Here is a 207,879-nt window from a genome sequence, read left to right as displayed (position 1 = left end):
TGCATCGGGCTCCCTGCTCCGCGGGGAGCCTGCTTCTCCCTCTCCCACTCCCCCTGCTTGTGTTCCCTCTCTCGCTGTGTTTCTCTCTGTCCAAGAAATAAATAAAATCTTTAAAAAAAAATTTTTTTTTCTAAGGGCCTTCTTCATCCTAGGAGTTTGGCTTCCAGTATCTTTAGATGGAGAAAGACACATGCACTTGTGGCCTTTCTCAAGGTGTGCTGGCTCCAGAGATGTCTTTCCTGCAAGCCTGAGTCCCTCCCCGCGGAGTGCCCTCCCCCACTCTCTGTAGCCAGAGGATCTTTCTTTTCTTTTTTTTTTTTTTTAAGATTTTATTTATTTATTTGAGAGAGAGAGAATGAGAGATAGAGAGCACGAAAGGGAAGAGGGTCAGAGGGAGAAGCAGACTCCTGCTGAGCAGGGAGCCCGATGTGGGACTCGATCCCGGCACTCCAGGATCATGACCTGAGCCGAAGGCAGTCGCTTAACCAACTGAGCCACCCAGGGGCCCCCAGAGGATCTTTCAAAGCTGCAGATCTGGTGCTGTCTAGCCTCTACGGAAAGCCTTTGACAGCTTTCCTTTGTCACTAGGGTCCAGTCTACGCTCCTCACCCCAGCTTAACAGGCCACTGGAGACCTGAGATGTGCCCATCTCCCCAGCCTCATCTTGAGCCCTGTGCCCTTCCCTCTCTCTGTTCCAATCACACTGGCCTTTATTTGCTGATAAGCTGCTCTGTATAAGTGCTGACGAGGTGTTCCTAATTCTACTTCTGTACATTCTCCTTTACTTTGGTGGAATCCCCCCCTGCTTCACGGTGGAATGGTGCAAGGGGCTGAGGGGTCTGGCCGACTTTTGCAGATGTCGCCCGAGGTTACAGCGAATGGAAGGAGGGCAGCTGTGGAAGGCAGTCGCACAAGTCCTTCAGGGCAGGCAATGCTGTGTCCTCCCCCCCACCGCCTCTCCTGCCCCTGCTCCAAGCTGTAGGGAGAGTCAGGGCCCTGGCTCTCCTATCTCAATGGGGCCTGGGCCAAGGCACCACCTGGTGTGAAATAAGGTGAGGCAGCTGTCAACCTTGGCCTTCTGGACTTTGTTTGAGCTTTGTGGGGAGTCAGTGTTCTGCTGGGGATGGTGAGGAGGCAGAATCCCAAGGGCCTCGTCTCTGCAGCAGTATGACCCAGTCTCCCCCTTGCTCATTGGGTGTCAAAGTCCTGAAGGTGACTTGGGCAGGTGGGAGGTGATTTCTCAGGGCAGAGTAGACCAGGACACCCTGGCCTATTTCTCTGGCAAACTTTTCTTCCTTCCAAAGGATGTTTCAGACTGGGGTATTCTTAGAGGGAGCCTGACATCCAGGACATGTTTTGAGGTCCCATGGCTCAGGTTGTAAGAGGAGGCCTAGTACCTGTCCCTGAACAGGTTAGTGAGGACCAGCTGGACCCCCAGCTAAAGTTTTTAGCTCTGATCCCACCTGAGGGGGCTTCCTGGAGATGAGCCTGTCCCCTGTCTCTCCCTAGACAGTGATGAGGACCAGGGGGCTGGGAGTATGGTGCCTTGATGAGTGAAGAGATGGCAGGCACACAGCAGCCTTCCCCATGCCAAGCTAGAGACCTGGCACTGGGCTCCTAGCAGCCTGGAAAGCTGTTATTCTAGAACCTGATAACTGCCTGGGCTGGGCTGAAGATAAGGGGCAGCTGTTTGAAGTCCAGAGAGATAAGAACTTCAGAGAAAGTTGATAAGAGGAGTGAGATGCACAGGGTTAGGCCCCCTGTCTGGCCTGCTTGCCTTTTGCCAGTCTCAGTGCCAATATTCTACCCCCAAGTCAGCTCCCCCGGCACGGCCAGGAGCCTCCATGGCCCCAACCTCCTGTGTGTCTCTCCTGGTGTCCATGTCTGGGCCTGCAGGCCTCTGCTCTCATCCTACAGATGCCTGTTGGCAGAGAGCCCTGCCTTCCTGACCTCATTTCTTTGCTGCCCATTGGGCCTTCTTCCCAAAAGCATTTACTCATACATTCACTCATTCATTTAACAAGTATTTTATGAGTGCCTATTTCATGCCAGGCGCTGTTCTGGGCACCAGAGGTACAACAGGGAGTCCACCAGGCGTTGATGCTCTGGGGGGGGGGGGCGCTGGGGACAGACCATGAGCCAGTGATGACAGCAAGTGGTGGGTGCCACGGAGGACGTGGGGAGCAGGATGTGGAGGGTACTGGGGGGCGGCAGCCGGGCGCCTTGAGATAGGGTGGTCCGGATGGCCTTTCTAAAGAGACCTGGAGGATGCAAAGGGGCCAAGGGAAAACCTTTCTGGAGAGAGAAAGTGCAAAGGCCCTGGGGTCAGAGGGAGTGTAATCTGTCTGGGGAGAAGCAGAAGCAGGAGGGGGGACAAGAGTGGCAGCAATGGAGGGCGCCTGGGTGGCTCAGTTGGTTGGGCGACTGCCTTCGGCTCAGGTCATGATCCTGGAGTCCCGGGATCGAGTCCCGCATCGGGCTCCCTGCTCAGCGGGGAGTCTGCTTCTCCCTCTGACCCTCTTCCCTCTCGTGCTCTCTGTCTCTCGTTCTCTCTCTCTCAAATAAATAAATAAAATCTTTAAAAAAAAAAAAAAAAAGAGTGGCAGCAATGGATAAGCACCAGTGAAGGCAGCCGGAAAGGCCGTGTAAGAAGTCTGGAGATGGTTACACGCACAGTGGGACGCCAGCCAGGGGAAGCTGATATACATTTTGAAAGTTTCATTTTCGTGGCTGCATGGAGACAGGATGGAAGGGGACAGGCTTGGTAACAGGAAGCACAGGCTGGCAGGAGGAATCCTGGCTATGCCACTCGTCGTCTGTTGGACGCTGGGCCGGGCACTTAACTTCTCTGTGCCTCTGTTTTCAGAGGCCAAAAATGGGGCTTTGTTCAGCCTGTTTTAATGGAGCGCCCCTTGTGCCCGGTGCTGCCCCCCGGGACACAAGCCCTGGGGAACAGGGCAGGGAACCGGCTGACGTGGGGCTTGCTTCCTAATGAGGAAGTCAGACGTGGAAGCAGAAAGCCACTGGGGAGGGCCCAGTGCTTTGTGGGGACTTAAAACAGGACACCTGTTAGAAGGTGACTGGGTGTGGCCAGAAAGACCGCTGGAGGAGGTGACATTCAGCCCGAGACCCACCTGCCAATTTCCAGCAGTGAAGGGCCTGAGGAGGGAAGGGGCTTGAGGGGAGGTGACAACAGCTACCTGGCCGGCAGGATTCAACAGGTGCTAGGAGCAGACCCCGGCCTGTAGTAATTGCTCCACAAGCTCGCATTTATGAAGATTGCTTTCTGGCAGGAGGACTGGGAAGACTTGGGGGTTTGAGAGCTGATGTGGAGACTGAGGGAAAAGAATGGATCCGGAAGACCCCCTAGGGTTTTGGCTTCATGGTAAATAGGGGTGTTGTTCTTTACTGAAGCGCCGCTCTCTACCTGAAGGGTCCCTTGCCCTAACCATAGGCTGCCTTCCCCTAGGCCCTATCTCATTCCTGGGAAGTCTGAACGGTCCTGGACAGATCCTTACCAAGGTCCACCTCCAGCCCCTCCCTGCACACCCTGCCTCGCCCTGCAGCACATGGCCTGGTTCTCCTCAGGACCTGGGAGCAAGCTGGCCCCCGCAGCCCCACTGAGGCCGTCCCGCACAGCCTGTCTGACCCCCACAGACCCACGGAATCTCAGGGATCCAGTTTTATCCCCTCCCGTTTTCCGTGTGGGGAGACCAGGGCTGCGGGATTTATCTAGCACTTCCTCTCCCTGTATTTCAGCAATTGTCGTTCAAATATTTATTGAGTCCCCACTGTGTGCTCTATTAGGTACTGGAGATGCAGCACTGAACTGAACCAAACTGACAAAAATCCCATCCTCATGGGGCCGGCATTCTACCTGGGGAGGCTGACAATAAAAATATAATGACCAATCAATAAGCAAATAATTATGTCATGTGTTGGTATGTTCCTTGAAGAAGAATGCAGCAGGGCAAAGGGACTGAGATGAAGCCGGGTAAGGGTGTGGGCTCACAGCAGAAAGTCTCGGGGCTAAGGGAGTGTTTGGCCAGAGACCTGGGTCGTCAGCCCTGGGGCCACCACGGGGAAGGGAATCCGGGCAGGGAGCAATGATGGGGTACCAGAGGCCGCAGGGCGAGGCTGCTGCAAGGAGACCCGTGCAGCTGGAACAAAGCAAAGGGTGGGAGGAGATGGGGTCCAGAGTGGACGCAGATCGTGTAGGATCTTCGGAGGGCTTTGGCTTTCACTTCAAGTAAGATGAGGAGCCCCTGGAGTGTTTGGAGGATCTGGCTGCTGTGTGGGACTAGTGCGTGGAGACCTCTCTTGAAGAGGATACTCCATGTCTTTGGAGCGGGATCCCGGCCTCCTTCCTGTCTCTACAGAGTCCAGGCCACACACCCGGACCCGCTCAGGGGCTCAGGTCACGAGTGCTCTGCTGGCCAACTGGCTGGCTGGTCTGCTGTCCGTGACCCTCTCAGGGGTACCTCAGGTACCTCGGCTGGGAATCGCCCAGAATGCCTGACCAGTGCCGCCGTCAGGCAGTGGAGGGATGGATTTGCAGCCCCCAGCCAGCCTGGCCGGGCACCAAGGCCGTGCAGGCCGGCCTCCCTCCGGGTACAAGATTTCTTGTGCACCCTGGTAAGCATGGCTTTGATGTAATCTCGTGCATTACAATGAACCGCGTGTTTACTCATATCCCCATCTGTCAGCTTCTATCTGGGCCATCTCTGCTTGACTGTAAGCTTCCTCAGGGGAGGGACTGGGTCTCCCTGACATCTGAATTAACCTTGACTTGGCAAAAGATCACACGCCCCTGTGGGTGGCTACTGGCCGGGAGAGAGTCATACGGAAGAAAGAGCTGGGATTCACATCCATGGCCTGGGAGTTAGGGGACCTTTGCCACTAACCTTGCTGAGTGACTTCCCCACTCTGACCTCAGCTTCCCCATCTGTAAAGTGATGTGGGCCACGTGAGGTCCGTGAGTCTTACATTATTTTGAAATATCAACAAAAATCTGTGGTTCTCCCTAGAATAATGAATAGATACAGCAAACGGGTGTGATGGGGAAGGGTGGGCTAATTAGTCCCTAAGGCTTCATCCAATTCTGAGAATGTGATTTTTTTTTGTGCTCTCACTGTAACACTGGCTCAGGGGGGCTCCATTCTTGAGGGAGGGACTGGTTTTAATCTCCATGTGATAGAGGACTTATTTTTGTTGGTTTCTTTAAAAAGGTACACGGGATCCATTCGTGGAGGCAGAGAAGGAGTTTGTGGTCCGGAAGCTGTGCGTCCTCGGTCTCCTCCCCTGGACACCTGGGGTGGTGGAGAAGGGAGGCCCCCCCAGATGCTGGCTCCGAGTTGTTCCCATGTGGGAGATGCAGGGAAGCTGGGAAGGGCCACAAAGTGAGGTGGAACCGAGTTAGGAACTGGGAGGAGACAAGGGTTGGAGGTGGTGACAGGCAGAGGGCTGCAGAGCTGGGGCAGAACAGGGAACCTGGGCCCATGTGTCTCTGGATAGAGATTGACCCTGAGCCAGAGCAAATGGGAGAAAAGGTCCCTGTGAGTCCGAGGCATTGCCCGCCCCCTTTTACTGAGGATCTGGGAGATGGGGGTGGCACGGGGCCAAACCAGGCACCACCCTTTCTCACCAAGTAGTGCCTCTCGGCACGTTCACACCCAACGCTGCACGGGCAAGGTCTGTAAATTGAGCCCCGGGTGCTGGGGGAGGCGGTGCGGGGGGCGGGGACCCACCCTGGGGGCCCACCCTATCCTCCTCGATCTCCCCCAACTCCCTTCCACTCCGAGGTTCACACAGGCCCAGCCCAGGGAAGAAAGTGTGTTCTCAGTGGGCTCAGGACAGCTATGGATTAGGGGCTCCCAATAAGTTGTCAACCGCTCTGAGGACAACTCCATAATCCCCAGCACCCCGCACCGCAATGCCCTTTGATCCGGCCTCTGAAAGCTTGATTATGAGACACAGCGCATGTTTCCATAAAGGGGAGAACAATTGTTTCTAACCCAGACAAAGGACTCTTTGTATGGCCCTGGGACCCGAGCTCCAGGAGCTGCGGGGGGAGAGGAAGGACAGCCCCGCCCCGAGGTGGCAGGGGAGGGGGGGCGGGCAGGGCTGGGTGAGGCATCTACATGCTCCCACTGAGCCTGCCCCTGATGGGCAAAGGGCATTAGTGACGTCTCGCTGCCTGCCTGAGGGGCACACCCAGACCCAGATGGGGTGCCTGGGGGCTCCTATCTGAATTGCTCCAGCCTTGGACTCAAAATGCATGTAGTCTTTATCCTTGTGAGGGCTGGCATTGGGGTATTCAGCTGCTCCGCTCTGCTTGAGGGAAGACCTGGCCCCCCTTGTTGCCAGTTTCCCACACCTGAGCACACAGATATCAGGGTAGGGAGTGAGGGATGTGGAGCACAGAGTATGGGGGGTCAGGAGAATTTGGAGAATGTTTGGAAGTAGAAGGGAAGAAGGGGGTATTTGGGGGGAGGTGGTAATTCTTAATGCAGTAGGATGGGTGCAGTCTGGAGCTGCCTCCTGCCCATCCCCACCTGTTCCTGTGGTTTCCCTGGGGCCTAGGTATAGAATATCCTCAGATTTTGCAAAACAAATCAGGCTGTTGGAGAGGGTGAGAGTTTTGCTCTCCTTCCAGCACAAGTGAGAGAAGTATGGATTGGTGGGGATTCTGTCCAACCCCAGTTGTACCCCTCAACCATTTGTTAGTTAAATCCAACCCCTTTCCTCCCTTCCATTCTTCTGTCTGCATGTGACAAGACCTGGGGGTGGGGAGGTGGGTGGCTGGCTCTATATTGGCCTCCTGGTCGGGGGAGCTGTAGGGCAGGGAGCTGGGTTTGGCCCCAAGGAGCTCAGGACACATACTGTTCAGGGGGGCTGAAGACCGGGTTTAGGGTCTTATTAGGGCTATACCTGCAGAGGCCAGAACGGCTCATCTCAGGGAGAAGATGACGGAAAGTGTTGAATGTCTACTCCCCAGATATTACCAGCACAGCCTACTGATGACACAAAGCTGAGTTTGCCCTTCACCTTGGTGAGGGACAAGGCCATCCCAACAGAGGTTTGGCAGCCTCTTGAGCAGGGACAGCAAGGTCCAGAGGTATTGAGAATTGGGAGTTCGTCCCCGTACAGCAGTCAGGGATTGGTGGAAACAGCAAAGCGAGCATTTTTGAAGCAAAGGATTTAAAGAATTTAAGGGAGCAGACAGTTGAAGTCTTTCCCAGCAGGTCCTATCGTAAATGACCAGGCTTTGTACATGGAATTAGTAACGTTATGCTACCAGAGACAACAGGATAGTGAAGTCATATTAATGTGACCACCAATTGTATACGCAGGTAGTCTCTGTCTTAGGTGTAAGTGGAGAGGGTGAATTCTCGAGGGGCTGGTCGGGGGGGTTGGGGTGGCTGGCAGTGCTAGGGTCCTAAAAAGCAGAGACTAGACTGCATGATGGAGACAGAGAAGCTTTATATTTGGATAACTTGGGGGGAGAGGAACTCCAGCTGACCCCAGAAAAGGCCAGGACCCAAGTATGTGGGCTGCAGGTGCCAAAACAGGCCCTGCCCATTGGGGCGGGCTGTGTTGACTTTGGCAGCCCTGCCCCGAGCCTCCTTCTACCCCAGAAGGGCCTGAAACTGACACTGGGCCCTGCTGGAGCTGGAGATGTTCCCAACCCAGTCCTGCTCAGGCCAGCTGTGACAGGCTGCAGCCCTAGCAGGGGAAGCCGGTGGGCGTGGGGGGTGGAGGGGAGGCTGCCCCCCGGAGGGGGTGGTACCCGGGCCCTGCTGACTGAGACCAGGGCTGGCGGACATCAGAACAGAAGGAGTAGCCTCTTCTTGGTCTCAGACTGAAGACCGGGACAGACAAGGCAGGGGGAGGAAAGAGAAGAGCTGCGGGGACATCGGCTGGTGTCCCACAAGCTTCTCTTAACGGTGTACCGACAATGAGCTGAAATCTAGAGATGCATTCCTCATTTCTCACAACAAACCATTTATGGATAAAGAAACAATGGGGCGCCTGGGTGGCTCAGTCGTTAAACGTCTGCCTTCGGCTCAGGTCGTGATCCCAGGGTCCTGGGATCGAGCCCCGCATCGGGCTCCCTGCTCCGCGGGAAGCCTGCTTCTCCCTCTCCCACTCCCCCTGCTGTGTTCCCTCTCTCACTGTATCTCTCTGTCAAACAAATAAAATCTTAAAAAAAAAAAAAAAAGAAACAGAGGCGTTGGGGCTCCTTGGTGGCTCAGTCGGTTAAGCAACTGACTCTTGGTTTCGGCTCAGGTCAGGATCTCAGGGTTGGGCTCTGTGCCGAGCATGGAGCCTGCTTAGGTTTCTCTCTCTCCTTCTCCCTCTGCCCCTCCCTGCTCACTTGCTCTCTCTAAAAAAAGGAAGGAAGGAAGGAAGGGAGGGAGGGAGGGAGGAAGGAAGAAAGAGAAAGAGAGGAAGGAAAGGAAAGAAGCAGAGGTACGGAGAGCTTTGGTGATTTGGACAGATTGGGATGGAATTCACAGTCAAGTTTCTGTGGCTTCAAAGGCCAAATCTGTTGTGCCACTTGGCAGCATCCCCTTGCGCTATCCAGGATCTTTTTCCCCTGGATGCCAAGAAGGGAGCTCAGATCACTCCTGTCTTGGCCGAAGGGACAAGATGACAGGCAGATACAGGTGTGGGAAGAAGAGTGAGAGAAGTGAGGGAAAGGGCCATCAGTTCAGAGGGGTGGGCAGGAACAGAGGCGGGGAAGAAGTGCTGGGAGGGGTAGACGGAGAATGCGTGTGTATATGCGTGCATGTGCGCCTGCGTATATGCGTGCAAAACAGCCTTCCAAATTTTGAAAATCACTTTCATGTCTACTGTCCCTTTTCACAGAGATGGGAGCAGGTGGCATGGGGGCCTTAAGGGAGCCAGTGAAGGACAGAGGACTAAGTGCAGAGTTGGGGAGAGGGTGGGAGAGGGAAAGGCAACTGGGAAGACAGGAGAGAGCAGGAGAAGGAGCCGACTGGAGGTGGGCTGTTCTCCTCTGGGCCAGCTCCCCATGGGGCCTTCAGGCCCTCCAGCTTGTCACCATGGCGATGGGGACGGCTGGCCAAGGACTTTGTGTCCTGCCTCTGCTGCCCATGGCTAGTCCTGGAGACAAGATTTTGCCCTGCTGCCGGCTGAGAGGTGGGATGGGGGTGAGCACTAAGCCCCCTGCCAGTAGGTCTGAGATACTGATAGGAGGAGCCAGGTGTGTGCCCCGGGTTCTGGACAATGGGATGTGAGGGATGGTCTGTCTACCCAAAGGAGGCTTTCTGTCTGGTGACGGGGGACTCTCTATTTTCAGTACAGAGAAAGCCTGGGTCCTATGAGAAACCAAGGGCCACCTTTCTTGAGGAGGCCAATGTTGGTGAGGAGGAGCAGGGAAAGGAAGAGAGGAAGATGTGCACTGGACCCCATTTCTCACACCCTACGACATCAACCCCGTGCCGTCTCTCATCCATGCCTCAGCCTTTCCAAAGGGACTTAATTATAACAATAAGACAAGTAATAGCAGCTATCATTTACTGAAAACATACCTTGGGCCAGATACTTGGTTAAGTGACTTATTTTAATTTTATTTCTAAAATTTGCAACAACCTGGCAAGTTAGGCATTCTTATACCCATTTTACAAGTAAGGAAACAGAGTCCCAGAGAGGTTAAATCACTTTCTCACTTGGTCTAGGATTCCTTCATTTTTTTTTTTAAGATTTATTTTTTTTTAAAGATTTATTTATTTTAGAGAGAGAGACAGAGAGGGCATGGGGGAGAGGAGCGGAGGGGGAGAGAGTCCTAACAGAGAGTGTTTTCAGTAAATGATAGTTGGGCATCTGCCTTCGGCTCAGGTCATGATCCCTGGGTCCTGGGATCGAGCCCCGCATCGGGCTCCCTGCTCAGCGGGGAGTTTGCTTCTCCCTCTCCCACTCCCCCTGCTTGTGTCCCCTCTCTCACTCTGTCAAAAAATAAATAAAATCTTAGAAGAAAAATTTTAAACATCTTTGCCCACTATCAACCTCGACATTCATGCAGACATCACAGCCTCTTGCCTAGCCCACTGTAACAGCCAGCTGATGGGTTTTTCAGCCTTCAGCCTGGTGCCCGCTCCCCAGCCCCCCTTCAATTTATTCTCTACTGTGCAACCGAGTAAGCTTTCTGAAGTATACCTCTGATCTCAATACTCTTATTAAAATCCTTCGGTGGCTCTCCATTGCCCACAGGATGAAGCCAGGACATCAGCCCATCCTGGTCTGACTGCAGGTCTCTCTTGGCATCCCTCCCCTCTCCCTAAACCCTACTTCACTGTGGCCTTGCCAAACTCCTCTCCATGTCTCCAGGCTTTTGCGATTTTATTTCCTTACCTGGGAAAACTCATTTTTCCTGTCCTTGCCTGATTCACTCCTACTCTATGCCTAAGGAGGTCATAGCTTAGATGGCATCTCTTCCAGGAAGCATTCCTGGATCTCACACACACACACACACACACACACACACACACACACACACACCCGGCTTAGATTGGCATCTCTTCCAGGAAGCATTCCTGGATCTCTCTCTCTCTCTCTCTCACACACACACACACACACACACACACACACACCCGGATTAATGTCCCCTTCTGGTTTTCTGCAGAGCTCTGTGCCATTCTGTTTCATCATTGTCTGTCACCCCAAACAGACTGTAATCTTCTGTGAGGATTGTGTCTTGTTTCCTGCTTCAGGCCAACAGCTAGTAGAGCTTGCTAACATTCAATACATGTGAAATGAATGAATGAATACATGAATTCATTAATTAACAAATGACCCAAGCTCACATAGCTAGGAAGTGCCAGACAAACCCAGATCTGTCGTTTTCCTTCATGCTATTCTGCTTCTCTGAATAAGTCAGGACAATCTGGTTCTTGGGCTTGTTTTTTTCTTTTTTAACAGTTTCATTGAGTAACAATTGACATACATTTAACTGCACATATTTAAACTGTACAATTTAATAAGTTTCAACATTCGCATACACCTGTGAAACTAATAGCACAATAAAAAATAGGGAACATATCCATCAACCCCCCCAAATTTTTGCACAGAGTGAAAGATAGAACAATGGATTTTAATGTTACAGAGTATGAAAAGTTCACAGATACATTTTCGGATCCCACAGTTGTAACTAACCTCTAAGAAATTCCGTTTGTTGAGTTTCAGTTTCATGTCAAAAAAAAAGCCACAAGGGTGCCTGGGTGGCTCAGTTGGTTAAGCGACTGCCTTCGGCTCAGGTCATGATCCTGGAGTCCTGGGATCGAGTCCCACATCGGGCTCCCTGCTCAGCAGGGAGTCTGCTTCTCCCTCTGACCCTCTTCCTTCTTGTGCTCTCTGTCTCTCATTCTCTCTCTCTCAAATAAATAAATAAAATCTTAAAAAAAAGCCACAATACTCGAAAAAGCTATTAAAATACTTCTCACTCTCTCAACTATGTATCTGCATGAGGCTGAGTTTTATTCATATATTTCACCGCAAACACAACATGATTGATTGAATGCTGAGGCAGATATGAGAATCCAGCTGTTTTATTAAGCCAGATGTCATAGAGATTTGGAAAATATGTAAAGCAATGTCATATTCTCACTAAATTTTTTGTTTGTTCTAGAAAATATGTTTTTTAAATTAAAATGTTATTCATGTTCAATAGAATGAGTTTACTATTGTTATTTTTAAATTGATATTTTTAATTCTTCCATTTTAATTTCTAATTTGATAAATAGCAATAGATGTAACCCACATAAACAACAAAACTTTGGAGGCTTCCATAAGTTTTAAGAGAATAAAGAAGTTCTGAGACCAAAAAGTTGAGAATGGCTGATATTCACCCGAGGTTGGGAGAGTCGGCTCTCAGGTTAGACTACCTGCGTTTGAATCTGGGCTTTACCCCTCAGCAGTTTATAGCAGAACTTTGGTCAAGTTCGTAATCTCTCAGATTCCTAGTTACCACATATGGAAAATGAGGATGATTCTAATGGTACTTACCACAAAACGTTTTTGAGGATTGAATGACTTAATGCATGGAAAATATTTAAAACAGTGCCTGGCACATGAAAAGTGCCCCATAAATGTTAGAAGGGGATCAGAATATGCCTCCTCAAAACATGCCACTTTGGCATAAAGATTCTTTTGAGCTGAAGGCAACTGAGAAAAAGCAGACACAGAAGAGCTCTCTGCCCTTCCCCTAGCTGCCTAAAAGCAGGACATAAAACTGCCTTGTGAAGCTGTCCCCCGCTCTGGTACCCGGGAAAGAAGAACAATCTTTATCGCCAGAGATGAGTCTGCATAAACTAAATCTTACTAAATAATCCTTATCTTCCATTAGTTTCCCACATATATTTACCTTCCCACAATTTACCACCTCTAGAAGCCCAAACCCCTTTTCCTTTGACTTCTAATGCCTACAATTTATCCCTGTTTGTTAAAATGGTAAGCTTTTTTTAAAGAAAAGCATTTATTTATTTAAATTACCTCTATATCTAACATGAGGCTCAACCTCACCACCCCGAGATCAAGAGTCACACGCTTTTCCAGGTAAGTCAGCTGGGCACCCCTAAAATGGTAAGTTTAACTCACTCTTTGTATCTTTACTTTGTTTCTGTAAAGGCCTGCATGCACATAAATATAAAAACATTCACATCGAATAAGTGTTAATACTTGTATGCCTTTTCTCCTGTTAATTTGTTTTTTATTAGTTTAATTTGCATATCCTAGTCCCTGAACCTAAGAGGGAATGGAAAAAGTTTTTCTTCCTCTACCTTATCATCCCCAGTAGCAGCAGCAAGTCAAGCAGCCCAGAAAAGCAGAAAATGCCACCAAGAAGAGCCCCCAAGTTTTAAATCTTTTATTTTATTTATTTATTTATTTATTTGACAGAGAGACACAGTGAGAGAGGGAACACAAGCAGCGGGAGTGGGAGAGGGAGAAACAGGCTCCCCACTGAGCAGGGAGTCCAGTTCGGGGCTCGATCCCAGGACCCCGGGATCATGACCTGAGCCGAAGGCAGTCGCTTAACTACTGAGCCACCCAGGGGCCCCTAAATCTTTTATTTTAAAGACCTCCAAGCATCAGCAACAGCTATTGTATCTGCTGCAGGATAACTTCCCCAGTAACCATGAGGAACACAGAGGTAGACATGAGGTCCTGTCTTCAAGGAGTTCACAACCAGACAAGCCACGCAGGGGCCAGAGGAAGCCGGGTGAAGTAGGTAAGAGCTCAGGGATCGTCTCTCACCTTTCCCATTTATGGCCCCTGCAGTAAAGTGCTTTTACGTGCATTTTCTGATTGTGTCCTCCCAATAACCCTGTGACGGTAGGCAGAGAAAGGATTACTATCCCTATTCCCACATGTAGAACCTGAGACTGGGAGAACTTAACGGGAATTAGCCTACAGCTGGAAAAGATGGAGTCAAGGTAAGAAAGCAGTCCTCGAGGTCCTGTCTGGTGTTCTTTCTGAAACACTATAGTGATTTGCATCTGCAGGAGGTGGAAAGCTTGAACACCGAGCGGAGTGCTTTCCGCTCTCGCACAGAGCTGCAACGTGCTCAAGGAAAGCCTGTTCCCGCCTGCAGACACCTGCGGATTCCAGCCCTGGTATCTCCTGTCCGCCCCTCTCAGCAGAAGGGGAACACTCTCTTTTCCTGCTTTGCTAACCCTCCCTTCCTCCGGTGCTCTCAGGGGCCTTTCCCCTTCTCCCCTACCTTTTTTTTTTTTTTTTAACAGCTTACTGGAAATATCGGTTCCAGACAACAAAATACACTCATTTTATATATCCTCACGATGAGTTTGGCACATGTATGCAATCCTGTACCTACCACCACTATCACTACCAGCTTTAGAGCATTTCCATCACCCCCTAGATTCCTCTGGAGCTCCTTTGCCTACATCTCTTCCTTCTTTCCCCAGCCCCAGACAAACCATTAGTCTTCTTTCTGTCGCTATAGTTTCGCTTTTTCTAGAATATATATGGACTCATACAGTCCGTACTCGTTTGTGTCTGGCTGCTTCTACCCAGAGTCATGTTTCTGAGATTTGCCCTTGATGTTTTATATACCAGCAGTTTATTCCTTAGTGCTGCTGAGTAGTGTTCCACTGTGTGATATACCACAATATGTTTATCCATTCAACTGCTGAACACTGGATTGATTCCAATTTTCGTCTAGTATGAATAATGCTTTTGTGAACATAGCTGGACATGCCTTTGTGTGGACATATGCTTTCATTTCTCTTGGGTAGACACTAGGAATGGCATTCATTACCAGGTTGTATGATAAGGGTATGTTCATAAGAAACTACCCGAACAGTCTGTTAGTGTACTATAAAGTCAAACGTCCACTCTCACATCTATTTGAACGTGACATGAAAAGCCCTCCTTTCCCACCATGACTTCATAGGCACTCCATCAAAGTTCTGTTTTCAGAAAGTTAAAAACATGGGTCTCCTATAAATAGTAAGCATATGTCAAAGCTTTAGTTTATATAAGTGTGAAGCAGGTTCAGCAGCGAGTACAAGAGACCACATATATCTAGTCAGTGGGAAGCAGAATGCTGGAAGATAGTACAGTTAGCTACAAAATTGGTTATTGTCCTATAAAACAATAATACCCCACCCTTTGACAAGATATTTTCTACCAGATAAAAATTACCTGCCACTTATCAATTTCCACAAGTTAGCATCTACATTTATAGAGCCCTATGGGACCCCAGTCAGTAATGAATAGTAAGTCAAACAGAGCTGTCTTCCCTAAAGCATCTAATGATCCTTAGATGGGCTCGTTAATGCTGTAGGATACTTTTGAAAGACCACACAGTCATCCTTTGTCTTATTCCCAGTTTGGGGGTAATTTTTCTTAAGAAGGCATATTAAAAGGAACATCTCTTTACTTACTGGATGGGATGCTGTCCAATTCATGAATGGCTTAATAAAGCCAATTACATCCTCAAAAGAAAATGAAGCATACTAAAATCCTCCAGGTTCTAGAAATACCCCCGCTCTTCCATATCTCTTTCTCTGGGGGCCGGGGGGGGTTGTCTATCTCCTCTCAGCTGGCTGACTCTATTCCTCCTTCAGGCCTGAGGTCAGATGTCCTGTCTCTGACATGTCCCCCCCGTCCTGCCCCCCACCTCCAGCAGTTTCTGGGTTTGGGCACTTCCTGGGCTCCACCATCACCCCCTGGCTTCCCTCCATCCCAACATCCCAGCCAGCTTGCTTGGGTCTCCTCCCCTCTGGAAGCTTGCCGGGCTTTCAAAGGGCGGGACTGTTTTTTTCATTTCTGTATCCCCAGGGCCTAGCTCAGTGCTTGGCACCCCATAAAGCTAAATAAATGTTTGCTGAATAAATTGAATGAGTTGCTGGCTAGATGCCTCCTCAAGATCTCTTCCAGACTCGATGAATCTTCATTTATGGATTGGTTGCCATGGTTACTCATTTATTCTCCCTACCCCCCACCCTCTCTCCCCTCCCCTCTCCCCTCCCTGCCCCCCAACATTTCCCTTCTTCCCCTCCTGCACTGAAATACAAAGGAAACAGAAACGGTCTCCCCACATGAGCTGGAGGATGTGGAGAAACTGAGGCAACTCTCCGTGTCCCCTTAAGCCTTTCCCCTGAGAGGTAGAGGACCCGCATTGGTGTGTATTTGGGAGGGGGAGTTTCAGGCCTCCACACCCTTCCCCTGGGTACTTTGGGGCTGGGAGCTCACTCACTCTAGGGGGTGGCTGGCCCCTCTGAGAACTCCTGCAGATCTAGAAACACAAAGAGCTTGATTGTATGGTAATTTCCTCTTTACATATTTATCCTGGGCCTACTAAATTTGTTCGAAACTTCACTGCCTTTTAGTCTCCGCTTCCTTAATTAAATAAGCCCCAGACGCCCCTAAAAGTCTGAGGAGAGGAACTTTCCTGGTGGGGAGGTATTTCACTCTGGTCTCTCTGCCCCACAGGTCTCTTTACTGTTCCCCAGTCCCCTATAACCCAGGCCCAGGCCAGGATAGAGCATTCCACCAATGTCCCACGGCACAGTTGGGAAAGCGAACAAAGGGATGACAAAAAGGAAAGGATGGAGAAGGCTGACACGAAATCTTTGGTTGGCAAGGCTACGTCTCCTGTCCAGGGTTCTCAGGCCCAGGGTAACTGTAACATTTCAAACCTGAACCCTCTGGCACGTGAAGGAGGCGCAATGAATAACCCTATGGGCCAGCAGCATACACCGTGACTGTCCTGGGCACTCTGAGATGGACGGTCCCACGGCCCCCGCCCCCCAACTCCTCACAGATCCAGAGAAACAGGTCCCCGGAGAGAGCCTATTTGGTCCATGTATTCATGGTGCAAACGTTTACTCTTATCTCTATTGGGAATTCAAGATACCAAGAGGTCTCTGGCCTAGGGAAGCTTACAGTTGAGACGACAACTCATCACAGAGTGGGTGGAATGCTTGAATAAGCACTGTGACAAATGGCAAGAAAGGAAGAGCAGCAGCTGTGGGTGCCTGTTGGAGGGACCTGCCCGGAGCGGGTGTTGCTCTGTGTTAGCCTCTGGCGGGGGGGGGGGGGGGGGGGGAGGGGGCGGGGAGCGGTTGAAGGAGGAGTAGAAATGAACTGGTAGCAATGAGGCTGAGAGTGAACGGCAAAGAGTTCTAGTCAGAAAACAGCCTGCCGACAGGCACCGAGAGGAGAAGATGCACGGATTTGTGCAGTAGCCAGAAAGCTCCGGCCCTTCTCTGAACGCCTGTGAGCTCTGCTTCTGGAGAAGGAGCCCCACATTACCTCCATTAACCGTGGTGGTCGGAGGGGACCTCCTCACTGACTTTCAGAAAAGTCTGGAATAAATGAAAGACAAAGACTCTACACTATTCTTCTGTGATGTAAACTCGGGGCATGTTAAGAGTCCTTTTCTCTATTATTTCTATCTTCCAGAAATCGAGCCCCTTATTGCAATATGCCAGGACTTGCACCAGATTTTTACTCAGGTCACTCCTTTGAATCTCCACAACAATTCTGCAGGAGGTAGATGTTCTTATCCCTGCTTCACAGACGAGGCTCAGTGAGGCCAGAAACCTGCCCAGGTCTCCGCTGACCTGATGAGTGACAAGCTGAGATTTGCTAGCATGACCTGTTCCTCCAATTTCTCTAAATTCCACCCTCCTAACCACAATACCACACATAGTCAGGGGAGGCCGGACTCTGTTATTCATAGCTTGGCCCCAGATGACTGACTCAGCCCTGCGTGCAGCACCCAGGGGGTCCTGGATTTCAGGGGGCACGGGAGGTGGGCAGGAAGAATGCAGGAGTTTCGGTCCCCCCTGCAGTGGATTTGCTGCCTCCCCAGACATGAAGCCAGACTTGGCTTCCCTCCGCACCCCCCTCACCAGGGTGGAACCTTTCTTTCTAGCAGAGCAGGTCCAGCCCCGTGACGTCATGGCTTTAGGCGGGGTTTCTGAGGATTGGTGACACCCAGCTGACGGTGGGGATGTGGCAGGGCCGCACGCACGTCTCCCCTGTCCCCAGGGCAGCTCTGGGACTTGCCTGCTTCTTTAGCAATGGTTACAATTACAAATCTCTCTCAGAACTCCTCCCCGGTAGGCTGCGGGGTCCGATTCTGGGCAGGGCAGGCCTGCTGGGAGTTCTGTTCCTGACTCTGGATTCGAACCCACAGCTCTGAAGTCCCAAGACCAGTGATATGCCATGTGTGTCTAGATAAGTCACTTGTCCTCTCTGGGCCTTCTCTAGGGCGCAGCCCCCTAAACGCAGTAAAATGAAGAGGTTGGAAGAGAGATTTCTGAGGACACTTTCAGAAGTCCCAGAGGAGGGGCGTGTGGAGCCTGGATCTGCCTGTGTCGTGGCCCCATCTGTCCTTCCCCCATCCTCCACTCCCCCGCTCATCTCTGGTGGCCTCAGAGTGAGAAGGTGACTCATCCGGCTCCCGGCACCCAGTTTCAGCCTTGCCCCGCCCCTGCCGCGGGCCTAGCATTTACTGTTTACTCCCAGGAGCAGGTGCACCTGGGTCATTTCACAGTGGGAGGGAAATGCGACCCGGGGACACCGGGGGCACTGTTTAACTCCATACCCCCGCAGGTGGCCCAAGGCCAGGATGGGGTCTTGGGGCTCCCAAGCCAGTGGAGAGATTTGAGTGGCCTAGCAACCCCTTCCCGCCCCCCCCCCCGACTGGCTCTGCCACTCCCAGAGGCCCCAGGTTTCAGGCACCCCCCCCACCAGCTGCTGAGTCCTCAGCTATCTGCCTCTAATCTCTTCCCCAGGAGTCTTCCAGCCTCCCCTGGTCATTGGTGGTTTCAGTATTCGTCATTCACCAGCTACTCCTAGAACAGCCCTGGCCCCACCCTTGACCCCAAGGCCTCCCCTCGCCCCGGGAGAGCTCAGCAGGGGCAGGGGGGCTGGTGGAGCACCCTGAATGAGGTGGGGCTACCAGAGCTGCTTCTCACATTGAAGAGGTGTGGAGGGGAGGCGGGCCCCACAAACCCTGTGTCAAGAAGAGAGGACAAGGGGCTCCTGGGTGGCTCAGTGGGTTGAGCATCTGACTTCGGCTTGGGTCATGATCTCAGGGACCCAACTCAAACTCCATGCTCAGCGGGGAGTGAGCTTGTCCCTTTCCCTCTGCCCCTCCCCTAATTCATACTCTCTCTCAAGTAAATAAACTAAAAATCTCTTAAAAAAAGAAGAGAGGACAAGGTGTGTAAGGAGAGCAGGGCTGGGAGATGGGCAACCCAAGTAAACGTGAGATGGAGGAGAGAGCTCTGGGGGAAGACTAGAAGGTGTGGCCAAGGTGTGGACACTGGATTGTGAGTCTGGAAACCTGGCTTTGAGTCCTGGCTTGGCCACTACCTCCTTCTTTTTTTTTAAGATTTTATTTATTTATTTGACAGAGAGAGAGACAGTGAGAGAGGGAACACAAGCAGGGGGAGTGGGAAAGGGAGAAGCAGGCTTCCTGCCGAGCAGGGAGCCCGATGTGGGGCTGGATCCCAGGACCCTGGGATCATGACCTGAGCCGAAGGCAGTCGCTTAACCAACTGAGCCACCCAGGTGCCCCCACTACCTCCTTCTGTAACCTGGGTCATATTCATTGCCCTCTAGGTGCCTCATAGCCCCATCTGTACAAGGCAGGGGCTCATTTGGGTAAGCCAAGGCTCCTTCTAACCCTGGCCCTCTGTTGGGCACCCAGGTGGGCTTCACGACCCAGTAGCAACTTAAGCTCCTGCATCTCTCTGTGGAGGAAAAGCGAGACCCTGTCAGCGGCCCTGGAACAAGCCAAGAGTTGGTCAGTCTTCTGTGAGGTCGCCCAGGACAATCTAGGAGCTCTCCTCCAGGTACCTGGGGAGGCCTGTCCCTCCCCAGGCCCAGGCTCCAGACCACAGAGCGGACAACAAAGCCAGGCAGGTGGAAAATTCCCTCTGGCGTTCTGCCCAGGTGCCCTGGACGGCAACTGTGCCAGTCTGGCTGGGCAGGAGCTGGGAGTCCAGGGTACTACCGAACAGCCTGGCAGCCACAGGGAGCTGGCCAGGGGCCTGCCAAGGCCTCTCCAGCTCAATCGTGCCCCACTGCCCAGACACAAAAATTGTATTCTGCTCAGGTAGGCAGAGGGAGAAGGAGGGATAGGGAAGCTCGTGGTTGTTTGTTGAAACCTTGGAACTTCTCGGAAGTCGCAGTCCTCATTCAAGATGATTGTACCAGCTCCAGTGGGACACACATGGGGGACTGAGGGCTGCAGCTGCTGCCATGGCCAGGCAGAAAGAGAGCCGCTGGGGTCAGATGTCCCTGTGTCTGCTCCTGCTAGCTGCTGGTCTCCATCTTGTGACCAGGGCGGTGTGTATCCCTGTCAAGGCCTTGCTCTGTCCCAACTCAAACATGGGGATAACCGTGTGGGCCCAGCCCTCACAGGCTAGGAGGGTATGAAGCCATACCCACAAAGGGCCTAGGAAAAGGGAGAAGCTCTGTGTGCACGCGTGACCTGAGACTGGGAGACAGCACACTTCCCACGGCCTGCATGTCCAGGGGTCCCTTGTGTCTGAAAAGCCAGGTCAGAGGACCCTTTCCCCCCACCACTCTCCTCCCCTTTACCACACCCTTAGAAGATTGCTGAGTTACCATGGCAACATTTCCCTGCCTGGCTCCCTGGAGGCCTTTCCCAGAGTCTGGAATTACTTTCTAGAATGTTTACCCACAAACATTTTATGTTGTCAGTCAGTTCAGGTGAGTCTTTCAGAACTGAGGAAACCCCTTTGTGGCTTTGCCAGGTTACAGCCAGCCAGGGAACAGGCCCCTCGAATCACTCCCAGGGTGGGTGCCATTGGGCACTGAAGGCTTGAGGTGTTGGGCTATGGCAATGTCAAGGTGAAACCACGTACTGCTGGGAAAGCTACCCAAAGGGCATGTCCCACTGACCCACAGTCAGCAGCCTGAAAGCGTCATTGCCGATACAAGGAACATTGTCCGTCTGGGCTGACAGGAGAAGGCTCTAAAGATAAGGCAGGGCATGAACCCGACTCCATGACAGCCAATTAGCTCTGCTCCAGGGACCCAGCTACAGTGACTCACGGACAGCCAATCAGAAGGCGCTGAGCCAGAGACCTTTTTCAGCCAGACACACCTGTAACCTGCTAGCCATCTGTTGGGCCACACCCCTGCCCCAACCCTTCCAGAAAGAAATGTAAATGTCTGTATATAGTTGCACTGGGAGAGCTCTGTAACTCTAACATGGAGGGAGATGCAAGCCGGTATGTATTGAGCACAGGGATATACACCAATACCATCTGCCTGGGTTAGAACTGGCGAAAGACAAAAGGTCCAGGAGATTGCAACAGACTTGAATACGTCTCTCCAGGGTCCAGTGCCAGCTTTCTGTGAACCATCCCTCATCCAAAAAACAAGAGCGAACAAACAAAAATATCAATGAGGTGTCATCCATTGAAGTTCCTCTGTGAATACTGGGCTTTGAAGGGGACCGAGAGTTCTTCCAGGAAAGCCCAAGTTTATGGATGAGGGCTGGGTCCCAGCTCGGGGAATTCTCTATCCAAAGGAAGGCACAGTGCTCCTTATTGTTGGCAAGGGCATCTTGCCAAAGTTCTAGGAGCCAGGTCAGACTTTGGTCACATGGGCCCACCTGGGGGATGTCCTAAGTGGGGACCCCCAAAGTGGCAGTGGTGGGTCAGACAGGTCCAGGGGAAGACATGGGAAAGGGGCAATGTATTGTCTTCCCAACCTTCTTACCGGGAGCCTGCCCAAGTGTTGAGAAGTCTGGGATATCCTGTCATTTCTGACGGACAAACGGCCAAAGAGTTGTTCTAAGTTCATAGGAGCTGGAGCTCAGGGCTGTGTGCTAGAGGGACCTCAACAGAGGGAGATGGGGACAGTTTGCCACAGGGTAACCCAGGAGGAGGGTTCGGAAGAAATCCACACATTTTCAAGTCCTCCAGAGGCCAGGTGCTTTTGCTGCAAGTGCTGAGCTACTCTCGGCATGGCCTTGACTGCGCAGCCCTCTTGCAAGTAGACCCGCGGGACTTTTTGGGCTGGTTTAGACAGGAAAGAGAACGCCTAAATCCCAGGAGGATTCAGAAGGGGCAGATCTGACCTCTGCAGCCAAGGAGAGCCAGAGGTGGGAGGAGTTTTCCCTGGGGCCAGAAATCAGTCTGTCCATCCATGGGTCAAGTCTCACCTGAGACCTTGGATGGCCAGCTTGGCCCTGCTAGTTCCGGGGAACGGGCTGGGCTGTGATTCCAGGGTGAGACAAGCCCAACCCGGGGTGGGGGGGGTCTCTGAGTCTGTCCTTAGCCTCCTTTGCATACACGGGAATTTCCTCCATGGATTCTACAGGGGGGTGCAGCCAGGGACTTTTAGTCCCCCTCCCTTTGAAGCATCCTGTCTTTCTCCATCCCATTTTGGGGCAATGATTAAGGTGGACATAGATGAAACTTTTCCTCCTAGGAGGAGAGAAGACCCTTGAACTCATTCCAGGGTCCCTCATATCCCCGGAATCTTGGCAGCATGGCACAGAGTCCCATCGGCAACCTGAGTCAGGGCTATGTGGCCAGGCTGGCTGGGCAGCAGGTCCAGAGGCCTGACGACGTGGAGATTCCAGGGGGCCGCACATCGTGAGCACAAATGTGCAGAGCCCTTTGAGGAGTGCTTTTAGCGGGACTAGAGGCACGAGGCAGGTGTCATGGACGGGGAAGGAATACACGGAGACAGGAAGGGAATTGACATTTATTGAAAACATGCTTTGTGTCAGGAATGTCACTAGAGTTATATAATTTAAGGTTCAGAACCAGCCTTTGAAGTTTGTATTACTAGTCTCATTTACAGTCAGGAAAACTGAGGGTCAGGCAGGTTAAGTGACTTGCCCAAGGCTACAGTTAGGAACTGTGGAAAGAGTGATTTGTGTGAATCTGATTTCATGCTGTGTCCAGGACAATCCAGCGACTCCAGAGAAAGAGAGCAAGACAGTGCTGGTCTTGGGCTCAGAAGGACTCAAGAGTAGGGAAGATCAGGGCTGCCTGCCTGGCTCAGTTGGTAGAGCATGTGAATCTTGATCTCGGGGTGGTGAGTTTGAACCCCACGTTGGGCCTGGAGCCTACTTTAAAAAAAAAAAAAGAAAGAAAAGAAAAAGAAAAAGTAGAAGTTCAGCTCTCTTTTCCCTCAACACCTACCCTACCTGCGCCCTGAATGCTGCCCAGGCAGATGCTGCCCAGGCAAGGGTTAACCCCTCCTCCTTGGCTCCACACTGCATTCTTTTGTGCTGAGCTCTGGCTGGCAGCTTATGTCAGGACATCAGGGCAAGAAAGCAGAAAGGACATGGCCAGGGCACCTGGCAATGAATAATCTGCTTGTCCTGGCCGGGCTGCCCCGAGGCTGTGTGGTGTGGGGTGGAGAGCGGGGATGGCCCCCAGCGCCAGCACCTGAGGGCAAGGGGCTGTGGGGTGGGGGTGAGGTCAGGGAGTCAATGGGGGACTGTAGAGGGCAGGACCCTGGAACTACACTGTGTCTGGAGCTTGCTTCATCTCCCAGGCAGTCACCACTTAAACAGAAACTTCAGTGGCTTTCCCCACGTCCCCCTGGCTGCAGCCAAAACCCTAATAGCCACAGCCTGGGCTTGGCTCTCCCCTCAGATTTGTCCCAACCAGGTCCCAGCTCCGGAGAGCCCTCCAACGTTCTCCTGGGGATGAGAATCCAGTGGAGGTGTCTTAGGGAACAACCCAGTGCATCAGGGACTTAGGTGCTCTCGTGCCTGGGATCACCCAGGGAGGACCAGACAGGAGGGACAGAAGATGGTCCTCTGCGAGTTTCCCAGACGCCTTCAGCCTCACCCCGCTGCTGCCCCGCTCTTCACCTGCCTGGTCTTGTGATTCCGGGGCCAGGCTCTCTCCTCCAGCTGGGTGACACTCCGCTTCACCCAACAGGCTGGATCTGCCTGGAATCAAACCTTCCTCCCCACCTTCCTGCCAGGAAATTTTGCTCCACCTCCTTTCTGCCAAACCAGCTCCCTCACTTTCATCCAGACTCTGCTCTGGAAGAAATCCCCTGTGAGACTTCTCTCCAGGAAGACTTTTTTGACTCATCAAAGGCCTGCTGATTGCCCTCAAGCACTCTTGTCTTGCTGGCCATCTTCACACACCTCCGCCTGTTGCTGGGGCCAGTCCTACCCCTTATGGAACTGATTTTAGGTCTGCTGACAATCTCACACTAGATGGTGTGTGTGTGTGTGTGTGTGCGCGCGCGTGCGCGCGCGCTAGAGCACATTCTGTCTCCTCCAGGAGATCCTGAACCAACAGGTGGGTCTTCCAGGAATCACATATCTAATAAAGGAGCAACTTCCACATTCTTATAGCATCTAAAATGGGAATGGGCTGCCTTGAATGGTAGTGACCTCTCTGTCAAGAGAAGGTTTCAGAGAATGGTTTCTTGTTTATTAGTGACAAATGCTTTTGAGCATTAATTATGTGTCTGGCACATAGTAGGCATTCAATAAACATTTGTGTGTTTTTTTTTTTAAAGATTTTATTTATTTATTTGGCAGAGAGAGACACAGCGGGAGAGGGAACACAAGCAGGGAGAGTGGGAGAGGGAGAAGCAGGCTTCCTGCAGAGCAGGAAGCCCGATGCCGGGCTTGATCCCAGGACCCTGGGTCATGACCTGAGCCAAAGGCAGACACTTAACGACTGAGCCACCCAGGCGCCCCAAACATTTGTGTTTTTTTAAAGATTTTATTTATTTATTTGACAGAGAGAGAGATAGCGAGAAAGGGAACACAAGCAGGGGGAATGGGAGAGGGAGAAGCAGGCTTCCCCGCTAAGCAGGCAGCCTGATGCAGGGCTCAATCCCAGGACCCTGGGATCATGACCTAAGCCGAAGGCAGACCCTTAATGACTGAGCCACCCAGGCGCCCCTCAATAAACATTTGTTAAACAACTCCAACATGACTCACTCCCTTCCTACAGTATGTAAAAATTTGGGATTTTGTGCTGATGGGGCCAACCAGTTGGGTCCTGAAAGTTAGGCTGATCTTTAAAGCATCCTGATGGGGGAACCCTAACCCAGTCTAGGTAAACAAGAGAGGACCTTTGATCACCCCTGGAAGACAGTAGTGCCTATAGTAAGTCCTGGTGCTGGCTGCGTTCTGGGAACCACAGTGGAGGTGCTTTGGGATCTCGAAGGTAGAATGACACCTTGTTGGCCACACTGTCGGATTCCTTGGAACTAGCTATGTTTATATCAACATGGTAACCGAAGCTTTCCCCGAGCCTGAAGGTTCCCGCCTTGCTTCAGCTGTGCTGCAGAGGGCTGAGGAAAGATGAGATGTGTCTGGAACACAGCATTCTGGGGGGGCCAGAGGCCACGGCTGGGCAAGGTTATAGTGAGAGATGCCCCAAAGATGTTGGACGTCTTCCCAATGACCACCTTGGCAGTTGTAGGTCTTCCTTTTGTTGAAAAAGCCAGAGGTTTCCTCACCGCCCCAACCCCAGTGAGGGGATCTGGGTATCACAGAGCAAGTGGGATGTGGGGAGTCGTTTTATGACTCTGCTTACCGTTTATTTGTTCTCTCTCTCTCTCTCTCTTTTTTTTTTAAACACATATATCAAGCATCCACTGGATGCCAAGGGCTGAGGAAGCCGATGGGAAGATACCAGAGCTCAGTGAGTCAGTGTTCTGGGAGCTCCCAGGGCTGCTGTTCCCTCTGCCCCCTTTCACAGGTGCAGCCCAGAGGCTCTGCAGGGACACCCCCCCACCCGCTGCCATGGGAATTCCTTACACGCCGCTTCTCAAGTGCAGCACGCATCGCCGTCCTCCGCAGGATCTGCGGAAACATGGATCGCTGGGCCCACCTCCAGAGTTTCTGATGGAGCAGGTCAGGGAGGGGCCTGAGAATATGCATTTCAAATAAGTTTCCAGGTGTTGGTGAACCACTGACATACATTATTGTAGACGTCTTACCTTTTTCGAATGCCTTCACGATGCCCACATTTCATGGCAATAGCATCCTCTTGAGACCTCAGGCCCAAGATGATGCTCCTTACCTTTTACCAAGGAGAAAACGGGAGGACAGAGGGTTTCCAAGACACCATGGCACAGTCCTCCTCTCCTCCATACCCTCACAGTTCATCGGCATGCTGTTCGGGGGTTAGTCTCTTCAGGGGCTGCCTCCTTCATTCGGATGTGAATCTCAGGAGGGCAGAGGGGTTGCCTGTACTGTCGGTTTCCTGGGTATCTAAGATGAAGACTGGCACATAGTAGATGCTCAATAAGTATCTGTAAAATAAATGAACCAGTGATTACTGAGATTACAGGACTGGCTAGTAGCAGAGTTGGGACCAGGTCCCAGATGCCTTGACTTTTAGAAGCACGCTTTCCCACTTGGGGCCCTTTGCCTGTCCTCCAGAGCAGGACCCCAAAATGCCCATTGGGCCCGGGAGCCCAGAGTATGGAGAGCTGGCACAGGGGGATCCAGTGGGGTCAGAGGTGTCTATACCTCCCCTCGCCCCAGCCTCGTCTGGTGCCACCTGCAGTCCCTATTCAGGCCGAGAACCTGGCAGGCGGGAGACCTGGCTCGGCATTTGTCTCCTGTGTCTCTGCGCTTCAGTGTCCAAATCTGTGACATGAAGGTAACAGCACCCTGCCTTCGGAAGGTTGTCGCGGGAATTAAATGAGCTATCATGGCCACGAGCGCTTTGCTTACTGTGTGCCAGACGTTGTGCAGGTGATTTATGTAACTGAACTCATTTCACCTAACAGCAAGCCTACTGTTATCCCCAACTTACAGAGGAAGAAACTGAGGCACAGAGAGGTTAAGGGCTTGGCCGAAGTCACACACACACGCACACGCACACACACACACACACACACACACGCACACACGCACACACGCACACACAGCTTACTCAGTGGCAGAGCCAGTGAGGACTTACATCCAGACAGGCTAGTTCCAGGGTGTGTGCTTAGCCAGAGAGCGCATGCGCGTGGAACCCGCTCGACGAAACGCTCGCTCCTCTGATTCCAGGCTGGCACCGCCACCGCGGCCAGAGGCCCTCCCCTCGTTCAGTGCCGGGGACAGTCCCAGTCTCTCTCCCACCCTGTCCAACCTCACTGCCTTTTCTGCCAGCACTGGGGAAATCCCCAGGGAGAAGAATGGGGAATTCCTGGGATCAGGGAGAGATGTTCCTAAGGGCTAGGGAAGCCTCTGCCTTCTGCTTGGTGTGCTTAATGAATGAGGGAGGCACTCGCAGCTGGTCCGGCAGAGGACTCCCCCCCGGGCAGAAGCAGGGATAGGAGATGAGCACATCTGGGGGGCTCGTGCAGGGTGCCCTCAGGAGGGGTGGGGTGAAACGGTGGATAGGGGATAAGTGACGTCTCCCTCCCCCTGCCATCAGCCCCTGGGAACCCACCCTGTCATGTCTCCAGACTGCCCCCCCAGACAGTTGCAGAGAGTCTGAGGACAGGGCTTGGGCAGGGTGGGGTGGGTAGGATAGGAAGGAGACAAGGCCTTCCTTAATTAACTTCCATCACTGAACATCTGGTTCCACCTAGTGGCCTCTGATGTTCCAACTGCCCGAGCCAAACCCGGGAAGCTCAGGGCCAGCAGAGGGGGTGCTCTTTTAGCCAGTGGGTGTTTCTTGAGTCCCTACTCCGTGCCAGGCACACTCTGCAGTGCAGTGGGGCATATCCATAAGTATAAAGAAAAAGAAGACGGCTAACATTTTCCCAGCTCACCCCATGCCAGCCCTGGGCTAAGGGCTACACTGTGTTGGCACACACCTGACACGGAGCGCTGGGGATCAGAGCCTGGCCTTGACTTCTTTGGACTTCAGTTTCCACTTCTTTTTTTTTTTTTTTAAAGATTTTATTTATTTATTTGAGAGAGAGAGAATGAGAGACAGAGAGCACGAGAGGGAAGAGGGTCAGAGGGAGAAGCAGACTCCCCGCTGAGCAGGGAGCCCGATGCGGGACTCGATCCCGGGACTCCAGGATCATGACCTGAGCCGAAGGCAGTCGCTTAACCAACTGAGCCACCCAGGCACCCCAGTTTCCACTTCTGAAAAGTAAGAAGGCTGGTGTAGATCATCCTTAGGGTCTCCTCCTGGATAAAAATTCTGTAAGGCTACACAAAGGAGTGGTTAAGAGTTTTAGCTTTGGAGTTGGACAAACCTGCATTTGGATCCCAGCTGGTGTTCATGAGCTGTGTCCCTGGGCAAGTTACTTTACTTCTCTGAGCCCGGGGTACGAATGTCAAGATTAAATATGGTAATTATACCAAGTGTTTAGCTCAGGGCCCGGCACTTGGTGAGTGCTCAATAAATAGTGGTGACGTTGTGGATGGTGACCCTAGTTACCAAAATAGCCACACCACAAGGCAGAAGGTAGTTTCTTTTTTCTTTTTTTTTTTTAAGGTTTTTATTTATTTATTTGAGAGAGAGAGAGACACAGTGAGAGAGGGAACACAAGCAGGGGGAGTGGGAGAGGGAGAAGCAGACTTCCTGCTGAGCGCGGACCCCGATGCAGGGCTCCATCCCAGGATCCCAGGATCGTGACCTGAGCCGAAGGCAGACGCTCAATGCCTGAGCCACCCAGGTGCCCCCAGAAGGTAGTTTCAACAACAACCTAAGTGCCATGGGTGTTTGGAAGGAGCTGACTCACTCGGGGGCAGGGCCAGGGGTCAGTTCTCCAGTGGGATTGAGAAAGCACAATTCCAAGGGTGGACCACAGGATGCTGGGGATGAGGGCTGGGGGCCTGGTGCACCTCCCACAGCCCCTCCTCCAACCTTCCCCGGGCATGTGAGCCTGAGTCCTGGCCACTCCGCTCTGCTGGGGAGGGGGGGCGGGCCAGGGGGGGTGCTGGCAACAAAGGGGACAGCTGAGTCCTTGGCTGACCTAACTTCTGGGTGAACCTCCGCCTTTTTGTTGTGACACTCTGAACCCCAGACATGGTCAGTCCTCCAGCCGCCTGTGCCTCCTGGCCCCATGAAAAGGGTGAACTGTAAGAAGCCGGAAAGAAAAATGTTTAAAAGGCCGTAGATGCTTCCCTGACCTTGTCTGAGGGTACATCAGTGTTTTTCTTTTCTTCTTCTCTTGCTCCTCTTCCTTTTTTTCTTGGGATTCCTATTTTTATGCAGCAGGTTCGGGGCCCCTCTGAGTGTGGAGGCTTTCCTGGTCAGGAAGTCTTCCAGGAAAGTCACTTCCAAGTTGCTCTGCTCCTGGGAGGCCCTGGTTGATGTTTGCTGAGTGCATGAGTGACTTGCAGCTCGGGCCCCAGAGGTCCGGCTGCTCTTCTCTTGCTCTGGCTGTGAGGTGCAGGACACAGAGGCCGGCCCTCTCCTTGTTTTTAGTCCATTTTCTTCCTGCGCCGCTTCCTGGGGCTGCCTGTGGGTGAGGGGCTCCTCGGGCCTCACCCCGAACCCTCCCCTCTCTGTGCTGGCACCCTCTCTGGCCCCCTGACCCACCCGTGCCTCCACCCTCCTCTCTCTCCTTTCTCGGGAGCTGCAGATCATTTCTTCCCAGATCTTGACCCGAATGACTGTGGCCCATTCAGTTCCACGAGCGCAAAGCCGAGGCTTTCTCCCACCCTCACTCCACGTTCTTCCCCGCACAGATGAGTGTCTCACTGTCCACTCCATGCCCAGGGATCAGCCAGAGCCCCCCCAAGGCTGGCGGTTTTCCTGCGCTCTGCTCTTTGCCACCCTCCAGACTGCTGCCTCCCAAAGGGTGGCCCTGCCTCCTGTCCTCCTGCATCCTCCCACTCCCGGCTGCCTGCCGAGACCCCAGCTGGCCATCAGGGAATCCTCGAAATAACCTGCTCAAGTCACTGTTCCTCTGCTCAGCAGCTTGTAACACTCTCCGCTGCTTTTGGGATAAGTGGAAACCCCTTGGCCTGGCAGACACAGTGCTTCCTGGTTCCTCCTCTGCTGACCTCTCCAGGCTCCCTGCCCCAAGCTCCCAGGCTCTCTCCCGCAGCCCCCTGCTTCCCAGCCTCCTTGACGTTCCTGCTGGCTCTCAGGGGTATTGCCCCTGTCACATCTCTGAACCATTGCCCTGCTGTATCTTCTGCCCAGAGCGCTGACTTCCCTATCATCTCTCTGGCAGACACAGTCATATCTCAGGAACCATTCAAATGCCGGCTCGTCTGGGAGGCCTTCCAGATCCCTCCAGGCCCCTGTGGGTTCCCTCAGCGACTTGTCCTTTGCCTTTCACAACATCTATCACACTGAATTATAATTACTTATTGACATGTTCCTTTTCCCCTCCGGACGGAATGCTGCTTGGTGGCAGAGGTCTTTTACCCTTTTCTTTTCTGACTGTCTGGAGCATAGCAGGTGCTCAGTAAGTATTGGTTATTGCAAATGTCCGTCCATCACGTGTCTGGATCAGAATGTGGTTTTCAAGTTTTGATTTTGCTGCTTTCTGCGGAGAGTTCATGTGCTGACAAGGCAGGCAGATGGACTGGTGCCTGTTGAGTTACAAGCTCTGGAGTCAAATCCAGGTCCTGGGCTTGGCTTTACCGTGTATTAGCTGTGTGCTAAGTGACTGACCTCTGCAAGCCTGAAAAATGGTAATGGTAGCCTTTGCCCAGTCGAGTGGTTGTGAGGGTTAGTGGGGAGGTCAGCCAGGTGCTAGTGAGTGTTTGAGAAAAGACAGCGAGTGTTATTGTCCGGTTTCAAAAGGAAGAGATGCCGGAGAAGTGTCTCCTGAGGTTGAGTCTGGAGGCCCGTGTTTCAGTCCCAGCTCGGCCTCTGCACACCGTGGGACCCTAGGTCAGCCACATTCCCTCTCTGGCGTCTGTGGTGGGAGCAGGTGGCCTCCGAGGGCCCCAAAGGTCTGACCTGCTGCTGCCCTGTGGGCCCCAAGGAGGATGTCCTGGAGGGCGAGATGTGTGAGGGCAGCAAAGAGTGCTCTATGTCCAGCAGAGGGCCCTGCCCAGCCCCTGGCCGGCCGGTGGGAGGGAGCAGCTCGAGTCTACTGGAGCAGGCTGGTGATGCCAGACGCCTGACTGGAGGCAGACCAAGCGGCCCGCTGCCTCTCTCCGGTCAGCCCGGCGCTCGGGTCCCTCGCCCTCACCTGCTCTTCGGGGAGGCGTCCGGCCATGCAGCGGCTGTGGCCACTGGCCGTCTCTCTTGCCGTGCTATTGGTTGCGGGGCTGAGCAGAGTTTCTGGGGGTGCCGCCCTGCCCGCGGGCCGGCACAGGGCCGAGGCCCAGGAGCAGCAGAGCCGGTCCAAGAGAGGCACCGAGGATGAGGAGGCCAAGGGGGTGCAGCAGTATGAGCCCGAGGAGTGGGCCGAGTACCCCCGGCCCATCCACCCTGCTGACCTGCAGCCCTCCAAGCCCTTGGTGGCCACCAGCCCCAACCCAGACAAGGATGGGGGCACAGCCAACAGCGGCCAGGAGCCTCGGGGCAATCTGACAGGGACGCCGGGCCAGAGGCTGCAGATTCAGAACCCCCTGTACCCGGTGACTGACAGCTCCTACAGAGCTTATGCCATCATGCTCCTGGCCCTGGTGGTGTTTGCCGTGGGCATCGTGGGAAACCTGTCGGTCATGTGCATCGTGTGGCACAGCTACTACCTGAAGAGTGCCTGGAACTCCATCCTGGCCAGCTTGGCCCTCTGGGATTTTCTGGTTCTCTTTTTCTGCCTCCCCGTGGTCATCTTCAATGAGCTCACCAAGCAGAGGTTGCTGGGCGATGCCTCTTGCCGGGCTGTGCCCTTCATGGAGGTGAGTGTGCGTCCTGCCGGAGCTCGGCTCTGGGCTGTCCGACGTGGGCTCTGTGGGTGTGCAGGACCCCAGAGGCCTGGAGCTCTGTCTCGCTTCTCCTCCCGTTTGGGCAAGGAGACAAGTGCTGCATTGATTCCTGGTGGCTCTCAGGTAAACGCAGCCAGCTAAGGGGAGTGGGGAGGTGGGCAGGAGCTCTGGGGGCCAGCCCCAGCCCGGTCTCTTGCTTCCGGAGCAGCCTCAAGGCCAATCTCTCCCCCTTTCTCTTTGCTCTGAGCCGTCCCCTCCCCTGCCTTAACCCCCCTCCATTTGTCCGCCCAGGAAATCGCTCTTTCCGCAGTATGTCTCCTTTTCTCCCTCTTTGCCGCTGCCCCGCCCTTCTTTACTTCTGAATATCCCGCTTCTCCAAGCAGTGTATGAAGGGAGATCCCAGTTTCCTGCAGTGCACCCCAAAATCAAGTCAGTGTTCACTCCCCATGAATGCAAACGCCAGAAAGAAAGTCCCTTCCTTACTGTGATGGTCGTTGCTCTCTGAAAGGATGCTGGAACCCAGGGGTGAGGGGCTCAGTATCAGTTCTGTCTCTGACACACTGGGTATCACTGGGCAGGTGACGCCCCCTGTCCAGTTTGCTTAGCTCCCAACCATGGGGTAGACCAGATGGCCCCTCTGGCAGGTTTCTTCTGCAATTCTGAAGTAAATGGCCATCCTTACCTCTGGGGACTTCCACCTTAAGATAGGTTCATGGGTGATGATGGAGGTGTAGATCATATACAGACAGCTTAAATCAAAACATTACAAAAATATACCAATCTTTGTGCATTTAGGCAAGATCCAACAAGGCCAGCCACTGTGTCTGTACAGGAGCACAAAATAAGCCAGCAGCCTTTTAAACTTTGGCTACATCGAGGGGAGTGGGTACTCCCGAGGACGGGCGTGACTGGCCTCCCCATGAAGGCTGCTGCTCTTCCAGATGCGTGGAGGATGCTGTGCGCCATGGGTGACATGCCCGGGATGGAGAAGGAATCAGGATCAGGCATCTGGGCCCTATTCCCAACTCTGTCCCCAGTTCCCCATATATTAGTGATGATTTCATATTTGGACAGCCTGAGGCTCAGCAGTTGGTGCAGCCCTTCGTGTCCTTCCCAACCCAGGGAGACCACCTAACCGGAGCCCAAAGGTACTCAAACCTCAAAGAAGATCCTGCAACTGGGGCTAGCCTTGGCATCTTAGTTATCCTGTAGGGTGCAGAGCCCAGGCGCCCCGTGAGAGGCCAGACACAAGGACTAGGTTAGGAACTGGGCTTTGCCCCTCACTAGCTGAGTGACCTAAGTAAGTGACCTAACCTGTCTATACCTCAGCTTTGCCCTCTGTAACTTGGGGATAATAATAATAAAAACCATCTGAATGAATTCTTGAAGGATTAAATGGGTAATATCTACCAAGTCCTTAGCATTAAAATAATTCAGTAAGGGGGCGCCTGGGTGGCTCAGTCATTAAACATCTGCCTTCGGCTCAGGTCATGATCCCAGGGTCCGGGGATGGGGCCCCGCATCGGGCTCCCTGCTCAGCAGGAAGCCTGCTTCTCCCTCTCCCACTCCCCCACTGTGTTTGCTCTCTCGCTGTGTCTCTCTCTGTCAAATAAATAAATACAATCTTTAAAAAATAAAATAAATAAAATAAAATAATTCAGTAAGTATTGGGTTTTGCCAGGAAAGGGTCTAAGAACAGGAGAGGAGGGGGCCAGACATATGGGAACTCTTGTCTGCACGGAAGCCTGGCCGTGCTTGACTATGGGTCTCAACATACCTAATACCCAGGCTGTGGCCTCCATCCTCCTAGGTTACTGGCTCCACACCTCCTAGAGGATGGAGATGGTCATGAGCTGGTAGAGCCCCCCACTTCAGGCTAGGTGATGGAGTACGAGTTAAAATACCCTGCTCTGGAACCCTTTTATAGGGAGGATCCCAGGACAGACCCCAGGAGGGAGCAGGAGAAGGCAACTTGGAATTTGTTTTTTGTTTTTTTTTTTGGTTTTGTCCAAGCCCCAAAGGCTGCTCATCCGCAGGGCTCCCCTGCCAAGGGAGGGGCACGGGTTCTCACAAAGATCACTTGGGGGCAGTGCTAATGAGCCAGGGATTGTGTTCCCCTGGCCAGAAGAGGGAAGAATTTGGACAGAAGTGGGGATCTGAGCACAATCCCTGAGTGTGGTCAAACATCACCCGACAGCTTGGGAGGGTTCTTTTCTTCCTCTCTTCTCTCTGGCACTTTCTTCCCCTGCTGCTCTGGCTTCTTTCTCTTGGCTCCCGGGGTGATTTTCCTCAGTGCTCAATGAAGAGCATCCGGGAGGCTGGGTACAGGCTGTTTTGGTGGGGGGCTGCTTCCCCACACAGCCAGGCCCTGGGCTTTTCTGGTTAGGATGGGGAGAGTGAGTGTGTATGTGAGTGTGTGTGTGTGTGTGTGTGTGTGTGTGTGTGTGTGTATCTCAGCCATGTTTCAAAAACCTTTCACCTGATGCACATAATGGGATGTGGGAATGGAAGGACCTGCAAAGACCCAGAACTTCTATGTCTTTGTCTTGATGCTTCATTTAAGATGATTTTTCCCAAAGTCTCAGAGAGCATGAGGGTCTGTGGGACCCAGGCCATTCATTCCCTCGCCCAAGAGGCAAAGAAGCAAGGTGGAAAGAGTCGGACCGGTCTGCACGTGGACGTCAACTCTGCCATTGACCTAGTCACTTGCCCTGCCTGAACTAGTTTCTTCCTGTGTGGGATGGTTGGCTGCAAGGATTTGGTGACAAGGTGCGAAGTGCCTGATGCCTGACGTGTGAGAAATGCTCACTAAATGTCATTCCTATCATTTCTACACTTGCCACTCAGCTCCCCGTCTAGGCTGGAGACCAGGCACCCTCCCCCCACCACCCAGCCCCCACCCCCGCCACCGGGCCCTCTGGGTTTGACCACATGCTCCTCTCCTCCACGCCTTTGCCCACAGGTCTCCTCACTGGGAGTCACCACCTTCAGCCTCTGTGCCCTGGGCATCGACCGCTTCCATGTGGCCACCAGCACCCTGCCCAAGGTGAGGCCCATCGAGCGGTGCCAATCCATCCTGGCCAAGCTGGCCGTCATCTGGGTGGGCTCCATGATCCTGGCCGTGCCCGAGCTCTTGCTGTGGCAGCTGTCGCAGGAGCCTTCCCCCACCACGGGCACCCTGGACTCATGCATCATGAAACCTTCGGCCAGCCTGCCCGAGTCGCTCTACTCGCTGGTGATGACCTACCAGAACGCCCGCATGTGGTGGTACTTCGGCTGCTACTTCTGCCTGCCCATCCTCTTCACCGTCACCTGCCAGCTGGTGACGTGGCGGGTGCGGGGCCCTCCGGGGAGGAAGCCCGAGTGCCGGGCTGACAAGCACGAGCAGTGTGAGAGCCAGCTCAATAGCACGGTGGTGGGCCTGACGGTGGTCTACGCCCTCTGCACCCTCCCCGAGAACGTCTGCAACGTCGTGGTGGCCTACCTCTCCTCGGAGCTGACTCGCCAGACCCTAGACCTCCTGGGCCTCATCAACCAGTTCTCCGCCTTCTCCAAGGGGGCCATCACGCCCGTGCTCCTCCTGTGCACCTGCAGGCCACTGGGCCAGGCCTTCCTGGGCTGCTGCTGCTGCTGCTGGGGGGGATGTGGCGGTGCCTCGGACGCCCGCGCCTCAGACGCCAAGCTCAAGGCCGCCGCGCCCTCCTCCATCTACTTCCACAAGCCCAGGGAGTCGCCCCCGCTCCTGCCCCTGGGCACGCCTTGCTGAGGCCAGGCTCCAGCCTGGGGGAGGCACGGGGGCGGGGGCACGGAGGGGCAGGGAGGGTGCCCCCCCCCCCCCCCCCCGCCGCAGCCTGGGTCTGGTGTTTCTGCCCCCATAGGTCTCGCTTCTCTGCCGTCTTGCTCTCTAGTGATGGACTTGGTTCCTCCTGCCGGGGTTTGGGTTCAGGCACGGCAAAGCCCCCTCCCCCGGCAGGACCTTCCCTGTCACTCTGTGGGGCCTTTCAGCCCTGGGCTCTCAACTGGTGGGTGGTGATGCTTCCGGGTCCTTAGAACTGCCTAGAAACTCTCAGTCTCTGCCCCCCTCCCCCCACCCCTCCAGCCGGGAGCCAGAACTTCACCTGTCTCTGTCTTGGAATCTGCTATACTTTAGTTGGGCCCTCTCTAAGTATCGTCTCCCTGACACTCATCCATCCTAGAATAGAGGGTCCTTTGGGGGCCAGCCCTACCTGGCTCTTCTCTGGACCAGATCTTCCCTAGCCTTGGACACCTCCTCCTCCTCCTGGCAACTCCCCTCCTTCCAGAGGATTTCTCTCTCCTTCCTCTTCCTTCTTTGACATATCCTGGGTTGCCCTGTCCCCACCTCCCTTGGTGGGTCCCCCTCTGTAGCAGGCCCTTCTTCAAAAACAATAAACTAGGTAGAACTATCCCTGTGCCCACTGGAGTTTCTTGTGCCACACCCTGACGGTGCCCAGATGCACCTGGCCCTTCTCCAGGACAGGTGGGACCCTAGGGGGATTCGTTCTGGCCCCCTTTGGCCCTTTCTGGCCTGTGGCGGATATCCTGCCCAGCCCTACAGGCCTATGGCTTTTGAGGGGCAGAGTGGTGGGAGGGCTTGGGAAGTGGAGACTAAGTCTTCCCCCTGACATGAGCCCGAGCGTCCTTGGGAAGTCAAAAGGCTGCAAACTTCTCTCTTTTGGAGCCCCCACCTCTGCTCCTCACTCTCCACAAAGCCCCCATTTTAGAGAAGCCAGCAGCCTTCCCTCCGTGAGCCCTGGGGGTTCCAGCCCCTCTGACTCTGAGAGAGCTGCTCTTGTTCAGTTTCTTAGAACAGACTGTTTTGCCTGTAGACGGCCCAGCTGCCTGTTGCCCGTCTGCCCCCATCCTGCCCTCACCACACCCCCTTCCTGGCAGCCAGAGCTCCATCCTGTGCCCCCAGAGACCCTTGAGCTCCTCCTGCTGGTCCTGCCCCCATATCCCACTTCCACCGGGTCCCCCTCTGGGGCCCTTCCAAAGGCCCCCTTAGCCCTGTTTGGGCCCAGAGAAGCCGGCCCGAGGTCAACCAGAAGGGACACCTTGGCCTAAGCCACAAATCACTCCCTGCCTCCTAAGCCCAGCTTCCTTCAGAACCACCCTTCCCCATCCAAAGTGCAGCTCTGGGTCCCACCGGCAACTTCTGGCTGCCAGGTCTACCTTAGAACCTCTACAGGGGGCCTTGGAAGGGTCCCAGGGACCCGGGATGATGAGGGACAGTGGTTGCTGAGTGCGCTGGGCCCCATTCTCCTCTGTCCATCCCACCCACACCCCTTGGCCTCAGCCCGGCCCCGGACCCAAGCCCCCTTCCCCCGCCCCTTGGGGATCTTAATGGCCTTGTTCTCTCTTCCTGGCACCCACCCCCAGGACGGGTGACTCCAAGAGAGAGGGAGGCCGTTGCTAAGTGATGAGGCCGCCATGCGCACACTCTTTGTGCTGGGGAATGACACCCACCCATCTCTCAGCAGACCTGTTGCCACAGCGACCGAAGCCCTCAGCTTTGTCTGTAGAAACTTAAGATGGGTGGGTGGGGGGCAGGTTGGAGAGGGGGCCAAAGGCAGGCTTGAGGCACTGAGGTTACCAGAGCCATTTCTCCCACACACCCCCCCCAACTTCCTCGCTACCCCCACTCCCACCCCCAGTCCTAGACTCACCAGGAGCTTCCTATGGGATGTAGGGAGGGGGCCCGGGGTGAACTGAGGTAAGGTCTGGCACCGGGAGAGGGCTGAGGATGGAAGGCTGGGGAAAGGGGAGGGGAGAGCCTCAGCATCCTGTTTGGGAGGACTTTTCCAGAGGGCACCCCTCCACACACACACACACACACCCCTGCCTCTCCCTCCTGCTGGTTGGCCAGCTCAGAGCTGAAGGGAGGTGGGGGGATGGTGTCTCCGGGGCCCTGCCACCACCTCTGCCTCCCACGCCTGCCAACGTGAATGGCTTGCAAGATTAGTCAGCAGGCCAGCAGGGCCTTGGGAAAGAGCCACTGTCCCTCCAGCCTGGGCCAGCTGGGGGAACAATGTGGCATTTGTTGCTTAGGGGTCCCAGGCTTGGGATGGGGGTGCAGGTTGGCACAGTGGTGGGCGGTGGATTTGAGCTGGGATGCTCAGAGGCAGCGCAGACATTCTCCCTCCCCCCGGGGCGGACTTTAGACCAGCCCTCAGGCCCTGATGCGGGGGTGGGGGGGAGGGCAACCCACTGAGCCTCCCCCCTCCGTTGGGAGTGCGGAGCTGGCAGCGCGGAGCAGAGAGCATGAGCGCTTTGCGGTGAGAATCACCTCCCTCCAATCAGAGTGGACGGTTACTGAGCCTCTGTTTCCTCATCCGTAAAATGGGAATAACCCCTCTCAGAGGACTACAGTCGTTAAATGGGACAAGATACATAAAGCATCTGGCATGACACCTGGCACTTTTTCTTCCTTTCCTCCTTTTGGGAAATGAATTCTCTAGTACTACAGAGTAGGCTTGGCCAGGGTACTCTCAAAACTCATCCAGGCTTTGGCGCTTCAAAGGGCCCCAAGCATGAGGATTTACAGATAGCCGCCCAAGTCTGTTCCCTGTCCAAGTTTCACAAGTTCTTTGGGCCCTATTAGGCACCTGCTGTGTGCAGGCAGGGCGGTAGGATGTCTACTTGCTCGTCACCAGCTCATCCTGACTAATCTCAGATGTCGCCCCTCATCGGGGGATTCAGGACAGGGAAAGGCAGGTCAACCCTGCCACCTGTCCCCGTCCTGCTCCTCGTATGAGTGACAGGCCTCTTCCGGCCTCCCAGGCCAGGGGCAGCCTCTGCAGCAGGGGGAGCACAGGGGCAGGCTGGCCCCAGCTTCGACCTCCTTAACCAGGGGTCACGTTTCCTAGTCCTTAGAGCTGGAAGACACCCTAAAATCATTTTGCTCCCTTTGCCAAATTCCATCCACGTTCTTTCCTCAGAGTCCTCTGAAGCAAGTCATTTCTGATGAGAAAAGTGCCTCCAGGAGGAAGCTCTGGGCCCTAAGAAAGGGTTGGTGAAGTTCAGAGCCAACAGGGCAGGCTCAGGACCCTGAGCCCTGGGCTCCCTGCTCCCAGATCTTAGCGAACCCTGTGGCTCCTTCTTCCTACAGAGGCAGGACGAGAGGGCATGGAGCAGCTGTAGGGGCCTGCTCCTTTTTCCAAGGGGGAGGGAGGCTGGGGGTGGGCCAAGCAGGGGGGGAGGCGGGGCTTGCTGCAAAACTGGGTCAAGATGGCCCCGGATTTGGGTAAGCAGGTCCCACAAGGCTCTAAGGCAGCAGCTGTGGGCGAGGAGGAGGGGGGACCAGCTCTGGAGGTTGGGGCCAAGCGGCGGAGAGGACTGAGATTGGGCAGAGGGATAAGGGGGCACCCTTTCCCAGAAAACCAGGAGCACTGACACCAGCAGGGGAGCAGGGAAGGAGGGATGCCATCGGGCCCTAAAGGCCCTGGGGGACAAGTAACTGGCTCATCATGGGTGGGGACAGAGTTCCGGCTTCGGCCCAGCTCCAGCTGCAGGTGGGGTTCTTTTTTTTTTTTTTTAAACATTGGTTTTATTTTATTTATTTATTTTTAGAGATTTTATTTATTTGACAGAGAGAGATAGCGAGAGCAGGAACACAAGCAGGGGGAGTGGGAGAGGGAGAAGCAGGCTTCCCGCGGAGCAGGGAGCCCGATGTGGGACTCGATCCCAGGAACCTGGGATCATGACCTGAGCCGAAGGCAGACGCTTAACGACTGAGCCACCCAGGCGCCCTGCATGTGGGGTTCTGAATGGACTCTTGGGAACCAGAGGCTCAGGCCTGCACACATCGGGATGCAGCCCCACACTCCCGCCACGCTGACCCCCAGCCCCCAGACTTGCTGGGCTCTCCTTGGCAGCTGCAAGCTCAGAGCTGGGACCGCATGCAAGTCTGACGAGGGAGGGAGGAGGAGGCCGGGCAAGGCCCAGGCACATGTGCGGGAGGCTGCTTTGTGAGGTGCCATTGTGCGCCCAGCGTGAGCACGTGCCTTGCTCTCTGTGGCTGTTTGTGCCCAGTGTGCAGGCCTGCCACTCCTCCCGCGGTGTCTGTGGACAAATAACCAGCCCCGGACGCCCCCCCAACACAAAACTGGTCATTTATTCTTGTTGTTAGGAGGCAAAAAATGTACAGTTACAAGAATCATTTTCCAAACAGAGGTTAAATATGAGCTAAAAGTGTAAAAAAGGAAGAGGAACATCACTTTACAAATCATTAAATTAAACAAATAAACAAACAGAAAACAAAACCCAAAGAACCAACCCCCCATGCTGAGTTCTCTCCTTGTGCAACTCTGCAAAATGAGAACAGAAAATGAGGTGGCCCATGGAGTTGGGGGCCCTAGGAAGGGGCAGGAGGGGCTGCCGGGGCCGCGTGGAGGCTGGCCTCCTGCCCTTTGGCCCGGTTGTCTCTGGCACTCAGGTGTGCCTGGTGGCCCTACTGAGACTGGGGTCAGAGAGGGGCACCTCTGGAGGCTCCTGTCGGCCTGTGACATTCAAGCACTGCAGGGACAAGCCAGACTGAGAAGTGGAAACAAACGGGACATGGGGACGGCCACCAGTGCCCAGGCTGGTACCTGCCCTAGGGGCTCTCACCTTCCTAATCTCGACCTGCCCTGAGCCAGCCCTGCCTCTCTTGCCTTCCTTCCACACCGCCCCCCTCCCAGATCCTGACAGGCCCCTGCAGCATCAAATGGTTGATTTTAGTCTTTGCTTAAATTAAAAAATTAAAATATATATACATATATATACTGTACACACAGGACACTAACAGAAGAGTGTTGAAAAGGGCAGCGTAGGGGCGGGACACGGGAGAGTGGAGGGCAGGGGCTGTGGGGCCCGGGCTGTTAAGGGGACGGAAGCGGGGGGGGGGGGGGGGGGCAGAGGGAAGGGGGAGGGGCAGAGGTTAGGGGACCAGAATGGGAGCAGTTTATTTTACAATAAAATCAGGAGTTCAAACCTCAGCAGAACAGGACTCTGGGATCCCCAGAGGGCCCCTCCCCACGCTGAGTGAGGAGGGGCAGGCTTAGGGGGGACGGCGGGGTGGGCGGGGAGCTCGGCTTCGGGTTTGGATGACAGCAGGTCCCTGGTCCGAGGGGGAAGGACCGCAGTCTCAGCTTCTCCGCGACTTTGAGTGTTGAATAAGCCACTGTAGGGTGATGTCTGGGTGGAGGACAACGGAGAAGTTTAGAGGCCTTCCCATGCCGGGCAGACTGGGGAGGTGGGGAGCAAACACCCAGGGGCGTGGCATAAGCCCAGGGCTTCCAAAACTGCAACTGGGGATCAGCTCTAAGGGCACCAGAAGCCGAGAGCCATCAAGCTCCAAACAGCCCCAGATGCGTGGCGGGGCGTGTGTGGGTGCTGGGAAAGCTGGAGCCGTGGGATGTCACAGCCAGGACTGCCTGATCCAACCCTGTGATGTTATAGTGCGGGACGTGAGGCCCACGGAAGGGAGTGATGGGCCGAAGATCACACAACCAGTCGAGGGCAGAGCTGGGGTAATGCTCAGAATCTGAGCTCCCTGGATACCGGTCCCACCCCAGGAGAAGATTCGAACTTTGGGCTTCAAGGAAAGTTGGGGAGGTTAAAGCTTTGAGAGCCACTGTATGAGAATCCCCAGGAGTGCCTCTCTGCTCCTCCCCTCGCCCTGTGGCTGTTCCCAGAATGTCAGCAACTCCCCCATACCCACGCGCACCAATGTTGTCCTTTTCTTTGCAGGAGATGGAGTAGCAGCAGATCTCTCGGTCCTGGATGGCAGAAAGATTCCTGGGGGGGAACCAGAGGAGAACCTGCTGAGGCTAGGACTGCCCAGGGGGCCTGGGGCTGGGGGCAACCGAGTCCTTTTCCTGCTGAAGGAGCTACACCCAGAAGGGCGAGGCTCCTGGCGAAGTGGGCTCTGCTGCCACCGTGTGGCGGACACTGGGCACAGCGGCAAGCCGTCTCTCCGTTGCCTGGGAAATTTGGGGAGCAGGCAGGAAGGACAGAGAAGAGTAACCAAACTCACATTTTCTCAATCAGCTCCTTCTCATCCAATGCTCCCGGGAGGTCTCGCTTGTTACCCAGGACTAAGACCTACAGAGAAGGGAGGACAGGGACTATGTCCAGGGCCGCTGCGCCAGGATAGCCATTTCCCCTCCCCCACCCCATGGCCTTCACCTGCCTCCCGCCCTGCCCCCAGTGACTTCCCAGCTGGCTCCCTCCCCTCCCACTCCATTAGGCTGCTGACCGGAATGCCCTGCAGCTGGGGTTTGTCCAGTAGGTTGTGCAACTCATTCTTGGAGGCCTCAATCTTCTCCTGGTCAGCGGCGTCCACCATGTACCTGGGGGAGAGCAGGTGAGGACAAGCATGATGACACTACAGGCTGAGAGGGAGGCACAGGAGCTGTGCTCGCAGGAGGAAACATCTTGCTGGGGCTTGGTCACCTCTGGATCTATGGGCTACCTGGACCTCCTCCACGGCCTGTCATTGTCCTGTCATCCCAAAGTCCCCTCTGGACAAGCTGCCACGTAGGGGTGAAGCCTGGCCCTTTAAGATTAGGTGTAAATCCCTTCCAAAATGACCCTCTTCGGTCTGCACGGGAAGACTAGCCCTGGTTGAGGGAACAAAGCAAAGGCAGCCCCAGATTTTCTTACAGCAAGACACTTCTAAAAAATGAGGTCAAACACAACGAAAACAAAACAATCTTTTGTTGGGCATATATATGTAGGATAAAATTATTTTTTAAAAAAAGCAAGGGAACAAACCATTTAAATCATACAAATTTCAGGATAGTGGTGACTCTAGGGTGGGGGAGGCAGGGAGACACACAGGTACTTTCGGCTGGTTGATGCTCTGGCTCTCAGGTTGCCCGGGAGGTGCTCAGAGCGTTTTGCAGGCAAGAAACACGCAGCACGCGAAGCAAAGGCAGGCTTCCTTTGGACTGGACAGTGTACCCTGAACCAAGGATTGTGACTAATCCAGCTCTGCGCCTCTGGTCCCTGCAGGCGGTGAAGTTTGGGGCGGAAGCCGGGGAGGGGTCCCTGCAGGCGGTGAGGCCTGGGGGGAAGCCGGGGAGGCTGAGCCCCATGTCCAACCCGGCCCTGCACTTACACGATGGCACTCACTCCTCGGCAGTAGCGCTCCCACATGCTGCGGAATCGGGGCTGTCCCCCAATGTCCCAGAGCTGAGTGAGAAGAGGGCAACATGGTCTCAGCAATAGGCAGGCAACCAAACCCCTCTTGGCTCCCCGTTCTGCTCCCCCACCCAGGGATTGGTTTGCTGTCCATCCCTCCTGTGCCTACACCCCTCTGACTGCCTCAGAAGTTTGGTGCTCTTTTCCCACCTCTCCAAGCCTCTGCCCTCCTTTGGCTTCTCCCAGGGGTCTCAGATACCCTCCCCAACTCGTTCCGGGGGTTCCGCCCCAGCAGGCACACAGGTGCTCTTCTGTGCCCAGAGGTTCTGGCTTCCTGCCACTCACCTTGATGGTCACATTCCCTTTGGTGATTTTGCGCATGTTGAAACCCACAGTGGGGATCATATCCTCATTGAACTGTCCTGACTGGAAGGAAGAGTCAGAATTGGAAAAGGGGTCCAAGTCGACAGAACCCAGATGTGCTGTCCCTGGCAGGCAGAGCCACAAGGGCTGCAAGAATACAGCAGAGGCCAGGCCAGAGCGTCACAGGCACCCTCTGCAAGGGGCACGGGGCCATCTCCTGAGAGTCCCTTGCTTTCAGGCAGGACGTCCATCAACAACCCAGGTGTCCACCCACTCCACGCGGCTCTCCTGTGAACAAGAGGCCCTGTCTTCTCCTGCCCGCCTCAAAGTCTCTCAGCCTAGACAGAGAAAAAATTCTTCCTAAGGTCTAACCACCATCTCTCGGTGGCAACAGATGCCCCTTTACTGTACTGAGTCTCCAGTAGAGCAGAAGAGCAATCAGCTGCCAGCAAAAGGACTTCAAACAGGTCAGGGCAAACAGGGGGGAATCTCAAGGGAAGCAGACATATCTTCAAATGAGCAGTCAATATTTTGATGGAAGGTAAACAGGCCACCCCAAAATGCACTGCACACGAAGTAATTTCTGGATTATCCATGGTTCTGGTTTATCTGCACTATACTCCATTTGTTAGGGCGGATAATCCACACTCTACATTCCCTGTTGACTCATGTGTCTCCCACTAGACTGAGAGCTTCCTGGGGAGGGGAACCATGTCCCCATTAACAACATTAGCAAATGTTTGCTGAATGATAAGAAGTTGACTATTATTCCATATCTCATAACCCATTTTCAAATTCTAATGATCTTCATGTCTCCCCCTCTGAATCATCTCCAAGATGTCTAGATTGCTCTAAACTAGCCCCAGGGGCGCCTGGGTGGCTCAGTCGGTTAAGCCACTGCCTTCGGCTCAGGTCATGATCCTGGAGTCCCAGGATCGAGTCCCACATCGGGCTCCCTGCTCAGCAGGGAGTCTGCTTCTCCCTCTGACCCTCTTCCCTCTCATGCTGTCTCTCATTCTCTCTCTAATAAATAAATAAAATCTTTAAAAAAAAAAAAAAAACTAGCCCCAGGCCTCAAGTAAGGCCAGGCCAAACTCCCTCCAAGGTCATCTTCATGTTCCCATGTAGACACTTCTGCTTACCACCCTCCTCCCCCAGATGCAGGAGATGGGGCTTATTTAACCTTGAATCTGAGGGTGACAGCCTTGTCTCTGTACCATGCCATTTTCTTCTGCTAGGTGGCAGGAATAATTTACCTCAGGTCACATACAGAAGTCAGGCGCTCTGAACATTAGCCAAGGTGTGGGAGATGATGATTTCTTATTCAGAGCCTGTAGGCCCGAGGGAAGACTCCCGAGGTCCCGTCTGAATGAGAGGTATTGATTCCCTTTTATCTGCAAGAATCACCCAGACTCATTTACTAAGGCCCTTGGAAGTGAGAAGTGAGTGCCCATGACTGAGGCTAGTGACAAGGTGGAGCCAGGGTTCCTAACCTGTGGGCCACAGACGAACTTCAGAGAGTCCACGAACACCCTGAAATTGCACCCAATCTGCATGTGCAAAATTTCTGTTTGTATGGACACTTCTCTGGGGAAAGGGTTTCTAATGTGTGTTTTGTTTTTGTTGTTTTAGAGAGGGAGAGAGTGCAAGCAGGGGGTGGGGGGCAGACGGAGAGAGAATCTTAACCCGGCTCCATGCCCAGTGTGGAGCCTGACTTGGGGCTCCATCTCACGACCCTGAGATCATCACCTGAGTGGAAACCAAGAGTCGAACGCTTAACCAGCTGAGCCACCCAGGCACCCTAAGGGTCTCTTATTTTTATCAGATATCAAAAAGACCCAAGAGCCCTAAAAGTTAGGAATCACTGAGAGAAAGGAGAGCCCTGAGGGAGGACAGCTTCTATTCTCACTAAGGATGGAGACCCTAATCACATGCGGTCTAAGTCCCAAACCCCAGCAGCGTGCCACGGTGGGGGCATCTGCTGGACCAAAGTCCACTCCTCCTCATCTGGGCTCATGAAGAACATAAAGGTCTGAAGAAGAAAGCCCAGTTTTTGTTAATCACTCATCATGGAGGAGCTTGGACAAGGCACTTCAACCTCTCTGGGCCTCAAGTTTTCCTTCTGTGAAATGGGGAGAAGGGTTTTCGTTTCCTAGAGACCGGCAAATAAGGCTCACAGAGTGCTTGGAAATGGCCTGGATATAGCATGAGGACCCATCTGGCATCTCTGGGAACTAGAAGACCCACAGGCTCCCAGATAAAGGAAAAGCCTAGCCAGGCCGAATATGCTCCTGGGTAGGAGGACCGCCAGGGAACCAGGCTCCCGGGCACCCATATTTCCAGTTCAGCTGTGAACCAAAGCTAAGCTGGAACCAGGCTATGACTTCACTTCCCTGCTAAGGCCTGATCTCACAAGCTCCTCATTTAAGGGTGGAAGTAACCCCAAAGTCATGTGGTCTAACCTCTGGTCTCAGACTTGAATACGCTCTGGCTCATTCCCTCTTGGGTGGGCTCCGGCTCTCTGAGAGTTCTTTCTTTCTTTATTTATTTAAAGATTTTATTTATTTATTTGACAGAGAGAGACACAGCGAGAGAGGGAACACAAGCAGAGGAAGTGGGAGAGGGAGAAGCAGGCTTCCCGCCGAGCAGGGAGCCCGATGCGGGGCTCGATCCCAGGACCCTGGGGTCATGACCTGAGCTGAAGGCAGATGCCCAACGACTGAGCCACCCAGGTGCCCCTGAGAGTTCCTTATAATGAGTCAAAAATCCATCTTCTTGTAACTCCCATCCCTTGTTCCCAAAGGCTTGGGTACCCCGAGATGAGTTCTTCCATAGGAAGGCCTTTACATATTTAAATGGCTTTAAAGGGCTTCAAATATTTGAAAATGGCTCTCTTGGTTCCCTCAGGCAAAACATCTCCTACTTTTTACATCACAATTTTTTCAGAAGAACTCAAAAGATCAGTTTTAGGTTCTTAGAAGCATTGTGAAGTCTCTATATAATTATTTTTTCCAGTTCACATTAGCCTGCTGAGCGGCTAGACACATCAACTCCATTTCTATTTACAGTCAGACCTCATATAGCGAGTAGAAAAAGCCAACCAGGGAAAAAGCTGAGACAAACAGATGCTAAATGAACAGGCAAAGGTGATTCAGAGAGTCGGTAGTGGACATAGGAACAGAGCCCAGGGGTCCCAATTCTTCATTTCTTTCTGAAACACACTCTACTGTGTTTATGCACAAGGTGGGCAGAAATACCACTGTCGGCGCCCTGAAGATCCAAGAACACAGGTTCCCCTGATGCTGGAACTCCCACTGAAGTCTACAAGGGGTGGTTTTTCTTGGGAAGCCACTTTAAAGGGAAACTTTGCTTGCACTTTTAGGATGTGCAAGCCGAAGTGGCAGATTGAATATTAGAAAGGGGAATGCACAGGGTGGGGAGGGGGGCGCTCCCTGTACCTCTCAGAAACTCTGCCCCTGACAGTGTCATTTGTGACTCCTGAGCTCTGTTCCTGTTTTAGATATGATGCAGGTCTAGGGGAGGCCCTCCTGACCAGGAAATGGAACCCACCCGGGGACCTGTGGGTCTCTGGCCAGGAGCATGGCTTTCAGAAACGTTCCATGAGGAGAGTTTCCCTGGGGACTGGAGGGGACACGGAGGCTGAGCATTAGAGCAGCAGGAACTTCCTCCTCTTGGCCCTACCCTGGAGACACCTCCCAGATCGAAATGCCTAGAAGCCAAGCCACGCAGGCCTGCAGGATTAGAGTTCACGCACTATGCTCCCAGGGGGCCCAAGAGCCCGAGTCAATGCCCGATCTAACTAGAGGCCAAACTCTAGGCCCAGCGCCTGGGCAGACGGGAGCTCAGGGGCGCATGCTGGCTAGGAAACCATCATGCCAAAATACCCAGCATGGGCCTGAAGGTCCTGCCCTGTCCGATGAGGAGCCAGGAACCATGGGGTGGAGGAAGGGGCAGAGGTCATTTGCCAAGCATGTTTGGAAACGGAGGCCGGTGCCCAAACATGAGGCCATGGGGTACCCGCAGCTCCAGCCCTCCCTCTGCCCTCCCGCCTCTGGGATGCTGCGATCCATCAGAGGGCTCTCTTCCGGACGGGCAGCAGCACAGGCGCGGGGAGGTACCTAGGTTGCCTGGCCACACTTCCTCGCTGACCTCTCTTAGGATGCGCGTTTGGGGCCAGTATGTGGCCAATTCACAATTCTCAGAAACCCTAGGATGGGGACTGGGGCCGGGCCGCGACAACCCCAGCGCCCCCTGCCCCAAGCCTCCCTCAGCCCCACACGCCCAGTCCTTCCAGGTTCTTTAAAGCAGGCCGGCCCAGTCCTTCCAGGTTCTTTAAAGCAGGCCGCAGCCGTTACTGCAGCCTCAGCTCACACACCCATGGAGCTCGTCTTCCCTTTTTTTGAAGAGATTTTAACTCCTTCCCCACCACTCCCTAGCAGCGAAAGACGGAATACTGTCCACCTCGGACTCGACTACCCAAAACCCTCAGAGCCCCTCTCTCCCGTGTCCAGAGTGGGCAGCGCCCCTCCAAACTCATCCTCTGGTCCGAGACACCTCCAGCTGCAACTTCTGAGCCAAGCGGAGACTCCAAACTCCCTTTCTGATGCCACCCTCCCCGGACCCCCAGCGAAGACGCCCCGCGGGTTCCTGGAGGGGAGGAGTCTGGGCGCGAGCCAAGGGCCTCAGCTGATTCCACTACCCCCAGGGGGTACGTCCCCTCCCCCTCAATAGCGCGGGGCTTCCTCTTCCGGCAGAGAGGGGTTAAAGCCTCCGGGTGGGGCTGAGCTCGCCCAAGCCCCCGCTCCCCAAGCCGCGACCCTCCGCACGCGGGGCGGGAAGGCCCGGGCACTTTCGCCCCGTCATGCCCCCATGCGCGGGGACCGGAGGGGACCTGTCTCTGCAGGCGGCGGTTCCCTCCTGCCTCGTGACCCCCGGGGGCCGCCAGTCCCAGGGCCCCAGCCCGTGTCCTCGTCCCCCTTCCCCGCCCCCCCCCCCAGCTGTGCCATCCCGGCCCGGACGGGAGAGCGGGTCGCGCGCCACCCGGGTCCCCCGCGGGCCGTGCTAGGCCCCAAGCGCCCGGGGCCGCTCCTCCCCCGCCCGGCGGTGCCCGGCCATGCCAGGCGGCGACCCCGGCTCACCAGGGCGCGGCGCGGGCCGAGACAGGCCCGACCCTCGGCCGGCGCCCCGGGCCCGCGCCCCGCGCCCCCGTACCGCGATCACGTTGACGAAGGTGGTCTTGCCAGAGTACTGCAGCCCGACCAGCGTGAGCTCCATCTCCTCCTTCCAGAACAGGGCCTTGAACCAGTCCAGCAGCTTGTTGAACAAAGCGATCATGGTCGCTGCCGCCGGCCCCGCCCGGCGCCGGCTGCCCGCCGCCCCTCGCTGCCCTCGCGCTGCGGCCCGGAGCGGCCCCTCCCCGGTGCGGCCCGGGTCCCGCGGCTCGGTGCGGGCGGAGGCTCGAGCGCAGCGGCCGACGACTGCTGCCCCCGGATCCGCTCGCCGATGGGTGTGGCTTCAGCGCCCTCCTCCTCCTCCTCCGCCGCCGCCGCCGCCGCCGCCGCCGCCGCCGCCGCCGCCGCCGCCGCCGCCGCCGCCGCCGCCGCCGCCCTCCGCCCTCCGCCCTCCCGCGCCGCCGCTGCCCGGCGGTGTCCGGCTCGCACCCGAGCGCGCGCCCCTCCCTCGCCCCGAGCCCGGCCGGCGGGTGGGCTGCGCGGGGAGCCCTCGCGCCTCCGGGGTACGGCCTGCGCCTGCTGGCGTCCGGGGGCACTCGGGGAAAGAGGTCGAATCTATTTTCCCGGGCTGCCGCGCCCTGGCTGGCACCCCGTTCCTTCCTAAAGGGTGGTGGGCCCGAGGTGGGTGAGGTCCCCGTTAAGCAGGGTGGAGGGGGATGGTTCACCCACTTGCCAGGACCCGGAGATGAGATCTCTATGAAAGGCCGGCCAATGGAGGCTTTTTGTTCCCTGAGTCCTTGCCTCTGAATTATCTCTGGGGACTGAGTCTTATCCTCTCAAATCCTAACCAGTGGAGAGTAACAACCGGGTTTGGGTGTGTTAATACTCCATCTTGTTTTGTTAACCACAGTTTACCTGAACTGCTTGTTTAGGAAGCCACTGGCCCTAAGTGAAATAGCTGTTTGAGGCTGATGCTGATTTTCCCTAGTATCACCATAATTCACAGATAAAATCCTGCTTGGGGGTGGGGGCGGCTTCCAGAGAGGAAGATGTGTGGTGGATGAAAAAGTTGGCCTGTTTTGCTCTTCCCCCTAAGCGGCCTGAGGTGACCTCTGAAAATGGTTCGCTATTCGCTTGACCCAGAAAACCCTACGAAATCATGTAAATCAAGAGGTTCAAATCTTCGTGTTCACTTTAAGAACACACGTGAAACTGCCCAGGCCATCAAGGGTATGCATATCGGAAAAGCCACCAAGAATCTGAAAGACGTCACTTTACAGAAGCAGTGTGTGCCATTCCGTCGCTACAATGGTGGAGTTGGTAGGTGTGCCCAGGCCAAACAGTGGGGCTGGACACAGGGTCGGTGGCCCAAGAAGAGTGCTGAATTTTTACTGCACATGCTTAAAAATGCAGAGAGTAATGCTGAACTTAAGGGTTTAGATGTTGATTCTCTGGTCATTGAGCACATCCAGGTGAACAAAGCCCCCAAGATGCGGCGTAGAATGTACAGGGCTCATGGTCGGATTAACCCATACATGAGCTCTCCCTGCCACATTGAGATGATCCTTAGTGAAAAAGAGCAGATTGTTCCTAAACCAGAAGAGGAGGTTGCACAGAAGAAAAAGATATCCCAGAAGAAACTGAAGAAACAAAAACTTATGGCCCGGGAGTAAATTCTGCAGAATAAAGGCAAATAAAAATAAAAAGAGAAAAAAAAAAGTTGGCCTGTTTTGGTGAAAGCCAAAGTTTTCTTCAGGAGGAGAACTGTCGGCGGGAGGTGTAGGGCAGGCCAAGATGCCGCCTGCCTCAGAGGATGTTGCCACAGGGCCTGCAGAACCCCAGGGCTGGCTGTTCCCGAGTGGTCCCAGGCTTCAGGGCAGGCCCCGACCTAGGATGGGTGCTCCTTAGTATTTGGCTTTCTTTCTTTCTTTTTTCCTTCCTTCCTTCCTTCCTTCCTTCCTTCCTTCCTTCCTTCCTTCCTAAGATTTTATCTATTTATTTGAAAGAGAGAGCATGAATGGGAGGGAGGGGCACAGGGAGAAGGAGAAGCAGACTCCCTGCTCAGCAGGGAGCCCCCCACACGGGGCTTGATCCCAGGACCCTGAGATCATGACCCCAGTGGAAGGCAGACGCTTAGCCGACTGAGCCACCCAGGCACCCCAGTATTTGGTTTTCAAACGTACTCACACGTAGTCTCTTGTTCTAGTTAAAAGTGCATAAACTGTCGACCTAAGCCATATCCCTCAAACATACCCAAGATGACCCCAAATGATCAGACAGTGGCCAAAGTGGAGGGATCACAAAGTATCATCTTTCTAGCTTCTGCCCCTTAATAGGTCCCTATCTAGCTCCTAGGGTACACCTCTGCCCTATTTCCTAAACTGACTCCCCCAGTGTCACTTTGATGTCTCAAGAAGAGCTAGAAATGTGCATATCCTGGGATAAGGGTCTGCAGCCTATTCCTGGCCTATGGATTCTTACTCTATTGCTATAAAGAGGCTCTGGAGGCCTGAGAAAAAGATGGAAAGAAGGAATGTCATCCAAAAAGCCTTTATTCTCCCACTTGGTTCCTTTTCCAGAGCTTATACTCTCTAAGTTCTAGAACAGGGTTGGGGCGACAGTGCCAGGGAGGGGAGCCTCTGGGCCCATGCTCATGCAGTTGCTTTCCTCCCAGCTGGGTGTGAGCTTAGGGCAGGATCAGGCGCTTGAGAACTCTTTGCCCAGCTTCCCGGTCACAAGCTGTGAGTGCCTCCCATAGGGGTTAGGCAAGGTGCTGCTGCAGGTGAGCCCACTCCCAGGGCTGTAAGGAAGGAGGAATTCCATTGTGAGACCAAGCAGAAGCATTAAGAAAATTCACTTAGGTTTCAACATTGTGGGTTCTTCCGAAGAGATGTCATGAATGAGGAGGCTCAGCTGTTCTCCAGGACCCAGCTCCTTGGGGGATTCCGCAGAGAACTGGCATCAGCCAAAGCAGACCCCAGGGGCTGGGTGCCTGGAGAGATGATGCCTTCCTTCATCGCCACAGGCAGCCCATCTTGGTTTCAAGGACGAAGGATTTAGATGTCTTCCCGGAGGTGTGTAGGTGAGCCCTGAGATAGATCTTGGGTGCCCTGGAAATTGTGTTGATACTGAGATGATGAAGGGAGTCTGTTCTCTGGGATAGACTATGAGGGACCCCAGTTTAGTCTGAGGCCCCAGGTCTGCATGGAATGCGTTCACCCAATTGTTCGTGGAAGCAGCCAGGCTGTCCAGGTGCCTTCTGCAAATGCAGGGGGTGGGGGCCGGGGGACTGGTTTTCTAAAATCAGGCCAAGCTCTTTGTTTTTCCCTCACTCCTTGTTCTTTTGTACTTCCTTCTACCCAGGGATCTTCCGAGGTCATGGAAGGAGAAGACAGAGGATGCTGGGCCTCCCTAGGGAGTAGCTGGGGTGAGTGGCTGGAAATTATAGAGGTAAGGGTAGCCCTCTGGACCGCTGAGGGGTCCCCATACTTTCCCTCTTCCAGGGGTTTCAAATGCTTGGCCTGGTCACCTCTGTAGCCTGATCCCGGGACTCAAGTGTGGGCACAGGGGTAGTCTGGGTCCTTGTTCTCTTCGGCGGGGTATCCGGCCCTCACGGATGTGGGGTCAGAAAGCAGAGTCACTGCTGGGATGTTGAGAACTTGGCCGTGGTCAGGACCAGATTTTTCCCAGCTCTGGCTGTTTTGGGGCAGGCCCCAGGCAGAAGATCTTGGGATCACTGTCTTGCCAGCCCCAGGAAGGAGATACAGCTGGAGAGGCTTCTGGGAACTTCTCTGATTACTTTTCCCTATGGCAGCAAAGCACCTAATGTCCCTGTCCTAGATGGAGAGATGAAGCTCACAGAGCACTTTGGGTAAGACAGGACTCCTGGGCTCCTTTCTCAGCTCTGTCCTAAATGCCGGCTCCTAGCTCGAAGGTCAGAGAGACACGGGAGGTCCCCCAAGTGTCCGTTTGGGGCTACTAGAGGAAGCAGAAGAATGGCCAGTGGTAAAGACCCAGAGTCTGGTCCCAGTCCTTGCTGATGCAGCTTCCGGTGACTGCATGTGCCCCCTGAGGGGCACCCCTTCTCCAGGCCCATCCAAGGGGTCTCTCAGATCACAAGGCCCACTTTCCCAGACTCACCTGCCCAGGCCTGGGGGACTTTGGCACCTGGGGCTGGTGGAGGGCGCCAGGGCTCAGGGGCAGGGCTCCTCTGGCAGCTGGGCCGCATACAGGGCCAGTGTGTGATGCAGGAACTGGTACTGCTCCGTGGTCTGGATCATTCCGCCCCTGTGAGGGAAGCATGCAGACCGCGAGCAGAGGGGTCAGGCCAAACATCTTCATAGTTCACCGGGGAGATTCTCCCAAAGAACCCGTCAGCTACTTCATATGTTCCTCCTCTGGGCTTCTTACTCCTGTTTCCTGCCCCTCACACCTTCCCCACAAGGACAGCCTCTCGGCCCCATACTCAGGGCTGGGTCCCGTGGCTGGCTGTGCCGAGGAGGAGACAGCCCACACTGAAACTTGTTCTTCTCCAACCCATCCGCTCCTGGGGCAGAACCGGGCCCCGATCCCTCAGGCCGGACCAGGAATATTCCTGAGCCTCAAAGTTTCCTCCTCCCCATCTTAAATGTAAATATAATAATTCCATATATGTGTATAGTAGGTTCTTATATTCGAAAAACACATTCACAGTGATTTAACTCATTCCTTACAACAGCTGTCTGGGGGAAGGAGCCATTATTTCTGGATAAAGACGTGGGGGCCCAGAGAACTACCATGACAGCTCAGTGAGATACAAGGCAGAATTTGCACCCTGGGTCCCTCTCTCCAGATCCAGTGGGCTTCTGTGCATTATCTGTGTCTACCTAGTGTTTAGAACCAACCATCCCCTATTCCTCCACCTTTCCCTGAGTAGGGAATTTGGAAAAAACAAAACCAAAAAACATGTAAGATATCCACAGATATCCACAGAGTGGCATATTTCATTCTCGGCCCCCAAACTAAAATTCTAGATAGAGATTCTTTCCTGGGTGTTAGGTGCAAAAGAAACAGCTCTTTAAGCCGAGGGCCCCTTCCTTTCTCGAGGGAGGTGCTTGATGGTGATGTGCCTGGTAAGTGCTCTGGAGCTCAGGAAGCACGGAGGCTACTCCTCAATGGTGTTGGTCCCGTCCACATCCGTAGACCCACCTGTCCAGCCGCAGTTGGCACACGATGCCCAGAATGTCCACTTCCCCGCGGGCCTTCAGCTGTTGACAGCCAATTCGGGTGGCGATGAAGCAGCCAGTCCGGCCAATCCCTGCACTGGACAGAGCCAGGGAGGGGACAGGGAGGTCACAGGAGACTGGGGAATATGGGGGCCAGGCGAGTGGGGAACATGGGAGACAGGTGACCCGGGAACATGGGGGCCAGGCCTCAAACTGCAGAGAAAGTCGTAGGGCACTCTGTTTTAGGGGTGGGGACATGAGGCTGGAGGAAGGCCGCAGTACCCTCGCAGGTTAGAGCTGGCGCTTGAGGAGGTTACATTTCCTACCAGCCTCGCCGTAAACCTTTCCCAGGTCCCCCTCCAGGCCCCGTGGACGTTTCGAGGAGCTGTCTTCTGCTTTAGCAGCAGGAAATGGTTTCCAGCTATCAGTGCTTACCGGGCTTGCGGAGCCCCTGTGACCTCCTCCATCACCACGGCTGCGGACACTCAGCCCCCTTTTCCCACCTTGAGTCCTTCCCACAGCTGGCCCTCCACTCTGCTCTGTCTTGCTCTTCATTTCAAAACCTTCTCAGCCCCCCTCTTTAGGAAGACTCGTCCGAACTCTTGATAGAAGCCACTCAGGACTTCTCAGCACTTAATGTCCAGGTGCCACCTTCGGGGAGGGGGCTCATGAATCCCCTCTGTCTGTACATTTTTTTTTTTTTAAAGAAGATTTTATTTATTTGTCAGAGAGAAGGGGAGAGAAAGAGTGGCAGAGGGAGAAGCCGCCTCCCCGCTGAGCAGGGAGCCCGATGCGGGGCTCGATCCCAGGACCCTGGGATCATGACCTGAGCCCAAGGCAGACGCTTAACGACTGAGCCACCCAGGCGTCCCGCCTCGGTCCATACTTTTGCCACTATGTTCTTCTTAGGGTGTGCACTCCCAAATGGTTTCCTTATTGTAAGCTTGTCCCCTGTGTTACCCCGGACTCCATCGCAATCAGATTCTTATTCTGTAGCCCAAGTATTCCTTTGGCTAAATCCAAGTTTCTTAGTCAGTCCTATGAGGCCTCGGGCCTTCCAGACTCATCTCTTATCACTCTCCTCCCCTCCCCCACTTGACCTCCAGGCCCCCATCCCCATCCTCTAAGTCTACTCCCCACAATGTGTCCATTTAAAAATGTCATCTAGGGGCACCTGGGTGGCTCAGTCGGTGAAGCGTCTGCCTTCAGCTCAGGTCATGATCCCAGGGTCCTGGGATCGAGTCCCACATCGGGCTCAGCGGGGAGCGTGCTTCTCCCTCTGCCTGCCTCTCCCCCTGCTTGTGCTCACTCTCTCTCATTCTCTATCAAATAAATAAATAAAATCTTTAAAATAAAAATGTCATCGAGGGGCCTTTGCACACACTATTCTATCTGTCTGGAATGCTTCCCCTTTCCACTCCTCACTTGGCTAATTCACCTCTCAGGTTGTCACTTGGTTTAAATGTCCTTTCTCCTGGAAAACTGTCTCTGGCCAAATTCTGAGACGAGCGACTTGGTTCTATGCCCCCAGACACTGCCGTCATAGCCCTTGTCATACTGCGAGCCTGTCAGGGCAGAAGCCAAGCTGTCTCCCTAGCATCTATCACTCTGCCTGACAATAACAGGTTTTCAATAAGCATTTGCTGAGTAACCGACTTTCTCAACAGCAGGGACCATGTTTACCTCCCACCCCAGCAGACTGGGAAGCTTTCTGACAGTCTTTCCCCTCTCCGGCTTGTGCCTGAATGTCCGGCCCACATGGCCAGGTTCTGCATGAAGGAGAGAATAAGCGCAGGGCACTTTGCTGAGTGACCTAGGGATTCCCATCCTGGGAAGAATTGGGCCTGCCTGATGCTGTCCTTCCTGGACGCTTTCCAAGGAGAGACCCAGTGGCAAGGGAAGAGGGGCCTGCGTCAAGGCTGCCAGGGAGGGCAGGGTGCATACCTGCAGTGGACCACGATGGGCCCAGTGTTGGCGGCTGTCTCTGGGCTCTCCTCCACCTCGGCCACCAGGCGCAGCAGGGGCCCAGCCGATTCTGGGGTCTGGTGGTCAGGCCAGGCGGAGAAGAGGACATGCTTCACTCCCCGGCACTCCTCCTGGTGCTGGCAGAGGGACAAGGCATGAGAACCAGGGTCAGGGGAGGGGGCAGTGCCAGCCTTCTCTGGGGCCAGAGGAGGTCAAGGGCTAGAATGACTCCATGACACAGTCTGGGACCCCGAGCAGGCAAGGTCGGCTCTCCCTTCTCCTGCTCATCAGACTCCACAATTCCCTCCTCTGAAATGCTGGCAGGAATGCCGTCCAGGGAGGAGAGAAAGACCCAAGTTCAAGTCCTGGCTCTGGCTCTGCCTCTTACTAGCACATGACTTTGGGCAAAGTCCCTTAACCTCATTCTCTTCACTTAGAAAAAGGAGACAGTGATATCTTATTGGTTTGCTTCTCTGGATGCTTGGAGGATAAGGAGTTGATAGAGAAATGCTTGCTATAAATCAAATGCTAAATCAAATGCTATATGATAATAGAAGGCATTTTAAAGCACTTCACATGTGTTATCATACATCTCTCTGGACTTCCTGGGGCTCCTTCAGCATGACTCCAGGACCCCACCTCTCCTTTCCTGGCCCATTCAGCACAGAGGGACAGGCCTTCCCGGTGGCTCCTGCTTGGTTTGTTGGCTCTGCCCTATTAAACCAGGGCAGTACCCATGTTTCTCTTTCTTCTGTGCCTCAAGCTCTTCTTTTAGATGTGTGTTCAAGAAGGTTTAGATGAGTCAACCCCCGGCTCCCAGTGAAGATTGGGCCTGTGTTTCAGAGATGCTGGAGGTGGTCTGAGCTCCCTGTACCTGGATGGTGAGCTGCCGCACAGTGTACTCTGGACACTCTTTTGTGTCTTGGATGCGGAGCCGGAAGGGTCCGTAGGTTTCCTCTTCTGTGGGCCAGTAGTGGACACATTTCTAGGAGGGAGGGAGCTGGGAGTCAGAAGGGGGAAGTGTCTATCAGCCGGAGCAGGGGCCAGCACAGAAGAAAGGGGAGTGGGGTCCCCTCCCAATTTCCCACCATGCTGCTGGAGGGGCTGTGCACTGTGCTTCACATCTGCTCTGTTTTCTCGGTTGGTGGCTTGGCACCTGGGGCAGGCTCTCCTGAGCTTGGCACGTGCGGGTGAAGTGCGCACCCTGTCCGCCATTCTAGCTGTGGATAGCCCCCATGGCATATAGCTCAGAAACTTTTCTAGAAGTGCAAGCTGGGCCTGGCTATAGGTATTGTCAACTCCCAGGGGAGCCCTTAGTCCTGAGCTGCCCTGAGTAGGGGCATGTGTGGTGGGATAAGATGTAGCCCTTTCTGGGTTCACTGAGGACTGTGGCTCCTACCTCCTTGCCCTCTCGGAGCTGAGTGAGCATGACAATTAGTGACACTTCTTCCTGCCACACCATCTCCCAGAAGTCCGACACAGTGTTGGGCATGGGGCCCTGGGTCGCAATGTAGACCTTCTGCTGCCCATCGTAGCCCTGGGGAGGTGGATGCACAAAAAGAAGGGTAGGAAGCAGTGAGTTAGATCTCTGGGGGAATCCCGGACTCTGCAGGTCCTGGGATCAGGCCACAGCCACTGAACGTGCACAGAGAGACACACACGTGTGTGCACTGGAAGCCACATGGTGGAGAGGACAGAGGTTCTGGGGGAGGAACACGTGGGTTCAAATCCCTGTTCTGCTGCTTACTGGCTATGACACCGTAAGCAGGTTACCTAGCCTCCGTAAGCCTCAACTTTGTCATCTGTAAATTGGGCATAATACCTAACTTGCAGGAATATAATACAGATTACATTCCACAAAGCATACGGAGAGGCTAGCACATACCAAATACTTTGTCCATGTGTGTCCCCTTCCTCCCCTGCTGCTTTCTACTAGCACAAAATAAGAAAACAGTGTTCAACATTGGTGGAGTGAATGTTTCACTTTTATGTATTACTTGTATATATTTAGTAGCAAGATGTAGCACACTCTTGCTGACCCCATCCTCTCCCCTTTAGAATCTCAGCTCCTCAAGGTGAGGAAATCCAGACAGACCACCGTTCACCACCGTTCACCAAGTTTCTGTGGCAAACAGATGCGGCAAAGAGATCTTTCCTCTCCCGGCCTTGGCTAACAGCTTTCCACCTCTTGGCACCTGGGACCACTGTTCTACCCACTTTGAGCCACTAGGAGGCGCTGCTTTTACATCTACTTAGGGCCAGTAGAGGTGGGAAGCTGGGGTAGAGAGGCCACCTTGCCTCCCTGGCTCCTATAGTTTGATGTTAAACTATTTCTACCAAGGAGGGGCTGCTTTAGGGAGCACTTAAGCCTAGGGAGAGAGAAAAGCTGAGAGCTCCTATTTGTGCGAGCACCTTCCAAGCAGAGCTAAGAGGGATGAGCCCCGGGGGGGGGGGTATGCGGGAGTGGGTTCAACAATGCAATTTCCTCCCTGTGTAGAAGGTGGGCAGGGATGAAGTGATAGCATGCATGAAGGAGACTGGCTGGTATCTTCTCAGCTTAACATCTGCTCTGTTTTCTCGGTTGGTGGCTCGGGGCCTCTTCAGTGTCTGCCCCAGCTTGGCAGCTGTGATTTGGAGCAGGAATTCACAGCTGGAAGACGTTCTCTGGGGACAGATGTCTTCAAAGACAGCCCCCCTGCCCCTGCACCCCCATTCCCTGCAGGGCAGCCTCAGCCAGGCCACTCACTCGGATGTAGTTGGCGTTGATGTAGTCTCCGTCTTCTTGGCTCTGTGCCCGGCCTAGACAGACGCGGCTCTGGGGATCTAGGACGTAAAAATCAGCAGAGGTCAAAGGTCAAAAGGGGACCAACTAATGCACATGCCAACAAGGTCAGGAAGAGGTGAGTTCCTGTGCTTATCACAGTGTCTCTGGTATAGCAGGTGGCCAGAGACCCACTAAATTATTTTATATGTGGACAATGGGGAGCCACAGAATGTTTCGGAGCAGTGGAGTGACACTATCAAAGGAATACTGGGGAAGGTTAACTGGGTGGTGCCATGTAGGACAGACTATTGAGGAAAGGGAGTGGAGCCGCAGGGGCCTAATGGGCCGTGAGTGAGATAGTCTAGCCTTGAGATTGGTAAGGATGTGAAGCAGGATTATACCAAAATAGAAAAAGAGATGTCATGGAGAAAGAGTTTGTTTCTGACGGTGAATATGTGGATACGGGATTTGGATGAGTGACTTGCCTAAAATCCCACAATGGGGAAACAGGACCAGAACTCCGGCTTCATTCCTCTACTGGGCGTGTCAGCCTGTCCCTCGAAGGGGGAAGGCTTTCTCCAAATCCAATCCAAGCAGGGACAGAGAACCTAGCCTGTGAGGAAAGGAGACTAGCTCTCCTGGTGCTGGCCTGGTTCTGGACAGAGGGGGATTGCAGGCAGAGGGATCTCTCTCTCTCTCTCTCTCTCTCTCTCTCTCTCTCTCTCTCCTGCCAGCTGGTTAGACTTCGGCCGAGAACAAGGGCTGCTCCCTCCCCCTCACTTCGATGCTGAGTGCTGACCCACCCCTGCGGGCAGAGGGCTGGAACCACAGGAGCTGGTGGTGAGCTAAGGCCTCAAGACTGGGAATTGCTGGAGGTGGGTTGGCCAGACAAGGCTGCTCTGAGTGGGGGGAGGGAGAGAATCTGTGAGGGTCTCACGCTTGCCTCTGAAAGGTGGGAGGTGCTGATCCCTGGGTCCTCTGAGCTTGAGGGGTTAACCCCTTACAGCCCCTGGACTCCCATCTCCAAACCTGTCACTGCTCTCTTGCGAGTGCCCTGCATCTGAGCTGCTCAATGCCCTCCCTCTGGGAGCCATCCTGATGGTGCCTTTCCCGCTACAGACCTCTGTTGGGCGTTTCCCACAGCGGAGGAAGAGCCCAAAGAAGCTGTGATCTTGGCCAAGTTAGGCAACCTTTCTGTGACTCCGCTGCCTTGTTTGTAAAACGGGAGTAATGATAGCATCGCGTCAACTTCATGGGGTCATTTTGAGAAATGAGTTAACATCAGGGGCTCCCAGCACTGCCTGGCCCACAGTAAGCTTCTGCAAATGCGAGTTGCCGTGTTCTTACTGTGGTTATGGTTCTCGCTCCTCCTTCCCCCAGCCAGGGCAAGGCATTGGTATTTCTCTGCTGAAAGCAGGTGCCCCGGGTAAGGGAGCTCCTCCCTGGCTGAGGCTGTGTGTCTTGCCTTCTGAACCTGTCCAGCCCCAGGGACAGCACCACCTCCCTTGATGCCTGCCACGGTTCTTACTTGGCAAGATGGTCTTATATCGGTCCTTGGAGGCGTGGCCAGGAATATCCAGGTCTTCGGGGTTGACAAAGTTCGAGGGGATCTTCTGGCAGAGGGAGGAAGTGAGTGAATAGCCGATACTTCTTCCCAGCCTTCCCCCCCCCTTTCCCCACCCCGATCTACTGGAGCTGGTCCTGGCTGTTTCCTCCTGGCTTTAGTAGGGTCTGGATGGGGTGGAGGGCAGAAGGGGGAGCAGGGGGTGATGTTCTCTTCCGGCACTGGGGTTCTCATCAATCCTGAGGGCCCAAAGAAGAGACGTACCCGCAGTGCCCAACATAGTATGGTGCTCTCTGGCTGTCTGTGATTCAGAAGGGGCAGAGTGACTCGGAGGGGACCCCAAGTTCTTACCAAGAATTCCTCTTCCAGCTGCTTGGGGCTGGGTGGCTGGTGCTGCAGGGCCCAGCGGGTGAGGGGGTGTCCAGCTGTGCGCAGAAAGTGTAGGGTGACCTCCCGGGGTGTGTTCACCGAGCAAATGGGTTCCACAGCCCCCAGGGACCGCACATCCAGCATCAAAGCAACATTGGAGCCCCGCCTGCAGGCACAGGCAACCAGCGCCCAGTGAGCGCCCAGGAGCGTGAGCTGCTCTAGCCATTCTTACTGTTACAGGGTACGTGTGAGGAGGCTGCTCCTTGTCTTGCCCTGGACCCAGAGGCCCAGGAGATTCAAGGGTTCAGGCCCCTGCTATATGGCCTTTTTTTTTGTCAGTCAGATCAGGGCAGCCTTGATCCTCCAGCTGCCCACCTCTACCCATTCCTTCCAGGCCCCTAAAGCTCAGACCTACATCCGGACCCAAGACAGCCCTGCTCCAGGGGCTGCTCAGCCCAACTTAGGGTTCGGGGCGCAGGCACAAAGTTGACGTGAAACTTTATACCCCAGCCATGCAAATGCCATGCAAATACCATGCAAATGAACACACTGGGATTTTCCTTTCCAGATTGGAGTCAACAGCTGAGGACCCTCTGGACCCCGCTGTCAGAGCTGGAGGGGGCAGATGGAGGGAACCGTGCAGGGTCTCAGGGCTGGGAAGGCCCCCGTCTCCCAGGAAAGATCTCACCTCTCCTGCAGCCGCACATGCTTCTTGGCCGGTGCCTTGGTGGGTGGAGGCTGGGTCATGGCTGCCCCCAAAGACCAGGTCGGCAGCTGTGCTCTGGAGCACCCCCCACGGTCTTGGACCATGCTGGGGTGGGGTGCAGGGCCCAGGGGAGGCTCACTCAGCCATGAGGTTTGCCTGAAAGACAGGGCCCCTCAGCAGCTGACCTCTGGCCCGTCCGACTGGCCGGGAGAGGGCCCCCAAGCCCAGGCCAGCCGCCTGCTTTCCAGCACCTCTGTTTTCACTGGGGTGTCTTCTGCTTTCCGAGCAGAGCTGTCATTGTCACTGCGGGAAGGCCGGGATCCCTACAAGGGGACCCAGGGTGGTAGGCAGTCTGGGGTTGGGGTAGGGGCCAGACAAGGCATAGAGATTGGGTGGGGGGGGTGGCAGGAAAGACTCCAGAGGGAGGGAGAGAGGGGAGAAGCGGCTGCCTGAGGCCAGAGCAGAGAGGGCTCTCAGCTGGGGCCCAGGTGCGAGAAGGCAAGGGAGGAAACAAACGACGTGTTCTGTGTAGAAGGGAGAGAGAAAGCTCACAGAAACCACCTCTAGTCCAGGCCTTCTCTGAAATGAGAGGGTTGAGGCCTCGCGCAGCATTGGAGCCAGTTGGGGACCCTTGTAGACCCTGTCCTAACTGCTGGCAGTGCCCAAGTTCATTCTGGCTTCTGGGGTCTCTGTCCAGGGAGGTAGGCTGGGGGGGGGGGTGTTTCCTTCCTCCTCTGCCCATCCCCCCATCTCCCGCCTCTGTAACTGTCACAGGAAATGGCCTCACCAAACCCTTAAGCAGCAGCGCATGGTGAGGCGACAGCTGGGGGCACAAGAGGGGGCATTGAGGTGGTGGGGCCCGTGTCCTCTTGGGGGACAGTCCCTATCTTCCAGAGCCAGTTCACAGCTTCCGAGGGGTGGGGGCGGTGTGAGAGTCGCTAAGCCCGCAGGGAGGCACAGAGGTGAGGGGACAGAGTGGGCCCCGTGCAGATGTGGGTGGTAGAGAGAAGCTCTCACGAAGCAGGCAGGGGGTGGTTGGCCTTTGCTGTCCTTGCAGCCCCCCTGCGGCTCCCTTGGCCCGTGTCCCTCGGGGATATCAGCTAGGTCAGCGCCCATTCCCCAGCCAGGCCCTACAGCTCCCAGTGCAGCCTCACTCACACCCTCCTTGGAGATGCCTTCCCACCTCCCCAGGGCTCACACCACCCCAGGACCACGGGGCCCCTCCTCCCCCCATTCAGGTACTTACTGAAGCAGCTGTGTCCCCCAGGCTGCCTCTTACCAGCTGTCTGTCTGTCTGTTGGTCTCTCTTTGAGGGCTGAGGAGGCTTCAGGAAGCCAGCTTCCTCCCTCTGCCCCTCCTTGCTGCCACCCACGCACACCCCAGCGGCGTGCTGCCCTCCTGCGCCTGCTGCCACCACCAGGGGTCGGATGCCTCTTGCCTGTGCCCCTCTGGGGGTGGCCTGGCTGTGGCCCAGCACTTTTGCCATGGGCCTAAGGCCCTGCTCTGTGGGGATGGAGAGGGAGGGGCCGGCCTGTTCCTGACCACCCTGGCTCCCCTAGCTCCCAAACCCCCTTGCTCCCTGGACTCTTGTCCTCTGGGTATTTGTCACACCCAGTCTCAGTCCGCTTACCAGGCAGAGCTCAGCTGACCCCCAGCTCCATGCTGTCCCACACAGAAACCCCAAGTTGTTCCTGCTCAAGCTGGCCCTGTCCAGAGACTGACTTCTGCTCCTCTGCTTCTGCCTCAAAGCCCTGGTCCTGGAAGCCCTTGCCCCTTCAAGCCTTGCGAGTTCATGGTCAGGTCCAGGTTGCACCTTCTCAAAGCAGAGGTGGGTGCAGACGTGGGGTGGGGTGAGGGAAGAAGGAGGCAGGAATCCTTGCTCCACGATGGGGAAGAAAGTCCCAGGCCGGACCAGAAGGGTCATCCCCAGAACTTGAGCCACACCCCAGCTGTCAGCTACCTGTGGTTGGAGATGGACCAGCCAGCCAGGAAGTAGGTAGTAGAGACAGCTTGTAGGAGAGTCTGGGGCGCTTTCTCCCTGCCCCCAGCCCCTCCAGGCTTCCTCCCAGAATCCCGACATCTATTTAGAAGACTTACAGATAGCGGACAGTCTCTGGCCCTCACACCGGGGGGACTCCTGTGTCTTCTTCGCTTCTGGGGTGCTTGGATGCCTGGGGCCTAGAAAGTGGCCCCCGCGTCCAAGACTCCACTGCCCCCCACCCCTGCCTCGCCTCGGCAGGCCCCTTGCTGGCCAGCAGCCCGGCCGGTTCATGCTCGCGGCACAGCTTTTTCTACCTTGTAACATTCCAAACACCCTTCCCTTCCCGGCCCCAACACGCGCAATCCCCATCCTCTCTCTTCCTCCCACTTCTCTGATTCAGCTGTCAAATGGTGACAGCAAAAAAGAAATGATTTACAATAGACACAGGGGGTGCGCACACGGGCGGGGTGGTGGGGAGGGTGCTGGCCTCGGCTGCTGGCCCGTGGCGAGAGGAGGGGTGCGACGAAGGCCAGGATGACCCTTTGGAGCTCGGGAGGCCTCCCAGTGCCTGTTGTTGCTTCTGGAAGTTGAGGGGGGGACCAGGCGCCGGGTCCTTTCTGAGCCCCTCCTGGGCCAGCTGGTCCTGGACCCTTCTTCACTCTGGGGAGTGGGTGGTTTCCCTGAAAGGAGGGGCTGGAGTAGTAGTCAGCCCTGGTACCCAGAACAGGCTGGAGGCGGGTGCAGGAGAGCCTGGGAATCCCTGGGAAATCAGTGGGAAGTGACCTGAGGCTGGCTTCTGCCTCAACAGCTCCCCCAAACCCACCAGTATCTCCACAGATGGATCGTGGGGCCCTCGGGATCAAAGAAAGGGGCAGGAGGGGATCGGAAAGAGAGCCACCCCCGTGGGGCCAAGCTGTTGATTGTTATCAAGAACAGGAAGCTAGGATACCACAGGGGTGGGGAGGAGGAAGCAGGCAAAGCCTTCCCCCCACTGGTCCACCAGTGCCTCCAGGTTTCTATTAGGTTTCCAGGGTCTGAGCCCCATGGTGGGCCGTGAGCACACCCTCTAACCTCCCAAGGCTGGGCCCGGCAGCAGTTTGAGGAGCAGGAAGCTGAGCTCTTGGGTGAAGAGCAAGGAAGCTGGGGGCCAGGAGATGGGAGAGGTAGTTGGGGGTGGGGGTGGAGGCAATGGCATTAGGCAAGACCCTGAGGATCTCTCAGTTCCCTTTGGGTGTGTTTGGGGTTGGGGGGATATAGTCAGTCCTTTCCTCCTGCCCCCTCTCTCCCTTCTGCTTAGAAATGCCTGGACATCCATGGAGGTGTGGGGCTAGAGCTCAGGAGGGGTGAGCGCACCACCCACGAGCCTCAGATGGGACAAGATGCCCTGCAGCAGCTTCTCCCCAGACTGGCCAGGCTGCTGGAATGGGGGAAGGCCCAGGGTTCCCTGGAAGTGACTCCTCCGCCCCCAGAACCTTCCTAATTCCTGGGGTGGAACAGCCCCAGACAGCGCTCGAGCCTTCATCTTTCCAGTAGCTGATTTGCCTTCCAGAGCTGGGATTTAGGTTCTGGCCACCCTTGACTCCAAAAAAAGCACGGCAACAGTTGAAAGCCAAAAAGACCCACGTGCAATGAATCTAAACTGTGGCCCACTAGCTGTGTGACCCTGGGTGAGTTACTGAATCTCCCTGAGGCTCAGTCTCCACATCAGGCTCCTCCCTTCCCAGGTGGAGGATCCTGGCACCTCTCTGATCCATCAAATGGGGCTGGGCCTCTGAAGGGCTCAGGAGCTGTCAGCTGGAGAAGCCGGCCAGCGGAGGGGGCCGGGGGAGTATGTTCTAGAGGGAAGATCCATGTCCCCTCTCTCCCAGACCCTCTTCCTCCTGACTGCTCCCTTTCTCCAGCTAGTCTGCAGGGACAGAGCTGCCTGGGCACATGCCCCCCTCCTCTCGCCATTCCCCAATCCCAGGGCTGCCAGTCACCACTTGCTGTCCCCAGTGTCAGAAGCCCCTTGGAGGGGCAGCTGTGTCTGGAATTCCCAGAGGTTCTTGCTCCCTGGCAGCACCTGGGGAGCAGGCCGAGCTGCTGCAAGCTCCAGAGTCAAAGCCTGCCATCCTGTAAAACTCCCAAGGGGAGGATCTTGGGCCCGGGGCCTGCTGCTGGGGGCCAGGACTCTGGGGTCCTGCACACTCCACATGTCTTTCTCCCCTCCCTAGCCCTCTTCATTCCTCTCTCAAGCCCTAGGATCATAGGTCCTCCCCCACACCGCCCCCAGATCCTGGGCCAGCCTAGGCCTGCTTCTGCCCCAGTGTTACAGGCTCCTGCTTGCCCCTGGCTGTGTGGGGGAGACAGAGATGCAGTGAGCTGGGAGCTGGGAGGCCTCATCCCAGGAGAAGCAGGGAGGCACTGCAGGAGAGACCCTGGGCGAGTGGGGCAGACTATCGCTGTTAGGCGGTGTGGCAGTGATCTGGGCCCGCTGGTGTGAAGTCTGAAGGAAGAGGGAGACCCACCGGGCCTGTCCCGGGGCCCTGCCTCTGTGCTGGCCATCCGGAAGCTCATCCCCCGCCTGACCCACCTTCCCTGACACATTTTGGGGACCTGTTGGTGAAGGGGACTTTCCCATACCCCACGCCCCCGAAGGACCAGTGATTCCGGCCAGCTCAGCACCTGGGGAGCCAAGGCCGGCCTGCCTGAGATGCAGGAAAGAGCCCCATTCTTTGCCCGCTTGCTGGAACTCAGGTCCCTGGTAGGAGGCACGCTAGGACGGAAGAGAGTCCCTCCCTCTCTCCCAAGGCCAGAGCTGGTGAGATGGACATCTATTGTACGACATGGTCCTTTCTTCCGGGGACCTTCCTGTCCCTCTCCCCCTCCACAATGTCCCTGGACACCCCCATGTACACGCAGATGCCCACACATGCACATTCATCCAGATAGGTATGTGCACCCTCACGGCTCATGCACACACGCGTGCACACAGCGTGTCCTTCCACACACGTGCCCGTGCCGCCGGCGCACCCGTGCACACCGCCACCAATCCGCTGCCTCCAGCCCCTTGCTGCCTTCCCGCAGCCTGGTCAGGGGAATCTAGGTCTGCCCCTCCCTGGTGACCTTCCCCAGGGCGTGGGAGGAAGAGGGGGAGACTTGGCTGGCCGGATCCATCCTACCCCTCTCTTGCCTGCTGATTGGCTTCCCCTGGTGTGGGGGTGCCCAAGGCCTAGCTGTAGGCCGCGGGAGCGGAGGGGGAGGACCGGAAGGGAAGCATGTGGGGCAGCCGCGGGGAGAGACCGGGCTGGCTCGCATTTGGGAATCAGGATGCCTAGACCTGTCTCTTGCCCTCCTCTGCCTCCTGGCTGGCTCTTTCCAGAAGGAATCAGTAAGGTGCTTTGAGACCTCAGGAGGACCCCGGGGGTTCTCTAGGGAGAGGATGTGGGTTTGTCTGTGGGAGTGGTTGCTGGGCAGGAGACACAGCACTTGTGGTACTTTTTTGCTGAATGGAGAGGGTTGGGCTGGGGAGGCTGCATCTTATCGGTCAGATCCTCTCTACCCCCTTTCTGGAGCTCCCCCTTCCATCAGCAAGGCTGGCAGGGGGCCTGGCAGATGTGCCTTCTATGGCCAGGTGCCTCCTCCTGGACTGTCCACAGAGTCCAGCTACGGAGTCTATGCTGTCCCCAGCAGGCTCCTGTTTTGTGGGGCCTCTCAGGCAGGGTTTGAGATCCACCCCCCTTACCTACAACCATGTCTTACCACAGCTCTTCAACTAGATTCTGAATTAGGATGTTTCCACCCCACTTCTCCCCTGTTGCTGCTGCTGACTGAGACTGCTAGAAAGAGCAGAGTGAGGTGCCCCAGGTGAGGTGGGATGGGGGAGGGGAGCAGGGGAGGATGTTTCCCCCACCTCTTGGCCAGACAGGACGGGACCTTGTTCTTTTGTATCAGCTTCCCCAGTTGCTCTCTGCATGCCCCCCCCCCCGCTCCCCTTTGAAAGAACACATGCGTGCATGTACACACACACACACACACACACACACACACACACACACACACACATGCACGCACATGCACACGCAGCCTGGAAAATCTGATGAGTCTGCAGTGCTCAGTTTCCAGGCCCCTGTCCAGAGGCCGGGTGGGTGGCTCTGAGGTTTGGGGCTGGGTGGAGTGGGGGAAGGGCAGGGAGCAGCCCCTGGCTCTGAACTGAGCTGGAGCGAGGCTGAGGCTGAGCGGGTTTCTATGCAGGCCTGTCCTCCCTGCTGGGGCTGGCCCCTGAGAGCCTGGCTCCCAGGAAGGGGTCCTGGTGTTCAGTTTCTATACCTGCCTGTTGTCTGCTTATTCCTTCTCCCCACTTCCTGAGTTAGTGCCTGAGTCCTGGGCTTCTTTCCCAGGGCCCAGAGCCATTTCTTCCTTCTGGTCTCCCTCCCCTCCCCGCCTCTCCCCGCCCCTCCCCACCGTCAGCTGTCATGGGGTGGGGACACCTGGACGCAGTTCCAGGTGAGCAGCAGGCTTTAGGCTGGGGTGAAGCAGCCTTGCTTCTAGGCCAAGCCTCAGGGAAGCTCCCCTGGGCCTTCACCTGCCTGCAGCCTAGTGGCGGCTGGGGGGGATGGGTGGGCACCCACTGATCTAGGGAGGAGGTGGGGGAGAGAAAGCAGATATCCTAGAGATTCAAGTAGCTCTTCAGAGAGTTCCAAGCAGAGAGGACCCCAATGTGGGGGTGAGGAGCAGGGTTTGCCTTCTGGGGCTGGGCTCTTCCCCTCTCTGGAGATCAGCTCCCTCATCTGGGCAGTGAGGGAGTGGGAACAGATTGGTCGCCAAGGGCCAGGTGCACTCTTCTAGATCTATAATGTCTGTGACTCAAGGCCCTTAGAACATGCCCCTGTGCCTCTGTCCACAAGGGCATGACGCCACACGGGTGCACAGAAGCGGACACACACTCCCAGCTGGGCCATCCACTCCACAGGGACACACATCCATGTGGTGTCACTAGGACCCCCTCCCCTGACTGAACACAAACAGCCTATCTGCCACGTGTTGATAGTCAACAGAGCCACACTCTTCTGGGGTCAGGGAGTGGGGAGCCAGCTGCCTTTGCTCTGTGTGTCCACTGGCAAGGCCATCTCTTGTCTTGGTCTTTCCCAAGTCCTCCCTGGAAAGTCAAGTGCTGGAAGAGGGGTGGAGGCAGGGGGGAGGCAGAGGGAGAGGTGGGCTTGTCTGCAGCCTGACAGGGGAGTCCCCTTCTACCTTCTGGGCCCTGGGGTCTTTCTCCCCTCACGGAATCTTGCCAAGGCTGGGCGGGGTGAGCGGTTAGGGTCCGGGTTGAGAGGCAGCCCCGTGCTCTTTGGCTGTCTGCTGCCTGCCATCTGCCTGGAACTCGGCCTTCCCACCCTTGCCTGCCTGCCCGTCCACCCGCCAGCCAGCCAGTCAGCCAGCGGGGCAAGGGGAGGGTTGGGGGGACTGGCTCCTCCCCTGCTGCTTCTTAACTTTCCTTTACAGACATCGGGATGAGGCCCTCAATCCTGTTTGCTGCCTTCCTCTGGCTCTGGGGTTTCTTGGCCAAGGTACGGTGGGCACTGGGGGCAGGTGGGCACTGGGGGCAGGTGGGCGGGTGGGGCCCTGTCCTCGGGGGCCTGTCCAGGCTCCCACCCCTCTGCGGGGGCCCCACAGCTGGTCTGCATTAAGCAGAGCAGGGGCTGCTCCTTCCCAGCCACTGCTCAGAGCACAGCAAGAACAAATTGCTTCTGCCTGCCCGGGGCTGGCTCCCGGGCCTTAGGTGTGTCTAGCGGTGATGTCCTTTTGGCCCTGTCTGGGGGAGGGCCAGACAAGCATAGCCTTCCCTCTGATCCGGGCCCTGGCCCCCAGTGGCTTTCCCGGAGGCGTAGACCCCAGAGCCCTCTGCCCATCTCCTCTCCCCTCCTCCCTTCCTTCTTACAGGGAGATGAATGTCACACCCTGGCAGGGAGCCCGGACGGAGAGAGCGGAGGTAGGTGTCTTCAGTAGGGAAGGGAGGTCTGGGAGGTAGGGAGTGGGGGTGCAGGCTCAGTTTCTCTGTGCCAGACTTGGCCTCTGCTCTGGCCCCCCCCTTTTTTTTTTTGCCTTCCCTCCTTCTTTAGAGGAGAAAGGGCATTGGGAGACTCTGAATGCACCTCCTTCCTCCAGGACCACCTCTGAAAGTGAACGTCAGCAGCCAGGGGAAGCCTACTAGCCTCTTTCTGAGCTGGGCAGCCCCGGGGCCAGACAAGTTGAGCCATGCCCTCCACCTCACCCACCTGAGTCCCCTGGGCTCTCCAGAAGGGCAGCCGCTCCAGGCCCACACCGACGCGTCCAGCTTTGAGTTCCGGGACCTGGTGCCAGGAAGTCGCTACCTGCTGGAAGTGACTGCCCTGCGAGCCTGCGGACAGAATGCCACAGTCACCCTCACTGCCCGCACCGGTGTGTGGTCTGCAGGCTAGGGGGGCCGGGAGTGGGCAGGCATCACTCGCGGTCCAAGCAGCTGTCCTGGAGGGTTGACCAGGGACAGGGTAGCCAAGGAGGGCAACTTCTCTGAGGACTATGCCTGCTATGGTGACCCATGTAGAAGCACTAGAAGCACATGGGTGATGCCCCTTTGACCCTGAACTTGGTGCTTCTCTCTCCCTCTGACACAGCCCCATTGACTGTCTACAACCTACAGCTCCACAGCCCTGGGAGCCCATTCAGCCTCGAGGCCTCATGGGGGGCTGCCCCTGGGGAGCAGGATGGCTACCAACTTCTCCTCTACCACCTAGAATCCCAGACGTTAGCGCATAATATCTCCATGCGACCGGGCACCTTGTCCTACAATTTTAGCAACCTCCTACCAGGTAGCGAATATGTTCTGGAGGTTACCACCTGGGCTGGCAACCTCCAGGCAAAGACCAGCGTCCACCAGTGGACAGGTAAGGCAGGCACTTGGCAAGGCCCAGGTGGCAGCCAGTCTGGGAGTGGTGGGGGGTGTCCAGAGCCTCACAGGCAACCCTGTCCCCACATAGCTGGTTGGCGGCAGGATCCGACTCCAGGGCTCTTTGTAAGCCTGGCTTTGCTCTCTCCATCCTTCTTCCAGCCCCCGTGTCTCCTCCTGAGCTGGTGCTGCAGACCCTGAGCACCAGTGCCCTGCAAGCCTCCTGGAACAGATCTGAGGGGGCTGCCTGGCTCCACCTGGTGCTCACGGACCTCCTGGGTGGCACCAACCTGACCGCGGTAGTCAGACGCGGGGTCTCCAATCGCACCTTCCTTCACCTCTCTCCCGGCACCCCCTACAAGCTAACGCTCAGGGCTGTTGCCGGGCCCCAGTGGGTGCCGGGGCCCAATGCCACCGAGTGGACCTGTGAGTGCTTGGGGGGGGTTCCGGGGAACACAGCAGAGGCTCCTCAGCTCTTCTCTGGCTGAGTGGGTGGGATACAAAGGGTGGAGGGGAGTGCCTTTGGAATCCTGCGGGGAAGGGGTGAGGCTTGGAGGGAGCGCCCCCCCCGCTGGCCGGGGGTGGGGGGGGGATGGCCTCTGAAGAGATGAGGGTGGTGCAATAGTTATCATCACTTGCAGCCTTCACGGGCCAGCCACGGTGATGTGCACTTGCTGTGGATCATCTCATTTAGTCCTCAAACCAACGGAGGCCTGTCACCACCCCCCCCCGCCCCGGGTAGGGTAGAGGGAGCTGAGGTGCAGAGAGAAGGGGCCCAAGGTCAAGCAGCTGGTGAGCGGCCACACCAGTCTGCGCCTGGGCTGGGTGCCCGTGGAGCCCACGTGGTCGTCGCCACGTTTTTGCTCCGAGATGCCCCGTCTCGCGGTGGTTAAGAGTGGAGGGATCGTTCCACTGGGTGGGTTCCAAATTTCACTGGTGCCTCACACTGGCTGGGGGCCTCTGGACCCATTACTTAGCGTCTCTGTGCTTCCATTTCTGCTTCTTTAGAGGGGGATGGTGGTAAGAGGGCCTTATCGTGGCAGCGTTGCGGGGAGTGCTCATGAGGCGGTGCGTGTGGGGCGCTTAGACCCCTGCTGGCATCCACACACTTGGTCAGTTGAGGTGTTCTTTCTGTGACTGTTGTTCGAGGCCAGATCCCAGAATTCACTGGGAATGGCAAAGGGCAGCCACCTGCCTCTGGGCGAGACACAGCCTAGAGCAAACGGGAAGAAGCTGGCACGAGGAGGGGAGAATGTTTCTCATCCACCAGTTAGGTTGTTCTGCACACATTTGCTCCTCGTCCCCATAGATCCCTCTGCCCCTCTGGACCTGATGCTCATTCCCCTGCCCTCCGTGCTCTGGGCAAGCTGGAAGGCTGGGCCTGGTGCCCGCGAGGGCTACCTGCTCAGGCTAAGCGGGCAGGTGGAGAAGAACACCACTCGGGGCCCTGGAGCCCTCAACGCCACATTCCCGGGGCCCCTGCCCGCTGGACACTACACTCTGGAGCTGAGGGCTCTGGCTGGGCCCTACGGCGCCTGGGCCCGGGCCAGTGCCTGGCTGGATGGTGAGTCTGGGCTGGTGGGGAACGGGCTGGGGTCCTGCCCAGGGGCACCTGCATGGAGAAGCAGCTGGGTCCTCACTCCCCAGAAACTGCATCCTCTGCAGATTCTACCGCCCAGCCCAGACGAAGCAATGGTACCAACCTGCAGCTGGATGGGCTGGCAGCCACCAGGGATCCCAGGAGGCAGGCACTGCTCTACACTGAGGGAGCCCCAGACCTCCTCAGAAACATCTCCGTGCCACCTGCCACCACCCGGGGCACGACCTGGAGCCTCACAGACCATACCAGTGAGTGCCGGCCACTGTGTCCCCTGGCCCTGGGGTGAGGCCTTGCCTTGGGAAGGGACATCTGGGTAGAGGGAGGCTCAGGAGAGCTGGGAGCAGACACTATTTGGTCCCCTGACCAAACTGCCCCTCTCTTCAGAGCCCTTGGCACCACAGTCCCTGGAGGTCACCAGCAGGGGCAGCCCCTCTGACCTGGCCATGGGTTGGGCCCCCAGTACCAGGGCAGCAAGAAGGCTCCAGGGTCACCTGGCATCAGGAGGGCAGCCAGAAGTCACGGGGCAGTCTTGTCCCTGGGGACCAGATAGTTCCAGATAGTTCCTGACTCTGAGGGCTCTAATGCCCGGCTCCTGCTACACTGTATCAGTGTGGACCTGGACAGGGAACCTCAGCTCCAGCATTGTGAGGCCGCGTGCCGGCCCCCGTTGAGTTCCCAGGTAGCCTCTAGGAGGCCAGCCCAGGACAATGGGGGTGGGGCCCAGCTTCCTTTACTGTCTGCTCTTCTGTGTGCACGTTCTGGATTTGGAGGGTCACGTGCCCATCCAACAGGGGCCTTTGGTGAATCTGTTTGCGAGCACCTTCCACCTCCTACCATCGGGTCAGCCATCCATCCCTCTATCCATCTATTCAACAAATATTTAGTGAGTGCTTCCCATGTTTTAGGTATGGGGCGAGATGCTGAGGCTAAAAATCACGAACAAGACAGTCTAGAAAGGAAGACTGACAGTAAACAGAGGATTATATATAGATATATACACACATGCACATATATAATGTATACTATTTTATATATCAAATTATAAATGTAAATGCGTGATAGGAATGTGCATAATGTATTTCAAACCACATGCAACTGTGTTCTTAGAGGTTAAAATTGATGACTATCAGGAATTTTATGTGGTATGTGGTTCAGTCTAATCTTTTAGGGCTCACAAGAGGGAAACCTGCTTAGGGAGTCAGGGAAAGCTTCCTGGAGGAGGAGGACAGTGAGCTGAGAAGGCTGCAGTCTGAGTCGGACAGACAAGGGCTTTCTGGAGAGGCTAAACATGCACCAAAGCCCTTAGGAGGTTGGAGGAGAGGGAGAGAGAATGAGCTTGTGGGAACTGAATGTCAGCAGGTGAGCTGACCAGGGTCCTAAGGGGTTAAAGAGGTGGGTGCTGAGTCTTGTGGGGACCCTGTGAACAAGACATCACACCCTCAAAAGCTGACAGTGTGGGGAGGTGGGGGCGCAGACATCAGGGCAGAGACCCATGTTTTTCAAGTGGTTTTCTTTTTTCTTCTTTTTAAGACTGATTTATTTATATGAGAGAGGCGGGAGGGGCAGAAGGGGAGAGGGAGAGAGAATCCCAAGCAGACTTCCTGCTCAGCACGGAGCCCGACATAGGGCTCGATCTCACAACCCTGAGATCATGACCTGAGCCAAAATCAAGAGTCAGAAGCTTAACCAGCTGAGCACCCAGGTGCCTCTCAGGTGATTTCCTTGGGAAAGAAAAGTGAGTGTGCTTGGAGTCCCATGGAAGCTGGATTTGTAGGCTGGCAGTGTTTGGGGCTCTTGTGGAGACCCAGAAAAAGGGTGCAGGTAGTGGGAAAGGGGAGGCGGGGGACAATGTCAGGGGATTTGGGTCATTCCAAATCTGTTTCTTCCTTGACCTTGCAGTCCCTGCTCCTCCTGCCAACCTGAGCCTGGGCCTTGCCTCCCAGCCTCCTGCCCTGACTGCCTCCTGGAGCCCCCCACCCGGGGACAGGGATGGCTTCCAGCTGTGGCTTTACCGCTTGAGGCCCCTGACTCTGGAAAGCAAGGAGACTCTGGCTCCGGAGGCTCAGAACTTCTCCTGGGCCCAGCTGCCCCCAGGCACTGAGTTCCTGGTTCAGCTGGCCACCCGGCGGGGTCCAGATGAGAGCAGCAGAGCCAACGCCACGGGCTGGACGCGTGAGTGCCGCCCGCACACCACTTCCTTCCTGGCCACCCTTGCTGGCTGGATTCCCTGGGGACTACGTGTTCTCCTCGATGTCTTTGTCATCTGTGGGCAGGCAGCTGGGGTGATGGTGGTTGTTCCCTGACCTCTAGACACCAGGAGGTCCCACGTCCCTAACTGGGAACCCCTGGGACCTCCTAGAAGGTGGGCAGAACCCAGGGGTCTGCTCTTGTGCGGCGGCCGGGGCATGCCACTCTCCAGGCTCTCGCGTGGTCAGTACGGGGGTAGGGGGCAGTGGGGACCCAGCCAGGACCCAGCCCCAAGCCCACCCTGGGCTGGGAGTGTCTGATAGCAACAGCAGTGGCTCAGGTTCACCGGGCCCTTTGCTAAGTGTTCTCCCTGTGTTCTCTCATTTCCTCCTCATGACGACCAGCCTAGCAGGTGGATGCTATGGTTCTGTCCATTTCACAGATGAGAGACTGAGGCACAGATAAGCCAAGTCACTTGTCCTGGGTTCCTCAGCCCTAAGTGGGGAGTTGGGATTCCATTTCCAGCACTGTGACCCAGGGTCTGTGCTCCTTGCCACATCCTAACCTCCAGAGGTGGGGGGAGGGTGCCGGCGCTGGAAAGGGTCAAGCGAGGGACATGCTGTGCATCACGCAGCAGGGTTCTCTCCTTTGCCCCTGAACCCTCCAGAGCCACAGAGCTGGGTTTGGAAGCTCCCTCTCACACTGGCCTGGGTCCTCCTGCCTTTTCTGCTTCCCGCATTCTTGCTGGAGCCCTTCCCCCACCCTCAGCATCAGCCTTCTCCAGTGTGGTGACTCCCCCACCCCCTGCCCTGCCCTCCTGATTCCTCCCGGGGACTATGTGACCTCAGACAGGCCTGAGAAGAAGCTGGAAAGAGCTCTGGCCTGGGAGGCAGGAGAACTGGGTGCTTGCTATGGCTCAGTCCCCAGAGCAAACCTTGTTCCTCGCTGAGCCTCAGTCTCCCCCAGTTGCAAAGGAGGTGTTGACTAGGTGACTGGGCCAGGCTTATGTGACTTTAGGGCTTGGGCTCCCGCTGAGGGTGAAGGGGCACTACTTGGGCCCCTAGACATTGCCTGTCCTTGAGAACCTGCCCAGTCACGTGGAGGTCTTTGAAAGCTGCTTGGGTACAGGGGCTGGGGCTGGGAAAAGGCACTGGATTTAATTCCGGTGCTGCCCAGTCCAGCCCTGCCTCCAGGAGGGGTGCTTTGGTAGGGAGAGGGATTAATTCGCTCATGCACTACTGGGCGAGCTTGTGCACAGCTCTCCGGGACGAGCCATGAGCCCAGAGCCCTGATGTGGTGCTGCTTCTGTTGGGGAGAATCCTGGGCTCACTTGACCACGCTGAGCTGCTGTTTCCTGACTGGAAAGGATGGAGGGACACCCAAGGGAAGAGGGAGCCAGAGATTTGGTTTGCATTCTTCTGCATTCATTTGCCAGGGCTACACAAAGCACCCCAGGCTGGGGGCTTGGGTAGCAGAAATGTATTGTCTCTCAGTTCTGGAGGCAGGAAGTCTGAGACCAAAGCGTTGGCAAGATCGGTTTCTTCTGAGGGCTTTGAGGGAAGGATCGATGCCAGACCTCTCTCCTTGGCTTGCAGGCAGCCATCTTCTCTCCCTGTGTCTTGACATGGTCTCCCCTCTGTGCGTGGGTGTGTCTGAATTTCCTCTTCTCACGAGGACACGGGTCATGTTGGATGAAGGTTCCATTCTCATGACCTCATTTTACTTAATGACCTCTTTGAAGATCTTATCCCCCCAAACAGTCAGATTCTGAGGTCCTGGGGCTTAGGACCTCAACATGAATTTTGGGGGGGTGTAGTTTGGCCTATAACACCTCTCTTCTCTTCAAGCTTCCTGTATCTTGCTTTCCCCACAGCCCCCCTCGCCCCTCCTCTGGTAAATGTGACCCCTGAAGGTCCCACCCAGCTCCGGGCATCCTGGGCCCATGCTCCAGGGGCACGAGATGGCTACCAGGTGACTCTGTACCAGGCAGGTGCCCAGGCAGGCACCCGCACCGTGGGAGCTGAGGTGGACAGCACCAGCTTCTCAGCTCTGACTCCGGGCACTCAGTACGAGGTGGAGATCGTCTCGAAGGCTGGGCCCCTCCACACGGCAGCAGCCAATGCTTCCGGCTGGACCTGTGAGTGGGGGCTGGAGAGGTGGGCAGGGCTGCCTCTGAGACCCCCGGATCCTTTTCTCGACAGTACCTTAGCCCCCTTGCTAGTTCCATTTCTCAAACTCCACACCCGAGGGCCCTGCCTGGGGTCAGTGCACCTGTAGCCTCGTGTGTTGGGCCCTCAGCAGCCTGGTTCACCCGCTCTCCTTCCCTCCACAGCCCCGCTCACGCCCAGTGAGCTGCTGGTGTCGATGCAGGCGGGCAGCGCCGTCATCAACCTGGCCTGGGCCAGCGGCCCCCTGGGGCACGGGGTGTGCCATGCCCGACTCTCAGAGGCTGGGCACCTCTCCTGGGAGCGGCCCCTGGGGCTCGGCCAGGCTCACCTCATTCTAAGGGACCTCATGCCCGGACGCAATCTGTCCCTGTCAGTGCTGTGCCGGGCGGGGCCGCTGCGGGCATCCACTCACCCCGTGGTGCTGCCTGTCGGTATGTTGGTGCTGTCGGGGTAGAATGAAGGGGCCCTGAGCGCAGGCTCCAATTCAGGCTATGGCACTGCCCCTTCTATTCAGAGCCACCTGCTGCTCCCAGGTGGGTGCTTCCCCACCCCTGCCCCAGGGATATGCTTTCTATGCTTCTCCCAACGGGCAGTGATGTCCAGAGGAGAAGTTTCTCCATGTGGCCAGGGCCCCTTTCTGTGGACATAAATGCCCAGTCCCTTTGTACCTGCTGGTTTTGAGAGCAGCTGACCCAGATGCCAGCCTCTTGGGGTGTCCCGATGCCCACACAACATAGATGCCTTGATTCCCGCAGAGCCTGGCCCTGTGGAGGACGTGCAGTGTCAGCCCGAGGCTACTCGCCTGGCCCTGAACTGGATGGTGCCCTTGGGGGACGTAGACATCTGTCTGGTGGTGGCAGAGCAACTGGCTGCCGGAGGGGGTGCTCACCTCATCTTCCAGGCCAATACCTCGGGGGACGCTCTCCTCTTGCTCAGCCTGGTGCCTGCCACCTCCTATCGCCTCAGCCTCACTGTGCTGGGCAGGAACGGTCTGTGGAGTCGTGTGGTCACCCTGGTGTGTGCCACTTCTGCGGAGGGTGAGCCCTTCCCGTGGCCTGGGGAGGCCCCTCTGCTCTCCTAGCCCACCTCGAGCATTGCCCACAGGGGTTCTCACTGCCCTGGCTCTCCCTGCTGGGGGCTCTCCCTGTTCCCCAGCCCCCAAGCCTTTCTTTGGCCCTGGCCCACATACCATATGCTCTTGAGCCTCCTGTCCAGCACCCTGGCCCAGGGGTGGGGGGGCCCAGTTCTTATTTAGTTGTATCCATCAGACACCAGTTGCCAGGCATTGTCAGAGGTGCTGGGGATATGACTGCATGACCCCTGCCCTTGGCCCCTGGCACCTAGTTAGGACCTCAGTCTTCCCCTCGCCATCCCCAGGCTGGCACCCCCCGGACTTAGCGGCAGCCCCCCAGCTAGAGCCGGAGGCAGAGATGGGAGTGATGATCACACAGGGCATGTTTGGCAAGGACGATGGGCAGATTCAGTGGTACGGCATCATTGCTACCACCGACATGTCACGTGAGTCCTGGGCCGGAGATGGCGGGGAGATGGTGGGGAGACCCTGGTGACTGCCTAGCATGGGCCGGGTGAGGGGGCTCCAGACACTGGACTGGTAAGGTGCAATGTCTGAGGCTGGCGTGAGAGCTGGAGCAGGGAGGGAGACCCGGAACATTCTTGAAGATAAGGCTGATGTCGTACTGTGCATGGTGGGAATATGCTAGAGAAATGGGGTAGCTGCTTTGTGGCAGGGAGAGCCGCTTCAGCCCCACTGCTGACTCTGCCCCTTTCCTGTTCCTCTGCAGTGGTTCGGCCTCCCCAGGAAGCCATCAACCACACGTGGTATGACCACTACTATGGAGGACATGACTCCTACCTGGCCATCCTGCTTCCCAGCCCCTTCTACCCGGGGCCCTGGGCTGTGCCGAGATCCTGGATGGTGCCTATGGGTACAGAAGACTGTGGCCAGACCCAGGAGATATGTAATGGGCAGCTCAAGCCAGGTTCCCAGTATCGGTGAGGCTAAGACTGAAGGTGGGGGAGCCCGTTTTATAAGTGAGTTCCACTTATGGGTTGTTTGCACATTTTCTCCACAAAAGATCTGGACTGACTTACGAAGAGAAAGCATTTCCTGGTCCATAAGGGTCCATTGAGTTATTTTGACTGGGCTTCCTGGTAGGCGAGGCCAAAAAGGGAACACCCGTCTGTTACATGGTTCTTTTTTTCAGAAAATGAAAAAGGGGGGCGGGGAATGGGTTCTGCTTCAGCTTGCCAAGGATATGTAGGTACCTATTTCTGAGGCTTCTTGCTGTCAGACTAGGGCAGGGGAGATGGAAGAGAGGTTAGGGGTGGCTTGTTCTAGAGTTACAGGCAGCATGATACATCGCCTCTTAGCAGGTGAGGAGGGCTCTCACTCTTTTTTTTTTTTAAGATTTTTATTTATTTATTTGAGAGCGAAAATGAGAGAGAGAGAGCACATGAGGGGGGGAGGGTCAGAGGGAGAAGCAGACTCCCCGCCGAGCAGGGAGCCCGATGCGGGACTCGATCCCGAGACTCCAGGATCATGACCTGAGCCAAAGGCAGTCGCTCCACCAACTGAGCCACCCAGGCGCCCGGGCTCTCACTTTTTGAGCGTCTATTGCTCATGACTCCGTTTCCTGGAAAGGCTTTGCCCTCTTTGCCCCTCCCCAACAGCAGGTCCTGTTTCTCTGCCCCAGGTTCAGTGTTGTGGCTTTTACCAGATATAGCCCTCCTGAGACCATTATCTCCTTCTCGGCCTTCTCAGGTAGGATGGGCACCTGGCTAGGGTTCCAGCTGGGCCCCGGGTGGGAGGGGAAGAGGGCGGGGATCCCCCCAGTCAGCAGCAGGAGGGATTGAGCTTAGACTCCAGGGAGAGGAGAGCTGGAAGACCCAGAGCCAGGGATACAGGTGCTCCTGGCACCAGACTTGGCCTAGGTGGGCTGAGGGGGTGAGTAGGAGAGGAGAGACAGAGACACACCATTAATGAAATGCTGTGTCACTCCCCACAATCACAGTACCTTCCTGTACTGACCTTCTCTGTGCTGCTCCTCCCAGACCATCGAGGTTCTAGAGCAGTCCAACAGTCTAGAACTGTCCAGTAGAAACATAAAGCAAGCCCCAAGTGTGAGCCATATATGCCGCTTAATATTCCTCAGTAGCTACATGAGACAGGTAAAAATAAACAGGTGAAACAAATTTTTGTAATATTTTATTTAAACTAAGATATTAAAAATATCATATCCACATGGGATCAATTTAAAAATTATTAATGAGATATTTTACATTCTTTTTTTATTACTAAGTCTTTGAAATCCTATGTGTATTTTATACTTAGAGCAAATCTTAATTTGGAGCAGCCATATTTCAAGCACTCGGTAGCTCCAAGTGGCTAGTAGCTACCATGCTGGACAGTGCAGCCCTAGAAGGTCTAGGAAGCCAGGTCCTCACCCTCTTCTTTTTCTCTGAGGGTGCCAGGGAGGGGAGTAGAGTCTCTGGGGCATGCTCAGATGCCAGGGGCAGGGAGAGTTGCCTGTCGGGCGTTCTGGGTCTCCATGTAGGGTGGTCCCGCCAGCAGCCATCTCTGGCCTTGGGTTGGAATTTGGGACTTCCGGAGGTGGGTTGTCGACGTGCCCTCCATCCAGAGGGTTTCAAGTCCAGGAGAGGTTGGCATGTCACTGCAGGGGGACAAGGGCGACTGTATTTCACCCTTCCTTTGCCCTTCTTAGAGCCCCGGGTCAGCATCTCCGGGGCAGTCATGCCCCTCCCAGCAGCGGTGGGCATCATGGGGGGCTGTGTCCTCACCGTCTGTGCCATGCTGGGCCTGCTGTGCTGGAGGAGGGTGAAGGGGCAGAGGTGAGTGCGAGGGCAGGCTGGGGCCAGCATGGCTGTGGGAGGAGTGGCATCTTCACCAAGAAGCTCCCCACACCCCTGCCCTGTTGGGCTCGCTCCCAAGTGCCTCTTCATCCTTTGCAGGGCAGAGACGAATCGGTTTTCCCAAGAGCTGACAGCTTACAACCTGCGGTGAGGGCAGCTTCCCGCCTCTCCTCGTGACATGCTGGGCAGTGTGGGTCTGCCTGGCACGGGCCACGGTGGCACTGCCCCCAGCCTCCCTGGCAACCTGCCCCTCCGGGATCGCATCCCTCCCCGGTCACCTCACACCTTTGTCACCCCTTCACAACGGTGGCCGACCCCAGAGCTCTCTGGCTCCTCTCTGCCCATTCAGCCTCCTCCTTCCAATTCACCTTCTCCAGTGCTGCCCTTATCCCTGATACACCTCTCGATGGAATGGGGCCGAATGTTTTTCTTTCTCTCGGGATGTTAGGTCTGGCACTCTATGCTCTGTCCCTCCTGTGCTCCCTGACATTGACTTCACCTGGAACTGACATCGGGGAGCACCGGCTGTGCACAGACGCCCTCCTCAGCACCAGGGCCGGGGTCTGAAAGACTCGCGGGCGCCTTCCCGGGTCGAGGCTGACCGCCCGCCCTCTTCCCGTCCCCTTGTCTGTCTCTCTGCACTGGGGGTTGGCAGCCCCCGCCATGCATTAGCCCGCACTCGAAATGCATCCTGGCTCAGCTCCGGGGAGGTGGGGCCCAGGTCTGTCTGTCCACATGCTCCCTCGTGACCCGGGAAGCTCTGTTCCCACTGCCCGCTGAGCTCAGGGCAGGCTCTGCCGTGGGCCCACCCCCTCCCTCTCCCACCAGGCGGACCCACCGGCCCATCCCGATTCAAAGCTTCCGGCAAAGCTATGAGGCCAAGAGTGCACACGCTCACCAGGCTTTCTTTCAGGAGTTCGAGGTAAGGCCTCTACCGCCCTCGGGCTCAGAGCAGAGAGGACCTGGGCCCTCTAGCTCAGGTTGGACCTGCCCTGGTGCCCGGGGTGGGAGCTCCCAGCTGTGCACACCCACCCCCATCCCTCTCCTGGGGTGGGGTGAGATGGGTCCTCTTCAGCAGCAATCCCAATCTCTGCAGGAGTTGAAGGAGGTGGGCAAGGAGCAGCCCAGACTGGAGGCAGAGCACCCTGCCAATGCCACCAAGAACCGTTACCCACACGTGCTACCCTGTGAGTGCCGGCAGCAGGGCCGTGGGCGTGGGCAGCAGGCTGCGTGTCCGCCGGGCGCCGGATGCTCAGTTTTTCCCCTCTGCAGATGACCACTCCCGGGTCAGGCTGACCCAGCTGGAGGGAGAACCCCACTCCGACTACATCAATGCCAACTTCATCCCAGTAAGGGCCACCTGCGGGGCTGTCTGGGGGGGGAGTCTGCTTGGGAGACGGGCCCTTGTGCAGGACACACTGTCCTACCCTAGCTCTAGCAGTTGTCCTCGAAGATCACCAGCTTGTGTTCCTCCAGGTCAGTCCGGCAGGTATTTGTTGAGGGCCTACAGTGTGCCAGGCACTGTGCTGGGCCTGCAGGAGGCAGAGCTGGCTACCTGCATTCTTGCCTTTGAAGGAGCACACCGTGTGTGCGTGCACACGTGTGCATTGCATGAGTGTGTCACATCTACCGCTCAGTGTGACAAGTGAGGTATTAAGGGAACAAGCATGGTACTCAGAGCACATGGAAGAAAGACAAATTAAGTCTACCTGAGGAATCAAGAAAGGCTTCCTGGAGGAGGGGACATGTACTCGCTTGAAGGATGAGTAGAATTCTGATAAAAGATGAAAGAGAAGAAGGGCATTCTGGCTGACAAGAACAGCCAGAGAAGAGCTGGGTGGGAGCGTACAGGCGGTGTGTGGGGCTGGGGTTGCCTGGTGGTGGTAGATGAGACAGGAAAGGCAGATTGGGTCTGGATGAAGGAGGGGCTTGATTGTTAAGCTAAGGGCTTTGGATTTTACTCAAAGGGCAGTAGGGAGCCATGGAAGACTTTTGAGCATGGAAGAAACATGGAGTTTGGTTTAAGAGAGGGGTTGGTGAAGAGGTTGGACTGGGGACACTACTTCTGGCACGTGAGGACCTTGTTATTTTCATGCAGGTTTTTCTGGCCTCTTCAAGGTTGCACTAGGGTAGTGTTGGCCGTGTCTCTGAAGCCGCCCCTCCTGGTTTGAATTCCTGGTGCACACATGTGTTCATGTGTTTGCACATGAGTAGGCACAATATCCTCACCCCACACATGGGACATTTACTGCTGTGTGCTTGGTGGGGCCTGGGGGACCAAGGAGTCACCGAGTAAGACATTCCTGTCTTCCACCCCCACAGGGCTACACCGACCCGCAGGAATTTATTGCCACCCAGGGGCCTCTCAAGAAAACTCTGGAGGACTTCTGGCGGCTTGTGTGGGAGCAACAAGTTCATATCATTGTCATGCTGACTGTGGGCATGGAGAACGGGAGGGTGAGCATGCCCTGCAGTTTCCCAGAATGGACACCAGGTGGCACACGTTCTCCTTACAGGAATGGCCCCCTTGCTGTCTTAGTCTTAGGTCTGGGAAGGTGGATCAGGCAGGAGTGAGGCCAGTCAGGCCTGGAGGTTGGTGGGGGTCCCCAGGGCCACCCAGAAGGAGAAGGCAGGAGGAGGGACCAGGTACTTAAGCTCCCAGGTTGACTCCGTTTCCTCTGACTTCTGCTGTTTCTGCAGCTCCACTTGCTCTCGCTCTAGGCAGAGAGCCGCAAAGGGGTTAGGAGAAAGAATGGGGTATGGATGGCCCCAGGGTGGGCATCAAAGATAGGGCATTCTGCATCCTTTCTTTCAACAAGCCCGGTGGACGTGTCCTCTGTGCGCTGCTCAGTGCAGGGCCCTGGGACAGAGACAACACCTGCTGGGTTTGTCCTCCAGCTGGTGCAGCGAGGCAAGGCCGGGCAGCCCTAAATAAAGCCACCTGGTTTTGCAAAGGAGCCCAGCAGCTGCCCTGAAGTCCTAAGGGTCATATGAGAGGTGTGGGGGGTGATGGTGCCGGAGGCCAGCCAGAGGAGAGAGGCTTCTGGATGAGGTAGCCGTGGAGCTGGGTTGGTACAGAGAGCAGAATTTCAGCAGGGTGTCAGAGACCAGAAAGATGGGTGGGAAGGGTTGTCTGGATAAACCAGTGCGTGGCAGTGATGGGGCTGGGCCCACAGCCACCCCCTCTGCTCTGACCCTCTGGCCCTAGGTGCTGTGTGAGCATTACTGGCCAGCAGACCCTACCCCCATCACCCACGGTCACATCATGGTCCACCTGCTGGCTGAGGAGCCCGAGGATGAGTGGACCAAGCGGGAGTTCCAGCTGCAGCATGTGCGTGCCCCAGGGGACAGGGCGGGGTGGGCACTTGGGCGGAGACTCTGAGAAGGTTGATTCACCTCTGGGTCCCCTGGCCTGCGTCCTTCTGAGAATTGTAAGTGCTCAGCCACTGTCCAGGGAAGTTGGTTAGGGAGGGGCTAGGAAGGCAAAGGGAGGTTAAAGTTTTCTCCAAAGCTGCACAGTGTGTCAAAGGTAGAGCAGGGTGAAGCAACGGTTTCTGCCCTGCCCTCAGCTCAGGGCTTCCCGCCTCACCCCACACCCCTGGTGCCCATCTGCCTTGCCCGGCTGTGACAAGGGCAGACTGGGGCAGGAAGCCCAGGGACCGGCATCACCCCTCTGCCTGGGCACCCCCTAGAGGCCGAGACTACCCAGGAGGGTGGGGAAGGCAGGGGGAAGCATCGGATTTGGGGGGAAGGCCTAGCCGCCACCCTGCTGAGGGGGCAGGCATCAGCCTCCCTGCCCTCAGGGATCTGGTGAGGAAAGCCGAGGGCTGAGCAGAGGGACCCCAGCGTTAAGTCCCTGCTCCCGTCCCTTGTCAGATTGCCCAGCAACAGCAGCGGAGGGTGAAGCAGCTGCAGTTCACCACCTGGCCTGACCACAGCGTCCCGGAGGCCCCTGGCTCCCTGCTCACCTTCGCGGAACTGGTACGGGAGCAGGCGAGGGCCACCCAGGGCACCGGACCCATCCTGGTGCACTGCAGGTGAGGGCAGGTGGGCCGGGGGGCGGGGGGCGGGAGGGCTCGGGGCCTTGGGCAGAGCCGGGGCTGCCTCTCCGCCCACTCAGCCCCAGGGCTGTCCCCACAGTGCGGGTGTGGGCCGCACAGGCACCTTCGTGGCCCTGTTGAGGCTGCTGCAGCAGCTGGAGGAGGAGCAGACCGTGGACGTGTTCAACGCTGTGTATGCGCTGCGGCTGTACCGGCCCCTCATGATCCAGACCCCGGTGAGGGCTCCGCAGGCTGGGCCGGGCGGCCAGGGACCTGAAGGAGTGGGCGGGACGTGGGTGGCCGTGGGGCCAGGAAAAGGAATCTCGGGGACACACAGGGGATCTGGAGGGGAGGGGCTCGAACATGTCGTCATCCTCTCCGGGCTTCTGTCTCCCTTTCTGTCAGAGGGGAGGTGGGACAGGCCCCTGCCAGCTTTGACACTGTGTGGCAGCGTGGGCAAAGTTCCCAAGCATCCCGCCCTCCTCGCCCCATCCCTGTCTTGCTGGTTGGAGCCTGGGAAATCTCCCTGCTGGGCCACTGACGCGCCCTCCTCCTGCCAGAGCCAGTACATCTTCCTGCATAGCTGCCTCCTGAACAAGATTCTGGAAGGGCCCTCTGACACTTTTGAGTGAGTCGCAGGTCCCCTGGGGCCCTTGTGGGGTGGGGGCACAGGTCCCTGTGCCCTCCCACCAACAGGCCCCTGATCCTGTCCATGGGCAGAGCTGAGAAGACTAGAAGCAGGAGCTGGGGAACCCCGAGTGCCTTCTCCCCTCTCCGCCCCTCCCCCAGGTCCCAGCCCATCTCGGTGACGAACTTTGCACAGGCCTGCGCCAAGAGGGCGGCCAACGCCAACGCTGGCTTCTTGAAGGAGTACAAGGTGTGTTTCACACCAGGGTGGTGACAACTCGGGGGGCTGTCCCTGCCCAACAGGCACTTCTGTGGGCTCTGTCCAGCTGAGCCTCCTGACGCCCTTCTCCACCCCCGCAGCTCCTGCTCCAGGCCATCAAGGACGTGGCTGACTCTTCAGCGCCCCCTCCTGGCTACGAGCAGGACAGCATGGTCTCCTGTGAGTGCCCATGGTCCGGGTGGGTGGGGCCCCGACACTGGGCCTGGGTGGAGGGCTTCTGGACCTGGCCTGGGTGGAGGGCTTCTGGCGGCCTCACCCTCCCCATCTTCCCTCAGACGACTGTTCTCAAGTGCGGTTTTCTCCGGTGGAAGACAGCCCCCCTAATGAGACGCTCGAAGCCTGGCTCTTCCCGGTGAGATGGTGCCCTATCACTTGCTCTCTCGGATCGTTTGTCCTTCTCAGGCTGGAGCTGGGTTTCTGGGGGGGCCCTGCAGCTTCGACGGGCAGGGGGCACCCTCAGTCCCTGGGAGCCAACAACCTGTGCTCTGCAGGGCGGGCCTTCTGGCCATGACCACGTTGTGCTGACTGGCCCTGCAGGGCCCGAGGAGCTCTGGGAGCTGGTGTGGGAGCATGGGGCCCACGTGCTGGTCTCCCTGTGCCCGCCTGACACCTGGGAGAAGGTGAGGGGGGCAGAGAGACAGGGCGGGGGGAACCTCAGGTGTTGGGGCAGGGCTGGGAGAGCTTGTGGTGTGGCCTGTGACCAGGGTGTGGGCAGAGAGCTTGGGAAGCCGCCTGAGCAGCCCTGACTTGGTCCCGGTCACAGGAGTTCTGGCCAACGGAGACGCAGCCTATTGTCACGGACATGGTGACGGTGCACTGGGTGGCCAAGAGCAGCATGGCAGGTTGGCCCTGTACCCTCCTGAGGGTCACACATGTAGGTGTCGGGGCCACAGGCTGTGGGGTGGTGGGCTGCGTGCTGGTTTCCCTTGCTTCTCCCTGGCACTGGTGCTGATGGCTTTGCCCCCAGGGGAAGAGCAGGAAGGAGAGAGAGGTGCAGAGACTGCTGTTCCCGTGCTGGGAGCCAGGGCATGAGCTCCCGGCCACCACCTTGCTACCCTTCTTGGCTGCCGTGGGCCGGTGCTGCTCTCGGGACAAGACGAAGCCAGGCACACTGCTCAGCCACTCCAGGTGCTGCTGGACAAGGAAAGGGTGGGGAGTGGGTGCCCGGACCCCCTCACTGCCTCTGCCGCAGGCCCTCACATCTCACCGAGCCCTCCTTGGGTCATGGGTCAAAAGGACACAGTCTCCCAGCGCTCCCATCTCCTTACTCTGCCCTGATATCTCTGCGGAAGATGACATCTTTTAGGAATTTACCCTTTCCTGGCTCGGGCCCCAGCTGCTGGGCCCACCAGGTGCCCAGTGTCCCTTCCCAGTCCCTTCCCCAGGCCCAGGTTGGGTTTCCCCATATACCTGGATACCCCAGCCTTCTCCGCCCCTCCACCCCCCACCCCGGTACCCCGTCCGACTGGAGGTCAATTGCAGCAGGTGTGTGGCCCAGCTGGGCACCTTCCTGGCCATGGACCAGCTGCTGCAGCAGGCGGGGGCCGAGTGCACCGTGGACATCTTTAATGTGGCCTTGCAGCAGTCACAGGCCTGCGGCCTCATGACCCCAACGCTGGTGAGAGGCCATCAGGGCTCAGTTGTGGGAAGGGGCAAGGGGGCGGGGAAGGTTCTAGGAGCCACCTTTAGGCAGCACTATTTGGGCAGCCACTAGGTGGTGCTGGGGACCACGATGCTCCTGCATGGAACCCTAAGGGTTGGGAGACACAAGGGAGCCTTTCTGCAGATGCGGGCAGGCAGGGTGAAGTTCCTTACCCCACGTGTGCCCCCAGGAGCAGTACATACATCTCTATACCTGTCTGAACAGCGCGCTCACGGATGGGCTGCCTTGAGTCAGCACTGGTCACTGTGCTTGTGCAGGAGCAGAAGAGGTCTGGGCCCTGCTGGGCAGTGACAATGAGCCTCAGCAAGCCCGCTGGGGCCTGGCTTCCCTGGGAGGGCAGCCTGCACACTGGCCTTGTGTTGGGAAGGGGCAGAGTTGAGGAATAAAGAATGTGGTCAAGCCTGAGACTGAGTGTGTTCTGTCCATCCACCCTCCAAGGAGGAAAGAAATGGCCTCAAAGACTGGCACCAGTCTTTGGTGGGGCCCAATTCAAGGGCCTGGTGGGCAACCCTGAGCAGGGGTGGGGTCTGGCTGAAGGGGCTGACCAACGGCCTGCCTGCTGACAGCTTTTCCTGGGGAGCAGCCCCTGATGCCCCATCTCCCAGTTTTCCAGGGGCCTTAGACTTTGGTCTCTGGGGTTTTGGGGTGCCCCAGATTCAGAGCCCCAGTTACTCAGGGTTCTCCTGCCAGGAGGAGAAACAGAAAACAGTGTGGGGTTGAAGACCCAGGAGAAGCAGTCCATCCCATGCCTTGGGACTGAACTGCACACCACGTTACATGATATGGCCTCACGAGCTCCTGTCTGGCTCCCTGATTAGACTGCACGATTTTGGATGGCAAGGTGCCTGGGGCTCGACAGCAGTTGCCCCTGGTGGAGGGCCCTGGGGTGGGGGCCAGGGCCCAGAGAGAGCCCGGGCCAATCAGAGCAGGAGGCCCTGAGATGCAGTTAGATCCCCAAATGGAAGAGGAGACAGAACTCTCACTGGCCAACCTGAGTTCCTGGTAAAGTACAAGGTGCCAGGGGTCAGAGAGGGCCTTTCTCAGGCCTGGCTAGAGAAGGGGAACAGAGGTAGGGCTCTCTGCTCCATCCGGAGCCTTCCCAGGATGAGGTTAGGCTCTGGTGCTCCCCCCCGGGGGAATGGATGTCGTGGCCTCTTCTAAACTATGTTTATCGGGAGTCCCAAAGGTTGGTCCCATTGTGACCCTCAAACTGGCGGGCAGGAGACTAGCTCTGAGCCCCCCACGCCTGCCATGAAGGGCTGCTGCTGAGGTCGGAACGGGGCTCAACCATGGTCTTTCCAGTCTGGGCCCCTCACACTGGAGCAGAGGGAGCTGCAAACAGGCAGGGGAATGGAGCCAAACTATGGATGAGTGAGGCCAGAAACCCAGGCTGATCTGGGAAGGCAGGGGCGGCTTCCATTTGTGGGTCTTTTCTGGTAATGAGAGCCAGGACCATCTGTGCAGGACCTTCTCTGGCCTTCCTGGGTGGCTCAGCTACATTCAGGGCTATGGCCCCAACTGGAGCCTGGGTCAGGGTCTGCTGGCTGACCTGGGGACCCAGGAGGTTAGCAGCAGTAGCAGAGAACGGGGTCGGGTGGGGGGCAGTTGATGTGAGGTATGGAGGGGTCTGGAGGTATGGGGTGGAAGGAATAATGGCTGCCTCTGAGTCTCCAGGCTTTGGGTATACACTCTGGACGGGCCATGGGAAGATAGAGCCCAAATGGGAGACAGAGCAGGCTCTAGCTCTGCACTGGGGTTTGGCTCAGCGTGGGAGAGACCAGAGAAAGCAAAAGGCTACATGAAGGAAGCACAGCCAGCCCAGTCTGGTCTAAGAAGAGAGTAGGGACTTGATGCCAGCCTTAGCCACCATCTGCCCTGCCCCTCAAGGCCCTGGGACCCGCCAGAAGGACCCTGGGATTCCAGCCTCAGGGCGGCTGGGCTGCAGCTGCAGTGCTGGGCTCCAGGTGGCGCCAATCCGCAGACTTTCAGGGAAGCCTCTGACCACCCAGCCCGCTCAGTCTCTCAGTCTATCTGCCTAGCTTGCTCCCTTGGACAGCATCAAGGTGATCCCAGGGCCTTAGACCTGACTGGGGCTGCATGCATGCAAAATACACTCAGCGGGTGGAAATCCGCACCCATTTCTTTGGTGGCAGGGCCGGCTGCTCAGTGAGAAAGCCCTTCCTCCTTGCCCGCTGCCCCCATCCTTGCATAAAGTAGAAACTTTCACCGCCTGACCCCTTTGAGGACAACGCCTTACTTCCTTCCTCCAGGAGACAAGGTGACAAGGACAGACCCTGAATTCCAGTTCTGGGGCTTCCCCCCTCCCCCTCAGCCATGTGACCTTGAACAAATCACTTCCCTCTTCGGTCTCTGTGGCAAATGTGGTAGAGGGGTTGGGGGCCTGTGGGAACTCTTAAGATTGCTTCCAGAGGGCCTCCTCCAAGTCCCGCGGAGCCATGGCTGACCCTGCAGGCAAGAGGGTCCCCAGTCCGCAAGCCTAGGTCCTGGGACATCCCACGGTTTCCAAACAAGTGCAAGTGCAGGTCCCTGACATGCCGTCTCTGCTCACTCTCTTGGGGTTTCTTTGCCTTTTTTTTTTTTCCTTCTTTCCTGGATGAAATTCCTGCCAGCTCGGAAGGAAGGAGGGAAGGGGAGCGAGCCACAGCGCAGAAAGTTTCCTTGACTCCTCCTCCGCCTGTGTCTCCCTCCCTTGCCAAGCCCAGCCTGTGAAACTGAATAACGAAGATCACTCAACAATGCCTGCCCCTCTCTGACTGCACCGGTCCTGCGCTGCCGCCGCTGCGGCCGACGACACCCAGCAGAGCCCACGGGGCGGTCCCCACCGACGGCGCAGCCAGCCCGCCCGGCCGCGGGACCCAGAGGCGAGCAGCGGCCGTCACCGCGCCGGAGCGCCCGCCAGGTGCCCCGGCCGCCGGCCGCCGAGATGCCCAGCCCGCCCGGACTCGGGGCGCTGTGGCTGTGCGCCGCGCTATGCGCCTCCCCGTGCGCCGCCGGCGCCCCACAGCCCGGCCCCGCACCAGCCGCCTGCCCGGCCCCCTGCCACTGCCAGGAGGACGGCATCATGCTGTCGGCCGACTGCTCGGAGCTCGGGCTCTCCACCGTTCCCGGGGACCTGGACCCCCTGACGGCTTACCTGTGAGTACTGGCCCGCACGTCCCTCCCCGCTCCCGTCTGGCCATCCGCTAGCGCCCAGCCCTGGCCTCGGGCTAGGGCACCTGCTAGGTGCCGGGAAGCATGGGCATCCGGGGAGGGCTCTTCCCCTTCCAAGTGGGCTGCTGCGGGACTGGGGTGAGGTGTGCCCCTGAGCGGGTGGGAGGTGAGTCTGAGACTGTGGACCAGGCAAGTGGTGAGGCTGGGCTTCCCTTGGTTTCTCAGTGGCCCCTGTCTGGGGGTTTACTGTGGGAGCTCAGGCTTGGTAAGAGGTGGGTGTCTGGACGCTGGAGCTGGAGGGCCCCCGGGGGCTGCTTTCTCCCCCTACGCAGCAGTGCCCAGACGGTGGCTGAGCGTGAGGCTGACTGATTTGGTGGTAGAGCAGAGGGGAGGGGCCCCAGTGGGGTGCAGAGATGTCTGTTCCTCTGCATGCAAGGAGAGCAGAGCTGTCACACAGGCTGGGTGGCCTCGGGGGGGGGTCCTAGAAGCTGGGAGAGGGGCCTAGCTACTCTTGGCTCCACCAAAAGGGCCCCTGCCAGCACCATCTCCCTCTGCTGAGGCCTCTTGTCTCCCCCGGGGGCCTCCCTGAAGTCATGTCCCAAGAGGCCGCGTTGGAGATACTAATTTGTGGGCAGGCGCCGAGGCCGAAAACCAGAGAACCATTTTTAGAGCTGAGTTGGGGTGAGATGGCGCGTGAAGGGGACCCTGTTGGGGGCAGCTGTCCCGGGGAAGGCTCAGAGGAGCTTCCCCCTCAGAGCCTGAGGGCTGGGGGCACTCCCTGCTCCCACCTGGGCAGGAGGAGTGTGTGAGAGTGCATTCCAGACCACCTAACCCCACCCCCACCTCTGCTCTGGGAAGGAAACCTGCCCCCTCCCCCCCCCCCCCCGCCCCTGCCCAGACTCCTTCACCTTTTCTCAGAGGAGTTCAGGTGGGAAAGTCCCAGACCATCTGTCCCAGGGATAGGTTCTGGGGCTCCAGGACCTGGGAGCTCTGAGGAAGAGGGGGCTGGGCTAGTTTTCACAGGAGCCCAGCAAGTGCCTGTTGAGCTAAATGGGATCCGACAATCAGTTGTGAGGGTGTCCTGGCGGCACGTGGAGGGTCCTGATTGCAACCCTTCATGGAGCTCCCTTCCCAGTCTTTCTGTCCCTAGTTGGATGTCCGTCTCCACTTCAAGAGGCACAGGCTGGGGACCAGGGCAGGGAGTGAGAGGAGAAAATAGTGTCCATATTCCAAAAGGGCAAATTGAATCCTTCACAGCCCAGGAGGTGAAGGCAGCAGTGAACACTGTGAGCCCCTTGGGGGGCTGGGAGGCTGCCCCTCAGCTGGTAGAGGAGGGCTGGCTCTGGCCCCCATGTCTGCTACAGCTAGGGCAGCCCCACTTTTAACCATTTTATATATTGGGGGTATATGACATTGTTTCATTTGAAGACAGGGTTCTGGGGCTAGAAAGAGTTTGGAAATGGCATCTGTAGAGTCTTTCTCTGGGGGAGCAGAAGGAAGGGGCTTTTCCTGGGTTGAAGGGGGGGGCTTCCAGAGATTGATTGTTCCAGTCTCCTTTCTCAGCACCTGTCTTTCCAGACTGACCCTTTTACTGGAAGAACTTGGGGAAGGAGAGGTACAATGCCACCTTTGGAATCCAAGCGTCCCACCATCCAGGCTGATGGGAGATTTTCCACCACCTTGTCACAGTTCCTTGGAGCTGTGAGGTCTGCACTTGGGTTCAGTGGAGGTGGCATTTTCTGAGTTTGTCTTATGTCTCTGTGGGACTACAGAAAGCCTCTCTCTCCCAAGACGCGGACTTGTGGGAGAGGGGAGGAGACGGAGTAGGGTCCTCAGGCAATGTGGGGGATTTAGCAGTGGGCTCTGGAATACTGGAGGGAGGTGGGAGAGAACCATGTCCCCTGCCCTGGGCTGTGGACGGGTCCCATGTTCATGGTGGATGAAGGAGTCTCTGCTGGGGGCAGCTGGCCTGAGGGTGGCTCAGAGGAGGAGTCTTCTTTCTTTGCCTCTCAGGAAGGTGGAGCAGGCATGAGGGTTGTCACTGAGAATAGTGAGGGCAGGGAGGTCATGGGGCTCCCTTCCTCCTCAGCAATGTCAGGCAGTGCCCAGTCTGGCCTTGCCTCAAGGAGCCCAGCTCTAGCAGAGGACAGTGCAGATTTATATTTGATGATGGAACCCACAGTGCCTCTCTGTCTCGGCCCCCAAACCCTGGTTCCTTCCCAGCTTTGTCACCTGCTGAGTCACTGAGCTCCTCTGAGCCTCGGGCTCGTCATTTGTGTATGGAGAGAAATGGGTAGCAGGGAGGAATAAATGAGACAATATGTCAGTATGAAGTCCCTGGCACAGCGCCTGACACACAGGGGGTGATGTGGAAATGGTGGCTATTATTATCATGCCTGCTGTTGGGTGTGTAGTGGAGATGGAAGCAAGCTCCCAGGACACTTCACACAGGAGGGAAACTGAGTCCAGGGGTGAGTATAGAACTCAAGGGAGGGGCACCAGGCTGGCTCAGTCAGTTGAGCATCCAACTCTTGATTTTGGCTCAGGTCCTGATCTCAGAGTCCTGGGATTGAGCCCCACATCGGGCTCTGTGCTCAGTACGGAGTCTGCTTGTCTCTCTCCCTCTGCTCCTCCCCATCTCCCCCAACTCTCTCTCTCAAATAAATAAACAAACAAACAAACAAACAAATAAAATATTTAAATAAAAAGAACCCAAGGGAATGGTCTGTGGCAGGAAGAAGAGAGGTGTGTGCTAGGGAGTCATCTGTAGGTGTTGGTCTTGCTCAATGCTTGGTTGTTCTGGGGGCCTGGGGTCCAAGGAGTCGGTTGACAGTGGGGGTGGGGGTGGAAGGGGAGTGGACCCTTAAGTCTTTCTGACACGGGGTTGAGAAGGTGAAAGGTAAGATTAAAGCACTTGGGTGTACAGGAAGTGGCAGGCCAGAGGGCATTTGAAGATCCTTAGAAGGAGCCATAGATTGAATCATAGGCAGTACCAAGGAACTATGGACTCCAGAAGATACCTGGGGGTCCTAGACCTGCCCCAATAAAAATTACTTCACATCTGCTTACCCATCCTGGGAAGGTGAGAGTCCCTCCTTCTAGTCAGTTACCTCTCATGGTGCACACACCTCTACCTTCCTCCATCTTGGTTCTAGCGAAGACCAGAAAGTCTTTATACCCAACTGCTACCCTTTGCTTTGACACCTAAGTCCAAAAATTATGATTCTTTTGGGGCCCAACACCAGCCCTGTTTGATCAAGCTTAGGAAGACAGACTTGAAATACCCACAATCTTTCAAGGATCTCTCATTTTTTGAAGTCTCCTCCCAAACTGAGTTGCCATGAGCCTCACTGGGGTTTAGACCTTCTTCCTGGGTAGGGCCTGTTCTGGGAAACCATTTGGAGGAGGTGGAGCTCTGGGGCATTCCAGCTTGATGGTGACATGAAGACAGAAGGCCTCTTGCTGTATTCTACCCCACATACACACAGTGAAGGGACAGGGATGTCCAGACAGCAAATACTTGTTGGCAAAGACGCAGAATTGTCCCCGAGTAGGAGAATCTGAGTAGTTACTATCTGTTCCTCCTTTTGCTCCCAAAGTTGAGCCGTATCAGGAATGGATGGTGGGAGAAAAGCCTTCTTGGGAGGGGAGTTGTAAAAGGCCTGAGGTCCCTACACTTGCAGTTGGCCCTGAGCATCCATCTCCATCACCCACTGCTTTGGGGGCAGAGAGAGGGGCCGCCCCTCCGGGCAGCCCTAGTCAGGCTGCTCATTGCCCTCTTGGGACTTCACTCCCTTTCAGACTGCCCATGATAACCACTAAGCTTGTTTGCAAGGTCAGCAGGTTGTGTGTGTGTGTGTGTGTGTGTGTGTTTGTGTGTGTGTATGTGTGTATGCTAGGTAATTTGCATCCTCCTCATCACTGCGTGGGGGATGCCCATGACCGGATGGAGGCAGGCCACTGGGGGAGGGCAGAGGGGTTGATAGCACAGGCATCAGCCACAACAGAGCAGGGGATGACTCATCACTAAGCCGTGAACCTGGGCCAGCTGGTCTGTGACTTAGTTTTCTCATCTGTAAATGGAGCTAATATCTACCTCATAGGGTTGCTGTGTGGATTCACTGAAATAGTGTTTGTAAAGGGTCTGGCATGGTGTGTGGCCTGTGGGAAGAGCTCAGTCAGTGTTAGCCAGTGTTGTTATTAGGGTGACCGGGGCCAAGAAATGTTAGGCATGGAAGTCTTCCTGGAGGAGGAAGTCCTGGAGCCAGCATTGGGAGGAGAGGAGGAGCACTGTTCCGTGAAAGGCGTGGGATGGTGTGTGTGTGTGTGTGTGTGTGTGTATGTGTGTGTGTGTGTGTGTGTGTGTGGTGGGGCCAGGAGAAGGAAGAGTGGCTGGCAAGGAGACAGAAGTCGCTATACTGGGAACCTGGAGAAGCTATAGTTTCCGGCTGGCTGGTGCAGTCTTAGGGCATCGGGGCAGGAGGTGGACAGTGGATGGAAGATGCCAGCCTCCTCCCAACATGTCCCGATGGGCCTTGCGGGGTCTATCACAGGAAGAAGCAGAGAAGCAAGCAGCTTCAGTGGATAAGAGCTGGCCTTGGGCACGATGTACCCTGGGGCTCAATGTGCCCGGTCTCCTGTCTCACCTCCAAGGCTACCCTCCCTGGGTCAGGCCTCAGTTTCCATTTCTGGTAGATTCTAAGAGCCTGAGCCATCTCTGCCTTCCTGAAACTTGGGATTTGTGAGTTCTAATCCTCGGTCCCTCAGTTGCTATGATGCGAGCCCCCAAACTTTTCTGGACCTCAATGTCTACACATTTCGTTGAAAAACATGAGTGGGAGAGGCAGGGAGAAATCAACCCTGGGCCTGCTCCCCCGATGCAGGATGGAGAAAGCCTCCAGCGAGAATTGCTTAGTGGAGGTGGGCAGTAGAGGAAGGGACGGAGGGAAGGGGGAGGATCCAGACAGCACCCGGACCAGGGCAGAGAGAAGGGCGAAGCCAGGGAGAGTGATTCCAGGAAATGGGGTGCCAGGCTTCCTCCAAAGTGCAGCCTGGGGGGACGGGCCCATCAGAGGGCAGGCCTGGGGGGTCGCCGGAGGAGGGTGAGTGCGTGGAGGAGCTAACACCCCAGTTCAAAGGAAAGGCAGGAAACAACCCTAGGCAAAAGAAAAAGGAAACCTCTGGGCTCTGGCAGCAGCAGGCCCTGGGCGCGGCCGGGTGGGGCGGCTGGTTGGAGAAGGCCTGGCTCCGAGCAGAGTTGGCCCCCAGCCCGCCCCCCGCTCAACCCCACCTTCCCCCACACCGTGGGCTCTCAACCCTGATGGCCCCACGTGTGCCACAGCCTGCTTCCCGCACTGCCCCTGGCCCACCAGGCTGGGAGACGGACGGGGCACGGGGCACCGGCTAGGGCACCGCGTAGGGAGACCCTGCCCGGGAGGCCGGGAGGCTCTGGCTGTGGTCTCCAGTCTCTCCACCCCAGCAGCTAGGGGCTTCGTGCCTTTGGACAAGTTACTTAACCTCTCCACAGTTAGCTTCTTCACCTTGAACCTGGAAGCAGGAACAGTATTTACTTGGAAGGGGGTGGGGGAAGGGCTCATGACACAAAGAAAGCCGGAGCACGGTGTCTTTCATGTTTATACCCACTTTCAAATGTTGACGATTTATATTGTTTTTCTCCATCTTTTCACCTGCAAATGATCTGCTGAGGCCCAGAAGGGGAATAACAGAGCCACCTGTGACAGGGTGGGGATGTGAGGTGCCCGGGTGATCTTCTGGAGCCCCATCAGATCGACCCCTTCTTTCTTCCTCCCTCCCTCTATCTGTACTAATAAAGCCCCCTCCCCTTGACCTTCAGGGACTGGGGTGTTTCACAGAGCCCATTCAGCTCTTGAGCTCCCAGCCCCCAGGATGATGGAGGAAGTGATCCTCCTCACAGGGACACATGAGGAGCTGGCCCCTGGCCTGGTACCTGGTAGGAGACTCTCCAGAGAGGAGAAGTCTAGACTTCCAGGTCACCGCTGTCGGCAGAGCCCAGCTTCTCCCCAGAAGCGTGAGTTCTGTGGAATTAGAGCCTTCTCTGGTACAGCCCGAGGAAAAGTAGGTGTGTGCGGGGCAGTTAGGATTTCTGCCCCGGGACATGCCCTTAGGGACCAGTAAGCGTTACCTGAGCCCGTCCCTAATGGGCTGTGTGACCCTTAGGCTAGTAAACTCACTCTGTTGGGTGCAGGGCCAAGGCCAGGAGTCCCACTGGGGCTTTGGGAAGGTACAAGAGACAGGGGTGGGGGAGAAATTTCCAACCCTCTTTCTCATATTGGAAATGATGCCTTCTTTTAGTCAAACTGAAATGGACTCATTGACTCAGGGGCTCTCAGGGTTGTGGGAGCCCCTTTGTGCTAACTAGTTCCTTGCAAAAGAAGGGGGTGGTCCCCAATGTCTAATGACAATTCAGGTCTTCCTTCCCCCCACCCCTCCGCCCTTCAGACATGGGAGAACAGGTCTCAGGAGGAGAAAAACACCCAAGAGGCCAAACCTGGGCAGGGAGCAGAGTTATTTTGGAAGCAGCGAAAGGACATGGCGGGGGGGGCGGGGGGGGCGGGGGGGTAGGGCTCAGGGGTTGGCACTGCGCCCCCCCGGAGCCATGCCAGAGCAGGCCACGGGCGGGCTGGCAGCGGGCAGGTGGGGGCTGGGCCCTGCTGCTCCAAGACAGGGTACCTCCAGAGCTGCCGAGGTGTCCTCTGTGCCACTGTCTTCTTCCTCCTGCAGAGCTAATAAGGAAGACCTGTATCTTGAATTTCCCCAGCCCTGGGGCATCGGGGCCCCCTCTGATGAATTGTGTGAGATACAGAATCTAAGGCTGGGGCCAGGGACGTACCTCGTGCCCAGTTTCCAGTTTCCTGCCTCTCCTGTCTACTGTCGCACACGGTGGGGTTGGTTGCCTTCCTGGTTGACATTTTCATTCCCTAGACTGTAACTTTTCTTCCAGGAAGAAACCAGATTGTCAAGAAGGTCATCCTTGGGGCCCAGACAGACATACCTAGGAAAGTGCCACTGTGAGGGCCTCGCTGCCTTAACCTACGGTGGTACCAGTGGGCATTTACTGCATTTGTGTAAGCATCCCCCTGGCATCATCTTGCAGAAACCCTGGGAGAGAGGGGCTAACATTATCTCCATCTTATGGATGAGGAAACTGAGACTTCTAGGTGTTAAGGGTCTGGCCTGAGGCCGCCAGCCAGTGGTGGGATTTTGCCCTAACCACTGCCGCTAAGGGGGTCAGAGCTGGGGGTTTTGGAGCTCTGAGGGAATGGGCAAGACTGTGGGCACGTTAAACTCCCAGGCACAGCAGTCCCTTAAAGCCTAGTTCCAGTTTTCTTGTCTTTCTCAAGAAGTGTTGGTGGTTTCATTCCCATCCCATCGGCCAGCAGGGTCTCTGGGAACTCCTCTGTGGGGGCTGCTTGAAGGGAAGGTGCTAGGTCCTCTGTGAGGCAGTCAGGATGGGGATGGGGATGTCAGAGGAGACAGGAAGAGTTGGCTCACTGTACCGGATGGTCATGGGGAGTGTCCGAGGTCAGGAGCTCTCTGAGGACGGTGCTGGTCAGGGGAGACCCCATCCTGAGTCCTGAAGGACCAGGGGATTCAGGCAGAGAGTGGACAGGCAAGGCCCGCCAGGAAAAGGGAAAGCAGGAGCCTCGAACACAGAACACACTGGGGCTCTATTACTTCATCACCACAGACTTTCTATCTCACTCCTTGAGGCAGGATATTCCAGAGCTGGGCTCTTGGCCTTTTTCGCCTCAGGCCACACATTTAAAAAACAAAAACGAATTCAAGGTGTTTAGCAGCTGGGATAAATCAACTAGGCTGCTCCCAGCCAAAGGCTTCTAGCCAACCCCACCAACCCCAGGCAGCATCCGGCCCCCCAGGGGCGGAGACCCTTTCTCTGTCTCTCTCTCTCTCTCTCTTTCTCTCTCTCGGCCACACCTGGAAGCACTGCTGCGGAGGAAGAAGCTGGTGTTTGCAGCCTGCACTCACAGGTTCAAAGCTCAACTCCAGCACTAACTCGCTGGATGGCCCTCCCTGATTCTTCACCTCTCTGAGCCTCAAATGCCTCAGCTTCAAAATGGGCGTAAGGATATCAAGCTCTTTGAAAGACGTTTGCAATTTGGCAGAGTGCTTGGCACACAGCAGATGCCCGACACATGGGGGCTATTGGTATTACCCACTCTGATCTCCCTTGGAAGGAGAAGCACTTGAATGGAGACATGGAGGCAGGCAAAAAGTAGCCCTGCGTCTTATCGGTATAACTCCGCCAATTTAGGGCTTGGCTGGGAGTGAGACGCAGAGGGTTGGATCTAGAACACAGTTCTCCTCATCCTCTCTCCCTGCCACCGTCCCCTCCCCTTTGCCCTTGGAGGTGCTGGAGGAGGTGGGGGTGTCCCTGAGAGTGTCCAGAAAGGCGGATGGGAGGAGGGTGCTGAGTGCCTTCCATTGCACTTGTGTCAGGGATTTGGACATGGTCCCTAGGCCCAAAGCCAAGGCAGATGGACTACTGAAGGGGGAAGAGGGGGAGGAGTGGTGGTGCAGAGGAGGTGCCATCACCGTCCCCATCTACCACCCCAGCCCAGTTCATTGCTAGGGTCACCGCAGGGCAGGGAGGGGGTGGTCGCTTGGGTGGCCTATGGAGGATCAAGACTGTTGAGATTTATTCCACCTCCCTGTGTGATTCGCAAGTTTGAATGGTCTCCCGACCTGAGTTACCATTGACTCCTGGGAAACAGGCCAAGGCAGCAGCCGCTAAGGGGCTTTTAACACCTCCTGTAGGAAGGAAGCCTTCCCTTAGGTTGACCCCGGCTAAGGATTCTTTTCCCCAGGTCCCTGGGTCTCTCCCAATTTGCTTCATGTTCCTTTGCATATAGGACTGTGCCGTTCAGTGGGGATAGCTCTATGGGTAGAGTGTGTTTAAGCCGGGGTTTAAGCACAGTTGCCAGAGCGCACTGTTCGCATCCTGATAATACCTCTCCCCCCAGCTCATGCTGCGCTCTCCCGTTCCCCTTTGTTAATGATCAGTGATAACGCCACTCAAACTCCCTAGCCATGTGGGGAGCAAACATTCATTTGGGAGCACCGTGCGGAAGGCTTTCTCGTGCATCCACCCTTGTGGGCTGTTCTGTCCTTCCTCCCTCTCTCAGACAAGGAGGGGGACACCGGGCCAAGGGGGAGAGCCAACGTTGGAGGTCAGCTTGGGGCCTCCAAAGCCCAGGCTCTTTCCTCTGCCCTGAGGGCTCGGAGAAAGAGACAAGACAAGCACACAAATAACCGTGACACTTTGTGGGGAGTGAGACGTGCACCAGGCGGGTCCAGATAAGGAGCAGGGGGCAGGCGCACAGAGGAAGGAAAGCTCATGTTAACTAATGCCATTGATGCAGAAACCCCTGGAGAGGCAGTTGTGCAAGGGAAAAACCACAGGAGTGGGCGTTAGAAGCCCTAGGTGGACACTTATGTGCAAAACAGAATAATCATCTCTCCCCGATGAAGTGGTTGTATTAAGCAAGGTCCTGCTTGGATGAGTGCTTAGCACACAGAGGATGTTATTTCCCCCCGCCCCACGCCGCTGCAAAAATATCAAGTAGGACTGTGTACCCATGTCTGTTGAGGGCGCGTGTGTGTCCACCTGACAAAGGCTCTGCCTCATCAGATTCAGATTCAGGGCATTAGAAGTTGGAGCTCTCAGGGGAAGGGCCAGAACTCAGGCTTCAGACTGGGAGCTTCCTGAAGGCAGGATCTGGGCTCCTGGTTCCCTTCCTCTTAGGACTACATCACACGCCCCCCTTCAAACACATGGGCATGTGCGTGCGTGTACACACACACACACACACACACACACACACACACACACACACGTACCAGCCTCTACCTGCAGGGGGCACTCTGAACAGGGTCACAAACACTACAGGAATATGCATTCGGTCTTTCTCCCTCCTCCTCGGCTCCAGATCTGGGGCAGCCCAAGGGTGGGGGTGTCTGAGGAGGGGGAGGTGGATCGAGTGTCCAGGGATTGTGAAGGTTGAGGCAGGAAGGGGCCGTAAATTAATCCCCTGCCTTTGTGGTGGACAGAGCCGATTAGGAGGCTGGGAGGAGAGAAGAAAGGAAGGGGACTATTGTCTAGGACAAAAGCAAGAGAGAACAGGAATTGGGACAGGGCCTGGGCTCCCGCCCTCACTTACCTGGGGGCAGACCCAGAAGAGTCCGGAGCCCGGAGCCAACTCGCTTCTCAGACGGGACTGGACCCCGGCTCTCCCAGCACAGTTACCAGCTTCTGCACTTGTGAGCTGGGTGACTTGGGCTAACCCCTTAGACCGGCGCCTACATCACAGACGTGCCCCCTCTTCCACCACATGGGCCCCGTGCTTGGGTGAATGCTGCCTGCTCTCGCCATCTTACAATTCTACACTTGATCTTAGCCAAAAGGCCGAGAAGCGATCGCCATCTTACAATTCTTCATCATTTTTTAACAAGTGGCCCCACAGTTTTGTTTTGCACTGGGTCCCGTAAATTGTCCTGCTCTTCACCCCTCTGAGCCTTGTATTTCTGGTTTGTAGAATGAGGAAATCTCTTGACCAGCCTCCCATCTCCCATCCCAAGTGGTCATAGATTCAAACGAGACCCCTTCTCCGTGCTCTGTCCTCTGATTCCTAACATGGCAGATACATGTCTTCTGTTCTTACAATCCTGATAGACAGGGGGACGAGGGCAGGAATGGACGGGAGGAGGGGTCTCCTTAGGGATGCCATAGGGTAGAAGAGGCAGCTTCTGTCCGGATGCACCTGAGGTGGCCTCGGGGCTGGAAGGGACACTGGGTATCACTGGGCTGGGGGCACTCCTTGGCCTGAGCATGGCATGTGCAGGGGACAAGGGCTACGGGGTGCGCTGTGCCAAGGTGAGGCATGGGGCGCACCTGAATCTTGGTGTGACTCTGGGGGGCAAGGCCTTTGCTTGAATGGGAGGGCCTCTGTGTGAGTTGCACCCCTTCCCAGTTTTTCAGAGTATAGCAGATTGGTTAAGTGCATGAGCTCTGGAGCTGCCCCTCCAGGGCTCCGATCCTGGCTCTGCCTTTCATCAGTCTTCGGGGAACGATTTACTCTTTGGTGCCTTAATTTCCTCACCTGGAAATGATGGGGACGGTAACGATGGCCACCTCGTAGGGCTGTTGGGAGGGCCGAATGAGTTAATATACGGAAAATGCTTAGAACAGTGTCTGACGCATAGTAACCTCAAAGGGCGTTAACTATTACTATTCATTTATTCAACTGATAAACGTTTACTGAGTGTGTACTCCCTCGCAGGCACAGCTGTGCTTGGCACCCTGTTTTACATCCACAGTTCTCCATATAACAGCCACAGTGGCTGGTCCAGGGGGAGGAGACAAAGGTTTAGTGCCCTGTGTGAGCCCCCTCAGGAGATCCTCCCGCCGACCCGCAGAGCCCTGCTGGCCCCGGCCCTCCCAGCTCTCCCACCCTCTGGCTACTGTGCAGTGAAGGGCTGCCCGTTCTGGAAGAATTGGGGGATGTCAATAGGTCCCCTCCTCCAGTTTTGTCTGAGACTCCCTGGACACCGGCCCACCTGAGCTGTAGGTCCGCTCTCTGTTCAGTGGAACTGGAATCAGGAGACCCTGGGCTAGAATTCTGTCTTTGCCACCAACTTGCTGAGCGCCTTTGGACAAGTCCTCTGATCTCTTTGGGCCTGTTTCCTGTCGGGCTGGCAGTTCCTAATCCCAGGATATTGCAGAGACAAATGATCGTGTTTAAATGAAGAGGCAGAGGGAAGAGAAGGGGAGGAAGGAGCATGAGCGAGGCCATGTTGAGACTGTGGGATGAGGGAGGTGCCAGGGTCCCCGGAGATTTGCAGTTTCACTCAGTGAGACTTGAGATCCCGGGGGCTGGGACAAGGCACGGCCATCACCAGCACCTCCAGGGCTGCGTGCCCAGCCAGAACAAGGCCCCCCATTAACTATGTGCAGCCAGCGGAAAGAGGAATGCCCACCCCCCCGCCAGCCGACGCCACGCCAACCCTCGCTTCGTTGCTGGCTCCCCTGATCTGAATGCAGAAGCCCAGGGTGCCGCCTCCCCCTCTGCCTGCCCTGCCTCTACCTGCCAGAAAGTATTAGCCTCACCCTCCAGATTGGCATGGGGGTGCAAAGGCACCATGCTGCGGGGCCCGGGGGACCCGCTGGGGGTGGGGCTTGGGGTCAGGAAATACCTGGGCTAACCCCTAGAACCCTGGTGTGACGGCGCTGATGGACAGCCCTGGAGCCTGTAGGGGGTCAGGGCTAAAGAGTATAGCAAACGGGAAAGGTTTGGAGACACAGAAGCTTGCCCTGGGGGCCCTCCTGAAGTTTTGTTGCAGCCCCCCACCCCTAACCCAAGCTAGAACCCTGGCACAGGCAGACCAAGTCTTCACCACCACTTGCTTTAGTGTGGCTCCTCAAGAATGTGATCCCTGGGAAATTCTTTCTGGTGTCTCTCCTCCTTCCTGCTGTAATATTCCTGAGTTTCCTTCCTGTTCTGGTCAGAGGGGAGAAAGCCAGCAGCTACTCATGCTGTGTTAGTCTCAAACGCACTCTGGGGTGGACTGGGTTTCACTTCACTTTCTCCAAGAGGAAGGGAGCCTAACCTACAGAGGCAACCTCAGAAGCAGGAGGTGGAGATGTTGCACGGTCCCCAGGGATCCTGGAGGGGCTGCTGAGGGTCTCTGTCTGCCCCTCCACGGAGACTGCACAGCACTGCGGCTCCCTGCCCCACAATCCCCCGGGGGCTGCCGCCAGCCCGCTCAGTGCCCCTGTGGCCCCACCATGCGGGGATGGGGCAGAGTTGGTGAGTGGAGTGAGGGCCAGATTTCAGCCTCTACTTGGCCTTGCCCACGCCAGGCCACAACTGGACATCTCTGTGAGTCAGTCTGGTCAATACTTAACCAAAGAGTGATTGCAAAACTATTTATGAGGGGTTGCTTGAAGAAGATTTATTCTATCTAGTCCCTTGGATCTTCCAAAGTCTTTTTACCCCAAGTATGGGCTGTAGACCAGCAGCATCAGCACTGGGAACTGTTGGAGTGTGCAGCTCAGACTCCACCCCAGACCTACTGAGTCAGAATCTGCATTTCAGAGTGTGCCGGGCACTGCCCCAAAGCTTATCCTTGCAGTAAGTCAGACCGTCCGCTGAGTCTCTGGCCAGCCACTCCCCCCATGCCGTCCCACCCAGAATTGCTTTAACCTCATTTATACTTAGGTGATGCCCTATTGGTTTATATCTAGGGCAATAAGAAAAAGCCCCGTAGACTTCACTGTGATTTACTGTGAGGATGTGGTTAAGAAATGGGTTCAGACAAGAAGCCTGCAGCTCTGGGGGCCAGTCTTCAGGGGAAGCCGGGGAAGCATCAGCTTGATTTCAGATACAAGGGATTGACGGAGATGTCTCTTCTTCACGGAAGCTTCCCTAATCCCTCAACCCTGGGAGAGGGCTCCCCTCTGTGTGCCTGCTCGGCCCCAGGGCTCCCCGTGGGTCTGAACTTCTGGTCACTTGTCTGTTTCCCAAACTAGACTAGGAAGCCCAGGAAAGCAGGGCCCCAGCCACCAATGCTCCCTGGTATCCTTGGTGCTGGCACAAGCCCCTTGCACGGGGGTGAACAAAAGTACTGGTGGATTGAGTGAAGAAAGGAACGAACGGATGAATACACTAATGAATGGCCAGAGGCAGGAGGCACAGAGCAGAAACCAGCACATGTGCTCACCTGAGAGAGAGGGCTGCGATGCTGGGAGGGAGGGTCGCCCTCTCCAGACTTGGTGGTGGCCCTAACCTGGCTCCGCCAGGGGCCGGAGGTGTGGCATCCAAGCCAGACGGCTGCGGTGAGCATGGAGCCGTGCTGGGGAGCCTCTTAAGCTGCCAGTTAGCCAGCTCATGGCCAGGCTTGGGTTTCATTAGAGTGAGACATCTGTTCTATAAACCCTTCTACTTAGAAGTTTTTGTCTTTCCTATTCATTCTCCTTACTACTTTTTCTTTTAAAGAACACTTCTTTTGAAAATTTCCATCCAGTTTCAAACAAACTAAGAGGAACAAAGGTATGTGCTTGCCTCTAGGCTTGGATGGAGAGAGGCCTCCAGGGACTTGAGGCTCCTGGTTCTTCAATCTCCAGGGTGTGCTCTGAAGGTCCAAGATGAGTGAGCCCTGTGATCTGTGCTAAGAGAGATCTCAGGCTGGTGGGTCAGAAGGTTACCACTTTGTAAGTGCTTGGATGAGGATAGGCACAGGCCGGTTGTGGGGGTACTCAGGAGGTGGGGGGCAGCAGTGGGGAGGGGTGGGTCCCACCGTGGAATCCTGCAATGGCCCAGGGTGCTGGGGCCGATGGCCAGGGAACTCTGGGAGGGAAGTCTGAGAACACCAAAGCCCTTGGCCATGCCAACAGATGTCAGTAACCTGCTATGTGCCAGAGCCTGGTGCAATGTCCTGGGAGTGCACAGATGAGTGAGATGATATTGAGTCATGGATTGAACTTCTGATTTCAATTCCATGAGGTAAAATGTTAAGAAGTATTGACAAGATGCTGTGGGAATCTAGAGGGAACCCTTAGCCAGGGTTAGAGCTAGAACCCTTAGCCAGCTTGAGGTTCAGGGAAGATTATCAGAATGAGTCTCTCTGTTTTTTAACTAACTTTTTATTTGAGAATAATTTACATCACAGAAGAGACTACCTATCGCCTGCTAATTTTTTTTAAAAAAGATTTTATTTATTAATTCACAGAGAGAGAGAGAGAGCACAAGCAGGGGGAGTGGCAGGCAGAGGGAGAGGGAGAAGCAGACTCCCCACTGAGCAAGGAGCCCGATGTGGGGCTCCATGTGGGGCTCCATGTGGGGCTCGATCCCAGCACTCTGGGATCGTGACCCAAGCCAAAGGCCGACGCCTAACCAACTGAGCCACCCAGGCACCCCTCGCCTGCTAAATTTTTACAAGCTGAGTACACTGGCATCATCAGCACCCAGACCAAGAAACAGAATGTCCACAGCTTTCTAGAAATCCTCCACCCACCATGCCTTCTTCTAGGCACTTCCCACCCCCCGAAGGGTAACCACTGTCATGATTTCTAACAACATAGGTACGTTCTGCCTGTGTTTTGCACTTTACATAAACAGAGCGCTATTTTATGTCTGGCCTCTTTCCCTCGTTGTGTTTGAAGTATTTTTCCATACTACACTGCTGTTTGCCGCAATAGCTTACTCTTGCTCATTGCTGCGCATACTCACTTCGGGAGAACACAACACAGTCTATCCATTCTACTGTTGATGCGCAGTGGACACGTCCCAGTTTAGGGGCATTGTGGATAGTGCTAACATGGGCAGTTTTGTACAGTCATTTGGTGAGCATCTGGATGTGTTTCTGTTGGTTATACATCCAGGAGTGGAATTGCTGGGTCATAGATCCAGGGGGAGTGTCTAGGGTGAGAATGAGTTTCCTAGGTGAATGTGGATGGCTCATCAGCTTGGTCTGAGGCTTCAGGAGGGAGGCCAGTGGCAGAAGGTAAGGAGAGAGCAGGGGCGGGGGGAGGCCACAGCAGGGCCTCAAGGACCAGCAGTATATTGAGACCCATCTGACTACCTACTGTATACTTTCCAGTGGCTCCTATTACAAAGTATCATGAACTGGGTGACTTAAAACAACAGGAATTGATTCTCTCATGTGCTGGAGGCCGGAAGCTCAGAATCAAGGTGGCGACAGGGCCCCACTCACTACAGAGGCTCTAGGGAAGAATCCACTGCACGCCTCTTCTAACTTCCGGTGGCTGCCAGCTTCCTTGGCTTGTGGCCACATCACTCCAATCTCTGCCTCTGTCTCTACATCACCTTCTTCTCTGTGTGTGCCTTATAAGGGCACTTGTCATTGGACTTAGGGCCCATGCAAATAAACCAAGATGTTCTCCTCATTTCAAGATCCTTCTCTTACTTACACCCGCAATGACTCTTTTCCTAAGTATGGTCACATTCACAGGGGCCAGAGATTAGGGCGTAGACATGTCTTTTGGGGGGCCACCATTCAGCCTACTATACCATCCCTCACTGCCATCCTAAGCACCCCAGCCCAGTACCCCCCTTTGCAAAGCTCTCCGGCCACTTTCTGATGGCTAAACCTGTCCCTCTTGGCTGCCGTAGGCCAGCTTCCTCCTGAGATTCCTGCAGCACTAACGTTCAAGGCTCTTTCCAGCTGGGTCTGTGGTTCTGCATCTCTCCTCTGGCCTCGGGGTCCTCCCTGTCTGTACACACGGGCACACGTATATGCCTCCTCCAGCGCTCACCGAGGCTCTGCACACAAGGGCGCCCGGAACAAAGCACTGAGGCTGAAGGCACCTTTCCAGCAGGGTCCAGTCCCAGCCCAGGGCACCATGCCCAGTGGCAGTCCAGTGTCCAGCCCTTCTCCATGTCCCTCTCCCCCAGACACCACTACCTCAGAGGGAACCTGACGGTTACCTGGTCCCAGGGCTTCTGTGGCAGTCCTGGTTACACACACACACACACACACACACACACACATCTCAGAGGGAGGAGGGAGGAGCCTGGGAGAAGGGGCAGGAGCCCAGCCCTTTGCTCTTCCTTGGAGGAGGCCTGGGAGACAGGAATGCCTTTGGCTGGGGGACCCTGGCCAGAGATCAGAAGATCAAAGGATGCAAAGATCAGGGCTGGGGCAGGTGGCACTCACTTGGAAGCAGCAGAGAGAAGTAGCAGCGGGTGCCTCCTAAGGGCAGGGCTGACCCAGAACGCCCTCCCCTCCCTTCTCCTCCCCTCCCCTCTGCCTCCCCACCCCATTTCCGTTGTGACCCTACTGTGCTGCTTCTCCAGGAGGAAGGGCTCTAGGGGTTGAATACAGCGGAGGGGAGGGATACTAACTGGCATTCATGCCACTTGGGAGGCACCGCCACTCCCCCCGACACACAAGGAGTCTCCCATGTAACCCTCACGATTCCCGTAAGAGGAACCATTACATAACCTGTTAGAGATGCAGAAACTAAAGCCCAAAGAGGAAAGGTAACTTGCCCAATGTCAAACAACTGGTAAGCGGTGGGGCCAAGATACAAACTCTGGGCAGTCTGACACCCGAGCCACAAACCACTACACCCTAACAGAAGGCCCAGAACTCTGTTCAGTCCAACTGCAGCATGAGGGAGTGAGGCTAGACTACAGGGAGGACTTCTTGCTGGGCAGGGATGTTAGACCTGGATCTTGCATCTAGTCTTTGTACAAGTCCGACGAACCCAATAGGTAGGGAGTTAGGGAAGAGGGTATGTTGTTGGGGCACCAGCCGGAGGGTGGGATGGAGGCAGCAGGACCGGAGAGATTCAGCATGAAGGAGGCAGGAGTCGCCGGGAGTGCCAGGCATTTGGGACCTCAGCAGCCTGCCGGCGGCAGGTGTGGCAGGACCTCCCCCGTGGCTGACTGGGCCAGCAGGGCGAGGCGCGCCCAGGTGGGCTTGGAGGAGGGGAGCTGAGTTCCAGAAAGTTCCACTGGTTCTCCGAGGCCCCTGGGAGTGGGACTCAAAGCCTGACAGTGACAAGACGGGTGGGGCTCTCCTGGGCCGGCCCTAATCCCCCTGCATTGTTCCTGGAGCTGCGGCCGCCCCCCAGCTTCCCGGCCCTTCAGCCCCAGGGACAGCCACACGACAACGAGACAACGACGCCGGGGGCCTCTTGGGGACCGAGCTGCTGCCTTGCGCACTGGCTCCTCGGACTCCCGTGTGCAGCAGTGTTCAACAGAGCGAACTGGCGAAGGTTTGACTCTGCCGCTTATTAACTGTGTGAGTAGACACGAAGTAACTCGATATTCCCCAGCCTCCGTTTCTTCATTTAAAATGGGAATAAATAATGCTTCACTCCTTGGCTTGATAAAAGGATCAAATTAAATGAGACCAAGGATGTACCAGAACTCTATGAACTGTGAAAGACATTCAAATGGAGGGGAACTGGAGAGGCAGAGGGGTGGGGTTGGACGCGATTTGGGACTTCGGCATCAAGGGACCCTGATTTTCTGTCTCCTCTGTAAAATGGGTCTGTAAAGCCTTTATAAAGCACAGTGTCTGCCCCAGCCGAAGTAGCTCTTATTATATGCCCTGAGCTTCCAGTTTCTGCTCTTTCCCACTAGATTCAAATCGAAGGCGGGACCAGGTCCAATTTCGAAAATCTTTTGGCTGTGGGTCTTGGTGCTGCCCCTGGCTGGGGTGGGAGTAGGTGGCAATTGAGTGCTCCTTCATGTGTCTGTCCGTGGAGGTAAGTGGAGTTGCTGGGTTGGGAAACAGAAGGGATCCTGCCGTGAGAGGAAAGCTTCCATCTGGGATGTGGGGGTAGGAGGCATGTGACTCTGAAGAGAGGGGCCTTTCTTCCGTTTTCCGGCCCCAGACACACCCTGTCCCTTTATCCAGTGAAATAAAGGCTAAAGGCAGCAGGACCTGGAGCCTCAGCTAAACAAACAGGGCTCAGGGCTGTGGTCTGCGCACAAAGTGGACTCCACCTCCGGCCCCCATGTAGCCCTAGTCCTTCCCACCTGTGCCACCTCGGCTCCCCACCCCCCTCAGCCCCTCAGGGATTTCCCACTCTGAAGAGAGACACATAGTTCCTCCCCTTGGGGAGGTCTCACCTGATGGCAATGGCACTGTCCTCTCTAAGGTGCTTCAAGTCTGAGAGGGCAGACAATTCACACCCATACACCTCCGTGCACGGAAATGGTGCCCTTTTAGATGGAACTAGAGATGGGAACAAGGGCTGGAAAAGATGCTGGTGGGTCAGGGGAGACCAGAGCTTAATGGGGTTAAGTGTGCAGGTCCCCAGATGCACAGCCACTGCTGCCTTCCTCGGCTGGCTTAATTCTCTTCCCTTGTGCTGCAGGCCGCTTCAGTCCTTCGGGCCAGGGTCTGCCTGTGGGGTGCTCGCCCCTCCCTTGCTGCATTGAAAATGGACCTTGAAGCTGGTGGTGGTGGTGGTGGTGGTGGTGGTGGTGTGTGTGTGTGACAAGCACAGGTAATTGGGAGCCATGGAAGAGCCCCCAGCCTGTGTGGGGAGACCAAACACACGAATGAGCAATCTAAGACCAGGAGACGAGAGATTGTAGTCTAGGACAGGGTTGTGTGGACCTACCTGTGACTGAACCCTCAGAGACTAGAATCAAAAGGATGTTCGAATTAGCCTGAGGTGGCCCTGTGACACTCAAGCCTCTCGATCCCAGCACTGGTCACTCAGGCTTGTAATTGTCCACTCTCTTGTCATTGTTCCCACTGGACTGGGCTCTTTGAGGGCAGGGATCATACATTATTGGACTTTGCAGCTTCACCACCTAGCACAGTGCCTGGTATATAGTAGGTGCTCAGTAAATGTTGGTTGAATGACATATGGCTGGATGAGTAAATGTATGGACGAAGGCCGGAGCTTCCTGTAGGAGGAGGCGCTTGAGCTGGGCCTCAGTGAGTGGTAGAGGCAGGCAGAGCTGCTTGCGGGCCATATTGGTTGCTTATTTACCCTGTGCCAGGCACTGGCTGAGCACTTTACCAGTGAGAAAACTAAGGCAGAGAAAGGTGAAGTAACTTGCCTAAAGTCACACAGCCAGTAAGCGGCAGAGCTGGGAAGCAAACACAGGACTGACTCCAGAGGCTGTACTGGTATTGTCCAACGTCCCTGCGATGATGGACATGCTCTAGATCCGCACAGTCTGTTGTGGTAGCCACTAGCCATGTGTGCCTATTGATCCTTGAAATGTGGCTAGTGAAGTTGAGGAACTCAATTTTTAATTTGATTTAATTTTATTTATTTATTTATTTGACAGATCACAAGCAGGGGGTGCGGCAGGCAGAGGGAGAGAGAGAGAGAGAGGGAGAAGCAGGCTTCCTGCGGAGCAGGGAGCCCGATGCGGGGCTCGATCCCAGGGCCCTGGGATCATGACTTGAGCCGAAGGCAGACGCTTAACTGACTGAGCCACCCAGGTGCCCCTTAATTTGATTTAATTTTAATGGTTTTAAATTGAAATAGTCACATGTGGGGGTTGGCTCCCCCATCAGACAGTGGAGGTCTATGCTGCCTCTGAGGAGGAAGAGAGGAGCAAAGGGAGTCCAGATCCCATCCTCCACAGTTTCCAGAGGCTCTGTCCCCTCCTGTTCGCGGGCTGTACTCAGACCACACTGCAGCCCTGCCTGGGCCCAGGAGGCCCGGGTCTTTAACTTCTCCACCCACAGGTGGCCATGGGGGAGAAGCACATATATACACACATCAGGCAATCCCTGGGCCATGCTTTGCTCTTGAGAGCCTTTGCTTGGCTCTGGGCATGGGCAGAGGGACAGCTCCCACCGGCCCAGCTCTTGACTGTCCCGGGCGAGTTCTCTGAGGGTCATGACTCATTGCCTGGGGCAGGAGCAGCCCTTGCACCTGACCTGTTGTAACACTTCTGACAGGAATTCAGAGACACCGTGGGCCACCCCAGCTTAGCCGCTTTGCCCCACAGAGCCAGAGATGTCCCTTAGCCTGGAATGATCCTGACTCCCTCACAAAGGGATTCCCCTGCAGAACTGAGGGTCAGAGACCACCCCAGAACTCCATCTCCATCCCCAGTGCCTGTCCCCTTCTTCGCTTTGCCCAGGCACCCACACCTTTGGCATGCTGTTGCCATCAGATTTCCCCCTTATTTGTTCAACAAGAAGAAGGCAGAGCCATAGAGTTTGGGTTGGTTCTGATGGCACCAAACCACGATTTCCCAAATCTAGCATCTTTGAGTGAGAGGGACCTCTCCTGGGCCTCTTCCCTCCTTGGCCTCCTTTCTCGGCCATCAGAACTTGAGACCCACACCGCACAGATGAAATATCATGATACCCATGAGCGACATTCCCTGACTTCTGTGGTCTTTTAACCCAGGGCTTAGAAACAAAACAACAACAACAAAAAACCCCTTGTACTTTTCTCTCACCCGACTTGTAGGAATGTCTCCTTCCCTTGCCCTTATCCCTCCCTGCCCCACCTGAATGAACTGGGTCACCTGAGGATGCTCTGGGTGTCCTGGCTTTCCCTGGTTCAGTCTGACTTGTGCGAGCCTCACCTTTGCTGAGCAACCACAGGAGACTTTCTCTCCCCTTACAAATGAGCCCCAAGTCTAGGGGGCTAGGCCTACCCCTGCCACCCCTCCAGCTTCTCTTGTACTGTTCACTACACCCTTCCATTGCACATCCTCCTGCCACTCCAGGCAGGCTGGAAGACATGCTTGTTACAAACAAGGGAGCGAGGACATGACACAATGAAGCAATAGCCCTTGTATTGAAAACTACAGCATTGTTCTCACATAGGACTTTGTGTAAAGCCTAAGAGAATATGTCCTGCTGTCATGTGAAGACAGATACATTTTATTCTGATTAGAGTACACTCCCTTTTTTGGAATTCTGGGAAAATTACAAAAATCCAAGAGAACTTTGTGTCAACTAGTGTGTTTAGAATCTCTAATAAGACAGCTGGTACCACGTCATCTCTGACAAGGAGGTGCCACCTAGGGGAATCAACTCGGCAGGGGAGGCTGCTTTAGAAAACCCAAGATCAATGTGGTGGGGTGGAGAGAACATTGCCCTGGGGTTTAGGAGACCTAATTCTCTCAACTTGCTGTGTGACCTTAGGTCACTTTGTTCAGCTTTGAATCTTGTTTCCTCCCTTGTAAACTGATTGAGTGCAGGAAGAGGAAAGCACCTTTCATTCAGAGGGTGTTTGGAAATGCCTGGGGGGTGTTTTGGAAGGTCACAACAACTGGGAGATGCTACCAGCACTAAGGAGCGAGGCCAGGGATGCTAACAGTCCTGTGGTGAATGGCCAGTCTCATCCACTGTGCTGATGAACCCCCTCCCCCACAGTGTAACATGGGGTGCTCTCTGGGTGCTTTCCACTCCGAACTCAGTTCTGCAAGCTACTTGCGTCTCATATACACCCCACTCTCGTTTCTGCCTCAGGAAGCCATGCTGGTTTACCCTTTCCCCCTTCTGGGCCTCTGTTTTAGTCTTGAGTCTGGACACACAGCTCAGAACTTAATTGGGAGAGTGGCTGTAGGAACCGCTTGTAAACCACAAAGCAGAGTACATATGTGGGTTTTTTGTTGCTACTTTGTGAGTAAACAACCCTTCCCCAGCAACACTGTAAACTCTTGGAGGGCCCAGACCCTGCCCTGTGCTTTGTCTCTGTTCCTCAGGATGCCTAGCCCTGTGCTCGGCACACTGCAGCCAGTCAGGAAAGAATGATCTGTAGGGCTGGACGGGACCTCGGTATTGGCCCGATCGAAACAGCTTCCCTGATTCCAGATTCCACGTTCTTTCCTCTTTACCGTGTCACCTGCCTCTCTTGTTGACCAAGGAATTCAGCAAGTGTTCCCCGAGTGCCAGATGGTCCCCGTGGCATTCAGCTTGTCTACTGGCCCTCTTCGATGGGAGGGACTCCCCCATCCCCCACATTGGGCTATTTCCACACTAGCTCATCCTGCTCCCCGTCAACCCCCAAGCTTTCTCCCATCATGGAGGGAACTGCGCCAGGCCTGGCCCTTGTGCGGAAGGGTGGCTGCTTCAGGATGTTGTGGCAGCACATTAGGCCCTAACCAGAGACCGTTGCCCTGAGAGGAAAAGGCCAAAGAGAAACCTGAAGGTCCACTGTAGGTGCCTGAGAGATCCTTCAGAGGAGGACCTCACTTTTACCTTTTCTAGAGGATGCTGGATTGAGAGACAAGTGAACGTTGTTAGTTAGCAACAGGCCCCCTGGATTGTGCACCAGAGTGGAACTAAGCGCTAGGTTCTTCACAGAGGTTATGCCCTTAATACAGCAGTGGGAGAAACTCAAGTTAGACAACAGGAAGAACTTCCTAGGAGCAAGGGTTGTCAGCACAGGAAAAGAAGCCGGGGAAGGAGATCATCGATCTCCATCTATAATGCATTCATTTGGACGTTTATTACACACCCCTATTTGCCAGATATCCCACTAGGATTGGAGGATACAGAGAGGTCTAAGATTAAGTCCTCGCCTTGAAGCTCATAGTCGTATGGGTCACTATAATCATTATAATTCAATTAGATGAGTATAATATTAATAAGGTAGATATATTAAGCACTATGTTTTACATTTAGTAACTCGTATAATTCTCGCTACTAGTGTGAGGTAAGTACTATCATTATCCCTGTTTTACAGATGGGAAAGTGGAGACTTAGAGATGTCAAGTGGCATGACCAGGATCACGCAGCTAATTAGTCTTGTGCTGGGGTAATGAAGGTGGGTGCAGCACTAGGTACATGGAGGAGCTCAGTCATCATCACTGAGGGAGCGTGTACAGAATATTGTAAGCACCCAGAGGACGCCACACCAGGTCTGCCTGCAGTGACCTTGGGGCATGGTTATGCCTGGGGACAGGGGCTCATCTCCTGGTCACTCTAACTGCCCTTTACCTGGCCGCAGAGATGGGGCAACCTTAGCCCACGGTGGAGACAGTGCAAAGGGGCCCTGCTTCTTGGGCTTCTTCTCCAGCCAGGTGGGGACAATCCTCCCAGGCCCGCCCCAGCAGAGCCCAGGGTCTTTGCCTTTCTCTGTTTCTTCTCCCAGAGGAAAAGTGCAAACAGAATAACTTCACCAGCACCCTTGGGTATCAGCCAGATTGTGGGGGGCGGGGGTGTCCCTTATTGCCCCACCCCCCTCCAGTTTCGGATCTTGCTGCTGTCTGTCCCCTCAGTTCCCCAGCATCCTCCGTCTTATCAAACCCTGTTCCTTGTCTCCATGGTGACACTGCCTCACCCAGCTTCCTTGGGTGGTCTGGTTGCCTCACAGGGTAAAGCTCTGAGAACATTTTCCTAATGTGCGGCCAGAAACTTCCACTTCCTGTGCCCAGGGCTGCCCCTCTCTTCTCTCCCTTCCCTCCCCTCCCTCCCCTCCTGCCAGCGCCCCCCCCCCAATGGCTGTGTCCAACTAAAAGAACATACAGCCCCTCTGGGTCCTGCAAGAAAACTTAAGAATGGGGTTGCAATGCATCCTCTCAATCCCCCCACAGTTGGAGAGAAGCAATTTGCAGGGCTCAGTGCAAAATGAAAATGTGGTGCCTCCTGTTCAAAATGTATTAAGGATTTCAAAACGACAACAGCAGAGAATGTAACGAAGCCGGGCCCTTCTGAGTGTGGGTGTGTGTGCAACTGCACAGGTCAGGTCGCACTCCCAGGAAGCCGGTCCTGGAGAGCGCTCGAGCGTGCGTGCGTACGTGCGTACGTGCGTGCGTGCTAATACGCATGCGTGCACACGTGTGCATTCGTAGTGGTCACTGGGCGATAGTAGCGGAGCGTTTGAGTTCGGGCATGGGGTATCTAGTTCAGCCACAAGTTGGACCCCCAAACAGTGTCACTGAGCGACCTGTGCCCCTTCCTGGGGCCAGGAGATAGGCCGGAGAGGAGCCCTGCAGCCGAGAGCAGGAACCCGGCTTGCCAGAGTCACACAGCCAAAGGTTTCCAACCACGGGAGTGAGACTTGGGTGAGGCTGTTTGTTTCTCCCAGAGAATCCCTATCTTGATAACATGTGATGCTCTGAGAACGTTTATGACTTTTAATAGTACACTAGTCAGATGTGCGCATTATAGATACACACGTGTCCTCACACATGGCACACGCGTGCCCAGCACCCCACAAGACAAGCACACCCAAGAGCTCATGTACCCCAATACAGGCCCCCCCTTGTAGATACCGACAAGTTCATACAGCCAAGCAGATGCAGCCACAAGCAAACCCCAGGACCCCCCAGGATCGGACGCCCTCTTATTTGCCCTGGGTCCAAGCAGGGCCTGAATGTGCTTACTGGCTTGCACAAGGACAGCTGACCCCCCAGGAAAGTCCTGTCTCAGAACCAGCACTCCATAGGATGACCCCTGTGTTCAGAGTGCCCGCATGCTGCTTCCCTCCTGGAGACTGTCCAGGCATACCTTCCTCCCAGGCAGGGCCCCGTGCCTCTTGCCAGGGCCCTCCGCCATTCCCAGGGCCTGTGGCATCAGCTTGGAGGATCTCAGCTCTGAGACCTGCCTGCACGTTCCTCTCTCAGCTCTAGGCATTCCTCTTCCTCTCCCTTTCCTGGGCACCAACCCTACCCCTCCCCTTTTGTGAGAGGGCCAGGTCTGAATAGGGCTCCCCGCCTCACTGGAAATCCACCCTCCTGTGCACTCCTCCCCTTACTGAGCCCTGCAGCTGGGCTGTGTGTTGTCTTGGGCAGGATGTGGGGGCGGGTTGGGGGGTCCAGGCCCCCTCCTCCCCAGGGGAGAACAATGAGGCCGCTAGTCAGGGTGGGGGGGCGGAGGGAGTGGGGTGGGGGCATGGAGCCACATCAGAGCCTCTGAGGTGCGGCCCCTGGAGGGACAGCTGAGTGATGAGGTCTGAGTCACATGCCCCGCGTGCTCCTTGAACTCCCGCTCCCGCTCCTGTGGAGACACGTCCAGAAATGCACAGGGTAAATATTTAGAGGTAATTGTTTTTTTGGGGCACCTCGTGCCTCCCTGCCTGCCTGAGAATGAACCAGGTCCAGGACTCGAAGGGGAGGAGTCCAGTCAGATGCAAGTGTTGTGGGCCTCACCATTCTTTCCCCCTGCCACTGTCTGGTGCACCCCTGCATCCTCACCTCTCCGCTGGAAGCCCAGGTTAGTGGAGCCTCGATACATCCCAAGAACCAAACTCTGACATAAAATCCATCAACAAACTCTCTTGGTTCTGCTCCTTAAACCATGGCCATCAGCACACCAGCCCCCCCTACACCCCCTTCTGCCTAGCCCTCTTCTGGATGGAGTGGGTCCAGGGATGGCCCTCCTGTCCCCACGCGGAGCAGAGAGGGAGCTGTGGACGAGAAGCAGCCCTGAGTTCAGCAGGCCCGTTCCTTGGCTCTACCCTGAACGGAATGTCTTCCTTCTTTAAAGGACATGGCATCCGGACTCTAAGCTTTATCAAAGATAAAACATTTGAGACTAAACAGTCTTTTTATAGATTGGAACTGGGCTCCCCAGCACACATTTCCCCACCATCTCCAGCCTGCCTTTCTGATCGTCCACACAGAGCACACATTTCTTGGAGGAAAATGGAGACATTCAGGTTTGACAGCAAAAGTGCATTCCCAAGGAAGGGAGAAAGCTGCAGGCAGGCCTGGGGGTGGTGCCCAGCGATCTGGTGGTCTGGTTTGGACCCACCTCTATACCCCTCAGGGAGGGTGCTGGCAGAGGCAGGAAGCAGCTGTTAAGAGTTTGAAATAGGATGGGCCCCAAATGTGTGAGACACACACACACACGGACTCTGAGACATCACTGCTCAACCTGGTAGAAACTGAGAAGGAAGTGCTAACACAGTGCAGGACCAACCAATGAAAGCACCAACTCCTTCCCACCTAGCTCCTGGGCCTGTTGGGTAGGACATTTGCCCACAGGTCTCTGAGGGACAGGTGGAAGAAAGAAAGCAGATATTAATTGTGTATGTACTATTTGCTAGGCAGTCTGTAAGCATTGGCTCCTTTGTAAGGACCCTAGGGATTTGGTGTTATTCAACCCATTTTTTAAAAAAAATTTTTATTGTTATGTTAATCACCATATATTACATCATTAGTTTTTGGTGCAGTGTTCCATGATTCATTGTTTGTTCATAACACCCAGTGCTCCATGCAGAACGTGCCCTCCTCAATACCCATCACCAGGCTAACCCATCCCCCTACCCCCCTCCCCTCTAGAACCCTTCAACCCATTTTTATGGATGAGGAAACTGAGGGTCACAGTGGTTAAGAGCTCAAGGTCTGATAAGTAAGTAGAAGACAGAGTTGACCTCAGGGCCTTTTGACTCCAGAGCTCAGTGTTTTTTCCTCTGGTTTCTTGAATGTGAAATGGAGATAACAGTGGAACCTACCTTGGGGCTGTTGTGAGGATTCCATGCAGTTATTTGGTTAAAGGTTAGCCAGTGCTTGACACAGTAGGCCTTATAAGTGTCAGCTGTTAATATTGTGGTTATTTTGTGTCAAGGTATCTTTAGAGGACAGTGACTGTGAAACCACCCACGGGGCCTCTCACATGGTATGGGAAGGTTGGAATGATCCAAGGTAGGAATCCATGGAGGGATCAGGATCCGCATCAAGAAGCTAGGCATCTTTTGGGACGTGCTTGGAGGTCCTCTGATAGCAGGAGTCTACGGGAGGAAAACCAACAGGAAAGCAACGGGCAGAGAACTCAGACAGCAGCGAAACCCCACTGGTTCTGGGATAGAATAAAAGAATTATCCCCTGTGGCCACTGCAGGGATGAGCACACCAGCGTGTGAATATTGCACGAACCTGCTCCGTAGAGCTTAATGGCAGTAATCTCTAGGCTTCAGATTCCCCTTTGGTAAAAAGAATGCATGAGGTGTTGCTTGTATTAAGTGGACCCTCCCCTTCTGCTCTGAAACTCTACGAATGGTTCTCTAGCTTCTCCCATTACAGGGAGGTCAGTGTCCTTCATAGTCCTAACCACAACCACTCCTTGGGGAGTCTGGCGGTGGGAGGAGAAAGGCAGAAGGCAAAATTGGAAACTATGGAGGGAATGCACATATGTGGACCTGGAAGGCCTGACTCCCAGCCCAGTGCTCACTCTTAGACACTGCACATGCTCCTGCCAGGCTGGCTTTGGAATTAGATGACATGGGTATATGTGTGTTGGGTATGCTGCAGGAACAGCTGGGGCTCTGTGGGTGTCTGGACCTGGACAGCACAGGTTGGGGCTGATGGGAAGCTCACAGCTCCCCTCCCATTTTCTCTCCATGCAGAGACCTGAGCATGAACAACCTCACAGAGCTGCAGCCTGGCCTCTTCCACCACCTGCGCTTCTTGGAGGAGCTGTGAGTAGATGCTTCATGGGACTCGGGGGCGAAGCTTTGGGACCACTGATAGCTCTAGGAGCCAGGGCTCCCCAGGAGGAGGGCTGGAGCTCAAAGGGAAGGGACTGGGAAGCTGTTCTTGATAGCAGGGTATTCACAGATACCTGGGCCAGCTGTGAGTCCCAGGTGCTGGGCAAGACCACACAGTATAGGTACTCTGAAATCTGGCTCTTGGTCCTCCCTGAGGCCAGCTCTAGTTTGCAGCTTCCCCTCTTTCTGTCAGTGGTTGCTTCTCTTCCTGGGGGTCATCTTTGACCTGCTTCCATCCCTTGTGTCCAGCTACCAGCCACCCCCACATCCCAGTGGTTCTTTCTCTGCAATGTCTCTTACCACCACCCCTTGTTCTCTATTCCCATTGCACCAGCCTCCTTTCAAATATACTCTGCCCATCGTCAGGGAGCATCTCACCAGCTTAAGAACCTTCTCTGGCTCCTCAGTGCCCAAAGGATCTACTTCTAAGGCTCTCCCCCAACCTGGCCTAAATCTACCTGGCCAGCTTTGCTCCACTGAGGCCGGTCATGTTCACTATCCTGGTTTCCCCTCCTGCATTTGAGCAGGAGACTTCCCCTTCAACTGGTGCCCACCATCTCAGGCACAAACCTTTCCTCTATCATTGCTGAACACGTAGGTCCACTTCCTCCACCAAGTCCTCCCTGGTTAATGCCTTCCCACGACTGTTGCTCTCCATCTGCGGTCCTTGGGGCTAGCCTCAGACTCCAGGGGTGCTCATGAATAAATCATCTCTTCAGTTAGAGTGCCCAGCCTGTCTGCTTGGGGAAGCCAGGTCACTCTGCTCCCAATCCTTGCATTCGTCCCAGACCTGTTCCTAAACTCCAACCTCCGTCTCCAGCCTGCTTTTTCTTGGTTTCGCACCACTGTCGATCCTCAGGGCTCTACTAAGGTTTGCTTAAACTGTGCAAAGCATGGGCTCCTGGCTCTGGAAACATTCACAGTTCCACCCCAACCCTGGCCTTGCTGCTGCCCTAACCGATTTCCCATCTCCATCCTAGACAGTGCTCCCCCAAGATGCAGTCAGCCTGCCCCTGCTGGAGGTAGGATTCGGTCAACCCCCAGAGCCATAGTTGGGTTTTCTAGACCCCGTACTTATTGAGCTTCCCCTCTGTGTGAAAGACAAGCTCAAGGTGCTCTGGGGGAAAACAAGATAGAAGTTCAGGGAGCTTCTAGGTGAGACAGCAGAGCTGTGCCCAGCAGGTGAGCAGGGGGTTCTGTGTAAGGAAGTGGCCAGGGTGCGGGGGAGGGGGGAGGCACCTCTAGCCTATGGATGGGGAAGCCTTCCTGGGGGAGGAGTATTAAGCCAGGGCTCAAAGGAAGTGACAGAATTGGAGGCAGTAAGGGGCCTTCTGAGGTGGAGGTGCCACATCTTGGGTGGGAGTGAAAAGCAGGTGTGAAGGCTGAGGCGCTGGGGCAGGTGACATCCATGGCACAACCTGAGAACCGAAGGCTCATTTTCCTTCCATTTTCAGGTCCCTGAGAAGGGGCTAGGCCCCTTTTAAAGGTTCCATCTAAAGGACCTTTCCATGGTAAACGCCCACCTATAGGATCCAAGCTTGGGGACCTCAAATATCATGATGCCTTTCCACACAATTTTTTTTTAAACAACAAATACCAAATAACAAGATTCTTATTAAAGATATATTTTTTAAAAAGAAAACAGCTTCTGAGGTATGTCAGCCCAGACTGTACATCCATAGCCTCTCATTAGGAATCGAAGTACGTAATAATGTCGCTGGGGACTTGGGAGATCCCAAGTGCCTTCTGCATCATCCATGGCTTGACTCTGCTCAGTCTGATTTGGGCATTAAGGATATTCTGTCACATTTGCTCCCGTTAGAATTGGCGATCACCCCATGACAAATGTGGAGGTGCTTCATTAGACCCGGATGTTGGACTAATTCTAATACCCCATTTCCTAACCCTCCTGGATTAACAGGGGTTAGCTGTGTAGTTGAGGGCATGGGGAGACACGGTCCCAGCCTGTCTGTGCCTGGCCCTCCCCTGGTGACAGGATGCAGTGCAGTTCGGCAGTTGAGGGTGGCGGGTGAGTCATCCAGGTTAGCAGAGGGGAGGATGTGACACTCTGGAGCGGACCAGAGCCTAGAAGTGAATCAGGTCTGGGTGACAACACCATGCTCGGCCACTGCCTAGCTCTGGCAGCCTTAGGGGAAGTGACTTGATCTTCTCCCTGAGCCTGAGATTCCTCCTTTGAAATTTGGAGATAATTCTAGGCACCTCACAGGGTTATTGTTAGAGTTAAGTGAGAATGGGAGTGAAGCATTGAACACATTGTTGCTATCAGTAAATGCTAGTTATCACGCCCCTCTCCCCTCCCGAATCCCAAGACGCTAAGGGTGGTCCCCCACTTTTCCCATTTGGGTTCCCTGCCAACATCACTGACGCTTTTCCCTGGTTTGCAGGCGTCTCTCAGGGAACCATCTCTCACACATCCCGGGACAAGCATTCTCTGGCCTCTACAGCCTGAAAATCCTGTAAGTATAAGTCTTCCCCATTTTCCACAGAGATGCAACCTTGAGAACTGTGGGCAGGTTGGAGATTTGTAAGCCGGGTCTTGGTTTGTCACTGGCTTGCTTACTTCCTCCTCTTTACTTTTCATTTTAATTGTGATTTCCATTTCTTTGCTTTCACCATTTCTATAACAAATTTTCTGATTTGTAAACAAACATTTCATTGCACCTGATAGTTATGGCAACCCTCCACAGACGACAAGTATCTTTTTTTTTTTTTTGGTAATGTGAATAATGACCAGAGAGGCAGGTCTTTGCTGTCCCCTCATGAGCCCTATTGGGCCAGGAGAGGAGGAATCCAGATTGGATTTCCTTGGCTGTTCTTCCTCCTGAGATCCAACCTTGGTCTCTGCAGCTCTGAGTCCCCTTTCCCACGGTAAATATCTCGCAGCCCTGTTTTCAGGCTTCTTCATCCCATCCCATCCCCCTCTTCAACCTTTTATCTTTCCTTTAAAGCAAAAGGAAAGAGAATTGGAGAGGACCTTGTGTTAGTTCACTAACTTACCCCCTTGCTATTGAACTCATGGCCCATTTTAGAGAAGGGAAAACTGAAGCACCATCTCCTTCCATCCACATCCATGGCTCACTTTGTCCCAATCAAGACTGTCTCCCCCAGAGCTCCCCCCATGTTCTTATGAGGAGTGAGAATGAAAGTTCATAGGGGGAAGTAGATGCACGGGGTCTGAAGGTGGGTACCACAGGTTCCTGGGGAGGGCACATCACCACAGGGACGGGTTTGGGAAGAAAATGAGGATCTTGAAGGCTGATCCTGGAGCAATAGAATTTGGAGCATTTGGAGCTTCCCTAAGCTGGTGAGCCATTCCCCAGCTCTGCTGCTCCCTTAGTCCTCACTTGACCTGCAGGTCTTCTTTGAATGGTTGAGCAGGTAGTTTACTGCACAAGAACATCTGGCTGAATGGGTTAAAAGAAGGGGCTGAAATCCAGACCTATGCCTGGCTTGGGGCTATAGCCACCTAGAAAGGAGTATCGTTTTCAAACGTGCTCAGAGTTGTTTATGGGCTAGTAATGGCCTTGGCCCCTTGGCCTGTGAACTTCTGGCTTTTAGGTGGTCAGCAGTCCATGGTCCAGGCTCAGCACTTTCATGTTGCCGGTCTTGAACACCTTTGGCCTTTAGCCTTTCTCTGGATCTGCCTCTGAGTCTCTGACTCCAAGGCTGTCCCAGTCTCTTGTCATTCCCTTCCCTTCTGCAGTGCCCTTGGATCCTGCGGGGTCTCTCCCCAGCCTCAGTCCCCAGGTCTCTCCCGCCTTCCCCTTCTCTGTCTCAGCCCTTGCTCTCCCTCCCTCTGCCCCTCTGTGCCCCGCCTCTCACTTCTCCTTCTTCCTGCTTCTCCTCTTGGTCTGTCTTGATCCCCGTCAACATCGCTGCCCCGGGGTGTGGAGAGGCATCCTGAGCCAGACGCAGAGTGCAGGCAGCCTGCTTGGTGGCGTGTCTGTGCCCAGTGGCAGGCTCAGACCTGCAGCCAGGATTAGAGAGCGGGTTCTGTTTGCTGGGCCTTCAGAAGATGTGAGACTCATGTCCCGTTTCTAAGACTCCAGCTTAGAGATGAGCCTCCTCTTTCTTCTTTGCCTACATTAGGCAATAAATCAAAGCCTCGGAGAAACCACAAGCCTCCCGCCCCCTTTCTGCAAATGGCGCCCTTGGCTCCATGAGCTGGATGGCCAGGAGAGGCTGCTGGTTGGAGCCAAGGACAGCCGGAGGCCCGCTCCCCACTCTGCCATTGGCCCCCACGTTACCCCATCCTCGAAGACCACCTGGTCCCCCAAAGGCTTCTCGTCAGTTCTTTGCCTGCAGAGTTCTCTACTTGAGAGTTGAGTTGGGTGGTCTTGGGGAGCTTATTCTCTTACTCAAGTGCTTCAAAGCAGGGGATTCCTCCTGCACCTGGGCAAGAAGGACTTTCTGATGCCTCATGTCAGTTCTCTTGCCGCCCTGTCCTTCCATGGCTCAGTGTTCAGTACTGCAAGAAAAATAGAGCAGTAAGGGGCATCTGGGTGGCTCAGTTGGTGAAGCATCTGCCTTTGGCTCAAATCATGATCCCGGGGTCCTGGGATCCATCTCATGCTCCCTGCTCAGCGGGGAACCTGCCTCTCCCTAGGCCTCTCCCTCCTGCTCTGCTCTTGCTGTCTCTCTCAAAATGAATAAATAAAAAGTCTCAAAAGAGCCTTGGTGACTTAAAAAAAAAAAATAAGAGTAGTAAAGCCCACCATCAGCGTAATAATCTCTTTTTGTACCAGGATACTGTCCCTTTAGCTACTCCCCTGTCTTCTTGGGGTCTGAGACTCTTACCTGAACTGCATCTTCCTTTCTCTGAGGCCTGACTGTCCCTGCAGGGCACTCTGCCTCTTTCCTCTTGGAAGCAAAGGACAAAGAAGGGGGAGATTCCCTCTCTGATCTTCTCCTAAGTGACAGTGGCAGACCCCTCCCTCTGTCCTTCCCACCGCAGCCCCACGCCTGCCCTGGAGGTGTTACTCTTGGATTCCCTCCTTCCTCTGCGGCTTTTCCAAGTCTTGGAGCCTGTAGGCTCTGGCCAGGCTCCTGCGGAGAGAGCCAGGCCTGCAGGGGATTTCCAGTCTCACGCCTTTTCTCCAGACTGTAGGTGGGAATGTCTGTCCTCTAGAGTTGGGAAGCCTGAGGCCCGGGGTTCACTGCCTCTGCCCCTGCCCACGGCCACCATCGGCCACCATCGGAACTGTCCTAAGGGAAGCATAGCTCTTGCTGCTGCTGGTATGTAGAAAAGAGCCTTGGAGGGCACCTGCCCTGTGTGCCCTGCCAGGGTGAGGGAATCGCGGAGGCTGGAGCTCCTGCATCCTGACCCACAGCCTGAGGGTGTGGAGCTGGCCTGTGAGGGGGCTGTCCTGCCCTCAATGGCTCCTGCCTCACACTGAGGAGGAAGAAGGGGAGGAGGGAGGGAGAGAAGTAGAGGGGAGAGAGAGGGGATGGAGGAGGGAGAGAGAGAGAGGGAAGGGGAGAGTGGCGGGGGGGGGGAGAAGTAGAGAGAGGAGAGAGAGGGGATGGAGGGAGGGAGAGAGAGAGAGAGAGGGAGAAAGTGTGCCCCAGCCACCTCTTCCCTCACAAGCCTCTTTCCTCACAGCGGCCCCCCTCCCCTCAGAGAGCTGCGTGAGGCTTGAGCCTTGGTGCCTTTCCTGCCTAGACCGCCACCTTACCTATGTTAGGCCAGTTTGGCTCATCTAGAAAGACTCCTGTTGGGCCTCCGTTGCTTTTCACCAGACCCAGATCTGGGAAACGGGGGTTGAGAGTTGAAGGACTTGCTTCCCCTCCATGTCCCCAAGAGGCTGGGCAAGGGATTTTCCCCAGACTACCTACGCCTGGTTTGAGCCCCAAATCTCTGGGAGACTGGTTTGGGGTTCCTAGCTCATGTCACCTTGGTGATGCCTGAGTCTCAAAAAGGGCAGCTTCTTCCCGAAGCCCTTCCAAAGCCCTGGCCGGAGGCCACCGAGGGGTGGGGTGGAGTGAGTACCTCTCGGGCCCCATCCCTGAGGGACTCTCCCTGGGTTGTCCTCTTTACACTGTATTGAGTGGTCTTCTGTTGACATTGACTGTGTTTACTCTCCACCTGGCTGGACAGCACCCATGCCTGGCCCAGAGTCGGGCTTCCATTGGTGTTGATGAAATGAATTGGACTGACCTAGGGAGGAGAGACTTGTGAGCTGTTTTAGAGTGGGTACTTCCTGCCTGGCTCATGGGAGAAGGATGCTAGGCTCTAGGAGCCCAGGGAGATCCTCTGAGCCATTCTTCTCCAGGAGGTGGAGCCTACTGCCCTCGTCCTGTCAAGAGACTGGATGTCAGGAAGTGGGTCTCATGTGCAGCAGATCCCAGAACAGGTGGCAAGGAGGACGCTCAGACTTTCTCAGTTTTCTTGCCTTTAAAACGGGGACATTGGGATACCCTTTCCAACATTTTTAACTGCAGAAACTTAAAACACAAACACCTCGTGCAGAAGTCATGATATATAAACAGATGAGGGAGGATTTCTCTGGTTACAGTGGATGAGGGGGGTGGATAGACCCCAGGCTGTCTTTTGCCCATCCACCCCAGTGACCCCCAAGGCCCCTCCACAGAACCAAAGGAAGGACCTTTGTCAGCCACTGGTGGATCACCTCTCTGGAACCTTCCAGCTATTAGCGCTCATGGTTCCTGCCCCCAAATGCTTTTTAAACCAGAGAGATATTCCTCAGCAGTGCTTCACGGGTGACCAAGGGAGGAGTCCTGAGGGCTGGGCTTCCCCTAGATGAATGGCTGCACATTAGAGTCACCTGGGAGCTTGCCTAAAATCCCTTGCCTAGAGATTTGGCCCCAGAGATTAATCAGGCTGCAGTGTGGCCTGGACCCTGGGGTTTAAAAAAAAAAAAAAATCTTCCCAGGTGATTCTAATATGTAGCCAGGTTTGAGACCCACTGCATTGGACAGACTCTGGCTCACCAGGCAGAATCAGGGCCAGTGAGAGAGGCAGGCAAATGTGGTCACAAAAGCAGTGGCCTAGAAGATAAGACTTGGGCCTTAGGCCTGATTTGGCCTTTAGTTTGCTTTGTAACTGAGGGTAGGTCACCTCCCCTTCCTGAACCCCCATCTCCTCATTTGGGAAACAAAGGGGTTCTTCCCTTCTAAAGGTGCTTCCAGCTTTGATGACCCAATTGTGTTTCAGTAAAGGAGTGAAGGCTGGGAAAGGAGGCCAGGAACAGCAAGGGAGACAGCGCCAGGCCCAAAGCCAACCGCCATGCTGACCTTCAGCTTAGTGGGTTTTGATGCCATGAAAGCAAGGACTTTCTTGACGAACAGACCGACTACCTGGCATGGGATAACTTCCCTGGCACTGGAAGGATGACTGTGCCCTGCGAAGGTGCTACAGCATCTGTGTTGGCAGGGAGGTACAATTCGGAGACCTTAAAGATCTTTCCAGATCTGGGATTTGACAGAACAAAGGGTAGGGGGATCTGAGCAGGTGATGGGGGTAGAGATGCATTGCGATGCTCAGGGGAGGTGGGGTTCTGCCCACAGAGTGACTAGATGCAGCTTCTGGGGCCCCTGGAGGCGTGGGGGCCTGTGAGGTGGCCTGAGCAGCCTGTGGCCCCTCCTGTTTGCCCAACCATCATTTCTCCATCTCCTTGCTCCAAGCATCCTGCGGCCTCTGGGCGAGAATCAAGGCAGCCCGCTGAGATCCCCAAGTGAAGTTCCCACTCTTTAGATGCTGGAGGTCGACACATCTAGAAGGATAGAAGTACTAAGCAGGGCGGAGGGCAGGAAATGTCTTGGGTCCCTGAATATTTTAACTGAGTGAGGGTTTATTTTTGCAACCTCTGGTAGCCTCTTCCTTTGAAAGATGAGAAAATTGAAGCCCAGAGAGGGGAAGTGACCTACTCAAGTCATCCAGCACTGATAAAACGATGTCAGAATTGTAAGGCCGCTTGCCGTGCTACTGAGCGCTTCTGTTGCCTGAGATACTGCAACACATGCTGTGCTTTACGGGGGTTATTTAATTTAATCCATTTAATCAGTGCGTAAGGTCATTATCATCATCCCCAGTTTACAGATGAGGAAACTGAGGCCCACAGAGTTGAAGTAGGAGCTTGCAGCTATTGCATCGCTGGACAGAGGCAGAGCTTAGGACCCAAATCCAGGCTGGCTGACTTCAGAGCCTGTTGTGTGACTGCTACACTCTAAGGAAGTCTGGGAGGCTCAGGTTTAAATTCTACCTTTTTTTTAAGGTTGATTTTTAATTAATTAATTATTTTAAAGCAGGTTGGGGGAAGCATCAGAGGCACGGGGTGGGGGTCGCAGTGAGGAGCCCAAGTTGGGACTTGATCTCACGACTCTGAGATCACGACCTGAGCCGAAATCAAGAATCAGTCGCCTGCCTAACCTACTGAGCCACCCAGATGCCCCTAAATTCTACCTTTGAAGCAAAATTGTAATTGAAAGGCCCCATCCTGGGCTGTGTGGAGCCTGGCTTGGAGGGGTCTGGGGAGTGTGCTCCTTCAGGGGCACAAAGTATGAGCAGGAAGAGACCCTGGGCACTGCATCTGCCTGCAGCCTGGCCCTTCCCTTCGTGCTGTGCTCAGCCAGCCTTGGGGCCAGGGGCAGGGAGGACCCCGATCCCAAGGCCCCAGTTCTCTGCAGTCCTCAGGGTCTGGCTCTCTTCCCCCTTCCTCAGCTTGCCCTGCAACAGGGGCTCCTCTCAGTCTCCAGGCCAGGCCCACAGTGAGGCCAACGCTCTTTTGTTCTTGTGGTACTGTGGTTTGGTTCATGTTTGGGATTCTTACATATCTATAAAAGGAGTTTAGGAGAGGTAACAGGGGTGGCTCTGACGAGGACAGTCACATAGGAGACGTGGGTAACTACTCAGGTGCATTATCTTCCCACTCTGCATTTTCATGGCTAGGTGTTTGGATGCTGGGAATAAACCCTCTGGGGTAAGCTTGAGTCAATACATATAAAGCTCTATGACCAGACACATCAGCTGCTACTATTTTTCAACTTAAAGACTAGGAAAGGAGCTACTCTTCCTGAAGCACGGTGATCTTCCCTGAGTGATCCCGAGCAAGAGGCATATCTCTGCTGAGCCTTCCCTTCTGAAAGATTGACAAGTCCATACCTGGCACTCAGTAGGACTCACTGAGTGCTCATCCCCTCCAGGTTCCTGAGACACCTGGCCTATCAGGATGCACCCCTCACCTCTGGGGCCGTGTGTGGCCCCGGGGGCTGTCGGACGGGGTGCTGTGCAGGCAGGCTGGGTTGGGACAGGGCCCATTCACTCTGCCTAGGGTACCGGGCAGCTTCCTTCCTGGTTCCCCAGCTATTCTCTGGACCCCAGAGCACCCACAGTCCGTGTGCCCTCCTCCTCCCCATTTCTGGTGTCCAGCTCTCCAGGCCTACAGGTAAAGAATGTCCGGATGGCAGTGCCACCCAGGGGCTTTCCTATCCTTTCTTCACTCCCTCCCTCCCACAGATCCAGGTGAGCAGGATCCTTGCTCAGGGCCCCGTGTCTTAAGAGTCTCTGTGCCTTGGGGTACCTTTCTCAAACATGTTTAAGGCCAGCTGTAATGCCTGGGGTCAGCAGAGCCACCCGGAGGGACCGCCCAGGCCTCCTGTCTCCTCTCTGTGTGCTCTCTGACCCTCTGCCCTGCAGGTCAGGTTTCCCAGGTGCGCAGAAGAGCTCCACCTATGGGATGGTCCTGGGGTCCTGTGGCCGAGCCAGTTCCAGAAGAGCAGCCTACCGAGTGGATCGTGTCCGCTGGCTGGCATGTTATTTCTTCTGTGGGACCGTGTGAGATGGGGCCATCAGAATAGTGCTGACATGCTGATCTGGGGTGCCTCAGATTGTTTCTATAGACATGGATTCCACAAAAACATATTTGCCTGGGGCTCTGCCTCCCAAGGGGCGGTCTTGCCCTCATCCACATCTCCCCTTCCCCAAAGACACCTCCAGCCTTTCAGTTGCCTGGGGAGAAAAACTTACATTTCCCAGTGTCCTTCCTGACCAAACTGTGACAGAATTGCAAGTGTTCTAACTTCCAGCTCATCTCGCTTCCCCAAGATGTCTTCTCTGCTTTTTCTCCACGGTCCTCTTCAGCCCTGCCTCATCCCAGAAGCCCTTCTGAGCCCTCTCCAGCCCCAGGCACAGCCCACAATTCCTCGGCAGCCTCTGAACCCCCACTAACAGGGCAGGGCGCTGGATCGGGACTCTCTGGGGCTCGGAAGCTGGGGCAAGAGGGAGGGGTCTGGTGTGGGTCAGGGGTCGAGGGAGGAACCCCCCAGCTGTGCATGCTGTGTGGGTTCTCCAAGCCCTTCCCTCCCCTTACAGGATGCTGCAGAACAACCAGCTGGGAGGAATCCCCGCAGCGGCCCTGTGGGAGCTGCCGAGCCTGCAGTCTCTGTGAGTCACTGGAGGGCTGGGCTGGGGAGCCAGCTTCCTGGGGCCTGACTCACAGCCCCAGGCCCCCTGCCTCGGCTTCCCCTCCTTTCTGCGGGCCCCCCTTTCTCACTCCATGTTCCAGACAGCATGCTGCTCCAGGCTTTGGTTTTTTTCGGGGTTTTTTGTTGTCGTCAGTGTGTGTATGTGTACACTTGCGTGTGTATTCGGGAAGGAAGGCCCTGAGCCCCCACCGGAGGACTGTGGGAATGGGACCTCCCTAGGTGGGGCCACCGGGGCAGCGGTCCTGGGGTGCCTGGCGTTCTGCCACAGAGCCTGGGGGGGAGGTTGGAGACTGCCACCCCAGAGAAGTGTCAGGAACGGGCTATCTCCCCCACCTAGCTTGCTCTAGCCCCCAGGGCTTGCGGGGGGCGGCGCTAGGCCCAGACACCCATTTCCCCTACTTGTGGGTGGGACTGCATTCAGGGACTCACTGGCCACTCAGGAGAGAGCCATCTCTTCAAGGAGCCCTGCAGTTCCTTTCTCACCCAGTAGGGGCTTCATGGAGGCAAGACTGAGTCTGAGGGCAGGAGCAGAAACAGGTGTTATCTAGTGATGTGAGCTCGCCAGCTGTGATCCTCTGGGCCAGGTGCTGAGTTTTATTCACACGGTGCACATCGAAGGGCCTGGGTCCTAGCAGGTGCCTAATACAGGTCTGAACCAACTGAATTTTCAAGTACATCTGCATCTGGTGGGAGAGTAAATAGATGTTTTGGGAGAAATCAAAGTTGAGAGACAGGCATGGGCATAACATTTAGCCATGGGGGAAACTGAGGCACATTAACATGCACTGTGTCAGGACGAAGGCCCCGGGCATCCTCAGCCTGTGGGTTCTGCCGTGGTCCCTGTCCAGCCAGTGGTTGTGTCTGATTCTAAACTGTCCAGATTCTCCTCAGGTAGAAGGATGAAGGAGGTAGCAAGGTGGCTTTCCTTCTCATAACCCATATTCAGGCCCCACTGCACCATAAATAGAGGGGTCCAGCCGTGGGGGCCCTGGCCAGCTATCTGTGCCACACCCACACATGGTCAGGACTTTCCTCCCCTACCCCTGCCCTGGCCGTCTCCTACCCTCCTGCTTCTGTGTCTGCACCCCAGCGCCCCCCCAGCTGCCCTCTTGGCCCGCCCCTGCCTCCACTCACTCTCTCACCTTCCCACCCTCCGTCCCAACAAATGCTGGGCCTCTGGCCCCAGACACCTTTTCTCCCTCCATCCAGGTTACCGCTGAACTGGGCAGGTAACCCAGCATTTCCCTAGAGGCCAACATCAGAAGATCAAAGGCCAGCAAATCCTGTGCTTGATCTCCACCCCCCAGCACAGACTAAACATTTGCTTAGGGCACCAGCAAAGCAGGGGCAGCCAAAAATGGAGGGGTGCGTGTGTGCAGAATTTGACATTTCATCCAAAGCGTCAAAGAGGTATTCATTGGGGAAAAAAATTAGAATTTTGCTGGGTTTCACACTTATTTTAAGGTTAAGTTTTGTTTGTTTTAATTGTGAATCACATCTTTTGTCTGCTTAGGGGTTCCAAAGGTCTTGTTTTTCAGACCAGGCATGATGCTTTGGGGCTATCAGGCAGTTTCTTCTGCACTTTCTGAAAAATGGGCAGCCCCTGTGGCTGGGGAAACTAGGTAACTGGCTTCCACCTGCAGCCCTATTACTCTCCATGGTCTGGGTGGGTCAGGGCAGGGGACAGAGGCCCAGTCCCCCACTCCCGCAGTGTTAAGGCAGATGAATAGATTTTGCCTCTTGCAATCGTGTGAGGAGCGCACTGTCCTATGAAGCAGAAAACTTGGCTTCAAGTCCTGGCTCTGATCCCAACTATTGTGTCACTAACCCTCTCTGTGCCTCAGTTTTTCCACCTTAAATTTGGGGGTAATTATCTTCCTTGCCTATCTCACAGGGTTGTCAGGAAGATCAAATATATAGTAAACAGAAGAGGGATTTGTAAAAAGAAGACTCCGCACAACTGGGATGTGTGGTGATGCTATTATGTTATTATTCACTTAACTAGTCATTGATCTATTCATTTTACACATATTTTTGAGGCTTTGCTGGGGAGGCAAAACCTGACTTGCATCTTGAAGGATTAGCAAGCGTCAGTTGGGCGAAGAATCAGGGAAGGACATTCCAGGTCGAGGGAACAGCACATGCCAAGACACACAGATGAGGAACCCAGCAAATTCTAGAGACTTTACAATGAAGTGAGTCTGGCTGAACTGTGTGTGTGTTCGGGGACTGGTGGGAAGGCCAGTGGTGGAGAAAGATCTGGAATTAGTAAGAGGTAATGCCTAAAGAGTAAGCACGGACCTTGCTAGGGATTTGAACACTGGTGAGCCACAGGAGAATTTTTAGCAGGAGAGCAGTGTGATTGAGTTTGCATCACTGAAAGATTACTTGGGCAGTAGTTATGGAGGACAGCCTGGAGATGTGGAGCCAGTAAGGGGCTGGTGAAGCAAGGGAGCCTAATGGCAGCTGAAGAAAGGGAGGCATAATAAGATAAAAGAAACTGCTGGACTCTAGAAATATCAAGATGACATGTCATCAGGACTCTGGATCGGATGTCCTGGGTCAGCTCCTTCACTTACTACCTGTAGGACCGTGAGCAGATTAGTTACCCTCTCTGCTTTCGTTTCTTTATTGGTAAAAGGGAGGTGGTGTCTGTGTACCTCAATAGGATAGAATGAAATGAGCTAATATACATAAAAACACAGTACCTTTTGTTGCTACTACTACAGTTATTTCTAGTAGTCATGGTATGGACTGGAGGTGGGAGTTGAAGGGGAAGAGGAGTCAAGTTGCTGGGCATGTCTCTGGCTTCCACGTCTGGGTGGACAGAGAGGCTGGTCGCGGAGAGCCTGGCACATGGTGAGATCACAGTAAGAATGTAAGTAAGTAGTGATCCCCAGAGGATGAGTGCTCTGGGGAGGGGCACAGGGAAAGGGGAGACACTGATGTCCCTTTGGACCTCTTGAGTTTGAGGTACCTATGGGTAGGGTGACCAAGCATCTCAGACAAACTGGAAAGGGGGTCACCCCACCTGTAGGACATCTGTGTGTGTGTGTGTATGTGTGTGTGTGTATGTGTGGGTGTTAGGGAGAAGAGGGGGAGTGCATAATCCAACTCAAATGTTCTATTTGGTTGGTGTTATTTCCTGAGCTTTTGGAAGCTGGGGACCTCTAAATGAGGCTCTGTCCTACTAATTCAGATTCCTCCATCTCAGGCAGAGACAGTAAAACCAGCCCAGGTTTGCTAGGCTGAAAGGGGACGGTGGGAGCAAATGACAATTTTGGGAACCCCTCTGTGTGTCAGCGCTACGTGAGATGTTTTATGTGTGTGATCTGACTTCATTCTCACAAAAACCCCTTCATGATTGCCTTCTCTGTTGGCAGATGAGGAAATAGAGGCTCAGGTAAGTTCAGGGACTATTCCAAGGTCAGAGCTAGTGAGTGGGGAAGGCAGGGCTATACCCCAGTGTTGTTGCTGTGCCCTTTCCATCATGGCTGCAAGGGAAGTCACTTTTGGTGGCTATCACGGGGTGGCCCTCCCTCCTTCCTGACAAATACCAATAAATAGAAATTCCCTCCTTCCTGTAGGAAGCCAGTGGGTCAGGGAGGCAGTATATAGGAGACACATCCCTGCCCATGTCTCTCCTGGGGGTGGTATGTCCTCTCCAGAGCAGGCCAGACCCACCCAGGGGCTCAGGTCCCTAGGAAAGGCTGTTCTTTGCCTCTAAAAGGCAAGGTCCCTTCACCGACTCCTGTGGACATTCCTGGAACCTCAGCAAAGTTTCAGTCTCCTGTGGTTCACCTTCTACCAGCTAGAACCAGACACTGGGGAATAGAAAGTAGGTTTGGATTGATCAGGAGTGGGGTCAGGTTTAGGGGATGGGGCCCTCGGTGACCAGTCGGACATGGTACATAGGCTGTTTGGCTTGGCACCTGGGTGGGTAGCACCCAGCTCTACAATACAGCCTCCCTGGATACACTTGCTTCTTCTCCGACCAATGTGGGAGGGAGAGGATGCAATGCCAGATGTGTCACTCCAGGTTTGAGCCGAGGCCAAGAGAAACCACGGGAAGCTAGTGGAGCCTGGGGGAAAATAGAAACTGGGTGGGGGTGAGGCAGGGCCAGGGGGAGAGTGCATGGAAAAGCAGAAAAACAGCCCAGAAAGACCTCAGGATGGGGCTGGGGTGGGGCCCGGGAAGCGCAGGCTGGCTGGTCCCTGGAGAAGAATCAGAAAAGCACAGTGGCAGGAATAAAGGGGAGAAAACAGGAAAACAGCCCAATCCTGGACACCCTACGGGGAGAAAAGCATAATTGCAAAGGATAGCCACATGAAACCGGCCAACATTGTGCTGAGCAGGGGAAATTAATCAAGAGTGGTGCCAGACTCCAAACTGAAACCCAAGTTAGAACCACCACAACTCTCTCAGCGCAAGCCAGCCGATCTAAAACACATTGGCTGCCTGCTGCAGAGGGGGAAGAGTTGGAGAAGTCCGGGATGGAGAAGGGTGTGTGTGTGTGTGGGGGGGGTGTACCTGTGTGCATGGGAAGACAGCTGGGCTCAGGGTGATGTGGGAAGGGAGTAGTGGCTCCCACTTACCACACTTCAAGATGCTAAGCACATTCACATCTCATTTAATCCTGAAATCCCATTTTGGGATAGAAGCTACTCCGAGTTTATAGACGGGGCAACTAAAGGCCAGAGAAGTTAAGCAACTTGACCAAGATCCCACAGCTAGGATGTAACTGAACTGGCATTCTATTTTAGCTCTAATTCCAAAGTACCATGTTCTCTCTCTCTCTCTTTTTTTTTTTTTTGAGAGAGAGAGAGAATGTGCATGCGCAAGGGGAAAGGGCGGCGGGGGCGGGGGCAAAGAGGGGGGAAGAGAGAATCTTAAGCAGGCTCCATGGCCAGCATGGAGCCCATTGGGGCTCGAGTTTATCACCCTGAGATCATGACCTGAGCTGGAATCAAGAATCTGATGCTTAACCGACTGAGCCACCCAGGTGTCCCCAAAGTACCATGTTCTTAACCTCTATCTCTTAACACCTCTTCTAAGACACAGTGCCTTAGGATCCAAAGATCTGGATTTAAGTCTTGGCTCTGTCACTAACTAGCAGTGAGGCCATGGGCAAGTCTCCCCTTTCTGAGCCCAAGGTTCTCTATCTCTAAAGTGGGAGGGTTAAATGAGATGATTGGCAGACAGGTGTCCCAAGAGAAAGGATGTCATGCTCCAGAGATAGAAGAACGTCCTAATGGGGTGACTGGCCCTGTTCCTCAGTTGCTTATGATTGCTGTGTGCTTGCTCTCTCTGGGTCTCAGTTTCTATCTCTGTGCAATGGAGAGCAACCTCCTTGAACCCTTCCAGTCTCCTGGGACTCTGTGAGGGGGATGGGGAGGAAGGACTCAAACCTCTTCAGGAGAAAATGGCTAAACCATTCTGGCCAGTGCCAGAGGCCAGTTCTATGAGGACAAGGATCAGAAAAGATGAAAACAAGGGGCTTCTGAGCAGGTCCCCCTCATTCCATATGTCTGACCCCCCCTCCAAGGGACAGTTGTTCCCCCAGATGGATGACCACAGCCAGACTAATAATAACCAGCCCTTAGATGGCACTTTCCATGTGTGAGGTGTTCGTCCTTCTTACCTCTCTTACTCCGTGCAGTACTTCTCTGGGATGCTTTCTACTAGTAGTTTCAGTGCCCCATTTTATAGATGAGCAGACCACCGAGGCACAAGGAGGGTGATGTGACTTGATGAGAGTTATTACAGTGAGTACGTAGCAGAGCCATGGTCCAAAACTCAGGCAGCCTGGCCCAGAGTCCATGCACATAACTGTGGTGCTGAGTTGCCCCTCAAGGGTGTTCTGAGGCTGCTGAGTGAGCTGATGACAAGCCCTGAGGCCTGGGTCATCACTGGGGTGCTGGGGACCAAGGTGTTTCCAGAGCACCTGCCCTCAGGGCTGGCTTTGGGTAGTGCACTCTGCTGGGGGGTGCCAGAGAAGCCTGAATTGGGCTGCTGTCCTTACTCTGGCAGTTCTAGGGTTGAATGGAGCCAGTTTGGGCTGCTCTCACCAAGTACCATAGACTGCGTGGCTCGTAACCAGCAAAAAGTTATCTCTAACAGTTTTGGAAGCTGGAAGTCCGAGATCAGCTTGCCAACATGGTTGAGTAGGAGGATGACGGTCCTCTCCTGAGTTGCTGACTGCTGACTTCTGGTTGCACCCTCATGTCTGGAAGAGCAGAGACAGGAAGCAGGCTCTGTCCTCACTCTCACAAGGGCACTAATCCCATTCACATGGGCTCCACCCTTGTGACCTCAGCTAATCCTAATCACCTCCCCAAGGCCTCACCTCCCAAATCCATCACACTTCAGTCCATAACTAGGAGAGAGTATTGGTTGCCTGGGGAGCTAGGGCTGCTGACACTTTGGCATGAGCATTGATCCCTAAAAACCACTGGCTTTGATCATAAGCCCCAAAGACTCCTTGAGAGAGGGCCTAAGGCTGGTTGTCCCTAACCATCTACTTGTGAAGAGCATTAAGATATTTCTAGAGGGCGCCTGGGTGGCTCAGATGGTTAAGCGTCTGCCTTTGGCTCAGGTCATGATCCCAGGGTCCTGGGATCGAGTCCCGCATCGGGCTCCCTGCTCATCGGGAGCCTGCTTCTCCCTCTGCCTCTCTCTCTCTCTCTCTCTCTCATGAATAAATAAATACAATCTTTAAAAAAAAAGATCTTTCTAGAAACTTTTCATGAGGAACAGCTTTTCTTTCTTTTTTTTTTAAGATTTATTTATTTATTTTTGGCAGAGGACACAAGTGGCGGGGAAGGACAGAGGCAGAGGGAGAGAGAGAGAAAATCTTAAACAGATTCCCTGCTGAGCAAGGAGCCCAATGTGGGGCTTGATCCCATGACCCTGAGATCATGACCTGAGCCGAAATCAAGAGTTGGACGCCTCACCTACTGAGCAACCCAGGAACCCTTGGAATAGCTTTTCTATTTGACCCTTGCAAGCAGTTGCACCAGCATTTATAGCCCATTTTACAGACTCACCTGAGGGGGAAGATACAGAGGGGAGGTGCTCTGCTCAAGATTCCCCAGTGAGTTAGAGATGGAACCAGGAGGGGAACTAAGTAGGGTCTTCTTGCGGTGGGGGCAGAAGAGCCCAACCATGACTTGCCTTACCACTCACAGCCTCCCTGAAGCAAATCTTTGAAAGGCCCCAGGGGAAGGCCTGGGTGATTTCAAGAGAAAGAGCCAGTGATGCATGAGACTGGGGAATTCCCTTAAGGAGGCATTTTCTTGGCTCTCCTGAGCACCGTGAGCAGGAGGAGGACATCACTGCGGGGGACGAGGAAGGTGCCTTTGGGGGAGAGAATGGGCCAACACAGTCACAAATAGAACTTGTAGAATAGTGGTTCTCAAAGTGTGGTCCCTGGACCAGCAGCATCAGCATTACCTGTGAACCTGTCAGAAATGCAAATCCTCAGGCCCCACCCTGGACCTACTGAACCAAATCTGTGGACCAAAGAGACCGGCAGTCTGTGTTTTAAGAAGCCCCCCAGGGGATTCCATGCACACTGAAGACTAAGAATCAGTCCTGGAGAAAAGAAATCTATTTGTTTCCTTGGGCTGCCATAGCAAATTGGGTGGCTTAAAACAACAGTAATTCATTCTCTCATAGTTCTGGAGCTCAGAAGTCTGAAATCAAGGTGTCAGCAGGGCCTCTTGCAGCTTCTCTTGGTGGCCATTCCCTGTGGTCTCATCATCCAATCTCTGCCTTCCATCCTCACGTGGCCTTCTCTTCTCTTTGTGTCTCACTTTGTGTGGTTTCCTATCAGGACACTTGTCAGTAGATTCAGGGCCCACCCAGACAATCCAGATGATCTCACCTCGAGAGCCTTAACCTAATTACATTCACAAAGACCTTTTTGTCAAATAAGGTCTCCTTCACAAGTTCTGGGAGTTAGGAGGTGGACTTATCTTTTAGGGAGCCCCTCTCCAACCAGCCAGTAAGAGGGATAGTGGAGAAGGGCGAGCAAGCCTGTAGCCTCTGGGAGAACCCATGGGGTAAAGAGCTGAGAGTCGAGTCAGAGTGAGAACAGGAGGCTTACAGGGAGCAGTAGCCCGTGAGCCAGCTGTATGGGCATCTGGCAGAGTAAGGCCCAAGGCTGGCAGGCTGGGGGAGAAGAAGGCCTTGAGGTCTGGGCAGTTCTGACCCAAGTCCCATCCCGAAGATGCCCAGTCTGCCATGGAGAAGCCCCCAAGCTGCCCCTGAGCCCTTCAGTTGATCTAGTGAATCTCGTTAGTGCCACCCAAACTTGCCTTCCTGCCAGAAAGGGCCCTGAGGCCCAGCCAGGCTGTGGGGCCCAGCTGAGGGGTCCCCAGGGATGCACGAGGTGGCAGATGGCCTCCCTGGCACAGCTATTTCAGGCTCCATGATTATATGCTACTGTATTTGGATCTCCCCAAGGTTCCGGGAGTTGATTACTACATTCATCTGGAGCAGAGGCAGCTCTGAGGTAGGTGGGTGGGCGGGCACGCAGGCAGCCCCTTGCATATGATGAAGCTCCGAACATGGGTAATTTGGCTCCTGGAAATTCTAGGAGAGTGTCTGTGGTGGGCTGGGCCCTGGGATCCTGTGGAGGTTTTTTTCAGCTGTAAATGCTGGTCTGGGATAGAGTCAGCCCAAGTGGGGCCACCCAGGAGCGGCATGATGCCTCAGCCCCATGAGGAGCACCTCAGTCCAGACTTGTGGGTCTCCCTACCTTCCTGCCCCCTGAGTCCTATGGAGCTCTTCCAGGCTTAGGCCTGAGAGATCTGAGAGAGGCAGGAGCACCCCGGGTTGGGGTGTGGGAGCTGATGACTCAGATGTGGTTTAGGTGCACATGGGCCCCAGGTAGAGCCAAGAACTGAGTGACCCCCTCCCCCATGGGGAGAAGACAGAGGCAAGTTTCCTTCCTCCTGTATTAATGCCCTCTCTGAGCAGCTGACATCAGGGCAGAGCCCTGGCCTGGGTTCTGCGTATGTCCGGAGGAAAGAGGAGATCTAGCCACTGGTGTCCATCCATCCGTCCTTCCATCCTTCCATCCTTCCATCCATTGGTTTGTTTGTTCAAGCTTTGGTCAGTGCCCGGAATGCCTGGCAGAAAAGTTACTGAGATCAATCATAAAACAAGGGCCTGCCTTTCAGCAGCTCGTGGTTTGATGTGGGAATATCACACACACCCAGACACCCATCTTCACTCCGCCCCTCCCATACACTATGGTCTTTTAAGCTTCCAAGACAGAAAGTTGGTGCAGGTGAACATGATATAAAATTAGTGTATAAGAGCAAAATGGGAGTTGGCCAAAATGATGAAAACCAGGTGAAGCCCAGTAGGGGTGTGATAAGAATCCTACTGGTGGCTAGTGTTCGTTGAATGCTTACTATGGTACCCGGCCCAAGGCTAATGCTTAGCAGATATCACCTTTTTTCCTTATGACAAATCTCTATAGGAGGTACCATGATTTCCATTTTACAGAAGAGAAAACTAAGGTTTGGGGAGTTGATCATAGAATTGATAAATGGTTCACCTGAATTCCAAGCCTGTGCGTGCCTGTACCACCATCCTAGACTATGCAGATGAGGTCTGTAGCTGGGAGGGACCCCAGAGGTCTGGTTCCCACAGTTGTCTGCCTCACAACACTTAGGGAAGCTTACAAAGTGCAGGTGCCCAGGCCGTTTCTCAGTCCACCTGACTAGGAATCTTGAAGGCTGAGGCCCAGGCTGCCAGATGTGAGAAAGAGTCCTCCCAGGTAGTACCTGAGGCAGAGCCAGGTTTGGGAACCATTGTTTGGACCCTGGCTACTCCAGGTGTGGCTCACAGGCCAGCAACCCTGGTGTCGTGGAGCCATGGGAGCATGTTAGCTGTGCCCACTCTCAAGCTCCAGGGATTCTGAATCCCCTCTTTAAGAAGACCCACCCTTTTACCTTCCAGGCTTACTGGTATGCCGTTACAATTTGAGAAGCACTGTTCTTTCGTCCAGGAACTTCTGGGCGCACCCTGCCCCTCTCCCAACCTCAGTGAAGAGGGGCCACAGTCATTCCCAGCAGTCCATGTCCATTCACCCCTGCCCTCATCCCCTAGGCCCTAAGGCCTTTCTATGCAAAGTCCTCAAGCCTTAAAACCCCTTCTTTTGTCCCCTGCCATCACTTGCACAAGTAGGGTGGTAATGAGAGGTTTGGATTGGTTTGGTTGTGGACCCACCTAGAGGCAGTGAGCTGTACCAGATGATCTCTTGGAGGGTGCAGGTGGAGACACAATGGTTAGACTTTGGGAAGAACTTCCCAGCTCCCTAAAACCACAGGGTGGGGGAAAGCCTAGAGCACTTTCTTCTGAAAGTCCTCTGGAATCATACTCCCCACATCTGGCCTGGGAGCAGGAAGGGGTTTGACCCCATCTCACTCCAATCCACTCTCGACATTTTCTGGGAGCTCACAACATCTAGTCAAAAGTCTGTGCCTCGGAAGCCTTAGAGTAGTCCAGCGTGGAGGTAAGAGAAGGCTCAGATCACAGCCAGGAAGAGGTGGAGAGAGCGCCTGTGTGCCTGCAGCCAGCCTTCCCTGGCTGCACCCCTGCCACCGGCCACCTGCTCTCCTGCTCCCCGCTCCCCGGCCTGCCGCCATCCGCCATCCCGGTGAGAAAAGACTGTCAGGGGCTGGGAAAGTGTGGTCTTTTCCGAGAGTCTATGAGTAATTTTCCACCCGTTTTTGAGCCTTTGGAGCCAGGGTGGCTGCCAGCCGCTTGCTGGAGTGTGGAAATCCACACACCAACCGGAAAAGGCTTTGAACACGCTGGGCTCCTGCTCTGGCCACCGACAGAGGCTGTGTGGGTGGAGGCTGCCCACCCCAGACCACAGGACCTTAGAATACCCAGCTGGAAGGCGCTGCAGGGGTTACCCAGTCCAAGTGCCTCTTCCACAGGTGAGGAAGCCAGGCAGCAGAGAGGGGAAGCAACTCTCCCAGGGTCACCCATGGAGTCAGTGGCGGGGCTGCAGCTAGCTGGGACCCAGGTCAGGCCAGCAGATGCTTTTTGGCTCTGAAAGGGGACGATCTATTTATAAGCCTCTGTGACCTCTTCCACCAGATAGCTCTAAGAGCAGTTTTTCTGGAATATGACCCCCTGGGGACTCTCTCATCAAGGTGGCTTCTCTTCTCTCACTAGTCCTAACACCTGCTTTTGGACTTGGGGCCAATTCCTTCCCTTGTCACCCTAAAATAAAACAACTCCAACAACGAGCTGGTCAGGAGGACCTTCGGGACCTTGGAGGGGCCTGGGTGCTAGGGAGGGAGGAGAGAAGGCCCACAGTGCTTGGCAGGGGCATGCTGCTCTGGGGTGGTGGCCGTTGAAAGGATGCTGAGCCTTGGGAGCCCTGGCAGGCCCTGGAGTGGAGGTCACTTCTGTCCCTTGGAAGCAATCTCTTCCCTGAGGAAGGAGGGCAAGCTTGGCCATCCCAGCTCTCTCCCCTCTCCCCATGTCTCCTAGAAGAAATGGACTCTTTCTCCGGGGGCTTTTTCAGGGTGTCCTGCCCTGATCACCTTGCAAGTGGGGAAGGCAGCACCTTTGTGGGGCTGGAGGCCACAGAGGACCATCCAGCAGAGGTGACCTTGGCCACATGCCTCTCCTCAGTGTCAAGGCCACAGTATGGGACAAGACTGAGGGAAGAGAAGGCGAGAAGGCAGGAGACGGAAGGGAGGGAAAGAGGGAAGGGACTTGACCGGAGTATCTCCCATGTGCCAGACATCACACCAGGTGCCGTCAGCGGCCGGCCCTCCCGTACCACCAGGACTCTGCTGCAGGCCCCTTCCAGCTGCAGCTCTCTCTCTTCTCCCCGCCTTCCAGTCCACACCAGTTGCCTCCACTTTGTCACCTGCAGTCCACCTTCCATGGGCCTCTCAGACCATCAGAATGGTTCTTGCCGAGGTCACTGGACCTTTGCTGAGTGCCACAGGCTCTTTCCATAACTTATCTCATGTGATCTTCTAGCAGCATGTGCTAGTGTTGACCATTCTCCTCTTAAGTCCTCTCTTCCCGTGGCTTGTGTGCACAAAACTTGGTCTCCTGCTCCTTCCCTACCCCTCTGGCCACTCCTCAATTTCTTCACAGACGTCTCTGTGACGTGCCCACCCTATAAATGGCAGAATTTCGGGGGGGGTGGTGGTGACTCTTTCCTTGTTCCTCTGTTCTTTGCGCTTCTCACTTTGTCCCCAGGCAGTTTCTTATCTGCCTGTGGGCTCAGTTACCCCCACACTGATAGCCTCGGGTCGGCCTCTCCAGCCTAGACTGGCATGTGAGTTGCCCACTGAAATCTCCACTTGGATGAGCCAAAGGTACCTCAAACAGAACATTTCCCCAAATGTTCATCATCTTCCCTCCCATGGATAGTCCTTCGCCAGCATTCTTTGTCCCAAGAAATGGCACCACCGTGCATTTCGTTCCCTTATCCAGGGACTTCGCAGTCCTCCTTGACTCTCACCACTCCCACATCTCATCGGTCAAGTCCCGGTGACTGTACATCCAGACTGCTTGGTAATAAATCCTCCTGCCTTTCCTCCCCTGCACACTATCATCTGCCCGCCACCATCCCTTGCCTGGCTTTCTGCAGTAGCCTCTGAATGGTCCCCTGCTTCCATTCCAAAGTTACCTTAATCTGTCCCCCATGTTGCAGTTATGTGGGTCTTAAAACCCAAACCTGATCATGGCATTCCTCTACTTAAAATTCTCCAGGGGCTCCCGATTGCTGCAAGATGAAGCTCACACTCCTTGGCTCAGCTACAAAGTGCCACCTGGCTCTTGCCTTCCTCCCCCTAGTTCACTGGCTGCCTTTGCTGGAGCCGGAGGGAGCGACTCACAGCTCTCCTGGGCCTACAGCCCGTGTTCCTGGAACACGCGCTCCGATTTCTCCTTCTGCTCACCGACACGAGTCCCACTCATCCATTAGGCCTTAGCTTAAATGTCTCCTCCTGCGGGAGGCCTTTTCTGACCCCCCATCCATCCAGGTGCCCCTGCGATGCACTCACAGAGCAGCCTGCAATTCTATTCCCTTCCTGTTTCATTGTCGACATTTCCTTCTCTACTCTGAGTTCCGTGAGGGTAGAGACTGCATCCTTTTTTTTTTATTCAGGATTCCCCACACCTAGGACAGTGCCTGGCGCGTAGTAGGTGCCCGGTCTTTGCTGGTGAGTTGTACAAATGAATGAATGAGGAGACAGGGTCAGAGAGGTGAAGTAATTTGCTCAGTAACACAATTTGTGTGACCAAGGGCTGGGATTTAAGCTTCGGTGTGTCTGATTCTGATGCCCACGCTTTCCACCTCCACTCACCGCCTCCCCCTGCCTGTGGGTGCTTCCTGAGAGTGACAGAGCAGCTCTGAGCAAGGCGGGAAATCTGGGGACGAGGGCTCTTCCAGCCCTCCGCTGTCACTTTTAGGGGAGGTAGAATAGCAGACAGGGCTAAGAAAGGAGTGAGGGCATGGAAGTGACCCAAGGGGTTTAAAGTGAGAGGAACGCAGGTTACAGCCCGATACCGACAACACTGCAGCTTGGGCCGTGCCGGGGGGCGGGGGCTCTCTGTGCTGTGAGTTCACAGAGAGAAGGTGTGAGTGGGACTGTGCCCCCCCCCCCATCGGATGGTGTATTGTCAGGGGCTGCACTTCAGTGTGTGTATCAACCTCAATAAAACAGAAATGAGAAATAAACTTATTTTTTTAAAACCCATGTCATACCTTCCAGAGCCAAGAATAACATTATTTAGAACTACCTGCTACTTGGGGTCGATCTCCGTTCTGGCAGCCCTTGGCCCTAGTGGGGCATGGAGCTCTTAGTAAAAGCAGCAGGGGCTGGGGAAGCACCTCCTCAGGCTGACTACCTGGGGGGCACTCATAATTTCCAGAGTTCCAGCTTGGCGTGGGGGTAGGGGTGGGGATGAAGAGGAAACCCCAGATTCATCACAGCCAGGGAGTTGGGAGGCTCTGTTCCCCAGCTGGGACAGCCCCCCAGCCCATTCCCCTTTCCTTCCTGCTCTGTCAGCTACAGGAAGGAGGCTGCTAGGCCTCCTCGGGGAGCCACCAGGCCTTCTGGGCCAATGCAGCTGCCTCGGCCCCCAGCCTCAGCCCCAGCGGGCTCCCCTGGCCCCCATTAACCCGCCTCTTAGCTGCACATCTGCTAACCTGGGGCTTGAAGGGCCTTATAGTAAAAACCCCCTTGGAACATCTGGAGTGCAGGGGAGGGGCCCACCTGGAGGAGAAAGGAGGTGGGGGCAGGGAGAAGGAAAGGGACTGAATGGGAGAGCATAGTCTGGTGTGTGGGGTAGGGGAGGTGGTGGGGAGGGTGGAAGGAACTAAGTAGTTCCTGGGTTCTTAGTTCTGTTGTTTGTTGAGGCAGAATGGATCAGAGGGGGCGGGGTGAAGGGCGGGGCCCAAGGCTCCTCCCAGTCATCAGAGGGCACCACATAAGTAACCTTGCTTCTCTGATCAGGAACAACCCACAGCCCCCCAAGGACTAGCTGGGGCAGATCTTCATTTGAGTTCTGTCTGCTTTCATGTTGGTGTCCCTGCTTTCCACCTGCTCCAGCAAAGTCACTAACCCCTACCTCCCCAAACCTGTCCTCTTCTACCTCCCAAGTTTTGGCTTAAGCCCTTTCTCAGCCTAGGACACTTTTCCTCTTCCCTTTCTGTCAAGCCTTGTCTCTCTACTTCCTATATCAATGCAACATTCTTCTCCAGGAAGTCCTCCTAGACTGATTCCGTCTGACTCTGAGTCTGATGGGCACATGGGGAACACTAGGTACCAGAAGCAGGGATCCTCAGTCTTCATAACCAGGAAGGCAGGAGGGGAGGCCCTAGCAGAGCAGAGAAGGAAAGATTCAAGCAGAACTCTCTTGTCTTTGCAGGGCCTGGAGGAGAAGCTGATCAGAATTCAAATTGGTGGAGAGGGACAGGGTATGGGTACAGACAATAAATAATACCTACTCTTTAGGTACCATCTAGAGATCTTGTTTCAGAACTGGGGCGGGGGCTGGGGTGTTGGGACACTCAATGGTCACCTTGCGAGTCTGGAAAGTTGTGAGAAAGGGCTCCATGCCTAGCCCAGGGCAGGTGGCTACCCTTCTTGGTTCATCTCTCTCCTTAGTTATGACCTGACAAGTGTTCTGAATCTGACTGGGCCCAAGCTGCTCTGAGTCTGGGAAGTCAGAAGGCAGAAGGAAATTAAGTCTTGGGAGCATTTGCAGGGTGCTTGGTGCTGTGCCAGGCACATGCATGGGCTCTCTCACCCGACCCCTCAATCAAAACCCTCACATATCCAGCCTGGGAACACCTTGGTACAGGTCTAGCATTCTTTGAGTCTTGGCTCAGTCTGGGGCTCTAGATTGTGGTGGCCCAGAGAATCTGTCTCCTTTCAGCTCAAAGGGTGGGTTATGATTTTAGGGTCTTTCTCTGGAAATAGCTGCTGCTTTTCTTTGGAATCCAGCTCTGCCATTTTCTAGATTAAGGATCATGGGCAAATTGTTCTGAGCCTTGGTTTCATAATCTGTAAACTGGGGATGATAAAGCAATTGTTAGGAAGATTCATGGGGTAATGCATAGATAGTGTATAGAATCTACACCAGGTATATCCTAGTGCACAATAAATGGTGGTCCTATTATTAGACTAAACTCCAGAATTGTTTCCCACAGTGTCATCATTTTGCACTAGTGAGGGGACCTGAGGAGGATGATTTGGGTGGCTCAGAGAAACCCTGGCTGGGAGGAGCTGAGCAAGACAGACTCTGGAGGCCAGTACTGTGGTCTTCCACCCCCTGCCAGGCTCTGCTGCAAAACTAGATTACCCAGAGAGGGATAGGTTCTCCCCCAACCCCTGCCCCAGGAGTGGTCCTTTCAGGGGGTCAGTCACGCTGCAGTGAGTGAGTGTGTCTCACCCATCCCATATCCCTTTCATCATGCAGATCCACGGTGAGCACGTTCACCGGACCACCGGCCTTCAGTGAGTTTACAGTCAGGATGTACAGGGCATATTCATAAACAGTATATGTTAGAATATGGCTGGTCAGAGTGCAGTGGAAAGGGGGCAGCTAACACATGCTGGGCTCCTGCAGTGTCAGGTGCTGCGCCAAGTTCTCTGTGGCACCAAGCATCAGAGCTGAGATTTCAAATCTGTATCTAACACCTAACTCCTACTACTCTGCAGATGTGAGAAGTTTGACGACCTAGTTTCTTTTTTTTTTCTTTTTTGGTTTTATATATTTATTTTTAAAGGGCAAATATTTAGATAATATAAATACAAATCCAACAGAATGATGCTGTCCAAGAAAGCAATGATGCCAAAATGCATTCTCACTTCCAGATTCTCAGCAGTATTGTCTGAGGCTTCTCTCAGTAAATAAAAAGGGGGGGGGTCTGATGCATTATGCATAGATAGTTTTCTTATCTGCAGTGTAATCTACCATTTCCTGTGGACACCTGAACTTTTCCACATCCGTCTCAGGAATTTCAAACCCAAGGTCATGGTCATTTCCACGTGGTCCAGCTAAGCTGGGGTCTTTCATAAAATGAGAAGTTACCGAGAGCTTTTCTGGGTCAGTCTTGTCATGGAGGTTGGACACATAAAGAACACAGTCCTTGATTCCCTCTCACATCAAAGGGGGAGCCATCCCTATGCTGGTAGCACAGCTGTGTAGCTCCACATGGAACCTAGAGTGAGGGCAGGAGGGAGATGCTGAACGTAAAGGGCCTCTAAATACGTATGCACAGAGCTATAACTATCTTTCTCAAAGCTTTTAGGGCTTTAGAGAACCCACATCATCTGATTCTAATTGTGGCCATCAGGTCGCACGGAGTCACAGTGCTGGTAGTCCCAGCAGCCTGACAACCCAGCTTCTGAGATGAGAAGAGAGCCTCGCAGTGTGTGGGATGCCCTGTGGTTGGGACGATCAGCAGAGCTCCGTGCAAGAGACCACACTTCTGTTGGGTTTTGAAGGTGGACTAAAAGGTGGACAGGTGGAGGTCCAAGGATAGCTTTTGCTGGGAGGGGAGGAGCCTGAGCAAAGTGTGGAGGCAGCGGATCCGAGGCATGGGAGGTGTAACGCTGGATTCAGGGACCGGCAGCTCTGCATGGGACGGGCCTAGCTCCCCTCGCTTGCAGCACCACCAGCCAGCCTGCCTGGGAGAAGACACGTAGAAAGGGCTGGATCCTTCGACGGCCAGCCAGGGACTGTCTCAGAGGTGGTGGAGGCCACTGCAGGGTTCTCACGGAGACGAACCTATGCCTTTGAGAGGGCACAGTGGACCTAGCAGAAGGGAGGCCAGTGAGGCCAGTTAGGAGGCCACTGCAGGATAGGGCCTAGGCCACAACAATGACCCTGGGCTCAAGAGGAGGGGGCGCGGCCTTGAGATTCCATTGCCGGGCCTGGTGATGGCGTGGGTAGAAGATCCAGGGAAAAGGTGAGACACAGAGGTGACACGAAGCTGTGAGTCTCCTTCCATTGCTGGCTCTCCGATCTTTCCTTCCTCAGAGCCCTTCCCCGTGCCGGCTCCGCGGAGAGCTCCCTTGCTGGCCTCCCTCATCTCAGCACTCCGGAGCCTGGGACTTAATTATACATTGACGCACTTTGTTTTTTAAAAAAACATGTTTATTTTTGTTCTGACTCATTGTAGAAAATTTAGAAAATACAAAAAATAAAAAGAAGAAAATAAAAATCACCCACAAGGCTACCACCCAGACACAATGCTTGTTAGCATTTCTGTGTATTTCTTTATGAACACACATGTTCTTATAAACAGACATGCTTCTTTTATGATACGTTAAATCTTTACAAGTTATTTGGGATCTGTTCTGTTGTTTTCTTCAAGATTGTACTACTAGAGCACCAGTGTAATTATTTTAGGTTTAAGTAGTTTTGAAAATTGAGATATAGTTCACATAGCATAAAACTCACCCTTATAAAGTGGGCAGTTTGGTGGGTTTTAGTGTATTGGCAAACTTGCGCATCTATCACACTAGTTCCAAGGCATTTTCATGACTCACTAGCAGTTTTTCCCTATTTCCCTCCCCCCAGCCCCTGACAAGTGCTAATCCACTTTCTATCTCTCTGGATTTGTCTGTTCTGGACATTTCATGTAAATGGAATCATACAATAGGTTGCTTTTTGTGTCTGGCTTCTTTCAGCATGATGTTTTCAGGACTCATCCATCTCTATATCCAGGCATGTAATCAATACTTCATTTCTTTTTGCGGCTGAAGAATATTCCATTGTATGGCTATAACACATTTTGTTTACCTGTTCATCAAGCTGATGGACACTGGGTTTTTTCCACAGTTTGGTTATCATGGATAATGCAGCTATGAACATTGTGTAGACATATGTTTTCATTTATCTTGAGTATTTAACTAGGAGTGCACTTTCTGGGTCATGTGGTAATTCTACGCACAACTTTTTGAAAAACTGCCAAGCTATTTTCTGAAATGGCTACCCATCTTACATTCCCACCAGCATGGTATGAGGATTCTGATTTCTCTACATCCTTGTCAACACCTGTTACTGTCTTTTCGATTATAGTCATCCTCGTGGGTGAGGCGGTATCTCATTGTGGTTTTGATTTACATTTCCGTAGTGACTAATGAGATTAAGTATTTTTTCACATGCCTATTGGCAATTTGTTTATCTTGTTTGGAGAAATGGCTACTCAGATCCTTGGCCCATTTTTGATTGGGTTGTCTTTTTTTTATTGTTGAGCTGTAACAGTTCTTTATGTATTCTAGATACAAGTCCCTTATCAGATCTATAATTTGAAAATATTTTCTCCTGTTCTGTGGCTTGTCTTTCCATTTTCTTTTTTTTTTTTAACCTTATTTATTTTAGAGAGAGAGTGCAAGAGAGCTGGGAGGGGCAGAGGGAGAGGGAGAGAGGATATCTCAAGAAGACTCCCTGCTGAGCGAGGAGCCCAACTTGGGGCTCCATCTCACAACTCTGAGATCATGACCTGAGCTGAAATCAAGAGTCGGATGCTTGACTGGCTGAGCTACCCAGGCGCCCCTCCATTTTTTTGATAGTGTCCTTTGAAGAACAAAAGCTTTTCATTTTGACGAAGTCAAAGTTGTCTGTTTTTTCTTTTGTTTCTTATTCTTTTGGTGTCATATTTAAGAAACTATTGCCTAATCCAAAGTCAGGAAGATTTATGTCTATGTTTTCTTCTAAGAGTTTTATAGAGTTTTAGATCTTTGATCTGTTTTGAGTTAATTTTTGTATATGGTGTGAGGTAAAGGTCCAACTTTATTCTTTTGCATGTGGAAAGCCAGTTGTTCCAACACAACATTTTCATCACCCCAAAGACTATCCTTTGAAAAGACTTATTCTTTCTCCTCTTGAACTGTCTTAGCACCCTTGTTGATATTAACTGTCCATTAAAGTATGAATTTATTTTTGGACTCTCAGTTTCATTCAGTTGGTCTGTATGTCTGTCCTAATGCCAGTGCTCTACAGTCTTGATTACTGTAGCTTTGTAGTAAATTTCGAAACTGGGAAGTGTGAGTTCTCCCAGGTCGTTTTGGATATTCTGGCTCACTTGCATTTCCATATGAATTTTAGGATCACAGTATCAATTTCTTTTCTTTTCTTTCTTTTAGAGAGGGGGAGAGGGGAGAGGCAGAGGGAGAGGGAGAGGGAGGGAGAGAATTCCAAGCAGCCTCCTCTGCCTAGCACGGAGCCTGATGGAGGCTCAATCTCACAACCCAAGATCATGACCTAAGCTGAAACCAAGAGTCAGCCACTTAACCGACTGAGCCACCCAGGTGCCCCTCAGTTTGTCACTTCCTACAAAAAAAAAAAAAAAAAAAGGACATCGGGAGTTTAATAGGGGTTGTGTTGAATCTGTAGATTAATTTGGTGAGTAGTGCCATCTAAACAATATGAAGTCTTCCAACCCATGAATATGAGATATCTTTCCATTTATTTACATATTCTTTAATTTCTTTTAACAATGTTTTATGGTTTTCAGAGTATAGATCTGGTACTTTTTGTTAAATTTATTCCTAAGTATTTTATTCTTGTTGATACTTTTGTAAGTGGAATTATCTTAATTTCATTTTTGGATTGTTCATTGTAAGTGTGTAGAAATATAATTGATTTTCATATCTTGATCTTATAACCTGCAATCTTGCTATACTCATTTATTAGTTCTAATAGCTTCTTATTAGGTATTTTCATGTTTGATAGGGGAAGTTCTAGTCTATTTTTTGGTTGTATTTTTCTCATCTATTTATTTTATGACATGAACTTTAGTTTTATTTTGCGAAGGTACCCCCCAACCCCTGCCAAAAAAAATCCCATTGGGATCTTAGTTGGAAAGACATTAAATCTGTAAGTTGAATTGTAGACAATTTACATATTTATAAAATTTATTCTCATACAGGACTTATTTTTCTCTTAATTCAAAACATCTTTTATACATCTCAGTAAACTTTTTGTGTTTTTTTTATTAAAGACCCATGTATTTCTTGCTAGAATTATTCCACAATATTTATTGTGTTTTTTTGTTCACAAGCTTTTTTTTTTATTTTTAAACATTTCATTTATTTGAAAGAGAGAGAGAGTGAACTCTCACATGAGTTGGGGGAGGGTCAGAGGGAGAGGGAGAAGCAGACTCTCCACTGAGCAGGGAGCCTGATGGGGGGGTGGGGATTGATCACAGGGCTCGATCACAGGACCCCAGGATCATGACCTGAGCCAAAGTCAGACGCTTAACTGACTGAACCACCCAGTGCCCCTGTTCATGAGCTTTATTTTAGAGGCTATTAGTAATGTAAAGGAGATGTTTTCAGCATTATCTCCTCTGCTTGTTGGTGGAATTTAGGAAAATATTGTGTAATACCCCTCCATTTGTATTTGGTCACTTTATTGAATTCTTTTATTAATCTTAAGGGTTTTACCACTGGTTCTCTTGGATTTGGAGCTATCTAATGTTATTTACAAATAATAAGTATAGCTCTTATTTCTGTTTTCTGTCTTATGAGTGAATCAGAATTTTCAGAAGAATGATTATGATTATTAACACAATGAACATATTTATTTTGTTCTGGATTTTAATAGGAAAATCTCTAAGATTTTCCCATAGACTATGATGCTTGATACTCTTTAACATAAGTAGTACTTATCATTTTGAGAAAACATTCCTCTATTTCAATATTTTAAGTCTTTAAAATTAGGATTTGGGGATGTTACTGAGTGACTTTTCAGTATATATGGAGGTTATATATACTGAACCCATTATACTGTAATATAATTCATTATTTTAATTATTATAGTATTCTTGGAATTTCCCTATCCTCATGGTGGTAGATGGTAGATTATTCTTATTATATTATCTGTTGCCAGTGTTATAATAAAATATTCATGAATGAGAATGATCTATAGCTTATTTTCTGTGCTTTCATTGATAGCTTTTGTTGTTAGGCTAAACTGAGTTCAAAGAGTGAATTGAGTATCATTCTAGCTTTTTCTGTTCCTGCAACAGTTTATAAAGCATGAAGTTATTTTGTACTTAGAAGTTTGGAAGAACTCACTGATAAATTGTCTGGTCCCAGACCTTTTTTTGAGAAGTAAATTCTTTGAAATGTTCCTCATTTCTTCTTTACAATTAAAAATTTTGCCAGAATGTGACTAGCTATGAATTTCTTTTCATTCAGTTTACCTGAAACACGATAAACACTTTTTAACAATATATTTTTTCAGCCTCAAGGTGTTTTGTTTCTTCCCCTCAGGTAGAGCTATCTTGTCTTCTGCTCCATTCACTCTGGCTTTAATCCTCGGGAATACCTATAGTTCTTAAGCTCAAATTCAATTCTCTCTCCTATTTATCTCTCCTTATTTTCATAACTTTCATATTTTATTCTGACTTCAAAGATTGGGTCTCATGTTTATCTCCCCGTTGCTGAATCAGTTTTCTGTGGTGCCAGTTCTACTTTTATTACCTACAAAGCAAATCTGAATTTTGCTCTTTCAACATTACGTCCCTTGCAACATTCCCACATCCCACCAAGCTCCCTTTGCATTTCAACTTGTCTTTCACATTTACCTTTATTTTTTCCCATTTTATGCTGCTGTTCTTCTGTCTCAGCTTTTTTTTTCTTTGGATTTTTGCTCCTATTTCATAGAGGTCATAATTTCCTGTACCTTATTGAGGATGCCAAAAAAGCTTCTACTTTTTTTTTTTTCTCATTCTGGTCATAAATTATTTTCAGAGATTTGATCTTTCTCTGGGCTTTTAGATGCTATTACCACTTTTTTCTTCAGAATTTTTTTAAAAAGTGCTTTAAAAATTTTCTTTGTCTTTTGAAAAAAATGCATTTAAAGGAATATGGCAAAATACATATATAATTTGCCATCTTAACCGTATTTAAGTATATAGTTTAGTGGCATGGAGTACATTCACAGCACTGTGTAACCATCACCAGCATCCATTCACAGACTTCTCATCTTGCAAAACTGAAACTCTGTGCCCATTAAACACTAATAACACGTTTCCTCCATCCCGCCCCCCCATTCCCTGGCAACCACCACTCTACTTCCTGCCTATGAATTTATTGCTCTAGGTAGCTCTCATATAAGTGCGACCCTGTATTTCACATAGCATAATGTCTCCAAGGTTCATTTATGGTGTAGAGTGGGTCAGAATTTCCTTCCATTTTACAGCTGAATGATATTTCATTGTATGTGTATACGCATATACCATATTTATTTATCCATTCATCCATCAATAGATACTTGGATTGCTTCCACCTTTGGCTCTTGTGAATAATGCTATGAACATGGGTTAATAAATATCTCTTGGAGTTTGTGCTTTTTCTCCTCATCTTTGAAGAGAGTAAATTTTATCTAGGTGCACTAATTGTCACTAGGGAGGTCATGTGAGTTACACTGTTTTGCTTTCTAGCCTCCTGGTGCTAGTTCAGTTAGCTTCTCAGATGCACAGATGGAAAGCAGGTTGGTGTGTACAGTTCCCAGGCCAAGTTACAGCATCTCAGCAAATACTCATCTGGTGTAGCTCTGGTGTCCTGTAGTGGAATCTTAGTCCTCACCCAGGGAAGAGTTCTCTGATTCGCTCAACCAAGGACTATAGGAAAGCCTACACCAGTGGTTTGCTACCCTGGCTGAACATTAGAATCACTGGAGGAAATTTTAAGTGATAATATGTTTAGGCCCCACCCTGAACAAATGGACTCAGAAATTCTAGGGCTAGGCCCAGGCACCGTGGTTTTAGGAAGCTCCTTAGGTGATGCCACTGTGGAGCTCTATCTCAAGATGCATGACTGCTAAGGCTGCCCTCTATCTGCCACAGGATGGTCCTCGCCTTGGGGACACTGACCTCCCAGGATGAAGAAGTCACTTCCAATCCTTCTCTCCACCTTCCTGCCATATTATTTTCAGGGAGTTGAAATCTCTGGGAGAATATAGAAATAGGGGTTAGGGTGGTGGTGGTGGATAGTACATTTGCTACCTCAGCAAGCATCGTTCACACAGTATAGGAACATGGCTGTCCAATTTTCTGGATTCTGATTCAGAATAGATGGGGAAGGAGGACTTGGTTCCATTGACCTCAGAGCTAGCAGAGATGTCAGATCTGGGTTAAGTGTTGCTTTTGGTCAAAGTCTAAGTTTTCATCCTTTTTTTGTGTGGCTTCACAGGTGTTTTAGTGAGAGGGTGGCTAAGTGTTCCTCCATTTGAACTGAAAACAACTTGAGTGTGTCTTACTTGTTTCTTTCATTTCCCTCCTAGGCCAGAGGAGAGGGATTATGGCTAGTCTCCCTGTATCAGTGATTTTAGTATGGAGTGAGTACTTACAGATCAATCAGGAAGGACTGAGAAGATGATGAGTACAGGAAGGACCAGCACCATGTAGGTTTAGGTCAGGAGGCTCCTGAAGAAGAGGATTTTTAAGTAGAGCTTTGAAGAGAGGAGGGAGAAGCATATTTCAAACAGTGGCACCACCCTTTCAAAGGTACAGAGATCAATAAACCATGAACTCTGGGACAAGGAGAGAGGCAGAGAGGCATATTTCCCAGATGAACTGGAGAGGAGGGGACCTTTGGAGAAATGAGGCTAGTGAGAGAGTCATTCCAGGAAAGGAATCTTGAAACCCAAGCTTAAAGGGTTGGGAGTTTACTGGAAGCCATGGATGATTCTGATCAAGAGAAAGACAAGATCACACCCATCCCATCGGGGGAGGGAGGGGTTCTCTAGTCTGTGTGAATGAGTGGATGGATGGAGGGACAGATGGACGGGTGGATGGATGGATGGATGGGTGGGTGGATAGGTAGACTGATGGGAAGTAGGGAGGTTGGGGAGGAGAGGATTGAAACCACATCTCTATAACCTCTCTAGTTCTCATACTGGTCCACAGGGAGCTTGGGAGCCCCTAGAAATGAGGAAGGAGAAAACAGACTGTGGGAAGGACTGGAACCCTGTGTTAAGGAAGCCAGATCTGATACAGACTTTTTCCTTTCCTTCTCCTCCTCTTCCCATGGTACATTTAAAGTGTTAATACGTGGCTTGGTTTCCTGTGGTACCTATTACTGCAGAGTCTGTTGGCATGGCCTTTAAGTATCTTCAAAGTGCTGCGATGTTGCTTATATTCCCTAAACCTGTGACATCACTGCCCCCTCTCTGGAGAGGCAAGTTGGGAAAATCCCCATCTACCTCTTCCTCCACCGACCACAGCTGCCTTTTGCCAAGGGCAGGCATCCAGGCCCCAGGCAACCACAGGACCCAGCTCTCAAACACATCCCAGACAGCCCAGGAAGGTCCCCAGAAGCCAGCCTGATGTCTGGAATCCAATGGCTAGAGGCTGGGGGATGGATGAGATGGCTTTTTGTAGTCCCCACCCGAGAGAATTCCGGGATCGTCACCCACAAAGCTGGCCTTCTGCCCAGATCTGTAGGTCTGTGTCTTCAGGGGAAGCTCATAAAGGCTATACAGAGTCTTGTCCCTGCCTCCCTCCTGGAAGGGTGGGTAGTTATTTTTATATATTGCTGCTGATTAAAACACAAGGAATGATTTGGAGGAATGCTCAGGTATCATCCTTTGATGTATATACAAAGGAAGCGCCTTCCCTGCCTCCTGGGGTTCTTGCACATCCATCAACTCTCCTGACATATGGAGAGAAAGGGTGATTGGGCATTAGCATAGCCTGGAGAACCAGTTGAAATTGCCTTTGTTTTAATATCCCACCTTTGATCTGTTGAAAGGCTGACAGTGAGAGGGGAAGGATCTTATTAGGTGGCATAAATCAGAACTGATGAAATCACTTTCCTCCGACAAACTCAGACCTTCCCCTGTCTAGGGAAAAGGAAGGAAAAGCGTTGCTGTAGCTCTGAGCTGCCCTTTCCCCTTCAGTCATGAACAGGAACACACAGATTAATCGAAGGCTCCATCAACCCCGCCCCCCTGCCCCCTGCAGGGAAGCTTGAGTTCTCTAAGCTTCTGGTGGCTCAGCCAGGGTTCTCTGCTCCCCATGCTCTCTGTCACCATGGGACCCATCCATCCATCCCCCGCAGAGTGTTCTGGTTCCAACTCCCGAGAGTTTTCATTTCTGGACTCTCAGAACTTATGCACACTCTGTGAGGGCCTGGTGATGGGTTCTAGGTGGGTAGAGGCATGGCTAGGACCCAAGGGATGGGACCAAATGTTGGACTCTGCTGGAAATGGCACTTGGAGACCAAGCTCTTCATAAGACCTCAGCCAGCAACATAGGAAGGGGAGCAGCCATCCTCCTTCATGGGGTCTCTGGGAAACTGTCCTCATGGCACTCTCTCTGGGGGCAGAGGTTGATGAACACCTTCTCCCAGGTGAACAAAGGCAGGAGAGAAGTAAACGCTGGACTCAAAGCCAAAAACCTTCTTTGGCTCTACTATGTATTCACTCTCTGACCTTGGATGATTACCCCTTTCCTCTTGGTTGAGTGGGGTCCCTTTCAGCTCTCACTTCTATGACTGGTGGCCTCTTCTCAGCAGGTAGTTCCCTGAGCAGTGCTGGAAGCACTCATGATTTCATCAATAAAAAACCCCCCGCAGATTGAATGCCCACTGTGGGCCAGTTTCAGGGAGAGGACAAAGCCCATGCCCTCAGGGGACTTCCAGTCTAATGGAGAGAAAAGCAATCAGAGTGGGAGCTTGGTAAACTTGCTCAAAGGTACAAATTTGGCCTTAGCCTTTCTCCCACCTAGACCGATCATTCCTCCCAGCTCTCTCTGGCCCAAAGCTCCTTGCATTCCAAATCTGTATCCCGTTTCCAGAAGTTTCCCTCAAAAAGCTGTTCTCCATTAAAAGTCTACCTAATAATACTTGCCAGATTAAAAAAAATATTAATAGGCAACTTCTACATCCAAAAAGGAATATTGTCTAATAAGTAAAATTTTAGTCATCTTAAAATGCTTGTGGGTCATGGGGGTGGGGATTGGCTGCCCTAAGCCTCTGCATGACACCACCACCAATGCTTATACATTGGCCTGCCCCGTAAGCCCCTGTCTTGAGTACACAGGGATATGACACAGAAGACTTGTCCAAAGAAGGTATAGACACCTAGAAAGACAGAGTGAGAAAGACACTTAAAGCTAACCCTCCCTTTGCAGGTGAAGAAACTGAACCCGGAGAAGGGAAAGAGACCTGTCTGAAAGCAAGAGCTCTGGGCATCCAGAGGCACAAGACCTTTGCCAGCCTCCCCTCTCCAACCAGAGTTTTGTCTCTTAACCTCAGCTGAGAAATGCCTACACCCTCTAGGTGCCTACTAGTTAAAGTTCAGATTCATAAAGCTCCCCCCAGGACTAGCACGTTTTCTTTCCAACTACTTATCCCATCATGCTCAAGCCCTGGCTCCTGGCACACGCAGCTAGTTCACTTGTACTTGGATCAGCACCTTTGCCTGCACTCCTCTCTCTGCCAGAGATGCTTATTCCTTCTCTACTCCGTGAAAATTCAGTTACTCTGTCAAGGCCCAGTACAAGTACACCTCTTCTGGGAAACCTGTCCTGCCTTCCCTTCCTTGGATGAATGATTCACACCCTTCTGCACACCCTTCTTCTTGTTCCCTCAACTCTTGGTGTAGGCCACACACAGATTCTCTCTCTCTCTCTCTCTCTCTCTCTCTCATTCTCTCTGTCTCTGTCTCTGTCTCTCTCTCTCTCTCTCACACACACACACACACACACACACACTGCATCACAATTGGTATTTTATTTATTCATCCTCACTGCTAGACTGTAAGCTCCCGTAGGCAGGAACCAAATCTCATTCCATGTCTGTCTCCCCAATGTCCTGCATTGAGCCTAACTAATTTCTTAGAGCCGTGTCATCCACTATGGCAGCCACTAAGTATGTGTGTCAATTAAAATTAAATAAATTAAAAAATGCAGTTCCTCAGTCACACCAGCTACATTTCAGGTGTTCAACAGCCACATGTGCCTAGTGGCTACCATTTTGGACATTGTGGATATTGAACATTTCTCTCATCACAGAAAACCCTATTGAACAGTATTATCTTAGAAGAGACCAGAGACTTAACAGCCCCCAAGATGGAGGAATCATGGGTCTGGGAAGTCCTTAGCTGCCCAGACTACATACACGTCACTGCCTTGCACAGAGAAGATGTGTGAAGGGAAGCTCCTAGAACTGGGTCTGGAGTTCGATCGCTTGGCTTCAAGGCTTGGTTGCTACTTCTAGTGAAGATACACTGTCAACACCTTTTCTGGCTATAGCTTCAAACTGTCAGCTCTCTCAGATCCTCCACTGACTGCTCTCCTTAGCTAGGAAATTTCTTTTCATTGACTGGAAAGGGCCTTTCAGGACAAGTGCTGATGTTCACGTCTTGCTAAGGGGAAGCCTCATCAATAAACCTAGACAGAGTGATGGCCACGTGAAGGTGGTTTAAGGTTACCTGGCCTCTCCCTTTTCCCTCCCCTGACCCTTTACCATCCTAGGACAGGAATAAAAGGTGTGGGCTGAGGCAAAGTGTGGACTTCCCTACCACTCACCTCCCACAGCCCCCCGAGCTAGGGGATCAGGGTAACGGGGCAGCCCGACATCCCCCAGCACTTGAGCAGCATTGGCAAGACTTCTAGAATTACGCAGCTGACCCTGAACCCGTCTGTTCTACACAGCTGAGGGGCCTGAGGCATGTACATCAGAGTTCCTGGCCTGACAGCCTTGGAAAACTAAGCTTGCTTAGTTCCTGGTGCCTGACACCTCCACTCTCTGTACCCTTTCTGTTCTCCTGGGCCCTGTCCTCCAAGAGCCTTCCTTTTTCATAAGGAGACATCTTTAGATTCTGTACTTGAGACAGCCTCCCAACTGTTCCCCTGCCCTCTGCCTTCACCCATCCCTCCCAATCCAATCTCAACGCAGGAGCCTCAGTGATCTTCTGAAGATGCCAATTTAACCTGTGACCCGCTATAATCTGCCCCTTTCCAGTTTTGACTGTCTCATCTCTGGATCCTTCTCACTCACTTTGACATCATTGACTAGGCACCACCAGATACCTTCCCTGCCTCTGTGGTTTTGCTTCACTCTTCTTTTTGCCTTGCCTCTAATACTGCCTCTTCAGAAAACTCCTACTCCCCCCTTGGGAGCCAGCTCAACTATCACCTCCTCTGTGCGGTCTTCTGGATTTCCCACAGGAGGAAAGAGTGGGACCCAGTTTCCAGAGCATTTTCCATACACTTGACTGTAGTATGTATAGTTGTGAGTTTAAAGTCACAGGCTTTGGAGTCAAACAAATGGCTTCACCTCTATGTGCCTCCTTTTCTACATGTAGGATGGGGATAATAAGATTCCTACTCCATCGGACTGGGGTGGAGGTTAAATATGAAAATATATGTAAAATGCTGAGCACACCTGGCAATCAGCCAGCTCTCAATAAATGTTAACAAAAGCTTTTGTATTGTCTTATTAAATAATAAAGTAAATAGTCTGAGAGCTTCTCTGAAGAGGGACTCTGTGTTATGCATGTTTGAATCCCAGCACTGAGCACAATGCTGGCCTAGCAGTAGGTATTCAGTGAATGTTTAGTGGATTTAATCCAATCCACCAGATTGAGTTTTTTAATCCTTTTTGATTGAACTAAATCCAATCTGATTGAATTCAAGACAAAAGGAATGACACTTGGTGACTGAGTTGAGACTGAAGTAACTGAGGGGCATTTCGGGCAACCTGATGGGTAGTGGGGAGATATTTGGGGCCTGTAGAGACTTTATGGAATCCCTCAGGGAACCACAAAGGGCCTTCACAGGAGGCAAGCTGTGGTCTCCACAAAGGGAGCTCGGGCTGGTGTCAGTGTGTGCAAAGGTCAAGGCACCTGAGTACTGGGCCGAAGCTGGTTGAGTTGGCCTGGTCCCCAGACGCATGCGCCCTCCCTAAGCAGGGCCAGGGCATGCTACAGACAGGGAGCACCCCCCACCCTGGCCCCGCCCCCACCACACTGTTAGAGCCCCATAGCCCTCCCTGTGGAGGCTGGTGGCTGGCACTGGCGGCTGGTGCTGGTGCGGGAGGCTGGGGCCTCCTGCCTGTGGAAAGCCCGGGGGCACCTTCTTGCCACTCTGCAGGTGCCAGCCTGCTCCCTGCTGGAACCCTCACCTTCCCTGGCAGGCTTTCCGTCAGGGCTGTTGGTCCCTCCGGGCAATGAACGGCTCCCACATGGAATATTTTCCCCACAGAATAACCATTTCCATAGTGGCTGCTTTTTGTTCTTTTTTTCATTTTCAATATCCTCCCCTTTCCACCCTGCCTGTACTCCACCCCAACCAGAGCGTGAGGTGCCCCCACCCCCATACCGTCCCCATCCTCTCTTTTCTTCTCCTTGTCCTGCTGAAAGTCAACTCTGTGCCTGTGTGTGCTGGGGAGGGGGACTGGGCACTTCGAGGGGAAAAGCCAGCTTAGGTTTTGCTCAGAGCAGCCAGTTGACCACTGGGTGCCAAATACGCAGCCCTTGTCCTCAAGGTACCTCACCCCCAACCTCGTTCTTACCCTCACACTTACAATTAGGAATTGAGAACAGAAGGTCTGGCCCACAGCTTTTGAGGATTTCTGAGCCTGGGAGCAGGACTGGCTTCACTGGCGTGTGCCCTGTGCAATTATTCAGGACCTTGGCTCGGAAGGCTTAGTGCTCTGCTCTTGCCATCTTGAAATTCTTAATCATTTTTAAAAATAGGGGTTTCCCATTCTCATTTGGTGTCGGGCTCCACAAATCACATAGCCCATCCTGCCTAGGAGGGCCTGAATGGAGAGCAGCTTCAAGGAGAGAAGAACGTAGCTAGGCTGGAGTGGGAATTGGAGCAGAGAAGCACCACCAAATTCAGTGACCAGGTCATGGGATGAGAGCTGGCCAGGGGCTCCCCCTCTCTGAACTTCTGCATCTGAAATGGCACGTTGGCCCTCCTTTCCAACTCTGCAAAAACCTGAGGGCTGATGAGGGAAAGAGATATTGCACAGCCTAAGATTGGCTGGGGACACTTTCTTAGGATGGGGGGCCACATCGTGGAGGGGCCCTGTAAACACCATCTCTCTGTCTAGATAGGTGAAAAACAAGAGTCTTCCCCAGATGTCCCCAGCCCTTGGAGCCTACGTCAAGGCCATCTGTCTTCGTGGAGCTTGGTTTTCAGCCTCTCCCTACTCCTAAGGATCCTGTCTGACAGTCACCAAGTCTTCTCATACCGTGTGGCTCAGAACTGGAGAGAGGACTCAAGTCACACCTGAACTGAATGTAATAGACCAGAAAGACACCCCCCGACCCTTTTCTCCCGGTTGTCCTCCTGGTCCTGCCCTGGGACATGCTGACCTTTTGATTCAAAGTCACCCTATGTCCAGGGAGCAGGTACTAGGTAGCAGGCACTGGGCTTAGAGCTTCACATGAATGATCCCTTTTATTTTTATTTATTTTTATTTATTTTTAATTTTTTAAAAAGATTTTATTTATTTATTTGACAGAGAGAGACACAGCAAGAGAGGGAATACAAGCAAGGGGAGTGGGGGAGGGAGAAGCAGGCTTCTCGTGGAGCAGGGAGCCTGATGTGGGGCTCAGTCCCAGGACCCCGGGATCATGACCTGAGCCCAAGGCAGACGCTTGATGACTGAGCCACCCAGGCACCCCTGAATGATCCCTTTTAAATGAATACCTGATGACATCCATGGGTCATCTGGTGGTCCACTAGGAGCCCTGACTCTGTCCCTCTAGTCTTGTATTTGACTAAGATCTGGTAGGAATAAGATGGATTAAAGAAAGAAATTCCTTAGGGCGCTTGCTCCCTGCTCTGCGGGAAGCCTGCTTCTCCCTCTCCCACTCCCCCTGCTTGTGTTCCCTCTCTCGCTGTGTCTCTCTCTGTCAAATAAATAAAAACTTAATAAAAAAGAAAAAAAAAGGAAGAAATTCGGAAAGGGTCCATTAAGTCAGTCGAATGCTCTGTGGGCTGTAAGGGACTTTGGTTTTCAAATATAAATATCCCTCCTACAGCTCAGAGAGGTGTCTGTCTTTCTGTCATCCAGTCCTTTTAGGGAAGCCAGGCTGGTAGAAAGAAATGGAAAGGAGCCCTGAGTTTGAGTCCCAGGCCTGCCACTCCTTTTGGGCATTTCTCTTTATCTCTCTGAGCTTCAGTTTCCTATGTAAAATGAGTGGGGCTGCCAAGCTCCTTCAAGCTGATATAATGTGATTCTGAGGTTACACTGTTGTTCTTCTGGGTCACTGTCAGTGAACAACTTCTTGCTGTCTAACCTAAATCTCTTCTGCTGCTACTTGCTCCCGGTTATGTCTTGATCTCCTTTTAGTCCATTGGGACCAGGTCCCCATGTCACTAGCTCTCTGGAATGTCCTATGGCCAGGAGACTTTCAGACCACCTGCTCCTTGGTACTTGGACTTGGAGGGAAGGCGCCCCAGCCATCACTCATGCTCCCCCCACCACCCCACCTCAGCCTCAGCCCTGGGCTGGGGGAATGTGAGGAGTAGTTTGGCCCTCTAGAGGTTAAGCTATTTCTCCAGAGCCCAGGCAAGCCCAAACTGGCCTGTGAGGTCCCTGCTAACCTTCCCTATTACCGCAGGTAAGAATTATAGTCAGAAATCATTCAAGGAGCCCAGGCCCATGTGGGAGAAAGAGAAGAGCTATTGGGGGTGGTTGATTTTATTCCAGAGCTTAATTGGTATAATTGCTCTTTTCTTCCTGCCAAACCCAAGTCCGTCTGGATTGGCCCTCCCACCTGTAGACGGGGAGCAGCTCAGATAGGCCCATTAGTCTCAAATGGTGAATTCAGGCTGCTTGGAAGCTCCTTTGGCCCCCCACCCAGATGGCATGGGAGCCCAGGCCCACCTGCCCCAGAGGGGCCCCAGGACAGCCTGAACCTGACTCAGGGGGGTCAGGCAGCTTCTTCAGAGAGTGCCCTATCCTGCTTGGGGAGGGGCAGGGAGAGAGTACAGGGGACTTTTTGGGGCTCCCCAAGGTTCAGAGGTCCCTGAGGGAGGGATGGGATGTCCCACAAAAGGGGAAGAGGGAATATAGAAGCCAGTACTGCTCCATTTCCTCCCCTGCTGCCTCCCCTGCTCCTCTCTGGGCCCCCTCGGGAGCCCACTTTGAAGGGAGTGTTTTGTCCTCACAGCCAGCCCTACCGGGAGAGCCCATAATTGCCAGATGCCCAGTTTCTCCCTTGGGTCCCCAGAGCCCCCGTGGACAGCCTCCTTGTTAGAAGGGAAGGTAATGCTGGGGCCTTTTGTCTGCCTTTAACCTCAAAACAGTCTCAGGGATGGGCAGGTAGTCACACTACATAGCGAGGAAACCAACCCAAAATGTTAAGAGAGGGGTTTGTAACTAGATCTGTCTGATGGCTGAACCCACACTTCCTCCATGCTCCCAGGAGCCCCCGGGGTTAGAGCTGCCACATAAAATAGGAATATTGTATGGGGCCTACTTATTTTCAAAAAGTTGTTCTTTGTATATCTGACATTCAAATTTAACTGGGCACCATCTTAAATATTGCATGGGACATATTTATACTAACAATTATTTGTTATTTACCCAGAATTCAAATTTCAATGGGCAACATGTATTTTTATTTGCTAAATGCAGCAATACTCTGCTGGGTCCACATCCCCGCCCAAGTCTGCCTGGCCTGAGTGAAATGCCTGGACCTTCTGCTCACCCCAAACACAAATTCAGATCTGACTGATTTCTTCCATGTGCTTATCCCACCTTCTTCATTTGCCAGCTTGCCTGGTTTCCCCCTCTGGCATGTATCTGTCCCCAAGTCTCAGGAACAGGGCTGTAGGCACCTTCTTCCTGCAGCCCCAGGCACACCCCACCACACTGCTCCAGGAGATCTGCAAGGCCTCACGGGAGAGCTATTCCCTCTAACACAACAGAAAGGGGCCTGGCAGCTCGTCCAGTCCAGCCCTTACCTGGAAAAGTATCATCCTGAGCCAGGGGGATGTGCTTGGCCTGGCCTCTGGGAGAAGTGGCCCTTCTCAGGCCCTCCTATCTCTGGGTTGCACAAAACGCAGGTGGTGGTCTAATCGGGGCCACAGGTTACATATGAAAGCGTACACATGCACATGCATGGGTCACATGTGTGCTCACACATATGCATATGCGTGAGAGACAGCTTCCAAATGCCCCCCCAGCCACAGAGGAAAAGATTGCTTCCCTCTTGCCCTGCCCCAGTCCCACTTCCTATCTGCCCCATAACACCTTCCCTCTGTCCATAGAGCAGGGGCCACCAACCTACCAGGGGCTTGGTCATGTCCTCTGCCCTGTTTCCCAGTCTCCGTCAAATAGGTCAGCAGGTTCTCACCCTCCTCATGCCCCCAGTACCAGCATCACACAGTGCCGAGGCACATGGATTTTGGCACCAGACAACCTGGGCTGGAACCCCAGCTCCGTGGCTCACTAGCTAAGGGAACTTGGGCGGCTTAATCTCTCTGTAAAGTGGGACTAACCAGAGCTTCCTCATGGCGTTGCTGCAAGGGTGCAGATCACACACTTGTCCCTGTCTGCACCTGGCATATGACAAGGGCTCAATATGTGGAAGCAGATCATTGCTATTGGTGTCGTGGTTGTCACTGGAGGGTTGCTCCCAGCCCAAGGCTTTAGAGAGAAAGGGAGCACCCCCCACCTTGGGCATTCAGGCCTCCTGGGTCTGTTAATCCCCCCTTTAGGTAGGCAGTTACAGGGAGCCAGACTCCAGGCAAGCCCCAGCTGTCCTGGTCCCATACATCCAGTGGGTTGTTGGGCCTTACCGATTTGACTTCCTAAGGATGTCTGAAATCTGTGCCCACTCCTCCTGTCCACACTGGCCCTCTATTCTCCTGCCTCTCAGCCTTCACTCATGATACCCCACTTTCCACCTCTCCTTGTCTGAATCCTATCTTTGCTTAAGGCCGTCTCAAAGGGCGCTTTGCCTGGGTGGTTCTAAGTTGACTCTCAGGGCTCAGCTGTCTGTCTGTGGTCTGTGAGAAGGCTGGGGCCAAGGCGCTGCCCTCACTGAGCGGAAGGAAGTGGGGCCGTGGCATTCTTATGGGATGCTAAGAAGACTCCCGGAATTGCTGGATGACTTTGTGGTGCCAGGGAGCCTGCCAGGCCAGCCTGGTACTATCCCAGGTCAGGAGCAACAGAAACTACCACTAGGAGCGGACACTTTTGGGGACTGGACACCAGAGTGGCCAAATTCACTTCTCAAGCTTCTTTGGCTATGGCTGTCCCTTTCTGGACAAGGAGATTGTGTAAAAGACCATCTTTGATGATCTTCCTGCCTCCAGTCTGGCCCTTCTCCTATACCAACAAGGTCTGCAGAGGAATCTTTTCAAACAGAAATCTGGCTAGGTTCTTCCTTTGCTTAAAACCCTTCAGTGGCTCCCTGTTTCCCTCAACATAGCATTACTTACAAGGCCCTGTGAGCTCTGGCTCCACCTGCCTGGCTAGCTCACCTTACACTCTCCTCTCACGCTTCCCCCCCACCCCGCTCCACTGCAGCCCTACCTGACCACTTTCAGCCCCCTACCATGCTGCACCCTCACCTTCCCACCTGCCTTCCCTCTGCTTGGGTTTTTTTTTCCCCATCTACCCCCCCGACTAGTTCCTCCTCAGGCACCAGGTCTCTATGTAAACATTACTTTCTCCTGGAGGTCTTTCCAGATGCAACTGTGCTTCCCCTGCCACCATTGCCCCGTGAATGTGCCTGGCCTTCCCACCAGATTGTAAGCTATGTCAGGGAGGGCAGGGATATTGTCTTCATAGCTGATGTTTATCCAGTATTTCCCAAACCTGTCTGTGCACAGAAACATCTAGGGTGTTCTTTAGAAACAGGTTCCCAGGGGCGTCTGGGTGGCTCAGTTGGTGAAGCATCTGACTCTTGATCTTGGTTCCGGTCTTGATCTCAGGGTTGTGAGTTCAAGCCTCATCTTGGGCTCCATGTTGGGCGTGGAGCCTACTTAAAAAAAAAAAGATTCCCAGGCTCCCTCTGGACCTTCTGAATTACACTATACTGGGGAGGGGCTTGGGAGTCTGTATTTTCACAAAGTTCCAGCCAGCCAAACCATCAAGAGTATAGTGACCAACATTGGTGGGCCATATCTGGAGTGACAGGCCTTGCCAGTAGAGGGCACTCACCGAAGGGTGTTTGGTCCCATCAGGTCAGGTTTGGTGTGAGTGGGAGGTCTTTCCTAATCGGAGCTTTCGAGGATGATCCAGGTCATTTTGCTTTCCCATGTAAGGTTCCAGCATTGACCTGTTCACTCCCCTTGATGGTGAGCCAGGGAGTTTATCCAGTGGCCCTTAAGACATTTGGCAAGAAGGGCATTGGTGAAATGGCTTCGGGAAGAGATAGAAGCCCAGATGAACCTTCCTCTGCCCACCCTGCACTCCCAGTCACACCAATTGTTCTTTAGGTTCAGGGCCATGGAGTCTTAGGGCCTTTGTGGACAAAGGCTGAGTATCAATGACTGAGGTATCATATACATGTGGGACAGCCGTGCCTCAGGATAGAAAAGTTCAGCAATAGGTCCATAGTCACAGGCCAGGTCCATAGTCACAGGCCAGCTTGTCTGGTCCCTGTGGGACCAGCTACCCAGGGTGATCCAATTTCAGCCCAAGTCCCAGAGCAGGAGTCAGAAGACAATAGTGTATTGATAAAGGACGTCATGACTGGGATATGTCTGTAAAAAGCTAAGATGGGCAGTCTCCTTGTTTTCCTGGGCTGAACTTTAGATCTTCTAGAATTTGCTCCAAAAGTTCTCATGTCACCTAGGAATCTCTGGTTGTCGCGCAGACAGGATCACCACTATCTGTTTACCTGTTCTGAAAAGTAGCCTATCAAGGACTTCAACTGTAGCATAGAGGGGCAATCAACTGAGCAAGAAGCCCCAGGACTCTGGCAGGAGCTTCATCAAACTACTGGGTCCTTGAAGAGACAAGGAGCAAGTGGTGCTAGGGTTGGATGACAGGGAATTGGCTTGAATCTTTGGGGAGACCCTTTCTTTGGATAGGTCCAAAGGGAGGAGATTTCCCTCTATAAATGGTGGGAACATCCCTACTATACGGCCTTGAACTGGACAGGGTTGGGAAGAATAGTATCACACCCAAAACAGGGGAGCTATGGTATAGATTTAGAAGCCTGGGGATGTGAGGGAAAGATTGGTTATTCACAGAGGGACTATGGGTTCAACACTGGGTCTGAGAGGAAGAATTGGTGCCATAAATAGGAACATATGGCATAAAGGATCAAGAATTATGGGTTGGAATGGAGGCGAAATATGGGAACTTGAAGAGGTGGGGTATAGGCTAAGTAGCGGCCAAGTCGCAGCTTCAGTCCTAGGGTACCTCAAAGTCCCCGCTGGGGTCCGGGCTGGCCCAGCTCAATTCAGTCCCAAACCTTGGTCTGCATCTTGCCCTGGATTGATCCTTTCCATCCTCTCTTCCACCAGGCGCCTAGATGCCAACCTCATCTCCCTGGTCCCGGAAAGGAGCTTTGAGGGGCTGTCTTCCCTCCGCCACCTGTGGCTGGACGACAATGCACTCACCGAGATCCCTGTCAGGGCCCTCAACAACCTCCCTGCCCTGCAGGCCATGACCCTGGCCCTCAACCGCATCAGCCACATCCCTGACTACGCCTTCCAGAACCTCACCAGCCTTGTGGTGCTGTGAGTGCTGCCCTGCCCGCCCCCCACTCCTGGCTGGGTCCTGCTGGGGCTGCATATTTACTCCAGAGTTGGGTTGGAAGCCTGGATAGCTTTGCTCTTCTCTACACGGAACTGAACCATCTGGCCTCAGTTTCTCCTTTTTAAAATGAGGACGATCATCCCCTGTTGACCCCATGGGGAGTATGGTGAGGCCAAATGACAGTAGGGCTGTAAAAGTGCTTCGAGAAGCCAGCACACCATAATCAGAAAATGGGAATTAAGCCGCTAGTTTCTCGCTATGCAAATATAGTAACTATACCAAGCTGATTGGAATATAAGTCAGCAGTCTTTTAAGCGATTTCTACCACATTCAACAATCGGATGATGCAGTCTTATGCTTTGGCACAGGGATAGGATAAGTTCATCTCATTTCCCAGACTTGGACAAACAGAGAAAAGCCATCACTTGTAATTAGACAGCAAAGCCCCGTGAGGGTAATTACCTGGGAGATAGTATCCTGGCAGGAATTGGGGACCGGGGTTACCTCTGCCTCCCTGGTGGGAACTTCAGAGTGCAAATTAGCTCCCAGCTAATTGCTACGAGTGATTGGTAAGTTCAGAGGGTAATTACTAAGGGCTTGGAGGTCATGTGTAATTGCTTTGGGTTACACGCTAATTGCTGCGGGAACATATATGTTAGTGACTTTGCTAAATGGCAACCTTGCCTCTCCTGCTCCTGGAAATCTGGCCTGATTTTCCAAACCAGAGAATGGATGATGTATAGGTCCATCTGAAAGCCGAAAACTCAGGCACCAATTTGTCTAATTCTCTGTCCTGGGAGACTGGAAAACCAAGAGGAGCATCCTTATGGATCACGTCCTTCTATCAGGATGGCCATTCCATCCCTCCTTTTGGGAGTCAGTGGGGGTATTTATAGAGGGTGAACAGCAAGGTGACCGATTCTCGTTTTGGTGACAGCCCTGTGACACCTGGAGGGAATGGGGTCAGATCTCCACGAGAGACAAAACTGGGAAAATGAGGGCCACATGAGGAGTCTCAGACAAATGAGCAGCAGCAGCTGTTTCTAGAAACCCTATGTGGGGCACTGAAGAGTCAGAGAAGTATGTGAACAGCTGCTGCCCTCCAGGGGCTGACAGTCTAGTTGAAAGAGTGGAATAAATATGGGAAAAGACAGCTAATGATGTAATGTAACTTATATCAAGATAGCTGATGATAGATACAGACCCACGCAGCGTCGGCAATCTGGGGTGGCTGAGCAAGTGTAGGGGTGATGGGGAAGTCTTCGTGGGGAAGGTGGGGTGGGTCCTGGGCCTGGGAAGTTGATGGAGAACCAGACAGGTGAAGACAATGGCAGTGTTCCAAGCAGTGTCATAAAGACACCGAGGGGAAAGCCCGGCTGCGTGGTGACAGCGAATAGGCCAGGCTGGTGGGAGCAGAGGATCCTCTTGCAGAACGAGGCTGGAAAGGTGGCGGGGCGGGGGCAGGTGGCTCACGGTGTTAGAACAGGGAGTTTGGCTTTTGTCTGTCAGTGGGGAAGGGAAACTTGGAGGTTTAGGAGTAAAGATGAGCAGGGGGGTATCTCAGGAAGGCTAATTGGGAGGATGGATGGGAACAGGGGGACATTTAGGAGGCTCTTGTCTATCAACCGAAGTCTAGTTTAAGGAGGTGGCAGAAGGAATGGAAGGGAAGACATGACTGTGAGGGATATTTTGAAGGAAGGGTAAGTCTGATCTAGGAAAGAGCAGCAGGAAGGGGAATCAAGAATGACTCCAAAGTCTGGCTGGGAACCAGGGAATCGGAATGCTAGGTGTGCTACAGATCGGGATTGGGGGGGACCCCACCGGACAAAAGGAGGGCCAAGGGAAGAAAACCTACTGGTGCAGGAGCAAAGCTCAAGGGGAACTGGTCCCTTTTCCTGGGGCAGGGCCAGGAACATGACCCCTTTGTCCTGCCTCCAACTCACCAGGACCTGGGAGGGGAGAGGGGGCTGGGGGAAGCTGTCCAGGAACTATGGGATGAGGTATAGAAAGACCCGGGAGGCAGATAAGGAAGACTGGGTGTGATAGAAAGTAGGAAAGTTTGGTTAAACCCAACTGGTGCACAGGAGTCTGGCTGGCGGTGTGAGTAGACAAGTGGGATGGAGGAGAAGGGGCTTCTCTGCAATTCAAACCCAAGCTGGTACTTTTATCAGACTGCTGTGAAGTCCTTCGCGTCACTGCTCTGGCCCTGATGGGACCCCCCAGGCAGCACTTAATTGGGCAGCGCTAGTGTCACTCATGCAAATCTTGTCTCTTCATCCGGATTCTTAAACCCCAACACCCTGCCCCAAGCCTGGCTGCTACAGGTGCCCAGGATGCCTGGGCTGAGTGAGTGGTTTGGAGGAGGCCGTTGGAACCCTGGAGCTGGATGTTTAGGAAGCTGAGAGGGTGTAGACCAGAGATGCTGGGGAGGCGGAAGGGGCTGGAAAATGGAAACGAGAGTCCAACAGGAGGCAGGAAGAAATGATAAGAGTTCAGTGACAGTCGGGAGACAGGCATGGAGGCAGTAAGAAAAATCAAAAGCCCTTGTTAAGGGGAGATAGTTTATTTCCAGAAGGCTGCGTTTTCCCTGTGGAATCGGAAGCTGCCTATGGGAGGGGCCTGTCTCTCAGCGGAACCTGGTGGCGCAGGTAGACAAGGATGGGGAAGATATACAGGACTCATGACTCTCAGGACCCCCATCCCTATCCATCTGTGCTGGATAGGGTCTTCCTGTCGCCTTGGTATGTGAACAGCATCTTGGAGGTCTGCATGATTTCTTCCCCTTGGAAGAAGAAAGAAATCCCCTTTTTCTGCCTAAAGAGGCTTATTTTTTTTTTAAAGATTTTATTTATTTATTTATTTGACAGAGGGAGAGAGCACAAGAAGGGAAGCAGGAGAGAGAGAAGCAGGCTCTCCGCTGAGCAGGGAGCCCGATGCAGGGCTCGATCCCAGGACCATGGAATCATCACCTGAGCTGAAGGCAGAGGCTTAACCAACTGAGCCACCCAGGCGCCCTCTGAAGAGGCTTCTTAATTCTTGAACTTTACTAGCTTAACTAGAATATGTCACAGTGTAGAATATTCTACATCCGATTTTCCTGGGCCAGTGTATGCCTGTGAGCTGCAGATTCTATGCTTTCTTCACTTTGGAGAATTTTCTTCTGTAGTCTGTGTTTGAATACATCTTCCGTCTCATGTTTGGATTCTCTCCCTCAGACATGTCAGTTATCCTTGTGTTGAATCACCTTTGTGTCTTCTCCGTCTGTGCATTTCTGTTCTAACCTTTTTGTCTCATTTAGCCACATTCACCGTGATTATCTCAAGCTTTTTCTCCAACACCAGTTCAATTTTCGGCAGCGTTGACCTGGTTCCTTGGCTCGAGTTTATTGACTAATTTTTTTAATGATGTAGTTTTGGTTCTCAGTTTGTTTTTGCTGCCTATGATGTCATTTTCTCTTTCGTTTTTAAAATTTCATCTTGGAAATATTGTGTTTTGAGTTCGTTTTGTAGCAGGAGGCCATTGTGGTAAATTTCCTTCTGTCCCTCATCCATTTGTTGTATTTTTTTTTTTCTTGGCTTGGAACTTTACCTGCCTTTGCACCCTCTCTTCTCCCCGTCCTCGGTCTCCCTGGTGCATCCATAATTGCCATGTGATTTCTTTGTTCTGGCTCATGCGTAGAAAGCTGTCTACTTGTTCTAGCTGTGTCGTCTTGGGGCCCCATGGGTTCTCCCCTCCAAGCTGTAGTTTGTGGGCTAGTATTGTGGGTAAATGAGGTTCCATCTGCTTTTCTGTGCCCTGGTGGTGGGGTGAAGGTAGGTGGAGTGTGCTCTGAGGGGGAGCCCAGTCTTTGGCAGGCAGCCTGGGCTCTGCTCTGTCTGCAGATTCAGAGTGTGTTAAATGTGTGAGTTCACTCCCTCCCCCCAAGAATTCCCTTGGGCTTCAAGTCATTTCCTCAAGTCAGTGAGTAGCCTGGAGCCTTTATTTTACTCCTCAGTTCCACCTGTTTCCTCTGGAAGCCAGACATGGGGAAGGGAAATAAACCTTATCCACAGAGTTGCTTCTCTTTTAGATTTGGGGTTTTAGGAGAAATTCTCAGGATTTTGTTTTCTTGCCAGTTCAATTCCTGGAGAAAGCGAGACTGGTTAGGAGTTCCAGAGTTTTTCTTCGATCACTAGTTTGTGCAGTTTATTTACATTGGGTTATGTCTCTGTCCTTGCTTTGTTGCTACTTGTAATACTTGGGCTGGAGGCAGGGGTCTTATTTTTTGCTATTTTTGCTTATTTCTTTAGGAATTGGGAGAAGAACATTCTGTCACTTGTTTTCAGTTAGCTATTTACTTTGGAAATCTCTTCCAAACCGATCTCCTACCTCTCCCCAACCTACATGCACTCTGGCCAGGCCCTTCACCATCCAGCACAGATGCACATACTCCTTCCCACCTCCCCCCCTTCATCCCCATTACTTCTACCTGGAATGCCCTTCCCTCTGCTTGTCCAGATCACCTACCCTTCAAGGACCTGCTCTGGATCGCCACCTCTGTAAAGCCTTCCCTGACTCCTCTGGTCCCACCCGTCTCCCATCTCTGAGCCTGTCTACAGCTCCCTCCAGCTATAACAGAAAGCTTAGCCTTTAATTATATGTTGTCTATAGCGGTTTGCTTTTGGCTCCCATAAGCGCGTCTGGCCACTGAGTCAGGCGGGCTGGGTCCTGGGGAGCAGGACTATAGAAGAAGCCTCAGACTGGAGCCCCCCTGACATCAGGTCTCTCTCTAAGAGCCTAGTGGGGGCCTACCTTAGCCTTGACCTTGGGCACTCCTCTCACATTTTCCTTCAATAGGAAGTTAAAACCATAGAGTCCATGGTTGATCTAGCCTTGGAGATTGTAACTTCAGAAGTCAGTCTTGGCCAGTCATTTTGTCTCTGGAGACAAAGGGCTGGACCACTGGGGTCAGTCTGTTCATGCTTCTGCCTCCACCTTCCGACTTAAGCCACCATCTGCTTTCTATGCCCCCCCCCCCCGCCCTTTGCCCGATGCTGTGGGCACCCATTCTGACGTGCCTTTCCTTCCCACACAGGCATCTTCATAACAACCGCATCCAGCATCTGGGGACCCACAGCTTTGAGGGGCTGCACAATCTGGAGACACTGTGAGTGCTGGGGTTGTGGTGGGGCCCTATCCTGGTGAGGAAAGCCTGGACGCCTGGAGGCAGGAGGGGAGGCTGGTGGAGAGAGAAGCCGGAGGGACTGGGATGCTGGGCCCTGGCTCCAGGCCTGCTCACCCACGTGGCCCTCCCTGGCATTCTCTCTAGGATGTCACTATGAATGCATTCCTTCCTCCTTCAGATGGGTAGAATGTGCCTTTGGGAGTTCAGGGTGGCCCAGACTGGGGGAATCTAGGATCCCTGCCGGCAGAGACCACCAAAATAATGAACATTTTAGGTAGGCGAGCCAGAAGAATGAGGATATTGAGCCTGGGGACTAGAAGGCTTGGGGGTGGGGGTGGGGGTGGGGCTGACTTGATGGCAGCTTTGACATCTGTTTAAGGGTAGGTAGTTGCTGACAGAAGGGAGGGGAATGCCATGGAGTCATGCTGGTACAGTTTGCCAGTGGATCTAACTAGCCCAGTGATTAATGGGGAGATGGCCCATTCAGCACTCCGACCTGACTATAAAAAGCACCCAAGTTGTTGACTCTCAAAAAGCCATATTATTCACACATCATCATCCTGGAATTCCGTTAAGGTCAGAATGCACCCAAACCCTCCCATCATTTCCTCTGGAGTCCTGCCAGGCCCCACAGAGTGGGCTGAGTGGGCCCCATTTGAGCAAACAACTGGCTGGGCTCCCTCAGTATGCTGGCCATGCCAGCTGGGGTCCCGCAGAGCCCACAAGGGAGCTGACTGCCACAGCCACCTGGTGCAGGCCGCCAGCACCGGGGAGAGAGGGACCCCCCACCCCCGGGCTCCAAGAGTCAGCCACTAAGGTTGGGGCAGGGCTCACGGTGTCAGGAGCAAGGTCACAGTGCCTTTTGCCTCCCCTCCTCCACCTCCCCCCTCCCCACCCAACACCCAGACACACACCCGAGCTCCCAAGGTAAGGGATTTTCAAGAATCCAAAGCAGCCCAGGAGAAAAGGCTGGGAGACAAGCTGTGACCCGAGGAGGCAATGGTTTGGGGAAAACCATTTGACACGTCTAGCCCAGGAGGCCTGGGCTGTCTGCGTTTGCAGTTGTGGAGGGGAAGGGAATGGGCGGGCGGGGGGACCGAGACCAATGCTCCATTCTTCTTTTCTGTGGGCAGGAGACTCAGGAGCCCGGTGGCTCTCTTGGGCTTGGCCTGAAGCAGGAGAAATGGCAGAGCTGGGTCTCGTTCTCCCGCGTCTTCACCCTGCCGCTGACTGAGTGCCCAGGAGTGGGCTGTGGGAGGGTGCGCCCCAGCCTGGAGTCAGAAAAGTTGGAACCTCTCCGCACCACTGTGCGTGACCTGGGCTCTGTCTCTCTTCTCTAGCCTTCACAGACAGCTGGCCAGTTAAAGCTGGGCACTGTAGCCTGCCCCATCAACATACTAGCAAACTGAGGGCCAGGGAAGCGGCATGGCGCTTCCAGAGTTACTCCCTCAGTTGGGGACAGAGCAGGTCTGGGATGTGTTAACTGAGAAAATGTCCATGAAAGCTCCTAGCTTAGTGCCCTGCTCTCCTTAGTCATCTGAGTTGAATGTGAATTGTGCAAATCTACTATGTGCTAGGTGTTTGGAGGATCTCAGATGTAAGGGATGGCCATTGTTCTCTTAAGGTCCATGTCCCCAACGCCGCCCTCCCTCAGGAGATGTAAGAGTTGGGGCGGGGATGGTGTTTGGAGCTGCTGGGCATCAGCAGAGTGGGAAGGAGCCCAGTGTTATCTGCCCTGGAGTGTGAGGGCTGTTAGTTCTGCTGGGAAATCCAGTGGGGAGGGGGCATGTATACTGGGTGTGGGTTGGCACCTCTAAAAAGCCACCTAGCGGCTATTTCTTCACTTTTGGGGCACACTGCCTAATTCTTTCTCAATTAGCCACTGGATTGCTGCGCAGGGCATTTGGCTCAGCTGGTGCTGGCTTAATTACAGAGCAATCCTGCCACTAAGTGCCCACTGTACCTTTCATCTATGAGAGTGCTTGGCTATCACACAAAGCCCAGGACCTGCACCCACTGTCCAGATGGGAAGGGCAAGGCTAAGAGACAGGAGAAAGCCTTATAGCAAAGTCTATGGCCGTTAGCATCAGATCGCCTGGGGTGATGTCAGTTCTCCCAGCTGTATGACCTTGGTCAAGGCATTTGCCTTCGTGAGTCTTAGTTTTCTAATCTGCAATATAATACCACTAATCACACGGATCTTATGGGGTTGACATGTGGAGTAAATGAGATGATGTGTGTAGGGTTCATACAGAGCCTGGAAATCCGTGTTAGGAACCTGCCCTGCACTCCTTTCTTGTCCCCATCCCCTCCTCTGAGGGCCTCAATCTCAACAACAACCCTTCCCTCCCTGCCCTTGAGGGATAAGCTCTCCTTCCAACTTTTGATCTCCAATTAAAAAGGGGAAAAGTGTGTTCTTTATCCTCTATCCCTCCCCCGCCCCCCCTCCAGCATTTGCTGGGGGAGCCTGGAGGGGCAGCCAGATGTGGAAAGGGGGAGGAGTGGCTGGGAGAATAAAAGGAGAAAGAAAGATAGTCAAACCTTTTAATTGTTGCATAATTGGCACACTTTGCAGCCTCGGTTATTACTTTGGAGCTTTTCATGTGAGCGTCTTCACTGGAAGGGTATTTCTCCCTCGGGCCCCTAAATCTCTGCCACTTAGACCTCTCTCATCTCTGCAGCAGGGGGGAGATCAACCCCCTCTAGCCCAAGCTGTGGTTTGGCTCTGTCTGCAGGCTTCTCTGAGGGAGAGCGGCACCCAGCCCTTCCACCTGGGGAGGAGGGGCCCGTACGGGCCAGTGCATGTGTGGTCACACAGCCATCCTTTACCACACGCCACAGGCGATGCATACGCACACACAGTGCGCACGCCATGCGCCCATGTGTCTCAGGCCCTCCACGCTCTTGACCGCACAGTGGGCACTCCCACCTCGCGCCCTTGTGCAGCACACAGACACCTGGTGCAAGCACACCCATGGTGACACGGGCTCGCTTATGCCCTCTGCTCTGGAGGCCAGGCCGCCTGGGTCCCACCCCTGGTTCTACCTCTGCAAGCTGGGTCAGCCAGGGCAAGTAGCCTCACCTCTGTGAGCCTCGTTTCCCTGTCTGCACAGTGGGCTACCTCAGATCGTGAGGAGTGAGTGAGATGAGCATGCACCATGTTCTCTTTTACTCTGAAAGAGCCAAGCTAATCCAAGTGATTTGGGCAGGGCCCAGGGTCTGGGCGAGCAGAGCAAAGCATGCAGACTCCACAGGCCCCAGGCACAAGCCTTGCTGCACTGTGAGGAGGTCTCAGGGAGAGGCTCTGGGACCTTGCTTTCATTTTTCCTGATGCCTTGCCTTCATTATCATTCCAGACCTTGCCAAGAAACCCCAGCCGGAGGGAGACAGGACAAACTCTGTCCTGCACGCATAGCTCCTTTCTGCTCCCACGGTGAGGATGTCCCACTCCTGTTGGGAATTTCAGAATCAGAGATGAGCCAGCCCTGAACTCTTGAAATGCTATTTCCTCCACTTTCCAGATCAGACCAAATCCAGAATTGGGGATGAGTTGCCCACATTTCTGTAGTTTGTAAGTGATGGTAAACCACTAGAATCCAAACCTCTTTCCTCCTAATACATTGTTCCACGTAACCCTAGCTCCTGTGAGATCAGATTAATTACAAGACTTCCCAGGTTGAGAAATAAGAGAAAGCGTGACCAGGAATGATTCTGGGAAGGTTCTCCCAGGAGGTCCCAGGGACCTGAAACCAGGCCCTTGCGCCCTTACATCAATGCCTGGAAATCCATGCTTAGAGGCCACAGAATGCTAGTCAGCTGCTGTCAGGTCATGATTCTTGAATCCCCAGCTAAACCTACCAATAAAATCTGTGCTTAATAAATAAATACATACATACAGCCTAGCAAATGCAATTACAACCCACAGGGCCTGCCCCCACTCCCTAGATCTGGGAATTTGATGTCTGTATCTTAGGTAGAACTCAGAGGGGCAGGGCCTAGGATGGATCTGGGGACAACAGTGCCTTTCCACCCTCATTCTTGGGCAATGATATCTGGGCTCTGTTAGAACCTCATTAAACACATCAGAGCCTGTTGGAGCTCCTGTGCTGGCTGGACCTTTCCCCTTTGGAGGGGAGCTTGGGGTCATAGTGGGAACAGAAACTTCCTGGTTCTAGCTCCCTTTACAAATCAGGACCAGCATTCAACTGAGGTCTGTGAGGAGAGGAGGGCAAAGCAGGAACTTATAGAATTCTGCCTTTTAATACAAGATCACGCCTTCCTTGTAAACCTCCGCTGGCACCAGATGCCCCAGTGATCTGCTTCTGCAGACTATTTTTGCTTCAGCAAGTGTTCCTCTGTCTCCATGTCATTGAAACCACCCACACCAACAGATTCTGCTCTAACTTGGTCCTGGGAGGATCTGGCCATCTCTCAGTCCTGGGCCTGATGATCAGCCTTTGGCTGGGACAGAAGAACCAGGCAGGTTTCCATCGGAGGCTCTTCCAGGGCTCAGGAACATCCTAGAGTCGAACAAGGACTGGACCGGAGTTAGCACACCTGCTTTCAGATCCCAGCTCTGCCACCAGCATGTGACATGTGCAAGTCACCTGACCTCTCAAGAGCCTCAGTTTCCACCAGAGAAAATGGGCATGATATTTTACCATTCATACAGCATTATTTACAGTGCCTGGAACACTGTGAGTGCTTCATTTATGTTGGCTTTCTCTTTCTTGTCCTCCCATTTAATGCTGGATAGATAGCAATGTGCCTCTCCCCCCACCAAATTAATGAAATAACTTTTCCTTCTTTCCTCCCTCCTTTCCTTTCCTTTCCTTTCCTTTCCTTTCCTTTCCTTCTTTCCTCCCTCCCCCCCTCCCTCCCTTTCTCCCCCTCTTCTTCCTCCTTCCTCCTCCTCCTTCATTTCATATTGTGTCCTAAGGTGGCAGGGACAGTGTTGCCCAGAGGTGTCCTTTTGCAGCAGTCCAGGGGGTGACTCATCCCCTCTCTAGGGTGGATAAGAGTTCCCAGGGAGTCAGGGCATGGCTACTATATAGTTTCCTGTGGCTGCCATAACAAATCACCACAAATTTTGTGGCTTAAAAAAAAACCGAGAAATGTATTCTCCCACAGTTCTGGGAGAGGCCGGAAGCCCAAAATTGAGGTGCTGGCAGGGTTGGTTCCTTCTGGAGGTTTGAGGCAGAATCTGTTCCAGGCCTCCCTCTCACCTTTGGTGGCTGCTGGCGACCCCTGGCATTCCTTGGCTTAGATGCACCTGTCCCTGTCCAGACTCTGCCTCTGTCCCCACATGGCCTTCTGCCTGTCTCCTCTTCTAAGGACACTTGTCACTGGATTTAGGCCATCCTATTAGTCCAGGATGATCATACCTCAAGATCCTTAACTTAAATACATCGTCAAAGGCCCTTTTTCCAAATAAGGTCATAGTCACAGATTCCAGGGGTTAGAACATGGACGTATTTTTGAGGGAGCTATAGTTCAACCCACGGTAGCTACCTCTGCGGCCATGCCCTCTGGGGCAGGTGCGTGGGTGGGGCAGAGGTTCAGATGAATCTTCTCAATTTTCTTTCTAATCTTAAGGAAAGTGCTAATCATCCCACTGATAATTGCCTGCAGTTAAGAGAAAAAAAATAGTTTTGTAAAGGCTGTTGCACCTCAGAGCTCACGTATCCCCACGCCCACCCTGCCCAACAACCACTTGTTAAGGAAAACAAGACAGGGATTGTGCATCCTTGTGATACAGGTGAGGAAATTGAGGCGGAGAGTAGTTGACTCACTCAAGGTCATCCAGTTCTTTAAGAGCCAGGACTTGAACCCGAGTTGCTCTGCCTTTGGCCCAGCTTCAGCCCATCAGACCACACTGCTTCTCCAGGCTAACCCTGTAAGAACTGAGGACCTCTTTCCTTGCCAGTTCTTAATCATCTTACATTTGTGGGTTTATTAGCTGCAAATTTGTGGGGTTTTGTGGCTTATAGAGGAATTTATTGTTCCATATAAAACTTTTTTTTCTGGCTTTCCCCTCAGAACCACTAATGACTTCTCACCGGCAGAAAATCGAGCTGCCCAGTGAGTTTGTCTTGTGTTCTGATACCATGACATGTTATTAATAGTTCTTCCCGGTACAACATTCCCTTTCCCACCGCCCTGGTGCTTGGGGTGGCCAAGGTCACCATTCTCATCACTGGCAATGGGGCCAAAGCTTCTACTCTCAACTTCTGCTGCTCCCACAGGTACCCTGGTCAGCTGGTCTGCAGTGGCTGAGGGGTGGGGAGAACTGGAGGTTAAGGGAGTGGGGTGGGGAGTTGGGCACTGGTGGCACCCCGTGGGAACCACTTAGCAACAGGTTCTCTGGTAGACACCATGGAGAGGAGACGAAGTTCAGGTCTGGCCCTTAATATCTGTGGGAAGGAGGAGCTGGTAAGAATCAATAATTACCGGGGGTGCCTGGGAGGCTCAGTCAGTTAAGCGTCCATGACTCTTGATTTCAGCTCAGGTCATGATCTCAGGGTCGTGAGATGGAGCCTCACATTGGGCTCTGCACTCAGTGGGGAGTCTGCTTGGGATTCTCTCCCTCTGCCCCTCCCCCTGCTCTCTTTCTCTCAAATAAATAAATAAATAAATCTTTTTTTAAAAAGGAAACAATAATTACCACTCTCTTTTCCGTTTCTTTGGATTTTCTCATTCCATAAATATTTATTGAGCTGCTAGTATGTGCCAGGCCATCACTATGAGCACTAGGGAAACATGTATGAACAAGAAAATTGCAGCCCCTGCTATCACAGAGACTAAAGGGTTCTAGATCAGGAGTCCTGACTTCTTTTTAACTTATTATTCCTGCACTGTTGCCAGCATTCTGACCTCACTTCCCTGGCTCCCCAGAATCTGACGACTCACCCCTTGACGGCTACTGTGCCAGTCCAAGCCAGCATCCTTCTCTCACCTGGCTACTCTGCCTTCATCCTGGTCCTTCTACAGTCTATTTTCAACACAACAGCCAGAGAGATTCTTTTAAAATACAAATCAGATCATGTTACTCTTCTATTCAAAACCCTCCAGTGGCTCCCCATCATACTCTGGAAAGAAGCCGAAGTTCTACAAAGTTCTGGAAAGAAGCCTACAAGTTCCACAAGGTCCCAGGTGATGTGACACCCTGCCACCTCTTCCTCCAGTCTACTCCAGGCACAGTGGCTTCCTTGGATATACCAGGCGGATATGCTCCTGCCTCAGGACCTTTGCATTGACTCTTCCCTTTGTCTGGAAAGTTCTTCCATTTCATTATCCACATCCTTCAGGTCTTTGCCCACATGTCACCTTTTTAGTGAGGTCCTCCCCGATCACTATTTTGCAACACTTCCTATTACTCTCCATCTCCTTTTCCTACTTAATTTTCTCTATGGCACTCACCAATCTGATATTGATTCTATTTATTTATTTATTTCGGTTGTTTGTTGGTTGTCTGTCTCCCATCTCTCCATGAGTTTATTTTATTTTATTTTTATTTATTTATTTGACACACACAGAGCACAACAGGGGGAGTGGCAGGTAGAGGGAGAGGGAGAAGCAGGCTTCCCGCCAAGCAGAGAGCCCAATGCAGGGCTCAATCCCAAGGGCCCTGGGATCATGACCTGAGCCAAAGGCAGACGCTTAACTGACTGAGCCACCCAGGCACCGCACTCCATGAGTTTTTGTAGCACCTGACATGGTGCCTGGCACAAGGAAGGTACTCAATAAATATTTATTGAACACATGAATGGGTTTATGGCCCCTGGCAAGTCCCTGTTCCTCTCTGAGCTTCAGTTTCTTCACCTGTACTGTGAGGACAGTGGACTCTCCAGTCTCTAAGGTTCATCCCAGCTCCGGTCATCCATACTTAGTGCGGTGCGGAGTCTCCAGCCCAGACCCCTCCTAGAGAAACAGATGGAGAAACTGAAGCCCCGAACATGGGCTGAACCCACTGGGATGGTCCCTTATCCTTGCCTTGGGGCAAGGTGCCCTCCCCGTAAGCCCTGTGCTTGAAGCCCAGGACCCTGACATTAGACCAGTGAGTTAAAGTCACTAGGACAAATCCTCAGGCTGCATCCTGCTCGGACCAGGGCAATCTCAAAGCCTTCAGGTCCCCTGCATTAACGGGCCCGTGACATCCAGGTGAGGGAGGTGCTGCCTCAGGGTATGCCCACATCTAGAGGACGGGGTCCTGTTGTACCATTCCTAAGTGTGGCTAGGGCTTTTCTGGGGAGGGTGGTGAGAATGTGAAATGTCCACATTGCCTTGTCTACACCTTCAAAGAATGTGGGAGAAGTCTTAGGTGGCATATGATGATCGTCTTTGGAAGACACTTAACGCATAACTTATGATCTTCCAGCTGACAGGACACGGGCCAAGGGAGGAAGGAAAGGTGGTGCTCTAGCTCAGGATGTTACTTAATCTTCAGAGTAGCCCTGCTGTGGCACCCTGGACGCCCAGCCTCGTCCGTGAGCCCTGCCATTTGCCTTGTCCAGGCAGAAACTGGATCCCCATCCTCCTGGAATCTCAGAGTCCCGTGTGGGAGCAGATTGGACTGTTCCGTGCCTCCCTTCCAGGGCTGGGCTTCTCTGATCCCAGGTGCTTCATGAGGGCAGAGCAGCAAGTAATGGCAGTGTCAGAGGTCGGCAGCTTTCATTACAGCTGGGGCTGCTGTCGCTTTGGGTATTTTCTCAATTTTCTTTCTGGCAGGGAAGCAAGCGTGGGTGGAGGGAGGTTAGGAGGAAGGCGTGTCTGTGTCTCTCAATAGAAACTGAGGACAATTTTACTAATTGCTGCATTTATTAATGGGTGGCCTTTTATGTAGGTTGTTTAGAAGGTAAAACAATGCTGTTAGTCATAAAGTCTTTGTTGGTTCCTGGCTCGCCAGGTCATCTGCCCCGAGCATGTGGAGTCAGATTGAGATAAAGCCTCAGTCTGCAATACGGGAAGAGCAATTAAGTTATGTATTTGTTGCCCGCCTTTGTTACAGGCCTTTGGGAGATAAAAACGGCTCAGAGTTTACAATCAGGAACGTCTGTGTTTTGTGTTTCACGCTGGGGAGCTAGGCTCACCCACATTCCTCCATGTGCCCTTATCTGTGATCTGATAATAAACACAAATGTTAGCCTTGAGAATAAAAGTGTAAGTGGAAGCCCAATTAATTATATTAATCCTTCTTTATTGTTGTGAGGAGTAGATAGACCAACTTGTGTGTCTGCTGTTGCAGTGCCTGATGAATAGAAGTATCTGTTCTGGTATCTCATGTCTAGTAAAAGGAAGAAGGGAAAAGAATTGGCATTATTTGTTTTTTTTTTTCTTTTCTTTATTTCTCAGAGAGAGAGAGAGAGAGCACAAGCAGGGGGAGGGGCAGGCAGAGGGAGAAGCAGGCTTCCCGCTGGAGCTGGGAGTCTGATGTAGGACTCGATCCCAGGACCCTGGGATCATGACCTGAGCCAAAGGCAGACGCTTAACCGACTGAGCCACCTGGGCATCCTGAATTGGCATTATTTAAATATCTATTTTGTGCAGGCTCTGGACCAGGTGAACAGAGCAGCCTTATGTAATGGGCATCCCTAATGTACAGGTGAGGAACAGACTGAGCAAAGTTAAGTGACTGGTTCAAGGTGATCCTGTTGGTACACAGAGGACAAAGCTCTTTCTACTCTGAAACGCATAACACACAAATAGGCATCTAGCCTTGTCACCAATTGGCTTTGACATGCTTGTTAGCACCCCAAGAGGCTGCCGTAGGAGTTTCTTCCCCTGGGAAGAAGCCTGGTCCTCCCTCTCCGTTTATCCTCCTTCTCACTCTCCCTAAAACTTTTTTCTCAGCCCTGCTACTTGGAGCCTAGCTAGGATGCAACTCTGGGTGGACTATAGAGAAGATGTTAAACCAAGAGCCAACAGACCTAACTTCAGATCCAGGCTCTGGGACTTGGCAGTGATTGACCTCTTCTCTCTGAGCCTCCATTTCCTTATCAATAAAAAGAAGGGGCTAGAAAAGATGATTGTTCAATCCTGCCATCTCTGTGCTCTATATCCATGGTGAGGCTCCCCAGAGATCTCAGGAGTTGGCCATTTTTGCAGAGCCAGATGGAAAGGAGAAAATTGGGGATATGGATCCTTGAACAGCTTGGGGCTTGGGTCACCTGTTTAGCTACTTTTACCCATTGTGTGGTTCTACCGTCAGTTTTGATTGGATTTGCCTGGAAGCGGCTGAGCAGATGACGGGGACTGTTAGCCATGGACAGCTGCAGCCCCCGAACTGAATTCTGGCTGGAACTGGGAATGGTTTTTCTTTAACCTCAGCCCTTCTCTGGCTGAGAACAATGAACTCTTCCTGGGCTTCTGGCTGATTCTGGGCTGTTAAAGATAATAGACTATAAAGCCATGGATGAGTTTTCCAGCTGAAGTTTAAGGCATCCTACACCACCCTGCAATGGAGAAGTCAGACCAAAGGAGCTTGTGCCAGCAGAGGTCTTTCTGCGATTGCCAAGAGGCTGCATGATAGCTTCTAATCCCAAGGGGCAGAAACGCTGCCCCAATGCAGCCAGCCACAAAGGCCAAAGCAGCCTCCATCTCCAGGCCTTGACAATAGCTCAAATGGTCATCCTTGACAATGACTATTCACATATGGGCTTCAGGAGACCCAACAGGGAACCCACATGCTTCCTGATAGCAGCAAGCTCCCTGTCTCATGGGGAAGACACTATGTACACAGATAACCCCATTCTGGACTCAAACTGTCTGGGTTTTAGTCCTAGCTCTTCCATTCTGTGCTCAGATTGCCTCTCTCTGTACCTCAGTTTCTCACATGCAAAATGAAGATGATAGTAGTATCTACCTCAAAGGGTTGGCACAGGAATGAAATGAATTAATATCTATATATAAATCACCCAGACTCGTGACTGTTCCATAGTAATTACTATTATTATTATCATCATTATTACCACCACCACCATTATTACCACTCTAACGCTAAGCATGTTTCTGGAGAAAACATCAGAAAAGCACCAAGAAAGCGAGTGATTCATTCTGACTGCAGGCATGGGGTTGGGTGTGCGAAGGAAGGTATATTTGAGCCGGACTTCAAAGAGGGCTAGGATTTCAACAGCTAAGGCTGGGGGAAGGGCATCCCAGGCTGTGAGCATGAGGGGCACGAAGAAACACACAAGGCCGGGAAGACACGTGGGGCCGAGATGGTAGATGGAGCTGAAGATTACATGTGGCATCAGGAATTTGAACTTTGTGCTGTAACTAATGAGGAGGGCTTTTCAGATTTCTCAGCAGGACAGTGACACAGGCAGTCTGGCATTTTAAAAAGATCTTTCTGGCAGATGTGTAGCAGCTAAGAGTGTGGATTCTGGACTCACACTGCCAGGGTTCAAATCCTGGCTGTGATGCCGAATTAGTTAAGGTAAGCTAAATTGTGTGACAAATAGGCCAAAACATGTATAATGGCTCAAACACAATAGAAGTTTATTTCTGGATCCTATGATAGCCCAAAGTGGGTGTTTCTTCTTGTCAAGTGGCCCTCCTCTGTGTGGTGACTCAGGGACCTGGCTTCTTAGGATCTTGCCATCCCCACAATCTCACTGTCTTTGGCATCCAGCTAGTGGAAGGGTAGAGAGACCACGGAGGAGACAGGCTGGCTATTTAAAAATCCTGCACTAGGAGTCGGGGGATGGGGTAACTGGGTGACGGGCATTAAGGAGGGCACGTGATGTGATGAGCACTGGATGTTATATACCACTGATGAATCACTCAACTCTACCTCTGAAACTAATAATATGCTATATGTTAATTAACTAAATTTAAATAAAGTAAACTTCAAAAAATTTTAAGAAGTAAAAATCACTTCTGCCCTGGCTGTTCCTCCCATTACTCTTGGATGGCGCCGTCCAACAGAACTTTCTGTGATGGTGGAAGTGTTCTAAATCTGTGCTTCCAATATGGTAGCCGTTTGCCTCATGATATTTTGAGCACTGAAGTGTCCCTAGTGAAACTGAGAGCTGAGCTTTGAATTTTACTAACATAATTAATTTACGTTTAAACAGCTACACGTGACTGGTGGCTATGGTATTGGGCTGCGCGGCTGTAGAGAAAGGAGAGGGTGGATTTTGGTGGACAGATAATGGTCTCTGGCACAGCAGTTTAATAACTGGGTGTGATTGGGCAACTTATTTAACATCTCTGTTGTCTTAACTTTCCTCAACTATAAAATGGGTATGATAGCAGTATCTACCTCTTAGGCTGTGTTAAGGATTAAGAGACCGTTCAGGCACAGCACTTAGTGCCCCACACATAATCAGTGCTCAACCAAGGGTGTTCTGTGGATGACTTGGAGGCAGGGACTCCAGTTAGGAGAGTATACAGCAGTCCAGGGAGACACCCCTCCAGCCTCACCTCTAAATACTGCCCTTTGCTCAACCAAACGATGCTATGTGTTCTCCAAACTCCACGGCACATACTTCCTATAAACCATTTCTCTCTCTGCTTGATGCACCCGTCCTTTCCTTCGCTCTGCCTATGGAAGTCCTGCCCTGCTGTCAAGATCCGGTTCAAACGCCACATCTCCACAAAGCCCTCCCGGTCTTCCCCACTCCGTGTGATCTCTGAAGGTCCCCACTCATCTGATTGTCTTGTGCATTTGTCCCTACTGGGCTGTTTCTCACCCATCTCTCTAACTTCCACTTTCCCCCGCATAATGCTCTGCATATTTTGAGCAGGAAACAAACATCCGTTGCACTGAATTGAATCCATCAGGGGCAGAGAGAGTTGCAAAGACATGTTTCCTGGACAGTTAGAGCCAGAGAGTGCATCTACACAGCACAAACGAAGCAGGGCTTCACCAGTTACCCAGGTCATTGAATGTGTATAGATGTCCAAATGGGAAAATTCAGGCCACCCCACTGGTATGTAGTTTGCAGTATTTCTTTTGACATTTGCAGTTTTTATTCTCTGCTTTTCTCTACCAAAAAAAAAAAAAGGCCTTTTAGCTCACATGCCTTTTATTTTTTGTCTTTTCCCACTGTCTGGTAGGCCATTCCTGGCAGAATTCCTGTCCAGAAACTGCCAAGGAAGGCTGAAACTACTCAATTTGGCTGCCTGGACATGAGTCCAGTGAACTGTAGAAGGCTCGGTGATAGCAAAATCACATGGGACTTGTCCCCTGGTCTCTGGAGCCCTGGGCAAGCCTCACGGTGCCTCTCAGGATTCTCTAAGTGCCTTTTCTGACATCCGCCTCAAAATCTTAAGGATGTTCTGCCAAATATCCTAGATACTCTTAAGAGTCCTTTAATGCTTTTCATCAATCCATTTATCTAGACCTCATGTATTCATTCTACAAATATTTGTTAAGCTACTATTCTGTGCCAGTATTTTGGTGTTTAGAAGATGAAACAAAGTTTCCATTTTCAAGAAATGTTCATTCTAGCAGGGGGGAAGAAAATAGACACATATATGTCAGATATCAATATGTTCTATGAGAAAAAGAAAAGCAGGATCTCTCGTTACCTATGGCTACATAACAGATCAGCCCAAAACATAGCAGTGTGAAACAGTCATGTATGGTTTCTCATACATCTGTGGATTGGCTTGTCTGCAGAGCTTTGCTGCTGGAGCCTTCCCCTGGGCTCACTCATGAGGCTGCAGTCAGCCAGAGGTTCAGCGACAGCTAGGGGCTCTGAGAAGCCTCATTCACAAGTCTGTGAGTGGGGCCTTGGTGCTGGCTTTTGTCTGGTCCTCTCCACATGGCCCCCTCTGCAGGAGGCTAGCCCAGGCTTCCTTGCATGGCACAGGCTGAGGCTTCTCATGACTTCAGACCAGCTCACACCATGGCCTCTCTGCCTCAATCTGTTGGTCAGGGCCAGTCACAAGCCAGCCCAGTCTCAGGAGTGGGGAAGTAGAGGCCACTTCTTGATTGGAGAAGCCACAAAGGACTTGTGGCCACGTCTTCTTCTCCAGCTTTATTGAGGTATCGTTGACATATTGTGTAAGTTTAAGGCATACAGGCTGTTGATCTGATACACTTACGTATTGCAAAAGGAGAAGACTTGTGACCACTTTCAATCTACCACACAGGGTAAGGGAACTCGAGTGATGGACTGGGCTATATTAAATAGAGCGGTCAGATAGGTCCTCTCTGATGAGGTGTTATTTGGGCAGAGACCTGAATGAAGTGAGGGTGTAAGCCATGCAAACATCTACAGTGTTCCAGGGAGATGGAACAGTGAGCCGAAGCTCTGAGGTCAGGCCAGTGCAATTCTTTGCATTTACGATGACACCACAATAGGAAGGCTTTAATGGAAAGTGCTCTTCTGTTACTTATCCATTTCTCCTTGTGTGATGGTAGAGAATTCCTGAACGGGCTGAGCAGAGTTAAAAGGGGGACCCTTAATTTGGAGACATTGAGATGTGAGGGTGGATCCTTTATAAAATCTAAGACCAGAAAGAGTCCATCTGAGCGGATCAAGTTTTGAGTCATTGGAAGGAAATGTGTAGGATTCACGAAGGAACGGAGCAGAGCAGAGCAAAGCGGGAGGGTTTATGCTGTAATTACCCAAGATCGCCATGGGAGTCTGAGTGTAATCGGGTAATTAGTGTGTGTTGGGGGGGAGGGGGGGAGGGGGCGCAATTATCCAGCTCATTGGCTGCCAGACGGTTGTCACTGCTCTTCTGGCCCTTGGGCTGGGTTTCTGGCTCTACCTGTGGACTATTAAGTGTAATGACCTTGTCATGTAGGGGAACCTGTCATTATCTCTGTGTTAACATAGTATTTACCCACAGAACCTGCCAAGTCGCTCTGTGATTAAAAGGCCTCGGCATGGTCCCCTATCCTGGCATTGGATAGTCCTCTCATGAACGTGGTCAGGGCAGGGATGGCTTGAAAAGACTGAGAGAAGTTGGGCTGGGATCATCCTGGGGGGTCAAGAGGGACACTGTTCCATATGGGGCTAACTCATTGGCCACTGAGGGAAACAAAAGTCAACTTTAAAATCTTGAAAGTTAAAAATATATAAATAAATAATAACAATAAAATCTTGAAGGTTGAGGGGCACCTGGCTGGCTCAGTCGGTGGAGCATGCAACTCCTGATCTCAGGGTTGTGAGTTCGAGCTCCACATTGGGTGTAGAGATTACTTGAAAATAAAAATCTTTTAAAAAATAAATTTAAAAAAATCTTGAGGGTTGATTATCTCTTCTGAAGTCTCTCATAGCAGTGGTAGGGAAAGAATCCCATCACGTAACATAGAGCAAAACTCCCGGAAAGTCTTCTGTGGCTCTTACTCCCTACTCCCCAGTCACCTTGTACTGTCTTCCCCACAATGCAAGCACCCCTCTCTTTTGGCAGGGCCCCCCTGACTTTGGAGCTCCTTTGTCACAGGCAGTTCCAAATCTTCTCTAATGAAAATCCGATTGACTCTTGGTCTTGTGCATTTCTCCTCTCTCCCGTTACCCTGTCCTTGCCAGAAGGGCACAAACACAGAAGACCCCTTAAGAGGGTGGAATGTGCAAAGCTGTGATCATGTGTGGGCCAACAGTCTGGCCCCTGCTGCCTAAACAACACTGTGCTGAGCATCCCCGTCCATATACCTTTACACCGGGGGCGGGGGGCTTTTCTGTAGGACAGATTCCTGGACTTGGGGTGACTAGGTATGAATCTTTTAATCTGAAAAGATCCTGTTGAATCATATCTAAAAGATTATGTACATTTAAACTCCTGCTAATCATGTATTAGAATGCATGTTTCCCTGCTTCCTTTCCAACTTGGGTTGCTACTACTTTTTCTTTTAAGATTTTATTTATTTATTTGAGAGAAGAGAGAGACAGAGTACGAGCGAGAGGAGGGGCAGAGGGAGAAGGAGAAGCAGGCTCTCCGCTGAGCAAGGAGCCTGCCATCACAGGGCTCGATCCCAGGCCTGGGATCATGACCTCAGCTGAAGTCAGACGCTTCACCGACTGAGCCACCCAGCCGCCCCTACTGGCTACTACTTTTTAAAATTGCCTCCATTGTTTGCTGGTTGTACGTGTGACACATGTTCATTGTAAAAAAAAAAAAAATCAGGAAATGAAGAAACGTGTAAGCCATCCTGCCACCACCCAAAGATAAGAAGCAGTGATCTTTCTGATAGACGGCAGAGGCCGCAACTAGCCTGACGGAACCTTCCAGAATCCCTAGTGTGGGTGACAAGGTGGTAAAGATGGCTTCATTCTCCCCTCCATCCCTTCCCCAGCCACTGATGTCTCCAAAGGCTTGAGGTATTTTCCTCAGCCAGTGGGGACTGTTCTGAAGGAGTCAGTTCCAGGTATCCATATCCCTCACGGGTCTCCTCAAAATAGTTCTGCTGCCAGGAAGCCTTCAAGCCTGAGGATTTGTGGAGTAGGAATGGAATATGAACATTCCAAAAATGTGTTTCTAGGCACTGACAGCTGGATCTGACAAATTGGAAAACGCATCTCTCCGGCCAATCCCAGAGCCAAGTTTGTGTTTCTCAGGGGCCGTGACATGCCCTGTTAAGCCACCCTTCTAATGACGGCTCTGCTTTCCATTCCAGAGACCTGAATTATAATGAGCTGCAGGAGTTCCCCATCGCCATCCGGACACTGGGCAGACTGCAGGAACTGTAAGCATCTCTGCTGGTTTCCGGGGGTGTCCTCTCTTCTCCCAAGGGCAGGGGCTGACGCCGCCAGCCCTGGGCCTCCCTCACACCCTCATCTCCCGTGGTCTGTAAAAACTGGAGCTGGGTGCCCTCCCCGGCCCCCAGCGCGGGTCTGAGTAGTCACAGACCTCATTAGTTTGTCATGGAGTGTTTCCGAGTGGTGTGTCATCAGCAGAAATGGCCGTGGGCCCTTCCAGCCTGGAGAGACACATGGCACACGACACCTCCTGGTAGGCTGGGCCTGGCACTGCCCCTGCCTTGGTTGGGGTGCGTCCAGAGATGAATGAGGAGAGGAGCTGGGGGCTGGTTAACAGGGTCACTCCTCAGCACCTGATTCCAAGGAGGAGATGAGAAGCTGGATGTGGTTCCCCACAGACACCTCTTCTTTTTATTCTGTTTTAGCACCAACTGTGCCAAGCCCTCTGCTTGCTACTAAACATAATCAAGGATTCAGATAGACCTGGGCTATCCCCGAGGACCCTTTAGGTCTGTCAGGGGCCAGGACAGAGCAGCTTCGGGTCGGTATATAATTCCAGCCCTAATTGTACAGTAGTAGCTAAAATGACTGGGAATCCCGAGTGACGTGGCAAGAACATTGTGGACGAATACTTCTGAGATTAGTCTTACAGGATGGATGGGATTTAGGTGGCCATGATAGGGGAGTGGGGGGGTGGCGTTTCAGACAGAAGAACCAAGTAGGTAGAGATTGGAAGTTCAATGGGCAGAGAGATGACCACAAGAAAGACCAACCTTCCTGGAGGAGAGGCTCTTGGCAAGCAGTAGGAGATCTATTGTTAGTAAAGCAGCACCAGATTAAGGGAGCCTGACATTTCTGAGCAGAGCCCCACACTTTCAGGCAGCCTAGCATCTTTACTCAAACTACCGTCTGAGACCTGCTGGACCAACACCATGCCACCCCCCCCATCGCCCCCCCCATCAGAAGCTGGAAGGTATGAATTCCAGGTGTGTGTGGCAGATGAGGAGCAACCGGACCAACTTGGGGGAAGGGTCAGAAGTCCTCCACTGCCAATGAGTCCCCAATGAGTATAGGTGTGTCTGTCTGTCTGTCTCTGTATCTCTACATCTACTGAGAGAAAGCTGCTTGAGGACAAGTTTAAAGAAACTTCTAAATCTCTCAGAGCTTAGCTCAGCATTAGACATAAAGGAAGAGTCCAAAAACATAATGAGCAAATTCACAAAGGAATTTGAGAGAATGAGGAGAGCAGCCTAGGCGGGTGGCATGGGCTGGGGGTGTCTGGGGAGACCTGTGGGGCGAGCATGAAGGTGGGAATAATAAGGAGAGGGGAGGGAAGAGAGAGAGGGCATGGAGGCAGGGAAGGCATGAGGAGACACTAGAAATCTCCAGTGAAAAAAAGGGTGGCTGGGAGGGGCCTGCTCAACCTGGATCATGTGTTTCTCAGTCCAACTTTTATCTTAAAATGTTTGCCCCAACTAACCAAACTCATAATTCCTGGCTTCCAGAGTCCTGGACACTGAGCTGGTACCTCCCTCCTGCTGCCGCTGCCCTTCTAGATTCCTTAGTCTTCAGGCCTGGAATCCAAGCCAGCCTCCATTTGGGGAACATCTCTCATCCCTGCAACCCCCAGAAGCTCTGTTTTTCTTATACACCCTCAGCTTCCTCTTGGGGACCCTGTGGGGTTCCCTCCACAAATGACTGAGGAGAGGACGTGTCTCCTGGGATCTGAACTCAGCCTCCTGCTCCCAAGTTGCTCCCCGGCCCCCCGGCTCCCTGAGGCTCCACTTTTCCCTCCTTTTACAAGTGTCAGAGAAAAGGACGGGTGTGTTACGGAATGGACACGTCCCAGGCAGGAGGTGAACCCCAAGTCTCCAGGCTGACGTCTCTTTGGTCTTACGGCCTTTCTAGTCAGCTTTCCAGAAGCTTCATGGAATTCCATCTCTCCCTCTCCACACCTCTCTCCAAGTCCTCACTGACTCATGGTGTTGTCTTCCAGAGGGTTCCATAACAACAACATCAGGGCCATCCCAGAAAAGGCCTTCATGGGGAACCCTCTGCTGCAGACGATGTGAGTACTCACTTCTCCCGTCTCTTGGTGCAGAGCTGTGTTTGGGGGAGGGGGGCCGGGGCTGGGGAGGCCAGACTCTGGGAGGGGGTGCCTTCCCCTGTGTGCTCTTTCCCCGTCTCGGGGGTAAGAGGACGAAGCAGAGATCGGCCTAGGTCCCGGCTCAAAGGACCGAATAACTAAATTCAGTGTTTGGGTCTTTTTCTTCCAGACACTTTTATGATAACCCGATCCAGTTTGTGGGAAAGTCAGCATTCCAGTACCTGCCTAAACTGCACACACTGTAAGTTGGACCTCCCCCAGACCTCCCTGCTTCCCGCTACCTCTTGGCTCCCTTCTGCAGGTCTCACACCTGCAGGCACAGCCGCCACTACAAGGCCTGGTCTTCGGTGCTGCAGCCTCTGCTCAGGCCTATTCCCAGATCTGGCTGCACTGAACAGCCTCCCTTCAGCTCCCCATGGCTTCCTTCCAGATCCCAGATGAGTGAAAGAGCCCAGGAGTTTTATCTGGCCTCTTCAGGGTCCTGCTCCAGGGACCTGTTCCAAAAATACTTGCTGAAGGAACCAATGATGGGATAAGGGTGTGGTTCTCCAGTGACCTTGGAGCATGGGTCCCTCGGCCCTTTGCTGCACCACCTTTACGGCTTTGGGCCCGACGGCATTCCCTTGTTTCCTTTCTCCCATTCTTTCCATTCCCAGCCCAAGTCCCACTTCTTCAAAAATCTTCCACGGATTACACGCCACATATGGCATCCCAGGAACATAACTAACATCTTCGAGCACACACTTCGCCTTCATGTCCATTATCACTTTTCGTTGTCACTCTAACCGTGTGAGGTGGGTGGTGGTAGCACATTTTGTAGATGGATCCCAAGGCTCCCGGGCTCTGCTCTGCCGTGAGCTAGGACCCTGGACTCCAGATCCAAGAGGGTCCTTCCTGGAGCCTACACTGCCTCCCTGTGGTCTGGCAGGACCCATTTTTGCTGTGCCTGGTTGGGTCCCTGTCCTCACCGGTGGGGACGGCGGGGAGGGGAAAAGCCATCTGTCTAAAGCAATCTAAGAGAGAGCCGGTGGGAAGGTTGTGATAAAGCTTTAGCGGATGACAATTTGGGGGAGACCCTATCTCAGTCTCTAATAAGCAAACCCCTGCAGGCAAGAACTTTTTCAGAAGCTCCCACGTTGGAGCCTTTTAGACAGACGCCATTCCCATGTCCCTTGCCTGTATTTTTTTTCTTTGTTCATTTGTTGTGTTTTGCATGCTGGGGCCCAGATGCCAGGTTGTGTTCTCCCGTTGGCGACTCTTGGGGGCTGGGCCAACTTAAGGAAATGGCAGTTTGGACCCTGCTGAGCCAAGCTCCACCCCAACAGGGCCTGAGTAGCTGGGGTATTTTGAGGCTGGGGGGAAAGATGACATTTCCCCCAAAGGTAGGGTCTCTCCAGGGGAGATCAATGATGGTGGGGAGCCCAGATATCGAGATGCCCTGACCCCACCCTTCCAAGTTTGTCGCATCTGTTTCCAGATCCCTGAATGGTGCCACGGACATCCAGGAGTTCCCAGATCTCAAAGGGACCACCAGCCTGGAGATCCTGTGAGTGGATATACTCAGCCTCTACCTCTTCTGTGCCCCTGCTTTGCCCCCAGGAGGTGTTCTGTCTGCCTGTCCCCCGGAAGGCTGCCCAGCTCCTTTGCTTGCCCCTTATCTGGCCTGCTTCTGCTGCTGGCTCCAGCCTGGCCCAGAGGTCACCTGGCTCAGCCCCAGGGGCCCATGGCCATCTCCTGATATGGCACTGCTGCAGGAAAGGCCGGAGGTGGCAGATGGTTCGGGGGTGAGGAGGCTGGTCTTCTCCTGACCATGCTTGGATTTTTCAGGCATGACTTCAGAGTTCCTAACCCCAAGCCGTGAGCATGCTGAGGACCCGTGACAGGGGGAGAAAGGCTGTGGAAACACATCTCCTTTGCCTTTCTGAAGCATGATTCCAACAAGGATTTTCTCATATTTTCTATTACTATAGCCTGTAGAGTGGGGGAGGGGTGTGAGAGCCCAGTAGGCCCTCGGTACATTTAAGAGGATGAATGGGACAGTCAAGCAAACACCCAGAGAGAGTGGTAGGAAGCCAGCGGCCTGCTCGTTCACGGCGCGGCTGAGACAGGAACTCTCTCTCCTCTGTGCCTCTGTTGTCTTCCCTGAGATTTGCTGGCATCTGGAAAATTTTCCATGAGGGAACTAATAGTTCCTCAAGAATGACCTTGGCCTTGGGTCTTTCTTGGGACACCCTGTCCCTAGCCAAACCTGCCCCCACAGCCCTCTCTGTCCCAGCCCCGGGTCCTTCCCTTCTTTCCCACCCCTTTCCTCTTCCCCAGGGGCACAGGGAGCAGACTCCGCGCGTGGTTCCCATGGCCCCGCTGGGGTGGTTTTGTTTCGTCTTTCCTACCTACTCCCTGCCCACGGCTACCCCCATCTCTAAGGAGGGCAGACAGATTCTAGTTCCTGTCCGTGTTGCCGGGGACCACTATGAGACAATGGGTGGGGACACGATGGGTGGGTGTGGTGGGCTGTCTGCCAAGCAGAGAGTCCCCGGGCTGTGTCTCTCTCTGTCTGTTGCCCACCACCACCACCACCACCCCCCCGCCGCCTCCAGTCCCAGGGGAGCTCTGTGCTCAGATGCCAGGCCTGCTGCTTTCTCCCCCTGTGGCCCCACGCCTGCCCTGTGCCTCCTGCCACTTCTGTCAGCTCAGAACTCCCATGTCAGTACCAGGCCCGGAGCTGGAGACGGGGGGCCGGGGATGGCAGGGCCCTGGGCCCGGTGCCAGTTCTGTCTCTGCTCTCTCCGCAGGACCCTGACCCGCGCAGGCATCCAGCTGCTCCCACCGGGGCTGTGCCAACAGCTACCCAGGCTCCGAGTCCTGTGAGTGGCTCACGAGCATTCTCCGGTCTTGGCATTGTGCCCTTGCTCCCATGGGCTGGCAGGGGCCCTCCTGCTTCTGTCCCCCTGGGTTACCACTCTTTCTGGAGAGTGGGACAAGTTGGGCTTCTGCTGAGAAACTGCCCGGGAGGGACTGGGCTGTCCTCTCTTGTTCCGGGCAAAAGGACAATGGCCTTTGGAGTCGGACGAGGGTTTGAGGCCCAGCTTTGCCACTTACTAGCTGTATGAATTTGGACTCACTGTCTAAGGTCTCAGGGCTTCGATGCCTCATCAGCAAAATGTGGATAAATGTGTGAGGGTTGAAAAAAAATGTATGTCCTGCACATAGCACGTAGTGCTAGCGCATGATAGGCGCTCAGTCAGTGGCATTACTTATCTAGTAAGAAGAACATTAATCTCTTCTGGAACCATGGAGGTATTTAAGTGGCCTGTGAAGTCAAGGGGAGTTTTCTTCTCCCTCCTGAATCCAACCGGAATCTGAGGCTCCTCCGCAGGGACCCAAGCCCACAGCTGAGGATGGGAAGACTGACCCAGGAGACATTGCACATGCAGCAGCACTAGACTGGGTGTCTGGAGACATGGGTGCCAGACCCAGCCTTGCCACTGACTGGCAGTGTGTCCTTGGCAGGTTCTGTCCCCTCTCTGTGCCTCAGTGTCCTCATCTGTTAATGAAGGGGTTGGGTCAGATGAGCCCCACAGGCTCCAGCTTACCCTCCCTGGGACTCTGTGTGTGGGGACTACAGGTGATGTTTACTTGGATTGGCATTGACCAGCTTGCCCAGTAAGGCCTGACATGGTCCCTGCTGACCGTCTCAGAGTCTCTGCACCCTCTGCTCCTTTGCTCATCTCCGTGCCCCTCTCACTTCCTGTCCCCCTCCCCCAAGGACCCTCCAGGGTCCCCCAGGCCCTCATGTGGTTGAGGGCAGCCCTGCTGGAAAAATGCCACATCAGCCCCATCCAGGCCCTGTGGTGAGGAGCAGGACTCAGCAGGGGGAAGGGAAGAGAAGTCTCATTGCCATGAGGTGTGTCAACAGCCACATCCCTGCAGGGTCCTCCCAGCCCTTGGCTGCTTGACAGGAAGGCACGTCCTGCCAGAGCTGCTTCTCCTGGCCCCCAGCTTCATCCTCACCTGGTCTCAGGTCTTCACCTGCCTCACCTGGCCCTTTCTTCCCATGCCAGGAGAAGTGGGGGGCTCTCCTATCTTCCTCCTAGTGCGCGGAGGGTGTAGAACTGAGCCAGGGTCTGAGCCTATTGTCTCATCCAGTCTCTCTTCCCCAGGGAATTGTCCCATAATCAAATCGAGGAGCTGCCTAGCCTGCACAGGTGTCAGAAGCTGGAGGAAATGTGAGTTGCGGGGGGGCAGGGGCAAGGTGAAGTCATGCAAGACAGACTTGGGGCACGTCTGGGGGGAGGGGGTCAGCGTGTACACTCGGACATTTCTCCCTTCTCTGAGCTTGTTATATCTGGGGGTTAGGGCTGGGGGCTCAGCAGAGGCCTAGACGAGGCCTCCAGGGACCACAGATGATGGGCCCACACAAACAGTCCCAAGGTGGCTCACTGAGGGTCAGTCACAACGATGAAAGTCAGTAGTGATTTGGGCCAGTAGGGGGCCAGGGTCAGGCACATCAGGGCTGGGAGGCAGGACACAAGTGTGTCTTTGTGCACGCGCACACTCATACACAGGAGCAGAAACCCAGGATTCACGTTTGACAAGGAAAAAAAAAATCACTTAAAAAATGCTCTAAGCTCTTTTCACCCAGCTTCTGTTTTTTCAAACTTGCTGGGTCTCCTGAGCCTCCCATGTCTGTCCCCTGACCCTAGGCAGGGCAACGCCTTTTGGGGCCCAGGCAGGATAGGGGTGTGAGGGTCTGTCCTGTTTGTCTAGATGCCAAAGGAAAGAGGGTCTTCAGCATTGCTGAGGTACAGGCTCCATCTCCCATTCAGAGAAGCAGTCCACTGAGCTCTGCTCCCCAGCTTGGGCCAGCCACTGGGTCATCCAAGGGCGGGGCAGTGTTCTGCTGCCGGACTAAGGTCTGGAGGACCCAGGGGCGAGGTTGGCTGGGCCGGGAGCCAGCCCCGGTGGGAACCCTGGAAACTGACTCTCTTTTGGGCCACAGGGATGGTTTTGTGGCTTTGTCTCCTGACCCACTTACCCAAGGCAACCGGATCCCCTTGTGCTCCCTTTAATTCTGGTGACTTCCGCGGGCTGGGCCCTTTCTTCCCATGCCAGGAGAAGTGGGGGGCTCTCCTTTCTTCCTCTTAGTGCACGGGGGGGGGGGCATGGAACTGAGCCAGGGTCTGAGCCTATTGGCTCATCCAGTCTCTCTTGCTGCCCTAGCGGCCTCCAACACAACCGCATCTGGGAAATTGGAGCTGACACCTTCAGCCAGCTGAGCTCCCTGCGAGCCCTGTAAGTATCCTGCAGCATCCAGGGGTGGGCCCTATAGGGGCCCACTGTGCCCCTTTCCCAGGCATGCTCTATACCCATAGCACACATGGCAGTGGCATGCACAAAGTGTCCCTGCTCTATATCCCTGCCCCCACCGCACGTGCATGTGTGCGCGCGCACACACACCCACACAAACACACCCACGAGAGGTGCCTCCCCCCCCAGATGGCTTCTGAAGCCGCTTCTCCAGCTGGTACCCAGGAGTTGATGAGGCTCGGAAACCAATCTGCCAAATCCCTTTTTCTGTCGCCACAGCCAGGTTGGGAGCCAGGCAGCAGGTGCCTTCCCCAAAAGGCTGAGGGTTCTGCTACTGGGGGCGGCTCAGATGGGGAGTGAGGGAAGGAGAACTCAGGATGGGAACAATGAGTCCTCCACATGTTGCTGGTCCCACCTGTAATACCCTCTCTGTCCACAGGGACCTGAGCTGGAACGCCATCCGGTCCATCCACCCTGAGGCCTTCGTGACCCTACGCTCCCTAGTCAAGCTGTAAGTGCTCGCTGCACTCTCCTCCCACTTGATGGAGACCAGTCAGGACCGTGGGCTGGCCAAGTTGGGGCAGGAGGGCCCACCCCAGAGTAGGGACATGCATGAATGTCTGACCACACATCCCGGGGAGGTGGCCTCCAGCCTAATCAATCATTCTGACAGTCCGTTTGACAGACTGGGGGGCCTGATAAACAGAGAGCCTGCCTCCTGCAAGCTCTGGAATATCATCTGCTAATGTTCGGCAGCATTTTGACGGCCTTGGCCCTCCCAGTGCCCCCCTGTCTTGGGCCCTTCCCCCAGCCTCTACATGTACCAACAAAGAGGATGTTCGAGCCCGAAACTCCTTCACGACCTGGGACAGTGGCCACAGATGTGGGAACCCAGGGTCTCAGCTCAGCAGTCCGCTGCATGAGTAGTAACTCTAGAGGGCTGCCATTCTGCAGGGTGGCAGAGGATCACAGGTCCCCTAAATTACATAGGATGCCAACAGGGAGCATATAGTACTGGCTGCATGGTCACTAGGTCACAGCTGGAAGGGACCTCTGATGGGGCTGCCACGTACTGTGGTGCAGGTTGTGTACTGCATGCACAAGGGCTCTCACCCAAGGGTGAGCTGACTGCCTGCTTGCATGTCCCAAAGGTGTGTCCACCCCGACAGGACCCTTTTCTGATTAATGCCTAGACTCCCTTATGGGCTAGCTCCAGCCCTGGCCTCAGAGATCATCCAGCCCAATCCCTCACTTCACATGGGAGGCCTCCAGGCCCAGGGGGGAGAAGCTTGCTCAAAGCAAGGCCAGAATGCAAGCCTCCCAGGCGGTTCACAGTGCCCCTCCCGTCTGCCACTCTCTGGGCTCTGGGCCGGAGCCTTGCAAAAAAGCCTCGCACTTCGGTCTTCCCTCTCCTGTTTGCTCTACTCTTGCCAGATAGGTAGGGTGGATATTTTTATCCCTTTGAAAGATGAGGACATTGAAACTCAGGCAGATTTGTGACTCCCCTTGGTTATGCAGGGAGTCGGTGACAGCGCCAGGTTTCCTGCCTTCTAGTCCAGGCTGTTTCCACGACGCACAGTCTGTGGTCCTGGTGTTTGGTTTGGAGCCCTGGTTCCCTGTAATGTGTCTCCAGTAGAGGACCATGCATGTCCTCATCTCTGGCTACAAAGCCATCCCTGCAAAACAGAATGGATGACCAAACCCCTGCATGTAGCTAGAGGCCAGCTCTGTCCGATCCCCGACTCTGGCCTCCCGTGTTGTCAGAAAAGCAGGGGAATAGGGACAAGCAGGTACAGGCAGATGCCCTAGTGGGTGGATAGGGGCCCTTGCACGGGACTGGGACCTGGGCATAGGAGCTGTGGTTAAGGGACTCTGTGACCTACAAATGGGGATGGCTTGGCATTACCTTAGAGCAGTCCCTGGTATATGGTATTTGATGAATGAATAAATGAATGCGTGAGTGAGTTATGCGTGGTGCCTCTAGCAACCCTTGACCATCCTCCTCCCCCAGCATTCAGTGCTCTCGTCTCTCTATGCTGATCTTCTGTCCTCTGCTCCTCTCCTCTTGCTTCCATCCCAGGCACCCTGGTCACACCCTCAGCACAGCCCTGCCCCTCAGCAACCCCACTGACTGCCAATAACCCTGACCATCCACTGTCCTAGGGACCTCACAGACAACCAGCTGACCACACTGCCCCTGGCTGGACTTGGGGGCCTGATGCATCTGAAGCTCAAAGGGAACCTGGCTCTATCCCAGGCCTTCTCCAAGGACAGTTTCCCAAAACTGAGGTGAGCGCCTGGCTTTCCCCCACTCCTAGGTTGGTTTGCCCCAGAGTCGCTGGGGAGGCTGTGGAGGGACAGAGAGAAAGCCATAGGGCTTCACCTCGAGAAAAACCTGATGGCCCAGAGGCATAGGGTTTGGCCACTACTGTGTGGGAAGGGCTCACGCTTCCCCTTCCTCATCTCATTCATAGCATTTCTTTCTGTCCCAACCATCAGCCCCAGGGGACATTGAGCCCTCCTGTGAGGACAGGAGTAAGGTGATGTGCAGTCCCCCTGGACCTCCTTGCTCCTTGTCCCCTTCAGTGCACGCAGACTGCCTGTCCTCATTTGGGCAGCGTCTGGGCCCCTGTGGTCAGGAGTGGGAAACAAGCAGCCCGGCCGGTCCCTGGTGCTAATGACATCCAGGCCTTCTGCCTGCAGCGGGACCACAGCCTGTGTGGCCCAAGCCGCCTCCTCTGCCAGCTAACGAGATGCCTGGAGGCATCCGCCCTCGCCCTCAGAGGGCACCAAATTCAGCTCTGCTGTTGCCCAGGGGTGGGGCCAGGGGCCAGGGCGTGGGTCTTCCTGAGGGCAAGGGTAAAGCAAGAGTCACTAGGAGAATCCCCGTCTCCTGGAATCTGAAGGAAGAGTTGCTGGCTGGGAGGGGAGCAGAGCACCAGAGTGCTGTGTGATCTTGGGTGAGCTGCTCCCCACTCTGAGCCTACTGAGGGGACTCCATAAACGGCGGAAAGTTTATCTTACCATCTCATTCTCAAGATGAGTGAGGAAAAGATTGGAAGATGCCAGAGCCCTTCAGAGGCAGAAGCCAGACTGTAAGATCCGTACAAAGAAAGCCCAGGGGACTGCCTGCACCATAATCGGGTTTGAAAGGCCAGTGTTGAGTGCCGGGTCCGTGGGTTGGCATCCTAACCATTCCTAAGGCAGCTCATTTTGCCCCTGTGCCCCCTTGGCTCCCAGGATCCTGGAGGTGCCCTATGCCTACCAGTGCTGTGCCTATGGCGTCTGTGCTGGCTTCTTCAAGGCTTCTGGGCAGTGGGAGGCTGAGGACTTTCACCTTGAGGAGGAGGAAGCTCCGAAGAGGCCCCCCGGCCTTCTGGCCGGACAAGCTGAGAACCACTGTGAGTGATGGGGGCCCTGGGCCAGGGGCGGGGCTGGCTCAGAGAGGAAGTTAGGGAGGAGGCCTGGGGGACCCTGAGAGGGGCTCTGGCAGGGGCTGCGGAGGGAAACCGCAAGGGTGACGTGGGAGGTGACCTCTGCACCTTGCCTCTCCAAGGATGTAGCCCGGAAGTACTTGCGGAGCAGGTGAGGATGACAAGGGCAGTAGTAATGTTTCCGTATTTGCCAAGCCCTTGGCGGTTCACAAGGGGCTCCCTGAGCTGCGTCTTACGGAGCACCCCTGCCCTCGTGGCTCACACGTTCCTTCTCCACAGCTGCCTCCTGGCTACATGGGCCCTTCAACTTCAGGGCATTCTCAGAGTAGACATCCACTTTCTAATCAACCTGAGCCAAGCAGGATTGAATTAAATCAATTAAATTAAACCTGCTTAAAAAAAAAAAGTCCCCTCACTAGACATCCTAGAGCCAAATGGAACAGCGTGGGGACTATCACAGGCCACTGGGTGCAAGAGGACCTTGTTGAGAAGGGCCACAGGGGTCTTGACCACATGGGTCTGTTTCGGGAACAGTTAGGGTAAAGGGAAGGAAGGGTGGAGGTAGGCAGCTGAGGGGGCTTAAGGATCCTCTGTCAAGTGGTGTCTTAGATAAAGGGGCAGAGAGGAGGGCTTCCATCCCCCTCACCTTCACCCCATGGGACAGAACACGGGTAGAAGTAGGAAGAAGCCAAAAAGGGCCCCTGATAGTTGGATTTCTTTTTCAGTCTCTACCCCCCTCTCCACACTATGTCCATGGAGAAGCTAAACAGAAAAATCAAAACGAAACATGTAAGAAAAACGTCTTATGTTGGTGTAGACAGACCTGGGTTCTAAACCCAATGACACGGTTTACCAGTTGAGTTGCCTGGGACAAGCTATTTAACCTTGCTCAGCCTTGTTTTTTTGCTCTGTACCATGAGAACGATACTACACACCCACAGGCTGTAGAGACGGCACTCACTGGTACCAGTAACTCTCTTACGGGGAGCCTCCCCGTGTGCGTGCGGGGGGAAGGTGCGTTGTCTAGTCCGGGACACAGCTTGCGGAGGCCAGTGTTGTGCAAGCAGTTAGGGGGTCTCTGGGGTCTCTCTCCCAGACCCCTCCCCGGGGAGGGTGTGAGGACCCCATGAGGAGCCCAGTGGCCAGGCTGGCTTTAGGCCGGCAGACAGCTGTCCCCAGGGGACATTCCCGGATGTCTGTCTGCGGTCCACTCCCTCAGGGGGCTGGAAGGAGGAATGGAAACTTTCCTTCCTCAAGGTGAAACTTTCCACCAGGCTTAGGTCTTGGAGAGCCACAGGGCGTCAGAATTGTGGGCTGCCTGCCGCCGGTAACGGGAGCTAGGGCAGGGCCCCCCACTTCCTGTGGGAGCTAATAAGCCTTGAGGAAGAAAGCCAGGAACTTCGGCTGCAGCCAGATTTGATTTCCTCCTTGTTTGAAGAGTGGTTACTTAACACCTTGGCTGTGACTTTCCCAGCCTCGGACAGAGTCCGCGGGCTTCACCCCTTGCGTTTCATTCATGCATTCTGATTTCAAAGAATTGCTGAGCTCCATTCTGGAGAGCCCGGTGGGCAGGGAATGAAAGGTAGAGAGGAGAGGAAATGCCAGGACTCTGTGGGCACACCTCAGCCGCCTGCCCGCCCTGATGGTGTCTGGGCCAAGGGCAGCTCCACAGTGAGCCTTCCTGCCTCCTGGGAAAATGCCCAACTAAAGGTGTTTACCCTTTAAGTGGGGAGGAAGGAAACAAACCACATGAGTCAAAGATGGGGACAAGCATGACACAGAGTCACCTCTCTGTTACCTGTGCGGTGGAGGACAAGCCCACAGGGCACTGTCTCTGAAGCCTGGGTAACGTACAGGCGTCCTTCTGAAGAGAAGCAAGTCCCTTGTATCACTTAGGGCCTCAGACACCTTACCCAGTCTCACTAGAGAGACTGAAGTCTTATTCTTAAAAAAAAAAGTCTTTCAATGATGAATTATTGCCGCAAACAAGAGTTTTGTCTTTATAAATGATAAGATGTTTTAAGATGATCATGTCAAAGTTCTTATAGAATTTATGGACCCCCAAGGTATCCCTAACATCCCTGGAGTTCACAGGCTCGAGTTTAGGAAACGCTGCAATAGTGACTAAGATGAGAAAAAAAATCCTACTTGATTCAAACAAGTTACAGAGTTTCTTTAAAAATGGATTTATCTTTCTAATCCTATTTTCTCAGGCTAAGGAACTGCAGGGTCTAGACTTAGAATAGGGAAGGATCAGTAAAGATCTAGTCCATCCTCTCACTCAGCACAGAAGTGCCCTTTCTCACATCTGGGACTTTCTGCTCCAGCACCTCTGGGGACAAATTATGCCCAGCTCGTGCATCTGTAAAGCTGCCCCCCATCCCCTCCAGCCCCCCCCCAAATCAGGAGAGCATAAAGGTTAAATACCTGGGCTCTGTAGTCAGACAAACTGGGGTTGGGCTTCTGCCCTGTAGCGCACCGGCTGGGAGACCTGGGGCAAGCCGCTTCGCTTCCATGAGCCTCAGTGTCCTCATCTGTCAAATGGTGTCAAAGGACACCTGTCTCATGTGGCCGCCAGGAAGGTTAATGAGACCATGAAGATGACTTGCTGGGCGGAGGCTGGCACAGAGTAGGGGCTCAGAGACTCTTAGCCCTTACTGTTAAATAAATCTGTTAGTTGACACAGCGAATTCTGACGTGAGTGCTTGATTCTCTTCCGTCTCCATAAGCTCCCTGAGAGCAGGACCATGTCTTTGTCATCCCCGAGGTCCTCTGCACTTGCCCGAAGCCCAGCAAATGGCAGGCACTGCATGCAGCGCCCGGGGACCTCAGGCCCACCTCTCTATCTGTCAGCTCTAAGTGTGGGAGCTGATTTGTGTTAGTAACAATGAAAACTTCTCCATTTGAATTGTTAATCTGCCTCCTTCTATGATCCATCCTGACTCTACCTTCTGCAACAACACAGCATATAGGAGCACAATTCCTTTATGCCTGAAGCAGAAAAGGGCCCTTGATATAGGGGGCCTCAGCTCCTTGAGGATGGCCATGGTTTTCCCACTTACTTATGCCTTGCCTAAGTTAATCCCCCAGTGGCTTTGACCATTTCTCAAGTGTATGGCTTTTACTCACCCACTATCCCTGGTTCAACTACTCTGTCTTAAGAAGATGCCCTTCCTGGGGTGCCTGGGTGGCTTAGTTGATTAGGCATCCGACTCTTGATTTCAGCTCAGGTATGATCTCAGGGTCATGGATTTGAGCCCCGTTTCAGGCGCTGTGCGGGGCATGGAGCCTACTTAAGATTCTCTTTCTCTCTCTCTCTCTCCCTCTCCCTCTGCCCCTCAACCCCGTTTGGGCTCTCTCTTTCTCTAAAAATACAAAAAAATAAATAAATAAAAAGAAGATGTTCTTCCTAGCACGTGGTGTTCACAACTGGCCAGGGAATTACAGTGGGGGACTGGCCAATGTGGAGAACTATTTGTTTACCAGCTCTCATTATTAAGGCAGCTTCCACCCTAACTCTAAGCAGCATGCACGGTAACTAGGCTGCCTGGAGGGGACACAGCATGCTGAGTTATAGGACGAGATGAGAGAGTTTCAGATGAAAGTTTGCTGTAAAGAACAGACAATGCAAATAATCCACATGTGGATAATAGGAACTGACTGAATGTTTACACCCAAGAGTAGAACAGATGTGCACAGCTGCTGGGATGACCTGTGCCAAGCAGACTGAGTTGGGGATGACTGCTTAAAGAGGTGGGCATTTGGAGAAAGGTGGAACTTGACTGTCACCAAGACCTGGGCCCCAAGCCACTTTCTGTTCTCACCTTTCAGATGACCTGGATCTGGACGAGCTCCAGCTGGAGATGGAGGACACAAAGCCACACCCCAGTGTCCAGTGTAGCCCCATTCCAGGTGAGATGGGTGCCTTGGCATGGGGGTGGGGGCAGGACTGGGGAAGGAGCACCCAAATATTTAGATGAGATGCCAGTTCAGCCTGGCATGTTTATAACCACTTCAGGCACCTTCTTTGCCTAAGAGCCAACATTCTGGGCGGAAGACAGCCTCTCTGGTGATTCCTAGGGAAGGAGCTGGAGTTCTTCCCTTGTGTGGCTGTTTGGAACAGCAGTGGGGGAAGGGTGACAGCGGGGAGAGAGGAGTCAAAGCAACCTTCACAAATCAGCCCAGTGAGAAGTTAAACACCCAGGAGAAAGTGTCTCTCATTGAAGAGAGAAGCAGGAAAGAATGTCTTGACCCCATTGTTAGGGTGGAGTGTGGCACTGCTTCTGAGCACTCTCGGTCTAAGACTCGCAGAATCCTAGAGCCAGATGGGCCTCTGAGAGGTCACCTTCTCCATCACTCTCTGCTCTCTTTCTTTAAACTCTCCAGGGTGGAAAAACTTCATAGTTTTTCCCCTGGATGACTCCTTACAGGACTATCCAACCCTTACATCTGAGAAAGTCTCCTATAGAGTCTCACCTGAATCTTGCTGTAAAGAAAGAAAGAGAATTCCCTTTCCCTTTGATGCAGTACAGCCTAACCTGTTTAGAGTGAAGAAGCCCCTTTCCCTGTGTATAAAGTGCTAGCAGGTCACCCCCAGAGGGCTGTAGTACATTGCTTAAGCCAGGACAGGATCTGGTCGGAATGAACAGAAAACAGTGAACAATGTGCTTCTCTATTTCGTCTCCCCTCCATTTTCCAGTTTTACATCTCTCTTTGATTCGCACCCCTTGGTCTTCTCTCATTGCTCTCGCTGAGCCAAAATAGTGCTTGCCAACTGCCAACACCTGCTCGCAGCACTCAGTGGGTGGAGCACGCCCTCTAGTGCCAGCCCAGAGCAAGAACACCAACGCAGTCTGGAGGAAACAGGTGGTGTTTTCTTCCTGACTTGGAAACCCCCATGCTTCAAGCTGCCACAGAAATTTCACCTCTGAAAACCAATAATCAGCAGTGATGAGGTTAAAGAGGAGGCTCCAAAAGGCAAAGTCCAGCTTTAACTTGCTTTAAAAGTAGATCGTGCGTGCAGATGGCCAAATAAATTATCCATATGGGTAAATATTTACTATGCAGCCACGGAAAACATGTTTGGAGGAAGATAAAGATTCGGGAAAGTGTGCATAGTAAAATTTTTACTTAAAAAAGGGAATTAAAAACTATATACGGAAAATCCCAATTTAGTTTAAAAAAGTATATGTATGTATGTATTTTTTTAAAAAATGGAAGGAAACATACCAAAACGATGAGTTCTTTTGGAGAGGTGGGATGATAAGCAGTTTTAATTTTTCCGTGTTATATTTTCCAAACTTTCTACAATGACCATCTATTATATGGTAGTCGGAAAAAAATATGTTTAAAAAATAGTTCCCACAAAAGCCTCTCAAATTCCCAAGCTACTAGAAATGCATTGCAGAACAGGAGTCTGAAGCCAAAAGAAATGAAGACATAACATATCCAAAGTTACAGGGTGATTTAAGGACAGAACCTGAGGGGAGAGATGGAAAACACCACGATCTCAGCCATTTGTGCAAAACCAGGTTGGAAAAACCCAGAGTCATCCGTATTTTCATTTACTTATTATGCTTTTCTTCCCAAATACTGATTGATTCTGTGAATACTGACTGTGGTCTGTCTCCCCGTCACAGAGCAAGGGAGAGCCAGCCAGGTACAAACACCTGGCCAGCACTCAATGCATGGCCAGGTCCTTAGTGGATCCCTGGGCACTGACCCGGAGAAGCAGAGCCCTGGGACGCAGACTGGTCCCTCTCCGGGCAGCCCCTCACACCTCTGTGTCCCTGGCCCGGCCGCATCCCAGTTCGGGTGCCCCCTCCACTCGTTTATGCCACCTCGCGCCTTCCTGTCCCCTAAATCCTGCTGCTCTGGAAAGACTGCTTGGCTGAACGTTTCCTCAATGCCTGGGTTTGTGCTGTATGAATCTGTACTTTGTGTACAAGTTGGTTTACTATGTGTTTATATTTCTACACGTATTGGGTGAGTGTTCACTCCATTTGCAGCTCCTTGGAGGAAGAGCTGTGTGTGTCCCCACTGTGCCCCCCCCCCCCCACCGCAACCCCACCTGACAGTTCTCAGAGACCAGGTCTGCCTCTGTCAGCCTGGGAGTTCTCTGAGGACAGAGGCTGCGTCAGCCTCGCTGGCCTCATCCCCAGGACCCTCGACCCAGCAGCCTCTGACCCAGGGGTAATGTCTGATCCTCTCTCCCCCAGGCCCCTTCAAGCCCTGCGAGCACCTCTTCGAGAGCTGGGGCATCCGCCTGGCTGTGTGGGCCGTCGCGCTGCTCTCCGTGCTCTGTAACGGGCTGGTGCTGCTGAGCGTCTTTGCTGGCGGGCCCGGCCCCCTGCCCCCGGTCAAGTTTGTCGTAGGGGCACTTGCGGGCGCCAACGCCTTGACGGGCATTTCCTGTGGCCTCCTAGCCTCCGTCGACGCCCTGACCTTTGGCCAGTTCTCCCAGTACGGAGCCCGCTGGGAGATGGGGCTGGGCTGCCAGGCCACAGGCTTCCTGGCCGTCCTGGGGTCCGAGGCCTCCGTGCTGCTGCTCACCCTGGCCGCCGTGCAGTGCAGCATCTCTGTCTCCTGCGTCCGGGCCTACGGGAAGGCCCCCTCCCTGAGCAGCGTGCGAGCCGGGGCCCTGGGCTGCCTGCTGCTGGCCGGGCTGGCCGCTGCCCTGCCACTTGCCTCGGTGGGAGAATACGGGGCGTCCCCGCTCTGCCTGCCCTATGCCCCCCCCGAGGGCCGGCCAGCTGCCCTGGGCTTCGCCGTGGCCCTGGTCATGATGAACTCCTTCTGCTTCCTGGTAGTGGCCGGTGCCTACATCAAACTCTACTGCGACTTGCCGAGGGGCGACTTCGAGGCCGTGTGGGACTGCGCCATGGTGAGGCATGTGGCCTGGCTCATCTTTGCAGACGGGCTCCTCTACTGCCCTGTGGCCTTCCTCAGCTTCACCTCCATGCTGGGCCTCTTCCCTGTCACCCCGGAGGCCGTCAAGTCTGTGCTACTTGTGGTACTACCCCTGCCTGCCTGCCTCAACCCTCTGCTCTACCTGCTCTTCAACCCCCACTTCCGGGATGACCTGCGGCGGCTCTGGCCCTGCACAGGGACCGCAGGGCCCCTAGCCTATGCTGCTGCCAGTGAGCTGGACAAGAGCTCCTGCGATTCCACCCAGGCCCTGGTGGCCTTCTCTGATGTAGATCTCATTCTGGAAGCTTCTGAGGCTGGGCGGCCCCCTGGGCTGGAGACCTATGGCTTCCCCTCAGTGACCCTCATTTCCTGTCCGCAGCCAGGGGGCCCCAGGTTAGAGGGCAGCCATTTTGTAGAGCCAGAGGGAACCCACTTTGGGAACCCACCACCCTCCATGGATGGAGAACTGCTGCTCAGGGCAGAGGGAGCCATGTCAGCAGGCGGGGGCCTGCCAGTGGGCAGGGCCTTCCAGCCCTCTGGCTCCGCCTTTGCCTCACACTTATAAATGTCCCTCCTCACTCTTTTCTTCCCATCTCTTCCCTTCCCTCCCCTCCCACTCCATGAATGATGGCTGCTTGTAAAATAAATTCAACCACAACTCAACAGTATGATCCACAGCAGGATGGCCCAGTCCCCGGGCCCTGGGCTCCATTGGTCTCCTCCCTCCCATGGCCATCATTAACGTGCGCTTCTTAGCCTGGGTTCCCCTTGGCCTTCCTCTGGGCCTCTTCCCTGTCACATCTGAAGCTGTGGACCAGAGGTCTGGACATTTGTCTGCCTAAGGGAAATGAGGGCTGAGGGAAGCACAGAACAGTGACTGAAGTAGGGGGCCGAGCAGGTCAAGGATCAGGGTACAATGGGCAGGGGGACCTCACAGGGAAAGACCTATAAGGGGCCTGCCAAAGGCATTTGGGCATTTGCCCTTTGACTCACGGATTGGACACAAAATGTGTTCTGTGTCCTGTTAATTTTGAGATACGCCATGCAAAAAGACCCTCTGTTAAAATCAGTTTTAGAAGATACTACACGTTCTGTCCCTTTCTTAAGAGATTCACAGTGCATATTAGTATAGTAACGGCTGCAAGAAATCCCGCAGGGATAAAGTCTGTTGACCTTTGTTTAACCCACGTCCCCAAATTATTTGACAACAGGTTTTTGTTTGGTTGGTTGGTTTTCATGGGCTATCTATTAATGTCTCACAGAATGTAACACTGCTCCCTCCCAGGGCCCTCACCTCTACACCACCTAGTGCTACCCCGGGACATCACAAGGTGCCACCGATCCGAGACAACCCTGACCGTAGGAGTTCCACCTGGGGTAAAGTCGATGGTCCCATCAGCCAGAGAAGACTGTCCACACTCTACTTTCCCGTCCCTCTTGCTCTGCCCTGGGAAGATGGGGAAGAGGCTGCCTTTGTGGTTCCAGCCTCAGCCCCCCGTGTTGGGGCGGGGGTAAAGGGATCCCACATGGGGTCCTACCTCTTCCCTAAGCCCAACCACCAGTGAGACTTCTGCCCTCAATAAGAGAGAGCCCCCCCGGATCCTGGCGGGGTACACAGAGGGAAGTCGATGACTGCCTGGCTTCCTTCTGGCTTTGAGTTGCCCTCCCATGGTTCTCCACCATATGCCTTTTGCCAACTCCTGCCGCAAGCCCAGTTCTTCCTTTGCATCCCAGGTCCTGCCTTCTCTGTGGGACAGGGAGCCCCTGGCCAGCAAACTGGAGGGATATTTGCATTGTATGTATTGTTTTGTAGGGAGCATTATAGGAATCTGGGATCCCTGGGTGCCCCAAAGAAGCATGATGCTTCTACCTCTCCTGTCCCAACCTTCCTACCTTAGGGTTTACCAAGTGTCTCTGAGTGTGCTAGCGCTCCCCACCCCAAACACACACACGTTCGATCTCAGGACGAGGAGGTGAGAGCTAGGACATTCTTGAAGACATAAAAAGGGAATCCAAGGCTCAGAAGAGGGGCTCTACTATTAAGACAACTCTGAGAAGGTCCTTCCTAGCCTGCAGTTTAGCTTCTATCTCCCCACTGCCCCCAGTGCCCAGTGGAAATTCTGACGCAAGTCCCCAAGGCTGCCTAGGCTGAGGTGGAGGGATGAGGCAGAGACCATGAGTGGAACTTGGCACATTTCTAAATCTCATTTGACCAGCTAAGTTGCCCGGACTCTTATAGGCTCTGAAGCTAAATGTGCTGACCTTGTAATCACAGCAGGAACTTAGGGTCCTAGCACAGGGTTAACCTCAGAGTAGGCACTCACTAGATGGTGGGGAATTCATTTATCAGTTGGTTGAGAACCACTAGTCTCCCTGTTTCCCTGATCAAGAGCCTTTCATGGAAGGAGTTTGCTCTACTTTGTGCGCTGGGAGTTGGTGACTGTTACGTGGAAAGTTCTCTGAGGTGCCCCAGGTGTGTGATTTGTGGGAGCCTTGACTTCTAGGAAGTCATCCAGGCCCCTCCTCACAGCTACCCCCACCCCATGTGATCACTTCCGACCTTGGAGCCAGGGAGCCAGTGTTGAGCAGAATGTGGAGTGAAGTGGCCATGTGTTGGAGGTTTAGGAGTCATGGGAACAGTCCCCTACAGGTTGCCTCTTCTGTGAAAAGGGCGCCAGGGTTTTTTGGCTGCAAGCTCTGGGGTGACACCACCGTCATCATATACTCCTAAAGCTCTGGGCATTTGCCAAGTCTGGCCCTTCTGGACAGAGGAGAGGTGTGGGGGAAGGGAGGAGAGGTGTTCACCATGGACTATTTTCATTATTCAAAAAGCCTAGTTGATGTTGTACATTTACCCAAAATAAGATGGTGAAGTAGTTTCTTTGTTTCTGACGGACTTTCTAGCAAGTCAGTATGTTACTCTTTTGGTTATCTCCATTATAATCAGTAGAAGACTTTGAAGGTTTTATATGTCTTTGACGAAACAAAATCAAAAACCAAATAACTCAGGGCATGTGAAATCTTCCGAAATGGCGTCCACGGGGATGAATCCATCCAAAGGGCTGCGGTGGAAGAAATGTTGGGAACTGCCGACCTGGGATGTGTGGCTCTGGCCTCTGTGTGTTGTGCCTTGGCAAACAGTTGCAGCCACAGTCTCCTTGCAGAGCAACTTGTGGAAGAGAACTTTCTATAGTCCAACCGTGGTTTTTAAAGCACCTCTGTACACATCAAGAGGGAAAGTCCTTAATTCAGTGCTGAGATTTGAAGACCATGGATTAACAGAGCCTCTAGTTGGGCTTTCTCTTCACCTTCCTCTCCCCACCTCTTGCTCGTCAACCTCTAGGAGGAAGAGTTGCCAACAATTGGTAGGGCCTGAATAAGTGAGGATGATGGGAAGTAGCTAGAATCCTTGATCCTTTCTGGCACCATCTCCTCTAACTACCTCTGCTCTGGTGTAGCAAGTTCTCCCACCCACCCGGTATCCCCTATATCACTTCTGGGTTGCAGGCCCATGCCCTCTCCAGCTGTGTGAAGTGTAAGAATTGTCAAGATGTAAATATTTGGATTCTTCTGTATAATAAAGCACCAGTGAAGTATCACGTGTGTCCCTCAACTCTTTTCTGCT

General features: G+C 53.6%; 5 protein-coding genes across 10 annotated transcripts; 3 read left to right on the top strand and 2 right to left on the bottom strand.

The window, feature by feature from the left end:
- Positions 1–30,610: 30,610 nt before the first annotated feature.
- GPR37L1 (G protein-coupled receptor 37 like 1) lies at positions 30,611–35,033 on the top strand. The gene is made up of 2 exons (XM_028120089.1): positions 30,611–31,240; positions 34,230–35,033. Exons 1-2 carry the CDS (start codon positions 30,611–30,613, stop codon positions 35,031–35,033), a joined length of 1,434 nt encoding a protein of 477 aa, XP_027975890.1.
- A 5,147-nt stretch (positions 35,034–40,180) lies between these two features.
- Positions 40,181–48,286, bottom strand: ARL8A (ARF like GTPase 8A). 2 transcript variants are annotated; one of them, XM_028120295.2, is made up of 7 exons: positions 48,005–48,286; positions 42,755–42,835; positions 42,387–42,460; positions 41,523–41,616; positions 41,301–41,368; positions 40,992–41,085; positions 40,181–40,459 (listed from the first exon to the last, which is right to left on the bottom strand). In XM_028120295.2, the coding sequence occupies exons 1-7, from the start codon at positions 48,125–48,127 to the stop codon at positions 40,232–40,234; spliced, it is 762 nt and encodes a 253-aa protein (XP_027976096.1). In that variant the 5' UTR covers positions 48,128–48,286; the 3' UTR covers positions 40,181–40,231. The 2 variants fall into 2 exon arrangements, with proteins under 2 accessions (XP_027976096.1, XP_027976097.1); XM_028120296.2 differs by having other exon boundaries at positions 40,326–40,459; positions 40,992–41,062.
- A 2,212-nt stretch (positions 48,287–50,498) lies between these two features.
- Positions 50,499–62,059, bottom strand: PTPN7 (protein tyrosine phosphatase non-receptor type 7). 5 transcript variants are annotated; one of them, XR_015766582.1, is made up of 11 exons: positions 61,783–62,054; positions 60,519–60,692; positions 59,813–59,996; positions 59,426–59,510; positions 57,880–57,956; positions 56,533–56,670; positions 56,008–56,118; positions 55,113–55,270; positions 53,152–53,265; positions 52,105–52,251; positions 50,499–51,942 (listed from the first exon to the last, which is right to left on the bottom strand). XR_015766582.1 is itself a non-coding variant. In XM_028120189.2 (10 exons), exons 2-10 carry the CDS (start codon positions 60,638–60,640, stop codon positions 52,158–52,160), a joined length of 1,080 nt encoding a protein of 359 aa, XP_027975990.1. In that variant the 5' UTR covers positions 60,641–60,692; positions 61,783–62,059; the 3' UTR covers positions 50,499–52,157. The 5 variants fall into 5 exon arrangements, 2 of the variants coding, with proteins under 2 accessions (XP_027975990.1, XP_027975989.1); XR_015766583.1 differs by having other exon boundaries at positions 50,499–51,074; XR_015766584.1 differs by having other exon boundaries at positions 50,499–50,764.
- A 4,043-nt stretch (positions 62,060–66,102) lies between these two features.
- LOC114221875 (receptor-type tyrosine-protein phosphatase V-like) lies at positions 66,103–86,269 on the top strand. The gene is made up of 33 exons (XM_028120055.2): positions 66,103–66,363; positions 68,002–68,066; positions 68,440–68,488; positions 68,665–68,937; positions 69,153–69,422; positions 69,587–69,850; positions 70,734–70,988; positions 71,090–71,272; positions 72,924–73,196; positions 75,085–75,348; positions 75,544–75,810; positions 76,135–76,416; positions 76,757–76,897; positions 77,182–77,392; positions 78,094–78,161; positions 79,123–79,249; positions 79,370–79,417; positions 80,099–80,192; positions 80,367–80,457; positions 80,543–80,619; positions 81,593–81,727; positions 82,479–82,601; positions 83,147–83,307; positions 83,411–83,546; positions 83,871–83,938; positions 84,100–84,187; positions 84,298–84,376; positions 84,493–84,569; positions 84,709–84,837; positions 84,981–85,091; positions 85,185–85,345; positions 85,700–85,835; positions 86,050–86,269. The coding sequence occupies exons 2-33, from the start codon at positions 68,010–68,012 to the stop codon at positions 86,107–86,109; spliced, it is 4,758 nt and encodes a 1,585-aa protein (XP_027975856.2). The 5' UTR covers positions 66,103–66,363; positions 68,002–68,009; the 3' UTR covers positions 86,110–86,269.
- A 2,555-nt stretch (positions 86,270–88,824) lies between these two features.
- LGR6 (leucine rich repeat containing G protein-coupled receptor 6) lies at positions 88,825–204,819 on the top strand. The gene is made up of 18 exons (XM_028120320.2): positions 88,825–89,036; positions 116,868–116,939; positions 119,414–119,485; positions 127,360–127,431; positions 164,444–164,659; positions 169,753–169,824; positions 186,416–186,484; positions 188,494–188,565; positions 188,774–188,845; positions 190,082–190,150; positions 191,397–191,468; positions 192,765–192,830; positions 193,825–193,896; positions 194,351–194,422; positions 196,075–196,200; positions 197,152–197,312; positions 201,177–201,257; positions 203,564–204,819. Exons 1-18 carry the CDS (start codon positions 88,825–88,827, stop codon positions 204,817–204,819), a joined length of 2,904 nt encoding a protein of 967 aa, XP_027976121.2.
- Positions 204,820–207,879: the final 3,060 nt, after the last annotated feature.

Source organism: Eumetopias jubatus, unplaced genomic scaffold (genome assembly GCF_037043125.1).
Source record: "Eumetopias jubatus isolate StellerSeaLion01/CBP00866 unplaced genomic scaffold, mEumJub1_p1.0 scaffold_12, whole genome shotgun sequence".
Taxonomy (NCBI): Eukaryota; Metazoa; Chordata; class Mammalia; order Carnivora; family Otariidae; genus Eumetopias; species Eumetopias jubatus.
The sequence above is the reverse complement of the archived record's forward strand: the minus strand, read 5'-3'. Positions and strand labels throughout refer to the sequence as shown.

Bases quoted from the DNA above. Each gene is read 5' to 3' on its own strand.
- GPR37L1 (XM_028120089.1), top strand. From the start codon at position 30,611: ATGCAGCGGCTGTGGCCACTGGCCGTCTCTCTTGCCGTGCTATTGGTT. The intron at 31,241-34,229 runs GTGAGTGTGCGT...CTTTGCCCACAG, and splicing joins GGGCTGTGCCCTTCATGGAG to GTCTCCTCACTGGGAGTCAC.
- ARL8A (XM_028120295.2), bottom strand. From the start codon at position 48,127: ATGATCGCTTTGTTCAACAAGCTGCTGGACTGGTTCAAGGCCCTGTTC. The intron at 41,617-42,386 runs GTAAGTGCAGGG...GCTCTCCCCCAG, and splicing joins CGAGGAGTGAGTGCCATCGT to GTACATGGTGGACGCCGCTG. The intron at 41,086-41,300 runs GTGAGTTTGGTT...TAGCCTCAGCAG, and splicing joins AAGGAGCTGATTGAGAAAAT to GTTCTCCTCTGGTTCCCCCC.
- PTPN7 (XM_028120188.2), bottom strand. From the start codon at position 60,640: ATGGTCCAAGACCGTGGGGGGTGCTCCAGAGCACAGCTGCCGACCTGG. The intron at 56,119-56,532 runs GTAGGAGCCACA...CCTCCCTCCTAG, and splicing joins AGCTCCGAGAGGGCAAGGAG to AAATGTGTCCACTACTGGCC. The intron at 53,266-55,112 runs GTATGCACCCTG...GGCTCTGTCCAG, and splicing joins CCCATCGTGGTCCACTGCAG to TGCAGGGATTGGCCGGACTG.
- LGR6 (XM_028120320.2), top strand. From the start codon at position 88,825: ATGCCCAGCCCGCCCGGACTCGGGGCGCTGTGGCTGTGCGCCGCGCTA. The intron at 188,566-188,773 runs GTGAGTACTCAC...TTTTTCTTCCAG, and splicing joins AACCCTCTGCTGCAGACGAT to ACACTTTTATGATAACCCGA. The intron at 194,423-196,074 runs GTAAGTGCTCGC...CCACTGTCCTAG, and splicing joins CTACGCTCCCTAGTCAAGCT to GGACCTCACAGACAACCAGC.
- LOC114221875 (XM_028120055.2), top strand. From the start codon at position 68,010: ATGAGGCCCTCAATCCTGTTTGCTGCCTTCCTCTGGCTCTGGGGTTTC. The intron at 80,193-80,366 runs GTAAGGCCTCTA...CAATCTCTGCAG, and splicing joins CTTTCTTTCAGGAGTTCGAG to GAGTTGAAGGAGGTGGGCAA. The intron at 84,838-84,980 runs GTGAGGGGGGCA...TCCCGGTCACAG, and splicing joins CGCCTGACACCTGGGAGAAG to GAGTTCTGGCCAACGGAGAC.